General features: G+C 41.4%; 11 protein-coding genes across 14 annotated transcripts; 9 read left to right on the forward strand and 2 right to left on the reverse strand.

Annotated features, from left to right (window-relative positions):
- Window positions 1-4,428: 4,428 nt before the first annotated feature.
- Window positions 4,429-12,656, forward strand: ube2b (ubiquitin-conjugating enzyme E2B (RAD6 homolog)). The gene is made up of 6 exons (XM_062406146.1): window positions 4,429-4,595; window positions 8,031-8,111; window positions 8,892-8,917; window positions 9,607-9,696; window positions 10,667-10,755; window positions 10,865-12,656. Exons 1-6 carry the CDS (start codon window positions 4,552-4,554, stop codon window positions 10,991-10,993), a joined length of 459 nt encoding a protein of 152 aa, XP_062262130.1. The 5' UTR covers window positions 4,429-4,551; the 3' UTR covers window positions 10,994-12,656.
- Window positions 12,657-13,714: 1,058 nt separating this feature from the next.
- On the reverse strand, window positions 13,715-15,228 carry cdkn2aipnl (CDKN2A interacting protein N-terminal like). 2 transcript variants are annotated; one of them, XR_009924181.1, is made up of 4 exons: window positions 14,974-15,228; window positions 14,060-14,165; window positions 13,901-13,971; window positions 13,715-13,785 (listed from the first exon to the last, which is right to left on the reverse strand). XR_009924181.1 is itself a non-coding variant. In XM_062405406.1 (3 exons), exons 1-3 carry the CDS (start codon window positions 15,183-15,185, stop codon window positions 13,963-13,965), a joined length of 327 nt encoding a protein of 108 aa, XP_062261390.1. In that variant the 5' UTR covers window positions 15,186-15,227; the 3' UTR covers window positions 13,715-13,962. The 2 variants fall into 2 exon arrangements, 1 of the variants encoding a protein (XP_062261390.1); XM_062405406.1 differs by having other exon boundaries at window positions 13,715-13,971; window positions 14,974-15,227.
- Window positions 15,229-21,887: 6,659 nt separating this feature from the next.
- On the forward strand, window positions 21,888-184,256 carry jade2 (jade family PHD finger 2). Its single transcript, XM_062405859.1, has 14 exons — window positions 21,888-22,834; window positions 43,709-43,772; window positions 48,866-48,951; window positions 69,992-70,149; window positions 105,069-105,211; window positions 110,012-110,223; window positions 112,037-112,204; window positions 117,078-117,194; window positions 119,743-120,249; window positions 120,667-120,831; window positions 147,916-148,033; window positions 159,229-159,360; window positions 170,841-170,986; window positions 172,559-184,256. The coding sequence occupies exons 2-14, from the start codon at window positions 43,709-43,711 to the stop codon at window positions 173,354-173,356; spliced, it is 2,814 nt and encodes a 937-aa protein (XP_062261843.1). The 5' UTR covers window positions 21,888-22,834; the 3' UTR covers window positions 173,357-184,256.
- Window positions 184,257-191,823: 7,567 nt separating this feature from the next.
- Window positions 191,824-200,409, reverse strand: sar1b (secretion associated, Ras related GTPase 1B). Of its 2 annotated transcripts, XM_062406825.1 has the most exons (8): window positions 200,232-200,409; window positions 198,492-198,554; window positions 197,224-197,299; window positions 195,120-195,239; window positions 194,783-194,848; window positions 194,434-194,537; window positions 193,919-194,050; window positions 191,824-193,487 (listed from the first exon to the last, which is right to left on the reverse strand). In XM_062406825.1, the coding sequence occupies exons 3-8, from the start codon at window positions 197,279-197,281 to the stop codon at window positions 193,371-193,373; spliced, it is 597 nt and encodes a 198-aa protein (XP_062262809.1). In that variant the 5' UTR covers window positions 197,282-197,299; window positions 198,492-198,554; window positions 200,232-200,409; the 3' UTR covers window positions 191,824-193,370. The 2 variants fall into 2 exon arrangements, with proteins under 2 accessions (XP_062262809.1, XP_062262808.1); XM_062406824.1 differs by lacking the exon at window positions 198,492-198,554 and having other exon boundaries at window positions 200,232-200,408.
- sec24a (SEC24 homolog A, COPII coat complex component) lies at window positions 199,653-221,341 on the forward strand. 2 transcript variants are annotated; one of them, XM_062406823.1, is made up of 23 exons: window positions 199,653-199,800; window positions 205,477-206,043; window positions 207,758-207,982; window positions 208,955-209,017; window positions 209,405-209,571; window positions 210,049-210,236; window positions 210,567-210,669; window positions 211,129-211,255; window positions 211,453-211,562; window positions 211,689-211,801; window positions 212,087-212,205; window positions 215,013-215,068; window positions 215,395-215,601; window positions 216,139-216,262; window positions 216,626-216,784; window positions 216,905-217,078; window positions 217,180-217,290; window positions 218,071-218,246; window positions 218,483-218,620; window positions 218,855-218,959; window positions 219,249-219,341; window positions 219,467-219,570; window positions 220,057-221,341. In XM_062406823.1, exons 2-23 carry the CDS (start codon window positions 205,500-205,502, stop codon window positions 220,169-220,171), a joined length of 3,321 nt encoding a protein of 1,106 aa, XP_062262807.1. In that variant the 5' UTR covers window positions 199,653-199,800; window positions 205,477-205,499; the 3' UTR covers window positions 220,172-221,341. The 2 variants fall into 2 exon arrangements, with proteins under 2 accessions (XP_062262807.1, XP_062262805.1); XM_062406821.1 differs by lacking the exon at window positions 199,653-199,800 and adding an exon at window positions 201,245-201,634.
- Window positions 221,342-223,303: 1,962 nt separating this feature from the next.
- Window positions 223,304-228,012, forward strand: LOC133970099 (zinc finger protein 260-like). Its single transcript, XM_062406924.1, has 2 exons — window positions 223,304-223,804; window positions 224,287-228,012. The coding sequence occupies exons 1-2, from the start codon at window positions 223,435-223,437 to the stop codon at window positions 225,384-225,386; spliced, it is 1,470 nt and encodes a 489-aa protein (XP_062262908.1). The 5' UTR covers window positions 223,304-223,434; the 3' UTR covers window positions 225,387-228,012.
- Window positions 228,013-229,258: 1,246 nt separating this feature from the next.
- Window positions 229,259-234,102, forward strand: camlg (calcium modulating ligand). The gene is made up of 4 exons (XM_062406623.1): window positions 229,259-229,709; window positions 230,506-230,966; window positions 231,135-231,200; window positions 231,567-234,102. The coding sequence occupies exons 1-4, from the start codon at window positions 229,559-229,561 to the stop codon at window positions 231,777-231,779; spliced, it is 891 nt and encodes a 296-aa protein (XP_062262607.1). The 5' UTR covers window positions 229,259-229,558; the 3' UTR covers window positions 231,780-234,102.
- Window positions 234,103-235,324: 1,222 nt separating this feature from the next.
- On the forward strand, window positions 235,325-245,523 carry ddx46 (DEAD (Asp-Glu-Ala-Asp) box polypeptide 46). Its single transcript, XM_062405969.1, has 23 exons — window positions 235,325-235,456; window positions 235,689-235,859; window positions 236,315-236,437; window positions 236,754-236,841; window positions 236,928-237,096; window positions 237,261-237,520; window positions 237,667-237,777; window positions 237,888-238,053; window positions 238,459-238,579; window positions 238,860-239,035; window positions 239,177-239,298; window positions 239,462-239,540; window positions 240,633-240,715; window positions 240,895-241,059; window positions 241,209-241,371; window positions 241,846-242,039; window positions 242,252-242,389; window positions 242,516-242,665; window positions 242,879-243,109; window positions 243,440-243,658; window positions 244,322-244,466; window positions 244,586-244,659; window positions 244,842-245,523. The coding sequence occupies exons 1-23, from the start codon at window positions 235,440-235,442 to the stop codon at window positions 244,887-244,889; spliced, it is 3,213 nt and encodes a 1,070-aa protein (XP_062261953.1). The 5' UTR covers window positions 235,325-235,439; the 3' UTR covers window positions 244,890-245,523.
- Window positions 245,524-246,577: 1,054 nt separating this feature from the next.
- Window positions 246,578-253,032, forward strand: c15h5orf24 (chromosome 15 C5orf24 homolog). Its single transcript, XM_062405447.1, has 2 exons — window positions 246,578-246,813; window positions 247,649-253,032. Exon 2 carries the CDS (start codon window positions 247,655-247,657, stop codon window positions 248,258-248,260), a length of 606 nt encoding a protein of 201 aa, XP_062261431.1. The 5' UTR covers window positions 246,578-246,813; window positions 247,649-247,654; the 3' UTR covers window positions 248,261-253,032.
- Window positions 253,033-253,418: 386 nt separating this feature from the next.
- On the forward strand, window positions 253,419-256,766 carry txndc15 (thioredoxin domain containing 15). Its single transcript, XM_062406866.1, has 6 exons — window positions 253,419-253,621; window positions 254,577-254,896; window positions 255,248-255,385; window positions 255,637-255,800; window positions 256,208-256,338; window positions 256,410-256,766. Exons 1-6 carry the CDS (start codon window positions 253,525-253,527, stop codon window positions 256,604-256,606), a joined length of 1,047 nt encoding a protein of 348 aa, XP_062262850.1. The 5' UTR covers window positions 253,419-253,524; the 3' UTR covers window positions 256,607-256,766.
- A 330-nt stretch (window positions 256,767-257,096) lies between these two features.
- On the forward strand, window positions 257,097-269,231 carry LOC133970030 (pterin-4-alpha-carbinolamine dehydratase 2-like). The gene is made up of 4 exons (XM_062406820.1): window positions 257,097-257,289; window positions 258,354-258,485; window positions 266,409-266,489; window positions 268,963-269,231. The coding sequence occupies exons 1-4, from the start codon at window positions 257,167-257,169 to the stop codon at window positions 269,056-269,058; spliced, it is 432 nt and encodes a 143-aa protein (XP_062262804.1). The 5' UTR covers window positions 257,097-257,166; the 3' UTR covers window positions 269,059-269,231.
- Window positions 269,232-278,424: the final 9,193 nt, after the last annotated feature.

The following is a 278,424-nucleotide window of genomic DNA, read 5'->3' on the forward strand; positions in this document are numbered from 1 at the left end:
AATGGTAACAATGACAATTCTAACATGATGATGAAGTATAATGGAACCTGGGAGGAATTGGCTCCAGACTCCTCACGACCCTTAAAGGATACGCAGCATAGATAATGGAATGATGGATGGATGGATTTTCACTATGTTAGTTAACACATTATTGTGGCTTTATTTGCCAGGAAGCACCAAACACAAAGTAACATGCATCAATTTGACCAAATTCGAAGAGTCCCTCTCAGCCTGGTGCAGGAGGAGGACTCAGTGATGAGTAGAACACGGGCGTCCTTCACTGAAACATGACCCACTCCAGCAGGCCACAGGCTTGACCGACTGCCCGCACACTCACCCAGTAAGCTGTGTAATTGAATTACCGCCATCGCCCATGCAGATGTAACAAGACATCGCAGCTCTAATGAGACGATTAGCTTGTACCATCTTAAAACTTTGCTGCTCATTAGTCCTGATGGCCGCTGCACACGTGGATGGCTGCGGGCCCCGCCCCGACACTCAGACTGGAGACTTCCAGCCGCTGCTGGCAGGGTTCTACAGAGGCTATGGGACATTAGAGTGAGACTGATGAGGGAAGTAAAAAGGCCTGAGGGACGTTTCCGTCCACAGAGCACAGGGAAACGTACATTATAGCAAGTTAAGCTTTGACCTCTATAAATGCTCAAAGAAATGTTCCTGGACTGAAGACTGCACCTATTTAGTTGCAGGGGATTTAAAAATAAATAAATATTTAATTTATAATCTACCCAACATGAGCAGCTGTGAAAGGAGAAGAGCAGTAACAGAGATGGACATGAAAACCACCAGCAGCCCAGCTCGGTGCACACAGATCCAATCACACAGCAATGGAGTAGAAAGGCAACAAAGGATCTGATCTATTTAGAAATATATGTGGAATGAATTTCAGAAGGTGCTGTTTGGTGAAGGGTTGATACTTTTTGATTATTTCCTTTTCTTGCATCAACACAGAAATAGATTCATTTACAGACCTGTGTGAAGGACATCAATGCGTTTTGATGGATCTGTAATTGCCAACTCAAGGATTGTTTAAAGAAACTGTTGTATATAATTATAATAATTACAATAATAAAACTTTGAAAGACAAGTTTACAATGTGCTTCACAAACAGAATCAGAAAAGTGACATACACAAAGACACGATAAATCTAAGTTAAAGTCATATTTTTAAAATGTATCTATACATAACTGTTGTTCAGGCAAACTATCTTAAAGGTTCTGACTATACTAATTCTAACTTTACCATTTAACAGTGTATTTATAGTTTCAAAGTCTCCGTTAAGCAGCTATTTTGCAAAAATGTCCTTAAAATACATGTGTTTCATATTCAGCATGTTCATTTGAGAGGGAGAGATAAAGAGAAGCACCACAGTCTCTCTCAGTATCTCTGCTCACTCTATTAAAAGTACCTGAGCTCAGCATTGATAATCTCTTCCTGCCTCTATTAACTGGATCCAGGCCTTTGTCCAGCCTCTGACGGACTGACAGACACGGGTCACATTTTTCTGCATGAAGTTTCTAGGCACAGAACTGCAAAACAGACTATAACCACCACAACCACATATAAACTTAAAACTACTGCATAATTTATTAAAAAAAAGAAGAAGCATTAATGGAATAAAGCTTCTTAGCTATCTTCATCCTCCACATCATTCCTCTACTCCCCTGATAAACTCAATTTCTTTACTTTACTACTCTATCAATACTCCTTTTCTCCCCCAAGAAAACCCTTTAGGCCCACATGATGTCTAAGTGTTTTACATTTCATAAAGAAGCATGCTTCTCTATCCTGACTCCTGGGGGAGCCAGAAAAAGACCAACGCTGCTGCCAGGCCCCTTTTGTCTGTGAGTGACCTACATTCACACAGCAGTGAAACGCTAACAGGGCCGTGTGTCTGTGGAGAGCTGCAGTCTGGACTCTTCAGGGGAAATGGTCAAGAGAATATCTGAGACCCATTAGATTCCACTTCAGCCACTGCAGCGATGGGATAAGAACAAACTCCATGTGTTTTATTGAGCTGATTCATGTGACATTGGTCTAGGGGACAATGAAGTTTTGTAAGAAACTACAGTCGTATTACATGCATACCTCAACGTGATTGCTGCCTTAGATTCCATAAAACAGTGTGTGATCAAGTATTATTCAATCATTACATAATGTTCATTCTAATGTAAATGTTAGGATCATGTCAGGGAAAATCAAGAGAGCCACTGAAGGATTTCTGTCGTGAAACCCAAATAAATTAACTTTGTTATCATGAAATAAGTTAAGTTATATTAACTTCTTACATGATAAGTTAATCGTGATAATATCTGCCATTTAAAAAATTATAGAATCATTTAGAATTATCAAAATACTTACGTTGACCTAAGAAAATACATAACTATACATGCATAGCTTCATATAACATGCACATGTATTTAAAGCCACCTCGAATAATGCTACATATCAGAGTATTTAACATGTGCTCGCTGATTTATGAGGGTGAATTTAAAACCATTGTTGAACCAGTGAAGCCACAGAGCTTGACATAAGTGAGTCCATATTTCCTCTGACTTGATGTCTTGGTGTTTATCACGGCAGAGTGGATTAGCCGCTGATGGATTGTGTAGATTGAGACTAAGCCACTTACTGCTCAGTAGATTATTACACCGCTGCACATTCATTTTCATTTTCCCCTGTCATCTACCAAGAAGTCAAAGTTGTGTGATTGTATCAGGTGGATGACAAGGCTGCATCCTCAGTAAGAGACAGGCTGGTCTCTACCCACATCCACAAACTGATGACATTGCTCACTCTACACCGGGATTCTTTTTCACATCTGGAAATGTTTGCAGTGATCTTGATTTCATTCGGGAAAGACAGCAAATAAAAAAGACAGAGTAAGGCAGAAGTACAAATATAGCTTTCAGTGCTGAAGAGGTGTTCTCATTTTGATGAACTTGCAAAGACGCTTACACTCGCTGCTTGTGCATTCCTAAAATAAGACAATTAATGATGTTGTTACAATGACAACAGACACAGTTGATAATTATGTCCCTATACATATATACGCTATATATCTCTTTATATGAGTGGCTATGGCTGTCTACTGTTAGTCATGAGGTATATTTCCTAATAATACCTTCAAGAATGTTATGGGATTATGGAGATAATATAATAATAAAATAATGGAAGATAGATAGATAGATAGATAGATAGATAGATAGATAGATAGATAGATAGATAGATAGATAGATAGATAGATAGATAGATAAAATGCATTGAGCATCATGAGATTATTAGCCCATATGAGAAAGATGTTATGATACTTGTTGCATGATATTAAATTCTGCCTTAAAGGTTCAGTGTGTAGAATTTAGTGACATCTAGTGGTGAAGTTGAATGCTGCAGCTGAATACCCCTCACCTCAACCCCTCCTTCCAAACAAGTTGATGTCTATTCCACATCTCAAACCAGGACATTGCGGACTTTCCTTTGATCAACGTTTAAAGAGGAACAGAACAAAAAGCAAGCATAGATGAACATACAAACATCTAGCCCAGGGGTGCTGTGCAATATACATATAAATCATATAAATATCCTGTAGAATTTAAAGATATTCAAAGTTTGAATAGGCTTTTTGTGAGATCATTTGGAAATAAGATAAATTAAGATAATCCTTTATTTGTCCCACTATGGAGAAATTAGCAGTATTACAGCCGCAAGAGTCAAAATAGACATCAGCAAGTACAGCTGTAATAAGTAACATGTAACAACATAAAAATGTAGAAATATAGAAAAATATAAAAATGTAATTAAACTAATATATACAGTGTGAAGACAGGGACTATGTGCAGTGTGAGGATATTTACAGTGCATGGTTTACACATTTACTTTTGATATTGCACAGAGAGATGAACATCTAACACGTTTTTTTATATTCCTTACACTTAAGTATTGCGTGTTACTTAATACTTGCTGATGTCTTTTTGACTCTTGCTGCTGTATCACTGCAAATGTCCCCATTGTGGGACTAATAAAGATAAAATTATCTTATTCTTCTTATTAAGCACAGTGGATATTGCACAGTTAAGAGTTAAAGTTAGTTTAAATATTGTTCAACATCTCTCAGAAAAAAAAGAATCTTTTTTTTAGGTAATCAAGTAAATCAAATACCACACTTCCCCGCAATAATGGACATTTTCAAAATAAAATAAGATCATTAACAAATAGATAGAGATACTTCTAGAATGTCTTGATGTGAGAGCAACGTCAGAAAGAGAACTTTATTTTCAGTTTTCAGTTTCATATCAACGTGTGTTCTTTACCTGCACGTCCTCAGTGACACAGACGCTGGTTGATTTTGTTCTTACCTCCTGTCTGTGATAGCGCCTCCAGCACCGACAGCGACGACGTCACCATAAATAGCTCGCCAGCCAGTTGTTTGGAGAGAAGAAGAGAAGCGGCTACTAGCGGAAGAGGCACCCTATCTGGTTTCGGATAGTATTCCCTCTGTGGCGCTGGGTTTTTCATTTTAACAGGCTTTGAATTATGTCCACCCCGGCGAGGAGACGGCTTATGAGGGATTTTAAAAGGTACCGCAACCTCTCCTTTGTTTTGAAATGACAGATTTCGCTTTGTTTTGGCAGCCTGTGGGTTGTGTGTTGCTAGCACAGCGTTAGCCGATGGAGCTGTCGGCTAGCTTAGCTTAGCTTAGCGGCTTCTGTGCTGAGAATATTGCCGTTAAAGCTTGGACCGCTGTTGTTGTGACGTTAGCGTGTTTGTTTTGACCCGGGTCGTCTCGCTGTGTGGCGGGTTGATGAAGTCCTTCTTGGGTGTTTTTCGTGATGTCTAACAAAACCTTTAAAGGGCAGTTTGGCGTTGTGCAGTGTGTCCAACCCAGGGGGATAACGTTAGTCCCTTTTGTGTTTTTGTTTAAATCTCCTGGTTACTTTGTTTTTGTGCTGGGGGGTGGGGGTAGCTGCAGTTTAAGGCTAACTGGTGAGGGGGGGCAAAAAACAGTCATCACATGCTTTGTGTTGGATTAACTGGCCCCCGATCAGAGGCTAAATGTGACAGCGTTCGTCCGAATCGCCCTGCAAGCTGTGGGGTTTGTGTGTCTGCTGGTTTTTAAAAGGCATCCAGCCACCCAGCGGCTTGGATTCCAGTCTCCTGCGGCAGCAACGTGGCTCACAGGTGTTGCACAACTCGGGTGCTGTGCCAACCACCCATTGCTGTTTACTTCTTTATTAATAAAGCATGATCATAGATGGAAGGTCCCTTTGCCAGTTTAATTTGAATGATGTCAAACAGCCGTGAAGACGAAGATTATGTTTTCATGAGACTTAAGAGGCTCCTTTTCAATACCTACCACCCCCAATTTGATCAGATTCAGAATTCTTTAATTTCCCAATTATATTTGCCCACACAAAGGAAATTGCCTTGGTGTGGTTGGTGCACTGTACATACAACAAAAAGCAACAATTGGACATAAAACAACAATATTTACAATAAGACACCTTGCCCTATATGCCCTGCACCGCACAGTATGTGTGTTTGGTGCACACACACACCTATCAGTGTAAACAAATATTCTAAGACAAGCTCCACCAATAACAGCCGTTGAACCAGGGGTGGGGAGGATGAGCCAGTCCCCAGGTGGGGAACTGTAACATTCATGATCACCATGTGTGTCCACACCGAGGCAGACTGTCCTCAGCCCAGTGTTATGCTGCAGGTTTGATGCTCTGTCGTTGTTTGAACAGCAACAACTCTGTGTGATTATTTGGATCAGCACTTGGGACGTTGTTGTTTAAAGGTTCCTTGTGTAGAATCTAGTGACATCTAGTGGTGAAGTTACATGTGGCAGCTGAGTACCCCTCACCCTCTCCTTACAAACGTAGGAGAACATGTGGTAGCCTTCAGTTGTCATAAAAACTCAAAAGGTGTTTAGTTTGGACTACCATAAAAAAACATGGCAGCCTCCGTAGATGCAAATGTGAAGTATTTAAATATAAACGGCCCATACTAGAGGAAAGTAAACTAAAATTTAGAGGAAACACACTAATGAAAACATCTCTAGGATTATTTTTTATTTAATCTCTCCCAATATATCCTTTTCACCTAAATATTACACACTGAATCTTTAACCGTACAGAGGATTTGGATCAATAAATTAACTGCTAAACCTATACTGCTTAAAAGTTTCCTCTGAATGAACAGCTCCAAAAACATTGGTTCTCATTTTACATCCAGTAAAGCAAGATGTAAATTCCTTCTCCAGGCTTATTTGAAGAAGTGATAAACCTGGTGAAACCAGCAATCGCCACCTCACACTTATGTACCTCCACTTTCTTTTTATTCAGCCTTATTTGTGAGGATTCATTTTAATAATAACCCTAACAATGTTGTATTCTTAAAGCTACATAAGAACAATTAAACGCAAAGTGTTGTCATTCTGTTACCCAGGTAGTTTGATCTTAATCAACTGACTTCTTACAGACCTTAGGCTATGTACTTATCAATTGTATTCTTATAAACTATGACTTATCCACCCTCTGCAGACACCTCAGGTATCACTAGTTTCTGAGTAAAGAAAGTAACTGTGGGTCGATGTAGAATGGGGAAGTTTAGTGGAGCATCAGTCCACCAGCAGAGAGCTCAGGCAGATTACAGTAAATTAGGTTAATTGCAGTGGGTCTGTCTGCAGCCAGGGACTTGGACATGGATCTTCACAGACACACAAATCAGCCTACCTTGTTTTATAGCTGTAAGCTCTTATTAAACCAGCTTTTATGCCAGGCCCTGAACAGTCTGTGGTGATTCCGGACTTGACCTACATGTGTCTGTGATCTGAAGTGACCCTTCCATGGCCAGTATGTGTTCTGGCACAGGAGCCAACATGCACGTTTTAGTTTTCTCTACTGAACACCGCAGTTACTTGTGTTGTGCGCTCAGAAACCTGTTTTTAGATCGTCTACACTGACCAGTGGTCTGACAAAGTGGTTGTTGTCTGAAGCTTAATTCAAAATGTTGACCTGCGACATCTGTTGTGAATTGTTGATGTCTCTGTTGCTAGGTATTTGTTGCTATGGTGTTTTTGCACAGCACTTTACAGAGATCACTTGTCAATCAAACAAACCGGAGGAGCTCTCCATGCGGAGCTGGAAGCAAATTCTTATTTTCTTTAATGAAAGATCCAGCAGTGGTTATTTTGTGATGATTATCAAGGTTATAACATTTCAAAATAAAGACCAATGCATGGTGTGCTTCTGAACTGACTACACATAGAAAATAGAACTTCCAAAAGCATTCACTTATTGATTTGAAGGTGTGGTAAATCGAAGATGATCACCAACTTTTTGTGATAATAAAGGGTTAGGGTTATTTATTCCAAACACACCAGTGTCTGCACCCTATTTTGTTTCTCCTCAAGAAGAGACAATGTATGTTCCTGAACTTTGATGAGCTGGTCCTCATTCAGCAAATGGATAACCCCAAAAAACATCAGGGTGGTTCCTCTTAATGTTAATCTGTGGTTTATTCCCATTTCTGCTCATGACAGCGTTGGAAGTCATTTGAGGTGAAGGTCAGCTCAGTGAACCGGGGCTTTTGGTGCTTTTGGTGGTGCAGTGGTGCAGTGTTAAGTGGAGTAGCTTATGCTAACTGACATCTGTGACTGACAGCCAGATGGACCCTGCACTGTTGATCCTGTAAGCCTGGCTGCGCACTGAAGCCATGTTGATTCAGCAGTTTGTTTTGACTGATAATTATCCTGCAGTCGAGGTGGTACTGTAATTAAAGACGTCACAGTCTCTCTCTCTCTGTCCTCTTTCTCTCCCCCATCTGTTCTTTCTTTTTTGGTCTCTTTGCTTTTATTGCTCTCCGTCTTTTTTTTCTTCTCCTCATCTTGTTGCCTGCCCCCGGTTCTTTTTTGGTCCCCTTCCCTGCATCTTTTGGTGCTATTTGTCTTTCCATGCCTCCCTCTGTATTTCTCTTAACATTGTTTCTTTCCCTCTCATCTTACCCAGACTTCAAGAAGATCCTCCCACCGGTGTGAGCGGAGCACCGTCAGAGAACAACATTATGCTTTGGAACGCTGTTATCTTTGGGTGAGTCATGCTCTAAATCAGACTCTGCCCTATTGTCTTTCCTGTGCCACTGGGATTGGGATGCGCAGAGTCCCCCCTCTGACCCGGCGCGTCACATTCTTGTTCTCCATGTTGTGCATTTTGAACAGCTGTCTGATCATGGCCACCATTGTGGAAGAGAGCATTATGGAAAAATCAGCATGTAGCCTCGGCGGGTGTCTGATGAAAGAACAGGCCCTGTTGAGGTTAGGGTTCAGAGGAAAGGGTAGGAAGGAAGGAAGCTCAGATCAAAACAAAAGGGTGACTTTTCTCAAGCCTGTTTTTTAATTCTGAGGTGCATTTAAAAGTAGAATCCTAAAAATACATGCTTTTGTTAAAGTAAGAATAGGTGGAGAGTTTCATACTGAGGTGATGAAATCCAAATGTCGATGTGAGAAGTAATAAAAACATGAACAACACAAGCAAATTGGACTGCTGAAGGTAATTTTCAAACGCAACAAGAAGGAAACTGGACATATGCACATAAATCGTAAATAAAAACACTTGCTAATAGTTCCCCAGCACCGTTCAAAGTCAAAGTGAAAGCTGTTGGAAATGTAAAACGAGAAGGCAGCTGTTTTAATTGGCAGCTTCACACAGACTTTGTGAATGTGCGGAGCTGAGTAAACAAAGTCTCAGGTGTCTGTGTGGATGATAGAAATGATAATGGTGATGTTTTCTACAAACAAGTGCCTTATTGGTAGCAGTGGGGAATATATGGATGTGTAAATAATTTCATTTCTGTCTCTTCACCTTCGGCAGGCCTGTGGGAACACCATTCGAAGATGGTAAGTTCTCTGTTTTGTTATATCTTGTCCGTAAAGTGCGCACCCAGTAGGGGCAGGTTAATTCAAGCTCTGGGTTTGCTTTAATTGATTTTTAATCTCTCCTGCAATGTTGCACTGCTGCATTCAATCCATATATAACAGCCTACTAGGGAGTGTCTTGTAAGAGTGCACTGAAGCAATTAATATGACTAAGCACCGTGTGGGTCAAAACGTTTTGTTTGCCTTGACCTGTATAAATCTCTAATCCTCAATTCTTTGAAGTAATTACTTAAATGTGTACATGAATAGCTGAACATTCATTAAGAGTGTTCATATAGTGACAAACTTGCAGTTTTGCCGTGTAAAACATTAAATACATGACACACTAATGTCTGTGCACAAACACCCAATTCTCCAGCTTGTATTATGACTGAGGCTGTACATGAGAAGTGCTGACTGGGTTAGACCTCTCCCACCTTGTTATTCTCCCTCCTGCCAGCAGTGGACGTCTGCACATCAGTGAGGGATTAGCTTCTCTTTCTGGTCGAGCCGCTGCTATTTTTAGTAACGTAATTATTTCTTTCGCATTGTGTGACCTCCTCGATCTTTCACGCCTGTGTTCTCCTCACAAAATTATGTCTGTGCACGCCCTGGCACAATCTTGAGGTCTCTCTCACCTTCTCTCTCTCCACCCCTCTGTGTCACCGCAGGAACGTTTAAGCTTCTGATAGAGTTTTCAGAGGAGTACCCGAACAAACCTCCCACAGTTCGGTTTGTGTCCAGAATGTTTCACCCAAATGGTAAGAGATGCGGCCGCTCACTGATTTTTAAAAGATGCCTTTGCAAATGGAACAGAACATCTTCCCCCACTTAATTCAAGCCCATCATCGACAGTTGACATTTAGCTGTGTATGAGGTGCAAGATGCCCGGACTTGGAACACTGCACAGTGTGTGCCTCTATTATCTGGAGGCTGAAAGTTCCTCCTTTCCTCCTCATTCAAACCACTTCCTCTTATTCATTATAATAGTTTTAAGTAGGTCACACCAGGCTGACCGTGAAGTCCACTTGAAAACCAATTTGTGAGTTTGTGTTAAAATTATTTATTGGCATTTAAAATGCATTGCAGCTGTGATTGCAGTTCTTTTTCCAAGTTGTGCTTGTTATATAGTTTGATTGCTTTCGATCACTGGCTCATGTGGTCATATGCATTGTGGGCACAAAGTGAATTTGTAAATGTTTAGCTGGAACATTTTAAACAAACTTTAGCAAATGGGAAAATATTTATCTCAGGCAAATTTGACACATGACAATATTGTGATAGTAACCTGATTAAGACAATAGTCTGAATGAGACACTGACATGTAAACTGTATGTTTAGATAACCTTACCCTAAATAAGGTCATACTCGGAATAAGCAAAAATCGAAGTACTCACACATAGTTCTTGGTTCAAGTGTAAACAAAATGGAAATCAAACAAGGGGCTGAAGCATTTGCAAAATTAGAGAGAAAACACTCAACTGTAAATACAGGAGCATCGAGCATTAAACTATTTCAGGTTGGGGTTTTTGAACGTATGATGTAGAAGACATAATGTCGACATGACTCACACTGTAACATGAAATCCTGAATATGAATGTCTTATTCAGAATAAATTCAATAGTAAGATTATTGTTGTCCATGAAATGAAGTTGGCGATATGAGACAGCGTTGTGCTCTGATGTTGATCTGTCGTCTGAAGCTTGATTGTGTCGTCTCTCTGTTTTCCAGTTTACGCAGATGGCAGTATATGTTTAGACATCCTTCAGAATCGCTGGAGCCCCACATATGATGTGTCGTCCATACTCACCTCCATCCAGGTTGGTGGATTAGACTGCTCTCACACAAACTGTGTATATTTCAGTTACTTTGACTGCAGTTGTGAGTGTGAAAAGTGGATATCTTCATCACACGCGTTACTTCCCACAGTCGTTGCTGGACGAGCCAAACCCAAACAGTCCGGCCAACAGTCAGGCCGCGCAGCTCTATCAGGAAAACAAGAGGGAATACGAGAAGAGGGTGACAGCCATCGTGGAGCAAAGCTGGGTGGACGTCTGAGCTTCTGTGGCACTCTGCTTCTTCCTCTCCATCACCGTCTTGTCGTCATCCCAGTACTTCAGTCTCTCTTTTTTTTTTTTTTTTTTTTTTTACTGCATCAAAAAAAACAACTATATCAGAAGAACTCAAGTGCCACCCTGAAAAAGAAACTCGAGAGGACACCCAAACCAGAATGGACATTCACTTGCTTGCCAATACATTAGAGGAAAACGAGGGAGGGAAATCCACCTTTTTGTTTGTGTTACTTGTTCTTAATTTTTTTTTTTTTTTTAATGCATGATGTGAAATAAGTTATTGCTAACAGAATTTGTAATATATCTTTGTTGTTTGTTTGGATTTAGTTGGACTGTTTTGAGTTTTACAGATTTATTTTCTTCCCGTTTTCTTCTGTAACGTCTGCTGGTGGGTACCACATGGCTGTTTTGGGAAAAGAGCCAAATCAGCATATTTTGAAAGTCATGGAAGAACCTAGAAAATGCCTTTTTTTTATTTTATTTTTTTATCTTTCAAGTTAGCCACAGATGCAGCTGATAAAAGAAGAACAATGGCTTATCTGTTCTGAGCATATCTCTTTATTATTTTTAGACTCTGTAGGTTTGGGCTCACAGACGTCACAGGCTGCAACTGTGCCAAGTGTCCCTCTGCGCTGATGAATCATGGCTCCTTTGCAAGCCAGCTCCGAGCTTTCTAATTTGTATCAATTATATGACCAGAGAGGGAGTGTATTGAGAAAGTAGATATAAACACCAGAACTTGACAGGATGAGGTTTGAATGCAGATGCTACAGAGGAGATCAGGGTCAATGGGGAAAAGGCTGGAAATGTTTGAATCAACATTTTAATTTTCAGTTGATCCAATACGTTTTCAATTTATATCGACAGAGTATAGGAGGCTGCGAAATAAGGAAATCCACATCATGATGGTTCGGTCATCGCTGATTTGGCCAGAACTTCCAAGATGGCAGACAGACACGTTGGTTGTTCTATATGTTCTCAGTTCTTTCCTGCATATTTTCTATGATGCACATTAAATTAGTTCATGGTTTAAGAAAATTGAAGGTAAGAACATCAATAGCTTCTCAGTTCCTCCTCCCAACAGGTATTCTCCTGCCGGTGCCCAGCTGCTTCTCTAGTTTTCACTCACCACACATACGCAAACAACTTGTTTCAGCGGTGATGTCTGCCTGAGTTCAAGCGTCTTTCAATCCTATTTATAAATGACACAGCTGACATGTAAATGAACAAACATTAGGACACAAGCAGTGCCGCCTGATGCATCATACGTTGGACTGCTGCAGAGAAGAGCTCACTCGCATGCAGTTGGACCCCGCCCCTGCTTCCACAGCACGACATCAACTGCTTCCCTGAAGTTGGCGTCTCAAGCCCGCATTTGTTTTACTCGTATGTGATGCCCAGTTAAAAGACCACTTGAGTACAAGTTCATGAATTCACCTCGCCCAGTTCCAGCTAAATAATTCCTGGAAAACCGTCACCATGAAACAGCTTCACTTTTCTGAGACAGTACAGGTCATATTGTGGTTAGTGACTTATATCACCTAATAAGCAGATGGGATATGTTATAAAAATTGTGAATTAAGCAAAAAAATGTATACTTATAACAATATGCTGTATAAACGTAATAAAACACATTTTTCAGACTTTGAGGCTGGTTCTGCTCTTGATTTATTTTGGCTGTTTGAATTCTATTCTATTAAAGTTGCAGTGTGTAGAGTTTAGTGACAACGTGGTTAAGTTACATGTTGCAGCTGAACAAACCCCATCTCATGCTCCCCTTCCGTGCATGAAGAACCTGTGGCAACATTCAGTTTTCATAAAATCTCAAAAGGTGTTTGTCCAGTCTGGGCTATTACAAGAAACATGGAGGCCTCCCTTAATAAGAGAGGAACCCCCATAATTTAAAAGTATTTCAATAAAAGGCCCATTCTAGGGTAAATAAAACAATTTCTATAATTTAGAGCACTGAAAACGAGCACTGACAGAGTGAGGCACTATTGAAATCGTAAGGATTATTATTTTTCAGGCAAATAAATTGACTTGAGGGCTTTGACATGCTCAAATGCTTAGCAAAATTTGCAGAAAATTAGGTGAAAATTTAGTTTACATTTATTTTCTGTTATTTAATTTAATCAAATTTTTTTATTTAGGTGCACACATCCTGCGCAGAGGCGTACTGCCTGCTCATTCCCATGAGGAACTAAGCACACAAAGAAGATGGAAAAACTATTGTCTGTCATTCTATGCTGCTTTAGATACACATTTCATGGAAACCATTGTATTTTCTACTTTACTACATATATTTGACAGCCTTACGGTTATTTATAATTTTGGATTTTAGATACTGGATGATTTAAAATGCTTTAAAAACCACCCAGTAGTTTCCAGCCTTGGCTTCTGACACCTTACAAGAATCAGTGTGGGACACATTTCACTTAATTCAGAAAATTCATGCAAAACCTTTGTTTATATTCGGTGTTCATATAAATGACATCGTTACCATCAACTAGTATTATTTAAAATTCTTTCGATAGATCTTTCATCTAAATCTTTCTCACTGGACCTCTTGAGTTCAAGTTTTACATGAAATGTAGGTGATGTGGAGAGTTTTGCCCTAGATCGTTTATAAACTTGCAGCATATGTGAAACCCCCGAATTATGATGCTCGTTCATAGTCTTTAGGAGAGGAAAGAGAAATACAATCACATAGTAAGAAAACCAGTTATTTATTCTGTTCCAGAGAGAGACGAGAGGACAAAATCCATTGCCGTTCTGCATCTGAATAGATATAAAAACAGCACTATAAGAGAAGTATGATTTAAAAAAAAAAAAGAAGCAGTTAATGAGAATAACATATCAATATCCGTTTAAACAATTCTAAACCATTATTGACATTTGGTCTGACAGCTGAGTCCCATCAGATTTCTGCTGGCATAATGTGAAGAGATGAGCTGGTCATCGACCCTACAACAGGAGAGAAATACACAATGAATATTTTACTGTTATCCACATTTGTGTGTGTTTAGGTGTGTGTGTGTTTCCACTGCCTCACCTGTTGCGCCTTCATAATCTCATCTCTTGTCTTGAACACTGGTGCGTCCTCCACCTCGATGCCTTCAGCCATTTCCTTCACTTTCTCCAGGAGCTCTGTGCTATACCTGCCATTAGAGAGATAAGACCGACATTAATTCAGCAACCTTCATATTATTATAACAATACATTGTTTTCATTTATTTCTCAGACAAAAAGCCCAAACTATTCAGCTTTATTGGACAGAATCACCAATTCCGTGACAGCACGTTCAAGGAAGAATTCAGCCGAAGTGGTAATGTGTAAAATAATGCATCAGTTGAAAGCCTAGATCATATGGAATCTATAAGTGATCCTTCATACTGTTTTGGTGGTTATTTTAAAAATTTAACTGATTTTCTAGAACTTAAATATATTGATGTTGGCCTCAGACATTTCATATTAAACAATGTTTGTATGGGTGTAGTTATACCTACAGTGATTCAAGGTAGAGAACATGTAGGAGTCAATAAAATGTTTCTTAAATCTGAATTTAATCAAATAAACTCCTGGTTCAGCTTTTGTGTTTACACCAGTCTACTGTCGTGTTACAGACACAGGGGGCAGCACAGAGCCCGTCGGTAGTTACAAGCATGAGACAAAAATACTTTAAATTATCTTTGAAAACACACTCAGGCCAAGTTTAGAGATGTATCACAAGTAACATCAGAGAACATGTCTGACTGTTGGAGGGGAAATAGCTTCGGTTTTAAGGTGGTTGATGAATCTGAAAAGGTAAACATGTACAACGTGGTTACAGCTAAGCTAGGCTAAGTGTTTAGCCTGATCTCTGCAGCGGTCTGGACGGAGGAGCTCCAGCTGTGGATGGTCGTGTGTCCTCCGGGTTAGAAAATAACAACAGGGCGGAGGTGGAAACAGGGTTTTGCCTCCACGTACCTGCAGCCGAGGAAGACGTTGTTGGCCCACACCATTGACAGAGCGAGCAGTTGGTCCAGCTGCTCGTCCTCATACTCGTTCATGTTCCGCAGGATGAAGTCCCTCCGCACCAGCCAGTGCTTCTCGCTCTCCCAGTAGCCTCGATACGTCTCCACCTGGTCCGCCACAGCCCGGTTCTGCTGAATGAAATCATCCACGTCCATGGTAGACATCTTGCTTTCTCTTCCGACAACAAAGAAACGCTTCCTGTCTTAAACAAGTACGGCCCGGAAGTTGTTTATCAGCGCTGCGTGTTGCCAACAGCGCCGCGCAGTGTTGGAGGTGAGAGCTGCGACTGACCAACTAGAAATACCAAAGTATCACAATACTGCATTAAATTAAAGTAATAATTCAAAATTTATTTAAATTCCATCTATATAAATAGAAAATAATATAAGTTAATATATAATTATTATGGTCAATAGGCTCATTTTACCTTTTATTATTCTTATGCTCTGGAAGCCTATATTTCCCTAGGGATCGATAGAGTATCTATCTATCTATCTATCTCAACATGTGTCAGTCGGGATAGTGATGCACTCATTTGTATTTACACATTTTGATCACCTGCCATGGCCGCCCCACACCATCTCTGTGTCCTGAATTCACTGCCCTGTGGTGTGGAGATATGCATGAGGAAAAGTGACTCTCTCTCTCTCTCTCTCTCTCTCTCTCTCTCTCTCTCTCTCTCTCTCTCTCTCTCTCTCTCTCTCACTCTCTCTCTGCCGGCCAGGCATATGATCACAGAGAAACACTCAGACTTTTAACTCCCAGTCTATGTAAAGAGGATTACGGACACTCAGTCTCACAGATATGCACACACACACAGGCACACACACCCAGACACACACACACACACACACACAAACACACATGCACTCACACATGCACACACACATGCACACACAGCAGAGTGGTGGATCTGGGGCTTGTTTTGACTTGAAGTCATTGATATGCAAAGGGGATCCAGAGGGAGGAATTACTCCTCTCAACTGAGAGGAGTAAAAATATTTCCGGTTCATTGTGAAACTGCAGAGCGGCCAGAGGACGTCAGCTGACTTGGTGGAGGATGCAAATGTGACGTTCACATTCTCTGCTTCACTGGTCTGAATGTGGTTTCAAACATGTCCTCACTGGGTGATTTCAAATCTGTACTTTCAGCTTTTGATCAGATCACCTTAACGAATGTTAATGCCAAATCTGAACAGGGACCAGAGGGACAAACCGAGCAGATCACAAAGCTTTAAAATATGTGTGCTCTGAATTGTGATAAAGCATTTAGTCTGTCCGAGACAACAAACTGCAAACTAAAATGACAACATTTTATCATAACAATGATACATTTGTTATGATAATAATAAAATAGATTACACAAAAGCCCAGAAATGAGACAGACACATACACACACAGGAAACAAAGGCTATATATATTTTCAACTTTGTTTGGAACCTTTCCAAAAATCCTATAAAAGAGTGAGCATGTTGGAACAACAATCAGACATGATGCAAGGATGAAATAATGTCTGTGCAGAGTCAGACAGGAGCTTGATTTATTATTTATGTTAATGTGCAGCCTGACGGGTGCAGTGAACATTGTGATATGATGGAAGAGATGTTAACACGAACTTATTACTCATAGAAATACTGACCTGCATCCCCTGTGCACCTAACTGCACAACATCTTACATAAACACGTTTTAGCTGCCCGCATGTATTTACTGTATGTTCATAAATGAACATGCATGTTAAATACTTAACTCGTGACCTTTTCACTTAACAAGTGTCAGTTTCTGTAAAGACGTGTGGGCCCTGAAATATTCTGTGCCTCAGACATTTTTTCTCTGTTTTCCTTCCTCGTGAGTCAGCCCCCAGAAAGACGAGAAAGCACACACACACACACACACACACACACACACACACACACACAGTAAGAGCTCAAGAAAAAACACTTTCACCTCTTCTCAAATTGCCCCTGAACAAACACCAGCGACTCTCCTGAGTATGTTATATTTTGGTCGGCTTCCAAGTCATACAAGTCGCTTTATTGAGTGAACAAACCCATTAAGTTTATGGCCTCGCTCTCTCCCCTCTCTCACTCTCAGCCTGAATTATACACTGATGCTGAAATAATACACTGCGTTCCAGCCGGCTCTGGCAGACAGCCGTTCATGATGATTCACCTAATGTATGCTTACTCAGGAGAAAACTATAATTGGAAAACACACAGACAACAGGTAGCCCTTTCAAGCGGAGTCCTGACGGACTGTTAATGAGAGAGGATTTAGGGCGCCACCCTGTTAAGTGTCTCTGAGAATCACTGGTTGTTGAGTGAATAGTTGAGGGGATTTGTATTTGCTCTGTTTTCTCCTCTTCAAATTCTGGAGATATTTTGAAGCAGCGAAGTTTAACCTTAATGTCCAAATGTGAAATTTACGTTCACATGACAAACCCATTGACTCTATTTAAAGATGGATGGCATCACAGTTCCCCATAAGTGAAGCCAGAGTGCCTTGTCTGGCTGCATTGTAGTCATGGACCCAATTAAAATGCAAAAAACAAGTCAAATAAATATTTCTCAAAGATGGTCTCTGTCACTCTAGGATTGTAAGAGGAAATGCAGGGAGTGAGCACAACAAAAGGAAAAATCAATATAATAAAATAAGATAAGATAAGATAGCATAAATTAATAATAAGATAAAATAAAATAAGCTGGAAGAGCATATCTGAAAGTTTTGACTCTCAGAAATAGGCTCCACTTGACATTGCTTTGACTTTTATTACCCACCAAGGGAGGGGTGCTTACACACTTTAAGCTTGGGACCCAAATGATAAATGTAGTGCGTTATCCTGGGATCCAAACTAATTAAAAACCAGTGCTCTTCACATGCAGGGGATGCTGGAGCAAAGGGGGTGTGCCAGCTATTTCAGGTCCTGAATCGTGGCCCGTGGTTTAAAAGTTTAACACTCATCTATTGGCCTAATTGCAGTTGACATGAAGGCTGTGGCCGTGATGCATATGTCTCCCTTGTCACTCGTCACGGACACCACCTCATAGCTGCTTCCATACATCCTGTCATGTCTGCATTATTGTTAGTGGTACCTGTGCTTGTTGCGGGGGGGTCATGATTTATAAGAGTCCCAAGGAAATTAAGAGAATTAAACATAAAACAAATGTGTGTTTGTGAGGACAAACAACAGATGTTATTTACTCAGCACTTTTCAAAACACAAGTTTCATTGTGTTAAAAGTTAATACAGTAACCTAGTGTAAAGTTGATTACAGGAAAATACAGGCAACCCAGGTATACTCATTCATTTAGTCATCTACCATGTATGTAAAATGTTAAGTCCATTCAAATTCTTATACTTAATTGCACTTATGTCTTTATTTGATCTCAGAGTAATAGTTGGTAATATCTATCCTTACAGGCTATCAGGTTCCTAAACTTGTACTCATGACTAACAACCCTCTGCACATCTTTTTCCTGCCTGTTTGCACTTTATTTGTAAATTGTGAACTGATACACACATCTGCATCAACTATTGCACTGCTGAGCGGACCGGTTTCTTCTTGTCCAGCAGCTTTCATTGTACTGTTGACTTAGTGTTAACCGCATAGGACCAATAAAACTTGAAACTTGAGCAGAGCAAATTTGCTGAGCAGTGAATATTTGTGTCATTATAAATCTAAGCTACAGGGCAGTTCATGAGTGTGAGCAGCCAGGGGGTGAACAACTTTACCCTTTTTACCAGCATATAATGTGAGTTATGTTAGCAGGAAAAGTGTACAGCCATGGTAAATGCCATTATAGAATTGTTATTCATATCACAACACCACAACTATTACATCAATCTATCCATCTATCCATCCATAGATCCATCCATTCATCCATATCCATCCATCTATCTATCTATCTATCTATCTATCTATCTATCTATCTATCTATCTATCTATCTATCTATCTATCTATCTATCTATCTATCTATCTATCTATCTATCTATCTATCTATCTATCTATCTATCTATCTATCATCTATCTATCTATCTATCCACAAAAGACAATAGCCAGAAAAATAAGGTGACAGGAGATTATTGATTTTGTCATTTAACGCCAAGATTAGATTTTGCTCAAAGTTTTGCACAGCATATATCGAGTTGGCCCAAGACATGTGTTATATTTTACACACAGACAACACAGCCTCTCTGTTCAGTGTAATTTAATTGACCTTACACTAAATCCTTCAACTTACCTTCACCTTAATCTGCAGCCTGTGATGCAGTGTATTCCTCATACAGCTCATTTACTTCTGGCAATTGACTCATTAGTTACTAACACTGACCTCTTTAAATTGATGTCTCTAATGATTTAATGATGCGCTGTACAAGTATCACCCCACCCATCTGCTGCAGCCAGCATGATTAAACAAACTACACCACCACTGTTTGACCCAGATCTCGGGTTGGATCTACTCCCTGAACAAACAACGTGTGCATCTCATCAGTCAGGAAACTGCATTGGTGCACGTTTCAGCGACCACGGAGAGAGGGTCACATGCAGGCTGTTTCCTCAGGGGACGCCGCCTGTACCTGCATCATGTGGAGGGCAGGACGAACTGCCGGGACGCTGCTGTTGCACTTGAATGTGTGCCATGAAATCCCTCATCAGTGTCCTTCACCGCCTCATTTCACTTTGTGCAATAACACCCCGGCCTCCCCTCTCCCCACTTCACCCATCCCCAGTGTGATTCAGCTGATATCTGCAATTGTGCACCTGACAATCCTTGCCTGTGTGCGTGCGTATGTGAGTGTGTGTCTGTGAGTTTTTCAAAGTGTGAGTACTTTCAGGCTTGTGCGTTTCATTCAGCTGGAATCTGCCCACATCTTCATCCACTGGCCAGAAATCGGACCTGTCGTTGGATGTAACAGAGTACATTTACTGAACTACTGCACATTTTTCATGTGTCTGTACTTGGAGTGGATTTATTTTGGGAACTTTCCAGTTTTACTTTACTACATATATTAGCAAATATTTGTACTTTCTGTGTCACATGTTCACTTTTTGGGGTATTTTTAATCAATGACGAGAGAGGAACTGATCCACTCGACCAATCAGAGCGGGCAGGTAACATTGCACCTGATATGGATTTTTGGAAAGGACCAATGCCGAAACCCAGCCATTATGTAGTGGATCATTCAGGAATGGGGTTACACAAGTAATTTTGTTTTTAGTACTTGCTTACCTTAAAACCAAGTACGTACTTTTACTCAAGTAGAAATTGATGTGGTACTTTTTATTTCTCTTGAGTACATTATTAACTGATTTTTTGTACTTTTACTTGAGTAAAATGAGAACTTTCTCCACCACTGCATTTGAGCTGATATATAAAAGTAGTGTGGTGAAGATCATCTGTCGTCTGTCAGATACTTAATGAGACAGCCTGATTTGTGAACACTGACCTATGCCATGCAGACTGCAGACATCACTAGAGAATGACTAAAAGGCAGCGGACAGTGATTTAGAGCCAGCGGATGGCAGTAGATTATGCATTGATCAAACACCCTCCTCCCTCTTAAATATAGATTTTAGAGGAAAGTGTGAAGGAAGGTAATTTACTCGCCAGCCGTGTCCTTTGGATCGCTGTGAGCCAAATCAATCACCGCTGGAGAGATATTATCACTTACAGTAAAGTGCCACCACCTGCCTTTCAGTTTGAACTGAATCTTCGCCTGCCAATTATAGTGACACCAGTTAATGGTGATGGAGATAATTTAATATCAAGTTTTGAAAATATTTGGAAGCGCTGAGATTGAATCTAAGGGGAAAAAAATAAGTTAGGGATGAGTAAGTCAAATCTCAGACTTTTTAATTTGATTTGCCTCTGAAGAATGGGTCAATCTTTTGTTGTTAGAATATTAACACAAAAAACTACACAGCTGATTTGCATGAAGCTGTGTGGAGGAGTGGGGCATGACCCAAGGAAGAACCCAGATCTGGATAAGGGAGCAGATCCAGGAATGTTCCTTCACTTCGTTTAACATTGCAAAATCAATTTCTCAGAGGATGATTCACGCATGTTGAGGAAATAAATCACTCATGTTTAGGGGACTCAAACCTACGACTGATTCAAATAATCAGGATCTAGCGAATTTAAATGAGATTTTATAAAGGGACCGTTCGGCCTCTTTGTAAGTGTGTTTGTCAGTTTGTAAGTAGTAAGGTTTTTTTTTCTTGTATATTTAGATTTACATTTTTTGTCTGAAATTGGGATTAAATTACAGTTTAGAAACCTTTCTGCAAAATGATTTATTCTGCCTTGTACATGAGTCCTCCATATTTAAAAACAAGTCTTGATTTTTTTTTGGAAAACGTGCCCATGAAGATAAACTTTACAACTTTGTACTTAACTCCAGGTTTGTTTCTATTTTGATAATATATATAAATAAACAAATGTAGGCCTATATCTTTAAAAAATGAGAGTAACAATGAGAGTGCTTGAGCAATGTTAAAACCATATTCAATGACTTAAGGAAGGACCTAGATTGTACCTTAATGAATTGTGCATGGTGATGGACACATACGTGACCCCTTCTTGGCCTCTGATCCCAGATCCGCCACCGCAGGCTCTACCTATCTCGCTAAGATTTTAAATGCAGGACTTTACTTGTATTGTTCTACTTTTTTAAAGTATGAAATCAGTATATTAACTTCAATAAAGCATCGGAATACTTCAGTGCCACAGACGGCTCCCGAGTCGATGAGCAGCGGCAGGTGGAGGGTCAGTCCCCCCGCTCTCCTCTCCGAGGCGCAGTCCTCTCAGTTGTCAGAGGAGGAAGTGCAGCCTGCGGTGAGCACAGAATTGAAAGTACGCCATAAATATGGCGCCAAAAGAGTTTTCAAGCTGATGGTAAAAAGCGGAATATTCTTGGACTCTCTCCGCGGTGACCGGTTCTTTTTTCTCCCTCGTCTTCCTCGGGGAGGGAGGAGACAGGAGAGGCTCGGGAGCCGGCTGTGCGTGGAGCGCCGGTGCGGAGCGGAGTGCACGTCCAGCGGGCACAGCGAGTGAGGAGGAGCGGGAGCGGGGCTCGGGGCCGGAGAGGAGGAGGAGAGACAGCGCTGGTTTATTTTAGAAGGAGGGGACGCTGAGAAAACTGCGCTCCTCTTTCCTGACTCATCGCTTGGAAATATAACATCCCCTTCTTTTTTGGATTCTTATTTGCCTCTTCCTCCTCCTCCTCCTCGCCTCTCCTCTTCGTCCCCTCCTCCTCTTTCTCCTCCTCCTCCAGTACCTCTGGCACTGAGGAGGAAAACACAGGCGGATTTTGACACCACGTTTGGGGCTGCTTTTTTTTTTGTGTGCAAAATGCGACATGCTGCCCTGTGAGCTCCGTGTTGTGCGCACATCGCCGTGAACAGCGGCGGCACCGGCTCCGGGCTTGTTGTGGACTCGCAGGAAAAGGCTGCAAGTTAGTCCGGCTGACACTTGAGTTTTTTAGGGGGGGTGGAGGATTTTATTTCGGATTTCCGCGCTGGGCTGACGCGCTGTCAACACGCACCGTGCAGGGAGCGAGGGGGAAGGCGACGGGAGGGGGACGGTCCTGTCACCCCCACCGGCGTGGATCTAGAGTGCGGGGCTGAAAAGCCGCTAGCAGCCTGCCAGGGGGCACCGAGTGGGCAAAGTGAACTAGTGCTACAACACCCCCCCCCCCCCCCCTCCGCCGTGCCACTACATGTGCCTGGCTCCGGCTCCCGATGAGCTCCTAATCCGTGGGTATCGGCCGAGGACTGAGGACCGTCTCTGCACCCGGAGCTGACTGCGATCAAGGTAAAAAACAAACACCACGACACCAGCACGGCAGGGTCTGAAAGTGGGAGTGTTGCAGGGGCACACAAGTCCCAGTGTGCTGTCTCCTGCTAGCGCTACATCAGGGCTACACCAGAGCTAGGCTAGCAGCAGCCTGGCACGCACTTTTTTTGCAGCGGGCTTGTCAGTCACTGTGAGCGGCTGCGGGGCTCCGGCCCCGGCGGCCTGGGGGGGGGGGGGGGACGCTTGGACGCACTGTGAATGTGTTGCGTTTGTGTGTGTTGCAACGAAGAAAATGACAACACATGCGCACGCAACCGCACTCTCCATGACTTCAGTAGATATTTCATAGACTTACATAAAGAACCTCTAACCTTAACCATGACCAATTACACCATAACTTAAACCTGACACATGTCTTCACCTTACAATGTAATGATTCACATGATGGGGACCTGATGTTTGTCCCCAGCGTGTGACTGTGAAGATATGTTGGTTCTCACATCATGAGTAATACCTGGACCACACACACACACACACACACACACACACACACACACACACACACACACACACACACACACACAGGTTTTCACACCTATCCTGTGCATTGGACTCATGGCCTTAACCAAGGCCAAGTGTTGCCCCCTTGAGACCAGGCTTTGGACCCCATGAGGTCTCCTGGTCCTGACAAGGTCAGTGTTTATGCACGAGAAGACCCTAAAGTTGCTGCAAAAACGAAACAAAAAAGTACACATACATGCACACATGCACATGAAGTTGCGTGTAGAGCAGCAGGTCTGGGTGCAGGGTGGCAGCGGTGGCACCAACCGTTCGCTGTCCCTGGATGATTTGCTGCTTCCTTCACTTCCCTTCAGTAAAATAGTGAGAGAGGGTGGCTGAGGGGGTGAGCGAACTGGGGGGGGGGGGTGTAGGGGAGCAGCAGTGCTTTTAGGAAGGCTGAGCACGCAACCACACACATACACACATCAAGGAATTAGAGCAACTCCTCACTGCCTCCTTCACCACCCTCCTCCTCCTCCTCCCTCCTCCTCCCGCTGCTGCATCGTGCTGTGCAGATCGAGCTGGTTTCAGGAGGGGGAGCGAGAGAGGAGGGGGGAGTGGCTGTTGTTTACCTCATCTAAGCCACAGCGCTATCTGTATCCCTGGGTTAGGGTTGGATGAGTGTGGCTGTCTCATCCATCCCTGGAAGAAAAAAAACCCACAACAACAACAGCACACAGCCTTAACATGAGGATGCAGGTGCTGATGGTGAGAGTCCGATGTGAGCAGGAATAATGGGGTGTAAGTGGTGCATTAGATGAATTGTATCCATCCACTCCTCACAATTGCCCGGAGAACCTCTAAAAAATCTTATTCCTGCTTATTAGTGCTGGTCTTTAATGGGAGAGAGATCTTTTTTTAATAATCATTTCTTCCGAGAGCACGTGTGAGACTGAACTGGCTCCAGTCTTGAATCAATTAAAGCTGGAATCATCTGGGGGCTTGTTAAACGTTCCCGCTCGCGACAGCACACCCTCCGCTCTTACCACCAACACACACACATATACAAATGCACACACACACACACACCATCTCCGTTGACATGTGCACTACAACCAGCAACTCTCAGCGTGCTTCTTACTCACTATAAACACATACTCAAGTACAGATGCATGCACCATGCTCCTCAAACTCTCTCCCGCAAACTAGCTCCTGCACACACACACACACACACACACACACACACACACACACGCGCACACAACATACTTGCACACACAGCCCTCCTCCCGCTGGGTATGAAACCGGAGATGAGTCATGGTGTGTGGGGGCATAACAACTCTGCCTCCCTCCCTCTATCCCCACTCCCCGTCTTTCATATCTTTCCTGATGCAGGGCTATCTTATTTTCACTCATTCTCATTATCTTTCTCTCACTCTCTCTTTCCCTCTCTTTCTTTCTTTCTCCCCCCCCCCCCTTCCTCCTCTCTCACCCAGAGACAGGGGTTGTTTACAAGGTGAGCGAACAGGGATGGGAGCTGTTTTCATTTAGCATCTGTTCTTTTCTCATCACAGCCCTCCAGCCACTCATCCACGTTTCAGTCCCTCTTTCCTCATCCATCCCTTCACCTCTTCATCTTTTTTTTCCTTTCTTTCCCCAACCCTTAATCAGTCAATCCATCTCTCCATCCATCACCTCTTCATCAAGAATTTCCTGTGCTTTCTCTTCATCTGAATGAACAACCACGAAGAATGAGTGTGTGTGTATGTCCATCTGTATCAACTCTCCGTGTACAGTACGTCATATGAAACTCAAGCATGCAGACCCTCCAAGCCTCTCATGTGTACATACGCACACGTGTGTTTGTGGGCGGGGGTGTAGTATAGCGTGTGTGTGTATATGTGTCTGCTGCGTTAAGCGCTAAGCTCTGATTGGATGGAAAAGGGGGTAAGGACCCCCACGTGGTGCGTTGTATCGCATTAGCAACTACGTAGTGAGGAGGAGGAGGGGTGTTCATGAATGGTTCATTGACGTCACATAAACAGTAACCTCAATCTTTCTATCTCACACACACACACACACACACACACATTGCCAAAAAAGGCTGCAGGGCAAATGTGTGTGTGTGTGTGATTCAGAAATACATGTCAGATAAGAAGGATAGGAACCAACTGAGCTGAGGGATTTGTGTGTGTGTGTGTGTGTGTGTGTGTGTGTGTGTGTGTGTAGCTCCCTGCAGGCGTGTTGGCTAGCTGTCACGTCACTAACTCTCTGATGTGCTCTGCTCTGCGTACTAACTTACTAACCAGCATGCCTGCCACAAGGGTATAACTGCTGGCTGACCACTATCTGCATGTGTGTGTGTTCACGAGTGTGTGTGTGTGTGTGTTTGTTTGTGTGTGTGTGTGTGTGTGAGTGTGTTCTTGCTGGTGTGTAGCTCTATCATCCTTTGATTGCTTTGATTTCAGGTGTTAATAAGCTGTTATTAAATTCTAGAGTTGGTCTAATGATTGATTGAGTTGGTCTAAAGATGTTGAACAGACAAAATAAAAATAAATCTAATGAAATGTTTCACATATTTATTTATCTTTGATACAGATCATTACAGTAACTTCACAGTTGCAGCTGCTGTCACAGTCACTTTAATAGAACAGATATTCAAATATAAATTCAGATTTCATTGCTGTCAAAAATTTTTTTGCAGGAAGGCTTTAAACATTGATACACCTCTCGATGATTGTGATACGTGACATATTCATAAATTTGTAAATTTTGCAACTTGAAACCATGCAGTGCATTAAAAAGCTGCATGCATGTTTTCATGCATTAGCACTTTTGTGTTGTGACTACCCTTGCTCTCGGTAGATGACCCCTCTGTGGCCCAGAGCCTCATTAGTGGGTTCTTAAGTGTGTGTATATGTTTGTGTGTGATGACGTCAGATTTCAAGGACGGGTAAGGTGGGGGTGTTATAATTTGATTTCCTGTTCCACTGTGCCTCAGCGTCGTTAGTTAAGGATAATTGTTCAGTCTCTCTGCCGGCACAAAGCACAGGTCAGGAAGGAAATCGCTAACATATTTCACATTCAGGTTTTTTCTAACAGGACTAATAGGAACGTGCCTCATTGCTCAGGTTGCTCTCCTGACTGAAAAAGACCAGTGAACGTTGTGGAGCAGCAGATCAAATTAATGATCCTGTTTTTGTCAGAGTTCACACTGTGAAGTCAATGTTACCACATGTTTGACAGTGATATCATTAGAGCGAGTTATGTTTAAATGTTTTTATTTCCCCTCAGTAAACGAGGCAGTGATGCTGCAGTAGGACTGTTCATATTAGTTATAAATTATATATCTGCAAATGTATATTAATTGAGCACAATTCCAAACATATTCCGGTTTCTGCCACAGTTTGAGCATTTTCTGAATATATTACTTTTTCCCCCATATATAGACCAAAAGAAAACAGAGTTGACAGATCATTCATATTGCAATTTGTTTTGTGTGTGTGGACTGAAACCAGCTTTGGTAATAGCAAACTGGATGATGTTGTCATGAAATACCACAGGGTCCATGTTTATTGACTTCACTTCTAAGGAGGTTATATGTTTGAATTTCATTTTGTACTTATATAAATAAAACTGCAGCAAATAGTTGATTTGAATCATTTGTCAGACAAACAACCGATCAACTATTTTCACAGTTGATGGTTGCTGTACTTAGCCTCACTGTCGCTCCCTTCAATTCAAGTTCTCAGCCAATGTCATCATGATGAATTTAATTGGTCACGTATGTTGTTATGCATGTACTGTATGTCTCATCTGGTTCTATAGGGAGATGCATGCCTTCTGTGCCTTCTTGCTAACTCCCACTTCTCTTTCGGGGGAAAAAGTAAAAAGTGTGTAGGCTGTAAGTGATGGACAAGCTGACAGATGCTGCCTGAGCTCCTGATGGGAAGAGTTTCAGGACTGTGTGTGTTTGTGGGGAGAGAGGGAGAGAGGGAGAGAGGGAGAGAGGGAGAGAAGAAGCGAGTAAACAACAGACTGACACAGTATGTCAGACCTTCCTCTGCTGTTTGGACACCTGCTGATTCACTGTTACATCTTTGAACATTTGTTTGTGCTTAATTTATGTTGAAATCATGAAACATATTTAAGTATATAAAATAAATCAGGAGAGCAGATTTTCTGTGAGATAGGCTGGGGACTACATGTTTTTTATTTTTCATATATGTTGAAAGTAGCCGAGATTTAGGACCCTGGTATTTGAAATGACTTTGAAATGAAGTTGTCATACAGATACAGATTTGAAAAGGATTGTTGGCATAGAAAAGAGGAGGAAGAAAGAGGGTGATGAAGTGCAGAGGAGAGGTCGTTGATGAGATATGCAGAGGGAGTGGGTGAAAGGTTACAAATGAGAAACAAGGAAGGTGAAGCCAGCAGGAACAGGAAAGAGGTAGGGAGGGAGACGAGGAGATGTAGGGAGGGGAGGATGCAAGACGACAGGACGGATGGAGGAGGGGACGTGCAGGTATATAAAACAGGGAGGTGATATATTGGGGGTCACTGCGAGTGAAGGACTGAGTGCTCATCCTCCATCTCTCCGACCTTTTTCCATCCCTCCTTCACTCCCTTCCAGGAGCTAATGAACTCCTGATGGCAGTGTGAATGGGAGCAATGGATCAATCCTCCATCCCTCCCTCTGTTCCTCTCTCTCTCTCTCCCTCTCTCCCTCCTCCCACCTGTCCTCCCCCTTTGCACTCTCTCCTCCCGGGTTTCTGGCAGGGGCCCCAGCCTCGCTGGCTGCGACCCACCTCCTCTGTTGTTTGTCAGCAGATTTCAGGAGAATGAGCTGGAGGCTTAGTTAGAAGATAATTTGGACCTCAGCCTCTTCCTTCAGTTTTTTTTCTTCTTTTTCTTCTTTTTCCTCATCTCTTCTTTCCTTCCTTCTGTCTCTCTCGCTCAGTCCTCTGCTCCCTCACTCCTGCTCCCATAATGCAGCAGCGGGAGCAGTGACAGCATCAATAAATATTGTGTTAATGTTCTGGTGGCTGGAGCCAGTGAGGTGATAAAGGAAATCGATTTGATTTCTGTGGCTCGTTTGTTTAGCCTGACGCCTCTGTGGTTAAAGTGCATACGTAGGTTTGCATTTTGTTTCTACCATAACACCTTTTATATTTTTCTCTCTGACCCTTTGCCATCGGACCATTTCTGAAGGCATATGTGCCAATGGGCCATCATCCGAAGGCAGGACTCAAAGCCCTGAAAGTTTTATTTTCAGGACAGTGTACAGGCTGGGATAGAACTGAACCTGCTGCGGCCACTATGGTCTCTGGTTCGACTAAAAAAAAAAAAAAAAAAGACGAACCTGGTTTGATCTGTCCAAAAATCCAAGAGGATTCTCCCTACCCTGTCTAGTGCCCCTGAGCAAGGCACCTTGCTCCCCCAACATCTGCTCCCCGTGCGCGGTACATGGTCGCTCACTGCTCTGTGTGTCCTGCACCAGATGGGTCAAAAGCAGAGGTTAACTTTCCCTTCCATTGCATGAGTGTGCCTTTGCATGTCTGTGCATGTGTTTGGGACAAATAAATGTATCTTAATCTTAATCTTAATCTAGGGTGCCCATTTTCTGTTCATTTTACTAATGGGGCAGGCAGGAAGTGTTCCAGTTCCAGAACATTTTCAGAGCAACTGACTCCTGTCTGAAAGCAACTATGTGAGGGACTAGATACCCCAGTTCTGCCTTAGAGCTGTTTATATAAAAAAAGTTCAAACCCAGCAAACTTTTTCACCTCTGCACACCTGGCCAGTCGCTGTGGGAAGTCAATCTGTTTGTCTGGATTCAAAAGCTACAGAAGAAATCCTTTGCTATATTAAACGTGGCCGCCCCAGTTCCGACTTTCCATCCTTTTGCTGCTTTTATCCTCTCTTTATGTTTTTCACTTTCCCTTAAGGACCAGGCTAGGCTGTTGGCATTGTTAGCTTTTCTCATTTAAACCACACTACTGCAGTGAGCAGGGAGAATCGATTTAGTTCTCTATACCTGTGTTATTTTACTTCACTTCACTTCGGGAAGCTTCGGTCCCCTGAGCAAACAGCAGGAAATGTATTCACTTTACAGAGACAATCGTCCTCCATATTTGATGTGAGGCGCAAACTTCCTTCCATCCAGGAGATCCCCGTGGAGAGTTCAGTGTCAGGGGCGGGGGACCACCACAGGGGAGAGTTCTGATGGGCATGGTGATATCAGCCTCCGAGTGTGACTCATGACTCACTTAAGTGGCTTTGAGTCTTTCAGTTGTGTGCGTGTGCGCGATCGTGTGCGTGTGTGCGATCGTGTGTGCGTGCGTTTGTTTTGACAAAAGCCACGTCCGCAATTGGAACAAGCTTGTTTTAGGTTAGTGGTTAATTTTGGTTTAGTTTAGGGTTAGGCAGGCACGGTCCCCCAAAGATGACGTGTGTGTTTGTTTGTTACTATATGTGTGAGTCACTGATTGAGGTTGTGAGCACATCATTAGGTTGTTGGCTGAGAAGTTGAGCACGTCGGTGTGCTGTGGTTTTTGTCTGTAGACTTTTTTTTTTTTATACAGATTTTTGTGATTATCTGCCGTTTCTTTGCAGCTGTGTGACTCAATCAATTCCCTAACGGTGTTCAGCTTCATCCCGCTTTCCTTGGTCCTCAAGCATCCAAAAACTGGAGTGCAATTATCGCACTCCTGGGGGGGATCTCATGAGTAATTACAGGTCATCCTAAGCGGGACATGAATGGGTGTGAAGCAAATTTCATGATAGTCCATCCAGTATTATGTTTGCCAAGGATGTTTTCAGCCCTCTACGTTTTTTGTAGATTACCCAAAATCTAGGGAACAGATTTCCACAAAACTTGCTGGAAGAATGGGACATGGGCGGGGAAGGAAACCCATGAAAGGCCTTGATTCAGACAAAGGGGGAACTCTCTCTTTTGCCCAGCTTCTCCCCAGAGGAGCCAGGAATCCCTTTCTCTAACACTGCATGATAGGGCATTTTTTACCAATTTCCCAGGGGATAATGCATGGATCTTGATGATGACAAATAGGGCTAGAAACCTGCAACATCCACTAACCTGTACCAGCGGTAACACAAAGTGGCCTGAGCCATACGACTTAATTTAAGGGGAACGTTTAGTCTTGGGGGTCGTTTGTGCTCTACTGAGTGCCATTCTAGAAAAAACAATAAAGTCTAAGTGTTGAAGGTACTAGAGAAACACTCAAAGGATCACCTGTGTCAGTGGCTTTATCCTCTGAGAAATCTGAGTGACTGTATTTTATGGAAGTTTTTCAATAGGTTCATCATGCTGACCCACATTTTTTGCATCATAGTGTCAGGTAAATGAGTGATGGGGAATTTTTCTTGTGGACACCCCATGAAAATGTGCTCTCAAAGCACGTGGCTTCATACAGATGACAAACCGCAAATATCAGTTCTTCCTTTTGAAATGTTGAGCTGCGAATGATGGATTATTGCCTATTTGATCCACACATAGAGCAGGAGAAGTGTGTGTGTGTGTGTGTGTGTGTGTGTGTTTGTGTGTGTTTGTGTGTGTACACACACAACAGCCCAACAAGCTTTCATGTTGGGCTGTTGAGTATGTTGCTGTCGTCTTTCTTGCACACCTGTTAGCACGGGATGTTTGATGCATGTGATGTGTGTCAAATGTGTTTTTCTCTTTTTCTTCATTGCAAAGGCATTCATGTTCTGTACTGTGTGTGTGTGTGTTAGATGTTAAATACTAAATACTTGATACCCAACATTACAGATTGGTACACACACAAATTCAAATATGCTCCCACACACCCTGACATTTGATTCTTTCAGGTCATTCACAAAAGTTTCCCTATTTCTCTGTTTCTCTCTCTCTCTGCTCTCCTTCTGTCTCTGTCTTTTCTCTCCCTGGACTTTCAACCTTAATTTATGAATCTTCTCTTCTTTTCTTTGGAGCTCTTTCTCTCTCGACCTGTCGAACTTGTCGGTGGGAACCTCTCTCTTTTGCCCAGCTTCTCTCTAGTGACTGGCCAAGAATAGCTGAGTGAGAGAGAGAATTGGGGAAGAAAAGTGAATGAAAGGGAGTGAAAATAGACCTGGACTTGTGTGTCTCAGTGATGAATTCTAGTTGTTTGTGTCTTTCATGTATACACACACACACACACACACACACACACACACACACACACACATACACACACACACACCTGTCTGTCCCCTATTATCTTGCCTGTCGTTTTTTCACCAATAAGAAGAGGAGAATTTTGTCTGTGGGGGTTGACAACAAACAGGGCAAGAGGGAGGAAGGTGATGACAGGGAAACTGGAGGAGTGGTTGTGAAACTATGATGGATGGCTGACCAGAATATGTGGAGAGAATCAGTGACTATAAGAGAACTAGGGTGAGAAAGAGATGACGAGAAAAGTTTAGAGGAGAAAGGAGGGAAGCAAATTAAAAAAAGTGCTGAAGGGAAGCAGCTCTCTATATTTTTCTGTTTTGGTTATTGCCAAAGGCTTTTTTTACTTTTTGTTCCCCAGGCAGTCAGGTCAAAACTCTCACACTCACACAGACACACAACTAGCTGCATAAGCACACCAATATACAAACCTCTATCCTAGAAACACACACACAAACACGCACACACGCCACAGAGAGATGACTTGTTATGAAGCAATTTATATGCAAGGATTCTTTATCAAACTGACTGACCTCTGGGTCCTCAAGGCGCTCTAAGCACCGGCCAGTTGTGTGTGTGTGTGTGTGTGTGTGTGTGTGTGTGTGTGTGTGTGTGTGTGTGTGTGTGTGTGTGTGTGTGTGTGTGTGTGTGTGTGTGTGTGTGTGTGTGTGTGTGTGTGTGTGTGTGTGTGTGTGTGTGTGTGTGTGTGTGTGTGTGTGTGTGTGTGGCTAACGGCTTCACTTCCTTAGATTCTTGTTGATGCTTGTGTCATTTCTGTCTGTGTGTGTTTGTGTGTGTGTAGGCAGGCATTATAGCTATAGAGCACGTCCATCATATGCATTATTGATATCCATCTTATACGCTTGTTGAGCTTTATACATAAAAGTATATTATGTGTGTGTGTATGTGTTTGTCCAGCTCCAGCAGTTACTTGATGTCTGTTTATTGTTGATGGATCTGTCTGCCTCTCCTGACAGCCAGACTGCCTACTCATCTCAGGAGAGCTGTGTGTGTGTGTGTACTTATGTTTGTGGGGTCATATTTTGGCTGGCTCGCACAACTTCAAAAGGCTGTTTGATGGTTAAGGTTATAGGGTAAGGGGGCTAGGGTATGCATTATGTCAATGAGTGTCCTCACCACCATCGAAAGAACAGTGTGTGTAATGTGCAACCGTGTGTGTCTGTGTGTGTCTGTGTGTACCTTTTGCTCACTGGGCTTCTGCCGCTACAGTCTGTTAATAATAGATCTCATGGCAACCATTGTTGTGTGCTGACCTTAAGTGCTGCAAAGTGCTGAGAAAAGACACCGACCCACATCAGTGTTTCTGCTCAAGTGAATGCACTGTCATCCACAGGGCCTACAGCGGGGCGGAGAGACAGACAGGCAGACAAGCAGAGGGATGACATACTTGCAGACAGACAAACAGATGGCAGGCAAATGGGTAGACGGGCAGAAAGGCAAAGAGTCAAGCAGTCAGACAGACAGAAAGACAGATGGCCACATTATAGGCAGACAGACGGGCAGACAGAGTGAGAGATGGGACGCAGCCAATCAGACGGATCTGGAGTGGTCTTTCGTTCAGAATAAAACTGATTAACATGTTCACACGTACAAAAGGAAAAAATTTCACATCACAGTTGGTCTCGACCTTACTATATAAAGTGCCTTGAGATGATGCTTGCTGCAATACACAAATCAATTTGAATTGAGTTGAAACTATTAGCTGTTTAATCGATTTCTGCTTTATTAACTATTAGCCTGCTATTAAACTCTGAATTGCTCATTAATTGATGGTTGTTCATTGATGGACAAACATTTTTTAGTTTGAGCCTCTTTGATGTGTATTTTACGATATTTCAGCTTTATATCAATGGATTCTGTTTTTTTTTATGGCTGCACAATTTATTGATGAAATTATGAAAGATTGAAACAAGCAAATCCATTATTGTCGGGCAGTGCTTTACCTGGAATCCTTGTCTTAACATCTGTATTGTCTCTTCGGCAGATGGTTTGTTCCGAATAAATATCACAAGAAATGGCATAACCTGCGATGAGATGAAACAAATGAAGAGAGTAGAAATTAAAGGATGGCACATGTTCAATGATAGGTATGATCTGACAGAAGTGCAGTACTTTTTTTACTTTTGAAACACCTCCATTCTTGTGATGTACAACAAACACTGCTTTCATCTGCAGTGGGATCTGTTGTCTTCATGACACTGGAGCTGAGATGGTAAACCTTGACATGACAGCTCTCGACAGGGAAGCCCCCTCCAAGTAAAAGGGAGTGAAAATATAGATCATAGACAAATCTAAACGAAGTAGTTAAAGTACATTTCAAATGATTTTTACCTAATAATTGTTTGATGCTGTTAATTTTCATAATTGACTGCTTGGATTGGCGGGACCTCGATAACACAGGTTAGTGTCACTGGTTTACATGTTACTCCTTTAACTTTGTTTACTCTTTCTCTTTGACTTAGTCCACCATTTTGTTTTTGCTGAATGATATGATAAAGCGATTAACTGGTGCGGATTCCCTCAGTTTTGACTCACATGTCAACCTAAAACAAAGAATTGCTGGAGAGTTGGGAACAAGCTGTTACGATCATACTGGTATGAGTATGAGCACACCCTGAAACAGTCATGCACCAAGTAGACACCATTCGGAACGACTGCTCTCTTTTTTCCTCCGTCATGGAAACTGGGTTCCCGTGCTGGAGCTTACCCTACTTTAGTAGGCTTGTGGATCCTGTGAACTGTTAGAGGTTCAGTGTGTTAGATTTAGGTGGAAGGTATCTACTGGCAGAAATTGAATATAAAATAATCATAGTGATGTTTTCTCTAGTGTTTAACTAGAGAAAAGTAATTTTTTTCTTGATCCTAGAATGGCTCCTTTATATTTAAATACTTTATATTTGAAATTGTACAGATCCTCTCTACGAAGGTCGCCATGTTTCTTACACTGAAAAACCAAACAACTTTTGAGTTTTGATGACAACTAAAGGCCTCCCACAGGTTCATCTTCATGTTTGGAAGGGGAGGGTTAGGGAAGGGGTATTCAGCTGCAACATGCAACTTCTCCACAAGATGTCACTGAATTCTACACACTGAACCTTTAAAGCAGGGGTGTCCAAACTATGGCCTGCGGGCCAACTGCGGCCCACCATCCATCCGCGTCAATGTCTTAAAATATTATATAAAAAAAAATATATACTTTTTAAAAAATTTTTTGAAACTAACAATTTAGTAGCACTTAAATGGCACTTACTTATAGCACTTTGTTTTGCTTAATTTTTGAAGAAATTTTACTTCTTGATTCTTGTTGTTCTGGGTTTGTACCCTCGGGGTTGATGCACTTAAGGCATGCTTCTACGTTTTCAGAGACATGCAAGAAGGGGTATGCTCAAGAGCCCCTTGCGTGCCCCTTGCGTGCAAGGCTGTGATTGGTACGCTAACTACATCCCTTCCGGAGTCACATTTGCTCCAGGGCAGGGGGGCGTGGCGGCGTGAGTCCTTCGTATTTTTTTCTGCATGTGGCCCTCGGGACAAAGAGTTTGGACACCCCTGCTTTAAAGTATCCAACACATGACTTCTGTCCCACCTGCGGTTTGGAGTCCAGATACAGCTGTTCTCTCAGGCCGGACCTGCTGCACATTTCAGTGAACAGTTCCCTTTTAAATGCTCAGTCACACACAGTGTTCTCGACAGTGTCATAGTCAGCCAATTAATTAGCTCCCCAGGCGACTTGGCTTTCCCAGCATGCATTACGCACCCTGCTCGCTGTTTGTCTTATTGTAAATGTTTTGTGCTGACAGTAAACTATCCTCCGAAAATAGTGTGGCTTACACCGGCATGAAAATGAGAGCTGGGGATGGCTGTTGGAACCTGAGGCAGCTTTTGTAGTCATAGCCAGGTTTGAATTTCAGTTTCGGGAGTTTTCGATATTTATGCTTTTAAACACTTTTGTACCATTGACCGGCATGTCACAGAAAACCTGCTGTATTGGATGTTTATGGTCAATTTCTGTAATTTGAAGTGACGATAGTGGCATGCACAAGACTTAGGAGTTGAGTTTAAAGAAAGTTTATTTTAACACCGAGAAGAATTATGTTCTCGGCTCATATTTACATTTGAACCGTCATAAACTTTTAAAAATCCATCACCCAGACATGCTGTTGGCCATTTCAGCTCTTGTTTGTGTGTTTGTGTGTGCGTGTGTGTGTGTGTGTTTGTGTGTTTATGTTCTCTGCCGCTGGCATTAACATCTGTCACGGACCTCACATTGACAGCTCAGTTATTCAGGATGTGAGGGCGCATTTGAGACGTGTGGTCACTCGAGGTCTATGTGAAGACAAGTTCTAATGGTAGGTGTGAACTGGTGGATTTAAAGTTGTAACAGTATTATTTTCACCTTCACAAAACAAATTCCGATATCTGGACTTTGCATATCCACAGACACTGATACCAGTGCATTTTAGAAAAACAAACTACCATTGTGTGGCCTGGCTCAGGTCCCTCTTCAAATGCTTTATGACATTGCCGGTTTTGTAATTGGCAATGCTAGAGCCATCCCTTGAATCTGAGGTTTTGCATACAGCACAGGTCACCATTCAGATTGTGGGACTTTCCAGCATGAATATTTGTTGAAATTTTAGCTCTACCTTGCCAACACTTCACAGATATCACATTTTCTTCACCAGAAAAAAACTGTACTTGTCAGTTTTAGAATGGCCAAGATAAAGTGATCTCCCGGAAAGTAAAATTGCAGTTTTATCTAGGTGAAACTTAATATATTTAATGACGTAGCATTGGATTGGGACATAGATTTGTTACTTGCCGATGCCTGACTCTGGATTTCTTTTCCTTTCGTTATCCTAAGATCCCCCCCGGGAGTGACCTTTATAAAGATCTTTATACTTGCATTGCAGGTTCCTCTTATTAGATTTCCATGTTAACAAGGAAAAACACATTTTCTTCAACCACTTTCTCCTTGTTTCATTAAGACATAGAGTTCATATTCACACCCATTAGCGTATTATTTAAATTAATGGGCTCATTAGCAAAGCTACTGGGGTTTAATATAGCATGGTGATTACAGCAGGATGTAGGAAGTTAGGGGAGATTCATATTTATGTGCAGTTCACATGTTTTTTTTTCCAATATGTGGTTGTATGTTCTATATTGTATATATGAGCGCGTAGAAATTTATTTTTGTTTGTGTGGAGATGAGACGTGTTCTTTATTTATTTTTAATTTTTTTACAGTTTAACTCATCTTTCTGCCTCTAACTGTTGAGATATCCATTTTTTCTTTTGACTCATGATCTCTGTCTTCTCACCCGTATTGATTTCTAAATCTCTGGTTCATCCTCAGTTCCCTCTGCTCGTTTCTCATATCTTTCCCCCTTCTTTAGCCAGGAGACCTGTAATTTACTGGTCAACAGTGTTCAGCTACAACAACCACATTATTTCATGATACTGTTGTATTTAATTCTGTCTGATAGTATTCTCTCACTCGTACAACATGGTTTCATTGACTTCGACAGCTGGTTGCCTCCAGCTATTTTACAGCTCAGCTCTGACAGAGTGCAGGTGTAGACCGTGATGGTACAGTGTGAGATCATAACGCAACAAAAACCAATAGTGTGATAAGGCAGTCAAATGCAACACAGCAAATAGGTAAGCAGTGAATATGAAGCATTTTTTCAGAAAACTTATGTACGAGATGAAGCATATTGCAACAAGATGCAGTACAAACTTCAGATACTGATATAAAGATAATGAAACATATACTGTCAATAAATTCAATCATGCGGCACCTCATTTCATAAACTCATAGATCTCAGCCCTCTAAATATGCCAGATCTATTTTATTATTTATGATCGGCGACTTCTTCCCTGGAATTGGTGACTATCCTGTGTTGACTCCACAAACTCGCTGGAAAATGGTTGTAAACATTGGAAAGCGTCATCAAGGAACATGACTTTGTTGTAGTAGTTAAGTTTTATACATGTCACTTGATTCTCTTAAAACTCACTGGCCACTGATCATGTTGCCTGGATGCAGACAAAAATAATTCATGGCTGAGCTGGAAAAGTCTCAGAAGTAGCTGACAAAGGCAGGAAGCTTTCATTGCCTTTATGACGTACATCATAGCAGGGTGCCTGGAGAAGTGGAGAAAGTTATCATGTCCAGTCGGGTGTCACGTTTCCATCACTGATGATTGTAGCTGGAGCTGATACATACGCGTAGCTTCTGCAAACTCATCTGACCTGGGAATGAAAGCTGATTGTTCCCTTCTCCACTCAAGGCAAAATCCAGATGTCGGTGGGTGTTAGTTTTTTTTTATCCGGTGTGAAAGGGGCTGTAAGTTGCACTGGGCGACAGCAGAACCTCAGATCCTCAGAACGAGAAATATCTCAATCTGAAGTCCGGGCTCTGGTTCACTGGACTGATTGAGATGGAGTTGTGTGTACTGCATGAGAGATACAGAGAGAGACATACGGTCGACCTGGTAACTAGGGATGTGGATAGAGTGGAAGGATATCAGGTAGAGAGAGGGAATAAGTGAGACAGAGTGATTGAGAAAATGAACTTAGAGACTTTTCTTGGCAGTTGCAGAGCTGTTAGTCTTCCTCAGGCCGTAGGTGATCTGGCTCCACAGAGAGAGGGAGGGGGATTTTTAAGGAGATACAGTGACATTTCCAATTACCGTCAGTTCTTTCACTTTAACCGGCCACTGGTTTCTCCCCTTACACACACTTTCAGAAATGTGGGACTGCAACCAGAGCAATGAGATGGAGAGACTGTCCTGTCGGCTCATAATTACAGGTTCAGGCCCCATGACGACTGCGTGTCACAGAGACACTGAACCCCAGCCAGTAAAAGCTGAAATTGGATGTAATCTATCAGGCAGAGTAGCTTGCATAAAAGTTTCTCTTTTAAATCCAACAGCCTCAAAATATAATAAAAACAGTTATCAGTAATCATTACGGCTACACAAAAAAATGAAATCATTGTGAATTTTCTTTGTGAAAGTTGCTGGTAGATTTTAAGCAGCCCAAATTATCCAGAGCGACTGGTGGTGGTTTCCCAACTCTGGTCAAAGCAGCAAGAAAAGTGGAAGCATTGCAAAAGAAATGGTGCGGCACCGAGAGAAAATCGTTATAATCATTATACTTCAATTTTCCCTCCTGACTAAGTGTACAAACAGCCAAGTATTTTGGCTTCTGCTCGAAAGTAGCGCTTTTAGAATACCGAGGAACAGCTTTACAACCAAAACGCTGAGAGTGGATCCAAACGTGGTGCAGCCAATGCAACCAGAATCAAAATGACTCTCGACTGTTGTCATAAAAACAACAACAAACAAAAACCAAGATTATACAGCAAATCATTGAGGGGCAGGCTGTCATCTAGTGGTAACAATTCTGGAAGCTAGAGAAAAAAAGCCACAATAGAAATGTCCACAATCTTGCAACACAATACAGAACCATTAACCTCAATGCGCTGCCTCCACTGCTGAGAGGGCAGTCTGTACATGTAACACATGTGAATCACCAAAATAGGAGTCGGTGAACTGCAGTAAAAGTTAGACTGGATCATTTAACCTATTCTGACCTTGCAACACTGGCTTCCTGTTGGTTAGTCAGCTGGGGGGGGGGGGGGGGGGGGGGGGGGGTCACCCATGCATGTTGTTTGGTCTGTTTGTGAGTAAGTAGGATTACCCAAAAACTTGGTGGAAGGAGGTGGTATGGGTCAGAGATGAAGAAATGTTGCTGTACTGTGACACACCAACATGTCGTCTGTGACTCTTCAGGAACTGAGAAATACTGCACCTGACAATGCCTGACCGTTGCTCTGGAGCCAGCCGCACAGTGTTCATCTTTTGTCTTGGTCAGGTTTGGCGTTACTCTTCTCTGTTAGCTGTCGTTGTTGATCTGGGTTCTGACCTTTGACATTATCATTGTGTGTGTTACCTTCCAGCCGGGCCCAAGATGCCCTAATAAACCTGCGAAGGAGCTGGGTGAGAACCTTTCCTTGGAATGGCTTGGCACTATTGTGAAGTTCATGCTGTTGTTCCTTCCACCTTCACACAACCGACCACCTGACCAACCAGTAACTCTGTCGTGCTGTCTGTCAGCGACTCCACAGGTTTCCCACCCTCAAGCTCTTTCAGATATTTGATGGCGTTAGTAAGGCAACCTGGAAACACTGTTGCACTAGTCCAGCCATGGAGAAACTAGAGGAGTTTTATTTTTTTATGTCTCACAAACTAAAGCGTTCACTTTTACAACATTTCTGAAGCATTAAAATGCCTCACAGGTCGTGATATATGGCTTCATAAACCTGATTTCAAATAGGAGTGTTTCTTACATCTGATGCAACAAATCTGTTGACGGATGGTGCTTCCCCTCTGTTGAACTAATCATGAGAAATAAACCTTCACAGTTTCAGGCACGGGTATAAATACAGACTATTGTGGGCGACACCTGGGTGGATATTTCCGTTGAACATTTTTGTGCTCAGTCAGTCAGTTGGTTGGATCACACACAAAAGCGTCTTGTGTTTTTGTCGCCTATGATTCTGCCACAAGACTCCTTTTGTTGTTGGAAATGATTCTAACAGACTCATTCATTTGGAAGTTTTTTGCTTTGTTTTCGCATTTTCCTTTGGGTGGTCAGAAATAAGAATGACTGGGCTGCTAAAACAAAAAACTAAAAAACAGCCCTGAGTGTGGTTTAAGTGGGTCGCCTCAGAGTTTAATAGGCGAGGGGAAACCCTGAGACTGATCCAAGCGTGCAGCCTTAAAGTCAGACGGACAGAGATGGAGGAAGTCAATGATGTACTTAACCAATCTCCTCAAAGGACGACGAGGTAGAGCTGGACAGATGAGCGGAGGTGGAGAGATGGAGAGAGAGAAAATCGAGCAAGGCAGAGAGAGTCAATAGTGTACTTAACCTTATTCAACAGACTCCCTGTGTCCCTGTTATTGTAAGACAGGGAGGACTGGATTGGGATAGGACTAAAGAGAGATGAGGGTGTATGATGGTGGTCTGAGGTAGGGCAAAGATGCGCTTGTGTTGTTCTGTCAGCATAAATGTCAGAGTAGTTAACTGTGTGGGGGCAGTGTCGGAGGCCGAGGTGCTGGAAGAGCCCCAGATACGAGGGAATAGCCCAGTTTTACGGCCACATAAATCTTGTTTCCCCACACTGAAGGTTGTAACCCTCCTCCTCTTCTGGTTGTCCTGCCTCAGTGCATCAGTACGCCCAAACCTCCTTTTGACTTTTTGACTCTAGCTGTTTCAGCGTCTTTACCTTTATGCTCCCATGATAGACCCTGACCCTCCTTTTCCCTATTTTCAGCGGCACTCTATATATTTTTGTTTACCAGGACAAGAGATTACACATTTCCTCAGGCTGCATTTTTTTCCATCCTTGCACTATTTTGCGTCCTTGATCTTTTTTTTTTTTTTTTTTTTTTTCTTTAATCCTATTCGGGGGCACTTTATTAGAAGTGTTTGCAAGAAAGATTAGTTCCACATTGAATCACAATACAGCATCGTGGCGATCATGATCACGGCAGTATGTCATTGCTCCTGGCTGTTTATTCAATCGTGTTATGATCAGGGTGTTCTTGTTTCCTTAAAGATATATCTAACGATTCCTGGAAATATCCCCAAATCAACTAGACCTATGTTGTATATTTTGATGACTTTTTCTCTCACCTTATCCAAAATGTTCCAAACTATGTTCAAACACAGAGAAATCCCCGGTTTTATTCAAGGTAACACAATGTTTCATTTTGGTCACTTTTTTAATTGCGTCGGACCCACGGCTTTGTAGGTGTTTGCTTTAACTCCTGGAGCATTTCATGATGGAAAAACACACATTGCTAACCTGTTAATCAGTCGGCTGTTTCTACATTCCACTTTATATTTCATTAGTTCATATGATTTCTTTCAGGTTAAGTCTGACTTTTAGAAGAGATGTTCTGATAACTTTATCCCCTTAATACCGATCCAGATAACTGAACTTTATATTCATTAGCCAATTCCAAGTACCAATCCAATAACAAATTGCAGTTTTATCTAGGAGAAGCTTTTATAGTGAGCTGGTAAGATATGGCATTGGATCTTCATGAGTAGAAAATTACAAACACTTCTGTGAAACAATACTGAGCTTATGTTTTATTGCAATTGGATAACATTATATTGCAATAATTATTGGAATTGGGTTTTTTCCCAGCCCTATGTGAAAATAGTTCTGCCCTCATGTGTCGGTCAGACCTCTGTTTCTGCATCTTTCTCACCACCCTGCTGCTTCTTTCTCATCTCAAATCCGTTTTGTCCCACATGTGCTTTCTAACAAGCCTTTTCTTGACAGTTCCTCTTTGGTTTATTTCCGACCTTTTTCCTTCTGACGCACTCCGTCCTCTTTCTCTGACGTTCCCTCTTTGTATCTCTGACTCCTTCTTGGACCGCTCTTTGCCCGTAACGTCTCCTTTTATTTATTCAGTCTCAACGTCCCTCGCTCACTGTCTCTCTCCCTTTCTGGAAACAAAATTGAATCAGACACTCTCTAGGTATCTATATGCTAAACAGATAAATTAGCAGCCGCTCCTCATCTGTGCTTCACACCTCTCGGGTCAGTTTCCCCCCTCTCTTCTCTCTGAAGTGATGCTCAACCTCCGCGGCAAAATTAGCTTTCTGCTGTGGTTACCTGTGACCCAAAGTGAAATTGTATTCTCTGAGCAACACTTCTAGAATGAACACATCACATCACGCCTCGTTGTCACATTTGGAAAATAGGTGTGATGCAAAGTTTAATTAAGTGCAAGTTAAACAAGAAGCAAGGGTTTGGGGGTTTTCCATGTGGCATTTAACTAACTTCAGAAACATTATCCTTTCAACTGGCATCACTTTTTATCCATCCTCCTAACTTCCTGATGCTCTTCAAGTATGTTGGTCCCTGATGGAGACTCATTCATAAAGATGTGGCAGTCGATTCAGTAGAAGCTTGACTGAGCTGTGTTATGTTTGCCTTCAGTGTTGCTCATCAAAATGCAAAGTGTGTAATTTTGAAGTCTCACAAATATATCTTACTGTGCCATTACACATTTGCAAAGCAGAGATTTAAATAACTCATTTTTTTACGTCCTTGTTTGCTTGCTAACAATCTTCTGCAGATCTTTCTGCTGATGCATTAAGGTGTTTCTCGGCATGCTATCTGATAAGAGGAAACATGGTGGAATTTCCCCGTCATATAATGTCCGAAAATAAGTGCATGAAAAGGTCACAGTGAAGTCAGGATATGATGTCACGCATGGTTGAAAATGCCTTTTTCCAGGTATCTTGAATGCATCCTGTATGTAGACATGACCAACTGCTTACCGTACATAGATCATATGGTGCGAATGACATCATGACTTCAAATAGTGCATTTTTGCATCCCTACACTGTATGACTGCAAGAAATATGACTACATTGCCATTGAAGTTATGCATTGCTCCATGAAACACCATTTAGATAAGCTCAGAATTAAATATGTCAGTATTTTTGTGAGTGAAAACTTTACAAGTCAGTGAATCCTGTACGGAAAACTTTGCACCGAGTTTACGCAATTTTAATTCTGTACAGATTAAACTGGATTGTAGAATAATCATTTTTGTCAGTTTTTCTCAGCATTAAAAGAATAAAGTCGCAAGTAAACAAAATTATGGCTATTAAAAAATATCCTCGCCCAAGACGTTGCTTTTTTTATATCCCTTTTCAGGGAAATAACTGAATACTGGTTGAGAGAAGCTGGAGTTTGATTCATTTTTCATCGGTTATAAAATGAAAAGAGAAGCAGCAACAGTATTGCAGCAGATGGATAAAAAAGGGGACATGCACAATAGCTCCCAGTGAATACAGCTCTAATGCCGGATGAGTTCACAGGCGTCTTGTACAAGGACTCCCACTGTATGTGAAGGAACAGAACAACTGTATCATTGTGAGCTTCCCGGCGAGTCTGAAGCGTTAATATGTAAAAGCGATCAAGTCAGTTTGTTCTGGCGGGCTGCCTGCTGGAGCCTCTGATAGATTGGTGCCATCAGCGCATTATTTCATTAACACTTGTGTTTTCATGGTGAACATCTTCTAACTCGTCATTTTTCTCTCCCTCTCTCTCTGTTGCCCCCTTTCCTCCCTCCCTGACAGATGGAGAGCGAGAAGAAGAGGAGGAAATACTCGACGAGCAGCAATGACTCTGACACCACAGACAGTAAGTTGGGGGGGGGGGGGGGGGGGTAGTGTGTGTGTGTGTGTGTGTGTGTGGTAGCGAGAGGGGGAAACTTGTAGGTGTCAGTAAAGTGAGTTCTCGTGCTGCTGCTGAACAGTGAACTCCCAGATTTTAGTCAACTCCCGCAGGGTATTTCTCATATTCATACTTTCTCCCTATAGACTTTCCACCAGTGAAACAGCCATTGTCTCCTCTGCTCATTAAGACTTCCCCTTCCTGAAAACAGCCACAGTATAAAAATGACTGTGCAGCCGTGGTCTGTCTCCGGTTTCTGTATGACTATGAAAATACGGCCAACAACACATAGAGTCTTTCTTATCAGTGGTGCTGCATGGGCACAGAATCTAGTTTTTTTAAATTCTAAAATCCAACAAACAGGTGGCGTGGAGTTGTGGCTTGTTTCTTGATGAAGAGTTTCTGTGAAATCACAACAGACGGTCTGTTTTCTTTGGATAAGACATTTAAAATGTGTGAGTTTGGCTGCATTTACTCTAGCTCTGTCGTGAAACATCGTCTCCACCTGTTGCTGTTGTTTGCTTGTTGAACATATTTATCATCTCCCCTTTGTTCAACTCTTATGTCATCGATAGAACTATTAGACCTATATATTTGTTAATGTTTCCATGCTGGTGACAGCCACTGCATGAAGGCATTGTAGTTTCCAGTTGTCCGTTCATCTGTCGTCCCATTCGTGCTAGCAAGATATCTCAAGAACGCCGATTTGAAAAAACAAAGACACGTTCAGTTGGAGTCATGGATGAACTTGATTAGAGTTTAGTGGTGAGAACATGGTTTTGGTCTTGTGAACACGTCATCTCAGGAGAACCATGAGGGAGTTTCCTTTAATTTGGTGCAAACGTTCACTTGGACTCAATGATGACCCGATTCGATTTCGGTATTGATATGTATCAGGATCATCCAAAGGGGATTTCATTACATCTGGTTAAAACATTTCCTTGAATCAGAATTTGAAGGTCAAAGATCAAAGTCACTGTGACCTCTCTACCCTTTTTTGCCTGTTATCTTCAGAAGGCTTCTTTCAAATTTTGCAAAAAAAATTCACTTAAACTCACGGGTAACTGATTCGATTTTAGTGGGCGTGGTGGCCTCACATTTCTTCAAATCTTCACCAGTTGTCACTTGGACTCAAAGATGAACTGATTAGATTTCAGTTGTCAAATGTCATGGTGATCTCATATGACTCTGGAAGCTAATTATATGTGGAATGGAACTGCACTGGTTGCTGGAGGAAGACAATCCCAGGGCAGTAATTCTAGTTTCCCATAAAATATCTTCAACTCTTACATTATTGATAAAACAATTAGACCTGCAGATTGATGTTATCACAATCAACTCAGTAAATCTTTAGGAGGATCACACTGTTATTCACTGCACTTGTTGAACTCCCCACGTTCAGATCTTGGCAGTCTCAGGCCCAGTCTCAGAGGGGAGTGCTTTATGAGCTGCTCATCGACACAGATTGAGGTTCCAAAATCAGTGAAATCAAAATATTTTAGGTGCTTTCCTTTGTAGCCTGCACTTAAAATGCTGACTCATAAACAGATATGAGATGACGGAGGGATCTGCAGATGTACCCACAGTCATGACCCGGACTCAAATAACCACTGAGCTCGACATTAAGTGCTACACCGCATGATGGTGGGGACATCTGGACGGTTTAACACAGTACCGTCACTGGCAGTGTCGGCTGGAAAAATCATCTGATAATAAACTGTCTTTAAACGGCAGAGTTACTACACAAGTGCTCTTGGCTCTCTAGAATGATTACTCTCCTCAAAACCAGGAAGATTTAGTCACTGAAGACAGCTAGCAGATTTGAATTCATTGTAAAAATCATACTGGCTTTTGGCAGCTCAACGTGACTAATATTTGGCATTTTGTGGCCTGCATTTTACAATATCACGCAAATATAATTCTTTGGCTGTTCCCATGACACTGTCAGGTCAGAATAGGCAGGAAATGAAATACATCAGTGAGATGGAAAACAAACTATTGAGTAGACTTCACTTAAAGTTAAAGTGTGGTTCTGTAAATTAAAGAACTACAGTGGCTTAATCTGCCTCTTTATTAGAGAGTCTTACATTTCTGCATTGAAATGTTTTTGCAGTGTTTTAATGAAGTATTTCCATCTGTTATTTTCTTTCTCTGGAATCTAATTCATTCAAAATGTTATTTTTTCAGGGTTAAATCCATTTCTCATATTAAAGCTGTTATGGTGTGGAATGTCTCAGCTGTTTTAGATATTATACGTTTTAACAGTCTCTTCAAGCCCCCCCTGTCCCAATAAAGCCCAGTCTGTTTTGATCACAGTCGGCAGCTCTCAGACCGTGTAGGAAATATTAGTCTCTCTCTCTCACTTTTTCTGACTTTGTTAGGTGACATGCCAGAGTCATGCCGGCATTATTCAAATACGCGGCATCATGAGGGCCAGGTCACACATATGCAAAGCGAATACAGCAGGTCAAAGTTCACCAGAGTTGAACTCTACACGATGCCACCCCGAGATTTGCCTCCCAAACAGGAAGCAAATGTTTTACTCACCTCCTCGCTTGCACAGATTGGATGTGAATGGGAGGCGAAGGTTTGCCAACGCCAACTCTTGCCTATGTGTGACCTCGCTCTGATGGTGTGGACTACTGATGAGGTGTTTCAGGAGATTCAGGAGCACTAGGAGCTCCTTTTGGGATTTTTAACTTTACAGGCCTTTTACTAACACAAAAAGCCATATAAGACAGAGTAAAGGAAATCGGGAAAAGCACAATTTCTCACTGACAGAGTAAAGGAAATCGGGAAAAGCACAATTTCTCACTTTAAAAGTAAATTTGATCTAGTTTAATTTAATTCAGTCTATTGCAGTGATGTAAACTAGAAATATAAGCACCTGTTTCACGCAGCAAGACCACCGGAGGTAGAAACAACCTTGCACAGGGTCACAGGTCTGCGTGTAAGAAGTATTTTACAACACTTTTAATGGCCGGTCTTTTCAGACCTGACTGAGCCACCCTGTGCTGAGGCCATACTGTCGGTCATGTAATTAGCTGTTAGCCGTTAGCTTCCCCTGGCCATTGCTGTGTGGGCCACGGCTGCATCTGTTGACTGGAGGTTATCAGGTTTCTAATTGAAGGATGCCCATGATAATTTTGGATGCTGTGCACCAAGCAGGGCTTTTAATTAACACAGGGCCGCAATGGTAACTTCCAACCCGTTTGGTTATCTGGCCACAGCGGTGGTGCAGCTGCCTCTCGTGGGGCGTGTGGATATAAAAAAAACACACACACATGATCACACACAAACGATGGGGTGCAGATGAATGAGTATACCCAAAAATGTCCTACAGATTAGCACACTGTAACACACGCACACGCACACAGCTTGTTGGCAGTGATTCTCCTGAGTCTCTGTGGTGTTTTCATGATGGCAGTGCAGAGCGCTGCTGTCTAACACGTCACTCCAAACTCTCCCATTGTTGAGCTTTACAAATTGAGATGTGTTTAAAAATGCCACCGCCACTCACACTGTTTCAGCATTTTTGATTTTGAGGTGTTTGTTATTGCACTGACGAGAGTCTGCAACACATCATCCCTCCTCAGTCTGCAAGGTGGTGCACTTTGGAGGCCACCATTTAGAATAGAGGATAGCTTTTTTCTCCCACAATCTATGGATATATTATATCGGCCTTTTAGCAGCTGAGTGGGAAATCATTTTAAATTGTTCCCCACTCATGGCTGTCAATTCATATTTCCTGTCGTGCTGTGGCAGTGAACCTGTGTGTTTATGTGTGTGTGTAGTGGTCAGTGTATAAAACCGTACAACAAATATAGTGGAGAATGAGTGATAGTGGGTGAACATTCATATCTAGCAAAATACATGTATGTGTTAGCAGCTCTATATACTCTGTGAATATGTATGTGTCGAATGCGGGAGTCAGTAATTGCGAAGACAAGCCTGACAGCAGCTCTGCCCTCGGCGCTGTTAGTTGTTCAGACGTCACAAGTAAAATTAGCGCGGTGGCAGTTCTCCTGTGGTGGCGAGGGAAATATGTTGAGTGGGAGGCCGCCCGCACGCGCACGCACACACTCATGGTTACAATGTGCTATATTACACAGTGTTGGCAAATTTGTTTTCCATTATGCCATTGTGATGTAATTTAATTACCAATGTGATGCAGTTTTAAAGGGGCGCCTCCTTCACAGTGCACAGATGGAATTGAGCTTTTGGCTTTATCTGCTGCAGAGGTTTTAAAATAAAATATAGAATGACAGCGTGAACGGTATCACGCACATTCGCCCTCTTCCCTCCATAGCAGCGTGGCCTCCGTTCATATACATGGGAACAGTAAGGGCCTCTGATTGAAGCGGTGGGTGGGATATTGGCGCCATTGTCAGTTTAATTGCTATTAAATTCTGTATTAATGAGGTTGTAAAGGACCACAGTGGAATAACTGCTTAACTAGAGGCTATTTACACTGCCATTACTTATAACACCCATTAATAGATCATCATCATTCTGCTGTCAATTAAATGTCCGACTTGGAGTGATTGTAATGCCACGGTTATTGTTTTTTGTTTTTTTTCTCCATTAATTCTCAAACCAAACCATGTGCTAATTAAAAGAACTTGAGCTTGATGACCAGCATTTTTGCTCCGTAATAATTTACCAAATCAAAGACAGAGGGTTCTTTTCATATTCATTCCACAAAACAGATTCCTCCAACGGGACAATAAAGTTTTCTTTTTGGTGAATTTGAGCGCTTGATGTGTAAAAGAAGTCTTGATCTCCAGCCAAAGCCCTGTTCTTCATTTTCCTCACTTCAAATCAGCATTTACACTCATGAATGCACATTCTTGACAAATTAAACACAGATTATGTTCTCTTTGTGCTCCGCTCCAGAAGATTTGAAACACTTTGTCCTGACAACTGTGTCACGAGCTTGCGGAAGAAAGGGTCACATTAGACTAATTTGTCACTGAACACAAGAGCGCTGGGTATACTGTAAAAAGATATTTGTTTATATAATTTGCAGTGATCATTGTGGTCTACTTTTATTGTTCCAGGTCAGGTGACCTCGTGGTCCAGGTCATCCAAGAATATGGGCACCAGCAGCACATGGGTTCGCCACCAGCACAAGAAACCATCAGAGGTAAGTTAGTGTGGCAGCTCGGGTCAGTGACCCAGGCAGATACACTGAGCCTAATGATACACAGCCTCTTGTTCGGCCATGACAGATCACCGTTTTGCTCCACTTCAGTTTGGCTGGTGACGGATATTTATTGGGGCTATTGATCAGATGCCAACATTTTCTCTGCTTGTTCAAGTTGCTGAAATATTCTGCATCTACTATGATCCTTGTTAATTAAATGAAGAAAGAGTGCAGCAGCTGATCTAAGGGAACTGTCACACCTTCCCTGTACTTTCCAGTTTAATATGTACCAAAATAACTGGTGTGAAAGGTGCCTTGGACCATCTGCCCAAAAGTTAGTCCCACCTAAAGAGGTGGTCTTGGTCCGGATCAGCCTGAATCATGGCTCGGGTTGTTTGCAGTATGACCGTTTTGGATACTTTGGACTTTCACACTAACTGCAGGATGTTGAAACTGCATCAAATAGTGACAAAGAAAACATATCTGAAGCCTTATTGGTCTCTCCAGAAGTTGAGTTATCCAGGCTGGCAGTATTTCTTCAAGTCTTCACCCCCGATGATATGATGTTTGAAGAAGTTGATGTTGGATGTTGATGTTTGGACGATGAAAACGTTCATTTGGTGCATTTAAACCATGCTGCGGTTGACAACACACTGACATCAGACACACACGCCTGCCTACAAACCATCAATGTCAAGTAAAGGTAGACGCAGCCCTCAGAGGTGATGACAACACAACGTACGTATGTCATACATCTTTAGTGCACTCCCTACATTGCAAAGTGAAACCAAAACTAACCAGATGAAATGTAAACCATGTAATTAAATCACAAACCTTGTCAGCACTTTAAGGTGTGAAAACCCTAAATCCCTAAGGGACTACGAGGTTGGAATAATACAATCATTTTAAAACATATGCAGTATTCCAGCCACTGCAGCTATATATCAGTGCTTGACTGTCCAATGTAAATACAGCCGTCTCCGTCACAGCAGCTAAATCAACCAGGCGCATGGACGGGACAGATTGGTTTGCTAAAATACCAGGTTAGAAAATCCATATGGTCATGACGAACGTTCCCAGGGGCTCTCAAATGACCACCCTGGGGAAGAAGCTGGCAGAACGCAGATGGAAAAACAGTGCGCCGTACCAGTTGTGGCGATGCCTTGCCTGCCACAATCACACATCCCTCACTCTGTCAGGGAAGTGGCTTCAAATCTGTTTAAGGACAACTTGCTGCTTTTGAAGCGTTCACTACGAAAACAACACGGAACAAATTACATCAAGTCTCAGAAATTAGCAGCGCTGATCAAAACAAATAAATGACAGGAGGTAACAGCCTCGAAAAACACTTCTCAAATTCTGAGGAGGTTTAATGAGACACTTTAAATAAAGATCTTTTTGCCATTTAGTGAGCAATTTGCTCTCACTTCTGCTTAGTCAAAAAGTCTCATAAGTGTAAGCCGTGCTCAATTGATTTGGTTTTATGTAACTTCTGAGAGGAGAATGAGTAAAGCGAAATGGCATGCGTGCCCCCGAACCACCCCGAAGTACAAGTCATCAGCGGAGCGTCTGTCATTCCTGTGCATTTGAAGCTTCCTCCCCCTCAGCTCCATCCACTTAACCACAGGCTGTTGGAAGATCCTGTCAGCAATCAGTCTCTCGGTAATTACTACTGTAGCTCTCCGCTCTGACCCGGGCCTCAGCTGAAAGAGCCAGGGGCCACGTTCCCTTTCATGAAGCGGACTCCTCTTCTCACTCCTCAGCGCCCCGCTCTTCTGTGAAGGATGATGTTTTTCTGCCTTTCTTGAAGCAGTGAGTGACGGGAAAGGTCGAGCTAAGAAAACAGGGCGAACGACATCTGACAGAGGTTTTTTAAGTCGAGTGCAGCTGCATTTGAACTGGTATCAGGAAAAAGCTTGAAGTCCATGAATAAACAAAGTTGGCTGCCATTTGTCTTGGTGCTCCCGAAGAGAAGTGACAGATCTTACAGCTCTCAGTTAATCCTCCGGGCTTTATTTTTAACTATAACTGGAGCATTGGTTCTGCAGGTTGGCAGCTTGGCTTAGTTTAGTTGTTCACTCGTTTAATAGTGTGGAGGCTTGTTGGCAGCGTTTGACCCACATTGTGAAGGCTCTAACAGGCGTGTTTGCATCTGTGACTGACCATGTGTGGAGGTGTGAAAGTTGGCAGGTTTTGAGGAACTCTCTCGACCTCTTTTTTTCATTCTTGACTCAACTAATTCTATTATCTTGTGTGTGTACACGATGTACTGGTGTGGAACGGTCCACACCAATGCATCTTAGATTTAAAGTGCACCCCTTTCGCTATGTTGATGTCAAACCACCACACAGTGTCCGAAGGCGCTGCTGCTCCTGTTCTAGTTTGAAGTTTGTGTTTTAGTGTGGACCATACGCTCTCGATCCAGACGTGACTGCTCTCCATAAGTGAGGCGTCGGTGGAACGGAGATCTTTTCAGATGCCGTTTTTAAAGTATTAAATTAAATTAAATTGTCCCTTATTTCTTTTCCTTCAATTTGTTTTACTGAGCCGACAAAGTAATGGAAAATACAGACACTTAGGCCCTGGGCAACAGAAAGAGAGACATGTTTAAGCACTTTTAACCCCATGTGTAGTTAAGACTCTTGATGTATTTGTATGTTAATGAGTAACTGCTCGTATTCCTTAAGGGCTACTCATCGTCTGTCAACATGTTGTAGAAGTGAACCAGAAACTGTCCTTCTGCCAGAATACCAGTTAAATCAAAAAACGAATAGAATGCGTGTCAGCACTTCATCCAGAGGTGTTGCTAAGTGTCGTCAGTGTGTGAGGTGTCCTGAGGCAACTTGTAAGATTTACAGGACAAAAGGCCATGATTAAATTTCACCCTCGTTTTTACTAACAGTCCTTAGAGGGAGCTGACATGTTTGTGGAGTCTTAGTTTGACCTGACCGATTTGAAAAACTGGGTTTTCTTTAAATATAAGCGGTAGATAAATTCGATAGATAAGATTGATCAGAGAAACAATGACCAATGTGATATGTCATCATTTACATTTGGCATTCTGTGTTGAACTAGTTCAACAGCAAGAATATAAGTCCACAGGCTTCATTGGTTGATGCTTATCAGTGCCCTGTCAAAATTTCAACAGGTTTTCAACTGGACTGATGGTGTGGTTTGCAGGTTTTTCATACACACTCACACATGAATCATGAATTCAGCCTGGTTGCATTGAAATTCATGGCAGATCTTGTAGAGTAGTAGAAACAGAGTTTACAGATTTGGACACCGGCAGCCAAACATCACTGAAAGTCAAAATTGGAAACAGAAACCAAAGAAAAGTCAAAAAGAACATTTAACACCGTAAAGAAAGCATCATGATTGAAGAGTGGGTCACAAGTTTATGGGATGACACTCGCCCCTTGCTAAATGGAGGTGTGGCAAGTGGTAAACACTGTGGACTTGTAATGACAATGTAGCTCTCTTCTAAAAATGTGGCGTCTCTACTTGAGTCTTTCACTGCAGCTCTGACTTTTCTTAGAAGTGGTTTAAAGGGCTTGACTTGGCGGAGGAAGGACATGGTCAAATGCTTCCTTTTTAGTAATGCTGCTTTTATCTCATTCTAGAGGAGAACAGAGATTTGGAGTTAAAAAAAAAATTGTACTCAAACAGGAAGTCGTTGTGACACACAGTGCACAAACATACAGCTCATATTTGGTCTTGTGGTAGATGAGTCTATGGGCAGCAGTTAAGAACCAACAGAATGACAGGAAACGAAACAATGAAGAACCAAAGTGAATGCAAAGTCATGGACAGTAAGTGCATTAACTGCGTCACCACCGGAGAAACCGAAGGCCGACTCAAGACAACTGTCGAGAAACTTAGCATTGTTTGAAACTGGCCTTTTTCCCTGAGCCACTGATGACACCATTTGAAAACCGAGACATTAAGAGCAAAAGTAATTGCTTTTGCCTTGGAAACTAAAAAAAAAGCACATTTCTCAAAGTTTATTTAGTTCATTTCAATTACATGATCTTTTTTTTTTTATGTTCAAGCTCTCTTCTCCTTCCTTCCTTCATGTTTTTTTTCTGCTTCAGGCTAAGAAATAAAGTTTTTATTGACCTTTTTAATGGTGTTTAATCAAGGCAGGCATGTTGCAAAGTCTGAATCTTCCGATTTATGGTGGATCGTATTTGTTTGCTGAAATCCCTTAAATAGAACCCACACTGACATGAAATGATATCGGTAGTCACTAGTTTAAGGCATCTTGCAGTCCTAATCATTTCAGTGCTGTTGTTGAAAAACACAAGTATCTTGATAAGCGAAGATCTTCATTGTGATGAAGCATAGAGGAAGTCGGTGAAGAAGTGTTATTGGGAGCATCTCACAATGCACCATGGGAGGAAGGAAGTGGTATTGACGGCTGTTGCCAAAGAAGATGATAGCGGAGCAGGTGTGAAACATTCTCTGTAGAATCATTGTGTACTCATGCATATTATACAGTATAAGAGAATGTAAGTGTGTGTGTGTGTGTGTGTGTGTGTGTGTGTGTGTGTGTGTGTGTGTGTGTGTGTGTGTGTGTGTGTGTGTGTGTGTGTGTGTGTGTGTGTGTGTGTGTGTGTGTGTGTGTGTGTGTGTGTGTGTGTGTGTGTGTGAAGGTGCAAGTCAAGTGTGCATGTGGTGTGTTAAGAGAGATGCAGCTGCAGGGCCTGCAGAAGTAAACCAGAAACCTACCAAAAAACAACGGAATTTGTATGTTGTGTTGATTTACTATACAGCTTTGGCTCAGTAGAAGCGAGTTGTGTAGTTATTGTCTATATCAGAACAGCTGTGGAGGGTATGATCCCCTTTGTATCATAGCCACATAAACACAGGTGTCTTTGTGTATTATTTTAAGCTGCGTTGTGTGTTTATCTGACCAATAGAGCGTAAATCTTGTTCTGTGTTTACTTGCATTCGTGTTAATGCCTCATTGTTTTAGACATTGAACTCCAAAAGTTTGATTGGTCCTTTGATTTAAATGTACACCTGTCAGCAATTTAGATACGTTTGAATTTAGGATGATGCAAAAACTCCATAGCTGATTTTCTTCAATCTGACACAGTTACAACATGTGCTTGAGGAGAGGTCAGTGGGTTTAACTCTGGATGCAATCGGTGGCTATCAATAATTGTTAGTAATCTGTTGAGGGTGGAGTTGATTTAAAAGAAAGTAAGCCTGTTTACTGTCGGTTTCAAGGTTTCCCAGAATTCAGCGGCAAACTTGAGAACAGCAGCCAAATGATGGAAGTTCTGTTGACTGGCCCCCCGATCGTCTTCTGCCTTGTTGCTCGCAGTTGTCAGAGGAATATATTGCAATCAAATTAAGACAGTGGAAAATTTCCTCGGGGCATTGGTAAATTCCATGAACCATTCTCAAGTGGTTTTTAACAACTTTTATGTGAAGCTGAGAATCATTGTTCCCAGGCAGCTGCTTTTTCATCCAGATGTGCAGATGTTATCGGTGGATCACTGTCAAAGTGACGATACCCTCTGCTCTGTGGAAACGTGGTTTGGTTAGTGCCAGCGTCCATGAAAAAAGTTTCAAGTTCTCATCCTCTGGCATAGTGTTGTACTTGCAAGACTGTGTGTGTTTGTGTGTGTGTGTGTCCTATCAGACTAGCAGCTGCTGTAGCTCATTAGGGTGTGCTAGAAACAGCTGTGAAACTCCATGGCAACTAGATGCAAACATCTAGATAAGCGTGCACACACACACACACACACACAAAGTCACACAATCACAAGGAGCAAACCAACAATTTTTTATTAAACTGTCAGTATTGCTCCTCTTGCTCACCTGCCAGGTGCTCAGATCTGAGCAGAAAAAGCCAAACAAAAAGATGCTTTGTGAAGCTCATTGAAAACAGGATATTGTAGCAAAGGGATGATGAGAATATGGTTTCGGGAGCAGTGATGGCAGGGACCGATGTCTGCAAGTGGTTAACAGATGAATGGAGAATTACAGAAACGGGTGGAGCGCATCAATACAGATGGATGAAGAAGTGAGAATACATAGATGGAAGAATAAATGATGATTAAATTAATATAAACAGAGGGTGGAAGAAACAGTGAATTAATAAATGGACAGTAAATACTAGAGTTTAGGTGATGGTGTCCTTGCTCTTTTAGATTTGAGTAGTTTTATGAACATGTGGCCTTTGTTTGACACATTTGTCCTTAAACTAAGAATCAAGCTCACGTGTGGTTCCACCTCAAAGAACAACCAAACCAAAGCAGCTTGTAGCTTCCTCATCACCTAACGCTCTTTGTCCTGTGTTGAGAAATAGCTGAACATACCTCCGCCAAGGCTAACGCCCATCGGCCATATTAAGGAAATTGAAAAAACAAATTCCCGGATCTGCCAGTTAATCTGAGTTGGCTCCAAAATTGTATACAGATTTCCTTGGTTCATGACCCATCCTCCACAAGTTGTATAGTTTTGAATAATCAGCCAATAAAAACATACCACCCTTGACGGTGGTTATAACCCGATTTCAAATGAATCCAGATCACACATTTCCAACTGGACCCTGCGTTGCCAGTTTGACATGAAACAGCTTCTTTGTTCTCTTAACATATCAGTGATTTCTGCTCTTTAACTTAATAAAATCATTGTTTTGCCCTTTAATTACTTCACGGTCCAGTGCTCCTGCAGAGCAGGCTCACCTTGTTCACCTGTGAATGGATTCCACTGATGGTCACACTATCATATATTCATGTTCTATGTAGGAAAGAGATGTTTTACACATCTGACCTGAGGTGAAAAAACACTTTGGACTAAGTTTTTCGTCCTTTTATTAAAACATATGAAACTAGGAAAAAAACTATTGAAAGTAGTTAAATGTTCATGGATGATGTAAGTTAGTTGTGGCCTAAATCGTAAAAGAGTTTTACTTGTCATCCTCTGTCTATGAGCTCTCTGACGTTTGTGGTCGACTCACTGGTCGGAAAACTTCCTGGGAAAAAATAAACAATAATCAAATGTCGCCTGCGTGCGTGTGTGTTTTGTCTGCAGAGGGAAATTAATATTTGCGCACCCATGAGCATTTATTTTTCCTTCCTGTCTGCGTGTATCCTTGGTCTTCATCGACTGTGTGTTTGTTTTCTGGTTACTCATCACCTGTGTGTGAGTTTATGTATGTCAGTGTTTGTCTTGTATGGGTAAATTGGCCATATTTCCACATTTGCACATTTCCACATACTGTACTTGCAGTGATGTGTGACTGGTTCATGGCTGCACATTAAAGCGTTGGATACTGTACCTTGTGGGCTGGAGAAATCCACAGGAGAAATGGAGATGGCAGGCGAGTGGTGCATGTGAGAAATAAATTGAAAAAGACTTAAATGGATTTTGGATTTTTTATGGATAGATTTTTTCGGGAGGGGGGGGAAGAGCATCGCAGCCTGTGACTGAAATGAAAACAGTGAAATCATCAGGAAAGGACGCTGCTTATTGAGGGACACCAAAATGTAAAGCTCTGGAATATTAGAACAGTTGCACAGAAACATTTTCCACATTCAATTTTTTTGCTCTTGTTTTTTTTGCTGTGCTTCAGAGTGGTTGTTTCAACTGTGCAGGTTTAAGTATCTGTGCTGTTCAAAGTGTTTGTGTGTCATTATCACTTCCTAAACACAGTAAACTCTGCATGCCTCTTCTGAGCGACACACACACACACACACACACACACACACACACACACACACACACACACACACACTGACTAACAGTTTTCAAAGACAGTGGCAAATCGAGAAGTCCTGAGGCGGCGTGCAACACATGGCTTTGATGAAAGATTACGTTGGACCTCTTGGATATGATTTCCTTCACATTAAAGTCACGTCTCCATACAACCACAATGTACGACAGAGTACTGGAGTCACTTAGAGGGAAAAGAATCTGACATTTCGACAATAAAGTTGCAATAAGTGGTTAGTTTAGGCTGTGTGTCATTCTAGAGGGGGAATATCAGAAGTCCAGTTGCCTCTGTTAAAATAAGGAACATCGAGCAGCTAATACTTTAGCATAGGTTTCATAAGTGATAAGAACATATTTCATAAGATAATACTTTTGACAAGTATTTGGACAGAAAAGATTGTGCAAGACACGTTTGGTAGTAAGGAAATGTTTGTCAGTGGTCGGCTGCAAAGACACAGACTGTTAATCAAACGTCACAAAGCCTCTCTCTGGACCATGAACACTGACACTCAGCAGTGAAAGTCAGAAAAGCCTTGATAGATGAGTTGTTCTGTGTTTCAAGGGATTTCTTTGAATGTGATGAATCACTAACTGTAGTAGGAGCAGGTGAGACAGGCTGAGAGATGACAACAGAGAAGTAGCGTGTTGAAAACGACTGAGCATCACAGACTGATGATCTTTCACTGCAAGAGCAAGTTGGTGTGTTATTATAAGACTGCAGACCAACACCTGTCGCCATCTTCAACCGTTTCTCAACATGAACTCCAGGGAATATACAGAGAATTGGGTGTGGACATTTTTTGGAGTTGTTCTTTCACATATGAAGAACTCAGCAGGATATTTTCATAGACCGACACGATCCCAACAACAAGGAAGTGTTGGGATCATTCAGCCGAGGGGGTGGCGCCTGTGTAAATTATGCAGGAGGCAGGAATTGACATATAAATTCCACATTTTTCTTGACAACCCTTACCACCAAAAAGTCTTTTGATATATTTGTTTTTCCAAGTTGACACTTTGTCGGCTTTGTTCAACTTTTCATTCTGAGATATTTGTATTGTTCCAGTTTCGTGTGTTAGAAATACCTCGGCTTGCCATCTCGCTCACTGTGAATTTTCCTGCTGTATTCTCACGCTCACCGTGACACGATATGCACGGTATTCACTCGGGGTTGTTAGGACAATATCAAGAAAATGTGTGGAGCAGATCAGCGCAGGTCTGAAAGCAGCTGTAGTGTTTAGTTTGGGCTTGACACAGCACCTGGTGTTTGGAACATCAGAGCAATTTAGGAGAGTGAAAGGAGAGTAAATAAAAAATGACCGAAAATATAGTTGTATGGGGCAGAAACCCCCCGAGCTGCAGATCAGACAGTTTGATTTGACAGCGGTCAGACTTTTGACCGCTGTATTCCATCTTTTTTGATGGTTTCTTCTTGAAATGTCTTCTTGATGTAAAGCTGCTGAGCATCTGAACCTGCACTGACAGACAGGCCCTCCCCTTAGTCAACTTCCCTGTTCCCTACTAGTCGATCCTGCAGATGAAAAGCACGACAACCGACTCCAGTCGCAGCAGACGCAGACAGGGCGGAGCGGAGCGGCATTAATCATGTAGTTGTTTGGGTTGTTTATGTTTTTTTTTCTTCAGCCACGCATCTCAAAAACTGGGTTAAATCTCTCCACAGCCTCTGCTTGCCATTTTACCAGATCGTGCGCCGGAGCCTGCCACACGCAAGAATGATATTTGCATCAGCCTCTGTGGGGGGGGGGCGGGGGTTGGCTTATCCCTCTTGTGTCTTATGTCTCCTTCACTCTTTCTTGTCAGTGACCCAGTTTTTTAACAGTCATTTATTGATGGGGGGTTTTCTGAGCATGTTTGCCCTCTCTCGGAAACATCTCAGCTCAAATTCCCGGTTTTACACACACTCACACCTGGGAATTGCCGAGTCAAAGCCCAGCATCTATTGAGCAGGTCTTCTGGAGCCGTCTGGGCGCTACATGCCTCATGTTCAATCCGGTTGTCTGTGTTATTGTACTGAAATGTGGGTGGTGGGTGTTTGTCAACGTTACACCTCTTAGTATCTGAAATCCTCGCTCTTCAACCATCTGTTACATGATTGAGCATGTGCAAGCTGCCCAGTACGGTGGCCATCTTTCATGCTAGACATATTTAATAGCTTCACTGATGTAGATTAGAGATTAAATGCCTTGCTCAAGGACATTTGAGGAGAAGTGCTCTTCCCTGACAGCCTGTAGCTCAAAATCCAACTTCCTTATCAACCTCTAAGATACTTTATGTCCTGAATATCGCTACCTGAATCAAATTTGTAGATTAACTACACGGCCAATCATATCTGCCTTTTATTTTTTTCTTTGACATTCTTCTGTCTAACTCTGACTCACCTCTTTGACTGTGAACACGAACCAAGGGCACGAGTTCGAGCTTGCCAGAGTCCAAAAATCACATCTGCTCAAACGGAGGAGCACAGTCAGTCAGTCAAAGCCTTATTGAATCGGGAACAAAGCTTAATTGCGTGACCTTTGAGTGGAGCCTTGGCACTCGGCCTGCCCTTGGCGTGGAGGGGAGCGCCACCGCTTTCCACGCATCATTCAGGCCATGGCTTGTGATGAGGAGCTGGCGTTCAGGGAACTCTCAAAAGGACCTTTTCACTGTCTCGTCTCACGCTAATGAGGGGCATAAATTGTCGGCTGAGTGCCTTTTCAGAGAGCGGCAGAATGAAGCTAAGCTAATAGCTACGGATGTGAACGTTTCAGCTCTAAGCGAGGAGAGGGGACCGTCGGAAAGAGCAAGAGGAAATCCTTTTCACGTTCCTATCAAATCCTTTGTGTTGTTTGAAAAGTGGCGAGCGGGTAGAGGCTGTCAGTGCGAGCGATTCACTTTGGCGTCACATAATGTTTCCGCATAATAACGGCGACTCCCTCCGCTGTCGCCTTTATGCCTCTCTCGCTCTCATCCGTCCCGAGCTGAAGCCGGGGTGAAGTGAGCGCACTGAAAGGTTTCTTCAGGCCTCTGCTCTTGTTGCCCTGCATGGTGTCTGTTCTGCAGCGCTCACACAAAGAACAAGCTGCCATAAGAACGATGTTTGACGCCATAAATGGGCAGAATGGAGTGAAAAAGAAAAAAGTCTGAATTGCACTTCAGGCCCCAGCGCTAAAATCACAGGTGGGTTGTCAAAGAGTTTGCATCGTTATAACCATTTTGGCACAGATTTTCATTTTTTTGATTCCATTTGATTCCATCTGTTTTTGGGAAATTTGAGAAGCATAGTTTTTAATTCATTGCACCTAAACTTTTTAAAGTATTGTTTATTTGATTTTAGCTACATGGATACTTCTTTTAGGGCAGCTATATTTATAAGTCTTTGTCCCGGGGCAACGAACAGTAGAAGTAGATGTTTCAATGAACTTGAGTACAGGTAGAAATTTGCGAGTTTTGAAAATGCCATAGATATTTACTGCCAGACTACCTCAGGTATGTGCTAATCCCATCTTGTTTATGTTCTCTGGGCAGTTCCTTGGCAGGCGGGACAGTTTCTCTGCTAGAAACTAGAATCAAACATTTCTTCCTTCGTCTTTTCTTTTGTTTTGCATCTTTTTCTGAGAGAGACAATATTGAGGGGAAATATGATCTCTTAAAGGCCTCTCCTGGAAGAACATCAGTAAAAGATGCCAGCCAGTTACATTTGCTCTTGCGTTTCTTCTCTCTCCATCATCCCTTCTTCTTTCAGCTTCCGAACTTGCCCTCCTTTTTTCATTCACATCCTGTCTTTATCTCTTGTCTGCCCCCCTCTTCTCTCAAACGGTACATTTTGAGAGGTGTCAGACAAGCCAAATGTTTTCTCTTCCACCCGTCTTTTCGTCCTATTCAATGCTGCTTGTCCGTTAAAAATGCTGCCTGTCTATTCCCATTTCTTGCACTCACCGCTCCTCCCTCGCTCCTCCTCTCTGTCCAGCTGTTTGAGGAGAGAAATAAATGGGAGAGAGGAGGCAATTTTTCAGATGCCTGTTGAAAAACATGGCTGCTGCAGTTGTTGAAAAGAAACACAAAGAAGATGGAAAAGTTCAGTGTTGTGAATCAGAAGTGAGTGTAACAGAAAGATAGATATCTCCCTAATAACCTTCTCATACTTCCACACTTAGTACTTATTTTTGTAAAGCATATATTGTGTTTTTCCTAATGTGTTCTTAGACCGTCGTGGTGATATCAATACTTTAGTAGCCAGTAGTTGGAACAGGGAAGAGTCATCCATCCTTCCTTCCATCCGTCCAGCAATTCATTATTTCATTAATTTATTCATCGTGCTTCGATTATCTGGGCTTGAGTCCCGGAGGTATTTGGCCAAGTAGGATTGTTGCAGACGTCCCTCTCACCAACCACACTTTAAAGTTCTTCATTTTGGATCATAAAGGGCTCCCAGGCCTTCAAGGGCTTTAAAATATTTTTTTATGGAATACAAATAGGTAGAATAAAGCCTTAACCACAGCGCAACGAGAACACCTGCAATTGCACGATGTATCTTTGGTGTGTTGTGCAGGAATATTTGAGACATGCTCTTTAGTAAACGTTGATAAATTTAACAGCTAGCTTAAAGAAAAGGCTAGCTCAGTATTCTCACATTTGTTCATCATCTTAGAGATGGCAAAGACACCAAAAAGTACTTTGCTGGAGGAATCGAAGAACAGGAAAATAGAAGGTGGCTATCTCCAGATGAATCACTTCATCTGGCAAAGGGACGTCTGTAGAGGATGGTAAAAACTTATAAGATCTTTAGTCATCTTCTTAAGATCCTAGGAAACAATATGTGGATCATGACATAAACAGCCAGACTAGTTTATGTTGTTGAGATCAACAAGTTTGTACAAGTTGGGCAGATTTTTCTCTATAAGAGCCAGACGGACATTAAGGATTGTTTGGCCTTGGAGGAGGTATGCAATCTACTGAGAATCTTTCTGGTTAATCTTTCTGGTTGAGTTCATCCTTGTGAAAAAGAGCCCCCATGAATACAATACTGGAGGAAGGTCATGTATCACACCAGGTGGGCTACGTGTGCATGTGACGTAGGGTCAAAGTTGTAGTTTTAACTTGTAGTTTTAACAAAGGCTTTGAGGCTGTTAGACTCTCTGTGCATGTTAGAGAAGGTGTGTTGGAGTGTGGTGGTGTGTGTTTCTGTTGAAATCACTGAGTCACTGTAATAACACTGAGCTCTCCCGTCGCTCTCTGTCTAACACACACACACACACACACATACACACACACTTGCTCTCTCTCTCTCTCATTCAGTCGTTCTCCCATCAACCCCTTTCCAGCTCCGTCTTTCTCTCACTCTTAATCACCCACTCAGCACACACACACACAACCACACACACACACACACAAACACACACACTCTCCTTCCTGAGTCCTGTGGACCTTCCAAGCAGCCAATCATTAGAGCCCGTCCCTGTTCTCTGATGTGGCTGCTAAAATTAGCCTCCGCTCTCTGAGAGTCGACATCTGCCATGACGCACTGTGGAGAGCCAGGTAGCCATGATGCCTGGAGGGGGAGGAAACTCTAATTCCTCTCACTTCTTTCTTTTTCTCCTCTCCTCTCCTCCTCTCTCGTCTTTAACTCAGAGTTTCTTTTCTCCTCTTATCTCTAATGCAGGTCTGTGTAGATGTGCTCTTTATTACCATTCTTTTCAGTCGGTTATTTCAAAATATTAAATCTATATTTCTTAAATCCACTTGAGTGGATGTCTGAGGTCTTAACAGTTCACAAAGCAGAGGCATGTTGTCGTCCTCTTCCTATAAATGTATTTCAATGTAATAATCCCACTCAATTATATGACAATAAACTATGTTGTGTATTTTATATGTGATGAAATGTTCATATATTTGGTCAGTTCTCTCTGTTATATGTTGAATATTGTTATGTCTATTACATTTTCTTGCTCAGGGACTGAAGATGAAAATTAGCTATAAGCAAACTCTGGCTTTCGTGGTACTTGGCACCTTTTCAGGCATTTTCTGCTCTGGTCTTGTTTTTTAAACATTTGTTGTAGGTCCTCTCTGAGAAAACAACATGACATCATGCATGGATTCCGTTCTGTATTTCATCACTTAGATGCTTTAATTATTCAGGGTCCTTGCTGTCTACAGGACATGCTTCATGGGAAGATGTTTACTGACTTTGAATGGCGTCAATGACAATGTTTACACAGACTCCAATATTATAAAATAACCAGATTAATACAATACTCAGAATAAGACACTGACATGTAAACAGCATGTTAAGGTCATTCTTGGAGTAAGCAGTATTCGATTCAGACATGTGGAGTTACTCTGACATCAGTCTCATTATATAGACATGTATATGTCTTAACTGCATTATAACCTCCTATTTCTGCAGAATGCTGCGACACTATCATGGAGTCACTTGACGTCATAATCAGACTATGCTCTGTAACATGATTACTAAAAATTTAATATCATCATAATCTAAATCACTTCCTATTCAGAAAAAAGGTCAATAGATGAATTACTGGTGTCCATCTTTGACAGATGTGCAGTGGGACAGCTGTTTTGCTCAGGTCCGGTTCTACCAGACCATGTTGAGGATGGAGATTAACCAGCATCCAAAGAAAAAACAGACTCATCTTTCCATCCCTGCTCTGACAGTCGTCTATTTCTGACTGATGTCTTTTCAGTGGAAAGCTTGCAGCATCACCATGACAACCAGACACCAGCCACTATATAAGAATATCTTCACCTTTCCTTTACACGTTAATCCCTATTGGATACAAATTATGCAACTGTCGTCATGAGTGACCTTTTGGCAATCAACACAAAACTATGATAATGTTTGGCTTTGTGCTGCTTGATTTAGTTGGATGTTGCGCTAATGTGACTTTCTCATTGTAACTTCAGTAAATCTAGCTGAACTCACACTGCCCTTATGGGGCCTTTTGCACCTTATGGGGGGGGGGGCGGCTGATAAATATCGCATCCGTAATCACATCATAGGCGGCCGTGCCAGAATTTCACAGTCTAATAATAACAGTGGCATGAGAAGGGAAAGAGAAGCTTTCTCGCTCTCCCTCTCTTTTTTTATTCATCAGCGCGCTCATCCTTTTCAAAGTCGTCCATGAACAAGGCTGATTGTTTTTTTAAGATAAACAGCAAAGAGTCAAACAAAGGTGTGTGTGTGTCAGGTCAGCTGGCCTTCAAAAAGCTCCCGAAGCACTTTGTCACTGTGTGTCAAGGAAACTGGCTCAGCAGCATCATAATAACAAGGTCTGTTATGTGGGCGGGAGGCTGCGCATGCACCTGTGTGAGTGTGTGCAAGTATATGCTTGTGTGTTTGTGTCCCCTGTGAGTGTACATTTAGTTGTGTTATTTCTCTTTTTCTGTATTCTAACCTGTGTTTTCTAAATCCGATTCCTTGTGAAAATGCAGCTTTCGGGCACGTGCATGTGGGGGTGTGTGGTTGGTTGGTTGGCTGGTTCCTGGTTTGCGATGTCCACTTCAATCCTCAGTGGTTTCTGTTCTCTTCTGCTCAGACAGTACATAATATATAACTGCTCCATGGATGGTCAGATACTCTTCAGTCTCTGACACTACACAAACAAGGTTGTAACTTAATGATCACAGGCTCCGATGCTTTATTTGTGACTCATTTGGCTGTAAAAGTGCAATTACTGTAGAATTTATACAAGGTGTAGTGGTGGATGTTTTCAGAAATGTCACTTGACCTTTTTATAATATATACAGCCGCAGGAGTAGTAGTTACAGTTGTATTCTCATTATAGACAAAGTATTTGTGGCTGGATGAGTAGTGCTGCTCTTGGCTCAAGCAGCAGCGGTTGCAAAACAAACAACGGAAACACTATAGGTCAAATAGAATAAGTAGTTGGGTGGAGACAGAGCAAATGTATTAGTTAGCAATATTAAACTAGAATTTTTAAACTTTCATGAAGCTGTTATATTTGGTGTATTTATCCAGTGGCGTTTGGAGTTGGGTTGGAGAAAAGCGTTGCTCTCCCAAATGCATTTGATTTTCAATTTACTAAAGGTGCTTTCACAACTACCTTGTTTGGTCCAGAACCTGAGTTTAGCCTGGCACAAAACAAAAGCTGTGAACATTTCCTCTGACCATGGTCCAGAACAATCGACCCAACTTTGCATTCGCATACAATTTTATGAAATGAACCAGTTGATTCATATGATTCACCAGTTGAAGAACTTCTACCTGCAGAATCGACAGCACATTGACATCAGAAACACACTCATCTCCGCATGTCCTACAAAACCTATTAAACCAACTGGATTAAATGGAAAAAATAAAACTCTTTCAGGAGTGAAAATACCCCTTATAAATATATTTGATTCACTTCCATTCAGCTTGATTCCTCATGATTCAGCCACATCAGATAAAAAGCTGCATTAACAACCTCTCAGAATGTATCCATGGGACTGACAGCAGTAGTAGCAGCTCTGGTGGTGGCACTGAGGTAGTGTTAGTGCTGCTGCTAGTGTTTCTAACAGTGTCAAAATTAGTCACACAGGACTCCTTAAATACAACGCTCTCCTTATGTATGCCTTGAGTATTAATGCCTGTCCGCCTGTCAGCCCCCTGCTAGTGCACACGTACACACACACTCACACAAACACACACACACATGCAGACTCCACAGCCCCTGCTCATGTCATCAGTCCAGATCTAGATTGGACTTAATGAGAGCTCTGCATGCATAGAGCCCATAACTCTACACAGCATACTGATCTACTGCCTGACTGGCCAGAGGAAAGTGTGTGTAAGTGTTTGTATGTCTAAGTGTGTGTGTGATTGTGCAAGAGACCCTGGTTGCGTTATTTTGACCCTGGCTGCTTGTGTGGCTCTCTACAGTGTGTTTGTAGGTGTGTGTGTGTAGGTGTGTGTTTGTAGGTGTGTCCAACTACAGTCTCCATGGAACCTCGGCTGAGCAGCTGAATCTCATCTGCTCACTTCCAGCGAAAGGTCATTGATCACTCTCCGCACTGCATTTGAAGCAAAACCCAAACTGATGACGGAACACAAAACTAACCTTGAGCGATTGAAATGCAAATGAGCGCCACATTTATAGCATTTGGGGAAATAATGCCGCTCATGATCTCCCCAGACAGAAACAAAAAATACCTTGATTGTTGCTGAATCATGAATCGGAGCGAAAGTTTTCATCGATGTTGTTGGATGATCCAGCCTTTTTTTTTCAGAAGTTACAGAGGAGCGAGCGGCAGATGCTGGCGCCGTCTCTGATCTGGGGATAATTGTGGAAGGAGTAAATTAAGCGATTGCCTTTGAGCTACCCTCGCTGCGGCGTTTTTAGGAAATAATTAGGTGTTTTCACGGCGTTGCAGCAGAAAAATAAAAGGGAACGCATAAACAAACCGATGAGCAACCGACTGAAATGGCCAAGAGCAGCAGAACACAATGGACCACGGTGGTGACATTTGAATAAATCGCGCGCTGAAGGGGATTTTCTGTCTGTCTGCTGCAAATTTACTGTGTCATTCCCTCTTTTATGGGATTCGGGCATCCACTCAATATTTCGTTTGCAAATTATGATTTATCAAAATTTGGAAAGCTGTGTGGAAACGGCAAAACTCAATCAGATGTCCTGGAAACCAAGTTATTACAGCTGATGGATGCAGAGGATCTTTCCAGCAATAAGTAAATTGTGATAAATGGAAAGAGAAATGCTTTTCTTTTGAGTAATTACTGAAAGACTTTCCTTGGCTGCTTCAGGCTCTCTCAGGCAAAATCAGCCAGAAATGACATTTGTACTGTCACACTCCCATAAATAAGTCTTCATAGGTTTTTCCTTGGAATTGCAGCCAAGTGCTTCTCTTTGTTTTTCTCTTCGCATGAAATACAAACGACATTTAGTGACTCTGCAGAAGATAACCAGGTTACTCAAATCTAATCAGCTCTTGAAGGACTCGGCGTGTGTTTTTTCAAACTCTCTGAACTCTGAGGCAAACGCATCTTATTTGTGTTATTCATACTTTATGACAAACTTGCTCTACAGTTTGGAAACGGTGACTACTCGTCGTCTGCCCTCTACGTGTCCCGACTCTCCGCCTGCATACCTGGTCCTGTCATCTTTTTTTCTTATAATGATCCTTTTCCATCTGTCTGCCTGCCATCCATCAGGGGAAAAAAAGAAGAAGAGGGAGAGCGGTGGATGATAGGGAGAGCAGGATGCAGATGAGGTAGAGAGAGAGAGAGAGAGAGAGAGATTGACAGGGAGAGAGAGAAAGTAGGCAGAACATAAAACTGCAGGAGCTTGTAATAGTGTTTCCCAGACATTAATTAGCCGCAGTCGTTCCTGTACAAACACACAGTAATAAAACTGATATACTCTCCTCTCCTCCTCTTCCTCTCCCTCTACCACCTCCTCATCTTCCTCTACATGAAGAAAAGGTGAGAAGTGAGAGAATGTAGGTTGTAGCGGAGAAGGAGAAATAAAAGATAAAGGAGGAGTGGATCACCCTCAGTCTGTGTCTGTCCTCCTCTTGTCTTCCTGAAGGGGAAGGCAAGATTCATCATGGCCTTGGCTCACTGTCTAAAGCAAATACACACTTACACAAGCTTTTTTAACATCCACTCAGGCAGTTGCACACACACAGAGAAAGCAACAAAGGCATTGGTCAAAACTTGAAGACAAATATGATCATTCACACAATGCACACACAAACACACACACACACACACACACACACACACACACACGCTTGCAGCTGTCCACAAAGGTCCATTGCATTATTTGTACTTGCTGGCAGACGGTGGAGGAAGCCCAGTAGCAGAAGCCAGGAACCTGCTTTTTATACTTGTCTTTTTCATATACTTGTCTGTATCGCTCTCTCTCTCTCTCTCTCTCTCTCTCTCTCTCTCTCTCTCTCTCTCTCTCTCTCTCTCTCTCTCTCTCTCTCTCTCTCTCTCTCTCTCTCTCTCTCTCTCTCTCTCATACCCCCAGCTTAAATTAATATCAGCTCCCTTTTCTGCTCTCCTCTCCAGTAGTCCGGTCAGAAAGATCAGATCCTCTGAGAGTCAAGACAAACATTCAGCTTATTTCTGCTTGTCTTGCTGCTTCCTCTCCATTAACCCTCCCTCCTCATCTCTCGTCATGATTCTTTTACAGAGTTGTGTTTATTTTGGGTACCAAACTGCAAAACCTTTTGAAACCATCCAAAAGCACTGAGTTCTCAGTCAAATTCTTTGTTCACTCAGTGGTTGGATCAGATATTCCCTTGATTTGACCCTGTACATTAAAATCTTATTTTGTTTAGTGGGAAGATTTTGTAGAGAAAGTTTTATGTCCATGACGTAAGATGCTCATTTGATTTTGTCGACAGCATCTGGTTTCACCGATTGTAGGTGTCAAATCTAACTTTATATATATGTTTTTGCCTTTCCTCCTTCACACCTCTGCATGTGTTCAAGGACGACTCCTTCCCCACATTTCTCTCTTATTACCAAGTTTTTTTATTTTGTATTTTTTTTTCTGCTTCAAGCTATTAGGTCACAATCAAATTAGGGGCAGGGGGTGGAAAGAGGGAAGATGGAGAGATTAATGGAGAGATGGAGGGGGAGCAAGGGAGTGGGATGGAGGAGAAGAGCTAATAAAGCAGGGATAAGGAGGCTTAGTAAGTAATGATCAAATGTAGAGGGAAGTCATACAGTTGATTTGGCTTGTGTGTGTGTGTGTGTTTTGCTTGTTTTTCTGTTTACATGTGTGTTCAGATGCACTTGACTATACAGCAAATATTGTGCGCGTGTGGCCAGTCATCACAGCTTAAATCATCTTTTGAGAGATAACACATGGTTGGGGTTAAGATTAGTATAAAGTTTAAATAAGAGTCCTCATAACTATAGAAATACAAACGACTGTGTATGAACATATGTGTGTGTTTTGTAATATTATTGTATACTCACGCAGATTGTGTCCGCATGAATAAACCCACCCCCTCGGGTCTTCAAAGAATATGAAAAATATAATCCACCTACGTAGTGTACACATCGTTTTAATGAGTCAGCAGGTGATTCTTATTTGACGCTCGCTCTCATCTCTTCCTCACATCTCTTCTTCTAGTCTTACATAAGAGGGACTAAAGAAAAGATGAACAACAGTGGATCACCTGTCACTTTGCTTCAGCTGCTCTGTGTTGGCCCCTTTGATTTTGGATTTGTACATAAAATACAAAAGATGGACAGGTAAAGTCAGCACAAGCTCTTTTAATGCAATTAATAGTATGAAATCAGTATGAAATATTGGTCTCTGCACCGTGTGTCTTTAATAGGACTTAGGAATATTGAAATAAGGCCAGGATATCGATTTGCACGTGTTTGTGATATAAAATTGTGTCTGAGTTTCAGAACGCCCAACAATGGTGAGGAAGAGGAAATAATATTAAAAAAATGCTGCAGCGCATTTGTGCCACTGAAGACACAGTGATGACAGATACAAGCACTGGTAACTGTGCAACCTAAATCAACAATGATATTTACGAAAAGGTCAGGAAATGGATCATTGTGAAACCAGGCTTTCCTTTCTAAATTTGCAGGATCTCAGTTAGCATCTGGCTACATTTTTCATCATCTTTAAACATTTAAAAAAAATCTAAAGGGTTTGCACTAAATTGTGTTTGTCTTTCCCCAATTGATGGAAGACAATCAGGATCTTAATCTTGACCATAACGGTGCCATAAAGACGTCGGGTCACAGAGATTGATTTATTGTGTCACATGCAGTGTGTGAATGAACATAGTGAAAGCTGCATCTACCAAGTTTATGCTGAATCTTGCTAGCCTGCCAAAGACAGTAAAATGTTAATGGATATGTGGGGGGAGAGAGGGAGAGCGAGGCAGAGAGCGCTGCCCACTTTTTCTTTTCTATGCCATTCAGTTTCAACTTCTACAAGTAAAGATCCCACAGTTGAGTAAGCAGCATTAATGAAAGTGATCTAAACTGCTCACAGAAACTCTCCAGGGTGAGGGGATTGTAGAATATGCAGGTTTTTGGTCATTTGGGTTTAAAGGGTATGGGTTCACCCCTCATCCCCTACAAATCACATGTTGGTCACACACACCCCAGCTCCAAATGTCCATGTTGTACATATTGATTCCTTATCTCCTTCCTTCCTTCCTTCCTTCCTCTTCATCTAAATCCCCCTTTGATGAAGAACTGGTGCTAGATTACAGTTCAGCTTGACTGTATCTTGACCATTTAACCAAACTCACTTCTTTCTCTCTCTTTCCCTTCCCCAATGTGCAGGTGTTTCGCACAGACTTCATCACGGCCATGAAGCTGCCGGACTCGGCCCAGCTCGGCCTGGATGACTTCTACGTGCTCTCAGACCCCTGGAGACAAGAGTGGGAGAAGGGAGTACAGGTCCCTGCCAACCTGGAGGCTATACCAGAGCCTGTGGTCAGGTAGGAGTCACACAACTACATGAACACACTCAGCTATCAACTTATGCAAGACCTTAATATCGAGGCACTGACCACAGATGATTCTTCCTCTGATTTCCATTTCATTTTCCAAGCCAGTGAAAGGCAGAGTCTCAATCCACATTGTTCTTGTCATTGTGCTTTTCTGCAGCCACATTGTTGTACAATCGGACAGAAGGTTGCTATTTGTTGGCTGTGGTTGTAACACACAAAGACATGAGGTCGTCTCCATAAACACAGAGACACTGGAGGAGATCCCACGGTCACAAGGACCTCTTGAAACGACCTTGCAAGTTAAATGGGCCGAGGTGATTTTGATAAAAGTGAGAAAAACCAGTGTGTGCTGAGATGAAAGAAGATGTAAAAAGTTTTACTTGTGATTATGCAACAAAACCTTTTTCTCTTTCTAAGTTGAACATTACATTACATGTCATTTAGCTGATGCTTTTGTCCAAAGCAACTTACATTTTTTTAGTACATTCATCATTTATGAGGGGCCATTTAGGGGTTCAGTATCTTTCCAAAGACACTTAGGCATCCAGATGGGAAAGAGTGGGATTCGAACCAGCAACCCTCTTGTTGCAGAACACCCGCTCTATTCCCTAGGCCACGCTCCCCCAACATTTAAAAATGTTGAGTTGCAGTTAAAAGTGTGGAAACCATTTTCATAAATAAACAACGGTTTATTTGGGCTCTTTGTTTTGGCCTGTGGTGACGCTGGTGGCTGCTTTCTTTCCGAAACTATAAAAGTGACCTGCAGTAATTGAGTAACCCTGAAGCCACTGCTACTGCACAAAGCGTTGTTCACCTGTTTATTCAAAGTTTGGTAAAGCTCGACTCAATATGCAGAACCCTGAACTGGAGACTCGCTGCATTGAACACGCTGTTGTTCACTTGTTTTCATGAGCCCCAGTCACCACTGGTACAGAGCACTGAACACTTTTTGTGTAATTTTCTTAATACTGAACACATAGTTTTTCCTAATCACTCTGATGCTGCACTTCGTTGGACACACACACACACACACACACACACACACGGAAAATCTTTGATATACCACAGCGATCAAAACTAAACCTTAATCCAAACTGAACCTTAAAACCAAGTCTTAACCCAAACTTCGCTTTGAAGAGGCTTGGACACACACACACACACACACACACACACACACACACACACACACGCACACACACAATCAAGCTGGTAGGCAGATGTGTGCAGGCATACACTTTGACCCACTTACATTTTCTCTCATACTGTAGATTAGTTGGTGTAGCTTTCTCTGTGCATGTTGTAGTGTCTCTCTGTCTCTGCAGCTGCTTGACATACCAGTGCAGATACTTTGGAGTTGTAGGAACTATGGACTGCCCAGACTACCTGGTAATGGCTGTTAGAGGCATGAAGCCACATTGATTCTTTTTTCTTCCCTCCTTTGAGTTAAAGTACTATATTGGAAATGATACACTGTGTTAAAAAAACATTTTAATCAATATGATTAAAAAGTGATTAACATACAATAAACCTTTTCCAACTAATTCATGAGGAAACCAGAGTGTCTGAAATTAATCTTTGACTTCGGAATAAGTTTGCATAATTAATTTCACTTGAAAAGAGAAATGGAATTTTTACAATAGAAAAACAAAAAAATGAAAAATGTCCTCAGGGTGTTAATGAGGCAGAAGATGAAAGAAAAGCAAAAAAAGAAATTGGGGTCATTCATATGGTTTTGAAAGGATAAATGTGTCGCTCCCTCTGTTCATATTGTTTATAGATATTTTTCCCAATAGACAGTTGTGACGTGTGTACACACACAAACACTAGTTAAGAGAATTACCAGTCTGAAGGCAGAGAGATGAATGAGCAGATTAGGCGAGGAAGAGAAAATGGCACAGATAAGCTGGGATAAATGGATGAAAGGGGTAATCTACCATCTCATACGTGACAGAATGATGAAGCGATATACAGTGATGTTGAAATGGAGTGATGATGGATAGAGAGGAGAAGAGGGTTAATGTAAGTGTGAAGGAGCTGATGGTTTCTGTCAGAGACTCTGACATGGGTTTGTTCGTCTTTTCCCTGTCTGTCATCTCGATGCCGCTCTTTTTCTTTCGCTGCCTCTTCCTCTTCTTCTCCTCGTCCTGCCTTCTGATACGTTCAGGCTGAAATCACCAGCGATGTTGGCTCCTCCTCGTTTTTTACCTATACGAGCTTCTGTGGTTTAATAAATCCATCCATCCATCCAACTGTCCATCCATCCACCCACTGTCTGTATTGGAAAGTTGGAGAAGGTGCGACAATATGAAATCAAAGCAAACTGGAAATCTGTGAAGACTTTAACCTGCCTCTGTCAAAGGCAACAACACTTTTTCACTCAAAGCTTCATATCTTTAAAGTATGCCAAACCTAAGCTAAAAGGTTTTGCAAGTCAACAAACCTTAACAATTGATAAAGGTACTGAAATTGTGTTCTAAATAAAGTTTTTAAAGGGTTGAAGCCATTTTTTTATTAATTATTATTATTATTATTTTTATTTTTCCCTTTATCTCTTAACTATTTCCATCCTCATCCATCACTGTTTTATACAGAGACATTTTTTTCTCCCTCTCTCTTCGACGTCTTCATCTCTACATCTCTCCCCCTCCTTGCTTTCCCTCCTGCCCCTCCCACCTTTCCCTCCTCCTTTCTGTCTCGTCAGGCCAGAGGCGCAGAAACATTTTTTTTTTTTCTATGAATAATGACATCATCTCCAAAAATTGTTGGAGAGGAAAAATGGCTGCGGGCCCCGTCTGGCTTTGACAACACTCCTCTTCCTCACTCGCCTCTCTCCTTGGACCATATTTGGCTGCTGCTGCGTGCTTCTTTTTTTTTTGGTAAAGCTGTTGAGGCGGGTGGCGAAGAGGTCGTCACGGTTTGATATTCCTTTCTTTTGCAACTTCCCTCACTAAAACACGCAAGAGGGGAAATATAGTCTTGTCTCCCTGTCTTATATTTCCTTTGTTTTTGTCCTTTACTTTCCCTCCTCTTTTCCTACCCCCCACCAAGCACTTGTTTCATTAGGTCTCTACATCCTACCTTTCCGTCCCCTGTCTTATAATTTCTCTCTTTCCCTTTTTGACTTTCCTCTTGCTTGTCCTCTCGTCTGGCCCTCCCTCCCTCCTCCCCTCTGCCTTTTTCATTTTATGACTTTCTTTCTGCTCTGCTCCTTTCTCTCTCTTTCTCTCTCCATCTCTCTCCCTCTTCCTCTCCACGGTTTTGTTCGGGGCCGAGTGGAAGTAATTAGCCGTTGCGTAACACTGGCTATGTGCAGACAGTGAATGGGGCTTTGGCAGCGGCTCGACAGCCTCAGTCCCCTGTGACAACGCCGAGCCAGAGAGGGAAATAATTACACATACACATGAGAAGATCTCTGCCTTTTCACAAAATAAAAGAAAGGAGATAGTGCTTGTTTTATTTATTGCTTTATTTCCTTCTCCTCGGACCGGTGGCCGAGTCGGTGAGTGTAGAGTCGATGTTTGTGGTTTGGCTGAACACGTAGGCTCTCTTTTTAAATGGCGTGTAATGCTGCGGCCACAGGGAGAGTCACATGGAGAGACTCCTCATCCATGTGGTTCATGTTCTGTTGGACAAAAAGATTGATTGTGCAGATTTTACAAGCAGTGCTGTTTTGGAACATCGCTCAACTGCTTGGTCGACCTACAAGTCAACAACAGACTTGAAATATTTAAAGTTATTGATTTGAGAGCAATCACTACATTTCTGTAAAGTAGAGCCGGACTCAAAAAGTATTTCGGGGCTGTAGCAAATAACGACATTGGCGAGAAAAAAAAAGACCAATACCGATAAATTGGCCGGTAAACATGTTTTAAAGAAAAAATTATATGTATTGAAATGGCTCATATCGGCTGAATTCCATCGGTCAGTAAAGTCATGTCCCCAGTCATACTTCCTTCAGCTGTCATCAGATGCAAAACTTAGGTCAGGCAGACTTGGATGATATGTAAAACCTACAGTCAACAAGTTTCAAGCCTTGTCCAAGGAGGGATGTAAACACTGACAGTGGATTAACATGGCTGTTAAAGCAACTACTGCAATTTAAGACAAACTGGTTTAGTTTAATTCTGCCATAAAAAATCTGCACATATTACACTACACAAAGAGGAAAACTAAAAGACACACATTGATTGTATTGACCTGCCGAGTAAACACAGACAATTCACATAGTATAGAATTTGTTTCTTAAAACCTTCAAACTGCTCATGGTTCTTATGGCAGCAATTATTTGGCTCCTTATTTTTCTGCCACCTGCGGATTTGTAAAGTTTTGTACCAATACTCAGAGCATGTTTACATAGAAAATATAACAACTCCATCAAACTTACACTGACAGACAGGGGAAGTCAAATTTGAGGTCCATTTTGACTATTAGTCTGCATGTGTTGTTACAAGCTGACAGCTGCCAAATACTGAACAGTATTACAACACACAGATTTCAGTTAAGTGCTGCTGGAAAAAATAGTAAGATGTTCATTTTGGAGTTTAAAGACTTTATGTGCTCAGCAGGTTCAGACTGAATTAGAAATTATAATTGTCCTGGACGTTCCCCAGTAAAACTGATTGAGTTGAAATGAGGATTTCAGAGATGCACACATGCCAAGCTTTGCATTCAGGTGAAGCCACAGCAGGAAGTGCCAGTCAACACAATTTGAATGGATTCCTACAGAAGAAAATGCAATATGTAAAACCATGGGTTGTTACTGATTAAACAGGCAGTTTCTGTTTATATATTTACAAATGCAACATTCATCAAACACGCTCACATCTTTGAGAGGACCCTCCCCAGCCCGATACCCAAACCTCATCCATCACAACTAAATGCCTAGATCCAACTGTTACCTTTACATGAATTTAAAGCTGGGCGACTTAACCCATGTTGTTAAATTCCACCTCACGTTGCATAAGTTAATCAGTAAATCGTCTGAAAGGCAAAGCCTGGATTTCTGTGCTGAAACTGCGATGGATTGAAGAGAGTACCAGGTCAGTAAGACGGATAAAGAGAGGAGACCGATATCTGCAGAGATGGACAGCAGTTTAAATGTCATGTATTGCAAAGCTTCAGTGATATTTAAAATCTGGAAACTGTACCTTGACATTTTCATTTATTGCTGGTTATGATTTCTCATCCAAGGCTCTTGTTCATATATTTCAGTAGAATAATGTTTTTTTCTATTTGCAAGTTTGCTTTAAATAGCTGTTTGGAATTTTTTAACACTATCAAAAGCAATTATGGAACAGAGAAATCATTAGTGTGTTGGGTTTCAGTGAGGAATGCCAAGAACAGAATTAGATCTCATTTCCATGATCTGTCTGGGGAAAGACTTTCTTTGACTTCTCATAGATAAATCAGGGAACTGCCATAACCCCCAAATCATTCCGAACAGACATTGCGATTGACACATTCTTATTGTTTAATGTCATATATCTTATTACTGACGTAAGGCACTGTAAACAAGAATGCTATTGGAAGTAGTCACTAAACTTAAAAAGGTGAAAGGACCTAGTCAAAACAGTTCAGAGTTAAAAAGTTTAAAACTAGTTGAAGTTGTAAAATCAAGCAACCAGCAGAATAACTGTGATATCAACAAAAGAAGTGCATGTAGTAGTTCAGTATTTTCAATTATAAATATGGGTGAAAACTTAAATCCCGGTCATCTCAATAATGAAAACTTCTGTCAGTGTTTCTGTTGGAAAATAACCCCTTTTGTGCCCAGTTAATAAAATAAAATTATGCAATGTAATTTCCATGTCTCCCATTATGAAATAAATCATTTTTTGCTCTTGATTACATTTTTATTCAACTCAAATATCATTATATATGCCCTGTCTGTACCTGTGGCACTGGAAATTTGGCAGATGTGGAACTTGAAGTCAGATATTTGAGTACGCCTTGTACAGTCCTTCAAAGTGAGCCACTTAAAAGAGATTTCCCATTTTCATTTTCCTACTTGGAAAAACGATCAAATTCTTGAATTCCTCTCTGTAAGAAAGATCGTTAGAAACACTCAGAATAATTTGACATTTGCTTTCCCGACTTATCTGATGAAGACAAATAGCCAGTTAAGTGCCACGACAAAAGCCCTGATGCAAGAACATCAATGACAGACATAGAACAGCGAAGGGACAAGGGGAAGAGTGGTGGTTAGATGACTAAAACGCTCCTCGGGTGTTTATCCTGCCTAACTGCAGCAATTGTGTGATTATTAAAAGTTCTTATTAACTGTATGTGCGCACAATAAGTCTAAGTGTTGGTAGCAATGCAGCCATACCAGCTTTTTGAAATTCACCCATGATGCACTCAGAGTTTTCCAAAACAGCTCTTCATCAGATAAATAGGATGAGTCAGAGCAGCATCATCTGCCTTTTTGAACACACTCACACGGACACTCAGACACACACGCACACGGACACACACACACACGCACACACGTACACACTTACTGATGACTGTTGTTCTGTGGCTCTTTAAATCAGGGAGGTGGATGGATGAACAATCTGCAGTTTGGTTTGCTTATACATGTGTATGAATGCATTGAAATTGAAACCGCTAAATGGGAGACTTCTCTGTGCATTATTATGAATTAATTAATTAATGTTTGGCTGAAGGAAACACAATTACTAGGGCACCCACAACTGCAGCTTGCATCCCTCTTGAATCTTGATTTCACATCTGAAATAGTCAAATAGAAAATGTAGTGGAGTATCCTTTCATCTCATTTTCCTTTGAGCAACGATATAAAACAAATTGATCTCCCGGAATCAAAAGCACAAGGCTCCTATTTAATACAAGGTAGATAAAAACTGTTATCTTGAGTAGCCAGACCTTCATCTTTTGTACAATTAAAATTAGAATGTTGTTGAGTAAATATAATGCACTTTGATAAACAGGGAGTGATTATGGGCACAGCGTCAGGGAGCAGAAAAAGATCTGGCTCAATGGCTAACTGTTTTCCTAGATGTTTTAATACAGTGAATGTGATTGATTGATGCAATAATATCTTTGTCGCTTTCATGCATGTACCAGACTCCGAATTTTTTTCCGGATATAGGGTCTCTGTGTGAGAACCCAAATATCCAAGGCAGCTGCTCCCAACATTTACTGGAACTTTTCCTGCCAGCCTCTTGTAAAATAAAGAAAAACAAGGAAATTGGAGAGTTTCTGGTGTTGATATGTTGTAAATGAAAACACAGTGGTTCAAGCCTCGGAATTTATGCTACCTGTCCTGCCGTTCAAGCTATTCTCAGAAAGGCAAAACAAGAAAATTGGGTCCTGACATTTTGTGGGGTGCATGTCTTAAAACTCCTTTACTGACTCACAGACTGCATCAGTACAAATTATGACTTCAATGGCAGAAAGACACTATGAACTGCCGATTAGAAAGATTGATTGGCTGTTGACCTGACGGAGAACAGCTAACTGCTTGTTACCTACAGCAAAGACTTGAATGAACCTCGACCCGCCAGTTTTTCGACAAAGCCAAATTCACTTTTGTCAACTCATCACCACATTGCTATGAAGGGTCAGTGGGTGTATTTCTGACCACAGGCTGACTTGGATGCTTTCGATGGGTTGGCAAGTGAATATAATAATTGTATTTCTTAAAGTACGGGCTTAAGAGCCAAACTGGGCCACTGCCATCTGTGTCTGGTAGGTCCCCATGACAAAACTAATTATATATTACAGGGAATAAATTGCTTTTGATCTCTTTCCTTTGGGAGAGGGTCTTTATAAACTTCCTCCCTGAGGCAGTGGGGGAACCATAATGACAAATAAAGTAATACATGCTCATATCTGGATGAGTTCACCAAGTCACTAGGTTTACCGCAAGCAATGCAGACAAGATTTCTGACTGAGCCATTCCTAGTTGATTGAGTCATTGAATGGCTATGTGATTGACCAACTTGTTGGCTGACGGGCCTAGTGACTGACTTATTGGCTGAGTGGCTGACCGATTAGCTGTCTCGTTGACTACCTCATCGATAGAACTGTTGCCTACTTGACTTGACTGTTTGCCTCCCTGGCTGATTACCCTTTTTCTCGTCTTAATGAGGTGAAAGCTCTTTGTAGTCTTTCTTGTTATCCAAGCACAGATTTTCTTCCCTGCTTGACAGGGTCAGTGGGGCTGTTGCTTGAGACATTTCGTGCTGTCTGCCTGACCTGCTGAGCAACCACAGTGACCTCTTGCCTGAGTGACTTGCTTGTCGGCTGCCTGGAAGAACAGCCTTTTCTCCAAGTGACTGAATGGATGAATGAGCAAAGGAGCAACGGGTAGTTGATTTAAAATGAGAACAAAATCATTTCCCTCTATGTGGGAGCTGTTTTAATCACATAAAGGACATCCTGCCTTGTTTGCTAACTGATTGCAATGACTTTGTGATAAAGTGACATCTGGCAGTCTCAGTTAACTTTCTTTTTGTACTACTGGCCACTATCCAACCAGTAATACACAAAGCCTGACCACATTTTTAGTAAAGCTACCTGACCAGTTTGCTTACTGGCTGTTTGGCTGACCTCACTGCAGAGACAGTGAAGTCAGGACTGGCAGGCTGACTGAGTGAGTGGTTGCCTGCCCGGTTGGCAGGCTGACTCTCTGACCACAGTGACTGAGCGTTGGCCAGAGCTGAGCCGGTTCTCTGGTTCCAGGGAATGAGTCAGGCTCAAGCTAAAACCCATTCACCCCTGGAGGCGTGTGGGCAAAGACTGCCTTCAGCAATGGAAGTGCAACCTGGGAAATTTAAACCTTTCACCTCCAAACAATAGTTTTAACCTGCTGAGTTTTGTGTATTGGAGCCTCCTGCCAAAACCTAAATGTGTTGGCACAAGTCTACTCCACATTCCCCACCCAGAGATTCACTTAGCGAGTTTTGATTTATTTAACCTTATTTAACCCAGGTACTGTTTGAAAGTGCCAATGACAAAAAACTAATTCGATGCATGTAAAGGGAAAGGTGTGTGTGTGTGTGTGTGTGTGTGTGTGTGTGTGTGTGTGTGTGTGTGTGTGTGTGTGTGTGTGTGTGTGTGTGTGTGTGTGTGTGTGTGTGTGTGTGTGTGTGTGTGTGTGTGTGTGTGTGTGTGTGTGTGTGTGTGTGTGTGTGTGTGTGTGTTTGTGCGAAAGCAATTCTCAGCTCACAACCCAGCATGTGTGGCTGTTGGTGTTTACTGCAGGCTGTCCCTCAGGCTCAGTGTGGGATGGTTTTGAATGTATGCACTCTTGTGTGTGCTTGTGTTACTGTTCCCCACATGGATGTCATGTGAGTAAACCCAAGAGAGGGAGTCTAGACGTGTGTGTGGGTTTATGCTCCCGCATTCATGGATGCGCTGTAATGTGTGCATGTTTCTGTGTGTGTGATACATGGGAATTTTCCCTCTGGTATTTTCCTCTTAACACTTGTACTTGTCACCTGGGGATATCACCCAACTCTTGCTCTGCGACATTCTCTTTTTTATTTTTCATTTACACACTCCTCATCTACATATCCAGCTGCAGTAGGTCCTCTGTGGTATGGCACATCAAAGCACGTTGCCTTCTGTACTGTGGGCTCGGCAACATCTGGACCACGGCCTCCGCCATTTACCAATCTACCATCTGCCAGTTACACTTGAGTTGTGTCTATGGGTGTATACGAATCAGATGGAAAGAGGGTGAGTCAGAGCGCACACAACTTCGACTGGTCCCCTTTGTTTGTTTGTGTGAACGCTCAATTTGACCAAAGCGTGGTTTTTCCTCCTGCGTAAGATTGCCGCGGAGCCTATGCCTTTGTGATCATTACAACTTGTGCGCTGCTGTGTCTCTGTTACTTTCCGCCCAGATAAACGCTAGCTGGCGGTGTTGCTTCTATGCTACTTTGCTAATGCTTTAATTTGAGTGGCTCATGTTTGAGTGAGAGATGTTGAAATGTCGAAAAACTGGAACTTTATCCTGTGAGGATGACTGAGACTATTTGACCATAAAACCTGTTGAGGATGAGTTTTCTATTTGTATCTACATTCAATGGTAGCAGTTTATATGTTCAGCTGACAATGACTCTTCCTTTGGGTCCCCTCTTCCTTTTCTTCTCCTAAGAAGCTTTCAGACATGCACTGAACTCCTCAGCTCCTCTGTATTTTCTCCGGAGGAGGTGCATGAGTGAACGTAAATGTCCCAGTGAGACGCTCTGCGGTTTCGGTTGACTTTGTCCACCTGGCCTCCAAGTATAAAGTTTGCAGAAATCCAGGTGAATAGGGGGGGTTCTAACACGCGATAGAAATAAAAATAAAAATAAATGTCTCCTCGTTGAAAGCTGTACACATAGAAAACACCACTGAAGATGTCAAGAGAGTTTGTGGTGATAGGAGTTGTACCGTACGTCACTTACTGTCTGTCTGCTGCGCCCGGCTGCTCCACCTCTCACCTCAATAATGCAGAGGATTTGCTGCTGTTGTGAATGCGTCTGTGCAGAAAACCTCCCGCTGTGTGAGAGGCATCAGGATTGATAGGGTTTACATGAGTGGATCCTCTCGTTGCTGCACCAGGTTCTTATATCTGTGTCCCTTTTTAACCCCACCTCCCTCTCTTGTCACTTCGTCCCCCAGCCTGGTTGCCAAGGTGAGGTCATTGACTTTAACGGTCACATCAGGGAGGCTGGCGTACCCTGGCCTGCCACTTAAATCTAACCACCTCCAGGAGAGTAAACACTGTTTACTGCTCCTTTGTCTCCGAGCAGAGCCCTGAGGCCCAGTCCTCATATAAAATCTCCTCCCTGGATTTGGATGGATGGATGGATTCTAAAAAGGTAGATAAGCTGACAGATGAATAGATGGTTGACAGACCCATAAGACATTTTCTGTTAGTTTTGAGGAACAACACAAAAGTATATCTGATGATGTGACTTCCTTGTTATTAATCTAAATATCAAGTACTTTACAAGGGAAAGTGAACTCTGCAGAGACGAACAGTGATCTGATGTCAGTTTTGACAGCGGAAAACAAAGATTGAAAGAAGGTTTGTACTTTTCTGGAAAATGTTTTTCCAATGCATTCGTGGTTTCCTGCAGTTTTTTGCCTCCAGACAAATGTGAAAGACAAACCAAAATATTGTAGATTGTTACATAATAAGCAGCTCATCTTTTGATTGGGCACAATGCTGGAAAAAGAGAAGCACGAGCTTCCTCAGAATCGTAACTTGGTAACTTGGTAAACAGACAAATCAGCAGCTTTTGAATTTTGGCTTGGAAGAAGTTTTCCTTAATTCTGTTTGGTTAAAGGGGACCAGATGTGATAAAAGTAACTCTGCTGCATGGAACATCCACTTTTCATCATCAAAAGGTCATTTTTCAAATAAAGTTCTCTTTTGGCAGCAGTGGAGAAAATGTTGTTTGTAAAAACAAGTTATTTACCTTCCTGAAAATCATCCAAACAATGGTCAACCACCACAGTTTAACCAGAATACTCCTCATGCATCCTGTGTCATCAAAACCACAATGACTCAATTAAATGGCCCAGTAAGACTGAGAGTTGGTCAGTCATCTAATATCAGCTAAATCAAGCAGATACAACAGCATTTTAGAAAACATTCATATCTACTATCCTTACTGAAGTCTTTAGAGTTGAGTAAAGTTAGGGCTCAAACTACCTCAACTTGAACGCACACTGCCACCAATTCCTGAACTTCTTGGAACTGCTTATCCTCTGGTTTACACCAAAAGTAATAAACAAACGTGAGGGGACATTGCAGTAATGATACAGTAAGTTTTAACATAAAACATGATAACATGTTCGAGACGTTTGGAGAGAAGGAATATTTGAGCCAGATATATATCAGGGTTACCGTCAGGGTTTAATTTTCCTGATGTTTGCCGATATGAAAAGCTTTGACTTTAGAGAATAAACACAGGAAGCAAAATTTACATTTTTTTTTGGTTGTATTTATGTTCTCTTTTTAAATTATCTAAAGTTATGATAGTGTTTCTTTGACATCAGGGTTTGTTAACGGCATCTTATGAACTTTTCTTTTAAATATATATATATTGACATCTCAACTATTAAATTCCTTATATCTGTATCAGAAACAATTACTTGTATCTACAAAAATTGCACCAATGCAGAAGTTAATACAAGATGTCATACTGTTCATCTCTCTGCAGAGTAGCTACCTTTTTAGCCTTTATAACAGTATCACATGTTAAAGACAGTCCCTGTCTCATAATCTCTTTCCAAAGGGATACGCAGAAACACAGAGGGAGTGATGGGGATAGATCATCATCAGGGAAATTGACGGAGAAAGCCAAACTGGGATGGAGATGACTGAAAGGAGTAAAAGGCAAAATGGAGGAGCAGAGGAGAATGAGTGAATTATCCAGAGAGTGAGGGATACAGACACTGCGGGAGGTGGGATGTTGATGGAGGAGGAACTGGGTGAATAAGTAAACAAACAGGTAGATGAGACGGTTGAGTGGAGCAGCACAATAACTGTGGATCTTCAGGGAATCACAAAGAGAGGGAGAGAGGCTGATGGACACACAACAGAGGTTTGCCTTCGCTTGAGCAAATAAGAGTAGTACCCCCAGTCGTCTCCCAGCTCCTCCCTTGTGTTGCCTGGCCGCTGTTTGTCTGGTGTGCGTGGGTTTAATCGAAGCTTTCAGGCACTGAATTAAAGCAAGTGGGAATGTACCTCTGAGGAGCAGACTTGAAGCAGTGTGCCCTGATAGTGAAAAATAAATATTTAAAACAAAGCTCATCAAAACAGCCCAGCAGCAAGTGAGAAGGGATTTGTAATGTTTGTGCTGTAGAGATCAGAGTAGTGACTTTTTCTACTGCAATAACGAAATACTTAATTTTCCGATATAAAGTGGAAACTAGAGGAACCTTGCTCAATGCCAGAAATTTGCTATAGGGCTAAATTAAATATTTGCATATTCTAATTATAGTGGTAGTAAATGGAAATTCTAATCCCAATTTCCTTAAACCCAAGGTGACATCTTCAAGTGTTTAGCGCTTAGTTCATCTCTTCACACCTGAAATTACAATTTGTACAGAATGTGTCTCCAGTCACAACAGGTGAAGCCGAATGAAGGAATGAGCTGCGAATCGATCTACTATGAAGACAAATTAAACCCATTTGAAAAAGGATTAATTTCAATATATGGTGGCCGTTGTTTATATAGTGTGGTGACCAAAAACAAAGCAACGAATGGACAATGAGAAGTGTAAAAATACTTTTGATTCAACGCGAAACTGTCGCTGGTCAGAGACGTCAGCCCAGCAAGCTTTCGTTCAGTGTGACCCAGGGAATACTTGCATTCGTACAACGTAGAGATTTTGGCCACATGCGTCCGAGGCCACCTCAGAAAGTTGTCTTAGTGTCATTTAATTGCTTAATTTACCAACAGTCCAAAGCCTCATATAAGAGAGTGAAACTAAATCAGAACCACTTCGAACTAAAATGTACATTTAAAGGCTGGAACAAGGCCGTGTTTTGTTGTTGTGCCCCAAAAAACGATTAAGTTAACTAACGAATGAATTACATCGTGTAACTAGACTAATCACGTTAGCTCTTCTGAGAAAAACATGAAACACCAGGCACTATAAACACACTTGATTTTTAGATCAAAATATATTAGCTGATGCTGAAGTGGGTGATAGGTTAGAAAAAATATCTCAAAGCAGCCATTGTGTTGACCGGACCTGTTGGGTGTTTTCCCCCAAGTTTCTAATAAGGTAGTGGTGTTGTTTGTGACTCTGTGGGACAGAGTTGAGGAGGTTTTTAGCAGCCGCTGACGTCTGGAGGGCTGGTGGTGTTGGTGGTGGGCTGTTTTTGAAGTGCTGGTGGGCTTACTGGAAGTGTGTCAGACAGGAGAGGAATGCAGGAACAGGGTGGGAGTCGGTGTGTGTGTGTGTGTGTGTGTGTGCATACGTACTTGTGTGTACGTATTTGTGTGTGTGAGTGTGATATATGGAAAGAGCTAGTGTAGCCCCCTGCTTGATGTGTGTGTGTGTGTGTGTTTGTGTGTGTGTGTGCATGCATGCTTGCATACCCAAAGCTTAATTTGGGTATGCTCTCGTTGGCTCACTTTAAAAGCCCACAGGGGTTTCCCACAGTGTGTTAAAGTTGATACTGGGCTTGGTTCAGTTCCTACTTAGAAAAATGTATCTATGTACTCTAAGATTCCCAAATACATGAAAGACTATTGTCTTGTTGTCTAGGAAGGTTCTTCACATTTAAAATAAATGTAAAAACATGCATCACATGTGAGGTTTCCCATGACGACAGAGGTTAAACTCGAAAAAATATCCAAGGTCTTCACATCTGTCCCTCCAGAGGAAATTTGTTTTATATTCTCAGGAAGCAAAAGGAAGACACACAATAACAAACAAACCACAACAACTGATATCAGTACAGCAGAAAACTTGGTGTGTAAACATCCTTGGCTCCCTTGAGGAAAAAAAGACACAAATAATGAGTAATGTGTTAATATTCAAACAACTAAAGAGCCTGTAAGCCGCGGTGTTCAGTCACAGCCTCCCGTGGCTTCAGATTCACATCATCTTCCTTGAAATCTGAAGCTTCACAGCAGATCTTTAACAGATTATTTGCAGATCGTTCTTCTTCTCTGCCTGGTCGGGTTGACATGTTTTTCTCTCGGGAGAATCGAGATTTTCTGAATCCAAGCCAATTATTGGACTGTTTGTTGCTCCAGAGTACGAGAGAAATAACTCTCCTACAGCTGTTACTCCTCACAAACTGTGATAGCAGGTTCAAAGAGAAGAGTGTTGAACCCAACTAAGAAAACTGCACGTCTATAACACATTCTGTTATAATGATGACATTCAAGAAGTTAAAATTAGTCATTAAAACCACCAGAGTAGAGAGACCAGGAACAGTTATGTCTAATCGTCATACTTTACTTGTTATAATGACAATAATAGGAGGAATATTGATAGATGTAATGATGTTTTTAATGACAACAGCACCAGTTAATAATAATAATGATAGTAATGGAACATGCAAAATGATATCATATAAAAGGATAGTGGGAGAGAGAGAAGGGCTGCAGTGCATGATGGGAGTTCCTCCTGCAGCCTGTAGCAGCATAACTAAGGGATAATTCAGGGCTCACCTGAATCCGCTCTCACTGTAAGCTTTGTCAAGGAGGAATGCTTGAGGTCTAAACTTAAATGTAGAAATGGTGTTTGCCTCCTGAACCTAAAGAGACACTGGTCATCTCCACCCAAAATATCTTCAGTCAAAAAAATATGTCACTGTATTTATTAAACATGATATAATGTCAGTATATTCTAATAATGCTGCTAAAAACATTTAAGGAGCTGTAATATGGCGTTACTTTGACACCTGACGAAGTTAAAGGAGTTTAAGATCGTTCAGAAACTATTAAAACCTCGACGACGCTCACAAAGAAATACCAACAACTGAGCAACCTCGGAAAACTGCATCTGTTGCTTCATCTCGAGCACAGGTGTCATTAGATCTTCATCAGGACGTGGATGTGCTCACTCCTGTCGACCATGGAGCAGCAATACACTGTGAAGAGCCTCACAGACAAACCATTCAGTGCTTTTGGTGAAATGAAGGCTCTAAAAGAAGGAAATGAAGGTTGAGCAGCTCCAGGACGAGCTAAGAGAGGAAGATGATCTCTCACAAAGACAGAAGAATAAACGAGAGTCTGGAGGCAAGTCTGCAAACTCAGCCTGAAAAAGCCAGTGCAGAGGTGGAGCTCTTTTTATCAGTTAGTTTATCGTTCCTACTCTTAATGTCACCAACAACTTGATGCCGAGCTGGTCTCAGATTAGAAACTCATCCTGGATCATTGGAGACTATAATTAGTTTGTCAATAACAACGGTTCTGGCAGCGCCGTTGTTCAGAGAGCGGTGAGAGCCCAGTGACAACAGAGTGTTGCTTTAGAACACGATGAAACACTTTTTCTGTTTCCATTCACATCTGTGATCTCAAGAAAGTGAGATTCTTCTGCTCGCGCTGGCACAAGGTTTCCCTCTTTGTTTCTTCCAATGCCCCTTTCAACAACATCCAAACATCAGGCATACGCATACCACGCTTTACTGCGTTTCATCAACCCGCCTCTTGCCCTCCAACCACAAGCCAGGTGCGTGTGTGCGTGCGTGTGTGCATGCGTGTGTGAGTGAATGTGTGAAGAACAGTTAAGCGGTTCACACATCTGGCTGCCACTGCAGTGTGGCTGCTTCACTTTTGTAATTAACAGGAGGAGAAGGTTAATGAGGAAGTGACATTGAAATAAAAAACATTAAATTAAAGGGCTCGGAAAAGCCACAGTTTTTCAACAGATACATTTAGCTTTTTTGCCATTGTTGAATTAAAATGCACTGTAGTATTATGAATGTACTTTTGAATGGAAGCTGGTCGTAAGTCTTCTCTATGTCACTCATCCAGAATAGTGCCTGATTTTTCATGAATCTAGATACTTGCCTAACTCTCTATAACTGGACTACACAGTTCTGATCGTAGACTGTACATAAAGATGGATGATGTGTCTCCACTTCCTCCCACTTTCCAGAAGCTAAAATATCCTGGATATGAACGCTGACATGTGCTAGAGAAGTCATTTGAAACCAGAGTTGGCTCAGTAGTGATCGAGGGATAGAGCTGCAGTATTGATTACCTGCCAATATACGCCTAACCTATCGTAGGTCACTCTTAGCTGTCAATTTTAACGTTTCACCCCATTTTCATAGCATCTATTACAAATTAGTACTCGATAATGCATCAGTGTGATGAGAACACACTAAAAAAAGTGAGGTGTTTGAGTTTGGTCCATTTCCTGTCCACTAACATGGAGTAGGCAGGATTTATGACCTAGTCTGCAGCCAGCCACAAGAGACCCATCAGGATGCTTCGACTTACATTTTTAGATTCAGTCTTTAGTCAGTGTACATACTTTAACTTCATGAGATCACCTTGTTTGTTTGTGATAATTAGACTGATTTCTGAAAATAAAATTACTAATGAGTTACCAAAGTTAAAATGCGTCTCTTGGCACAGTTGATGTGGCAGTTTGCAGGTTTGTGCTGCATTTGCCTCAGAATTGTTTGTTTAGCGAAACAAAACATAAAGTGCAGGGTGAAAAAAAAAGAAACCTTGCATTGGCAAAAAGACAAATTGCCGGCAGAGTAGCTGGAGGCTCTGCAGTGAAGCAGCTCTCAGTATCAGTCCGCTGGAGGAGCAGAGGCAGAAAGTTGGCCTATTAACTCTTGTCTCAGGGTGACACAGCAGAGCAGACACAGAGGGAGAGGTGGGAGTAAGAGCTTTCACTTATTGTGTGTCTCTCCCTCTTCTTCTCACTTCACATTCACTCCATCATTCTTGCATGTTGGTACGTCTCTCCCTCCCGTCTGCTCTCACTGCCTCTCTAGATTTGTCTGTGATTGAGTTATTTATGATTGGTTACCCGACAGGAGCAGATCAGGTCAGGTTCAAGATGGGCTCAAGCCAAGAATTTGAAATTGCTCGTGAACTTGTTGTCGCCTTATGATTCCTAAGTGTTTGTGCTCAGCTGTTAAATGGCTCTGCAAGTCCTGTCTTATTGAAAATAAAGCATAATATTAAACTTGATTTATACAGCACTTTTCAAAACGAAGTTACAAAGAGCTTCATGTGGTTGAAACATGAATAAAACATGTCGGAGCAAAGGCAAATTAGATCAGGGAATATAATAATACACAAGTAAAATGTTGAAATACAGCATTAAAACAATAACACTGAGATGATAAGACTGACAACACCATAGTTAATACAAATTGTGTACTCGCGTGAATTAAAAGCATTGTTTTTAAGAAGTAATTTAAAAGCAGTCACTGATTCTGTAAGCATCAGAAAAAAGTGCTTGGTACAGGCAAGTGAGATTATTTGAAGGATTTCCACTAAATTTTGATTATGGACACTGATGTTGTATAAAGGGCCTGGTCCACATTTGGCGCTTTGTTGGATTGGTCTGGCAGGTTGAGGTCAGGTCTATGTGAAGGTTCAGTCGATTCTTTGTGCTCATGGGCTTTGTCGTGCTGAAACAGGAAAGGGCCGTCGCCAAAACTGTTGCCACAAAGTAAAAAATAAATGATTGTTTCGTAATGTGCTGTAAAATAAAGGCGCTGTGCCCAAACAACAAAAAACTGCCACTGCGAGTGTGCGTGCGTGCTTGGAAAAAGGAGAAACCTCTCCTGGTCAAGATGAGGCCTCCATCTGTCTCTTTTCTGCTCTCCCTCTTTTCTCTCACCTTTCCAGTCAACCTCACTCCGACCCCGCTTCTTCTTTCACTCACCTCTCTCACTGTCTCAAAGACAAGCGGATGGATGTGGTTCATAGACAGACCATGTGAGTGTGTTTATAGTCGAGCATGACTAATATGGATGTTTCGGGGCTGATACTGATATAAGTGATTATCAACCCCTTAAGACATGGAAATTTAACAGAGGCACAAACTGTATTATATTTAACAATAAATAAGAATTAGGACACAAATACCATCTAATGTATAGAACTTTATTTAAGAAAATAAATAAAAAATGTCTGCACTGTTTATTCTGTAAATAATAGTTTTGTATTTTTGCATATCAGCAAACATAAACACAAATGTTGATAAGCCTCTTATCAGCCGATATGACAGTCAGGCTCTAGGGTAAAGGTTTGAGTAGTTTATTTCTTGTGTGTGTGAGCAGTGTGTATTGACAGGAGGTTTTTGTCTGCTGATGACACTAGTGTGTGTGTGTGTGTGTGTGTGTGTGTGTGTGTGTGTGTGTGTGTGTGTGTGTGTGTGTGTGTGTGTGTGTGTGTGTGTGTGTGTGTGTGTGTGTGTGTGTGTGTGTGTGTGTGTGTGTGTGTGTGTGTGTGTGTGTGTGTGTGTGTGTGTGTGTGTGTGTGTGAGAGCTCATGACTCTCTCTCCCTCCGCAGTGTGTTTTTGTTTTGCTTCTTCACAGTGTCGACAACGTACAAGTTCAGGACAGTTTATTGCAGCTAATTGGTTGTACACTCCTTCCCAGAAATCTTCTTCTGTGTCTCAGACACACTCGGGCTTCTTGCTTGACGGCATGACAGCATTCCCCCCCCCCCCCCTTTCTCTCTTTCTCCCTCAGACACCAACTGGCTTGTGTTAATATTCATGACCTGTACATGTTTCACAGAACTGAAAACACTTGACTGTCTGCTCCCATCATTTTCCCCTCAATGTGTGTGTGTGTGTGTGTGTGCTGCGTGTGCATGTGTTTGTTTGTGTGGGGTGGAGATGGTGGTGGCATTTTAAGGCGCCAGGGGAGCAACAATTCTTCATTCTGTATTTATACCCCTCTTTTTTTTCTTCTTATCCGCCTGTCTGTATTCAGGGCAACACACTTGGCTTTGCCAGTGAGAAGGAGAGAGTTAGAAGAGTCTTCTGGCTGCTCCTCTAAAATAGTGGATAACGGTATAAATCACAGGCCAGATTAGATCAGATTTGATTAAATTAAGTTTGATTAAATCAGCCCTGTGGGGAAATTCGGTCATTGCTGGAGCAGATAGCCGCCCGCAGCCGTAAAAATAAAAGCAAAAATATAAGCGTGCAAATGAAAAGAGCACAAATGGGAGCCTGTGACAATAAGGCAGCTGACATCATTACTTGATAGTGGTGGGCTCCTGCTAGCTGGTTTGGATGCTGTTGTCTGTTGATCAGCTCGACCCCGAGGCTGAATCTTGTGAATTGTTTTCTGCAGCAGGTTCCTCATTTTTCCAAAGCTAATTTTCTGGCGAGTTGCCTTGACTTACAACATGAGGAAAAACACAGTGAGCAACAAGGTTCCCTGCCAGAATGTAACCGGTGACATTGTAGCCAAACAATCTGCATCCCAACCACCGGGCCACCGGGACGCTCAGGGCTTTTTTATTTAAAGCCGATGCTGACCGTTGCTGTTCCTGATGAAGTGATAATGAGAAACTCTGCCACTGGCACATTGTATAAGCTGCAGCTCATTAATGTCAACGTCATAAAAGAAACAGGCCGAAAACGAAATGTTTGACTCTCGTTCTTGTTAATTTGCTCTCTGCAAATAAAAGACAACTTGTTAGTGAAACAGGCAGCCCTCTAACACTGCCATGTTCTTTGAACCATTCATTGCTCCTATAATTCCATATTTAATTTTGGAATATACAAGATGCATCATGAGAGAAATAAGCAGACAGCGGCATGGCTGAGTATTTTGGAACTGCTTACATCTTGTAGCTAAGGAACCAATCCCTTTGACTTTGACACATTGAATGGGACTTTCCGTATCTTATGCCACAGCTCTCACACACCTAGTAATCCTACAAAGACACTAAGTTCAATCAGTGGAGGCAAGTCTATAGCATCCTATTGGTGTTTTGTAAGTTAGCTGAGGTAAGCTATCAGTCAGTGCTGGTGATCAAGACCAAGCTTCATCTGATAACACATAAGTTAGTCAAGCCGCAGGCTAATGTTCGATTTCTCAGGCTATAGAGAGTTGCAAAGAACAGATTAAGATTCATTTTCATTCTCTTCAACTTCTTCATCATCATCTTTGGAGTCTGGTTTTAACATATATGCAGATATTATTGCTATATTACCACTAGCCATCGCTAAGCGCACAGTTACAATATCGGTTTGTTTGTTTGATCAATGGCTGAGGGGCGGAGGGGGCTAGAGAGTGGAGTTAATTTGCATATCAATAGATTCTGTAATACTGCACGAGACAAAGAATTACAATACATACACCCATATATAAATATTTTAATATTAAACTCAACTGCTCTAATTCACGAATACTTATGAAGTGTATATAAGATCTGCACACACAGGCTCTACCTGTTACTACATTGGATCAACATATAATATGTTCTTCTCTGGTCCTCAGGCTGTAAACATTGCTCATGATTTGATGCTGGATTCAGATTCAATAAAATCCAAATAAATCCCGACCTTATATACTGAGAAGGTCAATGGTGTAAAAGTATGTAGCTGGGGGATTGTGATCTAATGAAAAGAGTCTCTGTTGTGTGTGCGTGTGTGTCTGTGTATATTGTGGCCTGTCTTGTATAGAAATGTATTAATGTAATCCTATCTATCAAATTGGTGTAGGAAGGGCTTAATGTTGTATGTGTGTGTGTTAGTGTGTGACACACACACAAAGGCTTATAACATACACTCTATTGTAGATTACACTTGTTCCCAGAGAAAAGTGACTCATCCTTATCCCTCAGCAGATGAAAACCAATTCACACACACAGAGCATGCTCCCGTTGTAACTCAGGACATCATTCAAAACAGGACAGTATATGAGGGGTGAAATTACCACCTCTCTCTTTCTCTGTCTCTCTCTCTCTCGTCTCTTTTGCTTTTTCATCTTCTACCTCATCTCTGCCTCATCTCTTTTCCCTTTCTCTTCAGTCTCTTATCTATCAAGGGAGCTTTTTAAAAACAACTCCCACACCATCATTCTGATCTGTCGTACAAAAGCTCAAGCAGATGCGCACATGCACGCACGCACACGCACACGCACACAAATACCCGCAGTGTTTGTACAATACAGCTGTATTTCACTTTCAGAGAAACTTGCATAAGCAGAGACACCATGTCATATTCATAAACGCTGTGATAGTAACCAGTCGCAGGCACAAGGAAGAAGAACAGAAGGAAAGGCAGCGCTATCACACTAAAAGCCTGTAAACATGTTTTTCATGTTTTTCCTTTTATTTGCTCCCCAGTCTATGTTTCTTCTGGATTTTATTGGATTTGAATGAGGAGTCACAAAACCCCCGGGCTGCAATCTCACAGAGAAGCAAAGGGCGGCTTAAGCTGTCAAAATGTTGCAAAGCAATGTTCTTGTTCTCTTGATCCACACATTGATCCGAGGACATTAATGCAGCCTCAGATACCATGTGACAGAGCAACATATGTTTATTTTTTTGGGGAACGAATGTGGTGTCCAGCTGTTAAAAGTAATTTGTAAGAAACTTTTAGATCCAGTTGTGGGAAAAATCCACAAAGCTACATGTTTAACTCAAAAAAGCTTGAAAGTTCAATACCAGGGTGTAAGCCAATACAATATGAGATGACTCACCTGTTGGAAATGGAATAAAGTAAGAAAGACAAATAAATTCTATTAAACGTCTTTGAAAAGTGTTAAAAAACAAGACTTCTTTCCACTACGGGGGGGAATCAACCATAAATACTTTCTACCTCCGCCATGTAGGTCTTGTCTTCATAGCGGTTTGTCTGTCAATAGCGAGATTAAACAAAGTAGTGGTTTCTGAAGCCCAAACAACATTTTGAATTCTATTAAAATCTCATGTGTTTCCTGCTTTATAAAGAACTTTCATCATGGTCTTAAAAAATTTGAAATGAAACTTGAACTTGAAACTTGAAACCTGCAGGAAACCTCTGACAGTAACAGTACACCACTGACTCGGATTACAGCACTCTGCCAAACACACTCAAACACACTTTACACAACATGTCTTACATAATATGTTCAGCCCGAGGCCTTATTACATAAACACCATGTAACTCTGCTATGTTACCTGTCTGTCTGTTTCGTGTCACCATGTTGTCTATTGTTCATTTTACTTTACCAGTTTTCACCAAGATTGTAGTCATGACAACTTTATAGAGTTGTAAAAGTCTTTCCTCCATCCTGCCATGTTTTGGGTTCTTGGAGAACAATCTATCCAAACAAACTTTAATATCTGAATGTCCGCGATCTCACACACTGTACTTGTGTCATCTCGATGTAATGGGCTAAGGCTGTACCAGTAGAAACCCAACACTCTTATCAGTGTCGACAGGAACTACAGTGTTTCCAGGTTGGGATTTTGTATCTGCAGTGCCTAGGGCTGAGGGAGGAGATTCTGTTGACAGAACTACACAATGAAAGGCGTCTGCTATTGATGTGTCTGTCCCATTCATTGTGTAAGTGTGTGTGAGTGTGTGTATGTGTGTTGCTGTCACTTTGTGTTTACTTGCGTCTGTACTTTCTGCTTCCGGGTCTGTCTGTGTTTTTGTGCGGGGCCGTCTGTATTTGTTTTTCTGCCTTTCCATGTGTTTCTGTGTGAATGAGGGTGTGCTTGTGCATTTGTGTGTCTCGGCCCACATACAAACACACACGATGTCCCCTCTTGTGAACTGGCCGAGCGTTGTGTAATCATTTACATAAAGAGGTATTAGTGTTTCCTCCTAAAAGGAACATAGGGAACATTGTGGCTTGGTTGGTGACACTCCTCCTCCGCCCCAGGACAGGATGACTGTGGAAAGCCTGTTAAAGATATTGGTTTCTAAACTCGATCACATCAAGTAGCAACATAAAACCCACTTTTTACACAATTCTTGGAAGGTTTGTTCCAGGAGTCTTTGTTTTTGGCAACGTGTTGGTGCGATTACAGTGAGCTATTCCTACTCTGATTACCCTAACTTGTACATAATGGCATTAAAATGGAGACATGTGTTCCAGATGTTCCTGGATGCTCCTTTAGTCCTCTTAAAGGGACAGTCCACCCCCGGAATGGCCCTTTGAATTGTCACACACCTGTTGGCAGTTGAAAGTCGCTTCATGTCGCCACCACACACTGCCAGCGTTCTAATGTATTCAGTCTCTCTGATTTCTCTTCTACAATTCAAGTGAAAGGTTTCTTGTTCTCCAAAAAAGGCACAAAGTGATAATCTAGTACCTTGTTAGCAGCTTGTGCAGTAACCAAGAACTCGGAGACTTCTGTTTCCTGCCAATTAGGCTGACTGAAGTTATTTTTCTTCTTGTTGTTTTGGATTCAACTATTCCCGCAACTTTTCAAATTCGATTATCACTCTTGTCCCTTTAAACAGCCGGTTCACTCTCTTCCGTGACTTCAGTGGATTGAATGTGGGTTTTATGTCTGAATGAACCTGGAGGTGGCACCCTGTGGAGTTCTTTTTACCGAAAGTAGTTCTATGAGGCAATCCTCTAATCCTGCAAATGCAGAGGATAAACCGAATGTTTCGTTGAGAAACTTCCAAACCAAAGAACTATGAACAACTGGTTGGATTAACCTGCAGGAAATACAGGCGCAGAGATCATCTCTGAGCTCTTCTTTTTCATTTTTTCCCTGCAATCGTTGTTGCACATTTTGCTGGTTATCGAAGGCCAAATAAAACTTGACTAATAATGTTGATATGCTCTGTGCTGGTATGTGATACCCGAAGATGTAATGTTTGAGGAATATCAGTGTAACTTCACTGACTGATCACAACAGGGTTCCACTTTCATTCATGTGATGTCAATGTTATCAATTAATATAAATATTTAATGCTTTTTATTGTTGAACCTGCACCCTCATTATTTGACAGTAGGGCTGAATGATGTGGTCCAAAATGACATTAAGATATACATGTTCATATCAGGTATCATTAATTATCACTTGACATGTCACATACGTCTGTGTATTTGACAGTGTTCAGTTTGGAAAAGTAGAAGGCTTTAAATTCCAATGAGCCAGATTCATGTTTAATAAACTTTAACTCCAGCTCCGCATTTTATCTTCTGAATTCTGAAAACTTTAATTCATTTATATTTTGATTTCTGTGAAATACAAATAAATAGATTGAGTAAGAGTTTCAGGCTGGATATTATAAATGGAGACAGAGCTGGGATGTGTTCCACAAAACATGGCGGGAAAAAAATGTCTTTGCTGACTCCAGTCTGCTCCTGCTTCCACTTTATGTCCCCTGTCACTGTCTCTGCCTCTCACCCCCATGCGCCTCTCTGGCTCCCGACTAACTGGGTGGAAAATATGAATGAAAACATTTCCCTTGTTTGCCCAGACCCCGCTTCAGGCACAAACACACTATACCCATTTCTCGGTCCTCTCTCCCTCTCTCTTTTTCTACTCCCCGTGTCGTCACAGGCCTGGTATCAATGTTTTACATTGTTTGCACATTTCTGAGAATACGTCTGAGAGGACAAAACTGTGTGAAGACGAGGGGGTCGTTGTTTTGTGTGTTTTTTTTCTCATGTATTTATTTACTGTTTATTTAGGAACTGTGGGAGTTTTGAGGGAGTGAGGTGGTGGCAAACAGGATGGCACCCTGAGAGCGGTGTGTATCTGTGTGTAGCCTTTCGTGTTTGTGTCAACTGCTCTTAATGAATGTGTTGTTGTGAGTTTGGTTTCCAATGTGTATTTACTCTCTTGAGAACTTGATTGTGTGTGTGCCTCTCGGTATGTGTTGGTGCTTTTGGCAGCGGTTGTGTGTAAATGTACTCTGTGTTTGTCTATGTGTGAGAGTGTGTGTGTGTGTTTGTGTGTGTGAGGTAGCCTGCGGTGCTTTAGAGTAGTGGTGTTAATAAGTCTGAGTCATATCCATGACAACAGGGAAACTGTACTGGCATCTGAACCACGGAACAAAATGGCAGCTCACTGTAAAACACAGTGACACTGGCTTCCTGTGCAAAAAGAATCTCTGATAAAACTCCCCATGCACTGAACTGCATGAGTTTTGGGGATGAGCGGTAATGCCCTTAACCTTTGACCCACAAGTTCAATCTTCTGGGCTCTAGAAGTCAGTGTTTTTCACAAATTCTGTTATTTAACTTTTTTACCAATACAAAATATTTTCTTCTCTACATTTTATTTATAGTGTCCAACATATCCAGCCACTGCCTCTTAGAGTACCAGGCTTCACCCTGTGCATTGTTGAAAAGAGTATTACATTGTTTCTTAATCCTGGGTTTGTTTTGGGCGTAACATGTATCATCCCATTGCTGCGCTCTGCTTCAGTGTGGCTCTCGAAAAAAAAAGGTTGATGTCTAAAATCGCCAACGAACAAAGAAACTACATTTACTATGACGCATTTTGCCCTTCTTGTAAGTATAAAGGTGAATCACAATGAAGTTTATCAGTCACGTGTCTTGAAAACGATGACGCCAACAACCAAAAACAACCCGAGAGGGAGAGGGATAGTCGCAATGATATAAAGAGAGAGAGAGAGAAAGGCGAGAAGACAGAGGAGGCGATAATGAAGTCACATTTTTCATTCATGAGTTCCTACTTAAAATGGCAATTTACTGGATTTTCATGTTTAAAAACGTTCCCTCCATATTTGGTGCTCAGCGCTCATTACTGCTGTGTTTCCACGCTGCACCTCCCAGAGTTCAACTGTCAGTCAAACACTGTGGGCAGCTCTGTAACATGCTCTCCTTGGTATTTTTCTGTTTGAAAAGAGTTGGAGTAGTTCCTCTCACTATAGATTCTGTTTTTCTCTATTAAGCGAACTCCAGTTTTTGCTGGAAGAAAATTTTTGGAAAAACTCTGCTGCTGAGGCTTGTTGTCAATTTTTTAACCCTCAACGTCGGTGAAAGTAGAGGTGGTGACATTATTTGTCTTTTTGATGCACATTAAAGGTCCGGTCGTCCCGTATAAGAGTCTCCTGTCCTCCCTCCACTCCCCCACTGACCTGTGCTCACTCTACACTTTAACAATAAACACCAGCCCTGAGCACGGGTTGTTAGGACCTGTACAGTAGTGATGTTGACTTTGTGGTTGTGATTCACTTATTAGTTTATGATCCACGTATTTAAACATGTGCACACCCTCTGCATGAAGTTCATCTGCTTCACACAACACCAGACACGCACAGCCAGGACATCAGGGTTAAAGTGACCGGAACGAGCCGCATTCAAGATCCGACGTCATTGATTCATAACTTTCTTTATATCTTTGTTGCAGAATAGGCGAAGCTCCTTTTATCGGAACATAATAATGAATATCATTTTTTTTATGAAGATCAGCTGTAGTGATTATAAAAGACCAGAGGAGCAGAATCTCTTGTTGATCAGTGGAGTAATGTGCCTCGATGCTGCCAAGGGCTCCAACTTGATACAGAGAAGATGCAGCACACAAGTGTAAACTGAATGAATGTCAAATCAGCATGGAGAGCACTGACCATTGTTATAGACTGACTGTTGTAATGAGGTATTTGAATTGAAAACCTTATTTTGTAAATTACAGCACACTTGTTATAACAGAAACAGTCTATAATACTAGGTAGTCATATGTAGTCATAGAAATATAATTCTTTGCCGCATCGAGAAGCTCCGATACTGGTTTATCATCGAATCGTAGCCCTCGGAATCGAATCGTGAGTCGCCGGAGTCTCTCCCCCCCTAGTTAAAAGGACCAGCTGGTTTAATACTCATGCAGAAAATACACGTCAAGATAAACAAACGTACGTGTTTGTGCCTGAAGACTGTTTTACATGATCCTAGTGTGTGTGTGTGTGTGTGTGTGTGTGTGTGTGTGTGTGTGTGTGTGTCTGTGTGTGTGTGTGTGTGTGTGTGTGTGTGTGTGTGTGTGTGTGTGTGTGTGTGTGTGTGTGTGTGTGTGTGTGTGTGTGTGTGTGTGTGTGTGTGTGTGTGTGTGTGTGTGTGTGTGTGTGTGTGTGGAACCGTTGCTGATTGCTGTAAAAGCAACTATGGGTTGAGTCATCTCTGAAAGGTCACTGTGCAAATTATGTTTGTGTGTTTGGGGAGATGATTGATTTGGTTGACATGAATATGACATGAAGATGACTCACCGCTCCTGACTTTCACCGCACAACACTTCTGTGTGTTTGTGTGTGTGTTCGGTGTGTGTATTCTAGTAACATTATTAATTCCAAATATATGTGTATAAAAAAGATGGCTCACCCTGCTAAGGGGTTTCAGGGTGCATGTGTGTTTTCTTCCATATAAATATGACAAGATGTTTCTGCAAATAACAATCCTCTGTGTGTGTGTGTGTGTGTGTGTTTGTGTTTGTGTGTGTGTGTGCGCACCTGTCAACAGTGTAATAACATCTCTGTGGGGCTGTCAGTCCTTCTTCTCCATGGAGGAACCTCTGAGTGTTTGTATGGATCAGTACTGAAGACATATTGACGATTAAATAAGTAAACAAGCCGCCAACGCTGTTGTGGAATTTCCTATTTTTATTAAATTATGCATATCAGATTGCAAAGTTATTAATTTATGGTCGGGGGCTAAGAAGTAGGCTAGTGCTCCCCATCCCCATGAGATGTCGATGTCTTAACAATGTCACTTTCAGACAAAATCATTTCCACAGGCTGCTTGTTGTTGACGGGAGGGAAAGCAATAGCTGTGTGTGTAATAGGGTTCTTCACAGGGAGGAACCCACAGAGAAGCATCACCTGGCTCTACTGAGAAAGCTGAAGGGATCTTTGTAGCTTCTTTCGCTGTTTTGTTTTTCTTGTTTTGCAACATAAGGGTAGGTCACTGACACTGTGTGATTGTTGGCCTCAGCAGGCAGCTGTAGCGTACACGCTGTATAACTGCTGAGTTAAATTACTTTCTGGGGACCATAAAGAAGTATTTATCATCAAAAGATCCACATTTTTCCCGTAAAAATTTAAAACGGAAGTGAATATTGGACTTAAATTAATCAGTGAGCCATTAACTCAACTCAAAATGCCCAGAAGCTGCCTGGCCCCCAACTGAAATTCCTGGAACCTCATCTTTGTCTGGATCACCAACGGTTTTGTGGAAATCCATAGTATTTGCGTGAGCCTGCCGACAAACTAGCTAACCAACAAGCAAAAAAATGGACAGGGATGAAAACATAACCTCCTAAATAAATCATTTAGCTCTATACGGGATATGCATTAGTTTAATTTGTTTTCGCCACACTGTTTTACTACAGTTTGTTTTTCTTCTGCCCCCTAATGACAAAACAGATAATGTGGAATCCAAAGCTGAATAGGACAGTTGGTTCGCTGCTGTGAACTAGTCAGCACCATTAAAAATGTTAATCCTGTTCCTCACACTCAGACATCCTTCAGCACCAGTACACTTGGTAACCCTGTGCCCTGTTGGACGCAGGCCTGGTTCCCCTGCTCCTGTCTGCATGCTGATAGGGGAGCGTGTTTTAGAGTAGTGGGATTTTGCACGGGTCGCCCAAGGATAAGGGGGCTGTTGGCACAACTCACTTACTCTGTCACACACATCCATACACACACTCACACACACACACACACACACACAGTGAGTGTGGTGTGAAAAAGAGGGGAAGAAAGAGAGGGATTACAGGGAAGAAAAAGGACCAGCCAGTTTTCTCAGCCGCACTGTGACAGTGAGGTATTTCAAGAATGAGAGATTATTTCAAGCACACACACAGACTACAGAATGTACACACAGTGAAGTGATTGTTCACATCGGACAAGAATGGTGTGTCTGAACAAGTGGTTTAATCTTGTATTCAGAGTAACTCCCTTATCTTTACTTGTGTGCAGACAGAACGTCATAGCTCTTTATAGGGGATGTCGTTTTTCCTCAGAATTGGAGAGTAAATAAACATCTTCCTCTGAGTTGTTGTAGACACTGCCTCCGGTGATGTTTTAATAGTTTTAATTGAACTTTTCAACTTGAAATTAAATATGAAAATCTCTCTAAACCGGACACCAACCAACTTTTGGTTTCAAATTAAATAACTAGGAAAAACATCCTCATGTCTCTCCTCCTCTTTTCCCCATGTCTTTCTTGCGTCTCGTCTTATAACCTGCTCCTCCTTCTTTTCTCCCCAAATCTGTACTTTCTCCTTCTCCACATTTTTCTATCTATAATGGAAAGGAAATTTAATTGAGGCTTAATATTTTACAATTTAACAATAAGATCTATTATATGCATTTATACATCAAAAGAAAACACATTACATAAAATACAAACATCTTTTCTACATCGGTTATTCTATAAAATAAAGTCTCATATAGGAAAACACAAGCATAGATACCGATATGTCTATTAAAGGAACATATAGGATGATATTTGGCAAAGCTCTCATTAGTAAGAAATATTCTGTCACTTGTTCTGTCAGCTGAATTAATTTCTGTTCTATACATTCCCGAAACCCTGAACCTTCCTGTGCAACACTTTTATTTATAACTCCAATTATAAACAAGTCTGTCTGTTTGGATGTGTGAGATGTTTTTGCATAGAATTTTGGATGATACGACAGCTGTTGGTGACAAATTTAATCATTGGCAGCTAATTAAGAGTGTTTCTGTGAGCTGTTAGAGGAAAATATGAAACTCTTGTTCGGGTCCTGTGCTCTCAGACGGGCAGATGGCAAATATCAAGGTAGACGTGCAGTGTTAATGAAGGATAAGTGGCAGATTGTGAGTATAAGTAGGAATCTATCAAACTTTTAAGCATATGGTATTTTGGAGCCTTGCTCATTCTCGGTCTCCTCGATGTCTCTCCTCATTTAGATCATTTAAATTCTCTCATCCTCTGTTTTTCCTTTTCCTGCTTAAATCCCTCTTTCCTTGTTTTACCTCGACTCACTTGCAGTTCTCTCCTTCTGCCTCTGTGTAGCTCCATGTATGTTTCCAGTCGTATTTATCGCGACGTCCACCTCTTCATGAGAGATCTGTCAGTTTTTGATGTCTGTTTAAACTCGACGTGTCCTGTGTGGGCAGCGAGTCAGACTGAGAGCTGAGATCAGCCGCTGTCACTCTGCCCACACTGACAAAGTCTTATGTAAACACCATCCACTCCATCCCTCGCTGGCAAGAGATTAATATTTGCATGGCTTTTATGAAAAGGAGGAGAGTGAAATTTACACAGCGGTGAGAAACTGAGGAACTTTTAAGTTGCCCCAAGTCTAGAGAACATCTTACCTCTCTCAGTTCAGTGTTCTACATCTTCTCTCAGGCTTTTCACTGCCCTTGAATAAGACTTCTTTGTTTGTAGCCTGTTCAGCCTATTGTTTGCCAAAGGGGAATGCATTGTGGACTAAACTTATAGGATGGCTATTATTTCAACTTGTTTTTATCTTCTCTGTTTCCATGGTTATTTCATTGGCTTTACCATTGTTGTGTATCTTTGTCTGCTTCTGTTGCCCGTTTGTTGTTGGGTCTTTTTTCAACGTAATGCTTATAAAGGAGGCTTTTGCCTGTGGAGCTGCTGAATTATATCGTGTGATTCCACATATCTTTATATACAGTTTATGATTTATACACTAAATCAGGGGTTTCTGCTTAAAGTAGAAGCTGAAGCGATCGTAAGATATTTGCCGAATCTGCCGAAATATCATTAGCGTCAGTTATTTAACCCAGACGTCTCACTTGCCCTTTCTCTCACACACACACACACACACACACACACACACACACACACACACACACACACACAATCCGATAAATCACTTGTCCTCACTGCATAGGCTCATATAACATACTTTTCAGTCGGGTTACGCCACAAGATGCACTTAACTTTTCTCACTCGCCGGCTCATAATTTTCTGTGTTTTTAGGGATTTGCGCTCCACAGTGTGTAGTTCCTGCTCATAAATATTTCACAGGACACACACGTATGATCAAAGCAGACGTGGAGATTGCATTGTTGTGAATGTAAAGGAGGGATAAGATAAATATTCCCACTCTGCTCATTCTCTAATTAGAGCTCCTTAAATGTAAACAGAAGTCATTTCGAAGGTTTCCTCATAATTATTTGATTCCATATCCCGGTATTGTATTATTATTATTATTTTTTAAGGATGACTTGAAGTCCAATCTTTAAAGTCTTGAAGTCTTTTTTATGATGGTTTATTCCTGTTTTCAGTCCATTTGTTTGAATATATTTCTCCATGTGCCTGCTTTAATAAATTAGTGGCTTGTGCATTCATGAATCTCCTTCATTTGTGACAAGTTTAAAGGACTAGGACTTCTATGGATTGATTTTAACCCCATGAAAAGAGTAAACATTAATTTACAGCTTCATGTGAAACTGCGATTGGCTCAGTATTGACAGATGATTCCTCATCTTTGTCTTTGTTGTCATGATAAAGCCAGGACAACGTGAGACTGGTCCCACATGGTTTTGTTTACTGACATTATGTAACTGAAATGTGTGTTTGTGTGTGTATGTGCGTGTGTTTGTGTGTGTTTGTGAGATACATGATACTGACCATACTGTGAAGAACACATTGTACTTTGACCCCCACTGACTCACGTCCTGTTAGATGGGACGACTTGACGTTATTATGACATTTTTACGTCTCCTCTGCCTCAACTCGGATATCACCACAGACACTGAGAGAGATACGACACCACAGATCTGAATGTCAGGAAAAACATTTACATAACATGTTTTACAATTTGACTTCAGACTTTAGTTTAGACAGGTTTCCCGTTTGGCACAGGTACTGTTTGCTCAGTGTTTAAATGTTATCTGCTCCCCTGCTTTTTTTTTAATCTTTTTTTGAGCTTCAAATTGATATCTCCACATTGCTAAAGCAATTAAATCCTGCCAGTCCCAGCTGGGGGCCAAACACACTAAATCTACTAAAGCTCCGTATTAGAAAAAGCTAAGCTAGAGTAAAGAATATCATAAAATCCAACAGCACTATGATGAGTTTATTATACACCTGACTCCCTATCTGGAGTTTGTATTATGTTAAAACCTATAATTAACTTCATGTACTTATTATTGTTAATATAATTATTATATACATGTAATATTTTGTAATTTTTTTGTAAGAGACCTGAAAAGTTTTATGAACAGCTTTTTATTGCAAATGGAATTTCATAGATTCTTACTAATTTAGAGAGATATGAACTTCAGTAAGTGCCTGGGGACACAAACAGAGGCCGAGATGCACTTTCGCACTTTTGTTTTTTTGTTCTTTTTTCAGGATTTGTTGACAAAAGCCGTAACTATAGAATATCAGCAGCCTCACCAGCCTCCAATGAAACCAGACCCTTGAGCTGCTCTTAAAATTACATAATAGAAACAACCTGCCCAGTGTCTCCTGTATGAAACCTACTCTACCCCTGTGTGTGTGTGTGTGTGTGTGTGTGTGTTTGTGTGTGTGTGTGTGTGTGTGTGTGTGCGTGTGCGTGTGTGTCTTTGTCTCTCTCATTTCTCCTCTTCCAGTTGAATGGCCAGGCCTGTTGGTCCAGTATCAGATTACTGCCTGATAGCAAAACAGTTTCAGTTTTCTGCCTCATTGTCATCGTCACAGACATATTGTAGACTTTTAGATTTATTATAGTTCACACTTTGGCATCAATTGACCCTGCACATTCTAAATTGGCTGTGTTTGCAGCCAGTAATGGATCAGCTCTGTGGTCCTTATTAGACTAATAGATGCAGTATCAGCTGTGAAAATGCTATTGATCACTGATGCACAGATTAGCAGGATGATGACATTAATTGATCTGGAAATGGAACAATCCTGGGTTTTTGCAGAGCATCTGCACAGTCAAAGGAAAACCCCAAATGACATGGTTGTTTGTCTTGAACATGCTTTACCTATCAGACAAACATCTCAGGACGCAAAATTAAAGACAGAGATGAAGTGATGGATCAATGAGCGATGAGAGCACATTTCCAATCTATTCTTTCAAATTAAGATCCAGGTTTTTGCATGTATATTTCAAGCCTTTATCAGATGGTGACAGTGAAAGGGGACAGGAAATGCAGTTAGGGAATAAGGGCAGTGACATGCAGTAAATGATCGTGCTGGTCTAGTCGAATCTGGGACCTGTTTCTCAAGTGAGGTGAACGCTAACGTGCCAGCCTTGATTTCAATCCACAATATATGAAGTTTAGGAATCTGCTACTTACAAACTCTTGCCTTTATGTTTTATTCTGCATCTGATACAGTCTATTAATAACAATAATTGATTTTATTGTGTATTTAATTTAATTGTCATGATGCTTGTGTACAACACGTGTAAAATGTCACTGCAAGTGAAGATTACTGAATTAAACTGTGGCAGCTGTTGTGATGATGACAGCGGTCGTGGTGATGATAATGGGGAGGATAATGATGATGAGGAGGAGGAGGATGATGATCACGCTGCTCCTTGATGTGAGAGCGACGGCAGTGACAGAGGATGATGGTAATAACTGAGCGCCATGATAATGAGGCGGCGAAGACGGGAGCGAAGCGGCGAGCGAAAGGTTGTTGTGTTTTGTTGTTGTGATCACTGACGCGCTTCACCTTTTCACACAAAGGTCATGACTGTACCAGGCAAGTGTGTGAATAATAGCTGTTTATATATATATATATATTTGTGTGTGTGAGAGAGTGAGTGAGTATTTGCAGTGACTCTCTCGGATATGGTCTCTCTCTGCCTGATGGCATATGTGTGTGTGTGTTTCATTTGGCCCTGCTTGTTGTTTTGTGTTACAGAAGGCATGTGTGTATGTGTGTGTGTTGTCCTGCTATTGGTCTCCCCATAGAGTAAATCCTTTAATCAGTCATCAAGGTGAAGACATGTTTTAAGGTTAAGTAAGGTTAAGGTTAGCTTTAGGTTAAAGTTAGGTTTAAGTTAGGTAAGTAGTAACTAGGGTTCAGTCTCCAGGGAAATCAATGTCAATGTAATGTCCTCTGAAGTCGCGGAGACGAGTGCGTGTGTGTCTTTTTATTGGCTCCCTGTGGGTTGAGCACGGTTCCTGACCCCGTTTCCTGCTGTTGTTGTTGGAGAGACATTCAGGCTCGAGGCTCCAGAGACCAGACGCTGCCTCGAGGAACTTCCTGTCACTGCTGCCTACAACCACTTGATTTGTCGTTGTTTCGATGGCTTCCCTTTTTTTCCGCCTTTCTTTTTGTGTGTGACACCCGTCAAAGTGGGATTCAGTCTCTCTGGACCTTGAGGTCAGGACCTGACTGTAAGACAGAGGTTCAGTTCCAGTCATTTCTGTTGTCATGAGCAATACATGCGCAACTTACAAGGAGGAATTTGATTGGTTAATATTTAGTTGACATTTAAACATCATTTGAACGACCCCCACGTGAATAAGCGTTAAAATACGCCTGCTGTTGTGTTTCCAGACCACATGCTGAAACTTTCTTTGTGCACCTCTGTGTTTGACGCAGGTCGCCACGGGAGTCGACGAGTGGCGACGGACAGGACGGGGACGGAGACACTCCCACTCCAGCTCAGCACTACAGCTGCTACGACCTGGACGATCTGGACGTCGCCTGGCTGGAGCTTGTCAACCAAGAGTTCAGACAGATGGGTGAGTGCAAATAGACTCACAAAAAAAACGTTCTTCCTACAAAACTTGGTGCAAGGATATGGTTTGCATCACGGAAGAAACCATTACACTTTGGTTCTGCCGAGGATCCAGGGGCAGATCATTGATGTATTTTCACCTATTTCCCAAATGCAAGGATGGAGATTAAACACAAGACATATTTAAAGGGATTGCTATCGATGAGTGTGTACAAATTGGTGTTACAGCTTAATGGGATTTAAGGGGATTGGGCCTTTGTGGAGGTATGCTCTCTACTAGGGATGGGCATAATTAATCGACGATCGATTAATTGATCATTAAGAATTTCGTCGATGAAATTATTTTTTCATCGAGAAATTTGCTAATTACACGTTTGACCACGGGGGGCAGTGTTTGAAAAAGAAGCCACAGGCCTACTCAGATACCTGCGACTGGCTGCGAGTTACCGTGTATTTCCATTTCCAAAGTAAACATGAAGAGGTCATGGCGAAGTGTAGAGTGGGACCATTTTGAGTTAAAAAATGACTTGGTTCACTGCCAATACTGCAAAGCCATCCCGAGACTGGGGAGACGAGGAGCCTGCGTCGTCTGACACGGACGAAGGGAGCGCAAACACCGGAGCCAGGCTAGCCAAGTTAGCATGGAGCTACCTGTGTATCACGGGGACGTCAGTCCCCTCAGAGCGAGTTTTTTCGGCGGCTAGACTGACGGTCACCAGGCTGCATTCGCGTCTGACCTCGGGGAATGTTAACATGCTCATCTTTCTCAACACAAACCCGTAGGCTGGTGCTGAGGTTGTTTGTGAGTTACTGGTTATTTTTATGAAGCTTTCTCGACTCTGTGCCTTGTTTGATAGTTTTGAGTTACAAAACCTGTCTGACCTAAGTATTGTATAGATGTGGTTAAGTTGTTGTTTAACATTATGTTTTTTTATATTATTATTATATTATTTTGGAGAAAAAAAAAACGAGGGTCAGTTGTATTTAGTAGCACCGGCTTCTAGCTGTCGGCTCCGTTGCTTAAGATTACGGCGGCGCATATTTTGTTCATCTAGTAATAAAGATCTCAATGAGGAAACACGCTTTGCTTTTTCACTGCATTTTAATATAGCCTATAAATAGAGAATTTTTGAACTTGAAAATATTAATGATTAATCGAAAATTCGTCATTAATTCTCCCGACGATCGATGAAGACTATTTAATCGAACGCCCATCCCTACTCTCTACTGTTGTAAAATTGATATGTTTCGACCTTTCTTGTAACAGAACTACATGCTTTAAAGGGAAAACATACCTCCCACTGTGCTGGGTGAAATTCATATACCTGGGCTGTAACTACATTTTTTTTATTTTGAACAATCCATCAATTATTTAGACGATTGAAAAGTCAGAGAACAAGTTACAAATGTTCAATTGTTCTGCTGTGGATGGTTTGTTTTTTTCCTTTAAACAGTCCAGGACCTAGGGATAGAAACATTCTAGCAAAAAGACACCAGCAGTGATAGACATGTGTACAGTATTATTAAGAAGGAAAAGATATTTGTATCTTTTGTTTTTTTACTTTTTGAGAAAAGAGATTGATTAGAATTAAGTTCATATTAAATGACCTAACTGCCATCATTTAATGTCAAAGAGGAATGACAGCAACACATGATATGTATTTGAGAAAGTTATTGTTCATTTTAGCTTATTCGTGTGTTAGCTGATTTTCCATGTCGACTCAAACCTTAAATCAACACGCCCTTTTTTTTGGGGGGGGGTTTTCTTAAATGTTAACGTTCTCTGAGAGTCACAGAAAACACAAACTTGAATATTCTTTGAATTTTTGAATAGTACCATCACATCTTCTTCCCTTGTCCTTGCTTTTGTTTTTCCATCATGTCCTTATTTGTAGCTATCTGCTTTCTCTGTTGATGTCCTTCTCCACTTTCTCCCCTCCTCTTATTTTGCCATGGTGACAACTGCCGACCCTGAGCATCTCTCCTATCTCCACCACTTTATTCAATATCTGATCGGCTCCTCAGATAAAGCGAAGTAATTGTGTTTATAAAGCCCCGCTGGGGTTTCAGGCCCTATTCCTGGGACACATGCCCCTTAAACTATCAGTCACACACACAAACACACACACTCGCTGCTTCCCATAACCTTTAGTGCTAGACTGAACAAACAACAGATTGTTGACTGGTTCTGCAGGCAGACAGAGGCTGTAGGGCTCTGGACCCGTCATAGAACTGGAGCGTTCAAACTAGACCTGCTGTAGCTCTAATTATCCAAACACTCTTCGCAGTTGGGTTTAAAGATGGAATTAATTTGATTTTGAGATATTCAGCTTAGAGAAAACAGGGAAAGCCGGGCCTTTACAGTGACACAAAATTCTGATCAGGCATTTAGACGTATTCAGTAAAATGAGTTAGATAAATCAGAAAAGTGCACAAAGGCACAGAAGGCATGGACATTGTGCAGAATAATAAGTCACACAATATTATTAAAAACAAATCAGTTCCTGTGTGCATGCACGCACTCTTGTCGGATGCTCTGTTACCATGGACTCAAATGGATAAGTGCAGTCATGAACCTGGATACACCCACACTTTTGAACTCGTATTTGCATTTACAAACATGGATAAATACATAGAGGATAGATGTACAATAAATGCTCTGAAAGTACACATAGTTCCCTGTACAGGAAGTACACACACACACACTCTCAAGTCATTTATGAATAATGTTGTTGCTTCGCTCCCTCCTGTGTGTGTTCACTTCCCGATGTAAATGTCACAGCAGGTTAATTCTAACTCTGCTTCTCTTTTCTCTGCGGGTTTCAAAAAGCAGCATCTAAATCCAAAACAACCACAGTCGCATTGTTTGTTTCTTTTAGTTTTCCAAGTTCAAGGGTAAGAGTAATTTACAATTTCACTTTAATGTGAAGTTATTCTTTTAACTTCACATTAAAAGAATATAATGCTTGTTTAGTGTGAACCAAGGTAACTTGTATGAAAGGTGCCTCTCGCCACAGTCCGGACCAACAGACCAAAAATGTTATCATACCAAAAGAAGTCAAAATGAATCCACTTGCAGGAAGTTGAGTCAGAATTTAACAATAGAGGACGAGAAGGAAATTGAATCGGCTCACTGGCACGCTTGTAAATCGCACCTGAAGTTGGCGAAGCTCGTGGTAATACCATAATGATATTAAAGTGGCAACGGAATTGATAAAATGAACCGCTTCTTTCATTTCTACATTCAAATGGAAAGACTCCTACCTGCCGAATTGACAACATGTTGAGGTCAGACGCACGCCCATCTCCAGACCGTAGACACATCCCACAAGGTGATGACAACAGGACGTTCACGTGTCAAACAAAAGTCCGCTCCTTAAATTTCACACAGAAAACTTACCAGATCAAATGTACACAAAATGAGACAAAGACATGAAGTCCTGGTTCAGACTTCAAGTTAAACTCTGGTAACACAATGCGGGTTGGCAATAACAAGCAAGAATCAGTGGATACTTTGTTTATTTACTTTAGTTTAGTTTTTGGGTAGTAAGGAATGGGGGGAGTAAATAACAGACACACAGGATGCTCAGCTCTGTTTAAGACAAACAAAGATCTTTCAAACACATCTATAAATATGAATTGATAGAATCCAGGACAGCAGCAGTTTCTTCATTGCTCTATGAAGGGTTCAGACACATAACAATAAAAATGCTGCATCCGGAAATGGTCACCTTCCCCTTAATGTTCTTATAAGAGACTGTGGCTGAGCAAGTTAATTACTTGATTCTACTGGCTGTAATAACATTTTTCTTCATTTGCATTCACAGTTTGGGGCATTTCATACAAAGATCTCGAACTGGATGTAAAGCCTGACAGTTGTTTACCATTTTGTGTCATCACTGTAATCTCATTGCATGTAATGAGATAATAATACACAGCACCATCCTGGAAAAAACCCTGTTTCCTTCCTGGTTCTTCACTTTCTTTCTCTTTTTAAAATCGTACATTTGCCAGTGAATTAACCTGCCTTAGAGCAAGGCATTACTGTGAGATGCAGATGGAGCAGGAATACTGATGCTAATGCCGGCACACTGGCATGGTTAAGTGAGCTGTGGGCAAGAAGGGCACGGCAGCAAATATAACTGCTTTTGACTTTGATAGCAAATGGACTTTTAGGGACCATGAACGAAGCGTGCAGCTGCTTTTCTCTGATTTGCAAAGAGTCGACTGAAAATCAGCATCCTCCCACATCCTGCATCACATTTTGCAGCACATTCCATCTTGAACTGGCTCAACAGAAACAGAAAGTCACCTTGTGATGTGTTCATGCAACGGAAAGCAAGTGTGCATTTCAATTTAGGTGTGAGAAACTGGAATTAAGAGTTTCCTGAGAGCAGCTGTCTATTACTGTTGTTCTTGTCGATAATAGAAGTAAAGGAAACCTGAGTGTTTGATGACCCTGCAACTCTAACTCTTAGTTGTGAAAACTTTGTAAAGGCTTTGTATTTTCTCAAATATTAATCTCACTTGAGAATGTGCATCTCACAAGCAACTAGAATCACACACAGAGCAGATTCCTCGGCCCAGGCCCAACAGTTCCCTTAAGGGACCACATTTCAATTCACTAGACCCAGATTTGTATTGAGATGAGTTTTATACACTCGTAAATATCAGTCCACTAAACATCTCCACGAATCAGTCTCCCCCGCCTCCTCTGCCTCAACAGAGTCGATTGGTTTTCACTCTGTCAAGGAATTATCGAATAAACATAATCAGCTTCTACTTCCTGTCTACTTCCCTCCAGCCTTACCCAAGCTGGACGAGCTGACGATGGAGTGTGTGCTGGTGGAACTGGAGAGCGCGTGCGCGGAGAAAATGCAGCAGGCCATCGAGACGGAGGAAGGCCTGGGCATCGAGTACGACGAGGACGTGGTGTGCGACGTCTGCCGCTCGCCGGAGGGAGAGGACGGCAACGAGATGGTCTTCTGCGACAAGTGCAACGTCTGCGTGCATCAGGTATCAGGCACTCGTTTGTCCTCACTGTATCTCTGTTTAAGCCCTTGTATTTGTCTTGCGTATTTGTAGGTATGTGTTTCTCAAACTTTTCTTTTTTCAGAATAAGGGTCACACTTACAGAAGAAAAGCTCAAAGTGCTGAAATCATAAATAGAGGTTCAGCTGTTTTATTGAGAGCTGCTTTGTATTACCTCCCTTTTCTCTCCCCCAGCTTCACTACTTACAGTAATAGTCCCACAAATGGGGCCGGTGACAACCTGAGGCTTCAGGGAGCTCTGCTGTGTTTATTACATTGACAGAGTGTTAATCATTCTGTCTCTCACATTGGCACTAACACACCTTCAGTGTCATCATGCACTTGATGGAAATAGACTTAATCTCAAGTTTGTCTGTCGCCGAAAATGTCACTTGCAATGAAGAAAAATACAAAAAGCTGCTAATTACATGTAACAGGAAGTATTATCTATAGATTTTCATACAGTTTTAATAAATCATTGTTTGGGTAATTATAAAGAACATTAAAGGCATGATTAGAAGACAGGTATTATTATTACTTTTAAGGTCAAATGTAGTTATATATCAAATGCAGACAAACTGAGGGAATCAAGTGAACGCATGTAGAAAGAAGAGGTTCCTATGGATGTGATGGTAACAAGCAGTGAGATCAATTCTCGCTCTTACAAAGTATCATTATTATCTTTGTAGATAACACAGTGCTGCCTCTCTCTCTGTTGTTTAGATGCTCTCCTTCACCTTTGGTGGGTAAAAAAACGGGCCTCACTGACTGAAGTGCTGTGTTTGAACAAAAAAAAAGCTGTAATGGCGTTTGATGAAGACGGAATCATCAACATCTGATTGTTGCTGCTGTCACCATGACACCAGTCTGGGTTTTCCCTACTTAACTTTCTTAATTTCCTGTATCTGATTCTAGCTCATCAGCTGTATAACATGTGACGTCCTGTCCTCTGTGGAATCGTGATTGAGCACCAGGAGCATGTAGAATGACTGACTCGCCTCAGAAGAGCCACTTTTAGACACTTTAGGATTAAATCACATCCGACAACAAAATCATCTCTGTTTCTGATCCTGAGGGACTGGACCTTATTATCAGTGAAAGTGGAAATGGGTTGAGTGCAGATGATACAATAACCTGCTGCGTTATTTAAAACAAAACCGAGTGGCGTTTTGATAACATCTCCCTTCAGTACGTTTAAGCCATTCTGGTTGGAAGAAAAGTTTAAAGAGATGCAAATTTAGCAAAAGTGAACCAGGAACAAGGAAGGATGTTTTTGGATCTGTCAATTGTGAATGTATGATCTTCCGTATTTCCTTTGCTGTCATTTTATATTGCTTACATACCTTTAACCAAATAAGTAAAAGTCAAATAAAAAAGTAAACCACAGTAAACATTGACACTATTGGATCTAATATAAATGTCTAATTACTGCAAGTTTATTTTCAAGTGTACTGGAATAAAGCAAATCACAGCCTTCATGAAAACTATCACCCACTATTTTAGATTAAGTGTATTCAGCATACAAAGCTGCTTGTATGGTCTTATAATATTGTGCTTTACTTGCTATGACAATTGTCCATCCTCTTCTAGGACAAACTCTGTCGAAAGAATATTTGACATTTTCAAAAATACACTTATTTGCTTTCTTGCCATTGGTTACATCAGAAGATCAATTCCACATGTTAATATGAAACAACAGCTTAGAGTTATGAAACAGCAGGTCCTGCTCTGACCAATGGAAATAACAACTGACTGCCAGTATGTGTAAAGTGCAACCATCTCTGTCCTCCCATCCCAGGCATGTTATGGCATCCTTAAGGTACCCCAGGGGAACTGGCTGTGTCGGACCTGCGCTCTGGGTGTCCAGCCCAAATGTCTGCTCTGCCCCAAGAGAGGGGGGGCCCTCAAGCCCACCCGCAGTGGAACCAAGTGGGTCCACGTCAGCTGTGCCTTATGGATCCCTGAGGTGAGACCCGCGGGAAAACTCGAGATCCAAACACACACATGGAGCTTGATCTTTTGCAATCAGTCGGTAATCAAATCGGATCACGATTTCACTTCCATGGACATTTTCCATAGTCAGGGCCAAACTTGAAGCTTCTTATCAAAGCAGGCCCAGCGGGAGCATCAGTAACTCAAAGTGTAATCATTCAACCTTAGATGCACCTCGGCTTCTCAGTCACACTCTGGAATCTAGGCTGCACTCAATGCCACCGTTGATGGGAAAAAAAACATGTATCTCTGCCTCTTCATTAAAATATGAGTGTTGGATATTGGTGCAGAGTGGCCCCGTTGTTAATCTGCATGAGTGCGTACAGCTGCAGTCATTGCTGCAAACATCCATCTATCCCACATCTGCTCAGTGGCCGGTGAGTCAGCAAATACATAAACATGTCCTTGGTGCTGTGTGTGTCTGTGTGTGTCTGTGTGTGTATGTGTGTGTGTGTGTGTGTGTGTGTGTGTGTGTGTGTGTGTGTGTGTGTGTGTGTGTGTGTGTGTGTGTGTGTGTGTGTGTGTGTGTGTGTGTGTGTGTGTGTGTGTGTGTGTGTGTGTGTGTGTGTGTAAAAACAAGTATGTAAACAAGTCGCTCTTGAATGAGATGTTGACGCCATGAAAGAAATGGAAAACGAAACCATCTAAAAGGACCTGAGAGACTTTGGGGTGTTAAACACGCCGCGATGAAGACACACACACACACACACACACACACACACACACACAAACACACACACTGCTTATTTTGACTTCTACTTCACTTTGCCCTTTTCTCTTCATCAAGTAAGAATACATCCATCTCTGAATGTGCTTAGACTTGCTGAACACACGCACTCTTTCTGGGGCAGTTTTCTTTCCCAGCATTTTCAAGACCGAAACCTGCCGTAACTCGGCCCTCAGGATTCTCTGAAGACCTTAATCGTTTCTTAGATCTTTATGAGGCTAAAGAGAGAATGAAAATGTCTTCGCAGTGAGGATGTAAAAAGAGTATCCCAGCAGTGCAGATCTCTGCGATGGATGATTTGACAATGATTGCGGCCTCGTCGATGGGCAATTACTTAGCTTGGCAAACATCCTGTAAGCATGTAAACATGAGAACAAATAAACTGTGTTGTGCCTCGTGCATGTAATGGATTCATGCACTGCTCCATTGACGGGTGGTAGAAAACGTTTGTGCTGTCTGAGCTAAAGAGTCAATGGAAACATTTGTGTTTCTACTAATGTAAAGCCAGGATTTTCAGATCAATGTGTAATCACCACATTGAATTCAGCACCAGTATTGTCATGGTGTACATAGAAAATAACTATAGAGGGGATTTGAGGTTCTATGTGACTTAATACTCTGCTAGTTTGTAAGTTGGACAACCACTGTTAACATTGTGGACGCTTTTGCCTCGTAAGACGTACATATATCACAACCTTCTCCAGCGTCGCCATATTTGTTGTTGTCAGAAACTCCTGACTATGTGATGCCCTCTAGTGGACATATTGCTAGACAACTATGCTAACATAATGGACGGATGGAAGTTTAACTACACAATTACACAGTTTGACTATCAACAACTTCAAACAACTGAATGAATTATTGAATGAAATAACCATTTGACTTATAGTTTTTTGTGATGACACATGCGGTCTGTCCGAAATCCACCACAATAGTTATAATTTTCAATTGTACATAGAGTCATAGTCCTGCTGAAAGATACAAGAGGGGAAGAGTTTTGCAGCACATCCAAGATCATAGAGGTTGCCTTAGGAATGAATTGACTTCCGTTTGACTTGAATATGTAGCTATGTTGAAACAAATCGTTTGAAACAGGCAGATTTCTTTTTCTACATAAATAAATTTAATTTTCCTATCTGCCGGTTTTGGTCTTTGTTTCAAATAAGTCCTTCAAACTCACTTCATGTAGTTTCTTCACTCCAGATTTCGCATTTAACCGTCTGGAGATAATGTCAATTGATTCAAGAGGAAACCTCTCAGGCGTGCAGAGAAGCAGCTGTTCATTTAGACCTCAGGTGTCTCCATGATACCTCCACTCTCCTCTGAAAGCCCCAAATGGTCACAAAGCAGCCGTTTTGGTTTCGGGGATGTTTCTTCGCACCTTGCACACCTTTAAATCGTTAAAGACTGTCAGTCTTATGTCTTCAGCCTTTTCAGCCGCGCGCTCCTCCAGCAGACTTCTCAGCAGTGGAGTGGCTTTTTGGCACCTCGAACCTTTTACTTCTAATTGCCTTCTGTCACCCTTGATTGGGCTAATTGTTTTCGAAGCTCAGTTCGCTTTTGTTTTCTCTTCCGCCCACGGAGGTAAGAAAGATCATTTGCATGTCTGTGCTGCTTGTGAGTTAGTGTGTGCCCTACATACACTCTGATGTGTGTTTGCAAGAGCTTAATAGCAGACATGGGCACAAACGAAACCACACAGAAATTTCAGTGGAGATTTCCAGAAAATAGTGTGTGTCATTCATAGAGTGCCAGATTGTGTGCGTGTGTGTGTGTGGGTGGGTGTGTGTGAACACACCACCCAGCCTTCAAACGAAACAGCCCCCCTGCTGTGCCTTGTGTGTAGCTTCCCTTTGCCCTCTGCCTTCAGCCCCTTGAGATGGGTTTCTCTTTAAATGATTTTTCACTAGACGTGCACACGCACACATTCAAAAACTTAGGACCCTCTTTTAAAATGACTGTTCATTGAACACTGAAGCTTCTTTTTCGTACAGAGCTCTCACCGTATTGCCTTTAATGAGGCCCCTCTTTATGCTGCCTTTAACTGGAACTGAACAAGATGGCATATTGCTGGTAGCATGTGTTATTTTAAATGGCAGAAGCGTGACGTATAACACAACATCACTGGTGTCCCGTCGTTCCAGCTCCCCATTTTACATAGACACGGATTTGACCTCAGCTGCAAAAAAGCGGAACAACATTCCGTGTCGGTATCGTTCATACGGAACGTGGAGGCAGAAAAACATTTTCACCTTGAACAGGCTGTGTTAAAGGAGCTTGTGATTTCAAATTGTAAACGTGAACTAATTGGGCCAAGTTGTTATATTTGTGGAATGAGCATATTTAAGGGCATGTGCTAAAACACTCACACAAACAACTGGACACACACTCCTACCAAATGGATGTTTATGAGTGTGTGTGTGTGTGTGTCTGTGTGTGTGTGTGTGTGGTCATCATGGTAACAGTCAAATCAATTAACTACACCATCCAAACCCCAGGAATCCTTTTCATCATCTTTCTGTTCTCTCATCAGCCGTCAAAGCAAAGTGAACATTGACGGTGGAATCATTGTCTGTATTGTACTTCCTATTGACATCTTCAGTGGAGTGAAAATTGACCCCTGCCTCTGTTCAGTGTGCTGCACATAAGACATCAATAATAACAGAAAGCACCGAGGCTGTGAGCTTGTTCTGTGGATGAGAAGACAAGAGGAGGAAAATAAAAATCCAATAGAAGGACAAGTGGAGTTGGAGAGGGAGGGGTGCGACCTGCAGAAATCTGTCGTCAGCTTGTTAATTCAAGTGTGAAGGACAAGGAAAGAGAGGGCCGGGGCACAAATGCAGTGTGAGGATGAGGGAATGAGAAAGAGGTGGGGTGGTTAATGGAAAGAGGAGGAAGGAAGGAGAGAAATGGCACTTTGGTGGTGAGTGCTCTTCACTCTATTCTGCATGGCTGGTTGGCACAGGTCAGTGACTTTTTGGTTATATTTGGTGCAAACGAGGTTTCGGAGCCAAAGTCGTGGTGAATAGACTGCTCAGAGAGAGTGAGTCACTCACTGGGCTTCACAATCACGTCTTGAGAGCACATGTGCTCCGGCTCTGCTTCCAATCACACACGTGCTTCTCCAGAATCCTGGCACTGAAACCCGAACACACTCAAGTAATAATCATCCCCAATAAGCTGATTATTGTCTTTCAGTAGAAGATTGACTTTGTGTCAAATGGAATCTGATGCTTATCCAAAGATGTAATATCTTCACATCTACCAAATAACATTTGATCAGTTTGGTCGAAAAAAATGGTTCATGTATTTTCAACTGTGAAAGTCTGGACCAAGGTTCATGCCTTTCTTACATTGTTTTCATTGGATCTGCTTAATTTTGGTTTCACATTTAGTTTTAGGGAGTTTTGAATGAAGTGTGTACATCGTGTTTTCATCACCTACGTGGGCTACATCTAGTCCCCATTGATTGATTTATAGTCGGGCATGTTTTCAACTCGGCCGGGATTAGTCTTTCTGTTAGGATGAAGAAAATCAATGAACCAGTTCACTTCATTAATTTAGTTGCCACTTTAATATCTGTATCGTATTACTACAAGCAAAATGAACATCCTCATCTTTACAATTCTGTGTCATAAGAGACTACAAGCAATCCTGTGTGTCACTTCAGCTTCTTCTTCTTTTAATGTTTATTGCTGTCTCAACTTCATGCAATTGGTCATAAAGTCCATAAAAAAAAAAAAAAAAATCGCTGGAAACGAACGGAACATTGGTTCAGTTTGATCTAGACTGAGACCACCTCTTGGGGTAGGACAACATTTTTGTCAGTTAAAAAATACAGAACGTCTGGGCAAAAATTCCAAATCTGGCAGGGTGTCGATAAGTCAAGTATTTTGTATAATAATTGGTAGGAACTTGATTCATTATAATTTTGTCACAGGCTATAATTGGGTTCTACAAATAAAACGGTGAACACATTTGAAATGTACAGTTATAAAAAAAAAATGATTTTGGGTTTGAGGGTTCAGTTTTCATTTATGTGAATTTTGAAGATGTTATTTTGAAAAATACTTTTTAGTATCAGATCTGTTTATGTCTCCTTGTTACATGTTCCCTATAGGTGAGTATAGGCTGTCCAGAGAAGATGGAGCCCATTACCAAGGTGTCCCACATCCCTGCTAGCCGCTGGGCCCTGTCCTGCAGCCTGTGCCGAGAACACACAGGAACCTGCATACAGGTATGTATCTCTTACACACACTCACATACACACACACACACATACAGACACACACACTCAAGCACACACACTCACTCATCCCTGCATCTGCTTTGCCTCAGAAAGTGTTATTAAGTGACCCCCAGTGTCTTAGAATATGAAAAATGTTGAGTCACTTTCAGACTGAAGCTCTGTCTTGAATTAAGAGGGGGAAGCTTCACACCTGCGCGCCAGACAGACGCACACTTCAACTCACGCCTCCTCACTCCTCCACATTTTTTCACTTTCCTCATCTTTCCTCAAACATCTTTGTCCAAACCTTGTGCCATATACATGCTTGCTGTACATCGTGGACAGAAGAATAAAAAGTTTGAAGACTATTGATCAAAGTTTTTTAACTGTATGTAAAACAGCCAAAGTTGAACTTTAAGATTGATATCAAATTTCAAACCCACTCAATCCTTACACACAGGAAGATGGGATACATGTTGTGAAGTGAAGCCTCACAGGCACACCCACAACTCTCAGCAACACACATCAACCTAGTTCTCATCCTCTTGCTGTGTGTGGGCGGATCTGTTTCAAAGCAGCACTTCTTTAACATGCTGCTGAGTACACAAACAAAACCCCCGCTGACATACTAAAGCTAACACACTTTACTGTTATTAGCCTGAACACCACTCAGCGTTAACAGTCCCCTCGAGGTGACCTGGAGTCCCAAATTCCTACTGTGTGTGTGTGTGTGTGTGTGTGTGTGTGCGCGTGCGTGTACCTGTACCGTCTTCTTGATGTATATGAAAGTTTGTACATGTGTATCGACGTGTGTTCCCAGAACTGCTGTATTATCACAGTGAGTCCTTGAGCCAGAGCGGTCCACAGGCTGAGGGACTTGTACTGTGTCTGTTGAAACTCATAGGGACACAGTCTGTGTGCTGTAGTCGTCAGTGATAGTGAGACACGCTCTGCTAATTAAGAAAATACTTAATCTTCATGCTTAATTTGTCCTTTTCATCTCAGCTGCACATGACAGCCCATTGGATTTAAATACCCACAGCTATGACATAGGTACAAAAACTGTAGCTACAGAAGTTACCAAATATGCAACAGATTTACATGGTGCAGCCATTAAAGCATGAATGGCTCCAGATGCTTAACAAAGCTTCAATGCAGAGCTGCAACAAGAGGATACATTTTATCTCAAACTCCCCTTTACAGAGTGGAAGCAGATATGAAAAGGAGGAAACTGGATGTTATGGATTTAAATCCTTACAGTGCACATTTCTCTTTACTCCACTAAGTTAAGCATGAAAGGACTTTCAGAATAAGCCAAGTCGGTTTCTGAGAAAAAAGAAAGTTTTAAAAATGTAAATAGAGCCATCACCACCTTGTATATTCCTGTGGATGTGCAGTAGAATCAAAGGTTTTAATTTGAACAAATTAAATATAGCAGCAGATATCATATATATTCCTCAGCTTTCAGGCTCTCAGTCCATCAAAGGATCATCCAATTTCACCAAAACCATGTGGAGGATATCTGCACTGATACATTTGAGCTGAGCTGTCGAGACTTAAACTCAATGATTCCTACTTGGCAAGATAAGAAGGGCTGGACAAATTGCTCACATCAAATCATGTCAGTTTTAGTTCTTGAATTCTGCCAAACAATATTCAGAGTTAATAAAATCCTTAATTGTTTGATTAGCGTATCACCTCCAAAGCTTTTCACTATCTTTTAGTTAGATTTAATAAAAGTAAATTTTTCAATTCGAGTTTAACTTTTTTTAAAACAATATTTGAAACAGTTCAAAGGACTTTAATGTTATCAAAGAAGCTGGTAAATGTATTTTGCTGAAGAATTGAAGTTTTGAAGTTGCAGAAATCTGTTAAGCTGAGGAAGGGAGAGACAGAAAATAGAAAGAGAGGTTGGCTGTGAAAATGAAACTGTAACACTGTCTTTTGTTACATTGCTAATAGACAACACAGTGGAGAGGGCAGTGCGCGTACAAACACATACACACACACACTTTACAAACATGCAACTACTTGCCAGACACACACACAAAATCACACCATGCCTGGAGGGACTCAGTGGGAGTTCACCTCTTGGCATGACCTGTAATGGATAGTTGTCACACAGACACACACACGCAAACAAACACACACACACATCCCAAGTCAGTGAAATGTCAGCTGAAAGGGGGGAACCGTGTTTGTTGTGACTTGCTAAAGTGCCTCCGATTACACAAGAAATGGACAGAAAATGACACTTCAGACAAATAGTTGTAACAAAGTGTCGGAGAAATTGAGGTAAAAAGTGTGTCTCTGCTATGTGAGCTGAACATTTGGGACAGTTTTTCCGCAATAGTTAGGCTAAGAACACTGTACCTACAGTGTGTGTGCGTGGGATGTGCATAACATCTTGCCCTGCCTTCATGCCAAGCTGCTGTGGCACGTCATCTAGCTTTAGCCTCTTGCCATTTTTGCACTTGTGATACGTGCGATTCCTCCTTCTCATATTTCCTCATGTTTCTGTCATTGATTGTATTTCCTCTCCGCCTCCCGTTTGTAGTGCTCCATGCCCTCCTGCATTGTGGCCTTCCATGTGACGTGCGCCTTTGACCATGGCCTGGAGATGAGGACCATCCTGGCCGAGAACGACGAGGTACGCTTCAAGTCCTTCTGCCTGGAGCACAGCTGCACTGCCAGCAACAGCGGTGCACCAACAAGCATCTGCTCCACTTCAACCAGCGTGAACAACGGCAACCACAACACCACCATTTCCTCCACCAACGGAACCCACGGCACAGCCAGAACAGACTGGGTCACCGCCGGCGGCGGCACTGAGCTCCGACCGGAGCCGCCTCACCAACCAAACGTATGCAGTGACCTGGAGCAGAGGTCTGTGTTGTTCCCGGTTTCGGTTTCTGTGTCGGCGGCGGAGCGAGCGGAGCGCGAACAGCTGGAGAGAGAGAAAGTGAGCCAGAGGAAACAGAAGCTGCAGGAGCTGGAGGATGAGTTCTACCGACTGGTGGACCCAAGGGAGGTGGCTGAGAACTTGGGAATGCCCATCGCCCAGGTACATTAAGCCAGATCATTTCATCTCCTGGTTTACCTTCCCCGATTTGACAAAACCTGATTAAAAGGACTTATGATCGGTGCTGGTGTAAAATATAATACCATGAATATATCTTATAGTAATAATAGTAATAGTAAAACAGCAAAAGAAGAATGAAAATCAACTACAGTAGGATAATCATAAACAAAATGTGTGAATAGCATATTTGTTTTCTTTGTGTAGTATTTTCAATGTACAATATATATTTTGAATGAGTCTAAAGGTTTGGGATAGAGTCAAACCCAGCTCATGCTAAACTACACCTTGTTTAATTTTAAGTGTGTGCTATATGCACATTATATAATCACTCTGGATTAAGACATTGATACTTTGATTGCTCATTTCATTTTGCTAACTGGGATTTCTTTGTTCCTTAAGGTGGACTTCCTGTATCAGTTCTGGAAGTTGAAGAGGAAGGCCAACTGTAATCGACCTCTGGTGACCTTAAAGAGGGACGAGGTGGACAACCTGGCCCAGCAGGAGCAGGACGTCCTGTACAGACGCCTCAAACTCTTCACCCACCTCCGACAAGACCTGGAGAGGGTGAGTACGAGATGTGTGAGTGGTTGTGTGTGCGTGTGTGTGTCTGACGGAAGTGAAACCTGTTGCTTTATTCAGAACAATGTTCAGACTGGAGGTATTTCATTCAGTATAATATCTGTGTGTAGACATTTAAGGGTTTATTTTGCGTTTTTTAGAATATAAGATAAGACGATCATTGAAGGAATCATTTAAATTAGTTGAATATTTTGCTTCGGGATATTGATGTGAAAGTAACGAATAGCCAGAAGGAAGGAGGCGTAATGTAAATGTTGAATGATATAGTGAGTGAGTGAATCATAGCCCATTGTTGAAAATGAATGTTAAAATCCTCCCAACACAAATATATTCCGAACACAGAGAAACATCTAGGACATTTCTCAGATCTGATTTCTTGATGTTCTCATCTGGAGTGTTTTGGTTTTTCAGTCTCTGACTATGGCATGGACAAATCTTAAATTCATCTTCAGATGACCCACAGCACAGAAGTTGAATATCTGTGTCTCTCTGGATGTGAAAAGTCACCTCTGTAGTAGAGCAGTGTGGGAGGAATCATCACAATATAATTGGTACTGACTTCTCTCTTTTTGTTCTGAGCGACTCTGGGTAAGTTTAAGGATTCTTGAGCCCCCTGCTGAGCACCACTGTTCTGGAGTGATCCAGTCAAAAAGATGATAATGTTTGTGTCACATAGAGGATAGCTTTGATTTGGAGTCTGTAAATGGGTCCCAGAGAGACGGCAGCTCTATAGTTTGAGGTCTTCAGGAGGAGCAGCCTGTGTGATTCAAACCTACTGACTGGCCCTTATTTTACCCCCGCCTAGGAGGGTTTGTTTTCATCTGCATTTATCTGTCGGTTAGTTAGCGGCATTACATAAAAAAAACTGGACGGATTACCATGAAACTGATCAGGGATCAGATCGCTTATTTATTTTAACTTTCTTTTACATTATGAGCATTTTATTCATTATTGATTTCTCAGGGAATAATAAATGGATCTTGATGAAAAATTCTGGCATATTTAGAAGAATATAATAATAATAATTCAGAGGTTTTCTTTAGAGGAAAATTGGACTTTGGTGGAGGAATGCACTCTCCTCAGGGCCCTTCTAGTTTGTAATGTCTCCGTGTGTAGTATTTCTATCTCCTCAATACAGATATTAGTACGCTGAAATAAAACTACAACAAGTCCAACATGGAACTGATTGGTCATTGCTCAGCTTGGCTGTGGGAAAGAGTTTGTATTCTGTCCGTCTCTGTCTGTAGTTTGCAAGATATCGTTGCATTTTCAGGGTTATTCTCCACACATTCTTCTCCACTCATTCTCTAATCTCCTTATCCTCAATTATGGGAAAGTGCTTTATTTTAGGACTCTGATATCCCTTCACATCTGTCAAACTTGACATGGGTCTTAAATTTAATTCGTCAAGGTCTTAAGAGGTCTTAAGTTTAACTTGTTGAAACATACAGAAACCACAGGACAAAATATAGACATAGTGTAGACGTGGGAGAAGCAAGACAATGAGAAACTCCTAAATCTGACTGAGGCTGTTTCTGTGGACACAGTAGAGTGATAGATATGGGGAAAGTTCACAAGGTGGATATGACTTGTTCCAAAGTTATTCTGACCCTTGTGGTAATTGACCCTCCTCACCAATTGACTGTATAAACAGTTGGATAATAAAAAACAGAAAAGGCCTTAATGTAATTAGGATACACTGTATTCTAGAGCTGTGAATTATGAGAGAGAAAACTTCATCGGATCATAAATTGTTAGAAATTATTATATTCATCATGTTAAGTTTTGACGTCTGTCAGAATTATGAAGATTTCATCCACTCCCGTCGGTATCGTAGCTCGCTCTTGGCAGCTGAATGCAAGCCACTATGTAAATTTCCTAGCTGGGTTTTCTTGGACTGGTTCTGCCCATGCCCATAACCTCACTGCAGGCTCATGTTGGCAGTGCTCTGATAGTTGATCGGCATTCACCGCAACCCTGCTCTCAAAACCTCTGGTTGACCCTGCAGCCTCCCTGTCCAGAAGCTGAATGACAGCCCGCAGCCAAAACATGGACTGCAACCCGAGCGACTCTGTTTCTTATGTTTGGACAAACGTTTTATATCGTTACCACAATCTGAAAGCCACGGTACCCTCTACTATTTACTTTCTCTCTGATACTAAATCTACCAAAAAAGGGGCCTGTGTTGAAAAAGTTTCCACCGCAAACCCTCGTAACAACCGGCTGAAATGGGTTTTCTTTCGCTAGACTGGAAGATAAACCTAATAATCTGGTGTCCTACATGCTTTTTTCCTTCATTTCTTTGGCTTGAGATTTGATACTGTGCAGTTGGCTCGCATCGCTTTGGCTCACGGTACGACAACATTTTGGCAATTAGGTGGTTGTATGTCAACCTAATGACCCACTGTCCTTCAACTTTTTACTATTTTAATTTATTTTAATGGTTTCATTTTTCTCATTTACCCTCAGTTTATAAAATTGAGTGGACTTGAGGAATTTTGATTAGACCAACAGATCAGCTTCATCCTGGGTTAATTTTACTTTAACATAACAAATGGCTCTTAACTTAAAATGATGGAGTAAGCAAATGTTCCCACAAAGACGGTAGTCACTCCTGACCAGTGACTTCATCAATCTGCGTGTGTCTGCTTTGTCCTTTTTGTTTACTTGACCTCATCTGGGTGGGCGGCGCGGTGATTGAGTGGTTAGCACTGTCCTCTCCCAGTGAAGTTTCCTCGCTCTTCCCGTGTCTGCGAGTGTTTTCTGCAGGTACTCCGGTCCAGTCCAGTAAATTGAGCCAGTTGTTGAGCATAGGTGCAGATGTGAGAGTGAATGATTGTTTGTCTCTATATTCTGCCCATTTTCCCCATGTCATACCCAGAGTCAGCTGTGATTGGCTCCAGCCCTCTCAAAAGGAAAGCAGTATAGATAATCAATGGATGGACCTTGTGTCTGGATGCTGAAAAAGAAATGAAAAGAACTTTTTAGAATTTCTGTTTATTTTGTTGGAGCACTACTCTCTACAGGTATTGGTTTCCTGCAGACTGGTGTAACTGCAGCCATACCACAGTGCTCTCCAGTGGTCAGGGTGTATTGATTGTTACTGGCCTTGCTACCCTCCTGACCTAAGTGTATGTTCAGACTCCATCATTCTGCTCCCTCTAGACTGGCCATTATTGATGTGTATTGTAGAAGTGGACCATAGTACTTCAAGTCTCTAAGGTTTAGTTAGCTCCTCTCATCAATAATAGGTGTAGCAATTAAAGACAGTCGGAAGAAAAAAGGCATGTGAACATCGTATTTAGTGTTTTTGTGCCAATATAGCGCACATGAATGGCTGTTTTTCTATTGATCTTATATCCATCTTGAGCTGATGATGTCATTTGGAGCCAGAGTCACAGTAATGATCAAAGGGCGGAGCTGTAGTATCGAGGTCCAGCCAATACAATAGCGAGTCAGTCCCAGCTGTCAATCACAACGTTTCACAGAGACTGTATATAATAAATTAACTCATTAAAACCAAACTCCACCTGGAAAGTCTACACATCAAACATCATTGTGATGTGAGCTACTTAAAATGATAGAACCTTATAATTTGACTTGTGGCTAATCACCCATCCACTAACATGGAGGAGGCAGGGTGCATGACCTATACTGCAGCTAGCCAGCAGGGTGTGAACTGGGCACTTTATCTTCACTTTTGAAAAGCCCCTATGTCGTTCCTTTATATATCTGGTCCATTTCGCAGTTGTGAGTACACATTGTACATGTTCAGTAGCAGTTTGAACATGAGGTGATCGCAAAAAGTTGAATATCAATTCGTGTTGGAAGGTCTGACAGAGATCGGAGGATTGATTGGGTTTGCTGCTGGCAGGTCTCCCCCTGAAGAGGATTGATCCCCAATTCATCACATATTGGTCAAGTGAGTTTTGACAGCTCACTGCTACCGATGCGAGTGGCCGTCAATGAACAAGCTTTCTCTCTCTTCGTCTGTCTCCTTCACTTTCATCCCCCTCTCTCACATTTACTCCTCCTGATATCTGCTTTTTTTACTAACATTTAAACAATTTACCACCAGTAAGAAACACAGAGACTTACTGCTGATTGCTGACACGTATTTTTAACCTACATTCCTGTATGAAGGAACCATTCAGGGTTGTCAGAAAAATGTTTTGCCCGTTTCTTTTTTCCCCCGGTCTGGGTTTAAGCATGAGGTTTTCTACGTGGAGATGGATGTGTGTTGTATGTATGGCATTGTGTTTGTGTCAGGGTGAGTGTGTGTATCAGGGCATGAGAGAGTATTCCAATCATCTCTGATTTGCTGGCAAATTGAAAAATCCCCTCCATCCTCCCATCCTGTCTTCCCTCGACCCCAACCCAATCAGACCCCATGACCGAACCCCTCCAGCCTGCTTTTTTTATGAATATGTGTGTGTGTTGGTGGTGGTGGAAGATTCCTAATGTGGGGGTGGATTAACCCCCCCTCTCTTCCTCTTTGAAGTGCTGCCCAATGGAACGAATTGCACCGTGCTGTCCCTAATGCACTGGTGAGCTTCCTCCATTTCTGTACACCTCTCCGATGTGCCACCCCAAAACCACCATCTACATCACTCATCCAATCAGTGCGCAGCATGTTCAAACAATGTGTGGCTTAGTGACTGGATGATGTAAAATAGCTGCTAAATATAGCTTCATTTTATGTGTGTGTGTCTGTGTGTGTCTGTGTGTGTTTGCTTCAGTTCACGCTGACACAGATTTATAGTAGAAATATTTCATCAGACATTTAAATTGCTAATGTCTTGCCCCAAATCCTTAAGATATGAAAAAAAAAAACATGCTGTAACACTAAAAGTAGTATGCATTTTAAAACATGAAACATAGAAATTAGACATGGGTGATTTTGTATATTAAAGGCTAGAAGTTTCTAAATCAAGTTGAAAAATTCACGAGCTACCTTCAGGCTTCAAGCAAAAGGTTCTGGAAAATGTTTGAAATGAAGCTGGAAAGCAAAGTTGTGGTCAGAGAAGGCTGCAGAGGTGCTAATTCACTTTGAATGGGCTGATGTCATGTGTTGCCGAAGTGCAAAAAGGTTCTGTTGTGTAGCTTTGCTTAAGTTGGAGCGGACCGCAACGTTTCATGTAGCAACAGAGGCACCAGCCAATCAAATAGTACCTGGTGTGTGTTCATGTGGTTGTGGATGTTACTCCCTGTGTCTTTCTCGTTAGTATTGCATTGATAGCTATAATGGCATTCTAGCACGAAACCCAGCTATGTTGTGTGTCCAAAGAATGAAACTGTGACAGGCATGCCCATTGTAAAGTGTCAATGCAACACATACGCCTGAGTCCAGTGCAAGTCTGTGCAAACACTGAGGGAGAAAAGGGCCATTCGTGTTGGAATACGTGGATAAGGTACGGAAGTTCAGGAGGGAAGTTGATGAATCTGGGGATTATGCCAACACTGCATGGGACGGCAGAGAGGGGAGAGCTGTGGCTGACAGCAGGAAAGCAGGTGTGAAAGATTCCCCTTTTCCGTACTAATTTCCTGTGTTTTCACATCTCTAACTACTTGGTCCGAACAATTGCATTGAGTCTTTTCCCTCCTCTCAGTACATCGGTGCTCCAGCCAAGGCTGGCAAAGTGTCAAATGGCACAGTGTTGTTCCGTGCCCTGCCCTCTGCTCTCGCTCACTCTCTCACGGCAAAGACTTGGCAGCACACTCAGCCCAGCAGGTCAGCAGTCCCACACCCAAGAGGCTCTCAGTGCTCACAACAAGACAGTGCCCTTACGAAACAGTACAAAGTTTTATATAACATGTGTTTTATTTCACTAGTCAGCACGCAGAGGAGAGGAGGATAAGAGAAGTGATGTTATTTGCTGAAAAGTATGGGCACTTATGGAGGAGAGTTTAGAAGAAAGGGAAAGACATGACCTAAATGTGAGAAAGTTAGGATTTGCTGGGAAGGTTTTGGCCAGACGTTCTGCTCAGAGTCAAACCTGGACAGAAAGGAACACCTTGAGCCTTCAGCTGCAGGTTCGGGATCAGCAGGGTGTTGGACGTCTGATATCCGTCAGGCGCACTTTGTGCCAAGGTGAGGTGGCAAAGCCCGTCAGTTAGTTTTCTCTGGCCGGGGGTTAGATTTTCACAGTATGTTTTCCTTCCCGGTTGAAAAGAGCGCAGAGGAAGCTTTTGGACCAAAGTAAAAAATGAGGGGGGAAATATATGTATACACAAGCCTTTAACCAGAGGTTTTGCTGGCGTGGATTCACAGTGCTGTGAAAATCTGGGCAGGGAAAAGGATGAAAAAGCTAAAGAAAAGAAAGTTACTTGGCAAATGAGGCTTGCTTGTATCTTTATTATCTCCGACTGCCAACTACTATGGATTTCCTCTAATCTTTGTGGTCTGTGTTAATTTACATCCACAACTCACAAATGCCAAGATCCACATAACTCACCAAGGAAATCTTCTCGTTTCTCCAATCCCTTTATTAATTCGGGAACAGAAGAGTCTTCAAAGTCTTCCCCTGACTTTAATTCTATTTCTTTAGTCATCTCCTTTTTACGCAATTATCCAAAGAACACATTATGCAGTAAGTCATTTGTCAAGGTTTTATGGCTTTGACCCTTGTTCAATTTACTTCTGGTTACATTTTAATTTACTCTCTGTAGTTCCAGCTTTCAATACCATCTTTTTTTTGGTCAAAATTGTATTTAACTGCTACTTGCTTTTGATACGAGATATGATATGTAATCTAATCCAATCTCATCCTTAACATAATATCTGGAGCCCCTAAATATCTGAATTTGACCCCTCAAATTTGTATAAATTAGAATTTTTGTAAGCTTCTTATCTATGTATATTCAACATTAAAAAGAGATACTGCAACTATTTTTTTTTTAGCTTTAAACTCCCATTTAGTGTATCTCTACTTCTTGACATGTATATTATATCAAATAACACACTCCAATCAAAGGTGGGCCACACACCACCACCACTCTTGACTGTGAAGTGAAACTCTGAGCAGGCAGGCCTGTTTTAGCCCCGCCTCCCAGCAGTTCATTGTAATGGCAATTTTTCCAAATTCCAGTGAGAAGCACTTCAGCCAAAACTGAGGGTTCGAATTAACACTTCAATCTTTGAAAGGGAGCATTTTGAGAATGTTGGGGGGGGGATTCACAAACAAAAGTTTTGAACAAATAGTAAGATTGCTCAACAAAGGCCAAGATATCCTGCCTTTGTTCTTTAGTATTGGTCAAGGGCAAAAACCCTGGATCTTTTTCTATAATAAATCTCAATGACATATTTTCATTAGCCTGGTTGATGCGGGTTCCTTCAAACTCGACTCAAGTTTACTTTGTTGGCTGTCTGTTATAAAGTTGTTACCTCAGACATTGCAAAGTTCCCCCAGAACCACAGAAAACATTATCAGCTATTTTTATTGGCTGAGTGACAATTGCAAAAAGGACGGCGGAGGAATACGAGCTGCGGGCGGTGAGGGATCTTTCGACTCTCAGTTTCTTGTTATTGCATTCATGTTTACACACACACACACACAATTTCCTGGTATTTACATCCAGATGTGGTAAAGGTTGTAAATAAAATGTTAAACTTATTAAAATGGCAGCCAACAATGTTTCCTGCATGAAGATATATTGCAGTAATGACGTCCCGGGCAGAGAGTGAAATCACATTCACCGTGTGAGTGTTGACCCGAGCTCCTCTGTTCTTTGTTTTGATAGCCGGTCCGAGCAAACGTTCATGTTAAAGCGTTGCGGGCCAGACGTGCAGCAGACAGACCCACCCTGTTGGATCAGCATCAACCTGGCTCCCCACACACAGCTCCGCTCCAAACCTAATACTGGCTCGCTACACTCAATCCCTTCTTCTCAGGCTGCTTTCTGTTTCCAAGATGCTTCAAGGAACTAATAAAGAACCGAGACAAGGGCCTTCTCTGTCCACCAGCAACTCTTTCTGTTAGATCTCAACACTTAGCAGCCACTATAAGTGTTTTTGCAGCCAAGCGGGTCTCACTTTTAGATTTAGGAAAGCCCATGAAACCTTGGTTGGCTCGCTCCCAGAGTGACCAGCAGAGTAGACTCCTGAGGGAAGCAGTCTACTAGCTGCACTAATCCACAGGGATTTATCAGCCAGTTATGATATCGTTCATTTTAAATCATAAAGATTACAAATGAGGGTTAACAGTATCTGTGTCTCTGAAGTATGTGGCAGGTGTTTGTATAACTTAGTTTTAATACTAAAATCTCATCAGATCAACTCTTTTCTGTCTGGACTCGTTTAGTTATTGATGGAAAAATTAACTCTCCGTGGGATGAAATGCAATTTAAAGAATTTTTGAATTATTGTTGAAGTGCTGCTTTTATAACGTAAAGCCGGACTTCTTGGTATTAATATACCAATTTTGCTAAATAGTACAGGCTCATTAAATAACTGCTTCAAATCTAGTAATTTACAACCACACAGATTTATTGGCAGTGTACAAAATAATAATGTTAGGTGTAAGTTTTGCAGTCGTCAGTTTGACATCTTGTGGATAAAACTATGTAAAAGTTCACAAATATAACCAGGAGTCAATGTATGCAGTTTAAAAGGTCAAAAATAATAAGATCTTTCATTCCATCGTAACATCCACTTGCTCCTCTTTGATCTGCTCAGGAATCTAGCTGCATCATTATGTATGAGCTGAAGGCAAACACAGGCTTCACACCTTCAGGTCGCTTCCAGCTCCATTCCCTATGCAAGAAACTGCCTGTTGAGATCTACTGCTGTTTAAAATGCTACACGCTAAGCTTGACTGTGTAACGCAGCCCTGCAGCTTCAAAGCGCACAGAGAGCTGCTCCTTTGGCTTCAGCCTTTTGTTAACGCTCCACCACAAGGTCACCGAGCTGCCTCCCCTGGCAAAAAGAGAGATCAACACTTTATAACGCCAAGATCAATGAAAGCATGTGCATTGTTGGCGTTTAAGGAATACAATTTACAGCATCTAGTGCTCACATGCACTGTAACCCTGAACTTATGTCGACATTACCTGGAGCAGCTGCGTGTGAGAAGCCAAATGTCAGAATCAGTTGGAGCAGATGTTAAACGGACATTAGCCGCTGGCTCCCCGCTACAGATTCTGTGTAATGTCCGATTAAGCTGATGCGTGAATGGAGCAGGTAATTGTCCGGAGAATCACAGTGATCGAGGGGGCGTGTTGATGAGGTTTCTATCCTGCCTGCCTGCTGCTCGCTACGCCTGGCTCCACCCCTAGCCTAAGACAGGATGAGCCTTTATTAGTAACACAATGGTGTCATGATACAAACATCAGCAAAAGTATTAAATAAGTAAACCTACAAATGCATTACTGGAAATGAGTATTGCACAGTTACATGAAGTTACACCTGATCTAATTTAGAATACAGTTCCATAATTTGTGTGGTCACAGGGAGCAGAGCTGGTTGTACACACGACATATCAAAACATGGCAGAAGGTTTCATCGAAGAACCTCAGCTTTGTACTGTTAAAATAGGAAATCAGTCGAGTCACACTACAGAGTTTACTGGGATGCGTCTGGTTGTACCAAAGGAATCTGTCCAAGGTCCATTCTGAACCCCTGAAAGAATCCTTCTGCCCCCTGGTCCCCTGTACTCTGGCACGGTCCTCTTCTTTATCCTCTTCTCTGTGTAGAACCACTGATCTTTTCTTCAAGTGGTGGTTAGTGGGGAAATGTAAGCTATTCGTTTCTGTAAGTGTGTTTCCAATTTCCAGGACCAGAGCTTGTGCTTGATAAAAGGTACAAGTGGTTGACAAACCACAGTGGGAGCATTTTTAATCTCTCTTGAGAGGAATTACAGTGTTTGTATTGCAGACAACAGGATTTGTATTCCCCCGCAGAAGCCATGGTTAGAAGTCCAGAGGCTGGGGACTGGAGTATTCAAAGTGACCGATAGGAGGGGATATCTGAAGTCATCTATATTAAGATTGGGGGGGTTTAAAGGTGGCTTCACAACAGGTGCATTTGGCCTCATGAACATGATATATCAAGTCTACATGGGATGAATTCAAATTCAAATTTCGGCCAGTTGTCACTTGGACCCAAAGATTAACTGATAAGAGGTCAAAGGTTAAAGGTCACCAGGATCTCCTATGACTCTGGAAAAACTTTATGTAGACTCAAACTACACTGGTCAGCAGACGCATACAATTTCATGGGGGTATTTTTCCAATTCAGCAGCCACATACATCCGCATAAATAACATAGGTCTGTTAACCTACCCTGACGCTAATATGCTGGAATATGCATTAACTAATGTTACAGGACTTTTCGAAAATCAACGTGAAACTTTCTTAACTCTTGAGGAGGCAAAGCCTCTACTGACTGACTGTCTTCTCTTATACGTTTATTTTTGGAGTCAAAGTGATATGTTCCCTGACATTTTCCGCCTGGCTGCCGCAGCCCGGCGCTTGGTCTTTTCCAGTAAGAGCAAAAAGGGCCAGGGCCGTGCAGCCTTTTATCCCAGATAAGTGGCGTGGCAGGCCGGCTACAGTTGTGCACCTCAAAGGCTGCTGCTCAGACTGCTTGATAGTAACAACAATGGAACTCCTGAGTGACTTCAACTCTCCATCCACCTCGTATCACTCAGCCTCTAACCTTTAACTTTCTTTTTCCCCCCCGTCTTTGTCCTGACTTTTCTCCTGCCTACCTACTTCGCTTTTTCAGGACATCAATTGTATTTTTCCCCTTCATTCTTCCTCACCCTATTCCTTTTATCTTGTTTACTGCCTCATTTTCTCACCCTCTCTCTTTTCATCTCCATCTTATTCTTTCAATTTCTAAAATAGTCTTAATACATGTATTCACTTTCTGTCTCACTTCTCGCCCTCTCTCTGGATATCCTCACCATCCCACTGCCCGTCTGATAAGAGTTCCATTGGATGAAATAAATATGAGGCGGGAGAGGTATAAATATTTATAGCTGCCCTGGCTGTATAATTCTGCACGGCAGTGTGTCGTTGCATTGTGTGTCTGTGCACATGTGCGTGCGTATATACATGTAAGGAGTGTGTGTGTGCGTGTAAGATTGTGCAGTATATGTTTTCAGATCCTTGGCCGTTGTAGGTAAAGTGACTGATGTGGGGATAAATAATTCACTGCAAGTTAAACCTTAAATGCACATCATTTTGATAAGACAAAACAAGCAAGACACATACACACACGGTCTGACACTGACCTTCACACATCAGTAAGTGCACTACCCTCTACATATATGGAGATCATGTCATACAGAAATCATATTAAAAATATAAACATACAAACACAGCAAATTGTAATTCATACATGAGCACACACAAAAGCTTCCACACAACCCTTGATACACTATTGGTGTTTGAAAAATATACTCACAAGCCTATTCATGACATGTATAGACTGAACACAAACAATGATGCTCAAACTTCACTTACTAAAATATTTACAGTGCGTTATATATAGAAACTCCTGCATCATGTGTCAGCTGTGTTCGTATGCACATCCCTACTTTGAACATCTGTGTCTATTTTCATTGTGTGCCTTTGTGCGTTGGCGAGTGTTTGCCCATGTTTGCCATCTTCGTGGTCTCTCACAAATACACACATACACACACACTACTGCAGTCTCACTTTCTGTGTTACACTCAGATAAGGTTGCGTCAATAAGTAATGAGGACGATATGAGGGCCCCCCAGTTGACCCGGCTCTTTAATATTTTACCGGGAGGTCTCTCAGAAGGTACCAGCAGACACACTGCCGCAGCTCAACCGTAAAATCTCACTTCACAGAAGTCGACAGCAAGCGGGGCCCTCTAAGGTCCAATTTAATAAGATCCTCTGAGAGCCTAACAGTGTAGTCAAGTCAAATAGTGCCAGAACTTCTTAAACGTATTTGTGTAAAGATAATGTACAAGGTTTTTCTGTCATTGAAGTCAGAGCCTTTGCAGAAATCCAACTCCTATTCGATCTTTAGTTTGATAAGCGCATGAAATTGACGGATTCTACATTTGAATATACAGAATCTGAATGAATTTGAGGCATTATCTTTCTGAAAAGTCAGAATTAAAGCTTAGCTGTCATCTTACCTGCTGCTTATCAGTTATGTGCAAAATATCATAATCATTAGTTCAGAAAAAAAGACACAATGACAATTAAATATAGACAGGAATAGGCTAAGGCTGATAACAACAAGTGAAAAAAAGATTGTTTTTTGTAAACAGCTGGAAGGATGAATATTTCTTAATTGATTGCACACACCGTCAGGCTCACAGTCAATTTAAATCTAATGTCTCATTTTCACAGTAGTTTTTATAGGACAAATGCAACATATCTTCGAGATGATGAGCTGTCGGATTGAACCATATAACCCTTCATGGTGAAATCCTTATGTGTTGTTAACCACACAGACAGCAGAGGAAAAGAAGGGAGATTCTGCAGAAGCTTCGATGCTGACACTCAGAATAGATCCACTCAGCAGGAATCCAGACAGGTTTACTTCTGATTCTTTTGGTTTACACTCAGACAAAGCGAGTTGGATACTCAGAAGGTTTTGTCTCAAAGTTTTCTGCCAGACATGTCGATTTATCGCATTTTTTACTGCTATAATCACAAGAAACCTACGTGCTTTTTTGCTCTTTTAAAGAAATACACAGCAAAAAGAAAAGAACTCCATAAAGGATATTAAGTACAATACAGGCAAGGGATGGAATTTATTTCAGTTAAACTAAGAATCTGTTTCCATTTCATTGCCCTCATTGTAATTTATATAATAATAGTCTTATACTTCTCAGCCATGGAATCGGCCTGTTTTAGGTCTCCTAACCAAACACAGACAGATTTGCTTTCTTCACGTCAAAACCAAGACGCTATAAACTCATTTTTCCTCAATAACAGCCTCAGATTTATTGTTTGCCATTATAGTTAGCTGCAAATGTTGTCCAGTGTAAATATTGAATACCCAAATTAGATCGTCGACATAGTTGAGTGATGTTGTCATGGTTGACTCAGGCACATTTCAGCGGGTTTGAGAGCGGTTTTATGACCTGCTATGTAAAGAGTCTTTTGAGCAGGCATCTATTGGAGACAGGTGTTTATTAGCTGGAATATTATATGTTTCACAGCTGCAAAAACAGCCATTTATAGGGTGGCTTTGCAGTATTTATTGTCATAGACATTTTTCTGTGATCGCAGTTAGTAACGGATTGAAGAGAAGAGGAGGATAACGGATTGTTTTTGCAACTGTGCAATAAACATTGTATGTTTTAGAGAGGTTTCAATCTGACGAGTTATAATTGGTCGTATACAATTTATGGATGTGTAGTTATGTATCTTCTGTCATTGAAGATGGACGAAGTGTCTCTACTAGCTAAACTATCACGGTTTTGTTTGGAGTCATTTAGCTTTTGATGCTTTTTGGAGCCAGAGTCTCCAAAGTAGTGATCGAGGAGCAGAGTTCTACCGAGGTTCCACAGACACACACGGTCGACCAATCATAAAACAGTTTGAGCGGTCAGTAATAAGGCTTCAGCCCGTTTTTATAGCCACAAATAACTAAGACCACAATTAGTAGAAACATGGACACTTGAACGTACGTCAGTGTGATAACAACTTAAAATGACAGAATCCATCTTTAAGAAGAGTTAACATTGGCAAGATAACATGTCTAATGGCTCTTGTATGTTCTTGGGTGCTCTTGTCTGCATTAAGATGATTTTTATATCACAATGATAACAGAAATTAAATGTTATTCATTCATATTCTCCATTTTTCAATAATCAAGACCCGGGGGTCCTTTCAATATAGAGCTTTGATACCATCCCTGGTGTCAAGACTCTTGAGAGATGGGATTCTCAAGGAAATAAAACAAGGAAGTAAAACATTTTAAGACTGATACCAGCGGACTGTTTGAGACCAGCATTGTAATGTGATCACCTGTTTAAGTTGCTTTTATGGTCACAGATGACCGAAGTATCCGCGTGCCTGTTGGTCCTGGCCAGCCCGAGCTGCTTCTTTCAGCAGGGAGGCTTGTCCCCAGTCTGTAAACCCAGACTACAATAAATTGAAACTAATTGGAAGATTACAGTCGGCTGAGTCCAACCTGTTAGCACAGAAAGTCCATCACTTCCCTGACCGAGTTTCACCACAAAGCTCTGAACCCAAGTTTGCCGAAGTCTCCCACATGCTATAATTTTGTGTCACTGGCCTCTCAAACCATTATAGAATAAGGTTCCCCCGCTGAGCCCCCTGTAGCATCTGCAAACACATTCCTCAGACTTCCACTTACCCCTGACTGACTGGGCCAATAAAACACAGCCAATTAGGCTTTACTCCTTGCTGTGTGAAGCCTTTCTCCTGCTGCTGAGTGTGATTTGAGTCTCAATAACTTCCTCCCTTACTTCGCCTCCCGAGCAGAGGTGGATGGAGAGGAACCTGTCTGCGCTACCTGCCAAACAGTGCGAAATTATCTCCAGAGGCTTAGCACCGGTGCATCTGTTCATTAGAGCTGCTTCGGGTGTTCTCATCCTCCTCTGGTCTCATCATTAAAAGCTCTGAGATTATACAGCCTTATAAAATAACATATAATTAACACAGACGATGATGAAAAACATGTTTTTAGGTAAAACACAAGTGATATTTATTTGTCCAACTCACAGTAACAGCCCAGCAGGAGACACACTTCAATCCATTTGCTTTTTAATGTCTTATTTCCTGTTTTATTTTGTAATTACCTTTTTTGCATGTGTTGTTTCACTTCCTGTGGTTTTTCCTGCAGCAGGTTTTCTGTTCCGCTTGTTTTTGATTCACCATTTAGTCCTTGTGCAAATATGTTTGTTTAATTGACCAGTCACACACTGGCGTCAATCCACCAATAATTTATCTGACAACACCTTACTTTAAAACCAACCCACCCATGGTCAATCAGATGGGTGTAAATGCATTTGCTATTCAAACAACATGGGAGCTCGAAGGGAAAATTAATGACGACTGCATTTGTTTGGCACAAGCAAAGACACTTGGCACCGTTTTGCACAGTGTGTAGGATAATGGCTTTACGCTCATTTGTCTGTGGCAAATGCAGATCGGCATTATTTTGTACAACACATAGTGATTGTGTGCAAAGTGCGGCTGGACACCGACAGAAGTCTCTATTTGTGTTGTGCCGTACAGGGGATCTGTGGCACCAAGGATTAGAAATTTCCGAAAGCTCAGACCAGTCTCCTCTTTAATCCTTTCAGGGCTTATGCACGGTGCATATACAACACAGCCGATCCATGATGTCTGGATACATTGTCAAGTGAGATTTTGGAGACAATTTAATCCCTCACCAAATCCTGTTTTGTTTGCTGACATGAAACAATTTGTCCAATAAAACCACAAGTGATAACCAGGATTTGATCTTTAAATATTTGCTATTAGATATGGTGTGCTGTGTACACGCTTTCCTGCCATTTTAATTAAAATGTGTGTGTGCATTCATCTTTGGCTCTCTCTATTCTTCTTCCTCTATTTCTCTCTGGGTATGAGGATCTGTAGAAAGCTAGAAGGGAGATAAAAGATGAGAGAGAGGGGGATGAGCTGTTGGTATGGAAGGTGAACAGAGTAGCTGGTGGAGGGGGTGAAAAATGGAAGGAAAAAAGAGAGGGGTGTATGCAGCTGGACTAAGGAGTGCATGGGAGGAGGGAGGAGACAGGAGACTGGTTGCAGATTTGAGAATGAAGAGAAGAGGAAGTAGAAGGAGAGAAGAGTGGAGTGCATGGAAAAAGAAAGGAGGAGTATGTGATTGTGGAGGAATGAAAGGAGAGAGAGAGAGAGAACGAGAGAGAGAGAGGACCCGAGTGTTGGTGTCACAAGGTTTATTTAGAGTTTATTGCTTTGGCAGAGATCCAGCTTCCCTCCCCACACTCCTCCAGCAAGCATGTTAGTGTGTGTCTGTGTGTGTGTGTGTGTTTGTGTATGCATGCGTGTGCTCCTGGACACATGGATGTAACCTCATGTGTAAACACAAAATGCACAGTGAAAAATTAAGGAAAGTTACATGAAATAAAACATAGCAAGACCCACAAGTCTAGTTAACTACATGTTAGAAAAAAACATTAACACACACACACACACACACACAGCCAAAAGCTGAAAATCTGAGCTCTGATTGGAGAATGATGTTGCCATGGATCCCAGGTGGGAGTGGCCACAATGTCAGACACTGACTAGCAGGAGCTAATAAATCATGGAGTTTGTGTGTGTGATCAGACTGCACTGTAGTGACGTGTGTGTGTGTGTGTGTGTGTGTGTGTGTGTGTGTGTGTGTGTGTGTGTGTGTGTGTGTGTGTGTGTGTGTGTGTGTGTGTGTGTGTGTGTGTGTGTGTGTGTGTGTGTGTGTGTGTGTGTGTGTGTGTGTGTGTGTGTGTGTGTGTGTGTGTGTGTGTGGTGCATCTGGGATGTTTTCAAAATTCTTCAGTCTGTGGAATCCAGCTGCAGCAGCCTCCACTGTCTGCTTGTCTGACCCACTTTTTCCTCCTACCTTCCATCCTCTGGTCTTTCCTTCCTTTCTTTCTTTCATTGGCTCTGTCTGTTCTTTCTTCTTCCTTCCATCCTTCAGACCTCTTACTTTTTTTAATGCCCTTAATCCTCCCTCCCCTCCTCCCTCTCCTTGTCTTGTAATTTGGGAAACTGTTTCTCAGCATGTCATATGTTCCTGGTTGGTTCTTGTTTCACTGTCTGTCTGTCTCTCTCTCTCTCTCTCTCTCTCTCTCTCTCTCTCTCTCTCCACTCTCCTTCTCAATGTCTACCTGGTTTCCTGCTGATCTCTCTTTGCCTACAGTACAGACACGCTCATATGCTATTCATGACTTATCTGTCTCATGCTTTAAAATTTTGATCAACCCGAGATCCAAATCCATTCACACCTTTTGCTTCAGGTCCAGTAAAAACCAGTGCTGCCGGGCCTGCGGTGATAAATTAATAAAACCATGAGTAACAGACCAGCAACCTGTTTTAGTTCTGCACTTACAGCAACCTTAATAAAGTTATCCACACTGAAAGAAAATCCAATGCTGATCATCATTTCTGTTATTTACATGGGGGTGACTTGGTCAGGCTGACAAAGGCTGAGATTCTTAAAAAGATTTGGACTTTTGCACGTTTTCAATCGGGATAAAACTGGGATAACTGAGAGAAGATGGCCATAGCAAGCTACAGACAAGTGAGCATATTGAGTTTCTTTGACGCAGCTACTTAGATCAACACATTACAAAACTACTTCAACACATTCTTTCCAAGCACAAAAACATGCAAATACACCTGATTTATCCTCCTGGTGCAACATCTGTAAGTTAAAGAAGTTGGAAATATTCAATATTTTTGCACATTTAGTTGTACACATTAAAGTTAAGTGTGTAACATGAGGGTGGGTGGGAGAAGGCATTAGGCCCACCAACGACATCAACCTCTTACCCTTTCATGCGTCGTGCTTGAATGACTAGGTGTAGTCTTCTCATAAATGATATCTATTTATCTATCTATCTATCTATTAATCTAATCTATCTATTCCTGTTCACACCAAGTTAAAGAAAGGTTCAGAGGTCCAGGACCAACTGAATTGATGCCGCTGCCAAGCTATCGACTGGGCAGAAGATTAGCAGTACAGCTGCTTGGTTTTCATGCTTCTGATCCACTTTGTGTTGTGTTGTTAAAGAACTAAAAAGATGCACACCGGCCAACGTTGCCCACTGAGAATAGTGTTGCTGCTTTGTCGTTTGACAGCATGAGTGGGTAAAATGGAGTCACATGCTGTTTTAGGGTCCTCTGAAGGGCATTACAGAGGGAAGGAAACAAATTCACACCAACTTACTTCATCCTCTGGGTAGCTGATAACATCTGAAGGTCTTTTACGATTCACAACACAAATATTTGTGTTCCCGCTGCCAAGATGTGCTTTTACAGCAGCTATTATTTCAGCCCACAGTCATTTATACAGTCTGTTTAAGTTGGCAAGGCAAAGCAAGTCCAAGTTTATTTGTTGAGCACCTTTCAAACACAAATACATCTTTTATGGCTCAGTCGTGGATTTTGTGCAAACACCTTTGTGCCACTGCTACTCCTGATCTCGAAAGACGCTTCAGACTGGAGGTGCTGCTGGTGCTGGAGCAGTGTTATTGCAATGAAACCATGGATGTGCCCTCACACTGATCCTGGATTGGCGTGGTGGCCCCTCCCTATTATACATTGCTGCCTGACCGTGAATCCTGATTGGAGCAGCACCCACTCCGGCCATCCGATCAGAGAGATGCAGTTTGTTGCAGAATAAACAAACAAATATATAACATGTTAGATATTGAGTTTCAGAAGTGCTGGTATAGCTGGACTTCAAATCTTCTGACGATGCATTTTTCCCTGCTTCCAGACTTTATACTAAGCTAAGCTAACCGTCAGCAGGCCGTAGCTTCATATTTGCCAATCAGATATGAGACTGGTTCTTATGTTACCTTAAATAACGAAGGTGGGAATAAGCTTATTCCCAAAATGTCGGGGATGCTAAAGCTCAAGACTAAAGTCAGAACTTTTTTCTGATGTCAGGATGTAGATGGATTTTTTATTTTTGTCCTTTGCCCCTTAAACTTTGATCTCAGTTTCAATGGAGAAACAAATAATGTTACATTCACAGTGTAATACATTTACAATTCTCTCTAATGTTCTCTTAAGCTCTTATTTGGGAAACCAAATGGAAAGCTGAACCTTTGAAAATAACAATACACGAAAAAATTATCAACAGCCGCTTCACGCTGGTCAGTGACATGCAGATATGACAATTTCTTGTCGTCGTATTTCATCACTAATTGGAACTGCCTTTATATCAGATTATCAATAATCCACTGAAGCAGACCAATTGTCCTGTTTAGATGCTTCTTCACCACAGGTCTGTCAAAAGACATCAATGCTTGATCGATAGCTTTACTTTTCCACGGTTTGATTAAACCATTATTTGAATATCCCTCATATTTGAGATACTTGACAACAATGAGTTGAACTTAATGTTTTTTGGCTTTGAGGCAGCAGCAGTAGATTCACTTAATTTATGTCTCTGACAGGTCTTTATTTTCTCTCATAAATGTATAACGTGGTGACGGATGAGAATGCAAGGTGTGGAACTTATCTAACTGTCCCTGAAGGAATATGAAAAAGATTTATGATCTTTGTCGCAGGCCTTTTCTATAATGGTGCACGGCACTGGGTTGCTATATTTTTGAGTTTGAAGGAACCTTTTAGTGGATATTTTTGGGAAATGTGACATGAGGCCTAAACGCGATGTATAATTTGGTGTGATGAAAATGTTTGATACTGAATTTGTTGTTCTTGGCCGAGAGGGAAAAGGAAGCAAATCTGTAGTTAGAGTTTCAGATCACAGATGAGATGATCTAAAACCTGGGCCTGCTTTGGTCAAAAAGTTGTAAAAATCTAACCTACGTTCATTCTTATTTCAAATGCCATTAAAAGACTTCATGAACATACAGTAACTGTGATCATGGTATTCCTTATGTATCGGATTTTATGTTGATGTAACAATATTGTTCGGACACGTGCAGCATACAAAGGGGAAACATTAGCATCCTTATGGAGTCATGTTTTTATGTCAAATCTAATTATTGGGCCACTTTTTGCTCTGTTTTTGGTTTCCCCCAGCACTTGAGGGAAAAGCATAGCTGCCAAATCTGAGAGTTGATTTCTATGAAAGTGGCCAACGATGCTCAATTTGCTTTGAATGATCATAATTATTGATGTGGATGTGAATAGCAACACATTGGTGTAAATGATCCCAATTATCTCAGCAGTGTAACTAACAGATTCAACATACATCAGCAGCACAGTGACAAATCGATTTACTGTTTGGACTTATCACCACAGCAGAACCCCCCCCCTGTAACAAGCTGTCTGCATTTAATTGCACAGTCCACTTTAATTATTCCAGTTGGGATTGTCTTGTAAGTAATTAACCCAGGCTCTCCATATTGGGTTTAGGGTGATATTGCGCCAATTAAAGATCAATAATCCAGATCTTTAGCGTGCTGCCTCCTCACAGTTGTGTCTGGGTGTTTCAGGGCCAATGAACAGTCAATGATCCTCATTAGCAGGCAACACAGGTTTGCAGTCAATTTTCTGGGAGCTGAGAGGTTCGGGTCAATATAGATCTAAGATGGAAGTTAGTTTGAGAAGTGAGGAAAGAAAGAGGCTCTAATCTCCTTTATTCACTTCTCTCTAGTCCTTTCTCCTGTGACGGAGGAGTGTGACTCATTCCTTGAATAAAAACAAGCTGTGTTTTCATCCTCGTATCAATTTCTTCACCACAGTTACTGTGCCGTTCCTTTTTTTATTGCTCTCTGTCTGTCAGTACGTCTTCACAGTATTTTATCACATGTCACATATCACCTAAATCAATACCAGAAAATCCATTTTCAGCCACTTGGAGAGAGAAACACACACTTTCTTTTAGTTGATTCTAATTCTCAGAAAAGCACATATGAACACATGTTCCAGTTTCTCCACACACACACATATATAAACACACATTCCTCTTTTTTCTCCACACGCGTACACACACACACATCTCCTCGGATCCCACTGGGGTTTTATCTCAGAGATCAGTGAAAGAATTATTCCTGACGCAGCTCCTGCCTACTCCTACACACACGGACAAACACTTCCTCACTCAGACCCACACACCATCAGGGTGTAAGAGAAGATATTAAAAGCAGAAAATACACTGAATAGATTCCTGATAATACTTTTTTGTTTGTTTTGATAATCCATTTTTGTTATAACGTGTTTTTAATAATGCTCAAATACACTCTACACAGGTTAAAAAACAGTTGTTAGTGTCGAAACAGCATTGCCGGGATGTTGCCATATGGCTAACACAGAACACCATATGTTATGTGTTCATGCCAGGCTCGGTACACAAATTAATTGATCAAACTGACTCACATGTTGTATCAGGTAGGAGGCAGCAATTAAACACTTTGACAGACACTGGGATCCAGTTCTGTTTTGAAGTGTGGAAAAGTAATAGAACCAGACCAATATATTGACAGGATCAATGTGATCTTCCACAGATACAGTATTGGTAAAGCACTGCAACTAAATATTTATGTGTTGTTGATGTAAAATTGACCTTCATTCTGCTTTAGTCAAGTTGTTCACTGTGACACCGGCATAGAACAGAGCCTGTGTTAATAACAACTGTGTTCTGAAAGTGACGAGTCAACATGTCTGCTGTTAAAAAATAAATTATTTCTTTCAACATTGTCACAGCTGTTTGTCCAACTATAAAACAAGAGCCTCGGCTTATTTCGTAAAGGGATAGTTTGCCGAAAAATTCAAATGAACTCATTGTCTTCTCACCACTATGCCGATGGAGGGGAGGGTGAAGTGTTTGAGTCCACAAAACTCTTTTGGAGTTCTGGGGAAACAGTGTTGCAGCCAAATCCAATAAAATTGAAGTAACTTGGGATGACTACTTCAAATGTTAAAAAAAAAAAAAAAAAGAAAAAGAAATAACTCCATAATGCTTCTGTGGTGTCATATAAGTGTCTGCAAGCCCTGACATTTACTCAACGTCATCGTCATAGTGGTTGGTAGATAATGAGTGAATTTAAATGTTTGGATGAACTATCCCTTTAATACTTAAATACCTGATTTTGAAATATTTGTAAAGCCAAATGTCGACCAGTTTATTTTTACTATGCACAGACAGACACACACACACACACAGCGAGATAGAGTAAGAGGTCAGCAGAGCACTGGCTGTCATCAACCACTAATTACATAAACAGGTGTCTGGCAGGAGTTGTGTGTGTGTGTGTGTGTGTGTGTGTGTGTGTGTGTGTGTGTGTGTGTGTGTGTGTGTGTGTGTGTGTGTGTGTGTGTGTGTGTGTGTGTGTGTGTGTGTGTGTGTGTGTGTGTGTGTGTGTGTGTGTGTGTGTGTGTGTGTGTGTGTGTGTGTGTGTGTGTGTGTGTGTGTGTGCGCGGTTGTGCATGCTTTGCCATTTGGATCTTGCACTAGGTCCTGATGTGTACATCAACAAATAGACATTGCACTTCATCTTTTGCACAAACTGTTAATTGTGGTAATAAACATGTTCATTTAATCATTTTCTTTATTTCGTGAAATCATTTTATTCACTGAAGTTTCTCTAAATTTAACTCCTCAGTTTGTAATGAAAGCTATCAAATGCCTTTCCCAAAAACTTAGTGGGACTTGATGAGTTTGCTGACTTGCGCATCAGATCCTCTTTTGATGCCAAGTGCAGTGAAATGAATGTAACCCAACACATGCTGTCAGATTTGTGTCTACTGGGTTAACGTGTCTAGATGAGAGGGATGAAAGTGGAGGGGTGCTGTGTTTGCTGATTCAGAGATGGATAGCTGCTCGGCATGAATGAATTCACTCAGAGACGGGGGAAAAGACAGATGGAGTTAAAGAAGAATGAGAAGCTGTACAGACAGATGTGTGGACGAGATTAGGGGTTTCAGTGCAGATGGGGGGGGGGGGGGGAATTAAGTTGTGGAGGAAAGAATGACGAAGAAGAGAGCTGGTAAAGGGCAAGAGGCAGAAGCAGAAGGAGGAGACGGTGAGAAAAGGTCAGAGGATGTTTGAGCCAAAGGAAAAATAAATTCACTTCAGGTCACTTAATCATAACTCAGCTAGAACTTAATCCATGTGCAGAATGTACCATGTAGTTTCTTATTTTCTACAAAAATGATTGCAGGATGAATTTAAGCCTGTACGACAAGGTAAGAGAGTGGATAGCAAGATGACAAATGCAATTCAAGAAATAGTGTTTATATTTTAAATAAAACTATGCAAATAACAAAATATATTAAAGGCCCTCTGGTTTTCTTCATCCCCACATGACCCACAAGGTATTTAGGATAAATTTGTCACAGCATCAGTTGCAATAAGGTAAATTTAAAGCAACATAGGAAGCTTTGCGTCTTGTGCACATATTTGAAAAACCGCACTGAAAATGGGACAAAGGTTAGGGAAACTATTGAAAAAGCTAAGTTTTTATTTTATGCATTTACTATACGAGATATGAAAGTTCATTTCCACCGGCAAACAGACCTCTGTGACATTTGTGTTTCATCCTCATGTTCCAACAATACCCTTTATTTCTAAAAATGTATTTGATTCGGGGAATAGAGGTGCATTGCTGCTCAGGATATATGTAGAGTTTGGAGAGAGAGAGAGACAGAAAGAGATAGAGGTAAAGTTCAACTGAGCTCTTATTTCCACTCCGTTTCCATCGCTCTTCCTTCGTCTTTACCTCCCACCCTGCTCTCTAGTCCCCTGTCATTTGTCCAGGTAGAAGTAGTTGATTTTGAAAACAATACGCACACACACACACACACACACACACACACACACACACAAACAAGCACAGTGTCCTAATCAAAGCCAGGCTCTGCACATTGTGTCCCAGTTGAGCAGCTATTTTTATCTGCAGCCCTCTAACAGGGACAGAATGGGTCAGATAGGCAGGGCTGACAAATCCATCAAGACCAACAGATAAACAGTCGGCTTGTAGGACTGCCAGAACACACAAACAAACACAAACACATCCAAACATAGACTGAAACATGTGTACATGTCATTCATGTGGACACTTAATTTTGATAAGGCTATTTGATTGTTAAGAACTGGTTGTAAGGTAAGAGTTTGACGTTTATTCGTGATTATTGGGGTGAGTGTGCTCACAAAGAGATATAAAAAGACCAACATATGTGCACAAACACACACTTGTAGCCTGTAGTGTCACATTAGCACCATGTCTCACAAACACAATGATGTTGCACACATGCTGGATGTGGTTAGAGACACATGATTACTGATTTACTGTTGGGAGAAAATGTCCAGTCGGTAAAGATCCCGTTTCTGGCTTGTTAGTTTGGTATTCAAGACCTCTGGCTTGGACCCAATTACTTTTACACCCCACCTCTATACCTTTCTTGCTCTCCCTCTCTCTCTCCCTTTCTCTCTCTCCTTCTCCAGTCACTTTGTTGTCACGATTCTGTATTGGATTTGTTGTGCGGTAAAAAAAATAGAGGACTGGAAATCCAGTCTCTACTCTGAATTGAAAACAAAACTGTGAGGATAAATATTTGTCTTGGACATTCATATTTCTGTCTGTAACAGCTCGTAACTGTTTGCTTTGAAGATACAACAGCAGCCAAACAGTCATATACCTTTTACCGTGGAGATCATGGGGCTGTAAATCATTTACAAGCACCGTCTTTGGTTCTCTCCGTTTATAACAATCAGTTTAAATTAGCGATATTAGCATGTGCTGCTAAACTCAGAGTGTCTAGCCTACTGTAAATGACTAATGATGAAAAAAAACATAAATTTCTCATCATTATCCAATAATTATTAAAAATTTCTGGGGGCTGCCACATTTCGAAGGCTCCTTCAAATGTGGCGAACAATTGTGTCCTCTCATTCCCAACCAACAAGGCCCCAATTGATGGATCGTACTTGCAGGATCCAACGTGTGGTTCCCTCCCTGACCAACCTATCCCATAATTCATCTTGGTTGTCCTCTTGATGTCTAAAGAGGTTGCTGTCCAGCCAGCTAAGGTGTAATTACGAAAGATGCAATGGTAAAGCCGTCTACCGTCCAGTGTACAAAGGCATTGTCATCGCCTTCATAAACCGAATCCTCCAGAGGATGCAGCTCCTGAATTGGGACACAGCCTAAGAAAGCCTTCCTGGAAGCATTGTTTTTTTATTGTTGACCCAGGATCAGGATATTCAAACGGTTATCGTTTCTCAACCCTCTTTATGACAATCGGCCAGTCCTACTGTGGCCATTCAGAACACCTACGAATACTTGTGCCCTACAATGCTCTATGTCTCTTCCTGAAACTGCCCAAATTTGTCCTCATTTGACTAAGAGCATCCCTTCTACCTCTTGTAATATTTGTTGGTTAAGTTATTGAAAATAACACCTCCTCATTCCTTGTCAAATGCTAAGCCAACATAGGTATCCACCATCTACAATCGTTTTATCTGTGGATAAAATAATTTAGTTTTAAACAACAACAACTGCAGCTGGGGAATCCACTTCATGTCTTATCTTTGAATCTTGTTTACCTGCTCTTCTGGCACTGTCTGACTCTCCATTTTATTTTTGTCTCTATGTTAAAGTCTTTTATTCAGCTTTGTGCTTTCTTCTCTCACTGTCTCTTATTTATCTTACATGGTGCCAATTCAAAACACACATTCACAAACCACAGTTTGTCTTCATACATCCATATGTGCTCGACAAACTTGCACACTCACATGTGCATGTTGCGGCTCTTTACCCTCCATCCTTGCAAAATATATTGCTTAGAGGGCCATATGATAGCAATTTGGTTGCATCGAGAGGCAGCAGGGCTCAGCTTGAGTTTATGTCTGAGTGGAAGAAGACGCTGCAGTTTATTGGCAGGAAGTAGCACGACGCTGCTTGACTCTTACATCTGATTCGTTTATTACAGGATGCACATAAACCTGATGCTATATATTGCTCTGCTGAAGTGTTTAAGCATCAGATTTTCCACCATTTCCATCCAGCTTTGGTCACTCATGATGTGATACTGACATACTGATGTCTAGTATGCAGACAGTTAAAGTTCAACTTTTGGCTAGAACTCTAAAGCATGAAAAACACGTCCCTCAAATGTCTTTTATCACCCTTTCCCTGCTGTATTAGCAGACGCTTACTTATTTAAACATCCAGCAAATGCCGAATAATATAGTCATTTGTCATGTTAGTGGCCACCTGTTGAATCTCCTCCGACTCCTGATGAGAAATGAATGCGTTAAAGCTGTTAGATGATCTACTTGATTCAACCGCTAGTGGCAAAGAGCATGTGTATTGGAAACAATTGATTAGATGTACTTTATCCCAGAGCTACAAGTGTGAATCATTTGTTTTCATTGTTCACTCCTGGAATGGAGCTTAATTTGACAAGGCTATACACAGTCACACATTATAATTTGCATCCTTCTGAGCCTTTTCAATCACTATACAATGTGAAGACTGTTTAGCCTATGTCTTTATTGTTTTAGTCTCTCGTTGCTCATCAATAGTTATACATTCAGAACAGATATCTGCACATCAATGCATATAAATTAAAAAGTTGATAGCCAAAGCATTTAAGTCAATGCATTCCGCCTCTCTTGGTAAAGGACTGTTTACCCGCAGGCAACCAAAACCTGCTCAAAAGGGATTTGTCAAATCAGAAAGAATAAACTGGAATGCTTCCAGCCCGGAAAAATGTAACCCCTCTCCCACAGATACTGTATATTCACATGCAGAATCTGTTAAATCTTTATTCTCATTTTATAATGTGTGATGACTGAATCAATCAATCACTCAATCCCTAAGCCTCAACCAATCAGTGGAACTCCAGTCACTTTCCAGCCTCCAAGTATTTGCTTGTTCTCTAATTCAGTGGTGTTGTCGCTGGTATGACGGACAAATTATTCACTTTACTGCTTCTGTTTCCAGCTCGAAGCTCTGTGTTCACCCTTTGTTCAACTTTCACTGTGCAGACAATCAGGGAACAGAAACACGGCTACGCTGTTTTTGCAAATAGAGAGGTCATAGTGTGTCTCATCACCATGTTTAGAACAAGGCGATGCCATCACACTACAACCCGTAGTGGTACTCTTACAGAATGTTTACAATGTGTGTGATGATGATTTATATATTATCCACAGCAAAATTCCATGTCCTATTTTGGGACTTGCTTCAGTTTCGTTCAAGGGAAGATTAATGTGATGCACGTTTCATTTGATGTAAAGCAACAACAATGAAATAAAACTGCAATGATTGGTGTGTGTGTGTGTGTGTGTGTGTGTGTGTGTGTTTTTATAGTTCTGTCAGCCAGTCATAATGATTGTGTGTGTGTTTTCCTCACTGCCAGGTTTCTGTTTGTCCATGCACTGAATCTTGATGAGATGAGAGAATACTGAGCGTAACAGAGATGTCTTGTGTTCCAGGTGCGTAACCTGTGTTACATGGTGACACGTAGGGAGAAAATGAAACACACCCTGTGCGACCTCCAGGAGAAAATCTTCCACCTGCAGATACAGCTACTGGAAGAGGACATGGCTGGAGGTAAGAGCCAAGACATGAGTGTGTATTTGGATATTTTGTTTTCTTTCCAGACACCTGAACAGTTACTTCTCAGTCTCTCCAGCACTGCAGCCAAGACCACCAACACACACACAGTTTGGAAAAAAACACAACTGCGTAACGGTTAAATCCAAATGCTTTTTGGCTGAGTGTGGTGGGTGGACAGTTTTGGAAAGGGCCTGTCATCGTTTTTGCACAGTAGACCACACTTGACACCTGCACAGCAAAGAGCACTGAGCGCCGGAGCTCGATTTCCTGTCCACTCTACACAGATGAATAGCCCTGATGCGTTTCATGCTGCTGCTCTGTGATGGAGATCAGGAGGGATGGATTTAGCTGGTTGAGTTGATGCTGCTGTGTTCTGCGTAAATGAGGTTTGTATGTCAGGTCAAGGATGAGCTTGGCTTTTTTAGCTTAGCAGAACTTTTACATGCACAAAACAATGAAATGACTTATGGGGAAGGAAAACTGAAAAGCATGATATGGGCAGTTACTAGTGCTGTCAAACGATTAAAATATTTAATCGCATTAATGTCATAGTTAACTCAAAATAAATCGTGATTAATCTCAAATTTGTATCTATTCTTAATGTCCCTTCATTAATTTTTTCTCCATAATTTTTTGGAGGTTTTAAAGCTTCATCAACATGGAAAGTGGATTAGCTTGCATTATGCAATTTTTTTATTTTATTGAAAAACAACATTGCCAAACAGGGCAGTACAAAATAAAATCATAAAGTGCACATTTCAGGTAAACAAGGACTATAGTTCAGTTAAACCAGGCTTAATATTTTCTTTTTTTCAAGTTTGCTGTGAACATAGCAGTCAGGCCTCTCAAACAGACAAGCAACAAAATAACAAACAAACAAAATACACAGGCAAGTGTCGGCCTACTTTGAAACAAATTAAACACAGAACTGTGTAGGGCTATTTGAGTCCTCCCCATATTTGTGGAAAATGTATGAAATAAGAAGTACCCTATTTTGAAATGAATAAAAACATATAGCTGCAGCCTACTAGCTGAAAAATATATATTTAAGTTGGCGAAATATTAAAACAAAAAGCGAGAGCAGGTCAGACTGGAGGCGAACATAGATACTGAAGCTCGATAGAAACCAACTGCAGCTTCTGATCTGATCGAGAAGCTGAGGCGCTGATCTCTGATCAGCTGAGACCAGAGAAACTCTGTGTTTTCACTGTTTTCATAGTTAAGAAGCAGTGAGTCACTGAGAGGCTGCTTCACGTGAACGAGCTCTGATCTCACTGTGTCTCCCTGAGCGAGTGCGTGGGGGCAGGGGGCGGGGCTACTGTGCGCTATCTGGAACCACACAGACACACATACACTCGCCCGCTCCTTGTACTTCATGATGGCCTGATACGATGATGTTTTAAAAGATTATTGTGACTTAGTCAATCACCAACATGCAAAAGCGTGTGTCACAAGGCGAAAGCGTGAGAGTTGGCAGCTCTGCGTTAATCTCGCGATAAAAAAATTGACGGCGTTAAAATGGGTTTGCGTTAATGCCGTTAATAACGCGTTAAACTGACAGCACTAGCAGTTACTGACATAGGACATAGGTCATAGTCTTCCAGGGACTCTTTGCCTTTTCCCACCAGTCTAGACCTTTTTACATCTAGTAAGACTGAATCTGAGGATGTAAAAGAAGACTCCTAATGGAGAAATCTATGACACTGTTGGTCTTTAAGTGTTTTTTCTTTACTAGATATGTCCTGCAAATACTGGAAAAAGAACACGACATTTTTCATAATTTTTTTATTAAAGGGATAGTTCACCAAGAAATTAAACTTATCCACTCACCCCAATGCCGATGGGTGCTCACACGCTTCACACACACCCTCATCAGCATAGGGACGAGCAGATAATGAGTGAATTTTCATTTTTGGAAATACTATCCCTTAAGGTTAATATCTGCAAAGCCTTAACTTTTCCAATGAAATTTGTTTGCCTTTAACAGACAGATAGATGACAATTCTCTATACATGTGTATGTGCGTGCATGTGCACAGTGGGTTGTCAATGTCAGTATATTGATCCATCAGGGGTCTGTGTTTTTTTAGCTTGTATTTCCTATTTTTACACAAATTATAATTAATGTCGTCACATTTGCTGCCAGATTTCAAAATGGTTGTTGTCACGGTGATGAAGGCAAAAATGATAGTGACCTGTATTTGTCGAGTATAATGTTCGGGAACCATGTTCGTGTTGTCGTGACCTGGAGCTGTCATGCTGATGACAGTCATAGCCTGTTGTCATGGTTATACCAGTGGAGTCTTGCTGGCCTAGTAATGATAGTTAACTCGTGTCAGCCTGCCCCTGTAGCTGTGTTGTGGAGTGTGTGTGTGTGTGTGCGTGTGTTTAAGGTGCTCAATTTGCACTACTCATCATTGCAGAGGAAGGCTGCACACACACACACACACACACACACACACACACACACACACATCTATGCACTGGACTAAATCTTACTTTCTCTCAACCTCCCTGTGTCTCTTGCCAATACACACACACACACACACACACACATACAGTGCAGAGCTCCTGACTCAGCAGATTGCTGCCATCAGGTACCGGGAGCTGTGCTGCTGGCACTGAAGGGCCATATCTATTCACACTGCCACAGGAGTTAGATTAGATAGGATAGTTGGTGTGTGTGTTTGTGTTAGTTTGTGTACGTGTGTGCCTCCGTGCGTGTGTGAGAGCAGCAGAGAGTGAAGGATGAGGTTGTCTGCAATAATTATTTGGCCTTTCTCTCACCTTGTATCTACCTCTTTCCTTAGCCTCTTTTATCTTTCTGTCTTATTTTGTCAGTCCATTTTTCTTCATCCTCTTCTTTCACCTATATTTCTAATCTGTTTCTGTCGCGGCCCATCTTTAAGTTTTGGTGGACGGAGTGGACCAAAAGCTGAGAATGAAGTGATTACACAATATGCGGAAGAAGTGAAGTGAAGCATCATTTTTATAATTTCTCACAACAACCAATCCACTTTTTTGGCTTCCTTTCCAAAATGTTAGCATATCGACGCAGTTTTAGTTTTTATCTTCAGAACTTAGTCGATGTCTCCTCTTATAATCCAAAACAATCCACACCTTGATAACTGCTGGCACTGACTCAACACTAACTTGTGCATGGCTCATCAGACAAAAACATGACATTATATTAATTAAATAGGTCATAATGTCGGTCACCTTTTAATTGTCCAAAACCTGTTATAATGAAAAATGGTGGTTTAGTGGTTGCGAAAAATATAACCGGCTTAATACCAAAACCAGAAATTCGCTTATCCATTATATAACATGTAATATACTAATTGTATATAATGTCAATGCTTGATAAACTCATAATGCTGACTTCATATTTTGTATTGATAGGCTGTGTTTAAAAAGAGTTCATATTGCCATCAGATAAAAGCTTCACGATAGTAAAAATCGACTTTTTATAAACCTGCACTGACACAATGAGCCTATTCCCTCCATCAGCCGCACTATGCTCCCTCCCTTCACGTCTCTGTGGGCTTGTTTCCATGTGGAAAACACACACGTCTCTCCTCTGACCCAACTTAAACAAAAACCACTAACCTCTGTCCGCCTGTCTCTCTCTCACGGCACTTCATCTGTCATGTTCCACACGCCATCTGCCAATCGGCCTGTCTGTCCTTCCTGTTTATCGGCCTGTCTGTCATGTCAGGGGCTGCTCTCGTCATGCTTTGAGAATGTTGGCGTGTTACCAGCGAGGCGGACAGGGAGACAGGTTCTTATCCCTGTGGTCTCTAATGGAGTCAGAGGAGCTGCATGATTCTTGATGTTTATGAAGCAATAAACCTTAAGATAACAGGAATTATCCTTTGTCATTATCACATTTAGAATCTTAGAGTAAATTTTTTTATAATTCATTTGGTGTTGGTTTGTTTTTGATATCGGAAAAAACAGTCACCTGATCGATTTCTCTACAGCCTGTCCATAACTGAAATTGTATTCATACAACTGATTTTGTCTTGAGACTTTAGAAACTGGATTTCTATTGAAACACAACCACACACTCACTGTAATTGTTATGCAGGAATTGCAAACATTTTACAATCTAGCTCGGAAATGTGACAAGTTGACAGAGGTTGGTGTTGGCGAAACGTATTGGCTTCTCTTAACTACTCTTACAAAGTTGTGTGTGTGTGAGCGTGCGTATGCATACACAGGTGTGTGAGGAAGACAGAGAAAATAAGGATGGAGGAGGAGGAGGATGGGGCAAGAAGGGGATAGGATGAAATACAGATTGGACGAAGATAGGGAAACGAGTGGTGCTGATGAGAGAGAATGTGAGTGTGAAAGGACAGAAGATAGGGTGGAGAGAGGGAGGACAAGACAGAAGGAGAGAGAAAAAAACTTTTTCACATTGCACTAATGAGCTCAGGTAAGAAATGGGACACAGTGGCTACACACACACATACACACAGTGCAGTTCAGCACTCCTAGAAAGAGGGGAAATTAATCACACACTTCAAAAAGATGAATCCCCCGGTGCTGTTGCGCCTTTTTATACTAGAAAGGGAAGGAGGTTTGGAGGGAGGAATAATATCGCAGAGTTGGAGAGGAAAGCAGGAGCAGAATGTAAAGCCCAAAGAGGGAAAAAGCAAAGATCTGACAAAAATGTGTTTTAAAAAGGTTTCCACTGCTGATAGTTGGATTTGTGCTGAGATTACAACCTGCGAGGGGAAAGCTTCCACATGTTCAAGCAGAGCCTGCAGGCGTCCTTGAAAACCCAAAGACTTAGTTTTCCTCCATTTCTGAGCTGTAGAACATTGAAAAGAACAAGATCAGATTAGGGGGGAGGGGAATGGGGAATATGTTGAAAAATGATCAGAGGATAAGATGGTCCTCCTGTCAAAAGATTAAAAAAAAGGGAGAAATTACAATGCGGGGAGTAGTGCAATGAAGGCGTCCCTCTGGGAGTTCCCTCAAAGATCCCCTGGCATTAATGGCCTCCACAATTTCTGCAAAAGCCATAAAAGTAAATTGGAAAAAGAGAGAGAAGTGTCTGGTGCGCTCTTCAAAATCTTCCTCTATGAAACTCCTGCCACCTTCACAATAACACTACATGTCAGACTTCATTAAGTATTCACTGAAGTCACCCTGTGGTTCACACTTCAGCAACACAATACCACGAAGGAAGTCTCCGTTCACACTTAATAAGACTGGGGCAGATTGGATCGTTTTCACCTGTGAAAAGTGTTCAAACCTGTTCAACAGGACGTGTTAAGTATATAATATGTAGGAATTCAGCTTTACCAATCTCTTCTTTTACTGACTGGGTAAACGAAGTAGGAAAAAGGAAAAACACACCGTTAGCCAGTTAGCTAATAAAACTTTAATCCATGAACGTGATTTGCGCCTGAGACACGTCAGGTAGACTTTCACCGGCAATATTGGTGGGACAACGACTCCCAAGATCCCTTGCTGCTTCATAACAAAATCCAACTAGGTTTTTAGTTATTTTTTTGATTTAGAGACCGATGACTTTTCCAGATATGAAGGTTTTTACTGCAGCTTATTAAAATCCCATACCAATTGTGTGACTTGCAAAACTAAATCAATCAATCAAACTCTAACTTTCACACAGGTGAGTGCAGTAAAATAATAAGAGAGAACAGATTTTTTAAAAGCTGACAATGAAACGCTGTAAAACAGATTTTAAAAGCTGTAACAATTTTGAAAAGTTGTCAGAGGACAGAAATGGCAATGCAAGTGTTTTTGCATTTCATATGTAATCTTTACTGAGATCATTTTGTAGAGACCTTGATCAGCGCAAACAAAGCTGCATCAAATCCCTCTTCTGTTCAGTGTGTTACAATTAGCAGTCATGGTGTTCTATTTTAATTTTCTGCTGCACAGCTGTGATGTTTGAATGAATGTTCAGGCTCAGAAATTGAGACCGAAGGCATCAGAATAACACAGGAACCGAAATTAGATCCTTGTTCTTCTGGGTGAAATACAGACAAAATACCCAAGTTCATAGAAAAAGGTTTCTGAGTTCCTCCTGTCAAAAGGGTAACAGATCTTTTTTGGGGGGGTAACCAGCCTACACTTTGTCTATTGATTAGATTCTGACATCCAAAAGCAAAAGGAGAAACGAACAGCACACAGGAAACTCCCTTGTGCTAAAAAACCGAAACGGTTGCATCTGCGGGTGAGCGAAGCCCTGGCCGTAAATAAAATCTAATTTTTCATAGTCAGACGTTCCCTTCTAACTAACTCATGTTAAACTTGTTTTCCGGCTTTAGTGTCAAGTGAGTTACAGCCACATCTGTGTTCAGTGCATATTTGTCCAACTATTGTAATTTTCACTCCACATTACTTTTCTCAGTCTCCTTCTCGTCAGCCAGGAGATGATCTGGCATGGAACTGGAAATTCAATTCATCCTCACATTTTAAACCTTATTCCCTCTCATGTGATCTTCCCAATCAGCGTGCACCCTGCCGGTCCCCATCACATTCCCTCCGTGTTTATTCTTGCACTTCACCTTACATTGTATTTCTGGAATAGAGGCATCACACAGAGCCTGTCAGACCTTTTGAAAGCATAAATGTCTCTGAGCAAAAATGGAAAGTTTTGTAGGCCAACATAAATAAACGGCAGACGCAAAAAGCTCATCCCTCTTTTGCGTTTCTTTCTAAACAGCAAGTTTTGTCGTCCTAACCACTCTCACTCTTTTCTTGACTCTTGCAGTCCTCACACACACACGCACACACACACACACACACACACACACACACACAATCACACAGTGTAAAATCTCTCTCTGGTCTCTCTCAGCCTCATTCATGCATGCCCGGCTTCTCCATGCTAAAGCAAGCATGAGGACAGCCTACTGCTGACTATGACAGCCACACACACACACTCAGACAGATAGATGTGCACAGAGCCATAGATTTTGCTGTAAGCTAAAAATATATTTTTATTCTATCAAGCCATGTTAACAGCTCTGCACAGCAGTAGTCTTTGAGTCCAGATGAAATGTTGTACTGATGTTCATGGTCCCAGAGGATGAATCCTACTGACTTTGGTGATTCTCCTGACTTTCCTGCTATGTATACCCCATACTTTGTCACCAACTATTGCACTGACATTTGATGCAGTAGTTATCCTCCTAACTTATCCTCTATAACGATCATGACATTATGATTTTGAGTATGATGTACAAAAAATGGTTGAGCATATTTCTCTGATAGTGGGTACAGACCATAGACTGTACATAAAGATGTACAATGTGACAGATCCCCTAAGACGAAGCAGACTACCTTAATGGCCCCCTGGTGGCTGGCTGCAGTACAGGTCATAAACCTTCATGTTTGAGGATAGCTGTAGTTTTGCTTCATTTTTGTACAAAGTGTAGTTTAGAGGCATCTTCCATCTTCATTTACAGTCAATGGTGCAGACATTAACGTCCACCTCAGGTTGGATTGTTATGATTGCTGATCTTCTCGTTCATTTCTCGTGCCATCACCATGTCAAATTATGAAATCATCCAATACTAAATGTTTATAATCACATACTAGTAATATTTATGACATTTACAGCCTCTGTATACCTGTAATTTGTGTTTGGTGCCGATCATTAAATGTATGTTTGCCGGAATCCTAAACTAAGACGCTATACGATGAAGCTCAAAGCATCAACGCTGTGCCCAACAATCACTGCAGGTGTCAGATCATCAAAGTCAACTGTTACTGTTGTGAGATACACACACACACACACACACATACACACACACACACACACACACACACACACGCATACACACAAAACAATAAATTCAGCTCCTCTCAACCCTAGTGTAGCTGCACTGTAGCTGCAGGTGCCACCTGCTGTACCAATGTATGCACACAAACATACACACACACACACACACACACACACACACACACACACAACTGAATTACACATCCATGAACATGACGAACAGCAGCTGGAGGGTTAGTTACCCGTGCAGGCAGAACCCGGTGTTTGTGTAAACAGCAGGAGACTGTTACAACGAGACATCCCAACAATGAGAGCCTCCCATGTCACGGAATGAGAGGCACAGGGTGAGATCATCACTGTGCTTTATATGTGAGTCAGTGGAGTGTGACTGCAGCAATTCTTCCATGCTGTGTTTTGTCTGTGTGTGCAGACGTGTGTTAAACTCACAGGTGTTTGTGTCGATTAAATGCAGAGTTGAGCAATAATTATTTTTATTTTCTCTGTCGGTAGATTTATGCCATAAAGATAAGGGTATTTAATTTATAGCCCAAACGATTAGTTGATTATTGTTTGGTGGATTGAAAGAACATTAACATGGAATTATTTTGATGATCTGTGTTTGCAATATTTTTTATTATTGTAAACTCAATATCTTCCAGATCTGAACACAGGCTCTATGGCTGACGGGGATGGTCAAATTTAGTTGTGTTTATTGTAAGACAAGTATAGAAGACTGAATAATTCTGTATTCAGTGATTTTCAGTTTTTTTGTTTCATCGTGTGTACATATTGCAGTCTGTTGTGTTACCTGCCATACTCCCAGCTGGAGGGAGAGAGAGAGGTCTCATGGAGTGGAGCTCTCAGCAGGGGGGGGCACTCCGCGGGGCTCTGTTACATGTCATACAGTGTGTGTCAGCATGTTCACAGACCCTAAGGCTGAAAAACACAACATGTGAGCGCAATGGTTTCTCTCTTGATCCGAGAGTGTGTTAGACAGTGTTGTGATATGTCTTTCTTTTCTAAGGGCTCGTTCACACTTAACCAGGCCAATTTTTGACCCAACTCGCCTCTTCTGACTATCGTGGAGGCTTTCCCGATTAAAGGCCAGTGGGAACAGATTATCTGCCCAAATAATCCTGACATGTACAATATAACCTTAATGCTACTGGTTGTGTCAGAGCTGCCCGGGTCTCAAATCGTTACTACGGAACATGCCGGCCATGATAAGAGTTAGCTGACCAGGACATTACACATGCATTTCAAACTCACCTCCATCTCACGCTGCCTACGCTCATTCCGCCTTCTCAGCCATGACCTCACCCATATATTTGTTTCCCTCTTTTTGTTTTTCGCTGCAAAACAGAACAAATGCAAGTGCAGCTAGCTGATGACATCCCAGGTCTCCTGAATCACCACTGTGAAATCGTTTCCTACAAACGGCAAGTGTGTGATGTTACGTTCCGGCCAAATGGTTGAGTGTGTGCGTTCTGTGGCTTATAATATAAATCTTTTAAATCTGTCACCTCTGGTCTCCCACATTTTTTAAATCGGCTCAGAGTTGAAAATCCTGAGCACCGGGATGAAAGGTGGACTAGAGAGTTAGATTTGTATTAAGAGAGAGACCAGAACATGCAACATCATAACAAGGAACCCCATGTCATGTCAATGTTTTATTCATGATAATAACATAAAAATGAACTGTAACCCTAACCCTTTACATAACCAGCGTCAATTCACGTTCGATTTTTGACATTAGGAATTTATAAATCAGTTCATTTATTTCAACATTATACTCGGTATTTTATATTTTGCAAAGCAATTAAGTTGCATGGTGAGACCATTTCTAACTATTTTTCCTATATTTTCCTATTTTATTTCATTGTCCCTCTCAGTTGTTAGAGTAAACCGTGTGGACCCAGTGCTCATTGGTGAGACATTGTAAATCTGTACATTCGACAACTTGTTTACCCTCATTAGTGGTCATCGTTGTCTCTACTGTTTTAATGACTAGTTTATAACTTCTTGAATGTCATCATTATAAAGGAATGTGTTATAGACGTGCAGTTTTCTTAGTTGGGTTCAACACTCTTCTCTTTGAACCTGCTATCACAGTTTGTGAGGAGTAACAGCTGTAGGAGAGTTATTTCTCTCGTACTCTGCAGTAACAAACAGTCCAATAATTGGCTTGGATTCAGAAAATCTCGATTCTCCCGAGAGAAAAACATGTCAACCCGACCAGGCAGAGAATAAGAAGAAGAACGATCTGCTAATAATCTGTTAAAGATCTGCTGTGAAGCTTCAGATTTCAAGGAAGATGATGTGAATCTGAAGCTACGGGAGGCTGTGACTGAACACCGCGGCTTACAGGCTCTTTAGTTGTTTGAATATTAACACATTACTCATTATTTGTGTCTTTTTTTTCCTCAAGGGAGCCCAGGATGTTTACACACCAAGTTTTCTGCTGTACTGATATCAGTTGTTGTGGTTTGTTTGTTATTGTGTGTCTTCCTTTTGCTTTCTGAGAATATAAAACTAATTTCCTCTGGAGGGACAGATGTGACGACCTTGGTTATTTTTCCGAGTTTAACCTCTGTCGTCATGGGAAACCTCACATGTGATGCATGTTTTTACATTTATTTTAAATGTGAGGAACCTTCCTAGACAACGACACAATAGTCTTTTATTTATTTGAGAGTTATAGAATCCATAGATTTATTTTTGTAACTAGGAACTGAACCAAGCCCAGTATCAACTTTAACACCAGAGACACTGTGGGAAACCCCTTTTGGCTTTCAAAGTGAGACAATGAGAGAATGGGGAATATTGGGTGGAAGCAATGAATCTTTGGGTATGCAAGCATGCACACACACACATACACACACACACACCCTGGCATGTCCGAACACACCTTCTACACATTGGTACACATCAAGCTTGAGGGGCTACACCAGAACTCTCTCCATACATCACACTTCCACCGACTCCCACCCTGTTCCCGCATTCCTCTCCTGTCTGACACACTTCCAGTAAGCCCACCAGCACTTCAAAAACAGCCCACCACCAACACCACCAGCCCTCCAGACGTCAGCAGCTGCAAAAACATCCTCAGCTCTGTCGCACGCAGAGTCACAAACAACAACACCACCTTATTAGAGACTTGGGGGAAACAAAACCCCACAGGTCCAGTCAATACAGTGGCTGCTCTCTTAAAATCGAATCTGAAAAACTAACAGTAACTGATTAGCATGTATCTTTTCTGCGTTATATTTCTACAACCCTTAACATTCATTGTCTTTTTCTACAAAAATTTTCCACAAATGGAAGCAGTGTCACAGGCTCAGTGACACTTTTCCAGCTAAACGAGCTCAAATTGAATAAATCAACTAAATCCTTAACCCGAGCCCATGTTCTGTGTCTCCCTGCAGAGAAAGCCCAGAAGGGAGAAAAGAGGAAGCAGAATGGAGTGAAGGAGAAAGGGAAGGAGAGGAGGAAGAGTAGTCCTGAGACGAAAAAGGAGAGATGGAAGTCAGAAAACGGCTCACTGCTAAAAGAGCTAGGTACACTGTGTGTGCGTGTGTGTGTGTGTGTGTGAGTGTGAGTGAGTGTGTGAGTGAGACAGTGTGTGTGTTTCCAAGCTGATCAAATGCACTTCATTGACTGCTAATATGTGTTTGTTAGTGTGTCCTTATGAAAGCATGCAAAAAATAATGAATGTGAGCCAGTGTTTTGATATACAATCTACAACCTCATAGGACCAAATGCAATGATCAAAAAACTACCACATTATTAAAGTTTGAAATCTCAGGGTATTAGATCATTTAGATTTCTGGAAACTTAAATAAAACATTGATGGACAAAGAGCGTTGCAACCTTAGCAAAATGACATTTTTCAACTTAATACATCCATCATCAATGTTATCATCAATCCTGTGTGTCAAACATTGCAGAGCAACTGTCAGATGCCAGGGTAAAACAAGCTGGGAGTCTACAATGCTACATCCGTACAACTACACATTCATTAGACACTCACAACTGCTAGCTGATTGGGTATTTTTGGTCAAGACTCACTTTCCGCTGATTCATCAGGCTACTATCACATGACCCCCCCCCCCTTCAAGATGAAGACAACCGGAATTAGCATTAGAATAAGCCTTGACTACCAGGGGATGAATTGCTCATCAGTTACATTGCTGACCCTGTTGTCTTTGCCAACAGCTGTTATGCTGTTAAATTCTGCATTTTACAATGACACATGCTTACATGTGTAGGAGACAAGCAAATCATATTATTCAAGCAATCTGCAGCAATTCCCTTGGGACGCACATGCCCTCCTATTTATACTGGCACGTGCATTCCCGGTGTACGTGAGCGGTCACTTGATGTGCATGGTCGGGCGTGTCGGTATGGACAGGGATTGATACTGATACAAATCCCAAACGTTTCTGTGAACAGAGCTCGTTTTAGTTTGAAAATGCTCAATCAAAAATATAGTTATATGGATGCAGCATATATCCACCCACAATAAAAGTGGGCAAGGGGCTCAAGGGGAACAACTAGTGTGTTGCCATGTATGAATTGCTGCTATCGAGGGAGCGTCCTGCCATCTGCCGTGTCAATATCCACACCAGCCTTGATGTGTTTCATCACAGCACACTCCTATCATTTTGTTTACGGCTCTAAGACACGTGTAAGTGTGCGTTGCCTCTTTTAATAGGAGCTGACTGCAGCTCAGCCCAGCAGGTCTGGTGTGATACATCAATCTGTTGGCAGTGCACCATGGCGGAAGAGACTGACAGAGAGGATATAAAAGTGAGGGAGAAGATACAGTGAGACTGGATAATATAAAAATGTCATCCCTGTAAATCACGCTGACCTTCCCTCAGCGTTTCTGTAATAAATAAATCACAGTGCTCGAACTGCAGAACATCCTCCTGAGAGTTACAACAGAAGTTATGGCCACACAGTGTAAAGTACGGTACTGGCTCATTTTAGAGGTGTTGTAACAAAGTGGTGGGGCTGCTGATGAAGTTGATGGGCTCTGTTGTATTTAGTGCCCTACAACATGCACATTGGACCTGTCAGTTTCCAAGTAGCACATGAATGAAAGACAACGTAGACTTCATTCATGCTCCTGTGTAATATAATAAATGTAACTACACCCTGACTTCAGCAGCTTCACAGGGACCACAAGAGCTCGGATTAACTTTTTATTATTGCTTACAAACGTCCGAGCCAGTGGAGATTTTTATGAGTGATGACATTATGACACATTGAAAAAACTATAAATGTTAATGATACCAGCATCAGAAATGCCTCTGATACAGGTATGTTGACCTTCAGTGTCAAACAATGACAAGAATCATTACTACCATGCATTATTTATTTTTTTCAACACACTAGTATCAGATTGGTTCTTAGAATCGGCAGATGCGCAAAGTCCAGCTGTTGGAATTGGTATTGGGAAGAGAAAAATGTCATGGTAACAACACTAGAAAGAAGATTAACTATCTGTAATTGTAGGTAACGTATCTTACAAAGTCATCCTCAGTCCAAGTCTCAGCGCTCCCTTGCTCTGTATCACAGAGAATGAAACCTGGTTGTTGTGTGAAATAACATAAAAGCACAATGCTGCACCTCTTTTTAGAGACTCCTTTCAACCACTGATGTTGGCAAATCCTAAATTGTGATTACGTCTTGACATCTTTTGCTGCCTCATTCAGTTGGGAATCAGAAAGGGGACTCTTCATTTTTTTGTCATCTTGGTGTTGATGTGAGGCAGCTGCAGTTTACAAAATCAGTCAACAGCCTCACACTCACCCTTAAAGGTTTTTCCATCCATGGTGCCAAAATCCTAAATGCCTCTAATCAGTACACGTGGTTGAGTGTCAGTCATGGTTCAATATGGCTGACGATTTGATCAACAGGGCATGCAGTACATCAGTAGTGTATCTTTTATCAAACCTGTTACTGTTGATCATGGTGGACCCATGGATTAGGAAGAAGGAGACCGGTCGGTGCCTATCCTAATCATCAGTGAGGATGGCTGATAACAGTTGTCTGCAGGTGATTCATTACCCAACCACCAATAGTGACGGCTTCATGTGATGCTCAGGCGACAGATATCAAAAGGAGATTACGCCTGCAGTTCATGTGTAAGTAGATATCTGTTTGCAACATGGACAATTTGCAGCCATTTAGCTGACACTAAGCTGAGGTGAACGAACAGATAAAGGCTCGATGTCTCGCTCCAGGACACTTGATGGACTGCTGATGGACAGACACTGTCTCCGTGGGGATTTAATCTGCAGCTTTAAATTGTCAGCATGAGACAAGCCAACTGCCTCGACTATTGAGGTGCAAATAAGCATTTCAGTGCCCAGACGTCTTTATACAAGTCACAAAGACGTCCTGCTCTGAGGCAGTTTGTCCATCACTAAGCAGCAAGAGGTTTATTTTAGCAGCTGTGACATTTTCGGTCTGAAGAAGGTTATGAGTAACTATTTTCTCATTAAAGGATCCAGGTTCGTGTTAGCAGGACTGGGAAATGACTGGACTGATGTTTATGACCTTCTATTTACCTCCTCACCTGCATTCACTAAGGTAGAAGGGCTTTTTTCAAAGTTGGCACATTGTCTATATCGCCAATTAAAGTCATATTCCGTGACATCCTAAGCACCACCTCAGTTTATTTGTTTTTCATGCAGCTGCTTGATGGGACAGCAAAGCGGTGACAGCTTGATGAGCTGTAGTTTTGTGGGTCGTGGCACAACCAGGGCAAACTGTCAGAATCAAACACAGTGTTTCCTCCATCTCCTGTCAGCTTATCTCCTTTGCTTTTGTTTGGGAAATGTGTCAGTCCAGAATTACATAATCATTCAAAATCAATGGAAGAAGGTGAAAGTTACATGTATGAAGTGATTGATATAAAAAAGATTGAATCAATGGTGGTGCTCCTCGGGATAATGGGATCCTGCATAATACGAACATCGATAAATAGTTTGTTTCACACTATTAGTGGTTAAAAGTGATTTCATATTTATATACTGTATATATTCTTAATAATCCTTCCTCTCATGCGAGGAGTTGTAGTTGCTGACAAAACATTAAACAGCTTACAACTACACCATAGTCAGTTATTAACCAATTTATTAAATAAATAAATGTTTAAATACTGAAAGGTAGGACATGTGTGCTGTCAGTAAAACTTTAAATGCCTAATTCAAGATAAAAAAAACTTTACTTGTTTTTGTTTTTGTGTGCAAAAATTATTCTAGGAACATGCAAATTATGAAGTGGTTCCACAGTGAAAAAATGCAGTTGTGATATACTGTATGTTTGTGTAGGCAAATACACAGAAAAACAAAGTCCTCAATATCTTCAGGCTTCCTCTAAATACAAACCCCTCTGCTGTGAATAGCTTCCATATGTAGGACGTGAAGTGGGTGTCTTATACAACACTTGTTTATATGTATCTAGATCTAATAAGTAAAGAATAGTCCTGTGATGACGTTCTGCTACACAATGAGTAATATCTAAGATTCTGAATGAAAAATTGATGTGATGATTAATTTGAAATTCCTCCGAGTTATTGTGTGAGTAAAACCACCTAGATCAGAGATTCAATTTATATTATTTTAACGCTTTAAGGTGAATTCCCCCTTCTCTGCAGCTGAAATAGAAAAAGACAAATTTTTTTATGAGTGATAGGAAGTTGCGACATGCACCACTGACTTATATACACACAACTCACAACAAGATGCATGACAAGCAAGTGAGATATCTCCACCAGTAAAAGCAGCTTTAAAGCAACACGTGAAAAGTAAAGAGCTTTCTTTTTTTCTTTCTATGATCTCAGAAAACGAACATGACAGAACGTAGCTCCAAGCTTCAAAATCAAGCAACAAAGACGTCCCGCTGTCATCAAAGCATGAAACCTGGAGCCGCTCTATTGATAACTACGTGGGCTGTAATGTTGAGGAATATAATATTTTCGTAGAAACCGGATACAGCTAATGCACTCTATTGTTAAAATTTCTAAAACATATAATCCAGATCCACTTATTGGAGTTTGAATTTTGGGCTTTTGGTGGTAGCCGTGGCCTCGGACTCGGAGAAATAGGCAGTTGAAGAAACTCCTTTATAAAGGAGAAATACTGTTGTGTATGCAACTGTGATAAGACCTCAGCAGTTCAAACAATCATGCATGTTGATTATAACAGATGTCAATCTTTGTGAAACTCACAATCAGGCAATTATCGTGGACTCTTTCTAACATTACCACTCCAGCAGTGGAGAAAACCCCTGTATTCTTCAAATCATTGGTCAAACCGCTAATTAGTCATGTCTTATAGGACTTAGACTGCCCTCCTTGATGCTACTGAGCAACTTCACACTTATAGAACAGCTTCTCTCTCCTCTGTGGTCCTCCTTCTGGTCCTTTCTGCTGCGTTTGACACGGTGAACCATCAGATCCCTAATTCCTCCCCTTCAGATTCTGGGTGTCTCAGGCCGTACCTACCAGTTACTTGGAGATGATCTGGGTCAGAACCTTGTCCATTCACTACCGGGTTCCCTCAAGCTTCCATCCTGGGTCCCCTCCTTTTTTCCCTTTACACCAACACTCTCGGCTCACTTATTTAATCAAGTGGCTGTTCCTACGACAGCTACGCAGATGACGCCCAACTAATCTTCTCTTTTCCCCAATCTGAAACACAGGTAGCAGCACGAATCTCTGCTTGTCTGACTGACATCTTTAAGTGGATGTTCGCACAGCACTTAAAAACCAACCTTGACAAGACCAAGCTACATTTCCTTCCAGGGAAGGGCTCTCCCACCCATGACCTTACTCTCACCATCGACAGCTCCGTGGTAGCCCCCACACAGACCGCTAGGAACGTGGGTGTGTCACTCGACAGTCTACTCTCCCTTACTGCCAACATTGCTTCAACAACCCGGTCGTGTAGAAACATGGTTCACAACATCAGGAAAATACGTCCCCCTCTCACTCAAGAGGTTCTGGTTCAGGCTCTTGTCATCTCACATTAAGTGTTATTGGAACTCCCTCCTGGCTGATCTGCCTGCTAGTGCCATCCAACCTCTGCAGCTCGTCCAGAGTTCAGCAGCTCGACTGGTCTTTAACCACCCTAAGCTCACTCACACTACTCCGCTCTTCCGTTCCCTGCACTGGTTACCAGTAGCTGCCCGCATCCGTTTCAAAACACTAGTACTTGCTTACCGTGCTGTAAGCGGATCGGGTACAGTCTACATCCAGGACACGGCTAGCCACTCAACAAAATCGCAACTCCCCATTGACATCAGGACAGCAGAAAGTCTACACATCTTCCACCTCAGGCTTAAAACGCATCTCTTCCGACTACATCTTGGTTAAGAAGATGATGATATAATAACCATTGTCAACTCTGAGGTTGAAAAGAAAAAAAAGTTAGTTGCACTTATACATTGCACCTACATGTAGCACTTCGTAGTTTGGCTTTTTATAATCAATGCACCTTAAAGTACCGGTCGTCCTGTGTTAGAGCTTCCTCCTCACTCCCCCTCCGACCTGTGCTCACTTTACTCTTTAACAATAAACACCAGCACTGATCTCAAGTTATTAGGACACGTGTAGCACTGACTTTCTGTTTGTTAGATTGGCCTTAGAGTTTATGAGAAAACATGTTTAAACCTGCTAAACAACATGAGACGTGACATTTCAGAATATGGGCCTAGAAGGTGAAGATCCCATGTGATTATCAGTTCTGTGAAAAGGGACAGAGACGAAAACGTCTTTGTTGCAGAAAAAGCGACGCCCTGTTTATCTATGAATTCAGCATGTCTTTACAAAGATCAGTCATAAGTGTGAGTGATTAGAAAACATCACAGAAGCAGGGTCACTTGTTGACCAGCGGAGTAATGCGCCTCAGTGGAGCTGATTTAAGATAAGATAATATAAAACTGTATTGATCCACACACCGGGGAAATTCAGTTGTTAAAGCTGCAGGCACAACAGAATGAGATAGACAAGAGAATAAAGAAATATAAAATAGGCAATTGATTTTATTTGAATATGCTGTGTATGTACTTTATATACACCTTTTCCCTGTAGTGGTTTGTATGAAATGTTATAAGTAAAGTGCAATGGCACAGGATTAATGTACGGGCAAGTCAAATCTGTTTTGTGCATAAGAAAAAACTTTTGTACATAAAAAAGTTATTTTATTTATAACGCGATGTATATCAATCTCAACTGATGTGAAAAATACAAGCGTGATATGATTTATTTTCCATATCGCCCCGCCCTATGTTGCACAAAATACTGCACCTTTGTCTGCACTAATAAGCTGCTGGATCCGATGAGCCCAGACGCTCAATATCACAGAAGTTTTGTCAACATTGCATGTACACAACCTAAATCAAATGTTACATTTTATGTAATTACACTTTTATAGCTGTTATGTTCAACATATCTGAATATCTGTCCACCTTTTTTTTCATTTTTACTTCCCTCACAGTAAATCAACAAATTGATTAGTTATTTAAAGGTTTTGGGCGTAAAATTTGTCTCATATTAGAGGAAAAAACAGAAATATTGTCATTGAACTGATTGATCATATGTGACACATTTTAAAACAATTCATTATTACACCCAGTTTAGTCTTATTTCTTTCTTTTACTTTATTTTTACTTTATTCTATCATTATATCAGTTTTGATAAAGAGTTTTTATAATGAACTGTTAAATGAAATAGAGTATATAGAATATTGTCCCTCATCATGTCCATTTGCATCTTACATGCAAGATACAATCTGGCATAGATGTTTTCAGCCTCTCACCCACCCACACAAATTTATATAAACATGCACACATGCGCGCACGCACAACACACACAAACACACACAAAGCCATGACGCATGGCTGTCTCATTTCCTTATTTAACCAGAGCTGAGCAGCACAGAGCCAACAGTACTTTCCTGTCAAAGTGAATATGATCAATAAACACAGATAACAGAGGACAGGAGCATAGTTTCCCTCTGTCTCACTTTCCCCCTGCTCTGATATGATCTCCCTCTCCTTCTCTATTTATCTAAGTTTCCACCTCGTCTGTTTTTCACAGTGAATCAGTCTCTTTTTCATCTCGCGCTCTGTGTTATATCACTGCCTCCCTCTGTTTATCCTTCCGTCTTTCTTCCTCTCTAGATCTCTCTCAGTCTTTCAGCCTGGTTGCTGAGGGATGGAGGCTGCAGCTAGATGTAGAAAAGATGTTTGGAAATAATCGTTCACATAGTTTTTCCATGAGAAACAAGCCCCTCTGTGTATGTGCTTCACTTTGTTTTTGTGTCATGTGTCTGTTGTGTATGCGTATATGTGTTTGCATAATATATTTGTTTCATTTGTATGTTTGTCTTTGCATGCTGTATGTGCTCAAATCTCACAGTCTCAGTTTGTGTGTGTGTGTGTGTCGGGCCATCTGTTATCTGTCGGGTCTGGTCCTGTCTCCCAGGGCTTTGAATTTCCTCTCTGTGTTCTGGGATCAAGAAGACAGACATGTAGCACAACTCCTCCTCAGATCCGCTGTCCCCTATCCCCAATGTTTATTAGTGAGACCCATATGCCAGTGGTGATTGGAAGAGAGAATTTGAAATCTTCTTAGTCACTGAGGAGTTCCACCCTCACAACTAAGATCCATAACTAAATTCAGTTAAGAAATGTAATCCAGTCTAATGGGCATGATTGAGTGTTTTTGCATGTTGCCTTTTTTACTTTACATTCCAGTGAAAAGAACCACATTGACGGAGAGAGTTGTTGCCTGTCGAGACTTTTTTGGATTAGCTATTGTATAAATTAACAGTCCCCTCTTCTGAAAGGTGCAGTGGTTGACACGTAGGTTTCCCGTTCAAATCCTGGTTTGGTCAGGTGTGAATGGTTGTCTCTGTTTATTACAATACGCTACCACGGTGAAACCTACCACAGTATGATCCAGAGCATTAGTGTTTGCACAGTTATATATTCGGTGTTATTCATGGTAAAACTTGTGTCTCTATACGAACCGTATATATATGCTCCAGTTCCCCTGTGACCCTACAAAGGATAATAAGTGTAGATAATGGAAGGATGGACGAGCTGAAACTGCATAAAATTGGGGAATGAGGGGGAAAAAGTTGGCTTAGCTAATCATAAAACTAATAAAAACCCATTTTGCTGCAGTGCAACCCTTGATAATAAACCGAGGAAACAGCAGGTGACACCAGAATGCTTTTTAATCTGGGATGTTGAAAAAAGGTGTATTTCCTGTGTTTTTCCAGATATCAAACCAATAATAGGAAATAATAACATGGGACAGAATTGGAACAGACCACAAAGTAGCGTGTTGTGGTCCTCTCTCTGAACTCTGCTTACTCTCTATCAACCTCCTGTTTTCTTCACACTTCCCCACTGTCTTTTTTTTCCCCCTCCGTCACCTATTCCCTCCCTCGGAGCTTTCCTGACTCCTGCAGAGACATGCTGCGTCATGGAAAAGACAACGGCGTGTGTGTGTGTGTGTGTGTGTGTGTGTGTGTGTGTGTGTGTGCGTGTGCGTGTGCGTGTGCATGCGGTGGATGGCTGGTGTTACAGCCACCCCAGTAGCCTCCTGCCGTCCTGCTTGGCAGATTAGTACAGGCTGTGAAGATTTATATTGTCCTGGCTGGAAAGACAGGGCAGGAACAAAAAGAGAGAACAAGGCTTGGACCTCCAAAATATGTGCGCACACTTATTTGTGTGTTTGTGCGAAGTCTTTTGTCAACATCATTGACATTTTAATCATGTCTATAAGGAGCTATGAGGCAGTTGTTCCTCAAAGGATATGACAGTCTTGTAGTGTTCTCATGCAGAGTTTAATGATTGTTTCCGGCAAAACACAAAAACTAAATGTCATTATTTTTCCATATGACACCCCCTGGGTATTTAAATCATTTCGGATTCTGCTGCACATGAACTTTTGCCTGCTGCTTTACCAACAAGGAGCATTTTAATTTACTGTCTGAAATTGGTTGCTCTTTATTTACACGCCTACCAAATATTTTGTCTTTGTGTTGTTGTGAGCTTAGTTCGTTAGTTCTTCATAGTAATATGAGAGCTGTTGTCATCCCGCTGTGCGTGAACATCCTCTGTAACTACAAGCACAGACTCTTATCAAATCAAGGTCCAATGTCTTAGATGCATCTATCCGGAGTTTCATTCTTAAAGCAATCAATCATTGTAAATGAGGAAGTTGTTGCAATCGAATGCAAAGTCAATGGAAAGACGCAAACAGAAACAAATTCTTCGGGGGCAAGTGACTATCTAGAGTTTCTGCTGAGTGTTGAGTTCAGTCAGAGGCTAAAGTGAACACACACACTTCCACACACTCAGTTGTGTGTCTGTTGCTGGGTGGTACGTGGCTATTTATAGCAAATGTACACAGAGTGCACAGATCGTCACACTCATGATTCAGGACAAACAGCTGATCATTCAGGTTGAGCACTGGTAGACAGTTCACTTTCAGAAGTTGGTCCTAATTTGCAAGTAATACTTTTAATGGCATTTTTTTTTATCAGTCTGTACAGTGCAAAACATGTATATAAACATTTTAATCAGTTTTTAGTTTAATTTCTACAAAAGCTAAACTTCAATGAATTTAAAAGGGTTTCAGAAATATTCATTAAGTGGACTGTATACAGGATATTCACTCATGAGAACCACCTCTAACTGAAATAAATATAGATATATACATGCAATACACAAGTATTAGATAATTTAAAGATCTGAGTGACAAAATGTGGACGCCATCTTCCCTTGTAACAGGGGAGAAGAAGTGTTAAAACTGACGGATCCCACCCTCAAATTCTGTGGTCTCCCCAGGTTGTAGTTTACTGCATTGTTGTTGTGTGTGTTTGTGTGTGTCAGGGTGAGAAAGACTAAAATGTCACAGACCTACTCACAGCGCTTTGGCAGCACTTTCACTGCCCACAATGATACAAAAGGACCCATGAAAACCTCCTAATTACACGCAAATACATTTAAAAGCAGGGAGCTTTCTCTGCAGCCTCCCACACACACACACACAGACACACACACATAGTGAACACACACTTACACAGCTCTCAGTCCTAGGCTGTTAGAGTCCTGTACAAGGGAAACAGAACATGGACTGCCATATTCCAGCTATTGACCTCATTCAATATGTGTTGAGTATAGTCTGATTATGATGAGAAGACGTCAATCAGTTGGTATTTGCCATATGTCAATTTTGTATAATACAGTGACAACTCCAATATGACGTTATGATTCGAATAAGATGTATACAAGTCTAACTAATGTAACTAAGGTTGGAATACGCCACTTGTCTTAATGTGATTAATGCTAATTCTGAGTATGACCTCATTCGAGTTACCCTGATCACAAAAGGTGTTTCAAGAGTTTTGAAATGTTAAGTTACATATTTATTGTACTTATTGTGAGATTTTAGAGCAGAAACCACTTCTTACACTACAGATACAGCGCCAATTACCTTCAAATCTTCCGTGCAGGTTTTATTCATCTGTAAAGATGGATTTTTTAAATTTTTCTGTTACAGTGATCCACTTTGAGTGACATGTTTTAAGTTATTTAAAAGAAAAGAAAGTCTAAGGATAATCATAACTATTTGAGATAAAGTACCTCTGTTGACTGAAGTGAACCTGACTCAACAGAATCGAGGGATATCAAGTGTGACCTTGGTGCTCTGGGTCTATGTATGCTCTTTATTCTTTAAGACAGTTCCCTTCAATGTCACTGACACTTTTAGAGCTTTCTTTGTTTATTAATAATTAATGAAAAATGTGCTGCTCCCCTCACCTATCTGCTTTGTCTTTCTCCCTCTTGTCTCCCTCCGTCTCTCTTCCCTTCATCCCCACCATTTCCATCCCATCTCTCACCTGTCTGACTTCACCACTCCCTCTCTCTCTTTTCCTTGATATCGTCCCATCTCTTCCCCCGAATCCTCCTCCCTCCCTGCTCCTGTCCCTCACCCTCTCCTCAGGTTTGTCAAAGTCCTTCCCCCTGGACAATTCTTTGTTCGACAGCTGGCTCGCCCAGTCGGTTAAGATCACCGCTGATGACATGCTGAGCCAGTGGGCACTGGGTGCCCAGCACGGGGACAAAAGTGGCAGCCTGCTCTCCGACCAGGTAGGGCTTCAGTGGCAGGAGGCCTGGAGGATGATGCATTAGCTGTAATGTTATGATCCTAATACACAGTTACAGATGTTTTGCTTATTGAATAAGTGGTGTGCATGTACTCGTGCTCGAGGCAATGAATTAAAGCAAACATGGCAAACTCCGAATGTCTAAAATTAGCAGCGTCATACGATCCATCACCTCTTGAAGTGAATCTGAGTCCACAACACATACCTTATGACCGTAGCCACTATCCTGATTACTGACCTGAAAGACATGGACGTCCAAAGTTACATAAAGGTCTTGGCACAAAAGTTGTTCTCAGTCAAGGAAGGTGGCAAAATCTCCACATAGCTGATGTCTGTAAAAGTAGAAAGAATGTGTAGGCGGGTTGTTCTTTCAAAAAGTAACTGCAGCAAACAGATATTAAACACTAAGTTTATTTTCAAATGTCAATAAAACATTTTTTATTTTGCCAACTTAGAAAATAGGAAAACACAAACTGTAAGTTAGTACTTTGTGAGCTTTTTCATCAAGTCTCATTGATCCTACTGCCAGTGCAGCATCAGAGTGCAGTATTGATGTATCAGGTAATCAACATGTAATGTTTACCTGGCTGAAAAAACGTTATATTGATGTTTTGTAACATAATTTTTCACTTCTGTAAAATAATTTTAATTCTGTGTCTCCACCTTTAGATTGGTTCTTTATAAGGTTGACATAATACAAACATTTTAGACTTAGATAGGATACTTGTATAAAAAATGATGTTCAATAGCGAAAGAAGGGTGTTCACAATTGTACATGTAATACTTTTCTTTGAAGCAATGCATAATTATTTATTTAATTAATTAATTAATTAATGCAAGGAATGATATCACCCAAAAAAGATCGCTTGACCATAATGTAAAAAGCCACAATTTGAGGATCAGTTGATTTTCCTCTGTGTTGTTTTAATGCTTTAATGCAGCCTATTGGATTTAAAAGTCTGGTTCTAGATCTGCTTCGGAACTTTTCGGTATGTCGACAGAGAGTAAAGGTATCATAAAGGTATCTAAGTATCGATACTTTAGTCAACCGCCCCCTTTACATGGAGCTGGGGTGATGTGTGAGAGCTACTCCGTTCTTTGTCGATGAGTCAGATGCGAGAGCTGCTGGTCAGAGCAGAGCTGCACTGGGACTGACCCGCTGTTCTCCTCGGGAATGTGTTCTGTTTGTGTATCGATTGGCAGGAGGCTCCGGCCGCATTACATGACATAACTCCAATTGTTTGGAAATGTGTCACAGAACAAAAAATAAACCACAATCAGAAACGTGGTCTTTTTTCAGTGAAGCAGAGATGTTGATACTTGATATCCTTAAAAGACAATCTGCAAAAATAAACAGAGCTTTAATTTATCACGGCCATTTATCTTAAACTTCAGGTTTTATGTTTATGTAAAACTGAACTGATTTGGCTGTTTTCTTCTCATCCTCCTCACTATGACCCACTCTCCTTTATATTCATCTCATCACATCTCCTCTTTCTTCAATGTCTTTCCATCTTTCCATACATCACCTCCCATATCTCCCCCTCTCATGCAGCTCCTGCAAGGCGAGGAGAGCCTGTTAAACCTTATGATGGAGAACTCCATGCAGTCCACCTGGAAAACACCCCAGCTGGGCCGCAGACGGGGAAGCAACAAACCCCGTGGTCATGGACAAACCGCCCCCGCCCCCCCCGAGCAGCCGCAGTCGCTCCTCTCGACGGCGGCCATCTCCACCGCCAGCAGCCCCTCCACTGCAAAGAGCCTCCGGGCAAGCATGGCGGAGGAAAATCCCAGCCTTGTGATCCGGAGAGGGGAGAGGTCCAGGGCTTCCTCCAAGGGCTTGCACCATCACCACCTTCATCACCACCACCACACCAGGAGCTCTGACCTGCAGGCGGACCCAACACCACAGCCACCCATCTCCAAAATGGATTCCTGTCACATTTCGGAGGAGCCCGGCCCCTGGAACAGCTTCACCGAGGGGAACGATGTTGCATCAGGAGCTGTAGCTGTTTTCCCCTCGGGTTCATCTCCACTTCCAGCCTCCAGCCCCGGGCTCACGGTTCCTGACACCGGGGCTGTCCTTTGCAGCAGGGCTCCACGGCTCCGTCTGGCCCGCCATGGGAAATCAAGAGGCAGGGGCATGAACGGACGTGGAGGCCTAGGGGCACTGGAGTCCATGGAACTGCCGCTCAGGGAGACGTCCCTGCTGGATGCCACCGAGACTGACGGGTACTTCTCTGACGGCGAACAGAGCGACCCGGACACGCGCGCTGCTGGAAGCAAACTCCGCTTGCCACAGCTGCATTCTGGGAACGAGGACCTGTTGAGAAGGAGTGTGCTGGCATCTTAAAAAACCAAGACTTAAATCAACACACTCTCAAATAACACACAGTTACCCAAGCAGAGTCCCGCTGGCTATTTGTTACTCCATCTGTGCCCAGTGATGGCTTCGTTCATCCAAATCCCGGTCACATCTAGCAATCAGAAAATCTATTCAGCTCACCTGCTATGTTTTTTGTGGGGGGAAGGGAAATTTGAATGTAGCTGTTTGCCTGTCGTACATTAGAGCTTCTCCGCTGGACTGCAGTTCGTTGTTCTATAACGCGACATATTCAACAAATAGGAAACAAACGTTACATTTATTCATTTGGTTTCTGGGTGTTAAAGTACCCTGTTCTGGCCTCATGTCTGTGGTATCTGTCAGAACAAACACTTTGGGGCATTATTGATAATTATTGTGAATATTATTCAAGCTGGTTTCAGGGTCTCCATCTTGTTTGGTCTTTTGTGACCTGAGAAGCATCCAACAAGTCCTTGTTTTCTTGAATATATTCAGTGGAAAGACAATTTCACACCAGACTTGTTCTAAACGTGTGTGTGTGTGTGGCGGTGACACCAGACAACACGTATCCAACCTTGAAAAGCACAACTAGCTTGTCATCAGAGCTGTATTTGAAGCACTCGTGTGGGTAATGGATGCTCCTTCAGGGTTGGGGTCCATTCTCATCACGTCAACTCAGTTTCAAAAAGTACTCTTAGAAGACTCAAAATTGTCTGATTGTCCAGGATTTGAATATTAAACAGATAAGGACCTCAACCCTGGGTCTCATTCAGATCGCCACACGGAGACGCAAACCCACAGACGCACACACACTGACACACAAACTACTTAAAGCCAATCCCTTTGCTCACATCACAGAAAATATTGGCTCTGACTTCTGTCGGCTGCTTTCAAATTCTTCCTGGTTCTGAGGTCTTTTTTTAATTTTTTTTCAGCCTGAAAAAACTCTCTGTAGAAACTCTGTGCCTTCTGTCAATCGCCCTGTGCCCCCCCGCCGACCCTTCCCCCCCAAAACCCCCACTTTCTCAATCAATCAATCAAACAATCAATAGGTAGATCAATTTTTCAATTGGATTTGTAACAATCAAAACCAAAAGGTAACCCAGTCGGATTGGTTACCGAGCGTGGCCAGCTCCTTGTCACCTTAACAATTGCCTAGTGCCTGAAACAAGGATGTGAATGCAGCGTTTGCCATTAATCAACAGAGCGTCTGTGACAGTTTTCGAAGCAGAGCCAAAACTGTGCTGTCTGTGCAAAGAGCTGCCTACTGTTCTATGCCCCCACAACTAGATCAGTGCAGTTCAGAGCCGTCGATGAGCAGAGTTCGGCCCGGTCGCAGAATCCCAATGCAATTCATAAACTGATTAGTGACTCACTGTGCTGCTTAACATGAGCATCCTCTGTGCAGTTTAAAATAATGATAATAATTATTATAACTTTATTTGTATAGCACTTATCTAAACAAGGTCATAAAGTGCTTACTTATCCATCATCATTTAATGATTCTTTAAATTGTGTTTTTTTATCCCGGGTAGACCCACTTAAAAAATAAATAAAATCTTCTCCAATTGTCAGTAGAGGAGTTTGTACCCCCCCCCCCCCCCCCCCTCATGTTCGATGTCACTCACCCTAACTCAGGAGTGAATTCTGATTGTATCAATACCCATTGCAGACAAGTGACAGATGTAAGTGTCTGTTAGTGGCTTTTTTGACCAGTGGAAAAAGAGGCCTTTCTGCAGCTTCCAGGCGTCAAGAGAAACAAGTTAGTCATTCTTCAGCTCCTCCATGTGATTCTATATGATTAAGCATTTACGATATATATTTATTCATGTCTTACGATGCCCGACACTGCCGTGACCACGCTCTTCTCACCGATAGCTCTGCTGCACCTTCTCCTGTTCGCCCAACGATGACAATGTTATTATCAGCTTCAGAAGCTCTTATGTTCAGAAATTGAGTTGTTTGTAAATTTGTTTAAATTAGTTTTTTTTTTAATCTTTTTTTGTCGTTCTCTCAGAGAGTTGTATTTTGTACTTAAGCAGTCCATGGTATTTCTCAGGGGTTAAAAAAACTTTTAAAAAGAAGAATAAAGGGTTTAAAAATTTATCAAAAATTGGACGCAAGGCGAAGATACATATATATACATATTTTATATCATATACAATATATATATATATATAGTGATGTGTGTATGTCTAGAACTTTCCCTATTTCACTGTTTGAACTCCTACATGACTACTACTGAGCATGCTCCCTCTCTCAGTGTGACCACATGACCATCAGCCCTGGGTTTAATAGTCTCGACCGATAATCTCATTTAAACTTCATTACCAGATGAGCCAGACATGTCTGATAATATTGGCTCGGTGGTCAACTTCAAAATCGGACCTTGTAATTACTTCTCTCGCCTCTTTGCAGCGAAGACCCGAAACCCATCCGCGGTCAAATGAGAAATCTTGTGTGAAATTTAAGGGCTGCTTTACCCAGGTCTGATGAACCAACGTTTAAATAGAGGTGCAGGTCCAATGTACTTCCTCTGTTGTTTTCTGTTTGGACACCTTCTCACCTGTCCTCTGAAGTGACATCGCCAAAGAACAGATCTGTGCATCAGAGCAGCACATGTTGCTCCGACTCTGGTTTTCAAGATGAAGAATGTTAGATAAGGATGTCAGACGACTCTGCCAGCGCTCTCTGGGTCGGCTCGGGTCTGAATTCGGTTTTCCTCGCCCTTTTCCGCCCCGGCCCGTTGACGGTTGGGTTTGAAACCCTGAAGGTGTTGTGGTGTGAACCCCTTTACTGGCACTGTTGATTCTGCTCCACCACCAATACACCTGACCTGGATTCTCCCATGATCTGCATTCACCAGGGGCTTCGCGCAGGAAAGGCACCGTCACCACAGCACCGGGCCGGCGATGGTTACAAAAACACTCGCATGTTAAACCCCCTTCAGAAAAAGGCCAAATGCTGCTGAACTGAACACACAACATACAGCTTACACACACACACACACACACCAGAGCTGGTATAACAGGGTTATAATGTACAAGATGAATAGTTTTTTATGTATATGTGGTCCTGACTGCATCAGGAAGTATGAGCTTACTCAGAGTGCAACGCCCCCTATCAGCAGGAGAGTATTAGTACAGGTGACAGCGCCGTGTCCCTGTCTCCTTCGTCCTTCAGGTGTAGCCATCGCAGAAGATTCACACGTCAGTCTGCCACAATTTTCTCTTTTTCAACACAGATGCAGACACAAATCTGTAAAAATCCTCCTCTGAGTCGCAGGGTTGGAAATTAGGTTTTGTCTCAAGCGAGCAGATTTTTCTAACGACATGAACTCGGGAACAGGCTGACGATTCTGAATTTCTGCGTTGGCTACCTCTATTACAATCGACATGGAAAGTGACCATAACAACTACCGCAACTACACAATCGTGTCTGAGAACGAGGACGTGGTTTTGTGTCATTCCGGCGCCACGTGATCCTCCGCCAGGTGGTTAGTACCGTTCTTGTGTTAATAGGACAGACAAATGTAATACTGGTCTCAATATTCAATGTTCAGAAGTAGCCTGACTTTGTAGACAAGGCCTCACATGTATGGCCTAGCGCGTAGTAGCCAATGCCAAGGCTGCACAGTGCTGGCAAAAAAGAAAAAAACAAAAAAAGACTTTCCTCTGCAGTAATTTGCGTGGGTTGTTAGCTGAGTTAGACTTGCTGCTTCTCCAGACTCTCTCTCGTTTGAAAGTCAGAGGGCAGCATCGTTGTACCTAAAATTACCGTTTTGATAATTGCAACTCAGATTCTTCTTTTTCTAGATATTGTGCAGCCTTAGCAAACACAAACTGGTTATTATTCTGTATTTACAGTGTGGCTTCAATGCCCTCTCCTTCCGCTTCGTAGTTACTGTAGACTGGAGTCTTTTTGCCGGTTCTTTTTTTAATCAATATCCAATAGAGCAACTTCAAAGCATCGCTGTCATCTGTGTGGTACACTGGTGTGGGTGTTGGCTCACGGCCCGAAATGTGCTGTGGTGATCTCTGAATTTTGCAACTCTGTCAGGTCCAATAACCACGGAATACTTGATCTAAATAAGATTTTATTTTCTCTCTTTTTTACATTTAATCCGTAAAATCAGTCACTTTCAGTATCAAAAGAAAATCTGTCATATTGTAGTTTATATTTAGCCTTGTGCACCATCTCCCTGTTTGGATTTCATGGTAAAAGTTGGCCAGTTTTAAAGATTTCAGTCCTGGTAAATGTGGCCACAGCTATCGTTGCAAATTTTGAATATTTCTAAGGAACAAATGTTATGAGCTACTGGATAAGATATTAAAATGAAAATCCTGGAGACTGCCACTTTGAGATATCGTTGGTAATGGATCAATACACGACTTTAAAGTGATCCAAATAGTGAGCTGGTGCATGGGTCAGAAACATAAAACTCTCCCCCAGGTGTTGGCATGAAAGTGACTTCACAGAAATAAGCTGGTGGGCACCCTGCATGTAATGGCAGGTCAGAAACACACACCTACAGACGGCCATGAATTTCTCGTCTCCAGCTGAAAAGCTGGGCAAGGGCCGGCGCTGATTGCTGCAGGTAATTGGAACATCGCCCGCAATTCACACAGCAGCCACCGACCGCACTGACATAGCTGTAAAATGTCTTGGAGAGACATCACTGCACTGGCAGGGCCGGGTTCCTCACAACTTCCTCACCTGTGCAAACATCATGTCCAAAGATTTTTATAAGCAGAGAGGTAGTTCATCCTCCAATAACACGAGGACCTTGGAAATGTTGTACGAGACAATTTGTGCTCAGTTTGAGCTACGAAATTAAAACAGATCATTCGATTCTGGTGGATGAAAGAGTAAGATTTTCTCCATTTGAAGAAATAGAGTGATGTTTGCTCAGCAGTGGTTTTGGGGAATCAGAAGGGCATCAGAATGCTGTTAATAGAATATCTCTCTTCCTCTGTTGCCCTTTCTGCCAATAGGAGTGGTTTGAGGCTGTCGTCAGGTCAGTGACGCCAGGATTGGTCAATGGCTCAAAATGGACATTCACGCCCTAATAATTTGGGAGCACAAAAAACAAAGTCATATAATCTGAAAAAGATTGATGAAGTTCGAATGACGTCATGTGATCGAGACTTGCTCGTGCTTCCTGTTTGACATCAGCGACAGTCCTCGCTTTATTGTCCCACGCCAGCCGTGCAAACCCACCCACTTACCTACCGCTGGAGTTTATATACATCTACAATAATGTACAATACTGTTCAACTACTACTACTACTACTACTACTACTACTACTAGACATTTTAATTTTCCGTCTTTTGAAAAAGCCTTTGCAAGCTGTTACATTTATTTTTCCTTTGTAATGCTATAGCTGGCCACCGTGGCTTGTATCAAAGTAGAAAGCTGACCCATTACCTGCTTCCTCGGTTTTGTTTGTTTCTGGTTTTTAGTATTTTTTTTACTGGCACTGTGCTTTCCTCTCTGTTACAGCAAAGTTATGGCTTCAAGGTCTCAACATCCACACACTGCACAGATTGTAGGTTAAGTCGTATGAACACAGGCGGAGCTGCTGTGGAGGCAGAAACCAGCTCAGTTGTGGGGTTTAATGTAAACTGGTGGAGTCAAACAACCACAGTGATTGGAATAAGAGGCCGTGTTGAGTGGCTACATCAGGACAGTCAGCTTGAACCTGAAAGGTCAGTTTGACCAAGTTGATAAAGTGAAAGTATTAAAGCCATATATGACTTTTTTTTAATGTAATGTAATGTAAAAAGCAGATTTCAAGATTTAAAATTATTAGTTGATTAGTCGTTTGTATTGTATTCTTCAGCTAAAAACAAATGTATTACTGCTGCAAAGATAAATCAGTTAATCAGAACATTAATTTAAACCATTTTGCTAAATCAATAATCATTTTTGTTTCATTCGTCATTTTTTACACAAACCTTTTCACAAAATATTCTCTGTTTCCTGTTCCGTGGATTGGACCATTTAATGTTGCTCTTCGTGAAACAGTATAAGAGCTCTATGTTTGCTGGCACTCACTCCACTGTTGGACTCTTTTTCGATTTGTTCCATGGTTGTGAAAGAATAGATAATTATTCCACTGGCCAAAAACATGAAGGTTAGGTTTACTGGAAACTCAAAGTTTCCCACAGTCGGCATTTGACCTGTAGAAGTTAAGCTGTATAGCTAAGGAATGGATAGATGGACAGTTTTACTATTTCTACGTCTACGCCTTTATTGTACAGTGAATGTAAAGAGAGGACAGGAAATAAAAGAGAAGAGACAGACTGGTAATGCCATTCAACAAAGGTCAAGGGCAGGCTATGAAAGAAGACTCTTGTGGTTCATGTTCATGCATGAGACTAAATCGTAGATCAAGTGTACGTCCTAAACTACCAGTTTTACCGTCTGCCAATTTCTTAGGAACACATAAATCATAGGAAGCCTGCGACGACTCGGCCAGGGTTGCAAATGATTTATCCTTCTGTCCGTGAAAAATGTTTAAGAGCCGTCTTCGTCTAATCCGACCGAGAGTTGAAAATGCAGACATTGTCACTGTGGGATGCAGGAACCAGAGAATATCTACAAAACTTTAAGTTATCTCAAATCCTCACTCGCGCTAGGAATGAATCAACCTGATAATTATCGACTTCCTGAGAAGTTAGACTTCTCTCAGCTTCAGAGAGAACACCACAGAGAGCAGCAGAGTTTGTGTTCAAAGTTGAGGGGAAACCTGAAGAATCACATTCAAATAAGTTCCTACAATTTTTGTTTTTCTTCCCTCGGCCATTTCAGTCGGCTTCGATCCAACATCACTAAACTAGATTCCCTGTGTTTCTGGCTCCACCTTGTAAAGTTCCCCACAATGAGTCGACTTCTGCTTCCAGAGCAGATCCAAGACATGTTTTTAGGACTAAAGTTTCCGTCTTCACATACTGCGAACTGTACTTTGCCTCCACCGTCTCCCTCCTCGCTCCTGCTCCTCCACCTCCTCCTATACCAGCAGCTCCGTCCCCTCCACCCCCTCCTATGGTGTCTCCTCTGTCCACAACTCCTCTCTCGTCTTGCCCGGCACGTGGCTCCTTTTGAATCGCATATGAAGCATAGGACCATTCCCACAAATTCAAAAAACCGTAGAAGGAGAAAAAGAATGTCTGTAGCTTTAAGGACAGATAATGACAGGCACGTGTTGTGGAGGTACGTGTGAGGAGGGGAAAACATTGCTTTGCTCGGGCCTGGAGAGAGAGAGCGAGAGAGCGAGGGAAGAGAGAGAGAAGAGATGGATTAAAAAAAGACTGAGGAGGGAGACGTCTATTGAACCGGAGCCAGGGAGGCAGACAGGGAAATAGTACAACTTGTTCTTTCCCTCTCGTTGTGTTTGCGGCCTGTCCGCGCAGTTAACAAGCAGCTAATATCAACAGCATGGCCCTTCCCTTCTCCCTGTCCTCCATCCCTCCATCCCTTCATCTCCACCTCCTGCTCGGTTTTCTCTCTCTGTTCTCCATCTCTTCTTTCAGCTGGGTCTCAATCCCAGTATTTCCTACACAATCCATAATAACAATGGAAGCAGCAAAGCAAAGCAGTCGGGTGAAATGTGCACAAATGGCACAAACAGCCTGCAAGACAATTCAGTTTTGTTCCAGAATATTTCCTCACTTCCCATATAAATCACCTTCGGATTAATTCAACCAACAATTAATTCATCTTTCTATCTGTGTATCCAAAGCCGGATGTGACCTTTTCCTCTGTGCTGCATGGATCTTCATCATTGTCCAAGTACTAATCAAAAGAAAACGCACAATCATTGTAACTTCTGTTTCTCCGGATCAAGTTTTTGCTACATGCACAAACATGTATTTTGTGTCGTGGAGCAGCAGACATGATCACGATCTCTGGGTAGAATCACTGCCTTGAGTCAAGTTTCGGTCTCACAGCAATTTGTTCTGGGGGAACAAGACTATAAAATTGATAATAATCACAATTCTATTGTTTGGTTTAAGTTCTCTGTCCTACTTGGTGCGACAAGTAGGTTTTGTACTTCCACTGGATTTGTTAAACTTACAGTAAGACAAAAAAAAGAGCAACTCCAGCTTTATTGGAATGTTTTTCAAAATTGGCCACAACTCTCATTTTTTATTTGGTCATTTGATATGTAACTTGGATGGAAGCCTGGCTCCAGGCGCTTCTACGCTTCCTCCCTGACAATCTGAGAAATGTATTCAACCTCCGTTAACATCTGGTTTTATCATAAGACTCCTGGGAGGCTCCGACCCGGCTCACACGTATATCACCACAGATAAATTGAAGTGTAAAATCCTCGTTGAAGATCCATTCAGCCGAAGCTACCGTCTCCCACATATACGTCAGAACAGCATTTGGTCACATTAAATTTAAGTTCAGCACAACAAATGGCTGAGGGCTGGGAATGTGTTTTATGAAGGAAACAGTGATTTCACCACCAGCACCGGAGACACTTGACTCCCTGGTGTAAATGTAAACTGGATAAATTATGTCTAGACACAATCTGGATTTAAGATCCAGGTTTAGACGATTTGTTAAGAGGCCCTCTGCACTGTATTTCTGTCTCTGCTCTGTCTCCCACTCGTAACTTCCCCGCTCACTCTCTGTTTTATTTTCTTCTCCTGATTTGCGACTTTCTTTTTCCTCACTGGTCTTTTCTGCTGCGGTAACCAGATTTATTTTTCTCTCTCACACACGAAAAGCTTCTTCCTCAGAGGCAAATGTGTAGTTATATGCCTGCAATATTCAACCTTTGATTCATACATGGGAGCAATAGTTATATTTGTTTCCTAAATTGAGGAATAAGCAGCCGTGGTTTGTGCTTTTATTCTGAAAAATACAGTGTGTGTCTTTGGTTGCGGGAGCCTCAGGAATGAGTGAGCGTACACGAGCATGAATCCTGGATTATGTGTTCTTGGCTAGAGAGACTCTCCGGGTTAAAGGTAGTTTAAAGTCTTCACCGGGTCAGCTGCTCCTCCAGTGAGGTTTCAGACCTCTGGCTTAAGTCTCCACTTCTTCTCCTTCACTCCTCATCTTCCTCCTCTCACTCATCCAGAGAGAACTTTCTATTCAAACCCAGGGGGCCACGGCTACAGGCACGTGCTCATTAAAAAAAATAATTTTATAATGCAGCTAATGATCGAATCTGAATATAAATTCTAAAGTTGTTGTCTGGACTTGGCCTGATCCACACTTCAGTGTGCTCTGTTGGCAGCTCATGTGTTAACAGTCACTACATTTTATCGTTTCAGGTGATTAAACAGACACCTGTTAAAACTTGAATTAGTAATACAAAGTGAAAATTTCCCCCGCTTGCTGTCTTAGGACACTTTAAGTCACGCTAAGACTGCAAAAACATTTTTAAACACTGTTTATGTGAGAGTTTGTTTCGAGTTTTGTTTAAACACACTCAAAGTCACAGTTCGGTTCTCATTTATTGTTCTGGTTCAGTCTGACTTAAAGGAAACAAAGATATGGTCACAGGACAAACGGCTGCGACTTCTATCAGTCACATTTTTATAATTGCAAAGTTCTCGACATAAACACGTAACGATAACCTGTGTGTGAGTGGGTGGATACGTTCAATCACACGATCGATTACAGAGAGAGTCGTCTTCACTTTTACTGTTGCACGGCTCCCGATCAGGCTGACATCATTGTCTTCATCTTAAGGCTGTTTTTTAAAAAGCTTCATTTCATGTGGACACAGAGCCAAACCAGATTCAGCCGGCTCACTGTGGATGTGCTCAGAGAGCGTTTACCTCTCTCCTCCTTGTTTTTCTCTCCTCTTTATCATTACCCGTCTCTTTCTCTCGCTTGCTCGAGTTCTCTGTCTCACTCTCAGCTCCTCCATTCTTTATCTTTGCCTCACCCTCTCCCTATCACCCCCCTCCAGTGCAGAGCAGGCAGTTTCTGACTCTCATTAATAACAAAAAGAATAATCCTTGCTCTCCTCTCCTCACCTGCGAATCTAAAAGTTTTCCTCCCTCGGGTTTAAAATCCCATTACGGAACATGTATTTCTGGTTTGCAAATCTTCATCATCACAACTTTTTACACCTTCTCCTATAAGTTTAATTGATAACACAGCTCCTCTCCCACCGCTCTGCTCTCTCGTCATGATTAAATATTATCGGTTATCATTCCGCATCTTCTCGGTCGTTTTCAGGCACTGTTTGAATACCAATCAGCATCATCCAATCAGAGCAGAGCTGGACACGCGGCTCCTTCCCCTCGTCCTCCGGTCGTACTCGCCCTGATAAACCGGCGTTTCACCCTCCGCTGCTGTGTCCGGTTTCTCCTCCACTCTGCATCGGTTCTCAATACAATAATATGAATGTTGCAGGAGTTAATGCTTCTGTGTTCTTTGTTTCAAAGAATGTTGTGCCATTTGTTAATAGCAAAGAGAACTATTGAACATATATGAAAAAGAAGAGCTATTTTAAATTATTTTTTGGCTTTTTTTGCTATATTTATTTTCTTGTATTAGAATCTTCTTTGTAGGAGGGAAAAATCTAAAAATGTATTTTTCATTAGTGCGAAAAACCTATTTTCTTCCTTTTTGTACAATTTCGATGTTTTAAGCGAGACTTTGAAAAGCAATATGATGATGATGATGATGACAATGTTTCCTGTGACTGTATCTGCATGCTGTTTCTGTTGCCTTAATGATGGCTGCATCCCACTATGACCCCACCCACCCCACCTCAAACCGGACCCCCCCCCCCCCCCCCCACCCTCCTCACCCATACATCCAACCTTGACCCTGCCACCTCAACCCCTACCCTCATCTAATGGAGTCCTAGTCCCATCTGATCCAGTCCAGACCAATCCAGTCCTGTGCAGTCAATAAAGCAGTGCTTTCTGTGTACACGCGACTCTCGGCCTCACTCATGTCTCTGGGCTTTTTAAGGGATAGAAGAAATTATAGTATATATTCATCATATATTTACTTATTTTAAGACATATTTGTAAATTAAAGAACTTGTGTTTGGATCAAAAGCAAGATGTTTTCACCCAAAAAAACAGTAGTAGTCAAATCACTTTTGAAGCAGATACAATGTTGACCTTGCTAAGGGGAATAAGCATTAGAATTAGCAGGCAAATATTTAGTAATTGGCACCAAATATTGATGAGGCTGAATGAAATGTCTACAAACTCAAGTGCTGAATGAGTTTAAACTGGCTAGTTTGGTTTCATCAAAGTATGATTCACAAGTTTGACATGAATTCCATATTTTCTGTCAGTCTCTCCAGAGTTGTAGAGACACTTACTCAGACCACTAATGTTAACCTCAACAAGAGGAAGAATCTGAAGTTACCAAAGTCAAGGATTCACCACCTCGCGACCATGAATGTCTGTTCAAATTTGATCCTTATCCACCATTAAGATTTCACAGGATGTGAAGGATGACAAAGATGTTAAAACTCCAGCTGTTGTTGATATAAAATAAAAGTCTCTGTAATTACAAGAGTCATTGGGATTCCTCTTCTGGTCACCACAGATATCATCTGTCTTACGAGAAGCCAAAACCTAATGCATCCGCAGCCTCTTCCTCAGTGAACAGACCAAAGCATTTAAACAAAGATGTTCTGCATGGCAACAACAAAATGAAATAAACGCTTTGATGTATTCCACTAAATGTTTTGAAAACTGCCCATTTAACTCCGTGTGCTGATCCCAGTGACGAGCACAGTGCAAATTGTGTTGTGTCTAAGAGGGCTATAAGATGTAAGAACAAAGTTTCACCCTGACTCACCCTAGAGCTGATTTTTGACAAAACACAGCAACCTGCCAAGAAAGACCTTGATGAAGGAGCTGGCCAAGATCCTCAGGACCACTCCAACAAAACAGAACTGCAGTGTTTTTCAATCATGATGGAATAACTGCTAGAACAGAAATCAGCCTCTATACTGCAAAAACACCATGTTGGATCCCTGGTGTTTGCAAGTAGACAGAATGTGAAATGCAGAGCATGATGCAAAAGATTCTGTGGCCTGATGAAATACAATACAAAAACCCATTGCAGAGTCAATCAATCGTCTAATACCATCCACACCTCGCAGCACGATGGTGAAGCTTCAGCCTTGGCCAGAGAGAACAGGAGGACTTGGCCAGAGGTCCGGAGGAACAATGCAAGGATCCGGACTCAGGCAAATCTCGAGGAGAGCGTGTTCCTGAATGCCAAAGGCCTGAGAGTGGAGCCAACAGATTTGTGCTCCAGCAGGATTCAAACCTGCTGCCAAATCAACACTGGAGTGGCTTCAACTGTAAGAATGTGAAAGTCCTTCAACCGCCTCAAACGTGAATCCAGAGAAAAATCGGTGGAAAGACTCGAAGATTTTTGTCGATTTGGGAAAATCCAAATGTGCCAAACTGATGTTTCCAGGGATAAGTTAAGAAGAGCCGCTCTCACAAAGCATCATGTCACATTGGAATTTCTTTAATGATGCAAATAAGTGTTTAATATGAAGGGGTTCCCTCATTGTAAGGTAGGTAGGTAAATAAGTAGGTGGGTGGGGTGGGTAAGTAAGTAAGTAATTAGGTGGATGGGTGGGTAGGTATGCAGCTTAACCACATTCAGCTCAGAAAAGCCATTTGGATATATTCAAAACTAAAGCTGACAGATCCCTGACTCTGTGGCGTGATCGTGGCTCATTAGTATAACTAGAGTCGATCGAACCACTCCAGCCTTCAGTGGAAAAATAACATTTAGATTACGAAACAAAACGATTCTCAAAATGGCCTCTGAGGAGTTGAATGGAAAAAAAAAAGGCTTTGTGAGGAAAGCCATGTGCATGAAGTCGACCCAGGTGTTTTTGCTTTGCGCTGCTAAATTGATTCCCATTGTAATGAATATGTCTGTTTGCTTGGCTTGTATCCAGGGTGTGTTTGTGTGAATCAGATAGATGAGAGAGGGCTGGGGTCTGTCGCATTATAAGGAAAGTAGAAGTCAACTGGAGGAGACAGTCTGGTTATGAAAGAGCAAAAACAGAGAAAGCTGCAGAGAGAGAAACAAGGACCTAAAGCAGAAAAAGATGAGCGGTTGATTTATCAGCCTTTGTTTCTGGCTCCGAGGCCCTGAACTGAATCAGAACAGTCTGTATTTACTCTGCCTTCATTTAGTCCCTGTGAAAATAATTCAAGGTAGATCCACTTCATACACATCACATGATTTCACAATCCTTCTGTAAACAAAAATACAGAGCTATGGATAAAAAAGAGAGAAGAAAAACAAGCCTAACTCATGACGCCTGCAATAGGTTTTAATTTTTATATCAGATTGATTTAAAAAGAGAAATTAGAGATCCCTTGTATGTGATCCCTTATATGTGATTCATCTGTCTATCTATTTATCTATCTATCTATCTATCTATCTATCTATCTATCTATCTATCTATCTATCTATCTATCTATCTATCTATCTATCTATCTGTCTATCTGTCTATCTGTCTATCTGTCTAGCTGTCTAGCTGTCTGTCTGTCTGTCTGTCTGTCTGTCTGTTATTCTATTTGTCTATCTGTCTATCTATCTATATATCCATCATCCATCCATCTGCTACTGTTTCCCTGGTGTATATATCGTCTCTGTCCTGTGAGTCATATTGTTTTTTATGGTTATGTTTTTTAACAGTTCTACCATGTGTCAGTGAGGAATGTGAAGTGTCATGGATCATCAGTTAGCTCATTAGCTCTCTGATAAACACTCGGCTCAATGAGGAATGATAAGAAGCTGTGTTTCAGTCCAAAAAGACACGAGGCAGAAAGTGCTTCCCTCCCCAGTGTGACAAGTGTCTGGCAAAAGGAAAAATTCAGAATGTCAAGGAATCCATTTAACAGTCTTTTCTGCTGGCAATCGGTTCATCCGTCACATTGCTGAGGAATCAATAGATAGCAGAAAAGCTGTTTGGAGAAACAGTTGGCAGCTGACATCCACCACCGGGAAGGCGTGAAATCCACATCAGTTTCAGGACGTCCAGCGAACGACAGGCGAGGGAGGCGGATGGCTCTGCTGCGAGGGCCTGAACCATTCTATCTGTTGTGATCTGAGATGCTGACACACACACACACACACACACACACACACACACAGAGTGACAGTATATATACATCAGCAGATCATCAGGGTCCCAACACAAGTAGCTACTCAAGCTCCTTACTGTCGGCCTCCCAGGAGATCCTTGTCCACTACAGTAACACGTCATCCCCACACCAGCATCTTCATGTCTGGGGTTGAAACTGTCCAACAGCAGCCAGAGGCCACTGGAGCTTTCAGTCTGTTACTGATGAATTATAAGTCATCGAGTTCATCTTAAAGCAACAAACACTGGACTCAGCTGAGGACTTGTCTTTAGAGAAAAGAGGGGAAAAAAAGTCTAAGAACCCGTGGACATGAAAGATGGTTTGTTTTTGTTGCTCTTGGTCCGGCTCCAGGCAACAAGTGATGCACTTTCCATACGAGAGCCTCTTTGAGTACTCAGGAGAGTCGGAGGAGGGCGGAGCTGAGGCGGGAACGAGGGAAGACTATGGAGAAAAAAACAAGATGAGCTTGTGTTTAGAGATTTCATTTATCAAATACAAACCACAGTGGGATGTATGAGTCTTACATTGACAGTTTCAAAAGGAAGAGTTGAGATTTGGGACTATGTGTAAATTCGGACGACACATCCACGTGTCCTTAAAATATCCTCGATAGAAATGCTGCCATCTTGTATTTTGGATGAGTCTGTCTCAGGTGTCAATCATGACATTTCCCCCCCATGTTTAGAGCATCAAATATCTGAGTAAAGATAAACTTACTGTAGAAAATACTTGGACGTGTATCGGTGTGATAAAACACCTAACAGGAAACTTTTACTTCAGTGAGTTAGAAAATGCAGTAAGTTCCACTCAACTGTTTTTGGGCTGCAGAGGGCGCTGCTGCTCCATAAAAGTCACACAGTGTTGCTTTAATATTCTGTTGGGCAGTTCAGCATTGCTTGATATATGATAGTGGCTGGACCAAAACAAGACAATGTAGGCCTCAGGAAATTATAAAGGCCATTTTCACTGCGGTCTTTTATTTTGGAGACAAATTACTTAATTGATAATTGAGAAAATTAATAGATAGAAAATAAAGAATTGCTGCCGAATACAGAGAACACCAACTCTAGTGGCAAATTAACAGATCACCAGTTCCTCCTTCATCTATTACACAGTTTTAGTGAAATGTTACATCGCAGGGTTTCCTGCAGAGAATTGCGCTGGAGGCGTTCTCCCAGATTAGAGATCACCTGCGCTAACATGAAAAATGAACACACATTTTTATAAAACATTACCCTTCAGGGAGAAGAGCAGAGGCTCTGCTTCACACAGAAAATACCTCACACGCTGTATATTTAATGAGTGGGACTATTGTTCAGACGATGATCTGTTTACTGAATTGATCGGGAGAAGAGATATATCGGGTTTGTTCCTCCTCAGCTGAGAGACTCCCGCAGCATTTTATGCAACCTTGTATCATCTGACATTAAGTCTCATCGTACAGACGAAGTTATTACATTTTTCTGAAATATAATAATTGACTTGTTAAGATTCAAAGTGAGCAGTGTCACTTCAGAGCAAAGGCCACGTTTAATAATACTCCTATGAAGTGAAGCAATGGTTTACACAGTAAATATCAAAGTGATAAGGTTAACATTGTATCTTTATTGATAGTGAGATATGGCAGGTGATTAATCCATCAAATACTTCAATTTAATTAAATTCAATCCATCCATTATCCTAAGGGGTTGGGGGGGGGGGGGGGGGGTGGGGGGGGGGTGCTGATATTGGGACGAGAGGCAGAGTTCACGCCGGGCATGTTGCCGGTGTATTACAGAGCTAACACACAAAGAGACAAACAACCAGTCCCTCTCACATTCATACCTACAGTCAGTTTAGTGTCTCCCATTACCCTGACCCCAATCTGCATGTGTTTGATGGTTCAGAGAAAAATGAAAATGCACTCATTACCTCCTCACCACTATGCTGAAGGAGGGGTGGGTGAAGTGTTCGAGTCCAGGGGTAAACAGCACTGCAGCTAAATCCAATGTGCTGTAGCATCACTGGTGTCAATGACGCCGTTGAATTTGAATGTCTGGGACAAGAAGTGGTCCCCAGGTCCTTCAATTGTCCTTCAACTGTTTACCCCTGAAACTCCAGGAGGGTCTTGTGGACTCAAACACTTCACCCACCCTCCATCTGCATAGTGATGAGGAGATAATGAGTGACTTTTCATTTTTCTGTGAATTACCCTTTAATTTAAAGTTAGAGCTGATCAGCTGTATCGTGGATTCCGCTGGTCCTGATTTGATGTAATTTAAGCAGTGTCATTGTTAAGAACAGAATCTGACGTCACTGTTATGTCATCCCCTTTCCCTGCTGTCTGCCTGGAGGTGGTTTTCTCTGAGTATCAGGAAAATTACAAAATCCAGAAGGACTTCCAGTACAGAGACCCTCAGCTGCTTTCCAGTACTGCCCTCTGGTGGCACGACATGATGTGACTTATTAGTAACTGCATTTTAACCACTGCGCCAACTGGTCATAAACTATAGAGGTTTCCTGCTTATAGACTTATATATATTGCCGTGGTGTTTTGTTTTTGTTTTTATTATCATTAGTTTGCTATGACCTTTTTTGGTGTGTTATTATTGTGCTATTTCAAATAGCATTATTGTTGACTAATGGGGATAAACAAATATACAAATAAACTTCTGAATGCATTCAATCATTTGTCTTCTTAAGGGTTTTAAGGTGCCATTATACTTCAAATCAAATCTATACTATACTGTACTAAAACTTTAAGTAGTAAATAAATGAAGTAAGATATAAATTCTGTCCATGCTATACTAATCATACCAAGTGTTCACAATGCAGTTCAAAGTTAGTTTCTGTAATTAATCATCCTTTGATTGAAGGCATCTTTCAGGGGATGTAATGACGTCCACCTTGTCTGAATGAGAGTGTTTGGTTGCTGGTGTTTAATTAAAGCATTAATTCTGCTCTGAGAGTCCTGATGAAGTGAACCCTAATTATTGTGAGCACAAGGCCCACGGGCTTCATATGCTAAAATGTCATTAGCTTGAATTTTTCAATTACTACCCAGAACATTTTTTTTCTTTCCTCACCTCGCACATTTTGATTTATAAGGATGACTTCAGTTTTGCTGCGCTGGCAACATTCAGCCGGTAGATTAAGTGCATCAGGAGTGAGAGCGCTGCAGCCCCTCAGGGGAAACCTCTTTGTGTCAGGTTCATGAACTGTGATAAACGTACTGAGGGGGTTTCAAAAAATGTTCCACTGTAGATTCTGTCTGCATTGCTGTGGTTTTACTATATTAACACAGAACCTGATGGTGTTTCCGATGGAAATGATAATTCTTAGATTTGATTTCACCTTTGTATAATCTCCTCATATACTTGGGAATATGGAGGGGAGGGGGGGTTGGGATTATACTATAAGGACATAAATCTTACACTTAAATGAAGTTGAATTTCTCTCCAACATCTGTTATGTTACAATACAGGAAGAGGATTTATTTCTACCTTCCTGTGTATTGTTGATACCTGGTTCAGGTGTGTGTTGAATACTGATTGGACAGGGGATAGAGGCAAAGTCAAAGTGAGGGAGGACACACACACACACACACACACTTTCCCCACATGTTACTACAGTGCTGTCTGATCATAGGTGAAAACTGTTCTTAATGTTCTTTTCATAAATTGAAGCTCTCAGCACTCCTGAAAATGCAAAGGTTTTAATGCCATGGGCGCCCCCTAGTGGCATGGTAGTTAAGTGCTTGAGGTTTTTCAGAATATGTCCTCCAGCCTGATATACAAATGTTTGATTCTGCTTCAAATACAAGTTTTCTATTGTTGATATTTTCAGCTATAACTGTCTGACATATAACTGATTATTAAACACAGTCATCTCACATGTGATGTAAAGCAACTAGACTAAATTGAGTAATATATTTAGGATAAATTTTGATATTTTACTTGTGTATTTCCATTTTTAGACATTTAAGTAAACAATTGTACCGTTCTTTTTTTGATAGCTGTACTTAATTCTTACCTAACATCATTTTTTACGATATCATGCCCCTGCTTATCTGCACCATTCTTTCAAAAACAGTGTCTACTTGGGGCCACTTGTCAATGAGTTGTTAGCATTTTGATCAAGTGATTTCCTACTCTTAACTTCTGTCTGCAGCCAATTCTCTATGGTAATAAACCAAATAATAATAATAATGTATGTTAAGTGTATTAATCGCTGCTTATGGATTGATGCATTAACAGTCTAATTGAAGTGGGATTTGTGGGGAACTTGTAGTGGATTATTTTCCATGTTGTTGCACTAGATCATCACCGATCTCACCGAAGACAAAAGTGACAAAAAGAATCAGTCTTCATTGTGGATCAATGTTAAAGCCTGTTATTCATTGCAAACATTTATTACATTTTTTGATGCAAACAACAGCAAGTCCCACCCTTGTTGGAACAGCTCATCACTTAGTCATGAGGGAATGAAAGAGACATAGAGACGGGGACAGAAAAAGAATGTATTACGCGCAATTCCATTGTTTCCGTAAAAAAAAACAAAGGAAAAACTAACAAAACATGATAATCAGCTCTCAATGTAAATTTTGGCATCTTCTTCTCTCCCACTGTACTCTGGAGTAATGGTCATTAAAAATCAAAAGAACAAGGCATGCATAATAGTTTCTGGTAATGCACATAGATCGAAGGATACCACGGATAAGTACAAAATCCATGTACGATGTTCGTGTACATTTCATATACACATGGTCCCTTTCTTAGAGGTGTCTTAAGCCTAACTAAATGTTCCCACTATGGGATTGTGTACTTAATTTTCTACCCTTAGTGACTAGAATCACCCTGTAAAAAGGCCTGCGCTGCAAAATACACCCAGATGAACGATTAATGTCGACTACTACTTGGTGTTACAACCATCCCTATATACCTCCCTTCATCGCTTACTGCATGTTATTATCTATTATTCAAAGGTTTCATTTACTTAAATAGTTGTCTTTGCCTCAACTGACCACTGTGCTATCTACACGATTCCATAAAACCTTGCTGGGGTTATAGCCGGTAATTATTTTTTTATTAAAATTTGCCACCCATTGCATCTCTACCACCCCATGTGTCTTTATATATTTAAAAAAAAGGGAGCCCACAGTTCACCATTAAGAACTGTGCCCGCAAGATAGGAGTCTGGAACAATAGGTTTCCAGGTAGCCTAAAGAAATGGATCACTGTGATAAATGCACTGGTCCATTTATATAAATGGGTGAAACAGCCACATGTCTATAGGAGGGCTGTGAACGTGGCCACACATTTATTGAAATCTTGTAGGGAATAAAGAATAATAAAGCAAAACACGGTGATTGAAAACAATGTTGAATGATGACAATGATCTTTACTGTTAAAAAAAAAGTGTACTGCGATGTTTCTCTCTGTCACGGCTGAAACTGAGATGAAGAAGGGGGAAGAGGCGCCAGAGGTTTTTGATATTTGTACAGATTTACAGTTATAATGCGTCTATCATCACACTCAACAGATGGCAGGGAGGAAGAGAGAGGGCAGCAAACGACAATATAGAAAAGACTCATCCGTTTAAATTTGAACACCCTTTGCTGTGGAACCAATGCTATGTTACTCTCTTAAAACAGACAGAGATGACAATGTGTGTGTGTGTGTGTGTGTGTGTGTCATGTGTGCACATACAGGTATGAATGTTGTAAGTGCGGAACCAAGAGTTCGACCAATAAAAGTCTATTGGGATCAAGTTGTACTGGTTTCTCTGATGGTGGAGGCATTTGTTTAACCAAACATGGGGCTGAGTATGGTGGTACTGATGGCAACGTAGGGCATCTTGAGTGGTTGATTTTAGCGCCCCCTGGTGGTGGTGGTGTCGGTAGGTTTTCGGCTGTGTGGCTTCTTTAGTCGATGTACTGTGAGAGCCAGCGGAAGCCCTCGCCGTAGCCCTGCCTCTTCAACACACTGCACATGAACACCTCCAGTGGTCTTGTGTTCAGCTCTTTCATTGGAATGTTACCCTGAGAGAAAAGAAGGAAAACAAATACATTTCTTGAATATGTGAAATGGCTGATAACTTGTTCTTTGGCTCGACGAAGGGTAAAGACCGAAGCTCCTGCATGAAGACAGTATACTGTATGCTGAACTTGTGACATTTATTTAGGACTGGAGCGTATGAAATGGAGTTGGAAAATATTTCTCCTGGACTGTAAGCAGTCAGTTTTAAAACCATAACTGAAGTGGAGGGTATAGTACATACACTCACTGTGTTAATCTACAATGACATCATGCTTTACTATTACCTTTTTAACACCAAAACTACAGGGTATCGACAATGTTTATACCTATTGAAAGGCGACTGACTCTTTTCCCATTACAAGTAGATGAGTTTAAGATTTCTAAAATGAGGTTGACTGTAGTGTTTTGACATACGGCTCTTGTTTCTACTTACCTTTCCTGTCGTCTGTCCAAACAATCCAAAGAATTCCCTCAGGTTCTCCTCGCTGACGGCTTCTGATCTGTCAATTTTGTTTCCCAAGACCAGAATAGGCACATTTCCGATGGTCTCATCTGTCATTAATGCCTGGGAGGGGAGACAAGGTCCAATTAATGTTTGGACAAATATTGACCAAAAGATACAGAGGTTACATGTATTGTGATTGTTAGACGAATATTTAGTGTCTACTAGAACTTTTGTGGATAATTTGCTTGTATCGTAAAAATGTCTTAAGGAAGCTGGTTTTGCATTAAATGCTTTGACAAAAATATTTTGTTCAATATACATGTTTCCAGATACAACTGATGAGAAAACAACATACATTTCAAATTATTATACCCACTAACCCACTGCTATCACGCATCTCCTGGTACTATTACCATCAGTAAAGAAATAATTCACCAGTTGTGAATATTTGGAAATATTTTTAATACAGTGCGATGGTGACCGAGCAGATTGGAGGTACTTACAGTAAGTTCTGATTTTGATTCAGCCAATCTTGCGTGGTCCGCACAATCCACAAGGAAGACAATACCATTAATGGCAGGGAGGTAGTTTTTCCACACTCTGCGGGCTGTATGAACAAACACAAAGAAAACAAAAGCAAACATGAGTTCTGTCCCGTCTCCTTCAGTCCTGTGTTTTATTAGCAAGTGTGTTGATAGGAGGAATTATTTTGTAAGCAGTTTTTTTTCTCTTCATGTAACTTTTCACTTAATCTCAATAATGTTATCCCCCAATCTAATCAGTGGTAAAGTAGTGGTATCGGATCTTCACTAAGACATGTCCTGATAAAAAAACTGCCCCCTGTCCACACACCTTGTGCGTGGCCTCCCAGGTCAAAGGTGGTGAAGGTCATGCCGGCGATCGTCAGCTCTTCCGAGGCTAGAGGAGAGAAAGTGATCAACAAATGCTCTTTAAATATCTTTAAAAATTCCCTGATAAACAACATAGTGTATTTTCATGTGTAAAACACAAATTCATATAACAACAAAATACCCATTCAACAGGACTGTTTGAACAGGTTAATTTAAAAATGGATGAAAAGGCTTTGTGAATAATCAGGGTGGTTTTTTTCCTTCCACTGATGGCTTTCAATACATAACTGAGTGAAACTGGGTGTGTAATGTGCATGTGTGAGAGAGAATCCACTCACTTGGATGTAAAGTTGGCACATGCTGTCCCAATCTGTCATCTTTGAGCATGTGCAGTAGCGTCGTTTTGCCAGCATTGTCCAGGCCAAGAAAGACTAACTTGCCTGATTTCCTGTACAGTCCTGAAAAAAAGCATCTCAGAATTCAAGCCTCGACACTAGAAATCCTTTAGATGGGCTACATGATAAGACTGTCTTATATACTATTGTTTTGAATTAATATGATCATTTGGATTTTGATAGTTTTTCATGGTTTTAACAACACTTGTCAACTCCAGGTTAGACTTGTTCGCAGACATGTAGTAGTTTCACACATACAGAGTAGTGTCCTAGATGCACAATTGAAAATTAAGGTTTACTCTTTTTTGTAGAGGAACACCATTCAGCTATACTTTCAAATCTTACTTTTCTTCACGATAGGATCCTTTTTCATTTACAATTTAAGTTTTATATGAATTTTAGATAAATTACTATAAAATAATGATATAAGAAGAATACAAACAAATATTCTGAAAATGTATTTGTTTCCATAACACGTTAACAAAAGATCAGGCTCTTTTCTGCATTGTTTATTGTGTAAAATAATAGTGGATATATCTGCACATGAACGCAGATACAAAGAGTCTTTATAGTTTGAAGGGAAACTAACAGATTTTAGTCTGACTATCCGTTCGTACAGATCAGCACACGACAGGTGCAGGGTCCTTCCTGAACTTTGCTGAAGAGTTTAAAGTGCATTGAGTTTGACTCTCTGAGTCAGCCTGGATATCCAGTGGATTTGTAAACTTTCTGACTGAGTCAGCTTGAATAGATGATTACTCATAACAGCTCTATGCAACCTGTCTAACAGGGAGAACAGGAACCACTACGTCACAAGAGCAGCTCTGACATAAACTAAAGAGGAGCTAGTGAGGACAACATCTGGTGCACATAAGAGCTTCTAACTGATTTAAAATAAACACTTTTCCTGGAAAGCATTTTTTCCTTTAAGTGACAATAACTGAGACACAGAATTGTAAATAGCAAGTGATGCTTCAACGGGAACTAAACCAATGAGCCAGCTTGTGTTAGTGCTCCAACAAAGGAAGAAGAGGCCCAATCAAGACTCTGAAGCCTGTGATGGAGCTCCATGAATTTCTCACCTCGTGGACCTCATTAGAAGCTGATCAGTGTGAATTGTATGGCTGCACAATATTGGGAAAAGATGCGATACCGTAGTGGAATGTTACGATGACGATATACCTTTCGATAAATAAACAAATGCTCAGGTATACGGTGTTGAAGTCTTTCTGCGCACATCTCAGCTACAGCGCCACCAATTCCGGGGCAGACACCCAGGGAGCCATGCACATCTCAACTGAGTCTGCTTACAATGATCATTTAGGGTCTTTTCATACATGTTTAAACTGTTAAAAGGTTTTGTTTTACAGTTGTTACCCGCTCTGGCATTAAGATACTGCTCCTCTCTGTGTCTTTATCATTCACACTGGACAGGGCCTGTCAATGATCTTAGGATCTTTAATTTATTATTATCTAGTTATCCACAGTTCAATCAGTCTTTTGCAATACGTATCGCAACCATGTTGATATCGTGATGACGGTATATTTTAGATATAATGTTCAGCCCTCTGGATAGGATCCACTTCTTTGATTGTGCAATAACCTGTAGTGTTTTGTCTCACAAGTGGGTTTTAGCTGAGAAATCAACTTTGCTGAAGAGGTTTTATTGCCTAACATTTTGTATGTTGCTTTTAAAGCGTGGCGTCTGCTGAAGCATCAGGTGTTTGTTTTTCAGATTTGTGTCTGCAGGAACAAAGTAAACTAACACTTTTAGAGAAACTGCACCTTCCAATCCATTTCCTCCAAAACAAGAAAGGATGTCAAGGAACAAAGCCTACAATTGTTCCCAACAGTCTTAGCCCTGCATTGTGTTGTATTCCTGACAGACCAGTAGCTTTATCAATTAAAGGTCTACATGTGATCACTGAGGAAATTACTCAAATTACAAATACATTCGTAGTTTTACTTAAGACATTTAACATTAAATAATGACTTAACAAGCTAAAATTTAAAAAAAAAGCTAGTGTATCTATTCACCATTACTCACCTAAAAACTGTAGTACGTTATTGAATCCGCTATAAATCCAATCAAATATGAATGACATATCCGGAGCTGTTGAATCCTGAAAAATGACAAGTGGGAAAAAACAGAGGTAAGAAAACAAAGGCTGACACAGCACAAGCAGAACAATACATGGTGGAGAATTAAGAGTTTAAGTCAGAGCTGGTACTTTTACCCATTGCCCCTCTTTTAGTAAGCAGGCTTTCTGTGACATTATACTGCTTTTGTGTTCTCTTGAACAGAGATATTACTAATACTGCACAATGAAATGAGTGTTGGCTGTTGGAGAAGATTTGGAAAGTTTCTCTCTTACGCCCGAGCATGAACAAATATTTAAGCTTAAATTACATTACATGTCATTTGGCTGACGATTTTGTCCAAAGCGACTTACAATTAGTACACTCAACATATATGAGGGGCCATTTAGGGGTTTAGTATCTTGCCAAGGACACTTCAGCATGCATAGGGAAGAGTGGGATTTGAATAGGCAACCTTTGAACCGGCAACCTTCTGGTTGGAGAACCACCACTTTACCCCCTAGGCCACACCGCCCCAAATTGATTCACAAGACAGGATAGTCAGGTGAACATCTTATTTTAAAGTCTCACACACAGGACAAAATTTACAGTAAAAAACAAAATTGCTGTACATGTTGATTTGAATTACTTGAATTACTTGTGAAGAACCATTTGGATGAGAAGACAGAAATTGTAACCATACGTAGTATTTTCTTCCTAATTTTCAGGTTGAATTTTGTTTATTCGGTGGCACATTAAACAAAGACTAAAGTGTGGTTTAATATCTTAGTGACCCAGAGCCTTCAGGGAATAAATTACAAATAAATAAAACCCAATTAAAGTATCAGACAACAGGAGACAAATAATTAGATCATTAAGAACCAATCGGCACCTCTCAAAAAAAGTGTCAAGTCTTTCTATGAATACGAGTCCTGCAATGACTTATCAGACAGCTATTGACAAGTGGTGATAAGGACAATGACTGGCTCTCTACGGCGAATGATAAGCTTGTTCCAGTAGGAGTCTTTGGACAGGAGGACAGAACATGCAGAGCACTGATCACATCTGACAGCTCCTCAACATGAGTGTTTAATTCAAAACGAGCCATCTGCAAGGGACGTGGAAATAAGCCAGGTCTTAAGCCTTTCAGGATAAGCAAGTAAGATTGTTTTTCAATCAAAATAAAATGGATCAGAGATAGGATTGCTGTGAGTAGGTGAAATCAGATCCCCTCACCTGTTACACCTAACAGATTGTTACGGGCTTTTCTTTTGAACCCTAGTCAAGTTTTGTGGAAATCTGAGAAAATGGGTCAGAAAAAGCAAACTTCTTGTTTTTGTAAGCAGAAGTGACATGAAACCACATTGTTCGATCCGTCGAAGAAATAAATGCACACAAATGAATCAAATTTCTTCTTTGACAGCTAAAGACACACCAGAGAAAAGTAGGCATGTCCTGACCTCTATCCCTAGTTACGTAAAGTGCAAACAACTCCAGGACTAAAGTATAAAGTATCCAAAGGTCAAGACCACACAAATACAGCTGAGCTACACGTCAGCTATGCTCCAGTCCCACTGGCAACACTGTGGGCAGGCGTTACAGTCTGATGCTCCCACGTGTAGCATGATGCAGCTGTGAAGCAATTTTACAGTAACTGACAACAACTACCGGCATACGCAAATATGTACTACAAGCGTAACCAACCACATTAAAGAAAACAGTGTAGTGTATTTTACACCATCCTAGTGAATAAAATGAAAGAAACCAATATAATCCATCCATCCATTTTCTATACCGCTTTTCCTTTTAGGGTCATGGATGAGCTTTAGCCAAAATACGGCTCTAATGTAATTTGGAAATTTTTCAAGCAAAGAATGTTTGACATTTTTGTTGAAATGTTATCAAAATTGATTAATTAATAAACCATTGTTGCTCTGCAGTAAAATGACAGTGATAAAAAGGTGAGACCTACATTTTTGGTTGTCGGGTTAGGATTAGAGTTGAACTTGAACTAGAGTTGAAGCAAACAAACCATTCTCTGTAAATATATCAGAGATATTGAGCATTGATGAAGTGCACTTGATAAAAATCCACAAAGCCAATTTTGATGACAACTTGACCTTACTGATAAATCCACCTTCTTAACTAATTCCCCAGTGTCTGAAGAAACGTGTCTTTCACTAGAATGACAATGACATCCTGTTGACATTTTAATGGTATTTATTTAAGCGCCATCGCGGCCACTTCAAACTGATGTTTAGCTCATAAATTATAATTAAGACATTTCCTTCCTTGAGGAGAAACTGTCTCTGTTGATCCTCAGGCTCTCGCGACTGGCTCCACAACACAGTCAAGAGACCTGGAGCAGTTTGGGTGGACTGACACATCAGTCCGGTTCACACAACCACTGTCAACGTAGCAGTGAAGTTAGCCAACTTTTACGCTAGCGGCTAACATTTCATGGATCGTTGATCTCCGCCGGGATTCGCGTCAGGAAAACAAGCGCAAAAGGCCCAAATAGCGGAATAATTACAGTGAACTAAAAGTAAGTTGTGTTTAAGTAAGTCAATTTCGTGTAAAGCCTGGGCGAGGCCGACTAACGGGAGGGCTAGTAGGAAGCCACTAGCTACGTGTCATAATCTTAGAGAGGCGACGTTGCATCGAGTGGTTTCTGACTACGTCGGCTAATTAGCGGTTAGCTGGAGAAATGCTCAACCGTTAAAACAACAGAGTCGCGTGGTGATGAGGGCGATATTTGTCTTCCACTGATAAATACGGATGAAAGTAAAACACACACCAGTGGCTCGATAGCTAACATCAATCTAAAGGCTCTTAGATAATATCCGAGTTAGCCAGCTGGGTGTTAGCAATGCTAACGTAGCATCGTTAGCAGCCGGGGTTGTTCTAGACGCCGACCGCTCACATTAAGACTTTTTTCCCCCAGGTTATCAGGAGAAAATGTTCGAGAACACTTACCTGTTGTTTAGGTGCAGACTAATTTAATGTGTGTGTTCGCTTCTCGACACATGTAAGTTGGTCTCCCGGTCGGAAAAGGAGGGCCTGAGAGCTGCCAGGTCTTCCTCTGCTTTTTCGTGTTTTGTTACTGAGCCACGAAGCTGCAATGGCTGAGCAACTACTCCCAAAACTCTGCCCTGCCGCTTCCGGTTGATGTTTCACACTCACCCCTCCGATCGTGCAACTGCCTTACACAGGGGATCTTAGGTTCCTATCTTATTATTATATTTGTATTTATTTAGTCTCTTATTTCCTTTAGTGTTTACACTTTACGCAGTCATCATCAGCTCTGTACCTTTTACAGAATGGTCCATTGTTTAGCTTAGTTTTAAAGTAAACATGTGCAACATAGGGTGTTTCTTTTATATAGGTTTGAGGGGAAAAAACAATATTATTAATAAGAAAAAATGAATAATAGTATCGAAAGAAATAATAATCTTATAATAGTATTAATAACAACAATGTTAGTATTATTAAAATGAATAATAGTATCGAATGAAATTATGATAATGATATTGATGATGATGATATACATGGTATATATTTATATACATATGTGAACCAACATTTATATACATACATACATAGTTATTTAGTGAATCAAAAACATACCTATGTATTTTAACAATTCCATCACAACACACCAAATTTATTATTTATTTTATTTCTAAGTTTATTTATTTCATTGACCAAACAAAATAATTTAATCTTGAAAGACAATGGACAGAAAGAGGAATAATCTCATGGGATCCTCCCCACAATATATTAATTAACAAAGCAAATAATTCAATAATATTGACCAAATATTAATATTAAAATTATATTAAAAAAATTGTGGTTAATTGTGAATTCTGGTCCTGAAGCGGGCCAAAAAATCACCTCATATTGTTACCGGTACGCCTGTAAAGTCAGGAGCACCGGAGGAAATGCCACGTGTACACACTGCGCATGCCCGACAGTTTGTACGCTGATCCTGCTGGGTGATCCCAACTTCCGGCGAAAGAAGAGAAGTGTCTTACACGATTACTGTGACGAGGCCTCACCCGTAGCTCGTCCAACGGGATTTCGGTTCAGGAGCTATGGCCCTGTGATCAATAGCAACTTAGCTCGTCAACTTTTTTGTTTTAAATAAAAGAAAGGAATAAACGTCGCTGTGAACGACGCTTTGACTAAACGCCACAACGCCAGAGCCACAGGTTTGAACGTCACCCCCGCGACTGCCAGCTAGTTAGCTAGCTAAAGACGCAGCTAGCTATTTAGCGAACCCAGCACCTCTAAATTAGCTCCCGGTGTCCGTTTCAAGATGTCAACTGCGGGGTTCAACTCTCAGAACGGGACAGGGACGGGGCAGGCATATGCGAACGGTGAGTGACGTTTTCAATTAAATGAAATTTAAAACGAGGCGAAGGAGCAAACGGCGTAACAAGCTAAGGGTGTTAGCGGGTGTTGGATACTGTCCCTGCGGCTATTCGCTAACTGCTTTGCTCTGTAACTTAAAGTAGCCGAGCAGGAGCGAGCTGTCAGGCGGAGTCATACTGGGATCGCCTCGGTTAATCTTGACCCGTGTTGCCCTGTTGACTTAAGATGACTAAAATAGTGGCTGCCGTTAAAGTAAGCTAAGTACAGCTAACCTGCTCACAAACTAGCCACTCTTTATTAGCCGTTTTTTGGTTTACGGTGGTCGTCACTAACATGTTGACGAACCAAACGGTAAACATGCATCAGGTGGTAAAATCGAACATTAGGGTGATTATCAGACTGTTAGCATTTGTATTATTGTGTCAAGCTAACCGGCTAGCCTGTCGTTTCCTGTCACATTTAAACTTACGAACTTTGACTTTTGTCTCCTCAGGAAAATTTGTTGTGTCGTTACATCGCTCGTGACTTATCGCAATGGTGTTATAATAAGTCCTCTCGTGGTCTTGCAATAAGGATTTTCTAGAAGGTTAAACAGCTGGTGTTCGTTTTACTGTACATGTGGCAGATTGGGGATGATCCAGATAAGTTGCTGCAGTGTTGTGTCCTCCATCCTCCAATACTAAAATATCCAACTTTGGCATTACTGCAACATGTCTAACTGGTTCCCATGAACACAATCTGTGGCATCTATGATACAAGTGTAAAGATTCTGTTATATTGTACAGTGCACATGAAGCAACTGCAGCTCACGTTCATTGTGCATCCCTTGTTCTTCTCAAGCAGTAGATAAACGTGAGTCTCATGTTCCAGCGGTTCACTACATCTACCCTTATCTTTGTCTTATCCACTTTGATTGAGATGTCACTAAGTGATGCTAGCCCACATCTGATTAATCACTAACCAAGGAATTTGTCTGACAAACTGAATTAATCATGAATACATGCAATTAAATGTCATTGGTGATGGTTTAGACCTTTTATCTTGTTTTATTGATGAAGCAAAACAGAAATGAAGACCCGTGGAAGATGCTGTGAAAGGACAGACATCCGGGAGAAGTACATATAAACTACAGCGGGAAAGAATAACTTGACAGCTAGTTAGTTGTTGTCACAGACAATTTGACAGAAAGGAAGAAAGAAATAGAGATAATGAAACAGAAGAGAGAAAAACCATGCAGCTATATTTGTAGGTATATGAACACATCAAATAAAGCAGTCATGAGAAAGTCATCAGCAAGTTTCATAGACTGAACACAACTGTAGTTAAACTAGTTACTATAAGCCCGCTAATCCTCACACTTAGTGTAGGCTCTTCCTCGACTTATGTTTTCTGCCATATTCTTCCAAAGACTACAATAGTATAAGCTTCCTCAGATGACTTAAGTATGTACTCTCAATAGCAGGATGTCAGTCTGCCCTGCCCAAAGTCCAATGCTATTTCATTAAGTGTTTAATAATAGAAGAATACAGACAGCTTTACTGGCAGCAATTAAAATGTTCAAAATGTCTTTTTTTTAATCATTTAAGTATCGCACTATAAATCTATATTAGCTGGAGTTTATGTTCTACTGACAGACATTAGGCAAATGCTCTCTGCTTGATCTTTTTCCCTTTAATTCCAACTTTAATCGCGACTTACCTTGCACTGGGCTGAATTTGTTATGGCTGACTGGGCTGATCCCATATCTGTTCTTTTCTTACTGGATGGGATCTGTAAATGACAAGGAGCTTCAGTTCTTACAATTCCCTTGCTCACAGGGAGGACAAAGATTTACATGGGATTATGTGTCTTAATCCATTTTTGCTCACTGATAAGAGTTGTTTTCTAATCCCCTTTCACTCCACTGATTTAGCTTTTCTTCCATTTATGTAGCGTTACCGATAACTGATTATTATTACATGGCTGATACAGATAATAATTTCATGTTTCTTAAAAAGAAGTTCAGAGCGTTTAGTTTATTCACACTTAGGGTTGCAAAATTCCGGGAATATTCAAAGTTGGAAACTTTCCAAATTGTGTGGGTAATTTATACTTATTGTATTTACCTTGTCATATACAGACATAAATATAAACATTTGTTTTGTCATAGGCTGATTTGAGCCCTGAGGAAACTTTGGGCACTTGACTATATGCTTCTGCATCTTTGTGTCATTCTTAACAAAGGTCTTTGCATCGTATGTGCAAATGTACACAGCCTTTCCTTCTACATTGGCTGGGGTGAAATGTCTCCACACATGAGATAGTGCACGTGGAATTTTTCTGTAGAATAAGATGAGAAAAAAGCTTGTAAAAAATCACTAATGCAATGCCAGAGATATAAATAGTTGGCCAAACAATTGGAATCGTCTTTAAAGATATTTTACAATTGATGGATAAATGAATAGAAAGAGGCTAGATGGACAGCTGAACAATCCTCAATCAGCATATTAATATATTTCCCCCAGGAATATCATCGAAACTTACCTGACTAATCCTGCACACTACAGCAGGTCTCAATAGATCTGCTCTAGTGTGCAGGATGCTGGGAATTATCTGCGCATGTGATGGAGAAATGCACAGTGCATGGTTGAAATTCAACACGCAGCGTGTGCTGCATTCCTTACATCTTTAAAATACAGTTTTGAATGATGTTTTTAATGCTCAGCGTTTAATTATCGTATATATTTTTTTTTTCAAAATTCCCGAGCTGAATATTCCCATGGCAAGTTTCCGGAAAGTTTCCGTAAACTTGCATATCTGCAGAAAAAGACCAGATGTTAATCAGATAAATACATGCACATTAGGTGACATAAATATACATATGGAAATACTGTAATGTACATATGGTAATTAAGTGAAGTGTCCACTTGTTGCACATTGTTTCAGTGCAAAGTAATAATGAAAATATAATAGCCTACAGTAATATCATTTAATTTTGAAATGCAGTTCAAAAAACACAATTACTAAGTAATATGAGGACACAAAACTTAAGAGAAAAATTAACCTCTTTACCTTGTTCTCCTTGATCTTTAGGGAAACCAAGTGTGGGTCGCCCAAGCCCTCATCTACATTATGTGCTGACTAGTCAACTTCTTTTTCCATGTAGATGGGATTTGTTTGGCTTTCAAAAAAAATCTTATAAAAGTTTAACTAACCACTAAAACATTTTTCAGATGAAAACCAATATATCTGAATATTTAGTAGAGAAAATATTTGTTTGGGAATTCTGCTGTATTAAAATACAGTAAATACGGGCATAGAAAGTAGAAAAGAATAAAACAGATGTGAAGAAATTACACCATAACTGTACACAGCGTCTCAACCATCCATGCACTGGAACAATAACTTTGAAACCTTTTTTAATTTAGCTGTTGGCAAGATCTTGTTCCATAGATCTGGGTATTTGCATGCGGCATTTGATGTATGAGGCGGGTGAGATTCGCCTAAAACGCCTGTCTGAGGAGTACTCAAAGTAAATTGAAAGCTCTTCTAAAAGTCACTTATTTGGACAAGGAATCTGTAACACTGTTCATCTGTCTGGAAGGCTAATGGCTTGACTTTTAGCCTTACAGAAATGGCCCTGCTCAAGCATGAGAAGAGCGTAACCTAGAAAAATACAACCCTTGTGCACTTTTTGGCATCTGGTATATAAGATTGAGTCCAAAAGCTTTTTTTTCCTCAACACAGTGATAGCACTGCTAGTGATTGGTTTGAAGGAAAGATGTTCAAAGCTGACGTGTAAAGTTACCCTAATAGTTTTAGAAACTAGAAAATAATTTCCCTATATTTTTCTTCTGTTTGTCTTTAGGTCCTTCACAGAATCCAGTTGCCATGCAGCAGCTCCCAGGGGTCAACTATGGTATGACCCACCAACCAATCTACAATCCAATGCAGTCCAAAGCTCCCGTTCCCCCCGGCCCTGGACTTTACCCCTCTGGGGCATATCAGCCTATTCCCCCCGTCAGCTCCTACCAGCCTGGCCAACCACCCACTTCCTACCCAGCTCCCCTAGGCCAGCCATTGTTGACCAGGCCTCTAATGGGTGTTCCTCCATCACATACCCCCCCTCAGTCTGCCAGCCCTGGTCCCAGGCCGTCCCTTGCACGGGCCACACCGCCCCCTCCTGCAGCATCCTCTAGTAGCTACTATCCAAACCCCCAGCTGCTGCAGCCCATGGCTCCATCATGGCAGTACAACACTGGTCCCCCACCAATGGGGCCACCCACTTCCACAAGCACGCCTCCCCGAGGGCCTGTGGCAAATCACGTGAACCAATCTTCAAGTTCACCAGTGCAACCTTCCCCACTGCCATCAGCAGCATACAGCTCAGGCCCCGGGATGCCCCCTACCAGCCTGCAAGGATACAACCAGCCAGGTAGGAGCACCAAAGCACCACTGAAAGCCAAACTTGTTACACTAGCTGTAAATGCACAATTCAATGGAAAAGAATAATGACATGGAGATGTGTCAACACTTCACAGTTGTAGTAACTGAGAAGCTAGTAATGCAGCCACTCCCTAGGTCAAATCGATAAAACGATGAATCATCCTTCATACCAGTGAACTTTAGCCAATTCATCTTGATGCGCCTCAACTCTTTATCACTTCATTTAAATGCATAAACTAAACATAGATGATATATTTCTAAATATCCACCTTGACCCATTTCGATCAATTTATTATAGTGCTATGAGTGTCTTTTCTTCTTTAAGGGACTTGCTGCAGATATTCATATCTAGAATGCTGATGTGTTGGAGCTGGACATTGCCCTCTGCTCCGCCACTCCACATGTTGGCTGGCTTCTGCCCCTATCTCCCTCCCAGAAACTCTTATGACACTAAACTTGTACAAAGTCCAGATAATAATTTTATTGTTTCCAGAGTGCTTTAAAGTAGTAGTATGATACAGCTTTTTATGAATGAATCCAATGTCAATTTTAGCTTCTGGTTGTATTGTTGAGAAATAATTGTTTCAACTAATGAAATTAGCAAAATAATCAAGACTATATCTTAGGTAATTAAAGCATCATGATGGATGTATGTTTAATTTAAGGGTTTAAAAGTCAGGTTCCCCTGTGAAGTAGTTTGCTCTTAGTGTCAGAGCAAAAGACCAGTTGTAGTCATCATTGTGTTCTCTGAAGGATCTGGCTTTGCTCAGTGATATGAGCCTGATAGAAGTTGGTTGTGTAATCTGGTACCACAGAGTCCTGATTGATTTGTCATAGCATTTTTTTAGGTAACCTTGATTTTGTGTGTGTGTGTGTGTGTGCGTGTGCGTGTGCGTGCGCGCGCGCGCGTGTGTGAACTATCGTAAGAGCATTACTTCCCCAATAGAAGCAGGGGTCACAAGACTGCCTCAGTCTGTGTGCTACCAGCATATCCCATGATATGGTGTTCCCTAAAATTGTAGATGTTAGTCCAGAGAGCCAATTTTTTGTTGTGTTTGGCAGTTACCATTTTGTGTCACTGTTGTAAGAAAGATCAACCTGTGTATTTTAATACACCATGCCTGCAGGCTTCCCTGTATATACACAAGAGTGAACATGCTTCTGTCCAGATACCTTTGACCTGACTGGCTTGTAGATATTGACGTGGCTGTCACTGTTCTCACATTAGTTGGCTATGGGTCAGCAGTGTCATCAGCTGTTGTCACCTCCAGTCAGAGCTTCTAATGTTTCAGCAACACTTTGATGCTTGATATCGGTCTTTTACATGATATGTGGCAACACCACAGGGAGCTCTTGTTTTACACGACACAAACGTTTAACATAATTTTAGATGTCGTAACTCTTCCTGAGTTACTTCACTAACTGCCCAGTCTTACCAGAGAGGATGGTGGTGAATGTCACCAAAATTATGGCTGAAGCAATAAGTCAATTTATAATAAATGATTCAGAAACTTTAGTAATAGATAACTTAGAATTTCTGCTTTTTCCCTCTGGTAAGGTGAGATTAACATTATTTGCAAATTTCTAACATTTTATACACTGTGATTAACACATTTCTTATTAAAAAAGAAATCATTATATGTCTCCCTATATTAAATACATGTATATAAATTGTTAAGCCCTAATAAGGTCTTTCTCATCAGGTATTGCTCCTCCACAAATGAATCCCATGGCTTCCCACACATACCATCCAAGCAGGCCTCCCTATGGGCCCCCAACTTCAGGACAACCAATTTCAGGGCCCCCACCCACAGGTCCACCACCTTCAGGACTCCCACCTACAGGCCCACCACCCTCCATGAAACCGACACCACTTCCCACCGGACCCCCAGTGGCCAATGTCACACCTCCCCCACCCAGATCTGATGGTAAATTCTTTCTTTATTCTTGATGGATTTAATTTAGCTTCGTCTTCACATAACAGTTTGTATACTTTGTGCATTAATTTCCATTTTTTGGTTTGTAGCTTTGTAGAAATGTTGCAGGTCAAACTCAGAGCAAACTTTTTATTTTCGTAATTTAGGAAATTATTGTTATATGCAATGTTAATAAGATGACAAAACATATTGTGTGTGTGGTGAGAGCTTTGCTTGGACGATCATGAAATTATGACCTTGGGCCAGGAGCTCGTCATTTTTAAAAGCCCGCCATTTTTTCTGATCACTTTGCGTTGTTTCCCTCCCTCCCCTCCTTCCTCTACATGCCAGCTCAGTGCGGGGCGACTTTTAACAGCACTCAGTCCCCCACTGAGCCCGACTGCCAGCAGGGGGATATTGAATGTCCAGGTGTGGCCAAATCTGTCTGTAGATATTAGATGCTGTGTCGGTGCCGTGGTGCCCATTCTTTCCTCTCCGTGCTGATGTCGCATTGTAACCAAGGATGCACTAATTCTTTTTTTTTTTTTATTCACTTAAAGCAGATATGAAGTTCTGCAGAATCAGATGATACTAAATTCAAGTCTATTATTTTAAAGGACAAAGCAGAAAATAATGAGTTAACTGATATTATGTTTTTTGATCTCTAAAACCTAGAGTTACATAAGTGGTGTTGGGGCCACTTCATCCCAGTATCAGTGCATCCTTGGACACATGCAGTTCTTGTTCGTAGTTTATTTGTCTTTCCTTCATCCACTCTTACCCTATTTCCCATATGACCTCTGAATAAACATCCTACAAGATCCAAAGTACAGTACCATCAAACCCAACACATCAGTTCCCATCATCAGTGTGTCACCTCGTATCTTGCACCGTAGTTCCTTCTATTTGACATCTAGCCCCTGTGGTAGGGACATGGGACAAAAATCAATTATTCATATCTCATCTGTGTTTTCTTTGAAACAGGAGCTATGGCTGGCAATGGTCCCCAACCATCAAACAGCTATAATCATGTTGACAACCAAATGGGTAAGGACATTTTCTGTCACACACACACACACACACAGATACTACATTTCTGTGTTCACAAAGTGGATTTCATAGTAGTTACACTTGTAGTTGATGGGTAAATTGTCCTTTTGTTTCACATCAGATTTTGGAGGATGCAAAGCATTTCTTTATTTTATTTCAGAATCTTTTTCATCATATCTTCTCAGTACTATTGTCAAATGACCCATTGTCCTGATTTGTATGTTACATAAAATTGCAGTGACAGACTATCATAGGTTAATAACACCACCAGAGCCACATCAGTATGAATTATTTTCATAGAATTTAAAGATGCACTTTTTCAGGAATCCCTGCTATTCAATAGGTTACATTTCTCATATTAATGGAACTTTCTTCATGGAACAGCTGGTCCTCCCCAGCACGGACCACCTGGTCGGCACTTGGGCCACTACCCCTCCCTCCCCCCTGGGTACCAGAACACACCGGGACCACACAAATCCCCCTCCCCCATGCACCCTGCGATGCAAAGCGCCACACAGCCTTACACTCAGTCATCTCAGCAATACCAGCAGGTGAGAAGGAAGCAACAGCCTGGTACTACAGAGCATTTGGCATGAACTGCTCTCTTATGCATTTGCTTTTCATCTTGTACACTTGCAAAACCCTCACATGTATGTGGACTATAGAAGCGTTAAGTTGTCATTGAGACACAGCTGCATTTGTATGTATATGAAGATTATTTACCCTCATAGAAGCAAAGTTGACTTGATGAGGAGCAGTTACTTCTACAGTATGAAGCACATACAGTTTAGTTTTTTCTATTTATGCAACACACTTATTGTTGTTTAATGGACAATAAGTAAATAATACTTTTAACCATTGATTTGCGGATATATCTGACTCATGTCAAACCCTTAACACTTTAAGTGTTCACACTTGGAGGCTGGGATATCAGCAGAGATCTACAGTCGGCCATCAAGGCTCAGTGGCTTGGCAGTTATATGTTTTCAGTAAATAAATGGACTGAAAGTTGTTTCCCCCTCTCCCAGCCACCTGGTGGCCCAGGGCCAGCCCAACTGAGCCCGTCCATGGCAGCCATGAGCCTCCAGTCCAGTACCCCTGAGGCACTAAGAGTGGTCAACCTGCTGCAGGAGAGGAACCTGCTGCCACCAAGCCCGACTCCTCCCCCGACCCCCTGCTTGCCCCAGGACCTGCAGAAGATTAACTGCAACCCAGAGTAAGTCATGGTGGACTAACGGCAACAGTATGCATCTATCTGAAATAACTTTATGTTATAATGTTATTCTTTAAAAATGATATTACTGTGATGTTTAGTATTTACAGTTTATTTTGTCATAACCATGAATTAGCCCATGGTGACGTAGTTCGGAGACTACATTTTAAAACATTGCATGGGGAAATTTGATTCGATATGATCAAATAAATGTTCATCCATTAACTAAACCAAGTCACACCCAGATACCATGCTGGTACCTGCGAATCACCTGAGACAACATCTCTCTTTATGCTTGTCAAGTGCTTTGACCCTCTGTCTTTGTGTCTCCAGGGTTTTCCGTTCTACGCTGACCAGCATCCCTCAGACACAGTCGTTGCTCAATAAAGCCAAGATGCCGCTGGGCTTGCTGCTCCACCCATTCAAAGACCTCACGGTAAAACATAAGTCCAATGCACACACATCAGTTAATACTTGGAAATCAACTTAGATAACCTTGTTAATGTCAGTTCTGTATAATAACCCTATTTAGTAGATGTCATGTTAATGTGAATTAATATGTGAAGGATTATGGTACGAGGAGTGATGATTAGTATGTTATCCTCAAGAAAGTTTGATGAATAAGTTTAAATATCATGTACAACCTCATCAATTGTTTTTCAGATATTTCAATTCAATGACTACATCTGACTTATTGATTTAAATACTGACATTTAATTAGCCTTCGGGCAAAATTTGTCAGTATGAGTGTGTCTGTCTTTAATTGAGAACAGACCACAGTAATGTTGCAAAACATTAACAAGAAAGTCTTTATTGAATTTCCAATAACTGTGAACTGCAAACAAGAAGCTTCTCACACAGAGGTTTGTTTTGTTTTGTAATTTTATTGTTGCAGCAACTTCCTGTGGTGACTTCCAGCACCATCGTCAGATGTCGGTCCTGCAGGACCTACATTAACCCGTTTGTCACCTTCCTTGACCAGAGGAGGTGGACGTGCAACCTGTGTAATCGGGTCAATGATGGTAAGAGGGGGAAAGGGTTGATGTGTTTCGTATAACATAAAAACTAAATTTTTCTAGGTGGAGTAGAAGCTGCAAAATTAATAAAAAGATTTTAAATGGATACAATTATTTTTAAATAATGCATTCTATTACACACAAAGTGCACAGTCCAATATCTAACACTGAAATCTTACCGGGTCTTGTGTGTCTGACTGTAGTTCCAGAAGAGTTTATGTACAACCCAGTCAGCAGATCGTATGGAGAACCACACAAAAGGCCTGAGGTCCAGAACGCCACTATTGAGTTCATTGCTCCTTCAGAGTATATGGTGAGTATTTAGCTGGCTCATATTCTTCTACGCATTGTCTTGACATCTGAATGTGTGGGATTGAGAGTGTTTTTGTTGTTTTTTCCCCCTCATGTTATAAAACCTGTTTGACCTGATTTTGTCCAGCTGAGGCCACCGCAGCCGGCTGTTTACCTCTTTGTTCTGGACGTATCCCACAATGCAGTGGAGACAGGCTACCTGAATGTGTTCTGTCAGTTGCTGCTGGAAAACATCAACACGTATGTACAATATCAAATTTCCAGTTTTATATTAACCGGTGTATTCGTGGTTGTTCATGAACACAATTATGAATGTATTCCTTTATCCTCTCAGCAGTGGGATAGCATGTAATTTCTACCAGAAACTGGGGAAAATATTTTTTAATTATTGCCATAAAGTAAAGCTATTTAACAAAGCAGAAGCAGGATGACGTCTCACTGCAACGTTTATGTGAGGCTTTAAAATTAAGATGAAGGTAGTTAAAGCACTAGATTTATCTAAGGTTGTGTGTTTATGTGGCCTAGGCTTCCTGGAGACTCGCGGACGAAGGTAGGCTTCATCACCTTCGACAGCACCATCCACTTCTACAATCTTCAGGAGGGACTTTCTCAGCCTCAGATGCTCATCGTGTCTGACATCGAAGGTGAGACGTGGCTAACTGGATAGACCTGGTAAGCCCAAACGAGTAGTGCGGGTGAACTGGGAACGTCTGGAGGAGGCCCCCGTCCTAGGTATCTTCAACTCACACCTCCGGCGGAGTTTTTCTGGCATTCCTGTGGAGGTTGGGGGCATTGAGCCGGAGTGGGCGGTGTTCAAAGCCTCCATTGCTGAAGCTGCGGCGGCTAGCTGTGGCCTCAGGGTCTTAGGCTCCTCAAGGGGCGGTAACCCTCGGACACCGTGGTGGACACCGGTGGTCAGGGAAGCCGTCCGATTGAAGAAGGAGGCCTTCCGGGATATGATATCCTGGAGGACTCCTGACTCGGTTGCAGGGTACCGACAGGCCCGAAGGGCTGCAGCTGCTGCCGTGTCGGAGGCTAAGCAGCGGGTGTGGGAGAAGTTCGGAGAGGTCATGGAGAAGGACTTTCGGTCGGCACCAAAGTGTTTCTGGAAGACTATCCGGCACCTCAGGAGGGGGAAACGGGGAACCATCCAAGCTGTGTACAGTAAGGATGGGACTCTGTTGACCTCAACTGAGGAGGTTGTCGGACGTTGGAAGGAACACTTTGAGGAACTCCTGAATCCGAATAACACGCCCTCTATGTTGGAGGCAGAGCTCGAGGTTGATGGTGTTTCATCGTCAATTTCCCTGGTGGAGGTCACTGAGGTGGTCAAACATCTCCGCAGTGGCAAGGCCCCAGGGATTGATGAGATCCGGCCAGAAATGCTAAAGGCTCTGGGTGTTGAGGGGCTGTCATGGTTGACACGCCTATTCAACATCGCGTGGGAGTCGGGTACAGTGCCAAAGGAGTGGCAAACTGGGGTGGTGGTTCCCCTGTTCAAAAAGGGGGACCAGAGAGTGTGTGCCAATTACCGGGGCATCACACTTCTCACCCTCCCTGGTAAAGTCTACTCCAAGGTGCTGGAAAGGAGGGTTCGGCCGATCGTCGAACCTCAGATTGAAGAGGAACAATGCGGTTTTCGCCCCGGACGTGGAACTACAGACCAGCTCTTCACTCTCGCAAGGATCCTGGAGGGGGCCTGGGAGTATGCCCATCCGGTCTACATGTGTTTTGTGGATCTGGAGAAGGCGTATGACCGGGTCCCCCGGGAGAAACTGTGGGAGGTGCTGCGGGAGTATGGGGTAAGGGGGTCTATCCTCAGGGCCATCCAATCCCTGTACTCCCAAAGCGAGAGCTGTGTTCGCGTCCTCGGCAGCCAGTCAGTTTCGTTCTCAGTGGATGCTGGTCTCCGCCAGGGCTGCGCCTTGTCACCAATCCTGTTTGTGATATACATGGACAGGATATCGAGGCGTAGTCGGGGTGGGGAGGGGTTGCAGTTCGGTGGTCTGAGGATCTCGTCACTGCTTTTTGCAGATGACGTGGTCCTCATTGGATCATCGGCCTGTGACCTTCAGCACTCACTGGATCGGCTGGTGGCCGAGTGTGAAGCGGCTGGGATGAGGATCAGCACCTCTAAATCTGAGGCCATGACTCTTAGCAGGAAACCGATGGATTGCTTACTCCGGGTAGGAAATGAGTCCTTAGCTCAAGTGAAGGAGTTCAAGTACCTTGGGGTCTTGTTCGCGAGTGAGGGTACTATGGAGCGTGAGATTGGCCGGAGAATCGGAGCAGCGGGGGCGGTATTGCGTTCGCTTTACCGCACCGTTGTAACGAAAAGAGAGCTGAGCCGCAAGGCAAAGCTCTCGATCTACCGGTCGTTCTTCGTTCCTATCCTCACCTATGGTCATGAGGGCTGGGTGATGACCGAAAGGACGAGATCACGGGTACAAGCGGCCGAGATGAGTTTTCTCAGAAGGTTGGCTGGCGTCTCCCTTAGGGATAGGGTGAGAAGCTCAGCCATCCGTGAGGAACTCGGATTAGAGCCGCTGCTCCTTCACTTAGAAAGGAGTCAGCTGAGGTGGTTCGGGCATCTGGTAAGGATGCCCACTGGGCGCCTTCCTTGGGAGGTGTTTCAGGCACGTCCAGTGGGGAGGAGACCTCGGGGAAGACCCAGGACTAGGTGGAGAGATTATATCTCAACACTGGCCTGGGAACGCCTCGGGATCCCCCCGTCAGAGTTGGTCAATGTGGCCCGGGAAAGGGAAGTCTGGGGCCCCCTGCTTGAGCTGCTCCCCCTGCGACCCGACCCCGGATAAGCGGATGAAAATGAGATGAGAGATGATGAGATGTTAATTATAAAGAAATCACAGGCTGCCTGATTCAATTGTATTTGTATAGCGCCAAATCATGATGGGAAGAGAGGAAAAGATGGGCAGAAAAGAGGGGATAGAAGAAGGAGAGATGGGGGAGGGAGTAATGAAAGACCAAGAACAGTTGTGTTACCGTCATGTTTCAGTTCTGACAGACTAATTGTTATAATGAATGAGTAGTAATATAAATAAATGGGGATTGGGGTGCAGAGAAAGCCAGTGAGAGAAGTGCTCAGTGCAAGATGGTTGTGCCTACTGCAGCATAACTAAGGGATGTTCAGGGCTTTATGTGATGTGGTGTGAGCTCTTATCAGAGAACTGTTGACTTCGGCATTTGGCGACAGTTTTGAGAAAATTGATCCAGATTTCGAAACTTTGTATGAAACCCAAAAGATATCAAGAAAAATCCTCGACGTGTATTCACTTTTCGTTATTACTTGACTCTTAATCTCTTATCCAGTTGCAATGAATCTATTTCCAATGACTGTCCTTTTCAAAATAAGTCTCATTAGTATAGTAACATAAATGTTTTTGTGTGTATATTATTTTTGTTTCAACAATTACTTTTTGTGTTTTTCCAGAAATCTTTTTACCAACACCAGACAGCCTTCTCGTAAATCTCAATGAATGCAAAGAAGTAAGAATTTTCACCTTGATTAAAGTTGTTGTGAACATGTTATATTCAACATTCTAATATTTCATATAATATTCTAAGCAAAAATGTAACCATGTGTTTTATTCTCTTTACACTGTGTATTAATACCGCTAATAACTACTGTTTATTTAAGACGGTCATTTATTTATAATCAGGGATCCTGCTAAATGAGACGGATTTTAAATATCCTTGGTTCTGGGCTCTTGACTACCATGCAGATGATGAAAAGATGACAAACAACGTTTTTTCCTTCAGGGCTAAAAAATTGGCAATAAAAATGAAACCTGGGTTCTGTATTTGTTTTTCAGCTTGTGCAGGATCTGCTGAGGAGTCTGCCAAATTTATTTCAAAAGACTATGGAGACTCAATCTGCCCTGGGATCAGCTCTGCAAGCAGCCTTCAAGCTGCTGTCCCCCACTGGAGGGCGCATGTCTGTCTTTCAGACACAACTGCCAAACCTGGGTGTGGGGGCGCTGCAGTCCAGAGAGGACCCCAACCAGCGAGCGTCTGCCAAGGTAGGAGCTCTAAAGATGACCTTTCTCCAGGACATAGATGATGAGTAGGTTGGAGTCATTATGATACAATAACTGTACAGCTGCTTATGTTATTTTAAAACTCCCAATGTCACATCATGTTGACCACGCTCATTAAATTGCTATTAAACAGTGCTTTTTAACAGCTATGTTTGTTTATGCAAAAATGATGATGCAATGCCCCCATATTAAAATGTATAAAAAGAAAAAAACACTATTAAACCTTTTTCGCTTAAAACCGTGTTTTGCCTGCTATTGTCATACTTTCATGGCATTTCGAGCCAGACCCCTCAATGCACAGGAAAACAATGACAAACACGGTACAATGATTGAGTTAGTTTCATGAAGTTTTCATGTCTTTTCCAGTACATTGTCAAGGACCCTTTTTAAAGTTATAGATTATAAGCAAGGACTGAAATTCAGAGAGGAATTTTAAAGCCAAAGTACAAGAGTTTTGGAAATGTGTTGTATTAAAAAATGTAAAAATTTTAATCTTACCCTGCTATGTTTTCCTTTCAGGACATCCAGCATCTATCGCCAGCGACAGACTTCTACAAGAAGCTGGCTCTGGACTGCTCCGGCCAGCAGGTGGCTGTTGACCTGTTTCTGCTCAGTTCTCAGTACTGTGATCTTGCTTCACTTGGTGAGTCCTGCACTGAATGAATGGAAAATGGAGGAAAGAACAAAAGAGCATTTATTGTATTATTGATGTTTGTTTACATGTTTAGGATTCAATCTATGAAATTGACAAGTTTGATATCTATTTACCACGTGGTTATTTACTGGTTGTAAACATACAACAAGGATTAATACATTTACATATTAGACCCTTGGGTAGTTGCAGGAACGGGATGGTGTCATGTGTTTTTGTTCCAAAAGCACACTCGTCTTTACCTGGTCACCTGGAGTATTTGCATACAGAACACCTGAGCTCTAAATATTTATAAATATGGACAATAAAAAAACTTATCTTCGCATCATCTCTTGTGTGCCTTCCTTCTCTCAGGCTGTATTTCGAGATACTCAGCAGGGAGCGTTTACTATTACCCTTCATACCACCACCAGCACAGCCCTGCGCAGGTGGAGCGCTTCCAGAAGGATCTGAAGAGATACTTAACCAGGAAGATCGGCTTTGAGGCCGTCATGAGGATACGCTGCACTAAAGGTCCGTCATCACAAGAGCTGGAGTTTGGGAGAACGTTATTAAAATAGAAAGAAAAAGAAGTTCAGGGTTCATCATCCTGATTCATCATGGTTTGATTGTTTCCTCTCTGTCTCTCTGCAGGTCTGTCCATCCACACGTTCCACGGAAACTTCTTTGTGCGCTCGACAGATCTGTTGTCCCTCCCTAACGTGAACCCGGACGCTGGTTTTGCTGTTCAAATGTCCATCGAGGAAAATCTGGCCGACGTGCAGTCCGTCTCTTTCCAGGCAGCCCTGCTTTACACCTCCAGCAAAGGTACACACACACATACTCACACAAACAGCTAATGTTTTATTTAAAAAAAAAAAATCCAATGAATCTGTGTCTTCTATTGAAATATGTATTTTGTTTTAAAGGAGAAAGGAGGATCCGTGTCCACACCTTGTGTCTCCCTGTGGTCAACTCTCTGTCAGATGTCTTTTCTGGGGCAGATGTTGAGGCCGTTACTGGGCTGCTGGCTTGCATGGGTATGTACAACATTATGTTACACGGTCGAGGGAACAGGTCAGATGAGACTATTTAAGAATTTAATACATCTTAATTAAGTTTCCTATGAAGCAGACTTTGAGCAACACATTTGAATTCTGTGTGTATTAATTCACTATAACATCAGATAATTAGTCTATTCAGATTGGGTACAGCTGCAGTAGCCCCTCATTTTGGGCAAAGTATAATCCCAGCTCATATATTTCAACGCATGCTTTATTTACATCATGGATGTGTGTTTAAAGCATGGATAAGATTGATTTGTATAAGGTATCAAATTGTTACAGTAAATAGTCAGGGGTTTGCAGGATTTTCTTCCACTTCTCTTTTTTAGCACTGACAGATGGACATGAGTAGCGACAGCTGTGGTTGCCTAGCAACCGCTGACTACTAGGCCCATCTCGCAATCACTTTCAGAACAGGCGCTCACACTTTCTTCAGAAATTGGCACAGACGAGTTTGACAATTGGTTTGAATTTGGAACATCGGTTATTTAGAAATCTGCAACTGAAACCAGGTGAGGTGGGTATGATGCTGTCTTTGCCAGATTTCTACTGAAATCCACAGCTGTACTGAACAGCCCATTACCGCGCAATATACAAGGCCTAATGTTACATTAAAGGAACCATTAACACTGTTGTTCATGTATATCTGTTCTGTTCTGGGGGGGGGGGGGGCTTTCCAAAATATCAGAAAACCTTTCACACAGAGACTTGAAATGAGGTAAGATGCTCAGTCCTCCTCTTGTCCCCTCTCTCCAGCTGTGGATAGATCAGTGGCTGCCAGTCTGAGTGACGCCAGAGACGCGATGACCAATGCTGCTATTGACTCGCTGTCCTCCTACCGACAGTCTGTGTTGACCATCCAGCAGCCCGGCCTGCTGGCCCCGGCCTGCCTCAGACTCTTTCCCCTTTACATCCTTGCCCTGCTCAAACAGGTCAGCTTTCTTTACACCATCCAGCCATTATACAGCAGCTGCACTGTTGTGCAAATCGTTGGGCTTTATTTAACATTTCTCTCTTGATTACACCACTGAATGGCTGCTAGTAACTTACTAGTTTAACCAACAAAGAACATTCAAATTAAATGATTCAGCATTTGAAAAAGTGACTTTAGATGAAGCATTCAGCCTTTATTGATGCAGTTGAATGTGTTTGTTTGTGACTCGTGCAGAAAGCCTTCAGGACGGGCACCAGCACCCGACTGGATGACCGAGTGTTTGCCATGTGTCAACTGAAGTACCAGCCACTGGTCTACGCCATGCTGATGATCCATCCATCTCTTTACCGCATCGACGACCTGAACGATGAGGTGAGAAGAATATTTTCAGTGAATGCCGTGGCAAAAACAAAATCCTGGATTTTCTTATAGGCATTCTTTTTCAGACATGGTCAAAGAGACTGTTTATTGGGAGGTTACGTTTTTTGTGTTAATGAAAACTTCTCAATTCACCGTGTAGGGTTCTTTGGGGCATTGGCCACTTGACCAGTAATTCCAACAGTTTTCCTTGTTTCTTAAGTAATCTTTTCTTTCCTGCATCCTCAGGGAGCTTTGAACATCAACGAGCGGACCATCCCTCAGCCCAGAGTGCAGCAGCTGTCTGTGGAGAAGCTCAGCAGGGAAGGAGCTTTCCTCATGGATGCTGGATTAGTACGTACATACATTTTTTGCTAGATCTTTCTTTTATATTACACCTGTTATGATGAACAAATGTATTGTAAACTGACTGTTAAACAGTATGTAAATATACTTTGAAGCCAAAATATTATCCAGTGTGGCTTTGAATTAATTTAACAGCGCAAGCTTCATTTTTATGTCTTTTATATTTCAAGCCCACTGTAAGGAGGTGGGCAAGTGTTCAGAGTCAGAGCAAAAATGCTACAATACTCATGGTTTGTTTGTGAGCATATATGATACGTTCCATATTCTGCTTCTGCAGGTGATTTATCTCTGGATCGGACGGAACTGCCACCCCAACTTCCTCTCACAAGTCCTGGGAGTTCCCAGCTATGCTGCCGTGCCTGAAAACTTGGTAGGAAATCTCATGTTACAGCCGCCACATGCAGTTTCCACCTGCTGTGATCTTTGCTCCTACATACACTTTGCACTAAATGTTTTTGCACTGATGAAAAGTTGACTCCTGCTCTTCTCTCGTAGTATACGCTCCCAGAGCTGGACACTGCAGAGTCGCAGAGAACCAGGGCTTTCATTGGTTGGCTGAGGGATCAGAGGCCGTTCTTCCCCTCTGTGCATGTCATCAGGTTGGTAACACAAAATTAACGTAGCAAAAGTGGCACAAGTATGGGTACTTCCTTTAGGGTGTATGAAAAAAGCCAACAGCTGGTGGAAGATTTAACACCTTCCCTCAAAGTTAGTTTTGTCTCCCAGCCTCTGTGGCAGGTACATTTTCTGTTCCACTGAGTGAAATGAACGATGTACAGTCAATGTAACGAAAAAAAATCTGAAGACTAAGCAGCACAGAGGATATAGATAAGGTTTCATGTGACAGAATTAGAAAGTCAATGTCAAAGAAGCTAAACGAGATGCTCACAGAGAAAAATGAAAACCTGTATTCGCCTGTTCAGGTGGATCTGAGATCTAATGTGTCAATCAAAGATAATCCAAAGAGCCTTTGTGGTTTCATAGTAAACAAGTCTTGAATCTGGAATCACTTTGAAATTTATCAATTAGTGTGTCTCTCTAATTATCCCCCCCCCCCCCCCCCCTTTATTCTTTGGTGTCCTCAGGGACGAGAGCCCGTTGAAAGCCAGCTTTATGCAGAACATGATCGAGGACCGAACAGAGTCGGCCCTGTCATACTACGAGTTCCTGCTTCACATCCAACAGCAAATCTCCAAATAATCTTCAGTGGGACTGTGGAGATGAAGGAACACTGAAGCAAGGATACCCATCAGTGGATGTGTGCGCGTATATATGTATGTAGTGTGTGCGTGTGTGTGGCTGACTCAAGGATGCCTCTTGCTCCATTTCCAGCTGTGGTCCACCATCTCTCTGAGGGAAAAACCTTCTGCGCTGAACTGAAGTGAATCGTCACTCAAATCAAACAATCTGACGAACAATGCAAAGACAGTGGGACAAAGAAACATGTTTGATGCTTTTTTGGCACTTTTTACCCAGCTGAAGAGATGCAGCGGAAGAAAAATAAGCAAGAAATCCATGCCGATGATACTTATGTTTGTTTGTCAGTGATAGAGAGGATCAGTGTTTATTCTCATAGAACAATGCTGTCTGACTAAGGCAGCCCTTGGGTAGTGGCAGGAACGGGATGGTGTCATGTGTTTTTGTTCCAAAAGCACACTCGTCTTTACCAAAACAAATCAGCGGTTATGTATGTTCGTATGCGTGTCTGCTTCAGGTTTCTTAGGAGGGTTTGTATGTCTGCGCTTGAAGACTGTTATTTGGTGTCACCTGGACTATTTGCATAAAGAACACCTGAGCTCTAACAACACTCTAATATCGTACCGCAAAGACAGAAGGTGAGCTTTTGATTTCTCAGTCATTATAAGTGTGTGTCGAACAAACGTGTGGACGCTGTCGGTAACAGGCGGTACTGTTTGGAGGCGGATGGAGCTCTCTGTCACTGCTGCCTTGAATGAGTGGACTCAACAGTGAAAAGCAGTTTTCATTGGTCTGATCTGGCATCTTCTCCCTCCCTGGACAGGCAGAACACCTCTGATGACATCTTTGTTCATTTGTTTAGTTCTTTTTTTCTGATTGTTTAATTTATGAGACTCCCTAACTGATTAAATTCTATAATTGCCTTGTATGGGAACTCAGTTTTATTATGGAACCTCTGTTTAAATACAGACTCTACATATGGAATATTTTAATATAATAGGATATGGGAAATTCTTTAACACAGACATAACAAAGCCATTGTTTTAACCATGCTTATTGATACTTGTATATGAAGAGACTGCATTATATAAAAGTGACAAAATGCTGATGATTTTAGTATAAATATCATGGTGAAATGACGCTAAGAAAATAAAATGTTTGGCACTTTTTAAATGTAGTTTGTGTGTTGGTGGCTGAACAGTGTTTATTCAGTGGAAATGAAGACGAAAAACCACAATATGGACCAATATTGTCAATATTTCTCTTGACTGCGGTTGAAGTGAAGATTTTTGATTTGGTCTGATTTCATATATACAGTTTGTAATCTATGTATTATATAATCAGAAATGTATTTAGGAGCAAAGAGATATGTTTTGGTCTTCATGCACAAATTGTCTTTCATAAAAAAACTGATCAAAAGAAAACTATAGCCTGTGTTTGTACAGAGTAAATCACAGACGTGTGGACTTGAGTCACATGAATTTGACTGGACTGTGCTTAATATTGGACAAAATAAACGTAGATGATATAGTTTTAACTTGAATTGGATTTATACACTGATAACGTATGACCATGTGTTCACAAGGCGGATAATTGGTTGAAAAATCTGGGGGTTTATGCCCTGGAATGACTTGATCTTCTGCCCAAAACCAAATTAATGACTCATTAAAAAAACATTCAGCGGCTCAACAGTTTTCCCGTTTTCCTGACGACAGATAAACTCAGTTTGTTGGTAGTGGAACATTTTGTGAGAGCAGGAAGTTGAGAATTTGACAGTGCAGACCTACAGACCAATAGTTAGTGAGTGCAGTGTGTAGAATTTAGTGACAACGTGGTGAAGTTGAATGTGGCAGCTAAACAACCCTCACCTCATCCTCCCCTTCCAAACATGAAGTAGAACCTGTGGTAACCTTCAGTTTTCATAAAACTCAAAGGTTGTTAAGTTTGTGCAGTCTGGGCCTTCGACAAGAAACATGGTGGCCTCCATAGAGAAGACCCCTCTGATGTGAATAATAATTATTTAAGTAAGAAAGGGCCGTTATAGGGTAAATAAAACAGCTATTTGTATAATACAGATGAAGTACACTTGTCAAAACATCACTAGGATTATTAGGGTCAGAGCACGGACAGGCACTGACAGACAGTGAGGCCATATTGAAATTGTAAGACTTATATTATTAGGGCCCAAGCACCGTAGAGGAGGAGGCAGGCAAATTAATTGACCTTTTGAGGGCTTTAATATGCTTAAATTCTTACCAAAATTGGCAGAAAATTAGAAAGTGATGAAAATGTACGTATTCTGGAGTAGTTTTCAATGGGCGTTGCAAAATGGCTCAACGGTGCCCCCGACCCCCCCCCCGTACGCGTTCCCATTGACAGATCTTCAAAAAAACATAGGTGTATCATGTCCAGACAAACAGAAAAGTCTAGGGGTGCAATTGGAAAAACAAAACATGAATGCAAAAAACACTTTTTGCATTTAGTGGCCATTTTGGATATATTCCACACTTTTTATCTTTGAGGTACTTGTCCCAGGGCTTACATCAGATCAACTTCAAATGGAGATGAGTGTCATCACAACAAGATGGAGATACAAACTAACTCAAAGATGTTTCTTTCTTCCTCTCTCCCAGAATTGGGACATTTCCTCAAAGCGTGTGAACATTGAGGTACGCCGAAGGTTCATCTTTCCCTAAAGGAGACAAGCTTGTCGTACAAGTACTTTCTTATACTGTGCCGTACAAGTACTTTCGTTTCGTCTTCGTTATCTAGTCCAACATGGATCGCTGCGGGCTCGGAGCTCGTAGTCTCTGATTTCCTGCCGCTGGCTGTCTTTGTTCACTCAGAGACTCAGAGTCCACAGTAATTGCGAGATGAAGCTTCCTGAAGCTTTTCATCCAATTTGCTCAACTGCGCCATCAAATTAAATGTAAATGTAATTACAATGAAACCACGGCTTTGGTGTGTGAAGCTTTGAATTGAATAAAGGATTTAATGATGTTTGTGATACCAATACACGTAACACGTACAATAGGGATAATAGTTTATTTATTGTTATTAAAAAATAACAGTTCTCAACAGTGCTGGGTTTCAAGTTTCAAGCAAACGCACAATAAAGTCCCAAGACAAGTAGTGTGAGGGGGAATCCATTGCGTTTCGCGGCCCCTTATATCTTGAATCGCACACCAAACCCGCGAACGATTTCCTGAATCAGTGACGTACTCGGCCGGCTCGCGAGATTTCGAACGTCATCAACACAAGCCTCGATGCGCTCTTTACAAAAATCGTCCTCGATTACTCGACACACGCTTCGAAGCCTCTACACGGGAGGACACATCACTAGGAGGAAGATGTCCGCCGTGCAGTTGCTGCGGGTGTCGGTACATGAGCGGATCAGCGCTGCCGCTGAAGACTTTCTGCTGCAGGTGGAGAAACGAGGAGGAAGGGCTCAAGTCCTGGCGCTGAGACCGATGCTCAACGAGCGGCTCATGGCGGCCGGGGAGGAGATACTCGCGGGGCTTGAGGAAACCGTGGCGCGGTACGAGGACCTAGTGGAGCGGTCCGAGCGGGAGATCTGCCGCCAGAGGAGGCTGCTCGATACCGTGATGCAGCCCGTAGTCCAGCTGCACAGAGCAGGTCAGTCCCTAACAGAACTCTCACAGGCTAACGTTAGCTAGCGTCATCTCGAGCAGCGGAGTTAAAACGTCACTTCCTGTCTCTGTCTGCTGCACCCGGCTGCTCCACCTCTCACCTGAATAATGAGGAGGATTTGATGCTGTTGTGAACGAGTCTGTGCAGACAACCCGCTGCTGTGTTGGGAAGTCTGGGCACATTAATCTGGGTTTTACCCACAGGTCTTTTCTGAAAGCAGCTTAAACAATTAACTAACTTCCCCTTGCCCTGTTCTCTTCTGTTAGTGACCTAATAGGTTTATTTGCCATCAAAATTAAACCCTTTGTTTTATGCTGCTTCCTTTACGAGCTGCGCCGTAACACCAACTGTAAACAACCTCAACATCTGTACTTCCCGAATGTGATCGTTCAAAAAGTTTTTCCAAAACACTTCAGGAAACTCTGAAACGATAAACGTGTTTATTTGTGTTTCACTGTGTCCTGCAGACATCCAGCAACTGATGGTGAAAAAAGAAGAGGTTCCCCCTGAGCAGCAGCAGTGGAGCCCCCTTGTGGACCAGGAGGACCCGTGGACCAATCAGGATGGACAGCAGCTTCAAGGACTGGAGGAGGCTGATATAATGTTCCCATTGACTCCTGTCGCTGTGAAGATTGAAGAAGATGAAGAGAAACCTAAATCGTCAAAGCTTCATCCGAGTGAGACGATGGAGAACAGAGCGGACTCTGGAGGACCAGAACCTGCCAGGAACTCAGGTCCTGATGGACGTTTACAACCAGGTCCTGATGACAAGACCGAAGACAGTGAGGATGATTGGATGGAGACCAGGGAAACTCAGACTGGTTTAAATACAAGAAATAACAAACAGCCTCCAAGTGATATGGGATGTAAGACAGAAAAAAAAAGGTTAAGTTGCTCTGATTGTGGTAAAAGATTTAACCACATGAGCGATCTAAACCGACATACGAGGCGTCATACAGGAGAGAAACCATTTAGTTGCTCTTTCTGTGGTAAAAGATTTACTCAAAGAAGCAGTCTAAATACACATACGAAGAGTCATACAGGAGAAAAACTGATTAGTTGCTCTGAGTGTGGTAAAAGATTTACCCAAAGGAGCAGTCTAAATACACATATGAGGAGTCATACAGGAGAGAAACCCTTTAGTTGCTCTGAGTGTGGTAACAGATTTACCCAAAGGAGCAGTCTAAATACACATATGAGGAGTCATACAGGAGAGAAACAGTTTAGTTGCTCTGAGTGTGGTAACAGATTTACCCAAAGGGGCCATCTAAATACACATATGAAGAGTCATACAGGAGAGAAACAGTTTAGTTGCTCTGAGTGTGGTAAAAGATTTACCCAAAGGAGCAATCTAAATAAACACATGATGAGTCACACAGGAGAGAAACCATTTAGTTGCTCTAAGTGTGCTAAAAGATTTACCCAAAGTGGCCATCTAAATATACATATGAGGAGTCATACAGGAGAGAAACTGTTTAGTTGCTCTGAGTGTAGTAAAAGATATAGCCACAGAGGCAGTCTAAATATACATATGAGGAGTCATACAGGAGAGAAACAGTTTAGTTGATCTGAGTGTGGTAAAAGATTTAAGATTCAGTCATATTGTATGAGACATGTGAGGATTCATACAGGAGAGAAGTGATTCAGTTGCAACCTTTGCAACCAAGTATTTGTTAGGATTTATCAGCAGATATTCATATTATACACATTCATAGTTCACTGTTTTAAGTAGAATATTAACAGTTTTTATGTCCCTAGAAAATATAACTCTTTGAATAACACGAAAGATTTGTGTTAATATATCTTGTTTCTACTGATTTCTACATAATTTATCTATTTTTCATAAAGTCCTTCATGTCATTTTAAGCTTAGCGTGTGTTCCTTGCCAGAGGTGTCAAAGTATTCACATTCATTACTCAAGTAGAAGTATAGATACTAGGGTTTAAAAAGACTTCTGTAGAAGTTGATGTATCAACTCAAGCTTTTTACTGAAGTAAAAGTGTAAAAGTACTGGTTTCAAAACTACTTCAAGTATAAAAGTAAAAGTAATTTAAAGGGAATTTTTTCCCATTAAGAACAAACTCTTAAAACGCATCTCAGGGGCCTATAGTGCACTACCCCACTGTTGGTCCATGGTTTTTGTGCAAACCACAGGCCTCCTTTTCGGCCTACAAGTTTGGTCAAAACTTGAAACAAGCATGCCACATGCTCTGGAGTGAACTCAATCTCCCAAGATGCCACAGGTTCTATTGTTCTGAAAAACCAATGAGCTCAGTCTCCATGGGGGCAACAGGCTCCTTTTGTTTCAGCAACTTCACACGTAGGTGTGAACAGTCACAATGTTCTATAAGGAGTGATCTTCTCCAACTCTTTCTTTTTCCATCCACCCACTGAGGACAGCAGGCGGCCCGCCGCTTCTCCTGCATTGCTGAGGAGAGGGTCTGGCTGCCCCAGCACATCTTCTCTTCACATCAACAACCGGAGGTCAGAGGTGCAGCTTTCAAACTCATCTTCTCAAAGAAACCTCCTCTTAAATCAAGCTTCTACAAACTCCTAGCAGCGACTCAATGTCCCGCAGGTACGGATTTCAAACAAGCATTTGAGCACACAGCTCCACAGCAACGCTAAGACAGAGACCATTCGACCAACTGGCAGGACGAATTGAAATTTAACTGCAACTCCCTTTTCACCTTTCTAAGGACTGTTAAAAATCTGGGCTTAATAATTGTACTAGAATAAGCAAGACTATTTATTTGATTATGTGTTTGTTTACAAGTTTGATCGGTGGTGTGATATTGTGGCTACAAGTTAAATGAAAGCTAATGTTAGATAGGCCCATCACAGGCTTCCTTTGTAGGTCTATCTGACTCTTGCATTCTCTGATTTAACATCCACACAGAAAAGCATACCTCAACACCTACTTATCTACTTTCCCGGCAGAAATAGGCTATGAGGAGCCGGAGTGGCGATGTAAATAAACGACTAAGAAGAAGACGTCTCTTCTTTGTGTGTTTTGTCTTTGACAAACAACGTTACTCCGCTTAGTGTTCTGGCGGTGAATTGCGTTGGCACACGCGCAACACGTTAGTGAAGCGTAAACCAAAACGAGTCCGTCGATGCAGCTGCATGGCCTTCCGTGGTTGCAGTCGCAGGACTATAATTCAGCCTTTAGGGACCATCTTAGAGCCCAAGGGCAGGCGTTACCCTTTTGGTCAACCACCATTTTAGAGCCCCTGATTTACATGGTCACACACACTCACATACACATCATGTATGATGTGTATGTAGGAAGAACGTTTGTTTAGTAATTTGTGTTTTTATACTTGATTATGTCATAAATGTTTTCTTTCACAAATACTCTGTATTTGCATAAGTGAATTTTGCCAACCGTTACACTGTTAAGAACTCCATAACCTGCACTGTTCATTATATAATCTTTAATAGTAAAATATTGAGATTTCTAATTGGACTAGATCTAAATTAAACTGATCTTAATCAATAAATTGGCTCTTTTCCCTTCTTTGAAGGGTGGTGCCCCAAGAAAACTTTAACCAACTAAAGTTATGATTTAACATTAATTTTTTTTTTGATAACCAAATTTATTGAAGGCCTAAAGGAAAACCATTCTATGGTATCACTTTTAAAGCACTATTGCACAACATCATCTCCTCCAAAAAATATTATTTTCTAAAATCTAAAAATATTGTCTGACATCCAACCGGTACGTAGCACAAAAAAGGTTGGTGACCGATGGCAAAGAAAACCAATAGGGTATCCGAATGGTATTTGTTTATACTTCTCATCCAACCACAATCAAATTTACTCTATCCCGATGGTGGGATTTATCTGGATAGGTTTTTTTTGTGTGTGTTTTTGAACGATGACAAACCGGAATGAAAACAAGCCAAAATGAAATAGGAGTAACGAGGCTATTTTAAAATGTAAGGAGTAGAAAGTACAGATATTTGCGTGAAAATGTTAGGAGTAGAAGTAAAAAGTCGTCTGGAAAATAAAAATATTCCAGTAAAGTATAGAAACCAAAAATGTCTACTTAAGTAAGGTTAAGTATTTGTACTTCGTTACATGACACCTCTGTTCCTTGAAAAGTATGAATGTGTGTTCCTAACTAGTTCATATGATCTCCTTTATGTATTGAATGTGTTTCAAAGAATAAAAGCCTAATTAAAAGATAATGGTGACGTCGTCCTCTTTGTTTCTGTATGAGCGGAGGCTGCACGGGCTACAGTTCAATTGTATCATCACGAGACAAATCAAATTTTGTTGTTCACAAAAGTTTGAAATAAGTATTTACTTGGTGCCTTCTAGTCATTCTTATTCTTCAGGCAAATGAATTGACTTTTTGAGGGTTTTTAACATGCTAAAATTCTTACGTTTTACATTTTTTATTTATTTATGTTATTTTAATTTTTTTTAATAAATTTTATTTTTAATTGAATTTGTATTATTTACCTTCTGCGCAGAAGTGGACTGCGCATGATTTATTTTATTTTATTTATTTTTTAATGTTTATATATATTTAATGTTTATATATATTTTTTACAATTTGTTCTCTTTGCCCAAAAAAATATGTAATCATATGATATAACGATACAGTTTTTAACATGTGGGAGAAGAACAAAAGGAAACATGGGAGCAGTAAAATTAAATAATTAGCTCAAGTGGTAACAAATACCTGGACCTAAACATAGAGATGCCATCTTTACTCAGGTCAGGACACACAGGAAATCTGAACAGTACATGCAACAGGCTGCATTTTGAGTTACTGCACAGGAGTTCCCCAGGGCAGTCGTCTTAGCCCCCATCTTTTCTCATTACCATCAATTAATAAAACAGGGTTTCTAATTTTACATTAACATCTGACAATTAACATGCAAAAGACGAATAAAATAATCAGATATTTTTGTTATGTTAAAAAAATTGACAAAGTACATCATTGGATTGTAAGCACCTGAATCTTCTGTCTACCTTTGACTTAGTTTTATATTACATTTTTGTCAATGGATCCTTTTCACCTAAATTGTACACACTGGACCTTTAAAGGAGGTTATCAACACATGCTGATTGGTGAGGTGTAAGATGTTTCAATCTTTAAAAAAAAGCTCCCTTTCAAAATGAGAAGTTTTTCATGGGCAAAATATTTTCCATGAGAACTTATCGAAAAAACTCTCATCTGAAAATTGTTAAATATTTAAAATACAAAAATGTTCCTAAATTGGAGGAATCGCCACATTGAGAAGTTTCAGACACTGAAGCTTTGACCTACTTTTTTAAGCTGATCAGACATTATCAATATGTTATGTTGCTATATCATTTCATTTTCATAGATTGTATCTTTTCAAACTTGGAAATAAAAATATATTTTACCAACTGATGAGGAAAATATGTTGTTCTCATTCCTCTTTAATCAAACTGCAGGGTAAAATCATGTTTCTTATCAAAGGGGAGAAACATCATCTTTGCCTGCACGTATCAGTCAGGCGTGTGTTTCCTGTGAGTCAACACTGAGGGATAAGAACCAGCAGGAACCGCTTCGTCATGCTCAACGTGACGTCATCACCGTGCGTCCTCTGTGGCTGCAGACCCCCTCTAGTCCATACCGCAGTGTTTACCGTCTAATTCAGAGACACGCGGCCTTTGTGTTGACCACAGCGGACTAGTGGGTCCTTACTTTGGCTCCACGGAGAACAAACTGGTCATTTATCGCCGGTTTACTTCAACATGGAGTCCGGAGAGTCCGCGGAGGAGAAGACTGCTCCGGCGTCTGCGGCTCAGCGGAGAGCGGAGATCCGCAGGAGGAAGCTGCTCATGAACTCAGAGGACAGGATGAACAGGATCGTGGGCTTCACCAAGATCGAGGCTGAAACCAAAGGTATGAAACGATCCGAACATGAATATCTGTTCTGCTGCGATGCCTCCACTCGAAACCTGCCTCGTCCGTCTGCTGCTGCGTCACCTGCTGTCAGAACATCGGCTCAGTCCACGAGCAAAGCGCTGTCACGTTATGTCCATGTTCGTCTTGAATGTCTTTAATGGTGTTGGGGTGTGACGCATCCTTCTATCCTGGGATTCATACCAGCAACTCCCGATTCAAGTGGCTCTTCATAGACCTGTTTTCCCCCAGACATTTCACAGAGAGTCAAACAGCAATAATGACAATTTAAATTATCAATAGATTGTTAAAGCCAATGGTCACAGATGTCTTTCTTATAATATGCCCAAAATTCATATCAAGATATTAGTCAATATTGATAATAATTACTATAAATTACTTTAGTTTTTTTGCTTGACCAATATATATATATATATATATATATACCAGTTGATCTCGTAATAGATAAAACCCACAGCCACTGATATCGGCCAGTTGAGTCAGTTTTGGTTAAGTTCATTTCTTTTCCAGGAGCAGAACGACAGACATATACAAAGCTCAGCATTTAATCATAGCAGACAGCCAGAATGTCAGAGTTAGACTTGTTTTCAGTGTGTTTTTGTATTATATAGAAATAACACAAATTAGATTCATGATAAAAAATTTCTTCAAGAAAATAAACGTGCTTAATTTACATTTATTTGAAACTGAGAAAAGCGGCAAAGGGTCACATTTGAGATTGAATTGACGTCATGTTTGTAATTTTACTTACCATCACTGATGTTGTCTTACTCAGCCGGAGCGTCATTGCGTCCGACAGAACCTCGCTTCCATCTCGATCTCGACAGGACAGAGTGGTCCTCGCCGTCATCTTTGCAGAGACCGTCTCCTTTCCTGCCGGAGGCCTCCGGGCTCAGCAGCCGCTCCCACAGCGCCACCCCAGAGAGAAGGGGCTCCCCCCTGCCAGACAGCAGTGAGCCACACGCAGGCTCTATAGAGGATGACATCATAGGGGTCCGGCAGAGACCCAGGGGGGAGCGGGCATCGGACGACGTCGGCGGGCCCCCGCGCGAGGGCCTCCAAAAGTACCTGTCTCGTTTCGATGACGCCATGAAACTGCGAGGTCAGCTGGCCAACGAGAAGGCGACCAAAGAAGGAGAGTCCGAGCCAGAGGAGTTTGATCCCTTCAGAGTCTTCAGGCTCGTCGGCAGCATCCTCCTCGCCATCTTTGTCCGGGTTTTCGTCTGCAAGTATCTGGTGAGTCTGCCACAAATACACCAAATGCAGAGGCTTATGTCAGAATCAGAAGTGCAGAGAAAAATCCCTGCTGCATACAATATATTGTTGATGTGTAAATAAAGATGACTCCGAATAAGAGAAGCATTGTTGCTGCAGTGATGTGACTCACGTTTTATTTCTTCCTAGTCTATATTTGCTCCTTTTCTGACCCTTGAACTGGCCTACATGGGGCTGTCCAAGTACTTTCCAAAGGTGAGTTTGCACTTGATCCCTTTTGCGTAATTTAATATGATAGCAAACAGTGTTATTGAGATGCAGAATCTGATGTTTTAGTGAAGATGTCAAAGAAATAATGATGCCTGTTATGGTTGTAGAGCTGTAGAGGCACTGGTAAGTGGTAAACAAGTTCAAACATCGATTTTGTGACATTAAGTTCTTAATCAAGCAGGAATGGGTTTCGTTTTCTGACTTCAGATTTTCAAACACATGGCTTTCTGGCTTTTTGACTGTTTTCCATATTGACTGTTAAATCAAACGGGCTCTAAAAGGTAGAAAATTATCATTAAAGTGCATCCATGTGTTTCATAGTGTCTTTGCATTCCACTCCTGTCTCTCCAGGTAGAGAAGAAGACCCAGACCACTGTGCTAACCGCTGCCCTGCTGCTGTCCGGCATCCCCTCTGAGGTCATCAACCGCTCCATGGACACCTACAGGAGGATGGGCGACGTCTTTGCCGACCTATGCGCCTACTTCTTCACCTTCATCCTCTCCAACGAGATCCTGCTCCTCATTGGCTCAGAGACTCCTGATGGAGGAGCAGGACCTCAGTAGCCCAGCCCTCCTTCTCGTTAACCCCTCGTTCTGTTCCCCATAGCAACAAGGCATGCTTATTTAAGCCCTCTGATGTGGGTTTGCCTTCGTCAGTCTGGAAATTAATCCCTGCCGTGTTATGACCAGGGTCGCGCCTCAGCTGCACGAGAGCTCATCTCTACAGCACATCAGAGTTCAACCCAGGCTCAGCTACATGTAACCAGCGAGTCCAGTGTTTGCTCCAGAGCTCCTTGTTATTTCTGCTCGCTACAGACGCTCGGAAACATAAGAACAGTCTGTATGTGTGTGACAGATGTACAGGCGTTTATAATGACCAGTAATATTTATTTTCAGGAAAATGGAAAACGTCACACCGAAAGGTGGAAGACAATTGGTCTTAAATTGCAAAGGGTTCATTGATTCCATCTGACTCTTGTCCACCTCACATGAATCTTGATGCCTCATTTTCATAAAAATATATCCTAGATATTCTTCATGTGTGGAAAACAAATTCTGTCAATTAATTGAGCCCCACGCTGACAGGTGCTGTGTTGCTGCCCTCTCTGGCAGAATTTGACCGAATTGGGTAAAATGAGGTTGATACCGCAGTTCCACTGAATGCTAAGAGGGAGAAATTTGTGAAACTGAATTATTGCCCGAGTCCTCCTTTATCCTAAGAAATCCAAATGTGTTGCATAAGCTGGACAAGGTGTCAAATTCTCAGCTCATAAACCTGACTCCTCAGCAGGCACCTGACCGTTAAACCAAATCTCCAACAACACTATGGACGCCCTTTTTTTTCATTTCACTGTACAGAGGGTTAGAAAGATTGGGGTCCGTGCATATTGAGGTCATTTCCTTTTAAAACAAAAATCTAAACTGCCACAAACCACTGTTAGAAAGGTCATGTCATGTTTTAATTACACATTGAGTTGTCAAGTTCCTGAACCAACTAAAATTCAAAGGAATTGACCACAACCTTGGAGATGAGAGGGTTACTGAGGATCTTGACCTGTTGTGAATGACAGACGATGACTAAATTCAGTAGAGGGATCAATACAGGTGGATAACTGTTAAATACTTTATAGTTAAATTGAAGTTTAGGTACATTTGAAAACAAGTGCTATGAGATTAGTTTCAATTATCAGAACAACTGATTTCTGAGTTTATCCTCAGGATTCTGATCAAATCTTTTGATTACTTTATTTATTTTCCTACTTTGTTCTACGATTATTCTGAGATCTACCATATTTCAAATGTTTTCTTTCCTCCTGATACATCAACTAGCAGGAAATGCAGCAGTACAGACTCTGAAGAACCTGCAGCACGGCTGCATGATTTATCTGTTGATAAAATAAAGAGTTCAGGAAGAGAAAACCCCCCCTTAAATCCGCCTACTTTAAACACACTAACTATTAGAACAGAAACAGTTTAATAGATTTGATTATCTAAGAACAAACGGCTGGAGGGGACAAATTAAACATTAATTTAGTATGAATGTGTCTAGAACCATCCTTTTTCTCAAACGCATCATTCGAAAATGTTGCTATACTGCGGTCACAGATCAAGGAGGAAAAGTTACACCCACAGACATTATGCTTTTGGTTTGTTAGAGATGAAAAGGACATTTTTTTAGCCTTTTCATCGTTCACATTCAGGAGATGATGAATTCTTCATCGGGTGAAAACTAGGACAACAGTACCCGATGATAAGAATCCTTTAAATTTGTGTTGTGATGGACTTCCTCATAGGCTGTAGTTTAGGTATTGTTTTCGATTGCGATCACACCTTTTGTTTTAAGGGGTCCAACTACATTATATTATACCATGAATGTTGAGTGAGTTATTTATGCCCGGCTTTAACAGGCAGTAAACTTCATAAACTGTTTGTAGGTAATGAAATGTACAGTTGACGGGAATGTGTTGGGTTCTATCTGGAGTTCGGCAAGTGCAGTTAGTCTGTGCGCTTATTTGTGTCAATTAAGTCATGGTGACGTGTTCTGCTTTGCTTACTTCAGGCCTCACGCATATACATACTTTATATACAGTGTTCTCTGTGGGTTTGTGCTGTTCATGTCCTCTCTGAATTTCATCCTAATTTATTGATGTGAATATTTGGTTTCATGTAAACGAATTGATGTGATTTAATGTATCTTACTACTTGTCTAAGCCAATTGATTGTTTTTGATAATGTTTACAGAATAACTGTTTTATTGGCTCTTACATATTTGAACTTAAGCAACAAATTCCGTGTCGAAATGATTTAAACAGTTTGTGCTTCAATAAAATACACAGGATGAATAACCAGATCGTTCTTACCAAATAAATAAAACTTGCGGGACAAACTTAAGTCTCACTTCTCGATTTGTATTGTACTGCTTTATGTAGCAGGGACAGTGCATGTCAATTAACCTGATGAGATGAGGGTGTTTAGACTGATAACCCTACTGATCTCCAGAGGGAAACTAAATTGCACAGCAGCAGGCGTAGGTCAAAATACAATAGAATATTTAGTAGGTTGCAATCTCCACCCTCACAACTAGATACCACTAAATCCTGTTTTTTCTCAGTCATATTAAGAGGAAGATGAAAGGGCTGCTTAGCTCTCTAATCACCATTTAAAGTGGTAAGAATAGAGAATTTTATTATATTGAAAATCTTTAACCAGAAAACATATCTTGAAAATCAGATGATTTGTGGATAGAATAATTTAGTTTTTGTATAAATACAATATGAAACAACCTGAGTATTACAACAAGTTTTCTTTTTTTATATTAAATATATATATATAAATTACTTCCTTAAATGTCTTAGTTTTCTCTTTGTTTTATGTTGTGAATATAGCAACGTAAAAAATACACCATTCTCCTCTGGTATATGAGAGTGTAATATATTATATTATAATATAGATACAGGACTGACCTTTAGATGAAAATTACCTAACACCTCTGCAAAATCCTATTAGAAGAGAGAAGTTTTTATTTATCTTCCTACACCCACAGGTAAAGGGAATAATGGAGCTTAGTTGATTGATAAAACCCTATTTGCAATATTTACAATACATATTCTCACACTGTACATATTTTCCCCATTTTTCAAAATGTATATGCCAGTTTTTGTTTGAGTCCCATCTTTTTTATTTTTTTATTTTTATTTTTATTTGCTTATATTGCCTTACACACTTAAATAGTATTATCCTTACACTTGGATATTGCATGCTACTTATTATTTCTTATTGATGCCTATTTTTCACTCTTGTTGCTGTTGATTATTTTATCTTATTGTCAAACAATTGTCTAAATTAATAGTTTATGGAACTGTTTATTGTATCTAAAAACATTCAGAGCATCTGGTTGGTTTCTTCTTTTTACAAAGTACATCAATCATTAGACTGTTAATGTTCACACGTGCATGAGTTCACACCTGTTGATTCATAGATTTCATTGTTGATTAATTTTGGCATCAATTGTGTAATTCAGGGTGAAGGATGTGTACGCGCCGCTCTGACCTCCCACCGCACGGGGACGCACTCCGTTGTTAAGCTTGTAATTTAAACTGTCGCACAAATGTGTCGCACTTTTCTTACGCGCAGGATCAACGGCACAAACATTCACCGTCCGTCGTTCGTCACAACCGTGATCTGATTTCCCTTTTTTACCAGACCTAACTCGGTGGAACAGCAATGGGACGCGAGTCGAGGTAAGTTACAAAGATCCGTTTCGTCCTGTGTTTCCTTCTGTAGCTCCTTGAGCTGGTTTCATTCCCATGGCTAACGGTAGCATGCTAGCTGAGGCGTCGGTGTGTTAGTGCGCCTCCGACAACATTTGGTCTCACACAGCTGTAGAATATGAATTAAAACAAAGTTCTCGAGCGTGTAGGCTCCGCTCGACACTCTGCAGGCAACGTGAGTTGTCTTCTGTTTGCTCCTCAGACACTACAGGAAGCGCTCAGCGTCTCGGGGACGCTCAGGCAGCCGCTCGAAGAGCCGCTCTCCGGACAAACGCTCCAAGAAGGAGGACCGGGACCGAGACCGGAGCAGGAGGGAGAGGTCCCGGAGCAAGGACCGCCGCAGAACCCGGTCCAGAGACAGGAAACGACCTAGGTGGGAGTTCTATGTCCTTATGATGCTACAATTAAACTCGTTGTTGCTAGTTGAATTTTCAATTTAAAAGTCATGTCACTGTTAGTCCATTTAATCTGGGATGAGATCTTTGAGCACACTTTGTATGATACTAGCATTCCAAATGGAGTTTCTCAGAGCTGTGGACTACCACAAAACCCGAATTAGACTGAAGAGGAGACTTTGATGAGAATCATGGTTACTTGGCCCCAATAAAACTTAATAATTTGTCCGGTCTAGCTCTTACATAACAAAACCATATTTACTCCCTCACTCTGCCTTTGATGGCGTATGTTTAAAGATGGCTTAATTGGATTTGGTGTTTTTGTGTTTTCATTGGCTGAATTTGTGTGACCACAAAGTTATTCTTGAGAAGAGACCGTTTTCCCCTCTGGTCATTTCTGTCTTGATGTCATATGTTTTTGTTTGTTGTTAAGGCGATCCAGGAGCAGAGAAAGAAGGAGGTCCAGAAGCAGAGAAAGAAGGAGGTCAGGCAGCAGGAGCAGAGCCCGGAGGTCCAGATCTGGCAGCCCCAACAAGAGCAGGAGAACAGATGAAAAGTGAGACATGACATTAACTAACCAAAAGCCCAGAGAATCTTCAGGATATATTTGTGCAGCATACACAATCCAGCGGGACACAGTGTCATACATTTAAAATGTTTTTATCAGGTAAATAATGTTTAGTTAATGTAACCAGAAAATGTCAATGACTTGTCCTTAAATTTAGGTTGCAGTGGTCTTAGTCACCAGGGGTAGGATTTCTCAAAATGAAGCCAAACAATAACCCTAAATGGTTCTAGATAGATACTGTCTCGGCGTGGGGATCACATTATCAACAGTTTCTATAACTCTCCTTTTGTTATCATTCATGCAGATCAAGGGGCAAAGAGGAGGAAAACATCGACCCTTTATCTGAAAAGAAAAAGGTTAAAGAGGAGAAAGAGGATGAAAAGATTGAGGATGTAAGTTCTGTAGCTTCAGTTCTCACCAGTCAGTAAAATGATACTGGAAGGAAAATGTTACAAGTCTTTCTCTTGTGTCTGTGCAGCAAGACTTTGACCAGAACAAGCTGGAGGAGGAGATGAGGAAGAGGAAGGAGCGGGTGGAGAAGTGGAGATTAGAGCAGAGGCAGAAGGCAATCACAAGCATCGGAGAGCTCAAGAAGGAACTGGAGGAGATGAAACAGGGAAAGAAGTGGAGCCTCGAGGATGATGAAGGTGAAGATGCGCAGTTTAAAATAACCTGCAATACTTATAATTAATCATATTCTATGTAACCTGTTATTTTACATTATAAAAGCATTATTTATTGTTGTTTTAATCTACTTTCATCAGACCTAGCTTTAATGCTGCACAGCCCTAATGATTGACTCTCATTTCAGACGATGACGAGGAAGGTTCAGCACCTATGGAGGGAGACGATGATGACGATGGAGAAGAGAAAGAGGAGAAGAAAGAGATGGAGATAAAGGAGGAGAAGAAAGAGGAGGAGGTGGAGGAAGAGGAGGAGGAGGAAGAGAAGGAGACTCCTATGGAGCAGGTGGAAGAGGAGGACGACATTGATACTCTGGACGCCTACATGGAGGAGGTGAAGCAGGAGGTGAAGAAGTTCAACATGGGAGGAGTGAAGGGAAATGATCAGGTGAGTGTGAGAGGGATGTGTCATTTTTATGTCCAGTGTCCTACGTCTATATAAGGTTGTCTCCTAGCATTCAGAAGTTTTCATGGGTGTTTTCCTGCGCCGTTTGTTAAATAATAATGATGTATGTGTTTTTTCGTCCTCAACAGACAGGAGCGATATCAATGTCTAAGGTTATGACTGTTATGAAAACCAAGAAAGGACCCAACACTCACAAGAAGAAGGGTGAGCTGATGGAGAATGACCAGGATGCCATGGAGGTACTTTTCCCCCCGATTAATGGTTTTTTTTTTGTAATGATGTCACATGAACAGTAATTAAACCTGTATTTCTGTTGTGAGAATGATTTTTCTACGGTTGTGTTTGACAGTACTCATCAGAGGAGGAGGAGGTGGATCTGCAAACAGCTCTGACAGGTTTCCAGACCAAAACAAGGAAAGTCCTGGAGCCTGTTGACCACGGCAAGATCGAGTACGAGCCGTACCGTAAAAACTTCTATGTGGAGGTGCCTGAGTTGGCCAAGATGACTCAAGAAGGTCGGTAAACAGGAAAATGTGAATCAATCATTCTTTCAGTTTGGATCCCATCACAGAGATTAAATTGAAATTGAAAACTGCCACATATCCCCTACCCTATTGTATATCCCATATTTATACTGTTAGGCTGCTTCTAACATCATTATAATACAAATTAAATTTTAGACTTATACAGCCATAGGACAGCGGCTGCTGAGTGTACAATGAATCCGGAGAATCTGCAGAGATCAGTGCATGTTTGAAAGCAGCTTAACATGGCCATCACACCAATTTATAGTTAAACTAGCAAATGCTTGTTCCTTGAGAAGGTTAACTGCTCATTTGTCAGATTAAACACGTGTATTTGTCGTCATCCAATCCCTCATGGTCTATATAACTTCTTTCTGTTTTTTCTTATCTCTATAGACGTGAACACTTACAGGTTGGACCTGGAAGGCATTGTTGTTAAAGGGAAGGGCTGCCCGAAACCCATCAAGACCTGGGTGCAGTGTGGGATATCAATGAAGATCCTTCATGCAATGAAAAAGTAAGTGTGACTGGTGGTGACTGACTCTGGGGACAATATCAATGGTGATTACATTCAGTCAAAAATAGTTGGGCCGTTATCTTGTTTGTAAACGGCCTGAGCACAGATTTGTGTAAATATACAATGAGTAGCTTCCGTTTAAAAAGAAAAAAAATACATTCATGTTCAGCTAGATATGAACTACTCATATCACATGAATCATCAGATTTATGTGACACTTGATTCTTTATAAATTGCCTCCAACAGTTTGTGTTAATTTCTTTCTCCCAAATGTACCTAGGCACAGCTACGACAAACCCACCCCCATCCAGGCCCAGGCCATCCCTGCCATTATGTCCGGCCGAGACCTCATTGGCATCGCTAAGACCGGCAGTGGGAAAACCATAGCCTTCCTGTTGCCCATGTTCCGACACATAATGGACCAGAGGCCCCTGGAAGAGTCTGAGGGACCCATCAGTAAGTCATTCAAGTCAATTTTACTTTAGATAATATATACTTAGCAAATATTTCCATCACAGTTATTAAATATGGTGGAAAATGAGTGCTCAATTTAAAACATGCTCTCTTTTCTCGCCTCCTTTCCTCCCCCTCTTGAAGGTATAATCATGACTCCAACCAGAGAGTTGGCTCTGCAGATCACCAAGGAGTGTAAGAAGTTCTCCAAGTCGCTGGGGCTCAGGGTGGTGTGTGTTTATGGAGGCACTGGTATCAGCGAACAGGTAAACTTATTCTGAGCAAATTCACTTCTTGCAACAAACACTGCATCCTGCAGTGCTTTTATTCTACTTTTCACGATTTTACATTTATGCAGCAGTACACTCATCTATATAGACAAACCGTCTGAGAATGATATTAATAATGTAATTTGTTGTTGGGTTGCAGATTGCTGAGCTGAAGAGAGGAGCTGAGATCATTGTGTGTACACCAGGAAGAATGATTGACATGTTGGGGGCCAACAGTGGTGAGTTCATATACTTTTTTCATTCTGACGGGGAGTAGACACAAACAAGCACCTTTTGATGCCTTGTGAACGTTTTCTTAATTATCTTGCATGGAATTATTGTTAAAATATGAAGCACATAATGATCCACATCAGTACCACTTACTAAACTGTTGAACTATTTGACCACCTCTGCAATCAGTCAAGACTTTGCTGTGTCCTGAAGATCAGGGCAAGTACAGGTAGGTGAACCTGGTGCTGCCTCCAAGGTTCTTCAGTCTCCAAGCCAGGATGACCAGTATATGATATCTGTATCTCAATATGGATATTGGGAATTTATTATTTGAAATGAGAATAGTCTGAATACTCAACCAGGGTTCTACAGTGTTGTTGTTTAGGTAGGCCTTCATATACTCCCATTATGCTTTCCTATTTAACTGCTAAAGTACAAATGTGCAACTTGATAATCAAAGCATAAAGTTTTTCATTTATCCGTAACACTTCATCTGTATCTTTAATTATTTTTAATTTAAGGTTGATATGTTTTCTGGAAAAAGATCATTGTAGAGCCCTGTGAAGCTCTGACTGTTCATATAAAGCTGTGAATGCTGTAAATATTTTCAGACGGTATTAACTCTTGTATTTGCTGACACTTTAATTGTGAATTATGTCGATGGGTATTAAACTAAAAAGGTTTTTTGTGGCTTCCACACATGCGAGGTAATCTGTAATATGTTTCCCTTGTAGGTGAAAAGGCGCAGATAATGCTTGATGGGGCTCCATCTCATGTATTATATCTTGAGGCTGTTTTCTGACTTTTCTAGGTCCCTCATGAGATGGTACGCAAGACCAGAGACGGGCAAAACAATATTTAGATATATTAATTACAAACCAAATGAAAACCCTGGCCACTTGAAATTACACTACTGAAAAGTGTGCTGAACTTAAGATGACTTGTTTTCTTGTGAAGTAATTTGAAGTAGCTATATCCAGCAAAAGGTTTTCTGTTTGTTAGATAACTTTTATGTGTTCTGAAGAAGACAGAATGTGCATGAGGACTGACTTTTCTTCAAGTTAACTTTTTTCTCCATGCCCTTCTCCGTTGGTGTATAGGCCGAGTCACTAACCTGCGAAGAGCTACATATGTAGTGTTGGATGAAGCAGACAGGATGTTTGACATGGGCTTTGAGCCGCAGGTGGGTCTCTTTTTATATTTATACTGTGGCCTACATGGCTTTTCCATAATGTTTTTGTCTGTTGCTGCAACTTTCAATGTTTGAGGGCAGGAACTGTTGCAGATATTTCTTTCGTTGGCCCAATAAAACAGTTGACAAAATTCACAAACCCTCCATGTGTCTTCTTCGTCCTCCACCAGGTGATGCGTATCGTGGACAATGTGCGCCCAGACCGTCAGACAGTCATGTTTTCAGCGACCTTCCCCAGAGCCATGGAAGCACTGGCTCGTAGGATCCTGATAAAGCCTCTTGAGGTCCAGGTGGGAGGCCGCAGTGTCGTCTGCTCAGATGTGGAACAACATGTGGTAAAATATCTACATTTCAATTCTCTGCCTAAATGCAAAGGATTTAAGTGAAATAGAACTTTTGGTTATTTGCTGTCCTTTTTTCCAATTCACACTGGTAATCCTTCCGAGCTCTCACATGTCACTGACTTCCTTCTTTGTCTCTGTAGCTGGTGATTGATGAGGACAAGAAGTTCCTGAAGCTGCTGGAGATTCTTGGTCACTACCAGGAGAAGGGCTCAGTCATTATCTTTGTGGACAAACAGGAGCACGCGGACGGGTTGCTGAAAGACCTGATGAAAGCGTCATACCCATGCATGTCACTGCATGGAGGTGAGCCATTGATTATATTTGTTTTTAGATAGTTTTCGCATATCTAATTAAACTGCAATATATGTGAAGGTATGAAAAATGCTTTGATTTAGACGGCTTGGTTGCTGCTGTTGCAACAGTTGAAATAGGGACAGTCAATTTCTGGTCTTTGATAACCTTGAGAAGTAAATGTTTGTGTTTAGAAAGAACTTCAGAACCAGAATTCTGAAATGTATATTTGCACATACAGGAAATTGCCTTGGTGTGGTTGGTGCACTTTACAAACAACAAATCAAAAACACCAATATAACAATATTAAAAAAAACAATATATACAGTACAGCTTGATGGGGAAAGAAAAATCACAGTGTACACACAGGACCTTATATGAATTTTATAAAGAAAATCACATGTTATATGGGGCTTAGGGGCTTTCTGCCATGGTAATGTCTAGGTTGCAGGTTTTCATTTAATCCTTCCCTTGGCTCCTCCGTAGGAATTGACCAGTACGACAGAGACAGCATCATCAATGACTTCAAGAATGGGGCTTGTCGCCTCATGGTGGCCACCTCAGTGGCAGCAAGAGGCCTTGACGTCAAGCAGCTGATCCTGGTGGTCAATTACAATTGCCCCAACCACTATGAGGACTATGTCCATAGGGCTGGGCGCACGGGCAGAGCAGGTAACAAGGTCAGTCACCTGGAAGGGGGTGTAACTTTACAAATCAGTGAGAAATGTGACAGCTACTCACAGAATCTCTAACTTGTGGTTGCATTGTGGGCAATGTAGGCACAAGGTTTTGACAATTAAGAAGTACATATGTAATGATTATGTTATCACTGGACAGATAACAGAATCCAAATCTTGACATGTTTTGTTCTACATCTTGCTCTTTCTCTCAGGGATTCGCTTACACCTTCATCACAGGGGACCAGGTTCGCTATGCTGGTGACATCATCAAAGCGTTAGAACTCTCATCTTCTCCTGTCCCTACAGAGCTGGAGCAGCTCTGGGCCTCCTTCAAAGACCAACAGAAATTGGTAAGGGAGGGAAAAAAGGAAAATTAACTGTTAAGTGTGTGAGTGTGTTTGCAACAAAGCTACAATGTGACCATTAAATTCATAGCATGACCCTGTATTGTCCCTCCTATTTCTCTATCCGAACAGGAGGGTAAGACAATTAAGAGCAGCAGCGGCTTCTCAGGAAAAGGCTTCAAGTTTGACGAGACAGAACACGCGTTGGCCAATGAGAGGAAGAAGCTGCAGAAAGCTGCTCTCGGCCTGCAGGACTCTGACGACGAGGACGGAGCGCTGGATGTGAGTGACCTGTTCAGTTTCATTGTTTATTACATGATTTAAAATATTTATGTGTTTATTGAACTAATTGTCTGAATCATCTGTTTCGCTGCATCATATTGAAGCGGTTATCCATTTGCTGTCTTCCCTGTTATAAGTACATAATCATTACCGTTTAACCAATAACAAGTCCAACCCCACTCAATCGTCCCCCTTACTTTTTCCCGTCGTCAGATTGAGGAGCAGATAGAGAGTATGTTCAACTCCAAGAAGAGGGTAAAAGACCTGTCTGCCCCCGGGTCGGCATCTGGTCCCGCTGGATCAGTTTCCAACACATCTTCTGGTGGTGGAGGGGGGATGCCAGGCGCTGGACCCCCGTCTGCTGGAAACATCCAGAAACTGGAGATGGCCAAGAGGCTGGCGCTTAAGATCAACGCTCAGAAAAACCTGGGAGCCGAGGCTCAGGTACGTCAAGTAGATGCTAAAGGAAACAACTATAATATTTAATCACAATATAGACAATTGCAATGATAATCTTCGCATCTGTGGTCTCTCCCTTCAGTCTGTTTTTCTGGACGACTATAAAACATTATATACGAAATTAAAAACAAGTTCTTATTTATTCCACCTTAACCAAAAATATGCGAAATCTCTTCATCTAATGTTTCTTTCCTTTGTTCATTTTCCATTTTCTTTTATAGTTTTTATGTAATTTCAGTAGTTTGTATGTATCATGTTTTGTGTCTAGATACTTTTCCAATCAAAAATACCAAACAATCTCTTTCTCTTGTACAGGACGTGATGCAACAGGCCACGAACGCCATCCTGCGGGGCGGCACCATCATGACGCCCTCTGTGTCGGCCAAGACCATCGCGGAGCAGCTGGCAGAGAAGATCAATGCCAAGCTGAACTACACGCCTGTGGAGAAGCTGGAGGAGGAGCGGCAGGCGGCTGAACAGGCAGAAACGGTCAAGAGATACGAAGAGGAGCTGGAAATCAACGACTTCCCTCAGGTCAGCAGCACACAGTGCAGAGCCCTACCGGAATATTCAGCACATTTCACTTCTAGTTTTCATCTGTGCTTTTGGATTTTTCAATGCTTTTATTTCACTGGAGTATGGGCGTTCACTGAGTCTTAAGTAACTGCAGTTAATTCCATTCACATGCAACTTCAGTGATTGAAATATATATTTGTTTTGACTTAATTAATTTTGTGTGGTGCACACTTTACACAATTTGTAGATGTTAAGTGAGTTCACCTTGCCACTTTGTAATACAGGTGGGGATGGTGAGGGTGTATGCACAGATGAAAGAGTGTGATTACCTGAGCCAAGCCTGATTTTGAAATATATGGGTTTGGGTTTGGCTTGACACAAAAAGACGGAACGCCTGCTGGGTTCAGGTCGGGCTGGGATGGATTTGGAGAGAGAAAGTTGGGTCGGATGTAAGACAGCACATGTTTAACCACACCCGAATACACTCGATCAAATAAGCCTGATTTGTTTCATTCTTGCAGATTAAAACCGCCTCAAAGCTTTTCAGCAAGAGAGGGAAACAACAGTTTACAGCCTAAGACTTGTTGTTAAAGTAGTGTAGTAGTTGGTATCATCCAATTGGAAAAGAAGAGAAAGAAGTATTTAATATAATATAATCCTTATTCTGTTCCTCTTCTCCAGACGGCCAGGTGGAAGGTGACATCTAAAGAAGCTCTGCAGAGGATTGGTGAATACTCTGAAGCTGCCATCACCATCAGAGGAACCTATTTCCCTCCAGGCAAAGAGCCCAAGGAGGGAGAACGCAAGATCTATCTGGCTATTGAGAGTAAGTGCTGGGAAATAATATCTCACTCCTAATTTTATCTATCCCTTGAATATCACGTTTTTTCTTGGTGTTTCATTAATCCACATACACTGTATATTAATGTTATGTTTGTTTTCCAGGTGCTAATGAGCTGGCTGTGCAGAAAGCCAAGACAGAGATTACTCGGTTAATCAAGGAAGAACTCATCAGATTAGTAAGTATCTTTTGCTCCTTGAAATCAATAACGAGTAGTGGACATCATGTTGATATCAGCTTTAATAGGAGCTGTTTCCTTGAGATGGATTTTAGAGAAGGAATAATAGGATTTGTGCGGGTTTGTTCCCCTGTATGTCTCAATAAAAATGTGTTTCTCATCGCCTTTTCTTTTCCTTCTAGCAAAATTCCTACCAGCCGACGAGCAAAAGCCGATACAAAGTGCTGTAGAGGAGAAACCAAGGCTTGTTGGAGGAGTGATCATTTCTCTACTGTTTCCCGTCTTCTATCATGTCTCATCAGATTGGTTGAAGAATGTTTTAGTCTATATTTTTATTAATGGCAAATTAAGTTCAGTGTATGTGTGTTTCTATTTTTCATCCGTTTCCCCCTGAAGCTGTTTTCAGACATGAACTCCAGATACTGACATTACCCGGGCGCTTTCCTGCTGCATTCTCACATGGGCTCACTCAGATATTTTAACCTCGGGGCCATTAGGAACATTTTTTGAAAATGTCGGGAGCAACGCACTCTGGCGTTTGAGTTCCCACATACAGCCCCTGTGGAAAAGGTCCAGTCTTCAGTGCGTGTCTGAAGGCAGCTTTGGTTTACAGTAATTTTTTATGAACAAATAAATACCAAAATTTGATGCTGTTTTCACCTTCAGTGTCATGAGACCACCAGGATGCAACAACAAGCTAAATACAACATGTCTTTTAATATAAGACAGATTTTTTTGTAATGTAATTCTTTTGTTCGGATTTGTTTGTAAGAGCCACATACCAGCCATTGTCCTCAAGAAGAAAGACTCAGATGAAAGATGTTTTTACTTTCTCTCTGAATAAAACCTGATGTTAATAAGGAAGTCATGTTTCTAGAATTTTTTTATTTTTTTAATTTGTAAATACTACAAAATATTCAACAAAACAATCAGTAAACAAACATATTTACTCCAAACATCCAACAAGCAACCTCAACCTCAGTATTTTCACATGTTATCAAAATTTGAAGTATATATGAAATCTAAATATGCAGTATATATAATCATATGCCAGAGTACTCCCTCATTTTATCCTTCAGCTAAACTTAAGTATATTTTGAGGGATGATATGAATACAGACATTGAAGTTTGAAGGCTGATTCCAACACTTGAATGTTGTTTTTGTGAACCTGGTAATTTTGTGCATGGATGATGGACATATAATTGGCCTCTCCGCGTAAATCCTGGACCCTGTTTCATAAAAATCATGGATCGGTCTATGGATACAGTACATTCATGCCACCATTTTAATTATTCAATAGGCTTTAAATTGTTCTCAGTATCAGAACAAAAAGTACAATAATATATATTTTTAAAAGCAGCAGTTGTTGGATTAAAGCCTCTTTTTAGATCCAGGGGATCAGTTTAGTGGATCTCAGAATGAAAACAGTGCTTGGATATCAAACTGGAAAGAAGGAAAAAAACAGGTTAAAGCCATGAGTTTAGAAAAAGACATTGAAGTTTCCGATCTAATTTCCTCACTTGAATGTTCACCTTTTGGAATCGGGAATTGTGCATGAATATTGGACATATAATTTAACCCTTTGTGTTTATTGTGGCCCCTGATGTAAACATAGCCTGGATCCAGCACTGGATACTGTACACGCTTAATTATTCAAAAGGCTTTACTGTGTGTATTCTTCTTTAGGCTCTTTGTGAGCAGTGCAGCTGGATTATATCTCAGCCTATAGGAACAATAATCCCTTTTCAGAAAGCAGTGTTAGTTGGATTGGAGCAGTTTGATGGATGCAGATGTTCAGCACAGTGGATGTCGGAGTGAAAACAGCTGCTTCTGGTGGGGAAGGAGGAAAAAAAACTGTTGTGCGCATGCGCAGACTGCGCTCCTCCGTCTTATTAATTTTTAATGGAAAATGGCTGCGTTTCTTATCCAAACCTCTGGAGCTGGGAAATAAAAACCTTCGTGTCTCTGCACCGTCTCTCCTCTTCTTCACCTTCTTTACACTGAGGCCACCCGATACTACACGTTGTGAGACCCACGTCCTGCGGAGAGAGGAGGAAGATTTCTGAGGGAAAATGAATCCGCTCATGCTTTGAGGGATGAAAGATCATTTTTCTCTTTAACCCTTTCTGCTCCCAGATCTGCGAACAATCGAGGTACAGTCGCCTCCCCGCGAACACGTCTGCACACGTCCTGTGGTGGTGATGAATGATCCATGTGTTTCCTAATGTGTTCTTTTATATAGAGCGTCATTCAGGCCGGCGGCAGCCTTTACGTTCTAATGTTACACAGGAGGTGAAGTGACATGCAGGGCAGGAGGTGTGCGTGCGTGTGTGTGTACGTGCGTGTGTGTGTGTGTGTGTGTGTGTGTCTGTTTATTGTCGTCTGGGCGCAAAGATGCTGAATCCCTGTTCATGCCTGTTGTGGATGAGTACTACAGACAGACAGTGTGTGTGTGTGTATGTGTGTTTCTGTGTGTTAAAGTCCACACCTCCTCCCTTCATCCCGAAAACATAATCTCCTGCATGGGCTGAGGGGAAAAAACAGTACATAAAATGATATAAACGGTCTGTATGATCAGATCGACATTAAGAGCAAATTAAATAATGAAAAGTTGAATTCAGATAATCATAGGTCCAAATTCGCAAAGCTGAAATAAACTAAAGACAGTAGGGAAAAGGACTGGGTTTCAAAACCCTGGGCAGGTAAGCACTGCCTGGCACAATAAAGTGAGAGTGAATTGAGGGCAGGAGATTCAGGAAAACATCTTCAGCACAAAGCACTCGCAAAACACTAGCAGACTTTCTATTATATTTGTACTTTCAATGCAAAATGCTGCTCTCTGCATGTTCTATTGCAGATTGAGGATGTTCCATAATTTGTTCACTTCAGTTAACATAGATTTTCACCATTGGGGAACCAACACAACAGCACTGAGTCGACACAAAGATGTGATAATAACACACTTACAGTTTGATTTCCGTTTCCCAGCAGACGATGATGCGCCAGGTGACCAGCAGTGACTTCTGCATGAGCAGCCGGCCCTCGTGCCTCGCAGAGGATGGCCACCACCCTGCCTCCCATTTCGACCTGTGCGCCTCCCAGTCCAACAAGTTCTACCCTCCTCCCTCGTCGTCGTCCCTTCAGATGACCCTGACGCCCATGGTCTTACCCGCCCTGAGCCACAAGCCCATGGTGTGCCAGCGACAGGAAGTGCTCGAGGGTAACATACCGGGCATTAAAAGCTCTGATCAAGCGCCAGACGATGCCAAGAAGAAGAGCAAGGCTGCGGGGAAGACGGGCAGGCGCGGGAGGCCTTTGGGAACCACCAAGCTGGCCGGATACAGAACCAGCACGGGTCGACCACTTGGCACCACCAGAGCTGCTGGTTTCAAGACGAGCCCAGGGAGGCCACTGGGTACGACCAGAGCGGCGGGGTACAAGGTCAGCCCCGGTCGGCCCCCCGGCAGCATCAAGGGCTACTCTCGCCTCAACAAACTGGCTTACGGTAGCACCTGCAGCGGAGCGGCTTTCCCCTATCCGCTGGCACACAAAGAACTTCTCTGTGAACCTTCCTGCAAAGAGAAGACGACAAACGAGTGAAGGCTCTGTTTCTGCTCCCCCCATAAGTGGAATAAGAGATGCACGTGTACAGGTTTCCTTGCAGATGGTTGGGGGGGGATGTAATCTTTTCCTTTTCTGCTGTGTCTGGGACAAGACGATTTTCTATGATTGGTGTTGGTGTCATCTGTGTGCCTGCCACTTGATATAACACTGTTACTTTTACAGTGCTACAGCTGGAGAGCTATAACCTGTGGAAGGTTTAACTACTCGACACTGTTTCTGTCATCATTGGGGGGGAAGAACTCCAGATGTTCACAGAGCAAGGTGCTTTTATCTTAGTAACAACTGTGTTGGTAATTCATTTCTTATTTATTTTTCTTTTAACATCAAGAGATAGTTGAAGCATCCATTTTAAATTGTTTATTGCAGCAACAAGTGTGTGAACCTTTCTGGGATGTTTACAGCACAAAACAAGGACTGATGGACTAAGAAGGGGGGCAAGCAGTAATGTTGTTTTTACAGTCTTTAATCGACCATTGTGTCACATTTGTAAAAGGGCAATGGCACTTCAATAGATAATCACGCACTTAAAACTGAAGTCTAGTTAATACAACCTTTTCAACTTAGACTTAACACCCAGAAAAATACTCCTGTTAATAAACTCACTCATCACTGTTCACTCTCTAAAGGTCAAGCCACTAAATGTCTTTATTTTACTTGCATGCAAATCTTTTCAAAGCAGCTGAAGTCACAGATTCTTGTATAAAATCCAAGTCAGTACTAACTTTTTCACTCAAAAGTATAAAGCAAAAAATGCAGAGACGTCCGGCTTTTTTAATTCAACCTGCTAAAGATGAGATGACGTGCCCTATGGTTGCCTCATCTGCTCATTAGTCACCCTGGAAAAGTTGTTTTTTGTGTATTTGTGAATGAACAGTGTTGATATTTCCTGTTTGTCCCTTGATCGCTCTTAACAATACTAAAATATGTAATATTTCATGTTTGGTGCACAGACAGTTTGAAGCCTCAGACTCACTGGTGGCCTCGCAGTTGAAATGAGGATTTGTCAGTGGACTCTTGGTAGAACTGTTCTATCTGGAGTGCACTTGTCTCCTTACCAAGGACTAGGTGCTGCTACACAAACCAAAATTTCAAATTTTTATAACAAAAATCATGTTTCTCAAAAGCATCTTTGTTGGAAATGGTTTCAACCCAAAGCAGCAAAACAAAAAGTGTACTCAGTTCAATAAACATAAAATATCATGTCATATCGTCTCAGTGAGGAAGTAATCAAGAGTAAAAATCTAAACCTATATTCAGTCTTAACTGTAAATACCTGATGATTTTTTAACATTAAATATGTCGTTCTAAATTGTCAATTGGCAACATTTATAAAATATTTATTTGTGGTTGTCAATCAAATCTTACTAAATCTGGACTTCCTGTTTTGTAAAGTCTTAACTGACACAACAGAAAACAGCATAATAAGGTCACTGTTGACTTTGTGACGTTAAATGCACATTGCTTTACACAGAGTGGATGCTTTGTAATTTTGTCTTGACAGGAAAGTTGATTTAATCACTTGTATTACATTAATATTTATTATTATTTGTCCCAAATATTTTAACAGAATCAACTTTGTCACATGAATGTGTCAACGACAATGATTAACATGGAAGTTGTCTTAGAGTTGTTCAGCGATTTTACACAAAATATCATAAAGGAAGAAACATTTAATATTATTATAATTTATTTGATACTCACATGACACATATTTGGATCTATTAAATTAGTGCAGAGGATTTTATTGTGAACAAATGACACCATTGCTGAGAAAGCTCTCTGACATAGCTGGTTTATATTATGTGTTTTTAAAATGTGAGCTGCCAGTTTGAATTTCCCTGTGATATCTGCAGACAGGGGGCGTTGTTTCTCCAGAACGACAAGCCAAAACTCATTATCAGGAACAGGAAAAAAAGACTCAAAGGTTTAAGAATTTGGCAAGTACAGATTGATGTTTAAGTGTTTTAATCAGTTTTTGACTTTACATAGTTGCTCGTAAAATAATTGTATCAATTGTTTTAATCAATCTGTCCAGTTTTTATAGAAATATATAATTTAATGGTCAAATTCATATCAGATTATTTTTAATTAGGTATTTACAATATAAAGTAAACAATCATAGCCTCGTATAGCACTTGAATCAGAAGCTGATGTTTGTCTGAGATGCAGGCAGAAATTAAGAAATGGACTAGTTTGATTGGTTTACTGTTCACAGTTATTTCACAGCATGTTCATTGCATCGTAAATACAGTCAGTCACATGTAGTCAAACCTGATTTTGATCTAAACTATTTGTCACTGTGTCGGTTTCTGTTCGGGAGTTTCATCTTACAATTTGCCTGAAGAATATAATTCATATGTTGGGAATTCAGATTAAGAGAGTGGAGACATTTATTTAATTTGGTGCAATAACCTGTCGTATGTATATTGTACAGTGTAAACTTTGATACTATCACTTTTTATTATTGTTGTATTTTGATACTGTTGTACAAGGCCTTTTCTCACTAGTTTAGTTGACGTGTGTTTGTGTTAACAGAGGTGATTGAAACGTCACATACAAATACTCTCTCCACCCTCTACCAAAGAATATGATGTTAACTAACTTTATTTGATAGAAGAAAATAATCCAATGTCTCACAAAGTAACCTGAGCATGAAAACTTCTGCGTAAAATGTAAATGAAAATAGCTCTGTCCAATGAAAGATGGCTCAATTGTTGGGATTAATGCAAAAAGCTTTGAGTAATCACTGCATCTAAAGCCTCGAAACACGCAGGTGTAATTGATTCATGGATAGTCGATTGAATGGATTGTTATTTTCAACACATTGACGATATAAAGTTAGAATCCTTGTTTTAATTCTACATTGGAAAAAAGGTCTCTTTTCATAGATTTCATATGTAGCCACGTGTATGATGTTGGACTGAACATTTCTTGTTGAGGTTATGGCTGAAGTGATGCCTCCCTGTCGCATAATCTAGAGGTTTGAGTCTTCTTTTACAGTTTAAGTGTTTTTTTTTGTTTTATAGTTTTTAGATTCACACATTAAGAGTAATAGGATCAAAATGCTGGTTGGATGCACTGTTAATTACATCTGCCTTTTTCACAGCAGATATTTAGATAGAGATCGAAAGGTACATGCAGGCTATAGATAATAAAGTTAATGATGGTTTGATTCTATTTAGCTAATCGGTATTGTGCAGGCTGACATCTTGACACTTGAATAGAAAAAAGGTATTCTGTCTGTCTCAGTCATCTCCCTCTGCTGTAGTTGCTCCTGAAACCTGATGAGCATTTCTCACTGAAAAGCTGAAACATGTTTGACTTTTTGTCCTTATTCTTGGCTAACTGGGGTTCTACCATATACTTTATCCACTGTTGCTTCAGCAGCTACAGCTCTATTGACTTCAGACCTGGTGCTTACTTTGTTGGAGTCTGCTCCACAGCTTCCTGCAAAGACTCACAAAGGATCTTGTTTATAATGGAGTTTGGTGAAAGTAATTAACATTTACATTAATTGAATAACAACAAATTTTGCAAACTGTACCCCCCTCGTCCTCAGTGATATCCCATTGAGATTGTAGCCTTGTCCTCTATATTTGTATCAGATTCAGTCAATCAAAGTGGCTCTCCAGTCTGATTATCAGATTGCAAGGTTCCACTGTAAATCTGCATTTAATTTTTTTTTTAAATTTATTATCATGTTATTGTGAATCATGTTTTCATTATCTAGAACAGAACATCGTTCCAGAACAAAAAAGCTGTTAACTTAAGGGGATAATTTTTTGTTGTTGAATGTTTACAATGTGTTGGTTGTAATAACTCAGGTAATATTGGTTATTATTCTTCAATGTTTATTTTTCAGATCAGTCGTGGTTGATGTTCATTTAGTTGAGATAATTGATTGAAAAAACATAAACATGTGTCAGCTTCTGCTCGATGAAAGAAAACCTGTAAGTTATACTGTGTTGGTTTGTGGTTATGTCAGGGAAAGTGGGACTTTTGAACGCTCATCTGATCGGCATCAAAGTGCTTGAAGTGAAAATCTAAAGACTATAGGACTAGAAATGGCTGATGTCAGATTTTGATAAGAATTAAAGCAGGACTTCTTCACCACATGAACACCTGGACAACACATGGATTTGGTGTCATTGTATCACAGACATGTGAGGTGATCATAAACTATAGTATGAAAGTTAAAGACGGGGTTATGAGGCCAATGTCATGACGTATGATGTCATGATGTATTGGCCAGTCAGGTTTAACCTTGAAGCACTCTCTGGGTCTTAATCTGTTTCACTGGTAAGTTCATATCTAAAATAATTTGTCAAAGGTGTGGACAAGGTGTTACAATTTTATGCTGCTAAATTTTTTTTTTCCCTGTTTTTTAATTTTGTTCATTTGGTGGAGTGCACTGACATTCTTGACCTGGACCCTGATCGAAGGATGATTATTGAAGGTGGATTAATGAAAAACAGACTCAGTAAAGAGGTTGATTTATTCACCTTCTTGTCATTTGTAGCGATAATATTTCAAGTTCAATCAGCACTCTTACTTGTTGAGTGAATATTTTTTCTCTCACCACCTTTCAGTGTAAAATCCTGACCTGGTCCCTTATCTTAAAATTCAATTTTGAGTGTTTTTTTGTTGGAGAAGATGTGAAGCTCAGTTATTCCAAGTGTGTGACTGGAGAGGCCTGTGAAGCTTTGTATCATTCCTACTTTATTCCTGCATGATTACTGTGGAATGCTCAAGAGTTGTGTAATAAATCTAAAGGTAAAACGTTTCTTGAATTGTTGTCTCAGCGAAAGATAACAACTTTATTAACTCACATATTCTACACATTACATCAGGTACAAACCCTAACCCTACACAACACCATAGCTGATCAGAACGAGGACATTTCTAATCGTGCAAAATTAACAATTTTAATAAAAATAAAATAAAAAATTACAAAAATAAATATAAATATTACAATATACATATAAAATATTATTTTAAAATAACGCATACAGAAACTGAATAAAAATCCTGGCGACATAAACCACAAATCCTGAACGTACTTACATGATATTTTGATGGGGTAAAACGACTTCCGCTTTACCCGGAAGTGGGATGTTTATTTCGTTCCGGACTGCTACATCACCTTACCTTAGTTCCTACAAGCTGCCGAACATGAACTCATAACAGCATGTCACGATAACCGTTTATCTTTATGTGTAAGCTGCAAACGGCTTGAAGCTATGACGGGGGGTTTGAACAGCCTTTACATTTCGTGCGTTTTATTATTTATTAGTTATCATTCTGGTGTTTTTAGGTTTTCGTCGGTGACAGCCCAAGGTAAGAGAAACAGCCGCCTGCTAGCTACACAGAGCTAGTACAACACTGCGTATAACTACAGTTTATTTCGAATATCATATATGTAGAATATAATGTTCAAACATTTGACCATCTTCATTACCCGCTGCTGATCAACGCTAATGAGCGTTTAGAATATATTTAGGAAAAGCTAGTGATACACGATCCAACAATAACATTTGTGTAAGGAAGAGGTATAAGTGAGTTCAGGACATTTTAGTTCGTCCATGTTAACTGGACAGCAGCTGAAAAAGTATTTATTTATCAGCTCTGTCAAATGTGTCGGTAAAACTGAATAGTTACAACAGATATTGAAGAGTGAAACCTTCCTGAAGTTATCAGTCACTGCAGGGCTGTTATTGTAGTCTGTATTAGTTTTAGAGTCAATATGTGCTTGGTTATTTTGTTGCTGTTATTCCACCACTTGTGTTTAAGCTACCTCAACCTTTCCTCCGTAACCCTGTTTATAACACTTAAATAGATCAGTGGAGACGATTCTCATCTCTGGCTGTTCCTGAGGCTTCAGTTTGAGGATTATCTGTTTTTGTTTTGTACACAGATGATTAAATAAAACATGAAATTTGAAGGAGCCACTTTGTCAATTTTATGATATTTTATAATCCAAATAACTAATTGATTAAATTAGTTGAAGTCTGCAGATCACAGACTCAAGTGATATTTATTTTCACTTCTATTTGAATCAGATACAGTATTGGCCTGGAATTCCGCTAGATCATTTTCAAGTCACTTTCTAAATGTGGCAACTTGCCTTAAAAAGAAATATTCAGGACATTTAGGTTACTCAGCAATTGAGAGATACAGGAAAGTTTATGGCAGATAAATGATGACTGTTATTTGAGGTAAGGCTTACAGACAGAACAGCAAAGAGAGAAAGTCCAGTGTACTGAGCTTATTAATCATAATATTATTTTTTCAGATATTGATGAGTCACTGGCGCTCACGTTGTCAGAGGAGGCTGCTTCTGACTTGGAGAACAGCCCCAAGTTTGTTGAATCAGAAGACCTGGAAACTCTGCCGAAGAGGCAGTTCAAGACAGCTGAGATTGCAGATGCTCTGATGGGCACTGAAGCCCCCATCAATCCGTCGGACATCGAGTCCCTTTTCCCCAAAAATGTAAAAGACTTCCAGTCAGGCTTCTCTCCGCCTTGTGACGAGGTCAGTGCCCAGTGCGCTTCGTCTGCTGCGGCAGCTAAAGGAGAGTCACTGGAGGAGACGGGCACCGAACCATCACAGCAGGTTGGTGTCTTGAAGACGAAAAGATGTGATTCTAAGTTTTGGAAATTGCAAAAGAAATGTGGAGTGGGAGTAAGCACCTTCTCCAAAAGGCTGGTGATAAGCACATTTTTGATTTCAGTATTTTTTTTCTGATTAAGGGACTTATGAGACACAGCCAAATACAAAAAATAGTTCTTAGAATAAGTGCATAAGCGACAGGGGGTCTAAGTTCCCCTTAAAGCTTTGTACTGGTTTTGATTTCAAATGTTCATGTTATTCAGAGCACAGTCTGCTGGCCTCAGGTAAGATAAAATATACATAGTGAAGTGATGGTTCCCAGCATTTGACTTTTCCCTGGTTGTTTCCCTCCAGGTCACCCTTGACATAGTGCACGCAACCTCCGAGGAGCAGAACACCACAGAAACTGCCAAGACGTACAAAGTGAATTGCGATAAGAGGAACTTCACTGAAATGGACAGTTTTGCTGTGCATGTCCTCAACGTTTCACAGGTATTCATGCTGCTCTCTTGAGGTTCCCTTGTTGGGTTGCCATTAACACAACAGGATTAATTGCAGTTTCCTTAATTTATTATATATATATATATATATATATATATGAACTCATATTTTGTAATATTGTTAGCCTTATATCCCTCAGATTTTCTAAATGTCAGAGAGGTGGATTACTATACCTGTGTCTCCCATGAGAAGAAATCAAAACCCATCCCTCAATCTGTTTCCCTGCCCCTCATATGTCTCAGGACCTGATGGAATACCTGAATGTGAACAGCACAGAATGCTCTGTTGTGCTGTTCTTCACCGCATGGTGCCAGTTCTCCGCCAGCCTGGCACCTCACTTCAACGCCCTGCCCAGAGTCTTTCCCAGCATGCACTTCTTGGCACTTGATGCCTCTCAACACAGCAGGTAATTTGTGTAAAAACATTTCATGCTGCTCCAAGTGAAAACCCACTTTAGAGCAGTTGTTTTTTTCCAATTGCAAATTCATCATCTTTTATTTGGGGGTTAACTGCAATAAGTTTAGATGCTAATATTTTAAAAGTACACATTATTTGTCTTATACACATGCATTCCGGCTGAACTCCCTCTGTGTGAAACGCTCTGCTAGCTCCTGGCCCGCCTCCCAAAACACCTGCTCTGATTACTTGTGTGTTCATTTTTTTATGAACATAATTTTGTGCTTTTGTACAGATCATTTCCTTTAGATCCTATTGACTACTTGTAAACTAGAACTGAAATTAGTACTCTGGTGAATCTTTAAAACAATCAAGATTTGTCTTTCTTTTGTCTTGTCCGGCTCCATCTTCCACCAGCCTCTCCACAAGGTTTGGGACCGTGGCTGTGCCCAACATTCTTTTGTTCCAGGGGGCCAAACCCATGGCTCGCTTCAACCACACTGATAGAACGCTGGAGACACTCACCTCATTCATTGCTAACCAGACAGGTATTAACGGTAAAAGACTTATCATTAAAAACATAAAGTATGCTGTATCTAAAAAATCTCGTCTGTCCCAGGGTTTGAATCTGTCACTGACAGAAACGTGACGGACGCTGACCGCCTGGGCCCCCTGCCCAGCGTCCCTGTGAGCAGCATCGACTGGCTACTGGTCTTCTCCATCCTCTTCATCACAGGCTTCTTTATTTACGCCATCCTGAGAACGGACAGCATCCGCTGGCTGATACCGGGACAGGAGCACGAGCATCAAGACTGAAAACGGAAAAGCACTGCAAATCTCTAGATGTAAAGATCACTCAATCAACAATTAAGTGTGTTATTTATCATGACCTAATTTGTTGATATTTTAAGTGTTTTTTGGTCAAAACTAATTAACTGAGCCATTTGGATTTATAATAAAAAAAATGATTACCTTTTGTTGAGTCACATTTCTCTTCTGCGCACTTTATTACCTTTTCAGCCATAATGCTAAAGTACAAATAAACCGACCAGAATATAACACTGAGGGTAGGCTGCTGAAGGCCTCTGATCTTAATAATAAATAAATAGCCCCTTTACAGTTTATAGCATATATCCCCCCCAAAAATGATAACGAATAATGAAAAGAAAAAAGAAGAACATTTTCTAAAACTGTTAACGGTTTTCAAGAGCTCCCATACTTACTGAATGAATCGTACAAAAACTCGTGGGTCAACCAGACTCGCGGGTAAAAACGGTGTTATTTTAATCAGGCAGTAGGATGAGCAGCTAAGTCGTAGGGTGAGAGGACGAGCAGAGGCGAGGGGCAGAAGAAGGACAGCGGACAAAGCGCGGACTATGTTCGGGTTAATGTTTAGCCTGAGGACGGGCAGCTCATGGCCCCGCGGCAGTCACCACCTGTCCGGGCTGCGCAGTCTGCTGCTGCCGCCCCCTCCCTCCAGCAACCGCGCCTCCAAAATGGTGAGTGACAGTTAGCGTGTGTTAGCTTTCGCCTGTAAACGCATCCTTACCGTCGCACGCGAGGCTGGAAGCGACACAGGTGGGACGGTGAGACTCGAACCGGGCACCGCGCGGACCCGGGTGCTCTGAACCCGCCGCAGCGCGCGGTGACGGATGAAACACGCCAAACCCCCTTCGGAAAAACTCAAAATTAAAGGTTTCCACGTGCAGCTGTGAACTGACGCAGACATGTCGCAGATTTGATGAAGTATTCCAGTTGCATCGTGTACACTGCTCAATTCGGCGTGAATTATTTTGTAGATATAACTTTCTGAAAGTTATTAACTCGAAATGTATACAACTTGAACTAATTAATCCATTACTCTGCATTCACTAACTCCTCTTATTCATTAAGTGCTCAACTGTGATGTTATTTTGTTATAATATCTTGAATAGAGTGTGTTGTGTTGATTGTGCCGAAGTGAAGAGTTGCCTGCAACAGGTCCGTCAAGGCATACGTACATATTGTTTTGTACGGATATATAGCCAAATAGCAGGTCAACATTAAAGTGAATCAGAATGAGTAAAGGAGTTTGGTTTGGATTTTGATGAGGATTTATTGAGAGTTCACAGGAGAAGTTATAACTTGGTTATTTAGTTCATGGTGAAGCCAGCGTGACTCGTTTTTAGTGGTTTGCTGCCACCGTGTGGACGCAGTAAAAGTAACATCCAGGTAACTGCTGCAGTAATGTGTTCAAACTTTACTCTCAAGCTGTGGTATTTAAATAAATTCTCTTATACAAATGAATCTAAACCAGAAGTCTGTGTGTTTGCAATTAATACCGGTAAACGGATGCATACATTTCTAATATTTATAGACTATATGAATATTGTGAATATTGTTGATGTGTTCTCTAACATGCAACATCTATCACGGTCTGTCCGTCCTGGGAGAAAGATCCCTCCCTTGTGACTCCACCTGAGGTTTCTGCAAGTTTTTTTAAGCACCAGGGGACCGTAATGTAAATTGTTAATATGGGCTATACAAGTAAAAGGGTTGCACTGTGTGTTTGTTGTGTCTCCAGTCGTCGGACGCCCACTGGCTCTCCCCTACGGACCGGGAGGACATGGTCATGGAGCTCAGGGGCACAGGCTGGATGGTGGTGGAGGACCGAGATGCCATCTTCAAAGAGCTTCACTTTAAAACCTTTAATCAGGTGTGTATGTGGGTACATCTCTGATGATATGTCGATGCACTTCTTTTCTGATTTGTTGTAAATTAAGGTTATTTTGTCACAGCTTTTGGTTTTTGTTTTGGCTTCGATTTGTTTTTGGAATTCACAATTAGTATTGATCAGTAAGAAAGTGCACCAGTTAACAAGGTATAACTAATAACAACAGCGAAGGTCATGAATCAGATGTTAGATATATTAATGAAATCAATAATAAACCAAAATGCAGACATCCTTTATTTAAGAGAAAATTATTTCGCTTTGTTAAGTCTCACTGCAGCGCGTTTAATGGGTTGATGGGTTGATGGGTAGTTAGGGTCAAACAAGTGTTTCAAAATAGTCTAGTTAACTTGGATTTCAGGCGGAGATCACATTTGGGTCAATGTAGCCAGGTACATGGAGATTAGCTGTTGGTGATTCTGACTTTTGGTTTCTTCCAATGAACAATAAAAGTAAAAACAATATCCTTCCACAGCAGTGCGACAACAAATCATGTCCATCACTGCACATGTAAAGTTTGTGTGGGTTATATATCTTCTTAAAGAAAGAACACACACTCAGGCAACTAACATCTGCTTCAGTGTTTGAAGTGTGTTATTCCAGACGGCTGGTACAGTTTGTAGTGGTGGAAATCAGTGTGTGTCTGTGATCCGCTGTGGTCTTCAGGGGGCTGTCGTACGCTGGCTGGGGGTTTGTTTGATGGGGATCTGGACGCAGACCACCGCATGCAGGCCAGCTTGCTAAACATCGGAATAACACAAATTCATCTGTTTATACAATGATTGGTTGCAGGTGTAGCGAGTTCCTATCCGCTTTCACTTGCTCCTTTTTGATTCCATTTTTTTTGGTCCCTACCCATAAATAGAAACATTGATGAATATTGAAAAAAAAATATGTTTTTGAGAGAAGTCTCCATTGTTACTGGCTGTTGTAGTGAAAGTAAAATGGATGATCTGTGTCTAAACTAAGACAAAGCATGTTGGAAACCTCACATGAAACTCTTTTTTAATACTGAAAGTGTTGTTGCATCTTCTACATGTGACTATAATAGTCAAATAATTTTTATTTATTTTAATGTAAATAACTGGAGCTGGCATTGGCAAAGTTTTGAAAAAGTTGATAAGAAAGAAAACAATGCACCATTATGTAATATACACCTAGAAGTTTATTAACAGATTTTGTGGTCCTGATGAGATGTGAGAAAACGTGATGGAACTGTTTGAAAAAGGTCTTCAGCGCTTGTATCACATTTACTACAGTTTGATAAATGAAGAAATCACTATCCTTATAGTATTTCTGTAAAATATTCTGAGCTCAAGGTTTGTGTTTAATATTTATCTGGAGCTTTTTCTATTGTGAAAGGAACTTGTGTTGGTGTAACCCAAGTGAACAAATATCTAAGTGTGATAAGCTGAGATGCGTTTCTTCTTCTTTGGGAACATCTAACTAATGGAGCTACCTTAAGAATTCCTGGATAGCAGACGGACGGAGTTTATCAAAGCAGGACAAGTCAGATCATATCCTCTATACTGTGTCATAGATTCTGTGGCTTTGTGTGGGAGTTGAGACCAATTCTGACACTTCTATGGATGAAAGAAAATCTTGAAGAAATGTATTTTGGCACAGCGCTGATAGGCAGCTCACTACTTTGCCTCAGCAGCAACTGTACTTGAGCGACGTAAACTGCAACATCTCAAGGCCACTTAGCGGACTTCCTCTAATCCTGTCGTTAGTTGTTTTAGCCCCTAAAATAGTCTGTTTTTACACTTCCCCGTGTTTGAAGTTGTGGGGCCGAGCACTGACCTCCCCCATCTGCTTGTCCTGGCTCTAAAGCCTCTCCTCTTACTCCAACACGTCAGGCAGCATTACGCTGACACACGCCAGGCGGCCAGTTGGCAGCAATTGGGGTTTCGATCAGAATGATTTCTTTCACAAACAATCAAATTGGTTAAAATGTTTCATCTGGCTCACAAACCACTAACAACCCAATCATTCCTTCTGGTAGATGTTTTTTGTTCTTCTTCTTGCTCATTGCCACCCTCCGTTCCCCACCTCTGTCTCTCATTCCCATACTGTGCACCATGTTATTGGGAGAATGAGATCACATTGTTCTAATTTTACATGTTGGCAACTCTCTCTGTCTGTCTCTCTGTCTGTCCTTCTTTTTCACCCTCTTTTATTCTCTCTCCAGCCACCACCACCCCCCCCAAACATTTTCACAAACTTTCTCGCCGGGTTTTTCGTGGCTGTTCTTAAAAGCGCTTTTACCCGAGGGGAATGGAGATGAGGAGCGACGTGCTGGCTGATTTCCATTCACCACTTATCTGCGAGTGATGGGCTTGAGGAAACCAGATCCCTGAGAGTTTATAATGAGAATAACAAATCCCCATTCTTTGAGAGGAGACATGTCATCTTTTGATCTCTAGGGGGCGATAGAGCTGCACCCATGACTATGTAAATGCCGGGGGATGGCCTATTGAAGTGGATCTGAGGCTCTGAGCCACCTCATAGCTGCAAATGAATTTAGAAGGAACATGACAGCTTGTTTTTTTTTTTAGTTTATTTGTCTTTGATTACAGCAAGTGGAAAGTGTTATGATGCTGTTGTAACCAGCACAGTCATTTATCTGTGGTGTGTGGGTACACTGTGCGTCGTTAGTGGCAGCAGTCTGAGGAGTAAATGTGAGTTTTTTTTCCTTGTCAAGTCCAGTGTATTTAATCAGGTTTGAGTGGTGAAATCCTTTCTCTGGATTCCCTTTGGTCAGTGAGAAGACCTTCAATTATATATGGAAAAGTTTGTGTTTGTGTGTATGTGTGTGTCTTTAATACTTTAAATTCTGTTTTCGTTTTTTTAAAGTTGCAGGCACTGATATTGTTTACGCATCAACATTTATGTCACAACTGTTTACAGACGACGGTCTGCTTTATGTTTTAGTGGATGGAGTTGGAAACATTTAAGTGAAATGTGCATGCTCAACTTTTGTGGTGTGTTAGCCGAGGTTGACGATGATGACATTCCAGTGCCTTTTTCCTTTGCTGAAGGGCAGAAACCTTTCAACCAGGCAAATGATCATTGATATGTTTTATGGGTTAAACAGGAGACTCAGGATGTCCATCAATGAAGAGCTCTCCAGATAAGTGATTAGTAGACTCTAATCAGTGACAGGTGTCAAACGTGAAGATTCGATGTTTCATGTCATCTTAAATTACATATCTATACTTGAATGGTGGGTTTAGATAGTTAAAGCTGTTGCTTAAAATAAATTTGACTTCACCTTTGATTTTGGGAAATAGTGATATGTATGCTGACTTGATCAATTAATCAATGGGTCAATAAGTTTTAATCCTATTTTGAACTAATCATCCACTGAGTTCACCTCGTTAATTAATGTCAAAACTATTTGCCATGATGACAAAAAATCTATATTTGATCTGTATTGGAAATAATCCGCTCCCACTTAATTAATTGTTTAATTCATCTATATAATTGAGTTATTCAAGTATGTTGTTTACTAAACCTTCTATACTATATTATGTTATGGGTAAGGTGAGAACTTGTTTTTAAAGAGCTGCCAACCCTCAAAATGTTTTGCTAGTTGACAGTTTTGGTTTGGTAATAAACCGTTTCAGTGGCTTTTCCACCGTGACAGAAGAAAATTATAATGGAGATCCAGCGGACTGGTCATTTCCTGACAAGACAATGTTCTAAATGGTTGCAATAAAAAAAAAAAATCATGAATATTTGTCAAAGAATGTCAATTTAGGCTGATCTAACACAAGTGCTTTCACCTTATCCCTTACTGTGTGAGGCTGGTTACCCAGCTCAGTGGTGTTCAGTTATCACCCCTGTCTCCAAAGGGAACTTTCCCTGGGAACTGTAGGCGTCATGCATTCATTTTGTCTCCTGGAAATGGCTGGAGGGAAGCTGCGAGGTGTGGCGCCCGAGCGGAGTTGGTTAGATAATCTGGCTATCGGTTCTTGGGTAAGATAAGATGGCCCTGACGTCTGCTGCGCTTTTGACGAGCCCAGTGTCTTTTTAAGCCCTGGCTGGAAACCCTGCAGTTAATGACAGGGTTTGCATTAGTCAGCCTTAGCGCCATGCTTGAGCATTACATGACACTCTTTACATAAATAGGAGGTGACATGCATGAACATTTGTTACACAAGATATTAGTCACTTAAAGAGTCGTTGCAGCGTTGCGGTGCATGAATCATCTTTGTCAGGGTATCAAATTGAAGCTCTTCGCTGAGTTTCTCCACTTTACGAACGATAATTTGAGAAGATTAATACCTGACGATGATGTTTCACATGCCGAGCAGAGCCCTCGCCTCTACATGAAAGAACCTCAGCACTTGGCAGCTTCACTTCATCATTATTCGATATTCTATATTGAAGTTACATGTCAACTTAGCGGGCAGCCTTATCCGGCCAGCTGGAAGCTTGTGTTTGGGTAAGGAGAGAAATGAGACCTAAGAGGTGTGGTCGTCCTCATCATCATCATCACCAACACCACCGTGCAATTCACAGCGTTCTTGCATTTCACTGCAGAGGAGCAAAGGTTTTCCAGCGGACCGATGCTGACGCGGGTGATGATGGGGCTTGCACGGTAATCATCGGGTAGTCATGGCGGTGTGTAATGGAGGAGAGCAGCTCGTCTTCTTGTGTGTGTCGGCGCATTCTTGTGTGCAACGCCGGGGAGGTTTGCATGTGTGCATTCGTACATGCATCGGCGTGTGCACGTGTGTCTGTCAGAGGCGAGCAGAGTAGGCACAATCTGCATGCACTTAGTCCTGGCAAGGCAGAGCAGGCGTTTCTAAGCCCCCGGACCGCGCAGCAGTGGAAAACCGATCTGTAAATAACAGACATGTGTTTGAAACTGAGTCCTGTATTCCAGCCCACGGCCGCAATGGGAGAGAGAACACCACTCTGCTCCGACGTCAAATTGTCTCATCCAGTGTTGTATGACAATCATGCCGTAATAGCACCAAAATGACTCCTCAAAAGCGGGCGCATGGGGAATGGGGCATAGAGGGGGGTCTGCCTTCGGGTGTTTCTGATTATTTGAGATGGGGGGCCTGCATATTGTCATGTCAAATTATTTGACTCTGACAGCTACAGCTTGTTGAGCCAGTTGGAGAGAATTGCTGCTGGCTGGCCGGGAGGATGGCGAGTCGCCCGGCCGGCGGACATGTTGACTCGAGACGTGTGGCCCTGTGCAAAACAAACAGGGTAAACAAAGCACTCAGAGAAGGAGAGTCCTTGACCTCTGTTGACATAAGATCTCAGCTGGGAGTTGAGCATTGGTTTTATTTTCTTGTTTGGCCCAAGTGGAGGGCGCTGAGGTGACCCACAGGTGACAGACATGAGCTGCACCAGCATTGTGTCCCGCTACTCTGCTTACTGCCCCCCAGGGACCACCACCTGTGACAGGAGGCACCATTTTTCAGACCTTTTCAGTATTTCAGCCTTTTTGGACATTCAACTCCAATTCACTTGTCGAGGGAGATTACGGCTTTCTGTGCATTTTTTTCTTCTTTCGAGAAACAAGAAGTCCTTTCTCAGGGTTCATGTCGCACACAGACTGAACTTATCGTCTTCTGTTTCACATTCCCTTCTCCCCAGGAGGACTTTTCGCTCTGTGGTTCTAAGCAGGGTTGGAAAGTGTTATAACAGCAATGCAACAGAAGTTTGGATAGCGAGCACAAGCTCGGTTGGGGTTGATACACTCAATTGATTCAGAATTTAAATAAAAAACACACTTATTTGGATGCTAATACAACATTTGTTTTTGATCATCGACGAGCTTCATCGTGCCCGGAGCTGGCTTTGGAAGAAAAATATACTTCTTGAATTAAAACTGAAGTGAAGTGACCAATTATTGGTCCAGACTAGAAGTTCCTTCCTCTGCCAGGTTTTGGAAATGCATCACACAGATGTGACTGCAGATGTTTGCAGTTACAGGCCCGTCATAATATCAGGGAATCTACAACTGTGTTATTTTGATAATTTTGCTTTAGAGTGGAGTGACCCAGTTGGCAAAAGAAGGAATCCTCCCTGTATTAAAGAGGGAAGGACGTCCATTATTCACACATGGTGATCGAGTCCAGAAACCAGTGAAATGCAAAAATATTCTCTTAAATTGATGAGCCTCAATCAACATCCAACATTTGGACGGAGAATTAAAATCCTCAAAATTAAGCAAGGCAACAGTGACACATCTTCACCTTTTGCATTGAACTTATTTAAGTTTAAGAGTTATAGAGCAACAATATCATATTTTGGAGTCTAATGTTTATGAATTTATTTGTCACGTGTTGGAATCTGGTTGTTAAGATTCAAGTGGTAAATGTCACTGATACAATCGAGCTCTTTCAAGTTCCAGGATTGTTTTTTGTAATTCGGTAAATAGTTATTTGTGAAAATATTCGTTACAGCAGCCTTACTTTGAATCTAATTCTGGATTATTTTTGTGTCTCCCCCTGCAATAACTCAAATAATGGACGGTGGTGTTTATCAATGGGAAATTGGACAATGTGCATGAACCATTAAGTTTTCACACTGAATCCTTTTACCTGTCACTCAAAGTTTCTCAGCGGCAGATTAGCCCGAGCTCGACCATGAAAGAGCGAGGGAGGGAGAGAGAGGGGACATGTTCGGACAACACCTGACATGACAGGCTGCCTAACCATCTCCATTAGAGCCTATGAGAGTTGAGAAAAAGCAGACCGCCTCAGTCTCTAAATTGGTGCCAGCGGGGTCAAGTTGCAGGAATATGCCAATTACTTAAATTGATCGGGAGACGGTTTCCTTGATAACCAATTTGATCGAGCTGCCGATCGTGTTACACGAGCCGCGCTGCACGGCCAAACGGACAGGACGTCTCAGAAATTGGTTACAATGCACTAAAAAGGCTCAACGCAATTTCCTCTGTGAGAGTAATTCTATTTTGTCATGTCAGGTGGTGGACGGGGCTGCCGCCACGGCCGGTAAACAATGGCGTTTCAGTTGATTTAATTAGGCAGGGAGGAAGTATTTAGGGGCTTAATTGAGATTGCAGTGGGAAATTGCTCTGAAATAGGTCCACCAGGTTTTTTTTCTCCTCCTCACAGAGGGCATGACGAGGGATTTCACTCTTCCCTTTGTAGATAATTAAAATAACCATAATCACTCCCTGGATGGCCTGTGATTGGAGAGGGCCACATGCCCAACTTGAAATATGAAGTGTGTATGTTGTGTACGAGTGTGTGCATGCAAGATCTCTGCTCCCTGCGTGGTAATATACACATGTGCATTCAGGACTGTTTTCTACTTGTGCCTCAGATGGCAGCGTTGCTCCTTGGGCTGTGTGTGTGTGGGTCTGGTGCTGCTGGTGATGTTTAAATCTCTTTCATCTTCAGTTTACTGACTCAGACCTTGAGTACTTCAACACATTTTTTGATCCAGTTGCAATTGCAGTGGATTGAGTATTTCAAGTTTGGGGGATCCAGAGGTTGTTTCAGTAATAAAATATTTTTTCCAAAAAAATAAAAAAAAAGGTTATTGTTTTGTTGTTTTTTTTTTTTTTTGGGGGGGGGGCATTTTCCCTTCATTGACAGGGCAGTAAAGTGTGACATGGGGAGAGAGAATGGGGGAAGACACACAGCGAAGGGCCAGGTCAGAACTGACACTGCAGACGCTGCAGGACAACTCCTCTCTACTTCTATTGAAACTGTCTGTGCTACAGTTCATCCGTTTATGTTAACCCCTGTTTAGCATTTAAAGGTAATAAATACACTTTTCTTAAACGGCTAATGACAAATTATCTAATTTCCCCTAATGCAAATTAAGTACTGATTTGAACTTATAGTGGTGTTGGTGTAAGAAGAGACTTGTTTTTTGATTGACAGTCGATTGTTTCTTCCCGTCCAGGCGTTTGGCTTCATGTCTCGTGTGGCTCTGCAGGCCGAGAAGATGAACCATCACCCAGAATGGTTCAATGTATATAATAAGGTAATAACTGTTTCCTCATTATGCCTGTAGTCACACTCTGGTAATTGAGGTTTAACTCACAGTGTTGCTTGTGTGTAGTATCCATAACAGAAATCGTAGCTTGTAAAATCAAACAGTGTTATCATGTCTGAATGTTTGCGCTACGGCCATATGTACAACTCTGCGCTCAGTTTATAACAAATTACAGACACATCAAGATCAGTCAACTCTGGATAAAGTCTGATTTTTTTGTCCATGTCAAACAAACTGCACTGGTTCTAGAGAGCTCTGCACCCAGAGCCTGAAACACACAGTTCATTTGTCAGAAAAAAAGAAAACACAGTAGCTTCACACTGTAATCCCATCGTTTTTCTTGTGAAAAGCTTTGCAGATATCTGCACCAAGCCCTCCACGAAGCCCCCGCAGCCCCAACGCTCACTGACTTTCTCTGCCTTCGCAATAAAGTAATGGTTGATATGACAAACCCAGTCCCTGAAAATCTCTCAGCATTAGGCTGCAGCCACTGAGTTACTGTGTGGTGGAAGCCGGCCGCTCTGAGAGGAATGCTGCTCCTAATCCACTCTTTATTAAAGTGGCTGTAGCACAGTGCTACAGGTCTCTGGGCCCCACAGCACTTTCCACCAGACACTTACACATAAATCCCACAATGACTGAGCTTCAGCCTTGACAAAATAGATGCTGTGTACTGAGCTACTGCTAATATTCCAGTCTGCTCTGTTTTTGTGGCTGTCAATGTTAGAAAATAGTTTTTTCAGCCAAAGCTGCTCCCCATTGGCTGAGTCACATTTCTGTGGGTGGAGCCAAAAACATCCCCTCGTATGTTTCTGAATGCGTTGTGAACACAGACTTTGTAGAAAGATGGACGACACGACCCGGTGGGTGGCTGCAGCATCGGTCATAGACCCCACCTCCTTCTAGTTAGTCGATGGGACACGGACCAAGCAGAGAAGTTAAAATATACCTTTGGTTGTAATTAGTAATTTGATGCTATAACCACTGACACATGATTAGTCAAGTGTGTGTACAGACGGCACTTTGATACCGCGGCTCCGTCCCCCGATCAAGATGGTTTAGCTTAATTTCTCGATAGTGGGAGGAAGTGGAGACACGTCGTCTATCTTGTTGGAGTTGGAGGTTCACCGAATCTATCACGTATATGAATTTATCAAATATATATTCACAGTTGCCAGGTTTTAGTTCCCACACACACACCATCAATTTGAAGCATCAAACATTACAGTTGAATCGTTTGTGAAACATTTTCAACTAAAGAAGAATATTATAATCTTCAAGACTAGAAAATGACTGCAGGACTATTGTGTAGTGTTTTAGCTATTCCAATAAAACAGCAGTTTAATGTATGTCACTTTTTGGGGCTCAAGTCTCATTGTAATATTTCTCCATTTGGGGAGACGTGTGTTTTTCGCTTTCTTTCTGAAATGAAGAAAAATGTCACGTCTGTGCCTTTAAGTGCAGAGGTGGAGTCGCCTGGAGAAGCTGCACAGTACGGAGCTGTTACATAAACTGCCGTTAGTCAAGAATTACCTCCAACACCCAACTGCCCGTGAAAGTAAGCTTTTAAGTCAACAACAAAAATACGAGGCACATTTACGACCACCGGCAGAAAATATTGTCAAGCTACGCTTTCACAAGCGAGAATAAAAGCATAAAGGAGCAGCTTATTATCTCTGCCCACGAGGTTATGTTTCCTTTGCTGTCTTTCTGCGTGCCTGTTTAGTGGCAGGGAGGGGCATGACCTTTCCATTGAACTCTGGAGCGGATCTGGATAAACTGACAGATCCAGGACAAACGATTGCAAATTTACTTTAGGGTTGCAAATGACACAACCTAAAATTTCCTCTCAGTAGTATGTTACTCTTCTCTAAAACCCTCAGAAATACATATATAAAAGATTTGTCATGAAAAGGGCTGTAACTCGGCGACCTCATTCATCATTTCATGACTGAAATCTATGAGTATTCCTTTTCCCCGTCTCCCCACCCTCACAGCTCATCTGCAGTTTGGGAGCCTATGCAGCTCCTGAGCTCCACCCACAACTGTACATGATTTGGTTTTTATGTCTGTGACATTACAAAACCCTTGCTGTTTGAAACAGTTTTGTTCAGACTGGCAATTGTTATCTACAGTGTTGGAGGTGGAACCAATCAGCCATGGAGTTGACTGCTTAGTTTGTGCAAAGTTTATTTTAGCTTATAACATTCACAAGGGGGACATGTTAACATGTTTAAACAACAACAACTTGATTTTCACTTGAAGGGGACTTTCAGACTCATAGGTCTATATCAGTCTACACAACAAGTATCCAGCTTCTATTGTCCCCTTTTGTTTACCAAAAACACTTAACATGTTAAGATATTTTTTATTCAAACTATGATTACAACATTGTTTGTTTTTTCTGCTTGACCTTTTACCTGATTTTGTGATGTGAAACAATGGTGACTTGTCCTCACAGGTCCAGATTACACTGACTACGCACGACTGTGGAGGACTGTCGAAACGGGACATCAAGATGGCCAAGTTCATCGACAAGATTTCCCTTTCTATGTGATATTTTTTGTCTTTCAATCTGAAAGTTTAATTAATTTTTCAATCCCAGCTAAGAAATGTATTATCTCCTACATGTTCAGTACCCGTTCTTTTCTCAACTAGAATCTGTGAAAATAATGTTTACAGATCATTTTTTTACGTTTTCTATGACAATAAAAATTCACCGAAATCAAACTGTGTTTTCTTTTTCATTTATATGGACTTTGTAGAAAACCTGACACCATCACTACTGATTCTGGCAGATTTCCCTTCATTGTGTATGTCAGCGTGTGGTTTTCTTGTTTTCACCAGTGTTTATTTTCACACATGGAATTAGGACGTGTAATTGCTCTGCAGAAACTGTGTCCCGACGATCCAGAAGAGACTTTTCCCTGTCACTCCTCCACCAGACCACATGTTCTCCTCTGGCCCCGGAGAGTGGAGCAGAATGAAGTAGGGGTCAAAGTCAGTAGGAAGGGGATTTATTTGATTTACGGTTCGGTGGGGGATGAGTTGAATGGGGCTGCTGTGTTTTCCGGACTGGATCGCCATCAGGAGAAGATCAGTAAGAAGGAAAGGGAGAAATGGAAGCCAAGTCAGTAAGACTGTGTTCACGCTGTATGTTTCTCTCACCACCCACATTTGTGTATGGGAAATATGAAGCTTCAGCCACAGCTCACTGACGCTGTGATGATTGATCCAAAAACCAAAGCGTAAAAACTATACAAGTGCAGTATCAAACTACTCTTTAATTCTTACAATATTTTTAATGGTACATATTTTTATACATTATACATTCTTTTTATTTATATTATAAATATATTTATAATCTTGTACTAAAGGTTCTTGTCTTTTTTTGCACTTTCTTCTTAATATGTTTAATTCCCACTATTTTTTGTAATTGCTGTGTTTTCTACATGCACCACATACCAAAATCATAATTTACAAACCAAAACTATCTTTACCAAAATCCTGATCACACCCATGGGGAAAGATAAACTAAAATCTTAATAACTACCTTGGTCGGATGAATGTGTTACATGTGGTTCACTGTGTGTTTTACATGATTTCTGTAAAAGGATGTAAAACATTTAAATGTCTTGTGTTGAAAGCTAATGCGTATCAGATGACATTACTGGATCTCAGTTCACTTCAAACCCATGAAACTAAAAATACCGTTTACCCATTTCTCTTTGGCTTCAGATATAAAGGCATCTTGAGTTTCATGCTCTGTGTTTACTTAAATTAGATAATTTGTCAAATTTTCTCATTTGTTTTACAGTGAAGGACATCCAGGCCCACATACATGTCGGTCACAATAGATCACATGTCTTAAATAGGACATATATCACATTGCATAGATGATTTGCGAGCACTTGGGCCCTTGTTCCTTTATCCGAAGAATAACTTGCATCTGATATGTGTTAAATTGCACAACACTGATGTACACAGCTACTCTGAAAAAAAGACAAAACTTCACTGCTTCACTGTTTTGTGCTTTCCAGTAAATAAAAATATCAACTTTAGTGATTTTACAATTTTAATAAAACCCCTTTATTAAAAAATCACTAAGCTAAAACAGGGTGTATATTTCTGGAGATACGGCTCATTGACAACTGGACATGATTTTCATACTGCAAGGGCAGCTTCACTCTGGAATCAGAATGACATACATTACTGGGATCCGACATAACCAGAGGAAAATGTGTTTTCCTTTGGATAAAAAAAAGTAGTTCTGACAACTTGCCTTGTAAATGGAAGAAGACAGCGCAAAACTGCCATTTATCAGTAATACAGACTACAATATGTTTCTGTTCAAACAGATGAAAACCGTCAGTGATCATCCAGTAGTTACCGCCGAGCCACATGGGAAATGTACAAACAGGGTGAATTTGATCAAATAACAAATTCCATACAAATGTTTCTGCGGATGTTAAGCTCCCGGTTGCTTTTTGGCATCACACAGTGGTTACTATCAGTGGTGAGTCTGCAGCCAAACCCACATCAGACGAGCCCACATGCTAAACACCGGCCCCGGAGACTCCCAAAGCAGACTAAAGTCAAGATTGACTCTCAGTGACATCGTTATCTTTATTTGGAAGTGTCAGATTGCAACTGTCTTCCAACCATGTTCGCACATGACTACGGCGTGAAATTGCGATTCGCACACTCCAGGAGAAACATGGGCCTCAACAACACAAAGCGGCTCCATGGAAAAAGCCCAGACAGCTTCTCTCATGTTTGTGGTTTCTTCTGTCACTAAGGGAAGAAGGTCCCAATCCATCTTTCTAGTTTCACCGGTGTTGCTCTCAAGGGCACAAGACGTTATGTAGGGGAGAATTATTAATTGTCCGTGTCAATGTCCTGGAAAGAGGAATCACCACCTGCCCCTGCACTCATCTCATTTCTCTCAGATTGTCAACTGCCGTCCTCCAAGTCTCTGCTTCTTATTCCTTTTTCATTCCGTCTGTGTGTGTGTGTGTGTGTGTGTGGTTTGGCCTTGCAGAATAAGAAGGTGAAGCTGGAAACGGGTTAAGGGGCCAGAATCCAGGGAGTTCAGTAATGGGAGGACTGGCTTGGCTGCCTGCTGCTTCTGGCCATCAGCCGAGGCCAATTATCTGAAGGGGCCACATCTGGCCTGGCCTGGTCTGGCTCGGCCTTGTGTAGGAATGGCTGTCTGGTCACTTAAAAGTGCCCGCTCTCCTCCAATGACAGAGAGTGGTCTGGGAATTACTAAATAATTTCAAATCAACCGAAGTAATTGATCACCCCATGGTAACATGGTTCCACATATCCCACAAACATCTGAGCTGCTGCAGGTGAAGGTGCCGGCATGACGGCACCTTCACCAAAAAAGTGAAGCCAAAATGTTATGATTACCCCCTGGTGGTTGACTGCAGTATAGGTCATTCACCTCACCTCCTCCATGTTGCCAGATGGGACACCATCAAAACTATTGTTCTGATAAGTTTGGTTTTAATTATTTATTTGCTACTACAAAATAAGGAACATCATGATTGACAGCTGAGAATGACTCGTGATTGGTCAAGTGCCTGTAGCGGTGGGACCTCGATCATGTGACTCTATCATCTGATCACTACTACGCAGACTCCAAATGGCACAATATGACAGAGTTCATATCGGGAATATTTTGGCTTCATATTTGGACAGCTGGAGAAAGTGAAGATACATCAACTCTCTTTATATACAGTCTATAGTTTGATTTAATGTTTGAATTCTAACATTTCTTTATTAGCACTATGACGAAATGCAGCTGATCATTAGTTTTGCAGGTATTTGGTTGTAAATACCTATTTGGTTGTCGATCTTAATGATATTAATAATATGAATATTATTTCAGTTCATCCTGAGGCGGACATGAATGTCTGAACCATGCATTTTACTAAGAACAAAAAATGTCAACTATCACTGTTACAACATATGTTGTATGCTATGTCAGTATTTGTGTATGTTTTGTAATATGTTTAGTATTGTGTATTTTACTACATCACCCAGAATTCTTTACGTGAATTCTTTTGTTTTTCATCCCCGCCTCTGAAATGACACCATGTGCACCACTACCATTTAGAGGTTTTGATGAGTAAAGAAGTGAGATAACCGGCTCACTCTAAAATAAATGAAGTATGTCAAACCAGATCCCACGTACAGTGAGAATCATTCTTCCCTCAGCCACCCAAAGCCTCCCTGTAGTGACACACACAAACACACACACACACACACACAAACACATACACACACACACACACAAACACACACACACGCACACACTGCTGTGGGGTCACTGCAGCTCGATTCAGCACAGTCACTAATCCTAAAATGACATGCCATGTGTCAGCTTTGTGTTACTGCGGTACAGAGATACAATCTTGGTGGTAATTACATCATTTTCCCAGGACACATATAATTATAGTGATTTATGCTGCTGTACTCAAGACGTGCAACACTTAGGCTATTGGGAAAATGCTATTTTGATCGTGAATCAGTATTTTGTGACAAATATTCAGCTCCATTAACCAAAGTTGATATGAGAAGGATCAGGCTGACACTTTTATAAAGAATAGTATTTTGCGTACTTTTTATTTTTTTCAGATTCAAAAACTCTTCATTATAGGTTTATATTATCCATTTCATTGATTTGATTCAGAATTAAACACTTTGATAAAGAAAGTCAGTCAAACTTCAATAGGCTTAGTTACCTGATTTATATTGTTTTCTGACTTATCATTGAAATAAATAGATGGAAAAGTTTGAATCTTCTAAAACTTTTTCCTCATTGGAAATTAAATTACCTCAATATACTTTGAGCTTGGAATTCAATTTACGCTTTCAATGAGATACAAGACTTTAAGACACAGAAGTTGTATTCATCTTTATGATATCTTGTATAGTTTATAGGTTAATGCAGTTTAAATGTAATTTTTCTGACATTTCAAATGTCTGAGTTCATATTGATGGTATTTAGGAGGTTTTGAGGGCAGCTGGTCTTTAATACACCAGAAATTAAGAAAGTGGTAGATTTTAAATTCAACCCTCAAATATATATTTTATGATGGTTTTCACCATAATTTCTATTATTGTAATAATTTCCTATCTTACCATGTTTTCTACATGATACAAGCTTCTGCCTCATTTTTAGGCTGTCTTCCTAAAATGAAAAGTGTGATTCTCAGTCAGATTATTGTTACCGGCTCATGTTTTACTTCCTTATGTAGTGCCAGCTGTGTTTCTTAGTGTTTGTCTCCATTTTGTCCTGTTTTTCCTAATTTCTGTGCAACTGTTGATTTACCTCCACATTACGCTTCTCCGCTCTTAAACTGAAATTACAACATTTCACTCTTTGCCTGTTTGAACTTTGTCTTGTTCCGCAGGGTACCTGAACGCACAGGGATCGACATGGAAGCGCTATTTCACCCTCTTCTTAACAAAACTGATCTGAGGTGATTTATGGCTTTGCCTGGAAAACCCCAGCAACACTATCACCCCTCGAATAGTCTATTTAAGTGGATTAGACCAATAGTAGAGGAGCTAGTCGTAAAGCAAGACAGTTCGGCTACACATAGATATTTATAATTTATACAATCGTATTCATAATAAATCTCTGTTTCAAATGTTTATATAACCACCAGCTCAAGAGTTCATTAAATTGCTGGATTTTTAAATGGAGCTTGGTGGGGCAATGTCTGGACTAAAGTATTTTTTGCAGCATTTGCAAGAGTTTTTCTGAGGATAAAATCCGCTTGCAAGACTATCAGCTGCTCTAAGAAAATCACTAACATTGTCTGCACATGTGTGTTTCACTCGGCTATAACAGTGTGGTTAAGGAGAGGGCCATCGCCTAATTACTGTCATGAAGGTCACATGAGTTTATATGCTGCTGCCTCATTTTATTTTAACCTAGTAATCATGCTATCAGTATTATAAACATTAAACTAAGTATATGTGGACACATCATGTGAACCACTGGTATTAATCTGCTGCTATATAACCCCTCTGGGAACCTGATTTGGAACCTGCTTGGCTGCAGGGATTTTCTCCCAATTAGCCACAAGAGCATTAGTGGGGTTGACCACTGATGCTGGGTGATAAGGCCTGGCTTGGGTTCCAGTTCATCCCAAAGTCGATGATGGTTTTAAGGGTAGGGTATCTGTGCAGGCCGGTGCACTTCATCCACACCAAACTGGGAAAACCACTTCTAAATGGAACTGGCTTTGTGTAGCCGGTATTGTCATGATGTCAAGTTGTCACTGACATTTGGCCATTCTTTTTCAAATGGTATTCTTAAAAGCTCTTACAGTTCATCTTGTCTTCCATTGTATTTACTTTGCAAACAAATGCCTTATTTATCACAGTGTAACAGATCTTTTATTTATCATCTGTGTAAAAACCGGATCTTATAATTGGGAAAACTAATTGAAAAAAATCAGTTCTGCTGAACATGTGTCTTACATTTGAACCTTGAAGTCGGTGTGATCAGTCTTCACTCAGCTGTGATAGTGTGACAATCCTGTTGAGCCATGTTTAACTTGCACCAGAGACACACAACACTATAAAGCCAAACCTTGCCACTAAACTGTGTGCGTGTCTGTGCGCTCTCTCGTAACATCTTTGCGTTATTTGTTTGTGATAGGAGCATCATGGCAGCAGTAATCCAAAGGCAATCGGACGTCAGCAGTAGTTTCAGCCTTTTCTGCAAATTTGAAAAACCCTTTGTGTTGTGAATTGCGTTTTGCAGCTATGCAGCGAGTTTAACACCACTTACAAATCATATTGATTTTAAATCACTGCCAAACTATTTTTCAAAGCATTCCACAGTTTTTTTGGAATGAATGCATGTTTCCAACTTTCCGGGCAGCCGTTAACTTTTGATTGATTTCAGTCTGGTATCATAATCTGCACAGACACACTGGAAATATGCTTGTTTTATAAAAGGTCATCTGTCAAAATGTCTGCCTTTATTGACTGATTGGTACACTTGGTCCTTATCTGCAATAACAGCGAGGATAAGAAAAACAGACGGGATTTTTATTGTGATGGATGGTATGGCTCCCTCAGCAATTTGATTTTTAAACCAATGGGCGTCATGGAAGATTGGAATAAAACATTCATACTTGTAAAACCTGTTTTCAGTGTTGTCTTGCTTTTCAGTTGCAGCAGCTGCCGAACACCCAGAGAGATAAACATCCCTCTCGTCAGGAAGGCCGCTGCTGCCATGTTGTGCCGCTAGACCCCTGCTGCTGTTCTTTGATTACAGGGTCAGTGTTGTTATAGGACAAAGTCCCAGCAGTGCTTCTGGATAAACTACAAATTGAGACGTAAACAGGGAGTTGGTGTGTTTATGGGACGCAGCAGCTGTAGCGCAGGTTTGAGGCCCAGATGAGCAGGACCTGGCGGCAGCGGGCGCAGCAGCAGCGGCAGTAGAAAACGAACAGAAGCTGCAGTCATCCCTGAAGGACGGCCTCTGTTTTGCAGAGCTCAATTTTAGTTAATTAGGATTCATCAGAAAGGGCGGGGCTGTAGAATGCCCAGATGTCAGTCACAGACTTGTAGTGACATTTTTATTACAAATTCCAGTCTCTTATTAGAGTGGTGTTAAATTCTGCCTGTCAAAAATGAAATATTAATTTGTGTGCAACCATAATGAAAATAACTAGAGCCACCTTCTTCCAGCTGTTACGCATATTTACAAATACTATAACTCTGCTTTGGCTCTGGCATAACCCCAGCCATGGTCACATTAAACTCTAAGGAGGCCTTGGGTCATAAAATATACTGGACACATATTGAACCCAAGACCCCAGACCTATGTGGTGGCTTCAATACATTCATTCATCGACATGGAGCCGAATAAATGGGACCCAGGTCTATGTGTATTAGTTCATGGGAAGCATATTAATTAAAAACTATTTATGAATAACTAAAATACACATTTTAATAATTAGTTTATGAACTAGCTTTATTGTTTCAACGTGCAACCTGTAAGAGTTAATATTGTACTTGTCAAATTCAACCAAAAAACAAACAGTTGATAAACCCTGCAGGTAGACGCAGTGTGGTAAAGAAGAGCCCACTCAAGTTGTAAATGTGCCTCGTGGAAAACCAGTACTGTCAAGTTGATGATGATGGTGCATATAAAACCAGAGTTTGGTTGATTGACTCTCTTAGTTACCACAGGTATTTAGAAAAGTCATCCAGCAACATTTCTTCTTTACGTCGTCCTGATCGTACGCTGCAGTTAATTTGCAGTAATTGTTTAAAAGAAACAGTTTGAGTCCAGTTTTGCTGCAGCCCTCCCTGCATGTGACCTCAGGAGAAACTGTTGTTTTCATGAATGATTAATCTGCACATCATTTCCTCAATTCATCACTAAAATCTATTTCAAATTGAATGTCACAAAAGCCTTAAAACTAGCCATTTTTTATTTCTGAGACCCCGTTGGAGGCTGCAAATTGCCATATTTGAGAATGCTTTTCCCTTAAATTGGTCAACATTGTTTGATTATCGAAATTCTTATTGATTTATTTCTTATCTAACTTTCTCTCATCTCTTCATATGAAGTTTCAAACTGTTTGCACCCGGCGCAGGGTCACAAAAGCAGCACATAAGCTGTCAGACCTTTTCCATATTCCATTCATTAGTATCTTTAATAATTCAGTGGTGGTGGGGGGGAATTCCTCACCAGGGAAACTCTAGTTCAAATATTTACCGGCTATAAAGTGGTGAGTTGAACTTTGCCCTCCAGGATCAGGCGCGCTCACAACATCTTATCTGGGTAGAAGAATTCTGGGTAACATTTACAGCAGCGTGATGCATGCTTTGTTTTCATTACAAATCACAACGATCCTCGAGTCACTTTGTTCTCCAACATTTTCAAACCACAGCAGATTTCTGCTGCTACACACAGTGCGCATGCCCACCTTGAGTACCCCCCCCCCCCCCACCCCACCTCCCCATACCTTGCACGCAGGCGCGCCCAAGGAAAGAATTCGGGGTGGCGCGCGCTGCTGATGTTACTGTTGTGACTTGTTGTGAATGATGGAGGAGACAGGGGAGCTTCAGTTACTGTGACAGGGTCAAACACAGCAACCTGTCTATTCATATAAATATAGACTGGTGTTAAAATAGACATATAGTGTTTTAATACGCACCTGAGGAGACATTAACTCACTTTAAGAGTCAGACTCACCATGGTAAAATAATACAGGAGTGTGAAAGTAGATGGAACTATCATGAGCCACCTAAACAATCTATAAGCCACAGTATCGGTTACTATAGAAGGTACAGGCTAAATTATTAAAGGAACGTACATCACCAAAGACCAACACCTAACATCAAGGCCTGTAGATATACATTTACTCAGCTGTGTCTTAGAACCCATACATGTCAAGGTACATACATTGTAGGGTATAAAATCTCCAATAAAGTTTCTTTAAACACCAGTTGTTCAACTTCTACCCATCCTTCATCACGGGGAGTGTATGCCCATGTAGCACTGGAGTACTTTTAAGAAACTAAAAACCATGTTAAAGTGAATATATTGCAGTAATATTATAGAGCCATTGTCTGTAATACACTTCAATAAAGTACCTGAGTCTGTTGATGAGCTGACTTTTGGGCTCGTGAATATTGTAGAATCACTGACCCACATGAGATAATTTCTTTAAAGAGTTATCCTGATTTACGGTTAAACTAACTTCTGTGTCAGAGTGTTGGTGGTAGCTGCTTTATGTGAACCCCAAAACTACTCCTAATTCAATATCACCACACACTGAGATAAATCTTTTAGGAACATTGTTGAATTGCCAAATGCATGTCTTTGGAGTGTCAGATTATGATAAATATTAGTCAATGCAGAGGACATTTTCTGAAA

Source organism: Platichthys flesus, chromosome 15, assembly GCF_949316205.1.
Source record: "Platichthys flesus chromosome 15, fPlaFle2.1, whole genome shotgun sequence".
NCBI lineage: Eukaryota > Metazoa > Chordata > Actinopteri > Pleuronectiformes > Pleuronectidae > Platichthys > Platichthys flesus.

Coding starts and splice junctions, on each gene's coding strand:
- ube2b (XM_062406146.1), top strand. CDS start 4,552: ATGTCCACCCCGGCGAGGAGACGGCTTATGAGGGATTTTAAAAG. Junction 4,596..8,030: donor CTTATGAGGGATTTTAAAAG/GTACCGCAACCT, acceptor CATCTTACCCAG/ACTTCAAGAAGATCCTCCCA. Junction 9,697..10,666: donor CAGAATGTTTCACCCAAATG/GTAAGAGATGCG, acceptor TCTGTTTTCCAG/TTTACGCAGATGGCAGTATA.
- cdkn2aipnl (XM_062405406.1), bottom strand. CDS start 15,185: ATGTCTACCATGGACGTGGATGATTTCATTCAGCAGAACCGGGCTGTG. Junction 14,166..14,973: donor AACGTCTTCCTCGGCTGCAG/GTACGTGGAGGC, acceptor CTCTAATGGCAG/GTATAGCACAGAGCTCCTGG.
- jade2 (XM_062405859.1), top strand. CDS start 43,709: ATGGAGAGCGAGAAGAAGAGGAGGAAATACTCGACGAGCAGCAATGAC. Junction 110,224..112,036: donor GCAACGTCTGCGTGCATCAG/GTATCAGGCACT, acceptor CTCCCATCCCAG/GCATGTTATGGCATCCTTAA. Junction 120,250..120,666: donor TGGGAATGCCCATCGCCCAG/GTACATTAAGCC, acceptor TTGTTCCTTAAG/GTGGACTTCCTGTATCAGTT.
- sar1b (XM_062406825.1), bottom strand. CDS start 197,281: ATGTCATTCATATTTGATTGGATTTATAGCGGATTCAATAACGTACTA. Junction 194,849..195,119: donor TGTGCCAACTTTACATCCAA/GTGAGTGGATTC, acceptor TCTCTCCTCTAG/CCTCGGAAGAGCTGACGATC. Junction 193,488..193,918: donor TTGGACAGACGACAGGAAAG/GTAAGTAGAAAC, acceptor CTTTTCTCTCAG/GGTAACATTCCAATGAAAGA.
- sec24a (XM_062406821.1), top strand. CDS start 201,574: ATGTCAACTGCGGGGTTCAACTCTCAGAACGGGACAGGGACGGGGCAG. Junction 212,206..215,012: donor CATCGTGTCTGACATCGAAG/GTGAGACGTGGC, acceptor GTGTTTTTCCAG/AAATCTTTTTACCAACACCA. Junction 217,079..217,179: donor GCTTTACACCTCCAGCAAAG/GTACACACACAC, acceptor TTTGTTTTAAAG/GAGAAAGGAGGATCCGTGTC.
- LOC133970099 (XM_062406924.1), top strand. CDS start 223,435: ATGCGCTCTTTACAAAAATCGTCCTCGATTACTCGACACACGCTTCGA. Junction 223,805..224,286: donor AGTCCAGCTGCACAGAGCAG/GTCAGTCCCTAA, acceptor TGTGTCCTGCAG/ACATCCAGCAACTGATGGTG.
- camlg (XM_062406623.1), top strand. CDS start 229,559: ATGGAGTCCGGAGAGTCCGCGGAGGAGAAGACTGCTCCGGCGTCTGCG. Junction 230,967..231,134: donor TTTTCGTCTGCAAGTATCTG/GTGAGTCTGCCA, acceptor ATTTCTTCCTAG/TCTATATTTGCTCCTTTTCT. Junction 231,201..231,566: donor TGTCCAAGTACTTTCCAAAG/GTGAGTTTGCAC, acceptor CTGTCTCTCCAG/GTAGAGAAGAAGACCCAGAC.
- ddx46 (XM_062405969.1), top strand. Junction 236,438..236,753: donor AGCAGGAGAACAGATGAAAA/GTGAGACATGAC, acceptor TCATTCATGCAG/ATCAAGGGGCAAAGAGGAGG. Junction 244,467..244,585: donor GATCTATCTGGCTATTGAGA/GTAAGTGCTGGG, acceptor TTTGTTTTCCAG/GTGCTAATGAGCTGGCTGTG.
- c15h5orf24 (XM_062405447.1), top strand. CDS start 247,655: ATGATGCGCCAGGTGACCAGCAGTGACTTCTGCATGAGCAGCCGGCCC.
- txndc15 (XM_062406866.1), top strand. CDS start 253,525: ATGACGGGGGGTTTGAACAGCCTTTACATTTCGTGCGTTTTATTATTT. Junction 253,622..254,576: donor TTCGTCGGTGACAGCCCAAG/GTAAGAGAAACA, acceptor TTATTTTTTCAG/ATATTGATGAGTCACTGGCG. Junction 256,339..256,409: donor ATTCATTGCTAACCAGACAG/GTATTAACGGTA, acceptor CGTCTGTCCCAG/GGTTTGAATCTGTCACTGAC.
- LOC133970030 (XM_062406820.1), top strand. CDS start 257,167: ATGTTCGGGTTAATGTTTAGCCTGAGGACGGGCAGCTCATGGCCCCGC. Junction 258,486..266,408: donor ACTTTAAAACCTTTAATCAG/GTGTGTATGTGG, acceptor CTTCCCGTCCAG/GCGTTTGGCTTCATGTCTCG. Junction 266,490..268,962: donor GGTTCAATGTATATAATAAG/GTAATAACTGTT, acceptor TTGTCCTCACAG/GTCCAGATTACACTGACTAC.